The 288,358-nt window shown below is 34.1% G+C and overlaps 2 protein-coding genes across 5 annotated transcripts; one reads left to right on the forward strand and one right to left on the reverse strand.

The window, feature by feature from the left end:
- Window positions 1-33,729: 33,729 nt before the first annotated feature.
- PHF14 (PHD finger protein 14) lies at window positions 33,730-231,886 on the reverse strand. Of its 4 annotated transcripts, none has more exons than XM_079152051.1 (18): window positions 231,704-231,886; window positions 231,078-231,188; window positions 222,402-223,183; window positions 215,920-216,064; window positions 187,929-188,088; window positions 182,331-182,442; window positions 177,009-177,146; window positions 172,814-172,960; window positions 171,930-172,200; window positions 171,522-171,628; window positions 170,357-170,452; window positions 168,106-168,209; window positions 166,071-166,202; window positions 159,495-159,663; window positions 135,554-135,604; window positions 135,318-135,439; window positions 85,751-85,868; window positions 33,730-34,394 (listed from the first exon to the last, which is right to left on the reverse strand). In XM_079152051.1, coding segments are annotated over exons 1-18 (2,841 nt in total). In that variant the 5' UTR covers window positions 231,705-231,886; the 3' UTR covers window positions 33,730-34,319. The 4 variants fall into 4 exon arrangements, with proteins under 4 accessions (XP_079008177.1, XP_079008180.1, XP_079008178.1 ...); XM_079152052.1 differs by lacking the exon at window positions 33,730-34,394 and adding an exon at window positions 74,216-74,774; XM_079152054.1 differs by lacking the exon at window positions 222,402-223,183.
- A 20,517-nt stretch (window positions 231,887-252,403) lies between these two features.
- NDUFA4 (NDUFA4 mitochondrial complex associated) lies at window positions 252,404-258,478 on the forward strand. The gene is made up of 4 exons (XM_079150921.1): window positions 252,404-252,578; window positions 253,677-253,765; window positions 254,300-254,360; window positions 258,264-258,478. The coding sequence occupies exons 1-4, from the start codon at window positions 252,537-252,539 to the stop codon at window positions 258,318-258,320; spliced, it is 249 nt and encodes an 82-aa protein (XP_079007047.1). The 5' UTR covers window positions 252,404-252,536; the 3' UTR covers window positions 258,321-258,478.
- Window positions 258,479-288,358: the final 29,880 nt, after the last annotated feature.

Below are 288,358 nucleotides of genomic sequence, written 5' to 3' on the forward strand. Positions count from 1 at the left end.
CCTCCTAAGTAAGATGAATCTGTTAAGTCTCTGCTTCTCTGAGTAGCTTTTAAGAGTGAATAAGGCACTTACAGATAAACCCACATATCTGGTATTCAGAAATTAAGAAGGGAAGCCTTCTAGAAGAGCACAGAGGGAGCTTGTTGCAATTGGTGTGCCACACACAAAACCAAACTCTGCTCCTCTGTGCCCCTTCTCTCTGCATGAAACTCCTTCAGAAAACTCCATTGCTGGGTCTCCATCACGGAGGTGGTTTTAGGCCTGCATCCTTGCCAGCCTCCTGCATTCCAGTGGAAAGTGCCCCAAATGTGAGAGGGCATGACCCCCAGAGAGGGAGCAGGAGAACTGAATGAGAATGGGCAGCTGTTGCCACTATTTCCATTTAGTCCCTTGCCCCTTACCGAATAAACTCCTATTCCTTTTTTGATTTTTTAAGTTTCTGGGATTGAGTGTTCAATTCCATTATGTCTGAGTGAGTTAGGCAGAAACCATAAGACATTCTGACTTGCTCAAATGAGGTATTCCTACCAATCTTAATCTTAATGAAGGTGGAATAGGCGTGTATTGTTGGTAGAAATGCATTTTTTGGATGTTTCTCCTGTTGGTTGTTATTTGTTTCATCTCTCTCTCCTTGTGTCCAAGCTAATTATCTACTTTCTGATAGCTCCCATTAAACCCCTGCTCTGTACTCATTTCATCATAGATCTCTCCCAGAGAAGCCTGCCAGGTACTTGAATAATCTTATGCTCTGTGGCTCTCGACCTGAAACGCTAGCAACAGCTTCTCTCTTCCTGCTGTTTGTTTCTCAAGGCTGGGCACTATGGTTTTCCCTTTCTTTGTTGACTCTGAAGTACTTTCTTGTTCAGTCAGATCCTGCACCTGAAGAAAAACAATTATTAAAGAGTTGCTTCTGACAATTCTTTTTGCACCAAAATCATCTCCAAATCCTACTGATTCTACTTTTAAAAAATTTCTCCTTTCCCCTCCCTCTTTGCTTCCACCCCAGGCTCTTCCATATTTCCCTGATGTTTTCTAACTCTCCTCACTAATTTTAACATAATTGTTCCAATCCATATACCACCCACTGCTGGTACTTTCTTGATTATATTATTTCTCCATTTAAAAGCCTTTGATTTTCCCATTTCTTCAAAATTAAATTGAGAGTAGAGTGCTTTGCATAATAGGCAAAGCTATTCATGACTCCACTCCATCTTTCCAACCTCATCCCTTTCCATTCCCTCATGAGCCCTTATCTCCAGTCACCTACAGTTACCCCCAGTTTCCTAAAATATAACTTGCTTTTTGCTCATGATGTTCCTGCTTCCTCCTATGCCCTGCAATCACTCAAAACATTCTCGACCTTCCCCCCAAACATGTAGGGGTTACTATCCATTCTGCAAGACCTTCTATAATGAGATCAATGCTTCCCCAGGAGGCATTCACAGGTGGGCCTGGCGCTGTTTCATTCTGTGTTGATGCCTTGCTATTGACTTTAAGTATAACCTGTTCTAAATGTGAACATATGTTAGTGCAACATAAAGTGATTTGTTTAATCAAATTTTAGGTTCCCTTTACAAACAGAGTGGGAATGATAATGGGCCAAGGGATTTCCAAAGAAGCCTTTATGGACACACATTATTTGGGTCAGTCTGCCATTTTACTGAGGACTTAGGACATGATGAGCATTTTTAGAGTAGATGGATAATAGATAAAAAAGCCTCTATACTCATAAAGTTAATATTCTTAAGAGGGAGTTGGTGGGATGAAGACAATTAACAAGTTAAGCATACAATATAACATCCATAAGAGCTATGAGGAAGATTGGGAGAAAACTAATAGGTGAATGATAGAGCATTCAGGGAAGGTCTCTCAAGTGGTCACATGTGATCAGAGAACTAAATCTGGTGAGATCTCCCACCAGGCATCTGAAGACCCCAGAGAAACAAGTTCCCTGCACTCAAGGACCAGTTAGCAGGCCTGTGCAACTGGGTAAACTGACTATCCTGGGATGGTTCCCCATCTGTCTTCATGCAGCAGAGCCTGGGCGGCAAAAAGACCATGAACACCAGGAGTCCAAATCAGGAAGAGGGGACTAGAGCCATAAAGAACTTAATGCTGCTTTCAGACCTGTCCTTCTAGGCCTTTTCATAGACAAGCTGTAGAACATCCATAATGACTCCCATGAAGAGAACCTCCTTTTGTTTTGATGGATTTCTGCCTTAGAGGTCCACAAACTGTTAGAGCACCAGCTGTTACAAGTCTATCTATGGAATGAGGAGTAGGGTAAGGAAGTAAAAAGAGCCTGTACTGAGTTTCTCACTTGACCACACTTTTTTAATGCATTAGCTTCTACTTTTGGAGCCTAGGACTATGTCCACAAATGTTATCATGTAGAGATCACCTGGAAAACTTATTTGAAGTTGATATCCATGTTTTTCCCAACATTCAGAAAAATGTAACTTTGTAAATTACAGAATCCACAAATATTATCTGGTGAAAGAAGAAACAAATTTCCATCCCCATTTTTTGTTAGTACAAATGAAGAGCTCTCTAAAGTGCCATGACTTTACATAAAAGTTGCCAATAGTAGCAATTAGTGATGATGGCATTTATTTCCTACATCCATTGCTATGTGTGCTATTACTCTTCTAAATAAGTTAAGGGTTTTGTAATAATAAATGTCTTTAAGATGTGGCGTCATTCAAGAATGTTCACATATAGTTATTCAAACATATTTTCTAATTCTTCTACTAGTCCCATGAAACTGTCTTTCCTGGATCAAAGTGGCTCAGAGACAGAGAGATGTTTAGAGGGCTTCTCTAAAGAGACCCAGAGCTGAGGTTAAATGAAAATGGGCAATGACAGAAGTTTTCCTAAGAAGCAAGGCTCTGTTTTGTTACAGCTGCCTTCCTCTTGTCATCTACATCTGTTAGAGTGGCCAACCCCAGTGACAGACAAGAAGCAAATGTGAGATTTAACATCTCGTTCCTGAACAACCAATCTTGCATAACAAGACTGCAGCAAGCTGTCAGTTCTCCTGTCCCTAGCCTCTGGACCTTTGCACCCTCCCTCATGCTGCATTCCTGCTGACCTATTATTCTTTACATAAGAGAATAAAATGCCAGCTTGCTGTCTGCTGTATTTTTTTTTTTTCATGAAACCTCACAATTTGTAAGACAAGGATTCAGCGTCTCAAATTTATTTATTTTTCTAATTTTCCTACATTGTTAACCAGGAGTGGTTAGCCAAATGGGAATTCCTGTAGTTTTCCAGCCTTAAAGAGCAGTTAGAAATACTGATAACACTGTACCTCAAATACCACAACGCCCACAGAATGACAAAAGGAACAAGAAAGAAATGATGGAAAGTCTTTAACATAGAACGAGTGGCTATAAACCAGGCCTAGTGGCATGGTCCTATAGTCCCAGCTACTTGGGAGGCTGAGGCAGGCGGGTCACTTGAGCTCAGGAGTTTGGGGTCAGCCTGGGCAACATAGGAAGACTCCATCTGTTGAAAAAGAAAGAAACAAACAAAAAGAAATAGTGGCTACATTTGTTTGCCATGCAAATGATCCAGCAGTTTCAAAATCTAGAATGCATTAAAGTAGTTAATCCATGACCAATAAGACATCACATGTTCATGCAGTGATAAACTGTCCTTTTGATATTTTTCTATAGTTTTGCTTATTTATTTTTGCTTATATATAGTAATGAAGCCCCTTTAAAATTCATTCCATCTGACAGAATTTCATGGGTTGGTGAGGCAATTTCCGATTTCAAAGTCAGTTGAGTTATCCTTGAAAATTAAAGAAATTATCAACTACAATTTTGATGTTGGTCTTCCCATAAACTTAACATTTTAAATGTTAGTTTTGTCTATTTTTTTCTTAACCAAAACATCTCTCTCTTTCTTGTATCAGATGAAGCTCCTTTATCAGAATATATCTCATGTGGACACCTTTATTTATATTTGACAGAATAGAATAAGATAAAATAGAACATCTGTAGTTCAGCTTATCTGACTGTATTTTTGTCCACTGACTACAATGTAACCATCCAGACATATGAGGAGGAACCTCTTGTCTATGTATTCCCCACTATCCCCTACATCTCCTTTCTTTGTAGAGGCCATATTTTATACACATCAGATTTGAAAAATAAATGGAATTTAGTCTATCTTTCTGGCAGTAAATACAAAGAAAGGATAAAACGTGTTCACAGGAAAATGCTACAGGCTGGGGTAAAGGGTACTCTACCATGGCCAGTGGCAAAACATTCAATGAGTTTATTCTTCTACCCTTATTCCAGGGCACATGCAAGACCTAATACCATCCAGCAGGTGGCGCGAGACGACTCCACAGCCCACGGGAAGGTACAGATCACATTCCGAAGATTGGTGGAGATCAAACAAAAATGAGGCACAGCATTTTCATTCTTTATTTTTTCTTTCATTTTTAGGGCTGAACACAGCTCTAGAATTACCTACCACATTCCTTTTGCTCCTCTCCTATATTGCTGAGGTAAATCTGGATGGTACATGGTAAAGCAGACTACCAAATAAAAATAACTGAAGAACATACATATTTATTCTGTTGAGTGTAATCTGCTCTATTCAGTTCAGCGTCAATCTGCTTTCAGCACATAATTAACATGCCCAGGTCTATTGTGTTACCTTGTGATTTATTCATAGTAGTATAATTTAAAGTAAATGGAACCAACAACTGTGGAAGACTTTATCATGGACAAGAAGGATTGTTGTCTTCAGCAATGTCAGAAGCTCTCTCATTTATTCACTGGTCACTGCTATCTTTGGCCTCAACATTTCCTGGGAAGTTTCTCTAAATGATCCAAATCTATTGTTTCTGGTACAGTATTCAGAAGGAAGTTTTTGTTTGTTTGTTTGTTTTCTCTATCAACTAACTTGGAAAGAGGACACTGATTTTTTCTTTTTAGATGGTAACTTTAACTGGAGAAGCAGAAAACCTCTCCAGAATGAAAATGGGATGCATTTCCTAAATGGACAGTAACGAAATTTTTCAGTTCTTTACTTTCCCCTAAGAACAATGTCCAACCTATTAGATGCTTAATTCACAGCACTGTTATAGATCATCCTGGGAAATGCTTAGGATGATGTATATGTGGTAGATTTCTTCAGCTTAATTAATAGGCTAGAGTGAGAATGAGTTTTCCAGTTATAAATATCAGTGTGTGTGTTTCCTGCTGACTCTGTCTTGTACTTATTCGCTTCATTGCAATTAATATTCTGTATTATAATTTGTGGGTCACATATTTACTTCTCCAGCTAGATTTTAAACTCCATGAGAATATGTACTTTCATCTTTATATGCCAGAATCTGCAGGAAGAATACAGAGGAAATTCTTCAAAATGCCAGTCAAGTGGAAATGTGATCAATTAAACAAGCGGCCATTTCATCTTTTTTTCAATCAAAAAAGTTCAGTGTAACGAGTTATGTATAGCCTTCATGACAGAATTTTTTTCACAAGTAATATTAAACAGCAGGTGATGCCCTAAGACCTGGTGGTCTTTCAGTTCAAATTCCTTCCAATAACTGGAGATGCCCTTCTTTCGCAACGATCTGGCTCCCCCTCCCCTGCAAGAACAACAAGCAACAACATTAAGCCAGAAGGAAGACGCCAATTCCTACTTCTTGGGAATTGAATGTGGTTGAAATAACCATGAAGTAATTCAAAATGACATCATCGGTGGCCTCATACAGAAACAGCCAATCAGAAAGGGCCATGGCAAGTCGAGTGTGAGGTCCTGTTGGTTGATGGCCCTCAACATGGATTGTTTCTTGCAATTTCTAGGTGAGTTCTCGTAATTCCACACAACTACTATTATTTATTTTCCCCCATGCTTTGATACATTTTGCAGTTGCTAAAATTAATATTGAACATAAAAGAGAGGGGCAAATTCTACTCCATAGCGATAAAAGTGTATGCCAGGGACATAGCTCAATTAGTCATTTAAGCCACTAACCCATCTAGTTTCCTTTTCAACCCATTTATCTTGAAGCAGGCCATGTTCAAGAAAATCCTACAAGTTAACTACATTCCCACTTCCACTGCTACGAACAACCCTTAGTTGCTTTTTCTAGAATGATTGTTCCAAGTTTTTATTCCCTTCCAGAAGTGTTCTGGGTATATTACAAACATTTACACGTGTGTGCATACATCTATATATTTTCAAAATGGAGTCATACACCACAACCTGTTCTACAGCTTGCTTTTTTTCAATGCATACTATTTATTTTAGTGCTGAGTAATAGTTCCTAATGAGGTTGCACTACAATTTATTTAATCAATCTCTTATTGACCAACATTTAGGCTACTTCCAATTTTTCACTTTCAACCTATCTTTGCATATTTATATAAGCATATTGGCAGTAAAAATTTCCTAGTAGTAAAATTGCAAGAATAAAGGGAATTTGTATTGTTAACTCTATTACATATTTCCGAACTGCCTCCCTTCAAAATGCACCAAACGTCTTTGCCACCAACAAGGTATGTGAGTATTCCCCTCTTCCACCTTGACAAGCTCCCTATTCAGGTTTATTTTATTATTAAGAAAAAGAAACCTCAGGTGTCTTTTATTATTATCTGACAATTACTAAAAACATTAAAATGTTGACAGGAAGTTTGTAGAAATATAGCAACACTAGTAAAGACAGAAGATAAAGGTATTATTGTTCTTTGCATATTATACATTATTGTGATTTGTGTTATTTTTATTTTTTTTTTAACAATGGCTATACACATATTATAACAAAGCTTTGGAGCAAAGCTTTGTAAAAGCTCCAATCTGCTTTCTGTGAGTCCTCTGCTCGCTGAGGTAAGGAGGCAGGTCACTGACTTCAGCCAGGAGAAAACGATTACCCACCATTCCTCGCACCTCTCTGCTTGGCGATGCTCCAGTGACAATACAGTAAATCTGCCGTTCACAGGAGCCTGATGTAGCCCAGGTTAGGAAGGGAGCACTGGGAAGCCTGTATCATCATCCATCACCCAGAGGAGATGCTGGCCATGCTCTGGAGAGTAGTAATGCTCTGAAGTTTCTCCTTTCTGTCATAGACTCCTCCAGACATCACTGTCTCATTGAATGCCACTGATTCCTGGTCATATTTCCCCTCTTCCTGCCACCTTCCATTACTTGTACTCAGATAAATCTCCTTACTTTGGCGGAAGGGTTGAATATATAGCCTCTTCCCCAAGCACTGATCGATATCTGCACCAAGATAACCCAGTCTACAAAGGGTGATAGGAGTGATGGGACTAGCTCTTTCCATGATAACTTGTCATGTTTAAGGGGCTTCTGTGCTCCAAGGTGTAATCCATGAGAATATTCGCATTTTAGAAGGGCATGGCCATAAGGTGGACCCCACCATGATGGTGTCATAAACAAATGCAAGAGACGTTTTCAAATAGGGGCAAAAGGTCCTGAACTACAGGGTTCAACCAGATATACTCCTGGTTCCCTCATTATTTATTTATGACCCAAATATTCCAGGCCTTATCCTTATATAAAAACAAATGAGATTCACCTTCATTGAACTAGTATGCTCCACCATCTCTTGAGAAAGCGGAAGAGCATTCTCCTCCCCAACACTGTGGTACCCATTGGCTCCTGGGTACAAAGGTAATTTTGCCTATGCATGTCCTTTGCCTCTCATTCTTTCAAGGAAACAGCTCCATCAGCCTCAGCCTCTAGTCCCTCTCACAGAACTTGACATCAGTCTCTAAGATTGAGGCACCATAAGCCACATGCTTGGCTTGGACCCCTCCACTTCTATTTCCTGCTTTCTGGAACTCTACTTCCACTCATGCCTGTCAGCTCTTGAAAACAGAAGCTTATGAGGCCCTAATCATACTAGTTCATCAGTCTTCTCCTATGTTGCTTCTATTTCACGCATTTAACATCTAATGCAATTCCATGACCAAAAAGAAGTAACTGAAACAGCAGCATTTTGTAAGTCGTGTGAAAAGTAGGTTTATGCAATCAGAATCTTCACTAACTAAATCGCAACCACCCTCTGGAGTTGCCTCTTAGACAAAGTCATAATTGCTTTTAATCACAGTTTTGTGTATTCCAGAAATTCACAAAGTGAACACAATCAAGCATGCTGTGTTCCTGATAGAAATATTCCATGTAAAATCAATTATAAAGATAGTACCTAGTCTGAAATACAGGATCTCCATGATCTGTGCCCCCCTCTTTACCAACTCTGGCTTCATTCCTTCATACCCACTCTCCGGGCATACTGAATGACTTTCAGTTCACCAGGAAGATTTTTTTTTCCACGCCTATAACTCTTGCTCCCAATATCACTAAGTCTAAAATGCATTCCTCCCCATGCATTTGCCTTACAGAATCCCAGGTCAAGTACCCCTCCATTAATGAAGATTTTCACTCTCCCTCCATCTCCTCCCTCACTACCTTGAGAGAATTGATCATTTCCTCCCTGATCCAACACTACACTCCATAGATACTCTTACCATAGCTCCACAACATTTTATTTTATAAAACATGTTAATCTGAAGGACAGGATTATTTCTTCTACCTATTTTAATATCTGGTACTTAGTAAAAGTTTATTTGATGAGTTAATCTCTTAAAAATAAAATAAAAGGTGTTAACACATTTTTGCAGGTATATGAAAATAATGAGAATAAAGCTATTTTTCCCAAAAATGCTTAGTTCAACTTTATTGGCCTTCTATAATTTTTAAACAGGTGGTGGGGAGGGAATGCAGACAAATTCATAACATGGGATATAGCTCCTTGGTGTCCCCTTCCAAATCCCCTTGTCTACCTCTGACTGCAGGGTAGTGGAGAGATGCTAGGTGAGTCCTCCTGCATTCTTGCCTAACACCTGCATGGTGCAGCTTGAAGCAGAAGGGAGTTAATTCTTTCAGATTCCACTCCGATGGACAAACCCAGGGCATTCTAAATGCTTCTCAGAGGTCTGGCAGAACTGCGTCATGAAACTTGTCCTGCATAACTAACTGGTCCTCTTTCCAACATATCAGCACATGAAAAAATATACCAGGCCAGGTTGAAAAAGATATAGGATATACAACAATTATATGAAATAAAGGACATTTTTTGAGACAATTATAAAAATGTGAATGTGGTCTGATAGTTGATGAAATGTACTGGAATAAAAGATGTTTATTGTTAACTAAAGCAGATTACGTATATCTATATATGTACATGTATGTGTGTGTGTGTATGTATTCCTAAAGACATAAAAATTATCTGAAACAAAGTATACTAAAACATCAACTGTTCAGTCTCTAGGTATTTGAAATATAATATTTATTCTCTTACTTGTCTGTGTTGTCTAATATTCTACCATACATATACTGCTTCTGTATCTAAAAATGTATTTTTTAAAAAACTAACACTATATCCAACTTTCAGTCTGTTATTTTCTATTCCAGAGCACTTTTTATACAGTCCAATGATGAATGAGTCTGAGAAAACAGGAAAATTGTAAATGAACTAAGGAAAGCCCCATAATGCATTGTAGTGGGACAAGAATACACAAGTCATGACCTGGCTCCTGTGTAGACAGGATCCCATAAATATCAGAGTCTGATTCTATTTGAGTTATATTCTCCCGTCCCTGTAAACTCACATGCATTCATTAAAATACTCAGAGAACAAAGACACATTCCTTAGCCCAGATGGAGGAAGATACTGGTTTTAACCAGGATTTCATAATTTATGATTGCAGGGATTAGGAGCTACCCTTCCTGCTTACTAACTGCACCTGATGTGACTCGGCAGGAAACTTCCACCACAACATACACATTCTCCGTAAGCTGGTTATCCTCCTATACACTTCATCTTTTCCCAACCAATCCCCCCAAAAGAAAATAAATATTTGTAGATTAAAGGAGAACTGCCTTCTCATCCTTTACAGCTGCTGGTGTGCAAGCTGTTAAGCACAGAGTGTTTAATTAATGGATAGATACCATTAGAGAGACAGCTGGACCCGCATCCAAATGAGTTTGGATTCAAGGTGCCAGGAGATAAAGATCTGAAAGTGGAAAAGCTGAACTGCAATTGGGTTCATTTATAAAAGAGGCTGTTAAGGTCAACTGTGTTTTCTTGTGCAAGAGATAAAGAGATGCTATTAAAAACAATTGGAAAGTAATTCATAAGGGACCAGTAAGTCACTCATGTTAAATTAATTTGTCTTTCTGATAGCATGGCAGTCATGATGAGAAAGTAAATTTACCTATAATCAAGATCTTTCAAAAACAGCCATTGATCATGTCTTTCCTGAGAAGCCACTAGAGCATACTTCTGTGTGCCAGGGCCACTGGGGCTGTCTGATCACAGCATACCCATAGTTCTTTGCAGCACCTTTCCAGGCTCAGAATTAACCAATTATTCCTAAAGACAGTAAGTGCAGTTGTGTTTCTATGGACATGCTAAGATGTCTGAGTTGCCAATGTCCTCCCATCACCTCTGATGAACTAATTGCTAAGTACCCAAAAAACCCATCCTGCACATGATTCCACTTTCCTGATATTCAGCAACATAATAGGACACGCTAGCCCACTGTGCTCCATTTAAAACCTCCCTATCTCTCTGTCCCCACTCCAACACAGCACTCTTTCAAATGTGTACACACCAGGATGAAAAGTCTTTATCCAGAGAAGGTATCTACAATTATGCCTGGCAGTTTATTTAACTCCACATAGCAATATGATACATTTTTTGTTGTTGTTCATCTTCTCCCCTGGGTAAATCCTTCCATTCAAGCAATAGGAACTCCTTTCCTCCTCCCCAGTTTCCTGACACCAGCATGTGGTGTGACAAAGGGCAATTGCTTTTAGTGCTCAGAAACGGCAGCCCATTACGGCACATCTTCATCTTCCTCTGGGCAAGATAAAGGTTGTGTCTATTCGCTGCCAGACCTGGGATGAGAATGGGAAAATACACCCCATCAGATTGTAATCTTTGTAGACTTAAACCTGGTATGATCAAGTTCTCCCCCTCTGCTTGTTGCCAGAGGAAAACTGCTTGCTGCTCTCCTTTCTTTCTTGTGGTTGAAAACTAATTGGGATCTTTCTTTTTCTCCTAATGTCACAGGAATAATGAGCAATTCCCTGCAAAGGTCTATCTGTGAAAACCTGCCTTCCCAGGCACACACTAATGACAGCTCAGTGCAGGGAGCTGCTCACCATTTCCCAGCATCAGTCAGGAGTGTCAGACAAGCACAGACAATGAGGGTTAGAGGCAGTTAATGTCTCCCGTTTACCATTGCTCATCATTTGCAGATTTTAATAACAACTTTGCAATTCAGAATCTGCACTAAAATGGAGTTTCTAGTCAGATAACACAGTTTCTTCTGAGCCTGATCCCTTTGACAAACTATGGACTTGTACATGTTCAACATGAACTGCCCTAGAATTGATGCACCTTGCTCATAATCAGGCTTCATAAACAAGTTGTAACAGGATGAGCTGTAGTTAGTGGAGAGAACTCCAGAAATTCAAGTGGCAAGGTCAGGAAAGCTCCCCTCCTGCAAACGAAGCTAATGAGAAACAGCACATCATGGAAGAAATAACATACAGCGACATGCACTACCACCTACTTGGTACCTGCTCTATATCATGTACTATCCCACTCATTTACATACGTTATGAATATTGTTGGTTTCATTCAATAGTCAAAGTATTTAAGTAAAGCCTTCCAAGATTAAAGGCCTAGTAAATACAAGAGACAGGATGTACTCGTGTTCCATTTTCTGTACTAGGAGTCTGAAATCACTTGTTATCATTCAGAGTCTGCCAATAAAACTATGGTTTGAGAAATAACTGAAATGCACAGAGTACATTCTTCTTTTTTTTTTTTTTTTTTTTTTTTTGTCTGCTCATAGCTTCTCCCATCTTAATGTAGAATCAGCATCCTGTCTCCTGGGGTGTGCTTCTTCCACCATATCTAACCATCTTGTTAAATGGCGGCTGCTATCTTCTTATAGACCTTCAGCCCCTCCTTTCCACTTTTGAGCCCAAGGATTGTCACCTGGTAAACAAGGCCAGTTCCTAGAACCCTTTCCATCTGCCTATCTACAATCGTTTGGGGTGAGCATGTAAAAAAGTAACAAAAACAATGATGATAATTTAGATATATTTTAAGTTACAACATATATTTCAAATTAAACATATTATGTTTTATTTAAATATGTAGTTTTTAAATATGTAGTTTTATGCATCAGGTATTTGACATTTTAACCCTCTTATTTTTATAATCCTCTGGTATAGGTACTGTTCATATCCCCACTTTACAGAGGTGGAGAGTGAAATACAAATGAGTAAGAATGTTGCCCAGGATCACATAGCTAGCAAGTTCCAAAGTTTGTATCCATTAGCTATTGCTAGAAAAATTCTGGGTTAACCACTCATGGCTTAACACAACAGTCACTTCTTCTCCCTGAGCTGGGGGTCAGATGGATGGATGGCTTCTGGGCTCAGCTGTGTGGTTCTGATGGTCTCGGCTGAGTTCATTTATGCAACTGAGTCACAGGGGCCAGCAGATGCAGACGGGACTGGAGTGGACAGCTCTACTCTGCATGTCTCTTGTCCCCTCCTGGGACTTGAGGGCTGGCCTGGGCACGACTTTCTCATGGAAGTGCCAAAGAGCAGGAGCGCAGTCGGAAGCAGAAGAGGACTCCTGAGGCTGGACTCAGAATCAGCACACTGTTGTTTCCACCTCATTCAAGCGTGAAAGCATGAAGCAGAAAATACAGTCTTGCTTTTGTGAGGAGAACTTCAAAATCTAAATCAAAGAATAAAGATTCTGGGAGAAGTGAAGAATTGGGGCCAATCCTACCATCTACCACATATCCTACGTAATTCTTTTTTTCTTTTTTTTTTTTTTTTTTTTTTTTGCGGTGCTGGGGATTGAACCCAGAGGCCTTGTGCTTGTGAGGCAAGCACTCTACCAACGGAGCTATCTCCCCAGCCCTGAGCTATCTCCCCAGCCCTGAGCTATCTCCCCAGCCCCGTAATTCTTTAGGAATCTTTTGTTTCAAGTTGGGGCATTTTCAGTTCCTTGTCAGTAGCTGACATTGGGAGATAGGAAGCTCCTTAGCACTCACCTTCTCTGGTGTGAAGAAGAAACAGACAGTGGTATACAGAAAGGATGCAGAAGCAAAAAATGGAGAGAAAGTTTTAGGGGTGTCCATGACCTTTGGACCAGCTATCCTCAACTATCTGTTGGGTCTCTGTCACTTATTTGTTCAAGCCTGCTTCTGAGGTCACCCCAAACTCTTTAAGTTACCTTAAATTTCTTTCAAATGTTACCCAAAAAGTTCTGCCCAACACTTTATGATTAATAAAAAAATAAACTGCAGGGATTCATGCTAACATTTGACATATATTGGACAAACCTATTTGCAGTGGATTATGTTAGAAACTGAAGATCAAAAAGAATGAATCAGATTGAACACCTGTCCTTCAAGAACTCATAACCTAGGAGACACAATACCCATGAGGCTTCTGCCACTTCAAAGGGAGTGTGGTTTGCTAACAGGGATCATAGAGGAGGCAGGGATTAAACTCTAATTTGGGAAGAATAGGAATATTTCACAGAGGAGTTGGTGTGTGCTGTCAAGTCCTAGATGATGTGGGGGATTTCTACAATCAGAAAGGGAAAGACAGATGGGTGGCAGTGAAGGGCTTGGGGCAGGAGAGTGGGTTGGGTCAGGCGAGGGCAATAGGCAACGTTATAGAGGCATAATAACATTGTGACGTCTAATGAAGGCACTAGCATCGTTTGGAGACTGATGAATATTCAAGTGAAAAGTTGGAAAGAAGAATTTGTCAATGTGGCTTGAAGAATTTTGAAAGGGAATGGGACCTTGTTTAGCTGGCAGAATTGTTCTGCCCTACTTAGCAGGCATTTATGTCCTGAAAGTGCCATGGATTATTGAAAGTGCCCCTCGAGATTGTTCTACTCCTTTTATCCTGACACTGCACTTGTGAAGCAACCTTTTCATCATAATTTGGTTTCCTACCTGGGATGTCCTCTAGGGAAGAGAATGAACTAACCAGACTACAGGAATAGCCCTATCCACTTGGCAGTTATTTCTTTGCAATAATTAAAAAATTGACAACCCAGTTTATAAAACAACCTCTTGGGAGTCTAGTATACAATCAGGGCTCTTTATTTTACAAGACTCAAACATAGACTAAACATAAGGGACCCCCTGCAAAATGATCGGTTTGACCTATGAAGGAAGAATATGAGCGGTCTTCAGGATATGGGATGTGGCTCCATTTTCTGCTTCCATAATTGTTTAGGACCTTTCTACGTGTACAAAGATGTTTACAGCTCTGAGGTCAAACTTTACAGCTCTCATTCAAGAAGAAAGAAATAACTTTGCTAATTGCAGCAGAGAAAATCCTAAAGGATACCTTCCACTGTTCAGGTTTGCACTGTGTGTTCATTTGTGAGGGAAGCCAAAGAGGTGAAATGACAGTGATTGGTCCAATGTGGGGTTCTATGGTTAGATGTGGTTGAAAATCCTGTTCCAAACTTTGAGGGGTTGAGGGAGGGGGTTTCTTTGACAGACAAAATCATGCCACTATCTTTGTTTATCATGAACCAATTATGCTTAATGCCCAGTGGTCCCAAGGATAATAGATGAAACTGAGTCTGAGCCCACAGTATGGAAGACTAGATAGGAACCTGTCTTCACATATATAAACCTTTCAAACATGGAGCAACCCAACAACTTTTACTTATTTTTGTTAAGAAGACTTGCACAAGCTTTGTGGCGGGTTATAGATACAGTCTAGATAGGTCAAGCCTGTGTGTGGGTAGGATATTAAATTTATGCCAGGATGAAAAAATATGATTGAGCACTAAATGAAAACAAAAATGGGGGTGGGGATGCATTTGTGTGTCCTGCAAAAATCCAGAATTTAGAATCTGCAATGTCCCAGCTGCTGGGGGAACTGGCTGAAAGGAACGGCATACTCGGGGAGTATTCAGCCATTCTCCAAATCTCAGCCCAGGCAGCCAGTCTTCCTTACCTCCACTCAAGAAGCTCAGCAATGCCTTCAAAACAGCACCAGAACCTGCAGTACGAGTCACAGGTCAGCAGTGTTTCGATGATGAATGGTTGTTTTCAGTTTAAGTTAGACCAAGGACTGCTTATACCACTTGAACACAGTCCATTAATATACTTGCTAAATTAAGAGTAGTTAAAAGCATGGCTAATAACGAAAAGTTTGAAAGCAACGCATGAAATATAATGAAAAAGGCAGCAGACATCAGAAAACTAAATCTCTCTGGCTCTTTGTGTGTATGCCCTGGAGCAAGGCAGGGCCTATATGACCCTGTCTTCACTGGTAAAAGGAACTTCATGGACAAGTTCATCTCTAAGAATATTTGTGTTGTTAGGTTCACTAGAGTGTCTAATTCTCCAGAATTGATACCTTTTAATGTGCTTTGTAATTAGTGAGGGTGGTGGAAACTGTGGCAGGAACAGTTTGAATGAACTAAACCATCCTCAATAACTAATTTATATAGAAGAGTATTCAAGCTTCACATTCAGAGTCACATAAATCTGAGTTCAAATCATGCCTCCTCCATGTAGCCCAGTAGATGGAACTTTGTGAACGAAGAATCAGTAAAACTTGCTTTAGGGTAAAAAACACTCAACAGTGGCCTCTTTTCCTTGACTATTAATCTGGGAGAAATAGGAAGTGAGGAGGTAGAGTCCAGTCTTAGAAATACAACAGAAAATGTGCAGGAGGCAGAGGGAGAAGTGAGAATGGAGAGCAAGAACTATCGATTATTAAGTTGAAAATAAAATTAGTATCTTTTTTTTTTCTTTCTGTAATGGAGACTAGATGCTAAAACGTTTTTAACATATAAATTAATCATGGTCCCAAAAATGAAGTTTCACAAGAGATGGGAGAGGTCTTCTGTTGGAGTCCAAATGCAGTTCTAATACTTTGACACAGATAAGATATGGGGACAGATAAATGAGGTGGCATGTCTTTCTCCTGCTACCTGCTGTGCTGAGGGCAATTCCACCCAATCTCATCCTCACTGTATTTTGGTTAGCTGATTCTCCCTATGTTATGGTTTGAATATGAGAGGATCACCACAGCTCCTGTGTCAATGCAGAAATGTCCTCAGGTGAAGTGTTTAGATTGGGAGAGTTGTAACCTAATTAGCCCATCCTAGTTTGAATGGACTAATTGGATGGCCACTGCAGGCAGAAGGGGCATGACTGGAGGAGACAGATCACAGCTAGTGTGCCCTAGGAGAGTCCATCCACCCTGAAGCCCCTTTCCCTTGCTCTTTGCTACCTGACCCCACCATGAGCTGAGAAGCTATCCTCTCCCCACCCTTCAGCCATGTGCTCTGTCTTATTCGGGTCTAAAGCAATCAAACCTACTGAGCACAGACTGAATCTTTGAAATCATGAGTCAAAATGAGCTTTCCCTCCCCTAAGTTGTTTATGTTGGGTATTTTGGTCACAGTGATGAAAACCTAATTAATATACCATCCATGTGTCATATTGTTCGTTGTCTTTGGTAAATTAAACAAAAGGCTCTTACAGGTAGCTGTGTCTTCCTGAAGAAGGTGGGTCAGTGCCTTCAGTCTGCAGTCAACTAAGACTGGGTTAAATTCCTAAACTCATGTTGGTTTATTCCAGTTTAATCATCTACCTCCAAGAAGTTGCATTTGCAATGTCCACCAATAAGTGACTAGTTATGTAATCTATAGTAGTCTAACCAATGCTACACTAGGCAACAATACAAGTGTGAGGAGGGTCTTACATATCACTGTGGAAAGGTCATCAGAATATTTTGTGATGTAAAAGAAGCAAAATAAAAATATTTTCAGTAGTATATTACCTCTTTTCTAGGAGGGAGAAAATATATTCACACATATTTTTGTATGTACGTTTTGTGTTATCTGTATGAAGAGACATTGGAAGATAGCCAAGAAACTATTAACATAGTTCACTGTAGGGCTGGGGATAGGGAGCTCAGAGCACAGTAGACAGAAATGAGGTGAGAGCGAAAATATCAATGTGCACCCTTTCTATTGGTTTGATTTTTGAAAAAGGTGAATATATTGCACACTTTTTAAAAATCAAGTTCCATAGAAATTTGGAATGTGTATTTGTTCTTTCTACAGTGAGGGATAGAGGTGAAAAAGTGTTTGATACGTAAATTAGTGATGATCTCAAAGATGATGTTTCACAAGGGATAGGAGAGGTATTCTGTTGTAGTCCAAAGACAGTTTTAATGCTTTATTAATACAGATAAAATATGGTGATGATTTGCAAAAGGTAATGCTGTTGCTATTGCAAATATATCACCAAACTCAGAGGCTTAATACAACACATGTTTATTTCTCACTCAGGCCAAAATCCCATGGTCATTCAGGGATCCAGTCTTCTTTCAAAGTAGTTCTTCAACTCCTGTGTATCTTAGAGTCCTCTGCACCCAGCTGAAAGAAAGAGAGAAAGAGGCATGGGCCTGGAAGCGCTTCAAGCACTACCCACCACATGACTTTGGCTAGAATTCAGCCACACACCACCCCTGACTGCAAAGGAAGCTGGGAATAAGTTTGGCAAGTAGCTAGGCTAGCTCTGACACCAATGGCAAGTTCTAGCCAAAGAAAACTTCTGATGAATTTATTTCTTGAGTACTTAAAATTGAGTTATTGCTAGAGCTATGTTTTAAAGTTATGGCACTAAGTAAGTGTTCTCGTCATGCAAACTGGTGCTCATATGACAGGAATTCAAAGGAGACAGACCTATTGATGCTTATGGAATCTGCACACTCAGTGATCTCATCCCTTCTCCCAATGACTTTTCTTGAGTTAAAGCTAGACATCAAAGGATCTGTTATGAGGGGCAAATCTTAAGATCCCACAAACTGTAAGACGCTATTTTGTTTAGCTCAAGATTGAAGGCCACTACTCCATTGATGATCCTCAGGAGTATGAGAAAGAACATCATTTGCTTCACCATGCCCCAAAGTTGGGCATTGCTAATCCAGCAAAGTGTACAGGGTGTTCGTCATAGTTTCTTACCAGAGTAAGAAAATTCAGAGTACACAAATAAGATTAATGTGCATCTCCAATGGAAAACTGAATTGTTTAGACACCTTTCAAGTTTATCATTACCTTTGAGTTACTTTATAGTCAAAGGCAAAGCAAATCACTTATGACTAAGAACATGTAAGTGAATTGTTTGGTGGAAGGACAGACACCCCTCCCCTTCTGTGGAAAAGCCACTTTCAGGTCCATTTGAAAATTCAGTTCAATAGTCTTCATGTATAAATGTATCTGTTCTCTGGATTCCCTTTTGAACCAGTTATGACATCTGCCTGGTTCCTTTGTTAATATAAATAAAATTGTTAGCACATTTTTTATTTGTATGAAAGTCATAATTCTATCTTTTATTGAAATGTATCCAGTAATACCAGTAATTGTTAAGGATTCATATGGTTGACTATTCTCAAGATATCTTGTTTTCTTTCTTTCTTTGTTTTTTTTTTTCCTCTTAGTTATGCCTATTATCATTGCCAGAAAATTTGTCCTGTACAATAGCATAAAAATAAGGCAATGAAATAATTTTACTATCTTCCACTTCCATCCCAACCCCAACTGTTCAGATGCTATGCCTGCATAATATCATCAGAAGGCCTGTTTTGCTGACATTTCAAGCTCCCACTGAAAACGCTGCAAGTCTGAGAAGGCCTTATTTGCAAGATTTGTTCAACAAAGAGGTTGGATAAGCATCTTGGATTAAACCTTCAAAGCAGCAGGCTTTTGGTTACTTTTTCCCGATTAACCTGGAAACACTTTGAAACCTCTGCCTTACCCTAATATGTTTCTTGAAACCATCGGTTTTCATGAGAAACACTTCTGTAAACACAATTCTTTTTTCCTTTTCTTCTAATTAGCAACCCCTTTATTTTGCACAAAAATTTCCATATTCAAACTTTATCTGCAAAGGATATTTAGTGTGAGGTATTAATGAATTAGGTGGCTAATGGAAAATACATTTTTCCTACTGATAACATATCAAAATCTGTTAGTTTATCCATTAATTTCTAGCTGCTCAGCCTCCAGGAAGCTCAGAGCCAAATTTGTAACTTGACTTTAGCAACTCAGTGGGACCTACCTGTCTGCATTCTACCACTCTCCAGTCTTGGCCTTGGATCATAATTCCATATTTTACCCATTGCTATCTTTACTTATTTACGCTTATTTCTTCCTATTTTATTGTATACATTTTGTAAGCCATCTCAACTTATTTAGGGAGTAAGTAGGTATAAAAAATAAATTTATATAGGCAGATTATAAATACCTCTATAATGTTATAAGAGGAATTTCTGGCGGAGGGATGAAAATCACAATTTCTCTTATCATTGTTCTTTCCTGGTGTATTTCATTCAGAGACAATGAAGTTCTGGCACTTAGGTAACTATTTAAACTTATTCATGTGCCAGGTAACCACTGAATATATTTAAGAAATGAATAAATAAATCACGGCAAAGTAAATCTGTGTCTTCCAGTTCCTACAAGGACTTACATTATTTAAATATTATATTCTCAGTTTCTATAAATATTTCCCAGTCTATCATCACATATTAGAAAAGTACTTTCTAATCACTAGAATTCCATCAGTCTTTTTATAGACCTCTCATGGGCTAAAAATAAATTAAAAAAAAAAAATGACCTGCCATAATGCTTTCATGTTTGAGAATGCAATTGAACAGGTTTACATCTCAAGGTGATTTCATCTAAATCACCCTGGGAGCCTCATGCTTTGCTCTCACCCATTAGAGAGGTGAAATGTTCATGAAAGAACCTAGAGTGTTGCCTTATAAGGGGAAAGAAAATGATGGGTTTTCCGCTGCCTGCTGTAGTGGGGAAGACTCACTGACACTCTGGGATTGAAAACACACTTGACTTGGAGCCCTAAATCTGGGTTCAAGTTCTAGTTTGCAGGTCATTACAGTGTAATTTTCTATGTCTATGAAGCATGGGCAATAATTCACCTAACCTTTAGATTGGTTGTGAGGATTCAGTGTGAATGCATTTGGCATGGAACTGGGTTTCCTGATCACCGAATCCCTTACTGCTTTGCAGTGAGAATTAACTCAGTGTTTGTATGAACCATGAGAGGCTTATTGGGCCTCTTTTCTCAAGACTGAATGCCACTCTCCAGCAGCCTTCAGCAACAGAAGCTCAGAGGATTAGACTTCACACCGTCCTGGGGACAAGACTTATGTTTGGACATAATTCCTTTCATAGTCTTGTCCATGAGGAGGCTTTCATTTATGCATGTATTTGCCCATTTATGGCAGACTGTGTTTTCCAAAGATGGCCATTTCAACTCCTCCCATCCCAGAGCCTTCTCATTGTGTCCTCATGGTGGAAGGGGTGGGGCCAGGCAGCTCTCAGGGGCCTCTTTCTTAAGGGCGCTAATCCCATTCATATTCATTAGGACTACATTCTCATGACCTAATCACTTCCCAACAGCCTCACTTTTTAATACCATCACCTTGGGAATTAGAATTTCAACTTACAACTTTTAGGACACAAACACTCAGACCATAGCAAGTTCCTTCATAAGATGGATGCTATGTAACACAATTACATAAATGGAGCCATGCTAATCCTTTCAGTTTGATCATAATCGGAAGCAAGCCATAGGCCTCACCCACACTCAAAGAGAAGGGATTCAACAAAGGTGTGTTTCCTGAGGCAGGAAACACAGGAGCAAGAACTGCAAAGCTCGATACAAACAACTCTGCCAACACCAGAATAACAGACCTGAACAAACATTAGCATGGCTTCTTTCTGTTGAAGGCTATGTCTCTAGGATGTGACCCTAAGCCCTTAAAATGTCTGTCCGAGAAAACTCAAACTACCAAAGGAATTTACTCTTTCTTCCAGTTAAAACCTGGCTTCAGAGCTTTGATCTCCCTTAGTGCACGTACTTTGGAAAACTTGTAAATTATTTGTTAGTCAATTTCGTGATACTGTAACCAAAACACCTGACAAGAACCACTTAAAGGAAGGAAAGTTAATTTTGCTTCACGGTTTTAGAGATTTAGCCCATGGACTGCTGACTCCTTTGGTCTGGGACCAGGGTAAGGCAGAACATCATGATGGAAGGGCATGGCTGAGAGAAGCTGCCCAGTCATGGCAGCCAGGAAGTAGAGAGGGAAAGGGGAAGTGGCCACTGGGAAGATGAACCCTTGTAGGGCATGTCCCACGAACCCTCCTCCTCCAGCCATTCCCTACCTGCCTACAGTTAATCTATTAAAACCAGGGTGGACTGGTTAGGTTATAGCTTTCATAATCTAATCATTCCACCTCTCACTATTCCTGCATTAACATAGGAGTTTTGGGAGACACCTTACAACTAAACCATAACATTATTTATCTGTCCCTTTGATACATACATCTACAACTCAGGAATGTCTTTAACAAGACCTGAGAGCCATCCCAGGAAGATGGAACCACCAAAAAAGAAAAGCAAAGAAAAAAGAAAAAAAAAAAAAAAAAATGGGGCCCCAGTCTCTACAGGACAGCAGGAAGTTAACTTTGATAAGCACCAGTTAGCAGACACAGATGGCCTAATCATTCTTACTGACAGCCTCCCCTCACAGCATCCTTCAGTACCTTTCCTTTAGCATAGCCCAGAATTTAAAAGGCCTCCTGCTTTTTGTTTCAATGGAGTTGAACTCTGCTTCTCTTGGAGTCTCTCTTCTCTACTGCACTAGCCTGAATCACATCTCTCTTCCACCTTTAACAAATACCCACTCTCTTTCCCTTTGATGGGGGCAGCCTTACGAGTTTGCCGACTCACTTTTGGAGGTTTGGTATTCCTGTGATCTCCATCCCAACTCAGTCCACAAGCCTCACAAGTTAAACCTCACAAGTGTTTGTGGATGATATGTTTGTGAAGTCACTTGGGTACCTCTCTCCCTTAATAGACATGATCATGAATAGTGGCATATGTTTTAAAATAAACTAACAAATTCGAAGCACTAGGGGACTTTGATATGGAAAAGAACTGCAGGTAGAAATCTACAGTCAAAGAAGCACAACCTAGAGGGGTGGGGGCTGGTGTGGAACTCTGGTTTTGTCCCATAGACTATCATGGATGATTAGTGTAAACATGAATTTTCTTGGTGGTGAGGTGTAATTGCTTGTAGGTACTTTAGGAGAGGAAAAAAGGTCTCAGCCTTGCTGAAAGAGAAACTGAGTGTAAGTAACACCATTCCTGCCTCTACAACCTCTCAATGGGAGTTCATTCTTTTCTCCTTAAGACATCAGGAAGATCCTAAGTAGAAAACATTCACCTCTAAAAGCCTGAGGTAGAGGAACTGATCAAATATAAGGCAGGTCTGAATTGGAAGGAAGCAAGCTTGCCAAACAAAGGCACACATGGTTTTGGGATATTTATTGGATCCCTTTTGTTAAAGAACCCCTCGGAAATAGTGTTGAAGCGGAGAGGCAGCAGCACCTGTGTTCCCTCCAGCCTCTGGCTCCTAGGTCACAGCCCACCAAAGAGCAGGGTCTGCTGTTGGTGCTTTTTGCAAGGAGACTGTAGTTGTCTCTCCTTTGGCCCTGTAAGACCAATCCCTTTGCTTCCCTCCCAAGCCTGTCCCTGCAGCTCAGCTCCTCAGAGGCAAATGTGGTGCACAGATCATGACACACTAATCCAGGAGGGAAAATCAGAACAGGCGCTAAATGAATGCAGAGCAAGAAGATTTTGTTAGGTTTTGTGGAGGTTTTTTTGTTTTATTTTTTTTAGCAAAGCTCTGATCTATTATATTCAATAATATACTCTATGGATACCATGAGCTGACATCTCCCTTTGAGTTTTTGTCTCTTCAGTAAAGTGCAGGAAAATGCAAGACTTTATAAATCAGAGAAATGTCTTCCTGAATGTGTACAGATCTGTCTCCTTTTTTTACATTTAATTTCTCCCCTCTGAGATTTGGGCCGTTTTCAATAGGACTATTTTTTACATGTAGACAGCCTCATTTATATTTTTAACTTACTGGTGGTTTGGTTCTAGATTCTTCACTTTAACATCGTCCTGGCTGCATTAAGAAGCTTCAGGTCTTGCTCTGTTTGTTGTGGAATTGGTGGTGGTTCTGGCTCAGACCTGGTACCTCCACCACCCCACATCCAGGGCCTGCGCAGACAGTCCTGCTCTTCATGACTTGAGTTTCCATCACCATGTGCAGCCCCTCTGAGCCACTTAGCTAATAGGATGAACTTTCATTTAATTTTCTTAGTAGCTTATAAGTTTAAACTCGTTTAGGAGTAAAGTGCTTTAATAAAAAATATTTTATAAATATGTAATTATTTGAGAATATGAAGTAATTTAATATCTACCATGACACTGTCCTGTCCACTATGTATTTAATCAAAAGGTCTTTGTGATGCTGGTTGGATTGGAACCAATCCCAGCTGTCACTATGTGACCTCTCTCTGCCCTAAGTTCATTGAATTGGGCAAAACAAGTGACTGAAGAATTAGAATTAGTAAAAGTTCTGGAGTTAGAAGATCAGGGGCCAGTTACAGTTAATATAGAACAATATGTTGAGGAGTAATCAGAAAAAGAGGGTTTCCAGGGTGGGAGAGAAGGGACATATTTTAAATAAGTTCTGGTTTGTTTTTCCCCCCCAATTGACCTCTAGTGAATAGAGAGTCCATTATGTTTGATTCTTGAAGATTTATTAATAAATAGGTGGTTTCCACTTTTAGACAAAATTTCCTAAAGATCACGTTTTAATTACATTCTATTAAAAAGCAAATAAATCGCTGAGAGTCTACAGAGAGGAATGCTGGGATTTTGTAAGGCATCTCCTTGCTCATAAATCTGATCTTATGATTTAAAGAGACTTGAGTGGATTTTGCTTCTTACAAACAAACTAAGAAATTTCAGAATCCTCTGAAAATTGTATTTAAAACTTAGGAGTGATTTTTATTTGAAAAACACTGAACTTGTGTTTTCCTTTGCTCTCCAAGATTTAGTTAAATTGTAGTAAATAATGAATAAATTTGGCTACTATGGATGAAGTTTCTATCAACATCCATGTGGATCCTCAACCACTCAGCAGAAAAGTCAATGACCTGTGTTCCACACAATTGACAGAGTAGATTTCCTAAAATGCAAATCTGATCATGTTGCTCCCCCAATTAAAATTCTTCACTGGTTCCTTATTGCTACAGCCATGATACTGCACTGTGACTGCATGTCGGAATCACCTGAGCACGTTAAGAGTTGCGGATGCTCAGTCTACCACCAGGGATTCTGATTTAATTGACCAGAGGATGGAGATAGATTTTTAAAAGTTACCCATGTGATTTAATTTTTGTAAGATTTATTTTTTTTTGAAAAAGCATTATTGAAATATAATTCACATATCACACATTTCACCAATTTAACGTGTTGAAGTTAGGAATAGAAATCGGATTGACTAATTCAAAAACCTATGCTCCTAAGAGCTATGCTATGCTTTGAAGTGCTTCTAGGCAGAGGGGGAAATGTGGATGGGTTTCCAATAACTAAGAGAAAAGTGAACTGAGGCATATTCCATGCTCTGCCTTCAGCAGAGGGTTGCCTCTTACTGGGCGCCCAGCCAAGACTTCCCCACCTTTCTCAGTCGCCCTTGTCCTTTCTTAGCCTCCCTTGTCCTTAGGTTGCCCCCATGAAACCCATTTCTTGTCACTAGAAACGTGAATGAAGTGATAGAGTGCCTAGAATCATAAGCAATGGAGTGTGAGCTGATTCTCCACTTTCTTAATTTCTCCTCCTTGTTCCCCATGGCCCTCTGCAAAGAATATACAAATGCTGAAGTTGCAACATGTACATGAGAATCCATGAGGCACTTTGTCTCTAAGAACTGCCAAGAAGAGTCATTGCTCTGTATTTGACAGAGATGTAAGAAGTAAACTTTTGTTGATTTAAGCCACTGAGATTACAATCTGTTTTCACAGCACATCCTAGTCTAGCTTGACTAGTATACTTAAGAACAATTCACTCACCTTATTCATCAGCTGTTTCCCTATGAGAAAATCAAAAGGAGATGTGAAATTCCATGGGAAGTTTCCATGGAAATTCCATGGGGCTTCAAGGGAGGGGGCAGGAGAGCTTGACTTTAGAGGAAGCTAGGAAAGATGCAGATATGAAGGAAGGATCTTGAGCAGAATTTTTTCCCCCAGGGAATGCAGATGTGAGCTGCAACGAGGAAAGAAGGAACTCCCAAATTAGACATGTACAGGGCTACTTGAAGCGAAGAGCCAACTAAAACATTTTCCATAAAACCATTCCTGACTTGAATTAGATATATTCAAATATAAATCCCAAATCAATGCATGCCAAAAAGATATAGTCTCAAAAAAATAAAGCATTCCCTAGGAGAAAGAATCATAACCCTGAACAGATGTTCCATTTGTTAATTTAATTTTAACTAACAAGATAACATTTTTGAAGGCATTGCTGAATGTACCAGTTTTGTCCCTTGTTAGTATAATCAGAAAGATATCTTGGTTCAACAATGCTCTAGAGCATTGAAATGTGTTCTCCTTTATGATTTGCAGCTCTGATTAGTTCTATTTTTCTGCCTAAGGTGCAAAAATGCAAATATGAACTAAGAGCCTGTGTAATTTCTGGTTCTTACACCATCATCATTAAAAAAAAATCAAAACACATATCTTCTTTTGATTCTCACTAAAAACGTAGTCCGAAATGCATGAGGCAGAATATATTGTCATCCAATCTTTCATTAATATACTAACCTACTGTTGCACATTATTAAAAAAACACAGAATGTGCATGTGTCATAGAAAATATGCATACATTAAGCATATCCAATCGCAAATGAACTGTTGAGAGCAGAAAAACATGCCAAAAAAAAGTATAGCTTTAAGATCTGCTCTAAGATAAACTGGCAGAGAGAAAAAAGAGTTAGATAAAATAACCATGACAAATATATTAGTCATTGTTGCATCTCACTTTTGACTACATGGGAATTCATTATACTCATCTCTCTAGTCTTGGGCATTGCTGAAAATGTTAAAAATAAATGGCAGAGGGATCATAAATATACAGATAAAATACCTTCAAACATTTGCACAAATTTAAGGACACAGATTATAGAACTAGATTCCTTAATCACAGAATTTAGTTGCCTAGTATCAAAACATAATGATATTTGGTCAATTGCAGGTTTCCTTCTTCAGAGCTCTTTACCATATGTTATTTCATCATGGAACACAGAATGACAGGTTCCTGTGGTAATGCTTAGCTCTGTTGGTCATTAGGTGCTACTTGATAAATTACCCCATTGCCCTGAAATCTGAATGTCCTGAAATAGTTTATCTTTAAAAGCAACAATAATCTGGGTGCAGTGGTTCACGCCTATAATCACAGAGGCTCAGGAGGCTGAGACAGGAACAAAAGTTCAAACTGAGCCCCAGCAACTTAGTGAGACCCTAGCCAAGTCAGTGAGATCCTGTCCCTAAATAAAATACAGACTAAGCCTGGGAATGTGGCTCAGTGATTAAGCACCCCTGGGTTCAATACCTACTCCAAGAAAAAAAGAAACAGTAATTAGCTTGCATCAATTTTAGAATTAAACTGTTTTATAAATGATAATGGTTGGAATTAACATACATCAGGAAGATCCCCATTCTCTGCTTTCTTGTATCAACCAGTAAGGTTATCATATTCAGATTTATACATACATCTGATTCAATTATCTATTGTTTGTGTAAGCCACATCTTTCGACTGTTGTGGCTTGAATGACATGGATATGAGAATACTGACTTTTTTCAACATCACTAACTGTAGACAGCTAGAGTGTGTCTTATTATCTAGAGTGAGATATTTAGCATGTTGTAGGTGTAAATGAAAGACGTAAACTAAGAGACAAAACATTAATGTGATATTGGCTGTGTTATTATGAGCCCAGTGAAATCTAGTGCGCACAAGAACACATAGGTGTCATGCTGGGAAACCAATGATCTAGCTCTCATCTTGACTGCGGGCAAAAGAATATCTCATCAAAGCTATAAATTTCATGAGTCTGTTCCCCAATTTAAAACCCTTAAGGAAAATGGCTTCCATGGCTCAACAGTTTTAAAGGGTTGTTTTTACTTGGCTTCGTAACCAGGAAATTAATAGTTTTTCTAAAACAAATCAGAATTATACCATAGTTGTCTGTGTTTTCATGCTGTTGCTGTTAGCACTTAACTTCTCCTCTGGATAACAAAGCTGTGGACTCCACATTGAATTCACCACGGGAGACGTTTATTACCTGCTATGATTGTTCAGGATAGTCTGGGATGGGGATAAAATTTGTTTATTCATGGCAATGCAAAAATTGTTTTCTTGAGGTAATGTGAAATGGAATAGTTTCCTAATCAACTTTCACTATTCACTGTGGATCTTATTTAGCCTAATTCCAGGTGTCAGTTGCTTCCGTCCAAAGCAGTGTTAGCACAAAACCAGTAGAAATGTGTGATGCCTCAGGAACCCAAGGCACTGGGGAAATGTCAAACTATTAATGGAACTTATTTCTTCTCTCTCAATAAGCTTTGAAATAAACCTGATGTAGCCATGTGAGTGATGCATTTATAGGAAAAAGTCTCTTTTGTATGTATTCAATTTAAAGAGTCACAGTTTGTTGCATCGGAGAAAAACAAGAAAAATTATAATGGATGTGGAGAGTACAAATATATCAATTGTTTCCAACTCTTTAAGCTTAGAGGAAAATGACTAGTGATTATTTTACAGAAAGAATAGATATGTTAACTGAGTAATAAGAGTATTACTACTAGTTTTCAAAAAGTTTTAGAGACACAAACTACCTAGACTCACCTCATTGCATCTGGATGATCAGAAATTTGCCAATGAAAAATCACTATACCCTGGAAATATTGTGTTGTATTTGGTATGATGTTTGTGGAAATAAAACTCAAAGCAATTCAGACATTTAAAGTTGGTCTGTGTGCAAATCTCTGCTTTTCCCCTCAAACTTTTCAATCCAAGGGAAATTGGATAGAATTAAACTGGAAGATAGAGTCATGATTTAAAGTCTTAAAGTTAGTACACCCAAAATACAAATAACCCAATCAATAAATGGGCTAAGGAACTGGGCAGACACTTCACAGAAGAAGATATACAGGTGATCAACAAATATATGAAAAAGTGTTCAACATCCCTAGTAATTAGAGAAATGCAAATTAAAACCACCAAAGATTTCATCTAATTCCATTAGAATGGCTATTATCAAGAATACAAGCAATAATAAGCATTGGCATGGATGTGGGGGAAAAGGTACACTTATACATTGCTGGTGGAGTTGTAAATTGGTACAGCCACTCTGGAAAGCAGTTTGGAGATTCCTCAGAAAGTTTGGAATGGACCCACCATTTGACCCAGCTATCCCACTCCTCGGTTTATAGCCAAAGGACTTAAAATCAGCATACTATAGTGATGCAGCCACATCAATGTTCATAGCAGCTCAATTCACAATAGCCATATTGTGGAACCAACCTAGATGCCCTTCAATTGACAAATGGATAAAGAAACTGTGGTATATATACACAATGGGATATTACTCAACCATAAAGAAGAGTAAAATTATGGCATTTGCTGGTAAATGAATGAAGTTGGAAAATACCATGCTAAGTGAAACAGGCCAAGCCCAAAAAACCAAAGGCCGAATGTTTTCTCTGATAAGTGCATGACAATATATAACAAAGCGGGGTGATGGGGGGAAGAGAAGAATGAAGGAACTTTTGATGGTGTAGAGGAAAAAGGGGTGGGAGGGGGTGGGAATAGAAAAATAGTAGAATGAAACCATATATATATCTATATATATGATTACATGAATACAACCATAGAAATGAAAAGTTGTACCCCATTTGTGTACAATGAATCAAAATGTGTCTATAAAAATAAAAAAATTAATTAAAAAAAGTTGGGTTTAGATGTATTTTTAACCAAAAAGATCACTCAAAAATCATTAAAATTGAACATAAAGTCACTGAAAAGCTTTAACTACATTGAATATTTTCAAATAATGAACAGCACCACCATTTTTGAATGTCAAGATTTGTAAAAGTTTTTTATGTTGTTTTAAGATTTCTTTTAAATCTTTTGTGAACATCTTTGGTTTTTATTAATGCATTATAGTTTATACATATTTTGTGAACCATGCTACACAGCTTAGTGAGACAAATGGTTCCTGAAAAGAAGAACAACTGGTATGAAGTGTGACTTTCATTTAAAAAGAAAAATTAGTAGTTTGGGGCTATTATGAAGTCATTAAAAAATAATTCATCTCTGTATATAAATACAAATTTCTATATAGGTATATTTCATTTCTTTTGTAAAAATTCCTAGTAGCAGCATTACTGGATCATATCCTAAGAGAATTTTTAACCTCACAGGAAATTCCCAAATTCTTTTACAACATGATGTTACCATTTTATTCTTCTTTCAACAATATATGAGAGTTCCAGTTCCTTTATAACCTAACATTCCATTTTTAAACTTAAAATTATAACCCAGGTGGACTGACAAGTAGAAATACAATAGGATCCAAAAATGTAAACTCAAATTTTTACTTAGGAAGTAAAAATAGTTGAAATTTTAATAATTATTTAATCTGTTCAAACTATTATTTTAACATGCCATTGGAACAGAAATTGAGATATTTAATGTTCTTTAATTTGAACCACATCAGCAGTCTGGTATGTATTTTATGCTCACAGCACATCAATTTGGTTTAGCCTTATTTCAAGGGTTCAGTAGCTACATGTGGCTAATGGCAACTGGATTAGATAACAGTTACAGACATTTTAGTGGACATAGAATAGTAACTCATTGTTTTGTCTTTTCCCAATGACTAATGATATTTTCATGTGCTTGTTGGTTATTTCATATATCTTCTTTTGTATGACTGCTCAAATGTCCACCAACAGGTGAAGGAATATACAAATTGTGGTGTATTCATTATGATGAAAAAGTACTCAGCAAGAAAAAGAAATAAATTACAGATTTATCTGGATGAATCTCAAAACATTATGATGAGTGAAGAAAGTCAGGTACAAAAGATATGTATGACACGAGTCCATTTGTATACAATTTTAGAACAGGCAAAAAAGAAGGTAGATCAGTGTTATGGTTTGGGAGGCGTCTCCCAAGAGCTCATGTGTGAGACAATGTAATTAGGTTCAGAGGAGAAATGATTGGGTTTTGAGAGTCTTGACCTAATCAGTGAATTGATCCCTGATGGGATTAAGTGGGTAGTAACGAGGCAGGCAGGATGTGACTGTAGGAGGTGGGGATTGGGGCGTGGCTTTGGGATATATACGTGTGTGTGTGTGTGTGTGTGTGTGTGTGTGTGTGTGTGTGTGTGTGTATTTGTATTTGTATCTGGCGAGTGGAATCTCTCTCTGCTTCCTGATGATGTGAGCTGCTTCCCTCTACCACACTCTTCCACCATGATGATCTATCTGCCTTACATCAAGCGTGAGGAATGGAGCTGGCCTTCTGTGGACTAAGACCTCTGAAACTGTGAGCCCTCAAATAAACCTTTCCTCCTTTACAATTGTGCTGGTTGGGTCATTTAGTCACAGCAGTGAAAAAGCTGAACCAAAACATAATAGGGTGTATGATAGCAAAATGACAAGAAAGAACTTTTTGGAGTGATGGAAATGCTCTTGTATCTGTATTAGACTGGAAGTTATATGGATATATACATTTGTTCAAATTTATTGAATTGCATATTTTAAATGGGTGTATTTTATGTAAATTATACTCAAATAGAATACTCAAATAGAATTGATTATTGAGTATAATTTGATTATACTCAAATTAAATTGATTAAAATACCACAGTAGTAACTGCTATCTTGTCCACAAGCCCAGTGCAAAGTATAATTATGGGACCCTTTATTCAAAAATTATTAAGAATCTCAAGACAGTAACTGCAGAGGGGGTATGTTTGTCATCAGATCCTGTGATGTGTGGTGGCACATGGGTGGTCTCACCAGCTTTGATGAACGGATTTATAAACTTGCTTAGTGTCCAGCAGTTTCCATCTGACAGCAGTGTAGTGCAATACCTTTCTTGTTTCTGTTGTTCACTCCCTAGACCCGAGGAAATAAAATCTTGAATACAGTAAAAAATGCTGTTCCTAAGTGTGATTGAGACAAATACAGATTCCGAGTTGTTTTATTTTTAAATTCTTGGAAGATATGAAGAAATACAATTCAACAGTTAACATGAAGAGAATACAATTTGGTTCCGTGGGTGGGTTATGCAAAAGCATCATGAAGCATAAAGAAATTCTTAATCTCCAGACATTCCACATTGGTGGGTCCCATCTGATTTACAGTGGCAGTGTTGCTTACACCTACTATGGGTCAAGAAGTGAGCCAAATAATAAGGATGAAAAGATAACCAAGCAGGTACATTTAATTGTATAGGAGTTTATTTTCTTCAAACATCAACTTATAGATTATACCCCAATTATTAATCTTTGTAAGGACGTTCCCTGAGCATATATAATCTACCTTGCCACAGACATTTCTGTGGGACTCTGTTCCAGTGCTCCTAAACGTAGCTCAGAATTGTTGCAAACAGAGGTACTTGGGTTTTATTTAAACGCATTACAGGCTAGATGTGTCCCTCCCCACCTTCTCAGATTCATGTTGAAGCCCTAATTCCCAGTGAGATTCTAATTCAATAGGATTTGTGTCCCTATAAGAAGATACCAGGTAGCTGGTAGCTCACACACCGGTGCCCTATCTCTCTGAATGTACATACACAAAGAAAGGTCATCTGCAAGCAGGAAGAGCACACCACCAGAAACTGAGCTCTGCTGAACTTTGATCTGAAACTTCTAGATTCCTAAACTGTGAGAAAGTAAATTTTGTTTTCAGTCATGCAGCCTTGGGTATCTCATCATGACAGCCTGAGCTAAAATGTAACATTCTATGTAATATAGAAAATCAATAATGTGAACAAATTGATTCAAATAAAGTGACTGGTTTAATGACAGTCACATAATAAACTTGCAGCATCGTAAGTCTCCTATGTATGCACATAGTAACAAATTATAGAAATGATCCCTGAAATGTATACTTTCATACATATATACATATATACACACATATATATGTACAAAGAATGTGAAGGTATGAACCTTAAAAATTTGAGTAACTCATACACAAATTTTTCCTAAAAGAAGTCTAAGGCAATTCTACTTTATCCTAAAACAAGAGGTGTATGTACATTTGAAAAGCTTTTCATAAAAGACCACTTGAAGTGTTTTAAATGGTTAAATATATCATTTATATATCAAAAGAAACACTAATAACTGAGTAAATGGATGATTAAACAATAGGACCAAAGATTTCTCGAAAAATCATAAGCAATAGGTGCTTTCAGACTTGCTCCATTACAAGCAGGATTTCCATTTTTGGGGAGCAGAAGAAGGGTAGTTATAATGGTTTCACTTATTTCATTTAAATCAAAGTATTTAAAGTATAGCAAAGAAAAAGGAGAGAAGCAATAGGTGATGAATTGAAAATAAGAAAGATTGCATATTTAGGGAAGATAGTAGATCAAAAGAAGTATGATATTAGTATTACAAAATTATTAACTAATATTCTGGACTAAGACTGGATTTGAACTCTTGCTCTGCCAATTAAATTACCTAAGATTATACAACAAATTATATAACCTTGGATAATTTATTCGCTGTCTAAGCCTCAGACTGATTATTGCTAAAATGGGAAAAGCAATACGATCAATCTGTTCATAGGGACAATTATTTGGCATAATAATGCTATGATATGAATCCTGTATTGTTGCTTCTTTTAAAAAATGGCACTAATGATATATAATGCCCATCTTTGTGAATGGGTATTTCAAAATAGGTGATATGGGGAAAAATGTCAAATTAATTTCTGCATTTGCAATAGTGCAAAGCCCCCCTGTAGAATATGAACGGCCCATTCCGCCTTTTCTTTGGCTCAAAGTCTTTGTTCCAAAATTCATTCAGGGAGTTTGTTCTGTGGCTATAGTTGCTTTTCTGATCTCTGAATCTAGGTTTAGAGGATATCCTTCAATGAATTTTGCCTATTTGCAGTTCTGTTTTCTTTTTTCCATTTCAGCCCACTGTATCAGAGTTGTGAACATGTCCTCCTGCTACACATTTATTGAGTTTGTCAGAGGCAATGTGATGAAAATATGGCTCCAGGGCAAATATATTGACTTCGTTTTCACAGGGAGGAAGCTGGATGCTGGCATACTCTTATAAGTCTCCCAAAGTCCTGCCTCTCATTTTAAGAAACTCCACCTTAGATAATCAGAGACAACTGCCAAAAACATCTGACTCTCCAAATAACAAAAGTAGATTCACTGCTCCTGCTGTAGCTGGCAAGTGACAGCTTAGTAACCAGAGAGAATAAAATGACTGGTTACTAAGAACTTTAATAAAGATAAGGATTGAGAAATTTTGGAAAATTCCTAAGCCAAGGGAACACATGGAAATTCTTGAATATGGAATTCTTGAAATGTCTGGGGAGTAGGTTCATGCACATAGTAGGTCCTTAGTAAATATTTTATAAATTAAAAATCATGACACTATTTCTGCCATAGATGATGTTAATTTATCATTTTTTATCCTTTCTTGCAATTCTAGAATATCATGATACATGAGTTGATAAAATCAGAAAGATATTTCATCCATCCACACACTGAGTTTTAAGTGGTTTCATGTGTAAGCATTTTCTGTTCATTTTTTTAAAATTATGCTGTTTTTTCTTTATATTGATAATTGGAATTCTGGTTAAAAAAAAAAAAAAAGACTCTCAGTTTTCTTTTCTTCTAGGTCATCCAGATATGTTAACACTTTGGTTACAGAGAAAAGAAAATCCTATCTCTAGTCTCAAATTTCAGTTGAGAATTTTTCTCCTTTTAAAAACATTCCAATGCTGGGCACAGAGCTCAGTGCTAGAGCACCTGTCTAGCAATTCCCAGTGCCTCTATAAAATAAAATACAAATATTCCAAAGGTCCAAATTTGAATTGCTTTAAAACAAGTATAAAATTTCAAATATAAACTCCTATTTCAACAACTTTATTGAGAACGTTTTGCAAATTAGATTTTACAGTTCAACATTTTACAAATTAGAAATTTTATCTGCTACTACATAAGTTGCAAACTTTTCAAAACACTACAGAAAATCCTTTATTTCTTTGGATTTTTCTGTTCCATGCCGAGGTCCTGAGATATATTTTTTCTTTCAGCTTCATTTTCATCTTCCTGTGAAATAAATTTTAGAAAACATTAAAATATAAACTTTAGGGCATTTTTTTCAGCTATACTTAACACATTTTAATTGCATTATATCTGCAGAAGTATGATCTACTGTGATTCCAGGAATCCTAAGGAAAAGATTATAAACACACAGATTAAAATTATATTAATTTAAATAATTACAGTATGAGCTATTTTATATTATATATTGACTAAAATTTTCTATGATATCATTTTAAAAGCAACCAATTTTATCAAATACCCCAAGAATTACTTTTGAAAACACCTGCTACTAAAAAGTGTTCTTTGTAGGGGATGAACCAGATATTTTTACTTCACTCTTTGATAAAAAACAATAAATTTAACTTCTAAGACACTTTATGTGCTCCAGCATGGCATTTTGGTCCCATCTAGCATACTTTTTTGACAGGTCTGTCAATTTTCCAATTACTTGTACCACCATACGTTATCTGAAGATCAGTCAGGTCTAAAATAGGAAACATGGACATGTCAGGGTGTAGAGCGCTTACAATCTTCTACAGTTTCCATTCTAAGTGGTAGCCTCATAATTCACATCAGGTTCCTGTGAAACATGGTGAATAAATGAAGTGACATCATAATGTCTGCTACCACAGCAATGAAATGCATCTTGTGTTTAATATTAAGTGGTGACCTTCAAAGTATAAATGATGACAGTCTGGAAAAATATTTCATCTTACAATTTGTAACCCATCTCATTATACATGTTCCTTCAACAATACCCAAGTCCTGCTTTTCTGTTACTTCTGATTTATCATGTAAGATTTTTCATTTTTATTAACTGAAATAAAAGGCATTGTCTAACTCTTTACTGAATTAATTAAAGCATGAGCAGCAATTTCTTAGGTTTCTCTAGATATTAACAATGTCGATATCACCAAACATTATCCTGTGTTTATCATCTTTCTATATCTCAATTATATATGTATGTATGTATGTATGTGTGTATATATATATATATTTATATACCTCAATTTTATTTATATAAAAAGCTACAACCCTTGCCTATGAAGTTGGAGAAAACTTCATTTATATATGTCGTCTCTCTGAACCAAAAGTATCTGTGATTTTTCACTTTGTTGACATCAGGAAAGGAGAAAAATTATAAATATTACCAACCAATCTAAATCATTACAGATATAAGACATGAGGGCCAAGGTTCTGAATATCATTTTAGCAATGTAACTTTATATATTTTTCAGAGCATAAGAGCTACTGTATAGAGACATTTTCCCCAAATATCTCTAGTGAGTAGAGATCCTACATTTGCTTAATAGACTCTTGAAGATTTGCTCATGAATAGGTGGGTGCCACTTTTAGATAAAAGTTCCTAGAGACCAGATTTTAGTTTCATTCTTTTAAAATCACATCTTACGCTATACTTTCCACTGTCTTCTTCAGGTAAGACACTGTCAGTGTTAAGTCAGCAAGACATTTTTGTTAGGTAGCACTGAATCTGTCGAGATCTTCCTTGAGGCAAGGTTTCATCTTTGTTTGGAGCTACTACCATCCAACAGGGAACTGTTGAGTATACAACTGCAATCCAATTAATGTTTTCTGAACTATGTGAAACAATGGAGTAAAATCAAATATGAGAGGTCTGTCTGAACTAACATGTAATTTGGAAAAGCTCAGTATCGTTTCTTATCCTGGAGTCACACTTCATCACTTTTGACTTGTGACAGCACGGAAAGCAGAAACAAGCAAAAACAAAAACACAACCCTGAGTGCTACCCCAAATCAAAACAGAAATGTAAAGGTTTGCCTATAAACCAGAGAACCAGCAAGTATCTATATATACACTCTGTTTCCTATTTAACTATGAATACAAACTGTAGAACCATACAGTTACATGAAATAGAATTTTGCAACTTCCACTGATGTGGATATGGTTTAATATACGAATAAGATATATGAAGATGATTAACATTATAAATATAATGTTAATCTTTTTGTTGCATTTTTCTAAGGGTTATGGTTTGGATATGAGGTGTCCCCCAAAAGCTCAGGTGAGACAGTGCAAGGTTCAGAGAAGAAATGATTGGGTTGTGAGATCTTAACCTAATCAGTGAATTAATCCCTGATGGGATTAACTGAGTGGTAACTGGAGGCAGGTGGAGTGTGGCTGGAGGAAGTGGTTAATTAGGGGTATGACTATGGGGTATATGTTTTGTATCTGGAGAGTGGAACCTCTCTCTGATTCCTGATGATGTGAACTGCTTTCCTTGCCACACTCTTCCGCCATAATGTTCAATGTTCAGCCTCACCTTGAGCCCCAAGGAATGGAGCCAGCATTCTATGGAATAGGACCTCTGAAACCGTGAGCCGTCAAATAAACTTCTACTTCTCTATAATTGTGCAGGTCAGATCCTTTTAGTTACAGCAGGAAAAAAAGTTGACTAAAACAGTAATAAAGTATATTTTATAAATAATTTTTCTCTTTTTTTAGCATGTCTTTTTTTTAGGCCAGGTACATAACTGTTTTGTACCTTTCTTTATGTGAGTATTTGTCTATAAATATTTTACCCTTTAATATTTTTAAATCCCTTGCATAACCCATAAGAGTCGATCTCTTTCTTCTTTTATACAAAGATAGCTGTGATCTAGATGAAGAAAAGGATTATGGAGAGGAGGAAAAGGCAAAAAACTCTAATTGTTAGAGTACAGCATTAAAATTGCTATGGCATAATATCATCAAAATAATAGTAACAGGATTTACTAGAAATAAAAGCATTAGAATTTGATCCAATAAAGCTCCAGAAGGAATTTATTTTTGGAATTGTGCTGATTTGTGTATTTAATATTGTAGGTCAATTTTCATTAAGAACTTTAATGCAGTTTAAGATTAACAAATCATTAAAGTAGGTAATGACCGCATAATAAATAAATAAATAATAAATAAAACTGCAAAGAAAGGAAGCTTTTTACCAAAGCACTTTTTTATTACTGGATACTAAAGGGAAGTAAAAATTTCTTCTGATAGATGGCAAGATTTTTTTCACTCTGCTGAGATAAGACATCTGTTTGTTTCCCAACAAAAGAAGACCCTTGCTGCACGGATCATTTTCTTAGTGACAGCCCTGACAAGTTTGACATTTGTTTCACAATGTGTTCTGAAACAACCAGCAAGGAAACATACCCTTTGAGGGTACTGGAAGGCAGACAGGCTTACCTCTTAATGTTTCAGCTTGTTAATTCATACTCCAGAAAACTGCTGACTGTAACAAACTTGCTACAGATCTGCCAGTTATATGGGGAATTTCAAGAAGGCACACTCACAATAACACCAAATAACTAACGTTGGTCTTAGCCTTCCCTCCCTTTTTACATGGACAGAACTGTGGTGAGGAGAATGGTAATTTCTAGGTGAGCATGGAACATGTAATAATGGTCTAATGCTCCAGGTGGCAGTATGAGCCTAAAACAATTATTCTAACAGAGAAACTGATAAAATCACTGCCAAGTTTATCTAAGCTAAATCCCTCTTAACACTGAATAAAACTTACAAGATTTTGTTTAAATATTATTCAGCTTATACCATTAATTTGGAATTAAAGTACACAAATATTATTCCATCGTCATAAAAATTCAAAGAATTGATGCTAATTAATAGAACCCATCTATCCTCTTCCTTTCGCTTTAAGCAAGTCCAAGCAATGGTCAATTATTTTAGCATCTGGAATTTCTACTGCACAGGTAATATCTGAACTCAAATTTTAGTCTGCAATTACACATGACTATTTATCTTGTGGACTGCCACATTTTAAATGATTTCTTTTAAAGTTAGGATTATACAAAGGAACAACATTCCTTGTTGTTTCTTTACATCTGTTAAAATGGCTATGTAAGTGCCTTTATAGTCAATAAACCCAGAAACACCACTGTTAGAATTTAGATTCTCTCTCTTTTCTTGTGGCCATGTCCTAAGCTGCCTTCCTCCACCCTACTCTTCCACTAATGTTCTGCTATACCTTGGGCCCACAATAAAAAGCTGTCTATGGGTTGAGACCGTTGAAACTATGGGCCCCCAAATAAACTTTTCCTACTTTAAAATTGTTCTTTTTGGGTCTTTCGATTGCAACAGTAAAAAAGCTGAGAAAAACAAGCCCCTTAACCAAGTGTTCAAGGTTAACATCATCGAGAATACATATTAGCATTAAACCCTTGGCTAAAAAAGAGCAAATCACCTGTAGTGGTTATCACCTGTCTGCAGTATCTTTCCCATAATATGTAAATCAAACAAATCATGAGAAAACATCTGATACACACCCTCCAAAATAATTAAACAATAATCTCCATAAGTGTCAAGGTCACGAATGACACGACTTGGAACAATCACAAACTAGAGACTAAGGGGACGGGATGACTAAATGCAGTGTGGAATGCTAGACCATAAAAAGTAAATTAGTGTGAAATCTAAAAATTTGAACATGGTCCATAAAGTAGTTAACAGAATAATTTTAATATTAATTTTCTGGTCTCAGTAATAGTATAATGCTTATATAAGATGATGATATTCCAGGATGATATTTGATAGAGCAAATGGGAATTCCCTGCACTATTTTTTGCAACTTTTCTGTAAGTTTAAAATTATTTCAAAATAAAAAGACTAAAAAACACAAAATAAACATGGCTACTTAATGGATGTTTTCTAAATTCAAATGAAGTAAGATGTATAGGTACAGATTTTACAAAGGAAAAAATTTAAGGCACCAGTACCACCTCTGAAATATGCAGCCAAAATCGACTTTTTTCCATATTTCTACATAAAATTCCTTTCCTAAGTACCTAAAATGTTCACAATGGTAACACTATTGATTTTTATTTCTTTGTGCTTTTCTGTATTTTCCTATTTTCCATTGTAATCCTGGCTTGATTTCATGAATGGAAAACATGTTTTCTTTTATGAAGTCCCTTTATAACCAGATCACATGAACTACTACTGAGTAAGAATAATGGGACCTACATTTACAAAGAGAATGATGGTATTGCTTTTACTTTACCAAGTTTCCTTGTTGGGGTTACCACAGTAAAATGAACAAAGGTACTTCATTTTAAGTACTAGTTTAAAATGTTTCTTTTTTCTTAAAATATTTTCTTGGATTTTAAATATTTAACTAATCAGAGAAGCAACATTTATTGATATTGGACTCAAATTAACAGTCAAAATTACCCACATGCTTTAATAATGGTCCTTTAAAAAATATAAGTATGTACCAGCTCAGGGGTCCATGCCTATAATACCAGAGACTCAGGAGGCGAGGCAGGAGGATTTCAAACTTAAGGACAGCCTTTAGCAACTTAGTGAGACCCTATCTCAAACTAAAAAGGGCTAGAGAATGTGCTCAGTGGTTAAGAGCCCCTGTTCAATCCCCAGTACCAAAAAAAAAAAAAAAAAATTAAAAAATAACATCATTTCCCTATGTATATGTATGATTACACAAATGGTATGACTCTACTTCGTGTACAACCATAGAAATGTTTTACCTCATTTGTGTATAATCAATCACAATAAATAAATTATTTAAAAAAATTATATACCTTTTAGGGGAAAATATGTAGACATAATCTGTTATAAGTGTTGGTAGTACTGACCAGGTGAAGAGAAGCAATATATAACACACTGTCGTCATAGACTATCTTCTCTCCTTCATTTAAAACATAATCAGATATAACTCAACCAGTATTTAAGACTGTGCTTTAGTACAGAAAATATGCTAGTGCTGCACAACAAGAAAAAAAAAATTTATCTTAATAACTGGAAAAATACTGATGATAATGAAAATGTTTTAGGCAAAATGAGAACACTTCATGCTTCAGACTAAAATTAATTAGAGTTTTTTTTAACATTTTACAATTCCACTATAATTCTTTAAATGGTGCATTTACTTCATCGTAATAAACACTTGGATCATTAAGTAAAGTGCAAAATGTGTGTGATGTGCTACATTTAACAACCTTTGGCTCTTTCCCCTGTACTTCTGCATTCAGTTTTCCAATGCACTGAATAAGCAATTGAAGACCACAATTAAATTTCCTGACTTTGCATATATTCGAGATTCTTTAATACAAAAGACAATTAATCTACCATTTTACAACTGAATTCCAACTTTAGTGGGCCATGATAGATACTGAAATGAACTTACAAGAAATGCTTAATTAAATCTACTATAAAAAGTGTATGAAATTTTTTTCTTATGACATAAGTTGCATATTTAATTAAATACTCTAGGTCTATATTATAAAATTAACTTGGGAGTGCTCAGTAAAACCCAGCTCCAATAGAAATATCTTTAAGTAGAATGGAGCTATTTTATAAATTTTTATCTTCTTTCTTTCTACTTATTGATTCAAGCAACAGATAGTTAATCAAAGGAGTCACCTTTCATTTAATATCACAAAATTGTATCCTTTATTTTAAAGCAAATAAGACAGAAAAAGAACAGTAACACATTTCTAATTTCTTGTATGAAAATACATGAAAACAATTTTTTTTGTTGAGCCAATCTAGTGCAGTAAATTTGTTTTTCTGTCTTTAGTACCTCCTGTTCTCCTGTTACTGTTTACTCCTACTTCTTTGTGGTAGTTTTTGAGAGCAATGAAATAAGACAGTTAAATATAAGACTCTGGATTTCTCACATATGATTTGTGATCAAGAAGAGATCTATCTGACAAGGGAAGAAAGGCCCTAAAGATTGGCATAGTCATCTCAGGAGGGCAAATTTAGACCAAAGGAAATGAAAATCACTTAGTGGAAGGATGAATCTAACATAAAAGGTAGGATAAAAGAAAGGAAAGGAAAGGAAATGAATGATGGATCACAACTGCAAGTTAAGGAAGCCTCTTAATAAGCACAGACCCAATTCTGTAAGATTAGATCTTCCCACAAATATAAAAACTCAACTTTTACAATGTGGTTTTTAGGTATTTACAATATGGTGCTAACCTACAGGGGATAAGAATAATAGTCTTTTCTTCTTCTGACAGAAGAGTCTTGTTTGATGTCTAACAACTTTCTATCTTAAAGATAGAAAATTCTCTGTCTTTTGCAGACTTCTAACACCTGGAAAACAAGAATGGCAGTGTATGCAGAGATCTACACGAGAGGGTGCTAAATTGGTTACTTTCCTTCATTTATAACATTTTTGTCTTGTTTTAAAATATATTACCTGTTTTTGAAGTTTTAAGGTTGATAAGTTGGTGTGCAGTTAGCACCGATTATAGAAAAAAAAAAAAAAACAATGCAAAAAAACCAAACCAAACCAAATTAAAGAATGTAACAGTTTTGTTCTGAAATGTCACCCAAAGCCTCACATGTTGAAGGCTTGATCCCTAATGAAGAAATGTTCAGAAGGGGGACTTGGGTAAGACATTAGCTCATGAGGGCTCTGATCTCACCAGTGGATTAATCCAGTCATGGATTAATAATAATGACATTAGTGGGCAGTGGTGGAAACTTGGAAATTTCAGGAGGTGGTGCCTAGTTGGAATAATATCACTGGGGCAAGCCCTAGACGGGTATATCTTGTCCCCAGTCCCTTCCCCTTTCTCTGTTTATTGGCTGCCATGAGCTGAACATCTTTCTATGCTATGCCCTTTTGCCATGATGTTCTGCTTCACCTCGAGTCCAAAGCAATGTAGCCAGCTGATCACATTCTGAAACCATGAGCCAAAATAAATCTTTCATTCCATAAGTTGCTTATGCCAGGTATTTTGATCACAATTATGAAAAGCTAACAAAGAAAACTATACTTGGAGAAGGACCATTGCTGGGACTGTACCTCACCATGTTGTTTAGAGCACTTTGGAACTGGTTTGTGGAAGGAATTTAGAAAATTTTTAAACTATAGGCTATAAAGTCATAGAATGTTGTAATCAGAGCTCAATGAGCAATTCCGCTGTGAGAATGGAAGACTAAAATACTGATAGGAATGTGCACAAATAGACTTTGCTCAGGAGGTTTCAGATGGAAATGAGGACTCTTCCTGGGAAATGTACTAGAGGCCACTTGTGTTGCATTCTGCCAAAAAACTTGTCTGCATTCTGTCCATATCCTGAGACTTTTTGTAGGGCTCAATTTAAACAAGAGGGACTAAATTTGGTGGAGGAAATTTCAAGGTAGCACAACCTTTAGGCACTGGCATGGGTATTGCTGGGTGGATTTTAGCCAGGTTTATGTGATGATCAGGGACAAAAGGCAGAGCAAAATATCTGAAAAACTTAAAAAGTTTGGACAGAAAATGAGTACTCTGAAGTTGGGGCCGATGCAGGTGTGGTTGCTGAAGAGATTAAGGACAAAAAGAAATCAAGTAATTTGTACCTGGACAACAGGAAAGATGCCTTGAGGGTATCTCAAGGAATTGGCCAGAACATACCCATCACAGGTTTAAGGGTATAAAAGTGAAAGCTCACTTGAAAGACTCTGAGAACACAAGGTGCCCTAATCCCAGCAGCTAGAAAGTTATTTTCCCAGGATTCATTTCACCATGTATAGTCTCCCAAGGAACTCAGAAGCTAATGTAGCTGTGGCCCAAGTGGGCCCAACTACTGCTTGAGCTGGTTCTCTGGCATTTATCCACATGATGCTGGTGTACTGGGTAAGGAGAATGCTGGGTCAGGCAGGCTTCCATTCAAACTTCAAAGGAAGGCCAGAGATACCAGGTAATGTGTGTCAGGGTAGGAAAGGTTAATACATAAAGTTGTGAAAGTGAAGTGGAGGCAGCAATGGAGACCCCAGGCAGTAAGAGATGCCAGGAAATGTGGAATGTCTGCCTGGGAAAGCTGCAGGCAGCAAGCACAGTCAGCCCAATGGAGGGGTCACATGGTTTACAACTAGTAAATGCAGGGGGCAGGGCTGTCTAGCCCTTTGGAGTCCACATTTCACCACCATGTATGTGCCTTGGATGCCAGACCTGGAACTACAGATTCAATGTTTCCCTTCTAGGTTTTGGTCTTGCTTTGGTCCCCCTCCCTTTCTACGCATTTCTCCTGAAATGTTTAGTTTGTGCCTGTCCCACCATTCTGTTTTATATGGTAAATATGTAACTTTAAAAATTTTTTTCTTAGAGGTTAAGTTGCCTTGAGTCTCAAAGATGACATTGGACTTGAAAGTTCGAACAATGCTGGAACTGTTGAGACTTTGGGGACTCTTGGAGATAGGATAAATGTATTTTTTAGACATAAGGCTTTGGGGGCCAGGGGAGGAATGTTATGGTTTGGTTCTGGAATGCCCCACAAAGACTCATGTACTGAAGGTGTGGTCTCCAATGTAGCAATCATCAAAGGTGGAACTATTGGGAAGTGACTGGATCATGAGAACTCTGACCTTATCAGTGCATTAATTCAGTAATGGATTAATAATTTGATGACCTTAGTGGGAGATGGTAGAAACTGCTGTAGGTTGGCTGGGCTTATGTGGAAAAGCAGCTCACTGGGGGAAAAGCTCAGGAAAAGGGTCATTTTGTCCCTGGCGTGCTCTTTTTTCCCTCTCTCTTTATATTTAAAATTCTTCTAATAGTATTATTTCTGAGACTAAATAAACTATAAATACTTCATTTCAATTTTGAGACTAAGAGGTTAGTATTTAATAACTACTTAGCATGTACCTAATAAATTTTTGATTAGAAAATTCAAACTTTTTCTCAATTTAGGATAGCTTCCATATACAATATCCTTTTTAAGGAGGTAGCTGGGCTATGACATCCAAATCATATACCCTTCATTTCAAAAACTACCACAAATTCAAAGATGGATTTTAGGCTAAGCTGGAGGCAACTATATATATAGGACATCTACCTTGTTCTCTCTCTCTTTTTTTTTTTTTTTGGTGCTGGGGATCGAACCCAGGGCCGCAAGCACTCTACCAACTGAGCTATCTCCCCAGCCCATGCCTTGTTCTCTTATATGTCTCCTTAAAGAAGTCATCAATTCATAGGCTACTTAAAGTTGAAAGAGTTCTAAGAGACCCAAGAGCTGGGTTCAGGGCCACAAAAACACCACCTTAATTAGCTGATCAAGATCAACATCACTAATAATACATACTGACATCACATTTTCCTGATGTGGTACCCTGAGAAGTAACAACACCTCTGGTCTGTGGTCACTTTCCCATTAACACACAATCTCAGTCTAATCATGAGAAAATATCTGGTAAAGCTGACTTGAGGGACGTTCTACAAAATAACTGAAGAGTATACTTTGAAAGTGTCAGGGTCATGAAGGGCAAGGAAAAAGAGTAAGGAATCTCCACAGACTGGAATAGATTCAGGACAGAAGATTGACACTATTAAACAGATTCTAGATTGAATCATGAACTAGAAAAAAAGGGCACAAATGGCAAAACTGGTATAAATTCAATAAATTTTAGTTTATTTAATAAGTTGCATTAAGATTTATTTCTTAGGTCTTATCATTTTTCCTTTCCTTTCTTTTCTTTTTGATACTGGGGACTGAACCCAGGGGTGCTCTACCACTGAGCTACATACATGCCAGCCCCGCCCACATGCCCCCCACCCTTTTTTTCCTTGGGACCATAGCTGGCTAAGTTGCCTGGGCTTGCCTCTATCTCCTGCCAAATTCTCCTGCCTCAGCCTCCCAATTACTATAGGCATTCTCACCACGGCAGGCTAGGTTTGATAATTTTTTCTATGTTTACATAAATTGTTCTAAGATGATGGAAAAGGGTTTATCACAAGTTTTTACCTTATTTTTACAACTCCTTTAAAATGTAAACTTATTTTAACGTAAAAAGTAAAAGCAAGCAAATAACAAAGAGTTTGTTAGATGATTTAGAAATAAGTATACTTTGGTTTCAAGTACTATAAGGTTACGTGCCAAAATTAATATGCAGAAAGTAATCAGTTATGGATAATGGGGTTTCTGCATTTCTATAATGTGGATAACTCATTACAAACTCTACACTATAAATCAACACTTACTGCTAGAAAAATTAAACTGTTATTCAGCAACACTGGGTGATGTTTCACCAATGAAATTCATTATCATGTTTAAAAAAATTCTTGCAGTTTAAGAACCATTAGAATATGAATCTACTGTAATACTGCAAAAAGTAATATAATTGGTTTTTATTTTTTCAACTATAGTTTCTTCAGGTAGGAAGTGGTCTTATGAATATTGACATTTTATGTCAGTACTTTTAATTAGGGGTTTCAAAATGACATTCAATAAGATCAAGAGGAAAAGAGGTACTTTTGCTTAACCAAATAAATTCCTCCCACAAAAGCACCATCTGATTTTAGACTGGCTTAAATGTGTATAAAATACTAAAGCAAAGTGAAAATGTTAGCCAATCAATACCTAAAGAACCATTCTGCCTTCTTTGTGTGTGTCACGGACAGACTAGATTGTACTGATTAAATAATTTTCTCATTTTTGAGCAGTCTAGAGTAGATATTGTCCCTCTGCTCATATTAAACATTTTATCTTTATCTTTTTAAGATGATATTAACTCTTGAAATAACTTCCCTTCCCCAACTCCTCTCTTCCTCCCACAAAAACTGACTGAAAAATGATTGCATGTTAGATACTGAGCAAGGTGTGGGAGATACAAAGAGAATAAAATGTTTTACTGCCTAGAGGATTTCATGCTCCAGTGTGGTAAACAGGCATGTAAATAATGATAATGCAATGGAGAAAGTGTAAAGTACATAAGGTATATAAATGTGATACAGAAAATAGGCCAAAACAATTTATAAGAAGAGTTTGTATTTTAAAGACTGATACTAAACAAAGTTGGGCTATGACATCCAAATCATATACCCTTACTCAAGTCCAAAGATTAGTATCTTCAAAACATTTCTCAATGTAACCAAGACATCTGTTATGATAAACACAACATCAAGGACTATGCCTTTCAGAAATAAATCTATTGGGAAGTGAATTTTTAAAACTTTACTCAAGTGCAGAGATTAAATGTTTCAAGTATTCTATTTCAAGTTGGATGCTATTTTCCCCACAGTGAACCCATTAATCTTCATTGTTTTATTAGAAATTAATAGCTCATTAGATGTTCAAGTAATACATTTCCTATGGCACATTAATTTTTCAGTTTTAAAAAAGTGAATTTTGCTTCAAGAAAAATGAAAAATAGTATTTTAGAAAACCACACACATGCAAAATTCCCCAAAAGTGCCACTTTATAATCACTATCAAAAATAACAATTAAATTTCCATATGCTGAATTTACAGACTATTTCTTAGGTACTACTTTGCTTTTCTTAAAAAATGACTAAATATTTTAAACTACTTATATTAAGTTATACCATGATTGGCATGTATTTAAGTGACTCACAAAAGCAAGTCACTTGGCAAGTCTCAAATCAAAGAGCTTGTCTAAAATTGTGTTCATTTAATCAATGGTTTCTATAATCAGCTAATGTTTCTGCAAATATTAAGTATTTCCCAATATTTCTTAATGTAGGCTATAAGACTATTAGGAAAATATTATATAATGACATTTTAAAGTATTCTAGTTGAAAAAAGACACCCAGCAACCTACCTACCCATTTCTTCCTGATTGAGCATCAACTATGTGTCAGGCACTGTACTAGGTGCTAAAAAAATTTCAGGTATATAAGATAGACACAGTTCCTGACTTAAGGATCTTACAGTCTTTGACTAAAACAATTAATTACTAAGGAACTAAATTGCTAAATTATGATACATTCAATGAAAGAAATATATAGGAATATTAGTCTTTTAGTAGAAACACCTATAGGTTTCAGGGAGTCCCCAATGCTCCAAAAATGACTAACAAATACATTGAGACTTGAAGGATAAGAAGTTGGTCATACAAAGAATGGAGGTAAGTCGGCTGAAGACTAGTAAGAAAGAGGAAGGTAGTGAGAGATGACGTGAAAAAGGAGTAAGAGATGCTATATAACACTCATGGGTGGATTTTTTAATTTCTCCTATTTCTTCAGACAGACAATGTTTCTCCTATTTCTTCTACACAATTATATAGACAGGGAATCTTAGGATTTATGGTCAGTGACTGGCAAACCTAGATTCAAAACCTAATTCTGATACACATGCTATCCAAAACTACTTCAAAGAAATCACTTAAAACCTTTTTGACTCTTATTTTTCTCATCAATAAAACAGTTATAACTGTTTCTGATGGGTGAAGGTACTAAATGAAACAAAACTGAGGGCCCTCATACAAATTCTGACCTAAAGAAAGCACAGTTAACTCTATTCCATCCTCTTTCCAGGGTAAATGTAAGAGGTTTTAATCATCAATGGACTACTGATATGCATGTAGGTCGCAGGAATACTCTCCTGAAACAGTGCTTGCTTAAAATTGATAAATGGGATGGCATCAAGTTAAAAAGTTTCTTCATAGCAAAGGAAATAATTAGTGTGAAGAGAGAGTCTACAGAATGGGAGAAAATCTTTGCTACCTGCTCCTCAGATAGAGCATTAATATTCAGAATATAAAGAGAACAGAAAAAATTTAACACACACAAAAAAAACCCAAACAATAAATGGGCAAAAGAACTAAACAGACACTTCTTAAAAGAAGAAATACAAATGGTCAACAGATACTTTTAAGACTACTTAACATCTATAGAAATTAGGGAAATGCAAATTAAACTACATTGAGACTTCATCACACTCCAGTCAGAATGGCAATTATCAAGAATACAAGAAATGATAAATGTTAGTGAGAATGTAAAAAAGTATGCTCATACATTGCTGGTGGGACTGCAAATTGGTGCAACCACTCTGGAAAGCAGTAGGGAGATTCCTCAAAAAACTACAGCTATCCCATTCTTCAATATAGCTCCAAAAGATTTTAAATCACACACTACAGTGACACAGCCACATCAGTGTTTACAGCAGCACAATTCATAATAGCTAGCTATGGAGCCAACCTAGGTGCCCTTCAACAGACAACTGGATAAAGAAAATGTGTTACATATATACATGATGGAATATTCTCAGCCATAAAGAATGACTTTCCACGATGTTTGCCATGAAATGGATGGAACTGGAGATTATCATGCTAAGTGAAACAAGCCAATCCTAAAAAGTCGAAGTTCAAATGTTTTCTGATATGCAGAAGTCAATCAGGAATTTAAAAAAAACAGAAGAAATATTAGTGGAGAAGAAGGGGAATGAAGGGAAGGGAGGAATGATGGGTTAGAGGACAGTGGAATGAATCTGACCTAACTTTCCTATGTACATGTATGAATATACCACAGTGAATCTCATCATCATGTATATCCACAAGAAACAATAATTTAAAAAAACTATAAGTAAATAGCAGAAATATCAGTAGAGGGAGGAGAACAGGTGGTGAGAGGAAGAGAGAGAAAGGGGAAGCACTGGGATCTGAATTAGAACAAATTATATTTGATGCTTTTATAATTATGTTGAAATGAATCCTAATGTGATGTATAACTAAAAGGAACCCACAAAAAAGAAAAAAGAATCATAGTTATGATATTAAATAATCCCTCAATACACCACGAGCCACCAATTAGCAGTTTTGATTGTAGTTCATCTCCAAGTTGCCCTATTAGTCTGCATGAGGTTGTCAGTGGGAATGAATGTAAAATCATGCTTTTTCTCCCTGAATAAAATTACATTCTTAGTATAGTGGTCCAAATGAAATGCAAACAATCTTGTGAACCTAGGTAGAATCAATATATAAAAACAGTAAATCATGATTGGGTGTAGAAGCTGAACAAATATTGTTTTATTGAACCGACTTAAAATCCCTTTTAACCCTAACCCTAACCCTAACTCTATGATAAAAAGCATTCTTAGATATTTAGAAATGCTGAATATCAGAATTGAAAGAGAAATTGAAAATAATTTAATTCACCTTCTTGAAGTCAAGTTTAAACTTTGTTCCCTCCAATATACATAAATGAACAGATGCATACACATACTCAAATGGACAATACTTTACATTGAGGATGTCTATATAACTATATGGAAATATTGTTATTTTTATATAAATAGTAATTATTATATACTGTAAATTCTATAAATCATAGAAATGAAGCTTCATTGCAATATAAATTCCATGCAAATAACCTGGTCAAATATATTTGCTTCTTTCAAATATGTTTGACTATCATTATCATAGACCCTATTGGATACATGAACTTGTTCTGGATATGTACTGAAGCCTACCAGAGAGCTTCTGGGAAAGTCTTTCTCATTTTTAAAAAGAATAAAACAAGAAGGAAAAACTTCCACTGGCTTTTGTCTGTGTATTATGATGTGAGGACACAATTCTCAGAGTTCCTGCAGCTCTCTGGTGAGGATGGAGGAAAGGCCTAACTTTAAAAGTTAACAGATTGACACTGTTAGAAGACAAAAGTGTCTTCTTTACTAATTAACCCTAAAACCACCTCATCTTCTCATTTCTGAATATACACAGTATGAAATGAAATATAAGCAGTGGAGTTTTGTGTTTAAGAACCCTTATCAACACAACACTGGCATCTTTTTAAAATTTCTTCCAGTTGAGTTTTTCTCTTTTCTTTTTAAATTGTACAAATTCATGGGGGTACATAATAATGTTTCAATTCATGTATATAATATGTAATGATCAGATCAGGGTAACTGGCACATCCATCATCTCAAACATCATTTTTTGTGTGTGTATGTGTGTGTGTGCATAGGGAGTATTCAAAGTCCTTTCTGTAAGCTATTTTGATGACTCCCTGCTTAAATTCTTTAGCCCTCACATCTTTAGCAAGCTTTAAACTACACTCAACTACTACTAAAGTCTTCATTGAGTTATTATCAGGGACCTCACACATACCCTGTCCAAAGGTAAACTCAATTCCCCTTCTTCAACTCCACCCCACTCCCCAAAAGGCTGTGTATCTTCCTTGGTCTATAATATACCATTGCTCAAATACAAACTCTAGGATCTTTCCTTAATTATTATGTTTCCCTCAGATCCTATAACTAACTCCTGTTGTGTTTATCACCAAAGGGTTTCTAAGATATGGCTACTGTTTACCATTCCATTGTAATCATCCTAGTTGAAGCTGTTTCCTACCTAGATTATTACAATAGCTTCCAAATCAGCCCCTGCTTCCATTTTATACTTGCACTCCCATTCTCCATGTAGGAGGCAGTACTGTATGTAAGACACTTGCTTAACACTCTAGCGGCACTGTATTTAGAGTAAAATCTAGACTTCTACCATGACCCAGAAAGCAAGACTGCATCACCTGGCCCCTCCCACTTGTGTAGTCTCATCTTGTACAGTTCAACTTGCTCAATGGCTCCAAACACACTGGTCTTCCCTCTGATTCCTGAATAAACTGCACTACCTCTCTCCTCTGACCATGATTTTGTATGGTTAGTTTTTCTTACCATGCAGGTCTCATGTGAAGAGTTCCCTAACTTTAAGCATTGCTATTAGGCCTGCTAATCAATTTTTTTGGAAGTTTACATATGTCTTCCTTTACTCAAATGTAAGCTTCGTTGCAGTAGATTTCCTTGGTCGTGCCTACCACAGTATCCTCAGGAACTAGTATTATTCTTACAGGCTCTCAATAGGTATTTCTTGACTATTTGAATAAACTTTCTATATAGAGGTATGGGACTCAAATAAATAATTTTGACTTTCTGTGTGTTTTCTAAATAGGAATTTACATGCATTATCTGTAATCCTCACAAAAGCCAGAGAAGGTAAGTAATATCATTTCCATTACCCTATGAGGAAAGTGGGATTGGTATCACTGAGGAACAGCCCTTTGTCATGCATCTAAAATTACAAGAGCCAGGTTCAAACTCAGCTCTGTCTATTTGCAATATATCACGTGTTATGGTTTGGATGTGAGGTGTCCCCCAAAAGCTCATGTGTGACACAAATCAAGAAGGTTTGAAGGAGAATGACTGGGTTATGAGAGCCTTAAACCCAATCAGTGAATTCATTACCTAATGGAATTGAATAGTAACTGAAGGTAGGTGAGGCATGGCGGAGGAGGTGGAGCACTGAGGGGGAGGAGTGTAGCTTTGGGGTACATATTTGTATTTGGTGAGTGAAATCTCTCTGTGCTTCTTGATCATCATGGGAGCCGCTTCCCTCTACCATACTCTTCCACCACGTTGTTCTGCCTCACCTCGAGCCCCAAGGATGGAGCCGGTTGTCTATGGAATGAGACCTCTGAAAACATGAGTCTTCAAATAAACCTCTCCTCCCTTATGATTGTTCTGGTCAGATCTTTTAGTCAAGGCAGCAAAAAAAACTGACTAAAACATACAATCAGAATGGCGCAAAACTGATTAAAAAGTAATCTTCAAAACAGTTTGACAATTCTGCTCCCCCAAGATTATTTATGAAAACTATGATAAACTTACCAACTATATTTGTAGCTTTTCCAAGGACAGTAAATCCCTTTATTTATAAGAGACACATCCCAATACCTGCAGTGGATGCCTGCAGTTTATATATACCATGTTTTTTCCTATACATATATAACTATTATAAAGCTTAATATATAAAGTAGGCAAAATAAGATTAACAATAATAATTTATAACAAAACAGAACACTAAAAGAATACACTGTAATAAAAGTTATGTGACTGCTGTCTCTCTCTTTCTCAAAATATCTTATGTGCTGTAGTCTCCTTCTTATGATAATGATGAGAGACAATACTATGTCTTCATGATGAATGGAGTGAGGTAAATGATGTAGATATTGTCACTGTGATGTAGAATTAGGTCACTATAAGGGTTACTTGAATGCAGGCACTGTAAAACTATGACAGTAGACTGGACAACTAAGGTAGCTACTAAAAACTAACAAGTGTTAGTATATACAGTGTGGGTATACTGGACAAAGAGATAATCCTAGTCCCATGCAGGATGGAATAGTATGGTGCAAGATTTCATCTGATACTCAAAATGGTGCTAAATTTAAAACTATGAATTGTTATTCTAGAACTTTCCATTTAATATTTTTAGACCTTAGGGAAGTGACACTGCAGAAAGTGAAACTAGGAATTAGGAATTAAGGGAGACTACTATATTCTGACAATATTCAGGATTTCTTCTGGTATATTTACTAAATCTCATGAAGATACAAAAATAGGAGAGGAAAAATGGTGTACTGAAAAAATGTTGCAAGGATCAGTCGCTGAGTAACCTAATATTCAACATTCTTGGAATGACGCTTATAGGTCCTAAAAAAAACTCATGTAAAGGAGGATTTACTCTCAGGGTCCACAAGGGCTTTCTTAATTCTTTCATAGCTACTAACACAAAAGTTCATACTCCAGAAAAAAAATAACTCTGTTAGGAAGAATCCTAAGTCTCTACAATGCCAGGTCCACTGTAGAGATCCCCCAGGTCTTGGGGCACTTGGGAATGTTCAGTTCAAACTCAAGATTCTTAAAGCAAAATCCAAGTACGCTATTAAGTCTAATATAAAACTCTGATGCATTTAAGGAAAACATTAAGTTGTGTATTTAAATATATAAAAAGGAGAAAATATTCAAGTCTATGATTTCATAGTGCTGGTATGTGGCAACTGTACTGTTCAGTCAAAAATATGTTAAATGTTTAAAAAGTAAAATTTTTCATACTGATGTTCAAGGATTACTTAGAAAAGTAGTTTTGTTTTTGTTTTTTGTTTTTGTTTTTTTTTTTTGTCCCCTCTGAGGGGCCGGGGATCCGAACTGGTGTCCTTGTGCATGCTAGGCGAGCGCTCTCCAACATGAGCTATTTCTTCAGTTCCCCTTAGAAAATTTAAATTTATAGACCTCTACTGTTTATGGGAAGAATTTTTCTAAGATATTATTTTACTTATTTTTTTAATTACTGGAATAATTTTTCATAGAAAATACATTGAGTGTAGTTCTTTTACTCTGGTTTTCTTTAAAAACAGAAAATAAACTGTAATTGAATTATTTATACATTTTAAATTTTCATCAGTATTTGAAATGTTTTGTTGACATACTGAACTTCAAAAGACTGTCTAAAGCTGGAATACAATTGAGCAATAGCAAGCACTTGGGACTATGATATTATTTAATCCCCTGAATGTAGGTGGCCTGAATCATTGTTAGGACTCAGTATCTTATAGTTTGTATTACATATTTCACACAGATGCAAGCAGTACAATAAGTATTTAATAATATGCTGACTCTGGAAAGCTGTATAGAAAACTTGGTAACATACCTGCTCAGAAACTGGCATTACAACACTGGAGACAAAATCAAGGTTACAATAAGAATAGCACTATAATTTAACCTGTTTTGGAGATGATCAGTGCAACCAGAAAAGAGACAAGAAGTATAAAAGTTGTAAAAGTGTTAAATCCATTTCCTTTCCTTAAATTTTCAAGAGAATCAACTGAAAGAGTGCAATAAATATTCAGTTCACTATGTAGTTCACAGTGAGAACTTCTATTGGTAAGATGAGGAAAATCAATGGCAAATAAACAATAAAACAATGGATAATTTAAGACAACTTTTAAATTATATATCAGTATTTTTTAATTATCTCCCTTAATTTCAAGAAAGATTAAAGAAGGATACTATCCACTCCACGTATTTCCAGGAAGAGTAAATTGATATTAAATGAACATTCACATTCAAATGATAAATCCAATGCCAAGGCAAATTACAACAGATTTTCAGCAGGTATCTTTTCTAGATTACACTTCTCTAATGAAAATCATGAGATTTTGGAGTGAGAAAATCTCATATTTAAAGCTCATTTGACTCACTCTTTATACCGTGCAGATGGATAAGTCCTTCTGAGATGACTGACTTCCCCAAGGTCTTACAACTAATTAATGGTTGAGATGAAATCCGAATTCATGTTTCCTAAACTGAAGTCTAGAACTGTCTGCCACAGTGAGTCAATACTATGGTTAATCAGTATTACTTTAAATCAAGTAATGATAAAAAGAGCATGAACCAAAAATGTGTGTGTATGTAGGTATGAGTGTATCCTATAAGTAAATTGATATTTTTTTTGGTAAATTGATATTATATAGGAAAACAATTGTTTTCTTAAGTGAATTGATATTATATAAGAAAACAACTGTTTTTCTTATCTGAAACATTTACATGATAGCAGCAGAAAAATGCTCATGATTTGATGTCAGATAAACCTATTTAAAATCTGCTTTACATGTACTATTGGTAAAACCTTAGGAAAGGTACGTGATCGTCAGTCTGTTTCCTTAGTTATAAAATTTTTTTAAAAAAAGGAAGAACCCAACCTCAAAATTTGTTTGAACTTTGAGTTTAAACAAAGAAAAACATATAAGTATGTGTGCAAATTATGCTAGTAAAATGTTTGTAACAATTTATATTCAAAACAGTGTTCAGTGTTACTATAAAATTTAAAACATATTTCCAAAAATTGTAGTCCAAAGTTGAATTCAGATTCACAAGGTTAGAGAAAGTAATTTTTCCTCTAACTAAAATAAGCATGACCATTTTTGCTTCCTATTCTAAACTATAATTTTATTATTGCCATACAAATGAAAATTATTATACTTTCAAGAATTGCTTAAACTTGTAATATATAAATGTTTCCTATTTGTTAAATACAAATCTCTGTCTACTATGTGCTAGGTTGTTATAGCATCTAGATGAGCAAAGAGTGATGAGCAAAACATATCTTTGTCTTTAGGAATCTTAAATTCTATTAGGGAGAAATAGGCAATAAATATTAATTGATAAATACTTTCTTTTTTTATAAGTAGAAGAAAAAGGAAGAAGAGATTGTGGCAACATACTTTTTCTTAGGTGTAGTAGTCAGAGAAGCCCCTCTGTGAAGGAGGAAACATTTCAGCTGAGACTTGAATGATTTGAAGGATCCAGTCATGTACTAATTCATGAGAAAAGAATGCATAGGCACAGGAAAAAAAAGGGTTAAGGCACTGAAGTAGAAACGAGCTTGGTGTACGAGTATCAGAAAGGACAGGGCACCTGACAAGAGATGGTTAGATGTGATCACACCTCCCAACACTGGTTATTTAATTTGCACTGAGAAGGCTTCTTGGAAGGTTTATGAATTAAGTGATATGATTTGATTTTGAGTTTTAAGTTTATTCTGCCTATAGGACAGAGAATCAAGGGTAGACGTTAGGTAAAAGTACAAATACAGAAACAAGGAAGCAGACTATGACAATACTCAGATCAGGAATAATGGTAATAAGGAGGATTGTGGATAGTAATGACAATGGAAGAAGTATTATATGCTTTGGAGTAAGGGCAGACAGATGTGAGGAATAAAAAGGAAAGTAACTGGAATGATTCCTCTCCTTTTGAATCTCTGAAATGGTGGAACTGAGTTGGGAGAGACTAGGGGAGAAGTAAATTTGATGAGGGTGGGGAACATTAAGTTTGAGCTGATCTTTAGGTAGTCAATGGGAATGTCACATAAACATCTGAATATATAAATTGAGACTTTTAGGGGAAGAGTTCAGGGATGGTATCACAGAGTTGGAAATTCCCAACTGCACATAGTCATCCAGATACATATAAAAATAGAGAGGGGCCCCAAGGACCAAGTCCTAGGAACAGAATTTGAGCACAGGTGGAAAATTCAGCTAAGACTGAGAAGGAATAAAATCAAGATACCATAGAGATCACAGAAATCAAGAAAAGAAAAGAAAAAAAGAGGGAATGATCAATGTTGTCAAGTGATGTTGACAAATCAAGGGTGATTCAGACAAAGGTATAAATACTGGGTTTGATGAGAAAGACTGTAAGTGATATTAACAAGAACCATTTCAGTGGAGTAACAAGAACCAAAGCCTGGCTGAAAGAGTTACAACCGGAGATGTAACCACAATGTTTGAACCACGTGGAAAAGACCAAAAGTGAAATCACCTGCTTTACAACACTGCCTCTGAGCTATTGTTTTCCTATATCTAGTTGTTTTCCTATATCTCCTATATTTAATCAAACTTTTCTTGCAGCAAAAAACATATACTTCCCACCCCAAACAGAGTATAAGTCCTCTATCCTGGTCTAGCAGCTTTCAGTTTGAATAAAATCAAATAGGAAAAGAGCTGTGGCACTGATCTGCATAGTAAGTCAACTGTACTTATTGTAAACAGAACCTCTTTCGGCGTCTCGTTTTAGTTTTGTAAGTCCTAATTATGCTGGAAAAGACCCATGTATGTGAATGTATGCATGAAAAGAGTCTTATTACAGAAAGAAGACTTCTATGAACATTTCTGAAAAAATGTGCATGTATGTTGACATATCTGCAGAGACAGATAGATAGATGAATCAATATTCTTTTCCCACCTTGAATTTAGTGATCTGAGGATTATTTCTTCATGGTTATAATCAGGAAGTATATAATACATTGTACTCTTTCACTTATTTCTTATAAACATTTCCATTTGGGGAGGAAAAAAGAAGAAATGGAGATGAACAAATGAAAGTCTTGAATATAGACAACTGTGGAGAAATATTGCTGTGGTACAAAAATATGAAGTAATAACAGAAGGGATGAGGACCAGGTTAGTCTACGAAAGAATGTGAGAAATGAAAACATGTTTGTAAAGGTAATATTAAACAGGTGAAGAGATTTCTTTTGAAGGAACAAAATTATTTCCATCTTATACTCTTGTGGTGATAGTCTCAAAAAGTCTTAGATCATAGTAATATAGGATTTCAAAATATTATTTTATAACATGTAAATAAATATTCTATTGAAGAAATTCACATTTTGACTACAAAGTGCTAGAAACTATGTCATAAAACAGACTGCCAAAAATCTAGATTTTCCAATACCCATTTTTATATGATTTAAGAGTTTATCTGTCATTGCTTTTTTAAAAAGTCAATCTGAATATGAAATATGCTTTCATAGTTTCCTCAGTTTACTTTCTAACATTAATCCAATAAGTTCAAAATATGGTAATGTCTAATGCATACAACAGAAGTAAAGGAGAGAAAATTAAAAGGCTGAGCATTCTATAATGTTAATTTACTAATGTTAATTAACATTCTATAATGTTATAGTTAATTAACTATAATGTTAATTAAATAGGATTATAATAATATTCTATATATTTATAATGCACATTAGTTTTCATGTTCTTTTATATATTTCATTATGGTACAAACAAAACATGAGTTACTTGATTAGAAAAGTAGCTGTTTAAATAGTTTGATGAAATTAAGTATATTAATATAAATTATTGTTATAAAATTTGTACAAAACTGTGCTGTAGGCAACACTAATGTTAAAACAGGAAAAATACTTCCAATGCTTCATAAATCATCATATCTGAATCAGCAGCTTTATATTATCATAAAAATAATTTGGAAATGCTAATTTTTCTGCCACTAGTTGTAAAGTACCTGCCTAATCAACATTTTGGATATTTGTTCATTTTCAGTCCATTTAAGTTTATAGCAGCAATAATGATACCACAGTAGCTTTTAAAAAATGTGAGCTTTTTAGATATGACAGTTATATATAGACAAGACTGGTTTCCTCTTATAGTTTCATTGAATGGCCAACAGAATTTTAAAAATGAGAGAGAAAAGAGAGAGAGAGAGAGAGAGAGAGAGAGAGAGAGAGAGAGAGAGAGAGAGAGAGAGAGAGAGAGAGAGAGAGAGAGAGAGAAAGAGAGAGAAAGCAGAGAGAGAAAGCGAGTATGGCTACACATCAGCAATAGTACTAAAATCATGGGAAAACTCCCAACTGCATTCTATAAAGAATATCTGCTAGGACCTATCAAACCAGGTTAGTTGCTTTAATAGCACTTTGGGTTCTTCTTTCAGAGATTTCATGTACATATATATCTGACAGCTATCAAGAGGTCAGGTGTATGTCTTGAAAGGGATACTATGGTATCCCCAACCATTATCATGGAGCCTTTCAACTTATAGGATGCTCAGAAAATCTTGGTTAAATCAAGAGAAGAAAAGCTAGAAAAAAATAAACCGATATATGAACAGTAGTTGTCTTAGTCTGTTCTCCGTTGCTGTAATAATACCACAGACTGAATAATTTATAAGGAAATTAACTTATTTCTTAAAGCTCTGGAGGCTGGGAAGTACAAAATCAAGGGGCCCACATTTGGTGGAGCCTTTATGCTGTGACATCCTACAGTGGAAAGCGTGCATGAGAGCAAGAAAGCAAATGGGAATCAAGCGTGCTCGTATTAACAAGCCCTCTCTCATGATAACCCACTCCTATAATTAACAACACCAATTCATAGTGGCAGAGACCTCATGACCATTATCATCTCTTCTTTGGTCCTACCTCCCAATTCTGTTGCATTGGAGATGAAGTTTCCAACACATGAACTTTGAGGGACACATTCAAACCATAGCAGTGGCATTCTCTAGGAGGAAGGTTATGACTTTCATTTTCTTTACCTATTTTTTCTGCATTTTCCAAAATATTTATAATGAACATCCATTGTTTGCGTACTGAGAACAAAATAATACATTTTTAAATGTAGCTTAATGCCTCATTAAATAAACCACAGATAAGGAACAATATGAAAAAATATTTAGAATAAATTAATATTGTCTGGTTACCGATGGAAAACATTAATGCTAAATAAAGTTTGTATACTGTATTTACAAATTACTGTAGTATACTATCTTAGAAGAATGATTTAGGAACACATTTTAGTGCACAAAAACAGTTCAATAATATTTTGGTTTTTGTTACTGGAAAAGCCAATACTAAGCCAATGTCAAGAAACGTAAACCTAGATTCCCAAAGTAAGATAAATACTTCTGACATAATAAAAATCTTTTATATTCCTAATTCTTATCCTACACAAATATTAAATATATAACAAAAATCCAAGTAGCACTAAATTCTAGGGCTACAATTTATGTGAACAGAAAAAAAATTCTAGATTTTTCAAATGATAATTTGTATGATATTAGCCAAATAGCCATTAGGTTGCTAAAGTGGTATTTTCACTATATATTTAGATAGGACAATAACCTGTTTTTGAGAACTTAAAGTAGAAAATTATGAACTATTAACATACATATTAGTTTTGTGGCTATTAACATGTGAACATGTGAATAAAATAAAATCTTACCATTATATTTTTTATATCAAACATACCAGAATCTTCTTTAAGCTAGGTTTGTGATAATGATAGGTTAAATATATCATAACATTTTAAATAAAATACTGTTTTTACTTTAATATATTTAGTTTAATATATGAAGGACACATTTTCAAGAAGGAAGATACATTTTCAAGAAGGAAAATGCTGATATTATCTTGGTTATAAGCTTGCTGCTGAAATGATTTAGTTTTCTTTTCCACACGGTATTAGTATAGGCTTTCTTTTCAAACAATGAATTATAGCTGATAGGTCAAGCCTATTTTATCTGTATCTCCTATACCAGAAAAAATGAGAAAACATAAATATTTATTCTATATAAATAGAACAGACATAAGATTCAGATAAAAATGATCCATTATGGACCAGTGATTAATTGCTATGTTCTTATAGTGTAGCACTATAAGAACAGAAAAGGGCATGAAATATTTCAACTGGCTTTAAATGTGAGGAGAATTAAGGTTAAAAAGAATAAAAATTCTGTTATCTTATGTGGTTAGGCCAGTATGTATTTGTGGTTCATGATTTTTCACTGATGAATAAATTTAACACTGTTGTCTATAAACAATCTGGAGAAAGCTCAATAAAAGTATTTGCCTTAATGGAGGAGCACCGGAAGCCTCAGAGAAAAAAAAAATAAGGATTCTAATGTAAAAATAATAACCAGTGAAGCTATTTGCTTAATTATTCATTTTATTTGCCATTTTTGATAGTTAGTTAAAAAATGGCCACTTAAAACTATATAGGCAAATAATTCTCACGGTCTGATAATTTCAGGAAAACATGCCAGTAGTTTGCTTTTTCCCTTTCAGGAAGCCAAATCTTTCAATTTTGGCAAACAACACAGTAAGGAAAAAGAAGTATCAAGTATCAAAAAATCTATATCAATCATAAAATCATGTAAGTATTAAAAACTCATAGGTGCTAGAAACAAGTTCAAACTCATTTCAAAGTGAAATAAAAACTAATAAATAATTTTGAAGAAATTTACATACTATACTGATGCAACAAAAAACTAATTTCTAAGAATAAAAGCTGTATATCAGATTAACTTCCCTATGGGAGTCAAATATCAAATTTTACTTCTGATGAAACTCAGACTATCATATAAAACAATGCAAAGATAATTTCAAAATATTTATTTTGTATCAAAACAATAAGAAAAAAAAGTACTTATATCTACATATGCCAAATAATAAGCCCAACTAGCCCAATCATGGAAATGATGAACTATTTGGGAATTGTGTGATACTGTAAGAAATTTAACAATAAATGCAGATCATGAGTACTGGACAGTAGTACTGGCACAGGGAAAAGATCAAAGGAGTTGTGCTGAAGTCCATTATCTTGGACCTACCAACATTTATCATGGGTCTTCAGATAATTCATTCACAATCCTAAACTCTGGATTTCTTAACTGTAGAAATAACCCTGAGGAAATCAAGAGCTAAAGGATTTGACCAGTTGATCTATTAAGTCACTTCTAGATTTAAATTCTAAGATTCTAACTATGCTAAATAAATGACAAATATGATTGGCACTTTCCTCAAAAAAAAAAAAAAAAAAGGAAGGGAAAAAATAACAGAATGAATCAAACATTACCCTATGTAAAGTTATGATTACACAAATGATACGCCTTTACTCCATGTACAGAGAAAACAACATGTATCCCATTTGTTTACAATAAAAAAAAAAAAGCCATGAGGAATCAATTCTTTCTCTGATAAGGAAACTTTAACTCACAAAGGTTAAGGAATTTGCTTAGGATGGGATGGCTGGCTATGTAGTCTAGATGTGCAACTCCAGGTCTGATGGACTACAAACCTCATGCTTCTCAAATATATTTCACATCACAATATTATAGAAATAAGCATTTTAACAGAGGTTACCTCACAGATAATAAAGTGTTATATTCTTGATATTTACATGACAAGACTAATCTTATTTCAAAGATGCAATTCAGGAATTAAACCTCTCTCAATTTCATTAAGTAACTGGGAACAATTTTATGTAATGCCAGCATTTGTAACCTATCCTTCAAATAGCATGAAGAAGTTCTTCATTTTATCATAACAGTAGAGAAATTTCAATTCTATTAGTTGAACTTCATTTGAATCCTATGATTTCAAACTCCTGCTTGAACTGCTAGTTTCTACATGTTTCTGCATAGAAGTGTCTTGTAGTTTGTATATAGTATGGTAAAAAAATTTACATGTAGATATAAATGTAGTTCATTGTTACTGAACAATGAAAGACCACATAAAATTCCTACACAAAATTTTCAATGTAAGCAAAAATATTATTTTTGCCTAGATTATGTATACCTGCTTCTGTATCTTCACTTATATACCTCAATTCCTAGGGGGGAAAAAAATTACAGACTTACAAGACATATTATGATAGTCAGAACACTTGAGTCTTGATGAAATAAGGATTAGTGAGTTGTGAAGATTTGTTTTAAATGTAAAATCAATAGAAAAGAATGAAATGGGTACACTGTACAGGGTAAGGATAAGAAGGTGAGCTGTATTTCAGTATGCATACAGCAGGGTTGACTGATGGGCTATGTAGGTGTGCAGGTGTGTGTAGGACTGTGTGTAGAGCTATAATTAGAGGTGTGTGCCCAAGGGTACAAAAAACCTGATGTAGAGCTATGTGTAGTTGTATACAGGGATATGTGTAGGGGTATATGTAGGTCTATGTATAGTGTGTTGGAATGTGTAGGAGTTTGCAGGGTCCACGCATTTCTTATTGCAAGTCCCAAACATCCTGAGTTACTGCTCTGAAGGCTTACCTAGCATGTGTGAGGCCATGAGTTCAATCCCCAACACCCCAAAAAGAAAAGAAGAAAAAAAGAAAAGCCTAAATGGCCAGGTCATTCCTACCACTCGGACAAGAATCCAGAAATCAATGTCAGTATTATAAGGATGAATTGATCACAAAGATGCATTGAAACAATACTAGAAATAGTACATATATTGTCATACTCTATGGAAAAGTTTATGTAATTCCTCATCAATCCTATAAACATTTACCATAAGTTTGTATCTTGGAGGATATCAAAAGTTACTAATATTACATTTTCCATTTTTTGTAATTTATTTTTCATTTATTTCAGAAACACAGCTAACTGCTTGCAGACTCTAGATAATTTAACATTTTAAATTACTAGTATTTGAGGGTTAGTGTGAAATTCAATCTTCATTTAAGTACAATACAACTATGTAAAATCCTTTAAATCTGACTTAAAAACAAAAGGCTAATGATTTCTATTTGTGTTTAATTTCCTTTCATTATGAAATTCATCAGTGAGTGACAATTTGTTAAATTAATTTGGCTAACCTGATTATATATATTTTTAGATCAATATGTAAAGTCATGCAAATTGAGAGCAAGGTTTATAAATTAATCTTTTATATAAATGCAAATGACACTAAAACATGTATTAAATATACTCCAACTATCAAAAGAAACGAGTGAGTACACACAGAAATAAATATACTGATTTTGAAAGGTTAAGTGGATGAATGCCTAAAATTTAATGAGGGTAATAATAAAAACTAGAACACCTTTCTCTCAATATATCTTGTTAATCAATAAATTTTTAAATGATATAATTCTATGTTATAGGCAAATTTTGCTTTAAATTATTCATATTTAACTGCTTTCTACTGTAAAATCAGTGAAACCAGGAAAACGTTTAAGAATTTCTGCTATACAATGAAATTTTTCATATGTATAAAAATATTGTGCACATGAATACATAATACCTTTTGTAGACCTCCCTGATCCCAGAGAATTTTGTAATAAGAACATTTTTAGAGTTCTCACTTTTATTAGATTCTCTTAAAAAGTCATAAAGGAGAAAAAAAAATTTTTTTTGTTTTAGAAACATTCTAACCTAAGATAAAAGCATAAAAAATATAACAATCATTTATTTGTTTGTGTTTGGATAGGTTATTTGGGTTTCAAGCTCACTAAAGTCAAGTGGATTTCAAATTCACTTAAATAGAAGTAAAAATTTAAAAAGAACTTTAAAAATGTAATATGATTCAAGGCAAGGAGTTTGTTTTAGTGACAGTGACATTTTCATGAAAATGAAGCTTAGCATAAAAAACCTTAAAGTCTTCAAACTATAAAAACAAGAGGGAAAATACAATTAAAAATACACCAGTCCCACTCCTTTTCCTAAGATTTAAGAGTACTTATCTTTCACAGTCTTCCTCCCCCACTTACATACTGTGCTCAAACTAGCAAAAATTATACACAAGTGAGATATTTTAGAAATTAAAATATTACTTGGTGTAACAGTGTAATAGCATTTGATTTACATATATTATCATTTGTTGTCATATTTCACTCTTAAACATATGCTTGCCTAACTAAAAGAATGGCTTATTTCTACAGTTTCACTATTTCATAACTTGGATTTTTTAAGTAGCAATAAAACCTGTTTTTCAATTGATACTCCTATCCCCTAATGACAAAAAGTTGCTTAAAAGGAAGAATTCTGTCTTATTAGTTTTTTGATTCTTCATAGCCTAATGGTGGCCATGATAAAGGTGCTGAATTAATGTTTGTGAATGGGTAGAAACATAATTTTAGAATTATACAACAGAAAGGAATACATACAAAAATTGAAAGGACATTGGGAAATGCAAAGGTCATATCATTCAAAAGATCTTACAGGGTAATACAAAAAATGTTACAAAGAAAATACTGCTGAGACTTAGATTTAATTATATGGATACTTTCAATCTCTAAATTGATATTCACAGTTTTCTTTCTTAAACAATCATAAAATGAACTGATACTTTATTTGGTATCTATGGATTAAAGATGGTCATTTTTATATCACAAGGAGTAAATTGATAATACTGTAAGTTGAAAATGCACCTAATACCCCTAACCTGCTGAACATCAAAGCTCAGGAGCACAGCAACCAGCATAGGGTCCACTGTCTACTCTAGTAAGTGCTATCTGGGGGCTCCCCGCTGCGGCTCACTGCTTCTGCCCAGCACCAAGAGAGGATTTCATAGCCTATTACTCTGTGAAGACACGAAGATTCAAATTTCAAAGAAAGGCTTCTATTGGATATACTGCTTTCACACCATCATGTTTTCTGGCACTAATCTTATAAATATTTGTGTACTTTCCATTAACTCAATGTCACTAATATTTGTGGAATAGCCAAGAAAATCTAAGAAAAACTAAATACTAAGGGTAAGATTTTGTCAGGACAAGTTGAGCTGTCAAGAGTCAACATTTTTTTTTCCCCCTTGGGCCCCTGCAAGAATCAGTGTGCCCCTATTAAGAATGACTTGTTACAGGTTAGATAAATGTTACAGATTATATATGAGTTATCCCCCCAAAAAGTTCATGTGTTAGATAATGCAGGTGAAATGACTGGTTTATGAGAACTACACCCTCCCTCAGTAAAGTAATCCATTTGATGGATTAATAATTAGAAAGGACAACTGCATGGGAACTATGAGCAGGTGGGGTATGATTGGAAAAAGGTGGTCACTGGGGGCATGCCCTTGAGGGATTATAACTTGTCCCTGGCTCCTAGCTCGCTCTCTCTGCTTCCCAGCTGCCAAGAGTTAAGTAGCTTTCTTCTGCCATAGCCTTCCACCATGATGTTCAGCCTCACCTCAGGCTCAAAGTGACGAAGTCAGCTAACCATGGCCTGAACCTTTGAAATTGTGAGCCCAAAATAAACTTTTCCCATTCTTAAGTTGTTCACGTCAGGTATTGTGATCACAGCAACAAAAAGCTGACAAAAACACATGGCATATGTCATATGATATTAAGGTCTTAAAAGATACACATAGAACACATAACAAAATGTTAGCAGTAGTTATCTTTGAATAATGTTTGTCATCTTTATATTTGTTCTCTAAGTTTTCTACAATAAGCATGGACTACTTTATAGTGTTTGAAATTATTAAAAATATCATGGACATGTTTATCCTAGACATCATATCACAGTCTTTTGAATTTATGCCTGACTAAAGAGCTGGAGAGGCTTCACTGGAGAAATAACAGTTATTTTTCAGTTCCCAATTTCTAATCTGATATTTACATGCACTAGTTTATTCACTTTTTTTCTTTAATGCAGATATCCTGAACATTTCCAGCATATTGCATACAGTACATGTAGTCAAGAATAAATGCATTGCTGAAAATTTTGACACAAAAGGATATTATATTGATATAATATGGCAAAAGACATGCCCCTCTGAAACTCTCTCTTCTTTAAGGTAAAAAGTAATAACCATGGAAATGGCTTATATATAAAAAAGGAAGATGTGATCTATGTTTTGCTTGTGAATGCTGGCAGAATTTCTGAAAATCTGGATTCATTCACAACACAGATTACATTACTAGAGTAGTAATATTATTTGTGGGTTAAAAAATGATTAAATATGCTAGAATCAAGGGATAAAAAGGGGCTGCAAAGGCAAAAAGCCTAACACCAATTTTTCAGCTCTAAATATAAAGAGCTCTAAATTCTTTCATGTTGAAAAGATTATTTGTAATTAAAATGCTGACAGTCCAGAACTATTTAGCAGCAGTACTGCCACCATGGCATATAACAACAGATTTGGCACTGTGAAACCAACAGCTGCTAACTGTATCCAGCCTTTCAATTAATGTGATGAAAACTGAAGGATTTTAAATATAAGAAATGCAAATACAACTGATTTTACACAGAAAAGCAAGAAGTTAGTTTTGAAACAAGATGATGAGAAATTTAAACTATTGTTAAAAATATTAAGTTAAAACAACTTACTATTTCTTCCTACCATTCTGTTTTTTAATCCAGTTGATTTTAATAAGACATGTCTGAATGCATCATAAGTTAATTCTTTATCAGTTTTCATACATCATCCTTTACCTTGGTCGGCCAGCTGAAAATTATGTAAGCTATAAATTAGCTTTAAACAAGCTCTGAATCAGGCTCGAACTGGTTTTCAAATTAAAGAGCCTTCAGTATATTACCAGGTGCTGTCATTTTATTACCCCAATCAATTCTGTGTGGCCTCAGGTGGAAGGAAAATGAATGCTGTCTTCATTTGCAATGGGTTTATCTCCTACAGCAGGCATTGAGAACATAACTGCAGCAATGAATTGAAAGCTAAGGTTACATTTAACATTGCCAATGCAGGAAATTGTTACTCTTTAACACAGCTGGAGTTTTCAGTGAAGAAAAAAAGACATTTCTTTTCTGTGAAAACTATACAAAATATTTATATTTGGATAAACCTAAATTAAAACTGAAGAGCATTTCTAACAATTATAGTTAAGCCAGCTTATTAATGTAATTTTAAATGGTCTTCAAATAAAGAAAAAAAATTGAAAGCACAATTTGTTCATTCTGCCACTGAATTACATATTCAAATTATCATTGCAACAAAAATAACAAGATGAATCAACTTTTAGAAATCATTAGATACTAATATTCAAACTTTCCTTTCACAAACAAATGCATAAAGAATCAACTCTAAGAAAGAATGAGATCTAGCCATCTACCACAATATGGATAGGCTAAATTAAATAATCCAGATATAGAAAGGAAACTATTGCATGATCTCACTGTGGACTTAAAAAAATTTTTTTTTAAATGCAGACATATAAAAGCAAAACAATAGCTACCAGGAGAGGAAGAGAAGGTTGGAATGGAAGTGAACTAGGAGGTGCAGAAGATTCAAAGTATCAGATGTGAAAGATGAACAAGTCTAGAGATCTAATGGACAATAGGAAGACTACAGGTAATAAATTTGTACTATATTTGAGTTCATGCTAATTTTTAGTTTAGGTGCTCTTATCACACATACACCCCCACCCCAAAATAAACACAACAAAATAGTAATGAACTATGTGAGACAATGGATATATTAATCTGTTTTACTAAAGTAACCTTTTTATTACCAACATGTATCCCATAAACCACACTGTATACCTTAAATACACACAACAAAATTTATTTTTTAAAGAGAACAAAACAATTCCAATAACAACAAAAATTTTAATTGCTCACTTAGTATCATAAGCAAATGAATTTTAAATTTTAACAAATGGTACCCCACTATTATATTATGCACCAATATGTATAATAATTATAATGCCCCAATAAAAACACAAAAACTGAAACAAAAAAAATGTTGCTAGATCACCGAAACACTCATGTGTCAAAAAAAAAATTCTAGCAAAATTAAAAAACACCTAGAACATAATATAGGAAAAATCAAGGTGGCTGGGGATTGCTGATAACTGCTTGATACCCAAAGTATGAATCATGAAGAAAAAATGTCAGGTTGGACTTCACTGGAATTTAAACATTATGCTTTACAAAAGACAGTGTTCAGAAGACAAAACAAGAAGTTAATGAATTGGGGAAAATATCTACAAACTACATATCCAATACAGGACTGGCATTCAAAATATACAAAGAATGCAAATCCAACAATAAGAAAATAACCAATCAATTAAAAACAAGCAAAAGATCTGAAGTGCTACCTCACCAAAGATGACAAACACCTGTCAATGAAGCATGTGAAGACACTCAACATCACGTCATTAGAGAACTGTAAATAATAATGAGATACTACGACATGCCTCTTAGAATAGGGAACTATAAAAAGATTTGTGATTTACAGGGGTTTGAGGGCCAGGAAGGAGGACAGAATAGGTGGATCACAAGAGACTATTAGGGCACTATACAATTTTGTATGATATATATCATAATGTTGTATACATGTCATTACACATTTGTCAAAACCCAAAGAATGATTAACAAAAAGAGTACATCCTAATACAAATGACAGACTTCAATGAATACTATATTAATATTGGCTCCTCAGTTTTAATAAATTTACCACTCTAATGCAAGATGATAAGAGAAATTTAAGGAGACAGAAGGAAGAATAAGGGGCATACGGGAACTCTATTTTTAATTCAATTTTTCTGTGAAAACTAAAATGCCTCATTTAGAAAAAAACCAAAAGGCCATTAAAAAAGAAATTAAGAAAACATTTTTTTACTATATTTGCTACTTTTTAATCTATTATGCAGTTTTCTCTATTCAAATTGCATACATATTCTCTCTCTTCACGGATTTCCTTGTGCTTCAAACACCAGAAAGACCTTGGAAGTATGGTAGTACATGGCAAGTAGCAATTATAATTGCCTGGTTTCTTTCCATAGTACTTATCTGTATTTCCATAGTACTTATCTGTATCTTCTAATGGCATTTAAAACATTTTAAATCTTACATCTTAATTATATGCACATATGAATTTTACCAATATTACCAAGTTTTTTAAGGGCAAGAGTTATGTCTTATTATTTTAGTATATGTCAAGCACCTAGAAGACTATGTGGCACATCTTATGAACATTATCCAGATTTTCTCAATAAATTATATACCTATTGCAGATACATGGTAGATAACAAAGGAAGTACTTGTATATAAGGGCTACTTCTAAAATTTTACATAGAAAAACTAAAAACAGATCTTTTCTTTCAGATTAACTTTACACTCCTAAACAACTCAAATGTTCTTCAATCTGGAGAAGCAAACTTTTTTAAAAAAAGATTTAGAACTACAGCTCTATTCCAAAAATATCTGCTATAATCAAGAGTTATTATTAAATGTTAACAGAAATGCTGAGTGAACTAGGTAGAAATAGAAACTATTCTAAAAGAAGGATATGATTTTAAACTTGCTGAACAGATATTTTCTTATCTCTTATTCTCTGTCTTTTTTGCATATTTGGGTCATAGCTTGCAGAAATTTGTGCTTTTGACATCTATATTTCAATAAATAGCCTTGGGCCTATAAGGCAAAACTAGAAACTGCACTACTTCACTCCCTTGCAGCAAAATGTAGGTTTAAAAAATAATTTCAAAAACTAAACAGGAGATAGCTAAATATTTTAAATCTTAGAAAAAATTATGTGCAACATCCAGGTTCCCTATCTTCAAAGGAATATAAGAGATATATTCTGTCAGGACAGAATCTGTAATCCAGCTGGTAAAAAGAACCTAGACACAAAAAGAGAATAGTACTAAGGAATATCTGTTAAGAGCCAAGTGAACAATCTAACAAAAACAGTTGCAAACTAAATTTAGTCTAGTCCTGATGTTATGGTCTGGATGTGAGGTGTCTCCCAAAAAGCTCATGTGTCAAACAATGCAAGAAGGTTCAGAGGAGAAATGATTGGGTTGTGGGAGTCTTAACCCAATCCGTGAATTAATTCCTGATGGGGATTAACTGAGTGGTAATTGAAGTGGTAGGGTGTGGCTGGAGGAGGTGGGAATTGGGGTATGGCTTTGGGTATATATTTGGATTGGTAAGTAGACTCTCTTTCTGCTTTCTATCATCATGTGAGCTGTTTACCTCTGCTGTGCTCTTCTGCTATGATGTCCTGCTTCACCTCGAGCCCTGAAGAATGGAGCCAGCTGTCCATGGACTAAGACCTCTGAAACCATGAGCCTTCAAATAAACTTTTCGTCATCTACATTTGTTCTGGTCAGATCCTTTAGTCACAGCACAGACAAAAGCTGACTAAAACACCTGAGATGTGTGGGGAAACTGGGACTTAAAGTGTATGCTATGATTTGAATGTGGTTTGTTCTCCAAGAGTTCATGTGTTTGGAGATCTGGACCTCAATGTGGTAGTGTTGGGTGGAACCCATAAGAGGCAGGGTCTAGTGGAAGGTCTTAGGACACTGAGGCACTGTTCTGGGAGGAAATTGACGTAGTTCTCCTGGGACCCTGGCTTCTTCTTATGAGAGGGTTGTTTCAAAGAGAAAGATTAACTTTTGAATCTCTGGCTTCCTGTTTTACTATGTGGTATCTCTCTTTAGCACATATTCCAGCCACTATGATGCCGAAGATCCCTACCACAGCAGAGCAAATGTCAGTGCCAGGCCCCTAAACATCAAAAACTGGTGATCTAAACAATCCTCTTTTCTTTATGAAAACCCTGCCTCAGATACTTTATTATAGTACCATAAATGAATTAATACATTGAACATTTAATTTAAAAACAAGAACAAATCCAGATGAGGCTTTTTTGTAAAAGCAGGGATAGAAGGTGAGGGAGAAGGAAATAAATGGCTCTCATTTTTCTTCCTTGAATTTTCTGATCTGGAAATGTGAACAGTGATCTTTCGAAAGAATGACTGGGGAAAAGTTTAAAGGATGACTCAATGGGAATAGAAATCTAAGTACTGAAGAGAAAAAAGCGACCTTTTTTTTTCTTTGGGATAGGAAATAAGGCTGAGTTAGGGAAAGACTTATTTTTTGAGTTGAGAGGAGAAAAATAAAGATATGGCCCCATTTTCCAAGTGAAATAAGAGACAAGATAATCTTGAAAAAGTGAGGTTGCTGAGAATAAAACCAAAGAGTTGAGATATGTATGTGACAAAGATTTGAAATATCTGCTATAAAAAAAATCTTATAGAAAGCTCACAAAAGAGGGCAATGAAGGCTGGTTTAAATCAGGAGGAATAAATTTGTAGTAATCCTAAATTCATAATTTTCTCCATTTATTTCTGGCTAAAAAAAACACTTGAGATAAACCAATACAGAGGATCCATAGAGTCCCTTGTTATAATTGCAGAAATGAGTTATGGTAGGGGATTCTAATGTTTCTAATGGTAAGGTTAAAATGCTAAGTCACAAGTTTTAAAAGAGAAGAAGAAAGTCAGTAGGATAGTTGCCTAGACATCTTGAGAAAGATGAAGAACTGATACAAAATGTTTTTAAAATTAAAAAAAAGATAATTTAAGAAAGAGGGCTAAAAATGATCATGATTTGAATCATGGTGATAGGCATTTGACATTTTTATTATATCGTTTCATCCTCTTTAAAATAATTTGAAGACTTTTTGTTTAAAGCTGTCAAATTCAGACTGCAAATTTTTCTGTAATTTCACACTGTAAGTAAATTTAAAAAATACAACTAACTGTATTTGAGTCTATTAAGCAGGTTCCTATCTTAGGAAAACTTTTTACTGGTAAAGGAACACAAACATACCTGACAGATATATAGAATATCACACCGCCAAATGTTGCTTGGAAATGTGAAGGAGGAAAGAAAGACTGAAAGGAAGAGAAAATCTGGAGATTTTGGAAAAATTAAGTCAAGAAGAAAGCAAGTTCATCTCATTGTAAAAATCAGATACTTGTGTAGAAGATTTGGAAGAACTCAGAAAAGAAAGATAAAGATGACAATATTGTTCTCACATAGCACTTTGTCTTCTTGTAAAAGATTAGACAGTGTTTCCTGAAAATATTTACCTCATTCACACTCTTGTAAACTGACTAAAGAGTGGGAAAATTTAATTAATAATAATTAAACAGACAACTGGATACTAGGAGAAATTTCAAACTGAGTTATTAAGTAATGATTTCCTGTTGTGACTTGTTGAAACTGCTGCATTGAAACAATAAAATATGGTATGCTGGAATACCTCATATTCATGTTGCTTTAAGCTCCTTATACATCTCAAATTGATTTACAAATATATCCAATAATCTAAATTTATAAATCTGACTTTAGATATAGAATATAAAGAATAGTACTTCTCTTTAAAATTTGAGAGAATAGTTCACCCCCCCCAAGAACACAGAAGTGAACAATTGCTGACAAAAACGCTTTGATTCAAGCTGAACTTTTCAAAGTGATTCTAAAAAATTTTAACTTCTGTAGGCATACTTTAAGAGTTTCGAACCAGTGAAGCAGATAATCATTTGTAGCCATTATTGAAGGTACATTTAACAAAAAACCAACTTAACTTCAAGGAAGGTATAATACTACAACATAAACCTTTTAAGAACCTTCAGAGAAAACATTAAAATAAGTTGCATGTTAGGTGATATGAGATTGGATTTAGTATATGAATATAGTCAAAGGGGGGAAAAGAAGAGCAATATATTGAACCTACAAAAACTTACAGAAGTCAGGAATCACAAAAGAAGATAGTTGAGCGAGGTCACATGTGAAAATACAATAAAAAACAGTTTCATGCAAGGACCTTTGTCAGTGAGGTGGGAATCAATTTTTTAACATTTTGTAAGTGAGATAATAATTTCATACTCTGATTACACCAAAGAATTAACACCAAAATTGTCAGCAAAAGAATTAAACCAAATGGTTCTAAATTGTACCATATTTCATACACACTATGGTATAAACAAGCCATTGTTCTCAAATAAGAGGAATTTTTACTGTAAAGGAATGCTGACACTGGGGGAAAAAAAGAAACAAAAATCTTCCCATGTGTACACAAAGTGGCTGACACTGACAAATCAGAATATTCTTAAAACTATCTTTGCAAAGAAACAGAACACAGCTGGCTTTAGTTCCTTTTATATACATGTTTACAAACATCATAACTCAGGGCAACCATTAAAGAGAGAGATCTGATTCTGCTAAAATACAATGTTTAGTGCCTAGCTCACTCCCTACCCCCAATCATTTTTAGATCCCTTCCTCTCATCTCCCTCAAAAGTTCAACAGATGAGTTTCTGCTGGGTCTACATAAATCATCCGTAAGTGTCACGTGGCACCTCCCTTAACACAGATAATTATTTCACTGAATTTTATGAGGAAAGGACCTTGAGTTGTATTATCTTCCATATTCATCTTCCTACACTTTGACTAGGATCAACTTTACTAAATTTATTTGTTTTAGAAATAGCTCTAGGTTTTATTCCCTTATCTGTTAGAAAAATCCCACAATCCCACATAATATTTTTCCTTTTCCTTTTCCTATTACTAGTGGTGTTTGTTTATAACAGAACAATTATTCAAGCTTCTACATTATGAAAATCTAGAATGGTTTTAGGACAAAATCTGAGAATCCCTTGCAATAATGAATAGAAAAATATCTATTTCAGTATATGTGAAAGGTAGCTTCTACACAGACTCTGGAAGCAGGCAACCCTGGGTTTCAATCATGATACACCACTTCTTAGCTATGTAATCCTTAACTTCTCTGAACCTCCTTTTTTTTTTTTTTCCATCTGCACAAAGGAGATAAAAACAGTAACCTGAAGGTTTTGTTGAAGATTAAATGGGATTATATATTTTATGTGCTTTGATAATGCCACGTAGATGGTGGTACTCAATAAATGTTAACTGCCATTAATAGTAGTACGATATTTTATTTGTTTGACCAAGCAATTGCACTGACATAAAGGAATATTATCCATAAAGGAATATTGTACAGCACTTAAAAATTGGATAAGAAAAGAGTACTTAAGAACGTGGAAAACTGTCATATATGCAATTTTATGAACAAAGGCTACTATATAACAGAAAGCATAATGTGAAAACAATTATTAAAAAGTAGTTTACAGTAGGATAAATTATCAAATCATGAACAGAAATGTCATCTCTAGGTGCTTTAATTGCAGATAATTTAAAATAATTATTTTATTTAAAAAATTTCAAATTTTCCACAATGATTTATCTTTATAAGTAATCTTATAGATCAAAATCAAAACATATGTGATTTTTTTTTCCTGATTCCAACTTCTTTAGAAAAGTGGGTCAGAGAAAAGGAAAGAAAAAAAAAAGGAGAAAAAGAGTGAGAAGTAGATATTTTTTAAAGCAGGCTTTTACGTAAATAATATTAATTTGTTATATTAAATAAAATTCCTATTTTGAATTATTATTTTAGCTTTAAAATTAAAACTGAAAGTCTGATGCCACAAATATAGCATATTTAACCATATCTTCATAATAATATTTTACTTGGAGAGCAAGTTGATAGGTATTCTCTTATTCAAATAAATATCATTTAAACTCTGTATTCAGGTAGAGGAAATAGCCAACCAAAATTTTTTGGTAAATTTATTGCTACATTATATCATAATTATTACACAAAATGTAATATTTTAAGAGGCAGAAAGTCTCTTTTCTGAGAAACTTGCACTCAAAGAAATAGATGGACCATTAAATCCTAAATTCCAAATTTTCCTGTAGGAAAGTGGGTGTCTTATTGGACCTTAATAATAGATGCAGGCAGCACTATGAAAAACAGACTGTGAACCCTAGCAAAAAGACCAAAGAAATGGTCTACTAAGAAGATAGGAAAATACTGAAGGCAAGGAAGGAGTTTTTTAAAAGGTGGGTAAATTGCAAAGTGGATGAAAGATGAAGCAGGGTAATGGAGGAAGATTCTTGATGGAAACAAACAATTTAGAGCTTAGAGGCGATCCTTGGTGATCTTGCTGGGCAATTTCAGGACTGAAAAGAAGAAAGGAAATATGTTGGTAACCCAGGAAATCAGTACATTCAATCTGGATCATCAATCTATCTTTAATTTGCCAGCAGACTGAAAGACAATCTGGTTATGGAACAGTGAAGGATGAGAATGTTATCTTTAGGTATGATAAGTTAATACTTCAAGTACAGACAAAATCATGTACAAGACATTTAAAGGAGATCAGAGTCAAAAGCAGTAGTTCTTAAACTTTCATAATCACCTGTGTTGCTTATAAAAATGCTTATTCCCAAGCACCATTCCAGAGATATTGATTTAGCAGGTCACTGTGGGGCTTTCCATATTGCACATTTAGTGCAAATTTAGAAGACCCAAGTACAAGTGGTTTGCAGATTAATCACTTTAAAGGAAAAAATCACGGGCACTTGGTATGTTGACTGACAAGTAAAGAATATATCAAAGTATACTAAAAATTAGATGATTCTTTTTATTTCTGATAAAGCACAAGAAAGAACTGTTATTCTTGAGAGTAGAGTTCACCTAACCTGTTAAAGATGGTTTTAAGGGCCTTGTCAATGAGAAGTGAAGAGAATAACTTAACACGAAGCAGGACTGGACTAAGCTGGAACTAAAAGGAGTGTGGATCATAGTCTTAAAATATGTTTTACTTAGCATTTTTCCAAGGGAAAATGTGTCAAGAATTGCATATCCAGTATTCAGAGAGAGAGAGGATTCAGTTTTTAAAGTAACATGGAGATAAACAATACCATTAAGGAAGTATGTTATAATGATCCTTTCCACTGGGAAATAGGGCAGTGGCAGAGAAGGATACATCTATAGGGTGTACAGGCAGATTCTGAAGAATTTACATGTATAAATCAGTGTTCTTTAAATCACATGTATAAAACACTTATAGGGATTCTACCTTCCTAAAAGAAAAGAACAGCATCTGAGAATAAGTGCAACTTTCCTTATTTAAAAGTGATGCTTTCTCTTGGCATAAATGCCATAAGTATATTGAAAGCACATAATCGTGTTCTGACATTCTACATGTGTTTACACAATATACTCTGTAACCTTAATTTCCAGGGTCCACACATAATGTATATGTGCTAGGCTTGAAGAATCCCACGTTTCCATCTTTACACGTATTTAAATCTGTATACAATAAAGGATATGTTGCTGATATATGCCTATTTTCTAAATGCCATTGTTGGGTTTGAAGACTCTTATCAGAAACTGCATATACCCTGACAAAGTAGACTCTTTAATTATCTTACAAATATCTTGGATGGTTTATTATCTTTAATGTACTTTATATTTTCATGTCAGTTTCAACTTTATATTTTCAATAACTGACAAGGAAATAATACCCTTTCATATTCTATAGGAAATGTCTTGGATAGTTCTTCACCTGTTATTAAAACATGACTTCAGTTTAAAACAAGTTTTCCTTTTACGTCCTATCAGTTGGATCTTTTCCTATTATTCTTTTTATTGGAAACCTGACAGAGCTAGGAGATAAATATGAAGGCATATTTTAGTTTCTAAATATCATACATTCTACTTATAAAATAAATATATGTGATTCACAGAAGACTATGATTCCATAAGTGAATATGAATTACTATCCATATAAAAAGTTTCAACTCTGTAATAATGATACACAATCAATTTAGAAAATAATACCTGATGGAATAGTATATAATTTTGAAAGTCTAGAGAACCATGAATGCCCTGGTTTAAAAATTATTAATTGTAAAGATAGCTTTCATTGCCTCTTAACTCTAGCAAGAAATTAAAACAAATGGACATTTTTCTGCATGAAAAAGTTAAATATGACTAACTCTATTTAATGTGAAACTCTGAAAGAGATAGGAAAGATTTTTATTTCATGTGGGTGAAGGCAAAAAATAGAACAGAATTTCTCAGTATATTACTTTTTAAAAACATTTCTTACATTTGGAAATCAGAACTCATCACTAATGTGAACTCCTCTCTCTGTGGCTAAACTGCTTGTCATGTACTGAGCACATCTATTACTCTGTGTATTGCCATTCAGCCTTTTACAAAGAATAACTGTAAGTTCAGTTACTGAAGCAACTTGCTGAAAGTCACAAGCACTGTAAATGGTTCAGATCTAAACCCAGTCTGTTTTTCTCCCCAAGATCATAAAACTTTCCTCTATATCAGGTTGCAAACTTTGATTTTCTAGATAAATTACTCTAGTTTTCCTACTATACAATGCCTCAGATTATCCATCAATTTAATGGCAAAGTTTTATGGAAAAATAATTATTTTCACTTAAAGATACAAACTGCTTAGAGATATACATCCTAATTTCAGAAATGTCAAAAAATGAACAGAAAATGTAACATAATAGCACAATGCAGTTTCACTATGTCTCTAACCCCAATCTATAATTCCATATATTCAAAAAATGCTTTTAGAAAATGAAGATTACAATGTTTAAGTATATTTGACTTGAGAATGCAGTTCCATTAACTATTGGATTTCATTCTTTAAATTTTCTTAGCTTAGATTTGAAGATTTAAAGAAGCCTATCTTAGTTATAGACAAAAAGGTACATGCTTCCTAAACCACAGTGAGTTAGAACAACAAAAAAATTTAACAGCTAAGAAATTCTACAATATGATGAAATAATTAAGTGTTTACTAAATTAGAAGGAACAAATTAAGTATATCTATGTCTAGAATATGTGAAATCTCTCTGGTTTTTGAAGCTAAATCTTAGCCTTTTTTACTATTCAAGTGTCACTTTCACAACTCTGAGAATGGGCTAGCTTATTTCAATTAGGACCAACCAGTTCTTCACAGTGAATGTGTTTCTTATGCTACATATAAATACTGGAATAACAATTTTACATAATTATTATATTCCACATTCTCGCTGAATTTTATGACTATGACCAAGATTTACTGGTTTACTAAACAAACCAATTTTAATACTTCAAGTGCTAGGTTAAAAAGGTTACAATATTCTTTGTATTAACTTCTTTAAGGGCTGTAATAAAATAATTTTTTAGCTTCACACTCAGATTTTTCTATAGGTAACTTTATTTCTCTATAATAAAACTTAAAAACACAAAATGCTATTTTAAACTACAGGACAATATGAAGTTGGTTACTTTTAATAGGCATTTGCATGCATGGCACCCTACTGCATACTTTAACTAATTATCTCAGTTATGATTAAACTTCTCATCACATATGGTATTCCACAGCATGTTATATAAATGCATCAAGCCCGCATGACACCTAACTTAGAAAATGACTTGGTTTTTCAAGTTGATAGTAAGTGTAACTTAGAAAGTAATTTAATTTCTCAATTCTGTAAATTATTTATTGAATAATTTAGAAAAGATTTGTCTTTTTAGAGGTTTGAAGATTTTTCCTTTTTCTCTGAATATAAGAGTACATATGTCATAAGCATTGATAATCTTTATCTGGAAGAAAGAAATCAAATTTTCAAAAAGATCCTTAAGGAATACCTGCCCATGACTTATTCTGAAATGCACTTAATAGATATTGTATGGTTCTTGTGAAAAATCTTAGGTTATAGAACTGATGTATAAACAGATCAGTTGTATTTCTGATTCTATTACAAAAAAATGGCCTGTGAACAATCAGTTTTGCATAAAATTGTTACTTGACAAAATTATGTAGGAAGAGGTTTCAGAAAACATGTCCAGGATAATGAATCTAACACAAAACATCAGAAAAATGCAAGGTGAGTAGGAAATAATGACAAATAAGTTCAGTCCACTACATAAATGTTCAGTTTAACAACACACTCTACTATTTTTTTTTAACTGCACAGTACCGAGTATAATTAGTTGGATTATTAATGGCAGATCACTATTACTAGCCTCAAAATACAGCCACTCAATTAGAAACTAAGGAATTAAAAGACATTTTTACAATTTTACCTCTCAGGGAAAATGCGAGAGCAACTGACAACAGGCTGAATTAGTCTAGGACAAGAGCCTAGACTAGAAGATCAACTGGAATTTTGTGGGCTTTATCCTACTCAATAGCAAGGAAGAAATCTAAAGCTTACGTACAAAACTGTAGCCATGACTAAGGATAACCACTTCAGTTTTAATTCTTAGACTTTTAGTTAAAAGATTTGTTCTATGGGATTCTAATGTAGGAAATGGTACAAAAAATGTTTTTTCCAGATTTTTACAATAAAAAGGTAAATCAAAACTTAATAAAGCACGTTTTTGTAAGCTCTAAAGCTTATTATACAAATTCTAGGTAAGTAGTAAATTTAGACAGTTAAACGGTATGAGTTTTACCTGCAAATAATTTCTCTGTCAACCATGATCAATTCAGAAACTTCAAATTCAACCTACTGTCACATAAAATCCCAGAGGTCAAATGAATAGTTAAAATATTAAAAAGTTCTTTTTTATGGGTCAGTTATATGCTTCAAATTTGAATGAACTTTTAAAGGATAATTCATTTCAATTTTATATTTTTCATAAATCTTCACAATACATAAAACTGAGACATTCAATTTCCAATATTACCAGGTTCAATTAAATGTGCTTGTTTAATGTATTGTGGCAAGATATTCCTTGGAGAGATTGTCTGCTTAGTTCTTAAAGAGACATAATTCTCAATGGCTGTTTTACTTGAAAATAAATATACACATATTATTTTGATATATCAGTTATAGAATTCTAATTGCTCAAGGCAGAAATGTGGAAAGTAAAACAAATTTTAGAAATTATACTGCTGTTACTCAGAGATTTCTAACACAGATTATTATCAAGAAATACCACTTGCTTCAGCTGGTATGTCATGCATTTGTAGTTCCAGAAAGTCTTCCATAAGAGATTTAGATGGGATTTCTAGGCATTTAAATTCATAATTTATTACTGCTCAAAAAGGGTAGCACACTAGAAAGATCAAATAAGAGAACCAAATCGAAGTCTCCAAACTAAGACAACTTGTTTTGTAGGAGAGAAGTAATGACCTGTCATGTTTATTTGATGGCTCTTCACAAGCCAGGATGAAAGCTAGAATAGTATCTGACACAGTCACTGTAAAGTACATGACATGTACTTAAATCCTCAGTGGCACCAGTGAATATACTTCATTTGGAGGAAACCCTTTAAAAAAAATATTTACACATGTTCACTTAACCACTTCAAGACAAGTTATCTTCATTTTGGGAGTTTCAGCAGATACAAGCTGCGGGGCTCTATATCAAGTATATCCTCAAAAAAACTGAATGGTGAACTCTGCCCTATTTTAAAAAAATACAATATAAAATCTGCTTTACATCTTATGTAAAAATACACAATATAATTTTAAAACACCAATTGTTAAAAATTAGCTTAGATTAATATGCATTGTGTATATTTTTTAAAGTTCTAAAAAGTTATATTTTAGTTTCAAAACTGTTAACTAAAAATTTTATAAAGCAGGTATAATAATGGTTCATACTCCTGACTACTTATAAAAATCACCTATAGAGCTAGTAAAAGTATATATCCTCTCTGAACTTTTCAAAAGTCAAAAAGTCATCAGAACATAAAGAAAATAGGTGTCCATGTGGGCTAGGGATAGGGTGTAACAAGACACTGTTTCCCTTGAGGGGAGTTACATAGTAAGGACAATGGGAGTCAATTTCTTTTTCTTCTTTTCTTTTTTTTTTTTTCTGGTCAGAAAAGGAATTAAAAAGAAGAAAAAGAAGAAAAATGAAATGGTTTTCAATATCTGTAAAACAAGTATATATCTAAATACGTGTATGTATGAATGTATGTATATACATCTTAGTCTTTAGGTCTGTCTATCAAGAAAAATTAGGAAAAGCATCATCCCAGTAACAATGGGCACATCAGATTTTGTTTCTAAATACCATTCTCCATTAAAAGCAAACAGGGTTCCTTGGAGAAATAGCTGATTCCAAGATTCCAAGAATAGGGATAGGGAGAAAGTACAAGTCAAGCCAGAAATACCTTCAATAACAAAGTTCTCAAAGATTGGTGGAATCATATACAAAAGACCCAGAAGCTATTTTAAAGTGGCATTCTTTCATCAGTCAAATCTAGGACAATTTGAACATCAAAATGAACAATGAGGGCAGGGGTGTGGCTCAGTGGTAGAGTGCTTGCCTAGCATGTGTGAGGCACTGGGTTTGATTCTCAGCACCACATAAAAATCAATAAAATAAAGGTCCATTGACAACTAAAAAAATTTTAAAAAAATGAACAATGATAATAACTGATATAACCCACTCAGAAAACACAAATTAAAATTTAATGAAGAATAGGATATTTACAGTTTCAAGATTCTTTCCCACAAACTACTTATTAATTAGAAAAGGTAAGTGAATACAGAACACTGGCAAACAACTTAGTCAAGTAATTAAAGTTAATATCATCATCATTTATAATCAATATCACATGTACAATGCAAACAGCATTTTATCTGTTCTAATCTAATCAAAGATACATAAAATTAATCCAACCACAGGAAAACATCAGAAAAATGCACAGTGAAAGGCATTCTACAAAGTAACTGCTCTATAATTTTCTAAAGTAATTGAAATTAAGGAAAAATTAAGGAACAGTCCAGATTAGGTACTAGAGAAGCATGAAAACTAAATCCAATGTATGATTCTACACTGACTCCTTTTAGATAACTGTTCTTAAGTACTAAAACATAAAACTTACCCAAACATGGAAATTAAAAGTGGGATTTTATACAGAATTAAGTTAATGTCACTTTGTTAAACACTTCATTTGAGGCCTCTAGTGAAAAGACTGGATCAAAGGTGAATGAGTTTGATAGACCTATTTAGATTACTTCTAAAACTGTAATAGAAGGAGAAACAGTGAGACAATCAAGGCAGTAAGGTATGGGGGACAAGTAGTTAAGACTAGACTGGAGAAAGAAAGAAATCTTTTACAGGATTCAGTGACTTGGTATGTGAGATAATGATAGGTGAGGCATAAGAATGATTCTAGGTATATGGCTTGGGTGAGTGGATGAAGGTAGAGATGAAAAAAAAACAGGCAACAGATGATGTGGAGGAAGAAAAAGAAAATATACTGATTTTCCAGACATATAGCACTCATTAACAACAGGATTTTTATAAAGTTGTAAAGAGCAGGGGAGAAAATGCCCTAATGCATGGTGAATAGATAGCCACTGCTACCTTGCTACCTATCAGTTCCACTGAATACTAGTTCCATTGATTATAAGTACAGTGCACTGCCTAGATGGCTGCTGCCTTACATGATTTAAAGCAGACCTATGGGAGAAGACAGGTTTGTGTATGAGTGCAAATTTGTTTCTACATATCTGCTGTACACATTAATGGATCTCCATGTGTGCACATGTCTGTGTCCCTTATCTAGCCAATTCTCATTAAACTTAAAATTACCTAGGTTTAAGAAGAGTTGAAGAAGCAAAGAGAGTCATAACATGTCACACTGTAAGGGTTTGCTAGAATAAAAAATCATTCTACTTTAAGGTAAACTGTTATTAAAACAGTATTATACTTGACAGAGAAAAAATTCTGTTCTCATAAAGCCCACAGAAAAGAAGCCTATTACTTGAAAGATAAAGTCATATATAAATAAGAGGAATACTGCTGAGTGTACCTGGAAACATTTTAGGGTTTCCCTGGGTACACAGAAATTAGATAAAATGTTATCAGTTAAATAATGTTTAAAGAGTGATGTATTTTCAGGCAAACAATTCAACAATATACTCTTGTTTTGTATTTACAAAATAATTTCTATATAGGAATCAAAATTTTATAATAAAAGACTTGTTGGATTTAACCTCCCACAGAGAAAGGAAGTTGGAGATGTGTAGAATATAAAATGATTTTACACTCATTTTCCCTATCTAAGTTTGTTGGCAACCGATTCACTTCCATTCTAATAGCAATTAGTATTTTTCTCTTAGCTTTTCATATTAACATATATTATCATGGCAAATATACCCATATTACCTAACGAGTATTTCATCAAAGCAACTGAACAAAATAAAAAAATAAGAAAAGTATATTAACTTTCATTCTATGTTTCTTTCAGGTCCTGAGATGATAATAATTTTCTTCACTTGGATATTAATAATATAAATTTTCTAAATTTAAAAGTTTCTGAAGCAATCCATTGAATTGTAAACCATAATATTATCTATGAACACTATCGTCTTAGGACCTAACTCCAGCAAAAATCTTTCAAGAGAAAATACAAATAAAAAAGTACTACCTGCTGGTCTTTAAAAGCAGGCAAACAAAATTAATGTAAGAAATATTCAAGGGAATAAACTGTCTCCTTAACTTTCAGGTTAAGTATTACATTAAACTGATAATTTTATTGAAGAAAAGTAGAAATATATTATAATCATTTTGGTGTGATAAAAATACAAATCCATTTGATTGTTAAAATCCTTATAGTAAACTTCTTTGATACTCTACAAATTAGATAAAATATTTAAATAAAATTTTGAAAATATTAAGTTATTTACAGAGAGTGGACTGCAGGTCAAACAGGGTACAGCAAATAAAATGCACATTTTCTAACAAAGTCCTTTCCAAATACATTGCCAAAGACTAATTCTCTAGTAGGAAAATAAACACAAATCCTTATTTAATGGGTATCTGTCCCCTGGCATGTAGAGAATATAGGTACTCTCCAAAAATAAGAAGTATGCCCCCTTACCTTTCTAATACTCATAACTTAATAAAGCTACCCTGTGAACTTTAAAAAATGCTATATACTTAAGAGTCAGATAGAGCTTTCTGAAAACATGCAAATGTGCATATTTATAAAAGAGATAATTCTTTTTCAAAAATTGTTTTGTTTGTTAGGGGAAAGAGGGAACCTCAAACAAAATATGCACTGAGAAAAACTATATTATACTATAGAGTCCTAAAAGACAACTACTTAATATCTATTTGTATTTCACTATTTTTCTCATTTAAATACAACTTCTGGAATGCATCTCTAATTATGCCATAAAAAACTTTCTGATATTAAATATGCTCCTTCTTGGGGGGTTTGATGGTCCACACCTATAATGTCAGTTTGAGACAAGAAGATCACAAGTTCAAGGCCAATCTGGGAAACTTAGTGAGATCCTGTCTCAAAATAAGATTTTTAAAAAGAGCTGAGAATGTAGCTCAGAGGTAGAGTACCCCTGAGTTCAATCCCCAGCAACAACAAAAAAATTATTTCTTTAATCTGGTATTAATAACTCCTGCTATTGCATACTTTACAATCTTGAGTAACATGATTTATTATTAAATAAAATATATAGAACATTATCTTTTAGTAATCATTATACAAACATGTAGAATTTCAGGTTATTAAAAAAAAACAAAACTTTTGCTTTCCTATACCCAAATGATTTTTTGTGGTTTTTTAAAAAAGACAAGTTGAAGCAAATTAATTTAACAACTGAGAAAATGAATAGTTAGAGTCCACAATCTGACAGGAATTCTATACTTATTTTAATTTATTCTGGGCTAGAAACATTCATTATTCATTAAGTGGCACTGAAGAAAATTTTGATGTTCATACTAACAACAGACATTCAATTTCCATTGTTTTTTCCTAAAAACAATTTGATTAGTTCACAACTGATCAGAGTGTCTTCATTCAAATGAGTCAAAGCATTAAGAGTATAGCTATTGGTTGACAAACTTTAAATAAACACAATAATCTTAAATTATAGGTTACGATAATTGAAAATGTTGATATCCTAAAGAAATAATTTCAAGAGTTTATTTCAGGGGATTAACTATTAAACATTACTGGAATTTTATCCTTTCTACTCAGCTACAATAAATATCAGAAGTAAGATTTAGGATATAAAAACACATTTTTTTTTTAATGAACAGACCTTATATATTTTAAAATGAATCATCAGTAAAATAAATTCAATTTTACTGGCTGGTCTGATGGCTAACAATTTTTTATGACTCAGGATGGAATTTTCCTGCCATTCCTTCCATTAGGCAAATTAGCAGAGTTACTTTTGGGGGGTACTGGAACACTATTTAATATGTTGAAGTGATACAGAGAATACAAATACAGCTAACTATGTCACAGAGAGAATTTACATCATTAGTAGAGTTGTTAATTTCCTTAATTTAAGGGCAATAAAATCAATGCAATAATATATTCTTACTGTAAATTATATTAAAATGTTAGTCCCTCATATTTCAGTTCTTTTTAACGTTAGGAAGCTTATGGTATGATTTAGAAAAGCTGTCAAAATGAAGGGAAACAATTCTTTCTCTTATAGGTTTTGTTCCCCCTTGAAGGATTATAAAAAATACTATTCCTGCAAGATAGCACCCAGGAGAAACAGAAAGACATTTGTGGCTCAGGAAAAGGGAGGGAAATTAGCCAAACATTAAACCTCTCCCAGTAGATCCTTTCCCAGTAATATGGGCCCCAAGGGAAAAAGCAAACTTTCATCCCTTCATGGGTTCGTCCCCAGCATCTCTACCAAAAGCAACCCTTACCCCTTCCTAACCACAATGGGTCTTGAAGGGAAGAGGTGAATACTGAAATGCTCAGCCCTGGACTTTTACCCTTTCCTGTCGCCAATGAGCCCTAGAAGGAGAGAAGTAGTGAAGCTCTAGGTGACAATGGGTCCCAGAGGAAAAAGATAAGCAGTGAACACCGAGTTCTGAGCTCTTCCCAGTGACTATGAGTTTTGGACATTTTATAGCCTCTTTTCTGACTTTCCCAAACAACACGTCCTGCCTCAGTGTCCAATAATTAATTCACCCTCATTGTAACCTAGAAACCCAGACTCTTGTAACCTGTGGACCATCTCTATACCCAGAAATGAGCCATCCCATGCCTGAATGATTGACTCTGCTGCAGAATAAAGAAAAGTTTGCTGGATCATTTGAGGTCTGCTTCCATTTTTGTTATTAGTATTTTCATTATGGTGCCTAAACCATGTTGATTATTTTTGCTTAAACCCCTTACCTTAGAAGATGAAGAATCGCATTCCTGACATATCCATCCATAGCCTGTTTGTTTAGGAGACTTTTTCAAAGGAGGATCCAAACAGCCAAAGTGGTAACAGAGTCTGCATTCATCACACCTGCAGGATAAACAGATTTATGGGATATCTAAATAATCTGAAAAACGACTGTTTCAAAGATAGAAAAATAAACTATTATACATTTCAATGTTAGCAGTGTGAATGCTATCCTTTGCTCCTAAAATTATTAAATTAATGTTTATCACAAAGGCAAACTAAACCTGAAATAAATGTTTTAGGGAAAAAAATGCAACATTAATAAAACTGACAAAACAAATATCATTCAGAACATTACAATAGCAGAAATGTTAAGAGCATATGAATAAATATATATAAATTATAGGTGCTCCAAACTAAAAATCACAACAATTTCAGTTTTGAACTTAATTCATCATTTGTCCACTGGATAGTTTTAAAAACATTTACTAATAAAAGATACCTATAATTCAAGGTTATGAATTCAATAATACATTTTCATTATTTTAAAACTTTTGGAACTCTCAGAATTACACTAGGCTACAATCAATGCTGCACAATTTATACCTCATTTCTGTTTCTCTAAGTTAAAGTGGGGTGTAAATGAACTTTATAAAATTTATAGCAACACAATCTACAACAAATAAAAACAATCTTTACATGTCAAATAATAGAATTCTTAATTATATAAAGAGGTAAGAAATCACTTTAAGAATTTAATATTATTCTCTCAAAATTACCTGTCACTTTTTCAGTGCATGTGGTTTTTCAAAGTATTATCTAATACATTTTAAAACTTATTAAGAAATGTTTTGATAGTGTCTTGTCACCTATGATGTACAAAATCTAAAAAAACTATCATACCTATTCTTCGTTTCAGACAATCTCATCCTGCTGACAATGAAGAAAAATCTGCATTATTTCAGTGCTTTGTAAGAATTTTGCATCAATTGGAATAACAAGACAAAATTTAACAACAAATCACAAAGATGTATAAATCTTATAGAATGAGTTATAGTCATCATTTTCTTTGTGCTTTTTTTTAAATTAAAAATACTTTTGTCAATCAATCTGTCAAATTCTCTTTATTTCTTATCTCTTACTGATTTAAGAATTGAAAAGCCAGGGGATCTACAACTAGGAGCCAGGGGAAAATTTTATAAAACATTTATTACTAAATGTATTACAAAATTACAACTCAGAATTCTTTATTAGGAAAACAGGGAAAAGAGCTATTCTTAAGCAAAAACCACATGAAGAAAAACAACTGACTTTAAGGAATCATCACAATAAAGAAAAAGTATGAATCCCTGGTTTTAGTAAATATCTCATATCATGCAAAACAAACACACACACACACACACACACACACAAATTCCCAAAGACCCATTTTGGGAATCAAGAGTTTCAGAATAGGCAAGCAAGCTAGCCAAAGTTTTTTTGGGTATAAAGAAGTTTAAAACACACATGTCATATGTTTGTACACTTTTTTCTCTACATTTTCCTTATGAACAAAGTAAACATACATGCTTTTCTGAAACCTTTTAGACTCAAAAAATGAACTTGAAAAACAACGTTTACTGTAATTCTAGCTATAAGAATAGATAAAATCAAATAGCACTAAGTACTTTATTTACTATGCCAATAAAACCATCCAACAATTGATTTAAAAGTAGTCAAAATTTTCAAATATCTGTTGTTCTGGTATTAAGAAAAAATAATATACAGTTAACTTCAAACGTAAGAGATTAAATGGCAAACCCACACAATTTCATGTTATTTCTTAATGTAATTTATTCATTTTCCAATTGCTAAAATTTTAACAACATTAAACCTAAGGGTCATAGAAACCTTCAGAGTATAAGTGCTTCTGAGTTTATGAGAAGGTTGAGATTTCTACTCAGCTGAGGGCACAGTGATTCAAACATGAAACTAATAATTCACTAATCTTTGATGGGAAATTTAAAAAGAATCACAATTATTTGCATCATCAAGAGACTATATTAAACATGGTTTATCTCTGTCATCTTAGGGGCACCAGTGTGAATAACAAATGCTCATTTCTGTCAGCTTCTAATACTTGGAGTGAATGCCATTAGTCTGCTATCTTGTTTTAATTCTTATGTTCAACAGGGTCCTTACTTGCTTGAAAATGACCAGGTCCTGTATCAGTGTATTTGTCTAAGCATAATTTTTCCGATACAAACGTGTAGATATGGGAACCAGAATACTAAAACTATTAAGACTATGGAAATGACAGTAACAAGATATGAAAATGAAAACCTCTACTGAATTAAGCACACACATTCAATTTTAGTTATTAACTGTAGTCCTTTTTCCTTAAATTCATGTTGGTGGGCAATGTTCCATATAGTTCAGACTGACTGATAAGAATCCTAGTTCTTGTAAAATGGAGAGTTACAGAAGTAATACTGTCCTACTTCACATCAAATTAAAATCTAATTACTGTATATTTGCTTTAAAACTATCAATTTACAAGTCATTTCTAGTGCATAACTCAAGGCAAAAACACAGTGAATGTAACAGAGAATTATGATTCATTGTCTCCTTCATGTACAAAGGTGATTTCTGTTGGCATTGCTAGGAATTTCCACTTAAAAAATTAAGAACATTTATATGGCTCCAATCTGCCGCTGGCTTCAATTACTTGTAAAATCAACTCAAGAACGAATAAAAAGGGAAAAAAAGTTCTATATGCTAGTTCTGTCAGAGGGTAAACTGAAGTATATGCTATCTAGAAATGACCTAATCCTTACCGACTGATTCTTTATTAGAATACCTTTCAGAATGACTTAGTTGATAAGTGGAACCCTAATGTATTTTCATACATCTGGAGAATTAGGGGTGATAGGGAAATGCTCTAAAATTCTAGCTTACTCACCAGCAAATAAAAACTGAAACTCCAAGACTGAACAGTAAAAAAGAGTAGTTAATATTCTTAGTAACACCCAAAATCCAAAAAAAGGGGGGAAGGGGGAGGAAATAACCCAATCTTAAGTCAATTGCTTTGTTGATAAATAGCTATAAAATATAAGCTCTTTGTAGAGATTTCTAAAATTATTTCAAGGCAGGAAAAATTTAACTGTTTCTATACCCTAGAATATTAAATTGAAAAAAAAAATCCATAGCTTTAAGGGCTGGTAACAATATTCTGAATTACAGAAGTGAACTCTAGCAGAATTTGTTAGTTAATATACCAAGATGAATATAAGAGATATCATTAAGAGTCCTAGAAACTAAAGAACAATGCAGATGATCAAAATAGTGCAGGGTTTACTTCACACACACATACACCACTCTAAAAAATCTTGTTAGCCAACAAATTCTGGCTATGTTGCAAATTAGGTCAGTTTAAAAACATTAACAGAATTCTTATATATGAATCTGTAATCATCTGCTACCTAAAAGCTGTAACAGAGATAAAGTAGTTAATGATCAATTTTACTTATGGTCTCTATCTCTATTTCTAAAATATATTTGAAAACATAAATTGTAACATATACTATAGCATGTATTTATCAAAATAAAGTGAACAAAATGTTTTTAAAAAGTTTGCAAAAGGATTAATTGACCCACAAAAACATAGTGATAGAGCACAAAAGACTTTATTAAATAACACAAATGTCTAGATGATAAAAAAGATGATAAAAATATAATAAGAGCACATTATGAAATAGGAAGGCAATGTCTTGAAATACTAAAAGAGAATATAAAACTAACCTACAAAAAAAACCCCTGAGTTTTCTAAATAAGATGGAAATGGACACTTGAACCATTTTTAAAGTTTCTAGTGCATCTTGTGTACATTAACGCTATGGGGCATTCTAAATTAAAAATGTAAGTGTAATAAAATGAATTCCATTTATAAGACAAAATAAAACTGAATTTTTAATTTGATTTTTACTAAAGACAATTTCCTAATATTAGATTCATACAGCAGCTTCATATGATCTTTTACACAATGATTCAACAAAATGCAGTGACCAAATAAACATAGTTCTATGTATTTAAAATACTTACTTAGCATATGATTACGATAGCACCCTAGACAAAGAAGAGGAAGAAAGCAATTTATCTTCATATGTGCTATATATGATCCACACAAGTAATTAATTGGGTTCATTGACTACGGACAATATGCAAATAAAAAGAAAGAACTGATTTACTTCTTTCCTTGCCTAGGAGACAGGCTAACAGTCTTCAAAAGGTTTTAACTCCCTTTATTTCCATTTGGTATGTTCATTAGGGGAATAAACTAAGTAATTACTTTTCAAAAACTAAAACAAGTACACCTTCTATGCAAATAATTTATAGCCACATAATAAGCTAAATTTCAAGAAGAAGCAAAATTCATAGTATGGACTTAAAGAGATGCACATTTCTTATAAGCAAGCTTCTCTTGATAATCAGCTATTTTTTCACATCAATGGAACATTTTGTTTAGTCTATATAAGGCTAAAGAAAACAACTGATGCTGAAAATAGACACTATTACACCTGTTCCCTTAAAAAAAAAAAATATCAAGAGAATTGATGGGCTGGATTTTTCTGATTTTTTTCATCATTTCTATGTAAAAATTCATAAAGAAAAAATTTTAAACATTAGTCTTGGATATTAGCATTACTTAAAACCTCTTTAGCACCTCAAACACACAAATCTATTAACCAGTAGTGATGGATTTCTTCATTGAACAGTGGCCAATTATTTCTACAACACATCTTAATAGATGGAGAAAAAAATGGATTGTGGCCCATTAAATCACTTTTAAAACAATATAGACTTGCACAAAATTTTCCTTTCTAGAATAACAATATCAGAATAACATGTAATATCAATAAATACAGTATTTTATTCCTTATGTTACTATTTTAGTGCAAATCACCTAATTTTATAATTATATAAAATAATTAGAAACGTCTTTTCAATATTTCACAAATATCAAACTAATGTGGAAAAATTGACCTACAGACTTCTATCACAGACAATAATGAATGAATGGGTAGTAAGAAATGTAAAGGAAATATTCTCTACGCATAAAAGTAAATTAATTGAAATAATTTTTGGAAAATTATCCAAATCAAAATCTTTATTTAATAGCTAAATAATGGTATCAATTCAGTCAGTTACATGTGCAGGTTACAAGATTAAAAATGAAATGAAAAAATAAAACATGAAATAATAATTGATATAAAAATACAAAATAAGGTCAAGTATTTCTTCACAGCATGAGGGAATGAGTATACATTTCCATACCTGAAACACGTCTGTTTTGTTCTTTAATAATCTGATCTCCATCTGCTCATGCCCTTGGAAAATTTTCAGCAGTACAACCTGCTGTGTTAAAGCTCCACATAACTTTGTATTTTCCTGTTTATAATTAACTAATTATGCTCTAATCAATAGTGTAGATCCTGATTTTACAATGTAAATCAGATAAATTAGATAATGGCTAGGGGTCAATCTCACTTTATTTACAAAGCCCAGCATGAGCACCCAATTTCATTAAATCTTATGTACCTGAACAGCAGTGAATCTTATTGGCAGGCCTAAGAGAAAACCTTAGAGTGAGCACTAAGAGAAAGAGACCTACATTTTTACAAGGAATTATTTGCACAAAATACCCATCTCAGATCACAATCCTTAATGTTATATAAATTTACAAAGTGCTGATCCAGAAAAAAATTCTGCCTCCATATAACATGTAATTCTAAGTTGTCTCTTAAGTTTCAATTGGCAAAAACAGTATCAGAAAATTTAAAAGTCTTTTGAAGAATATAAATATTCCACTCTACTACAAAGACCTTCAGAATTTCTTGAGTAGATTTTGGTGAAATACTCATGAAATAGTCTCATGTTGTGAATCAAGTAAAAAAACGCTGGTGAATTTTATCACAGAAGGAACTTTAAATATTTAAAGAATGGTTTTATTAAGTAATAGGATATAAAAACAGGGATCTGGAATAATGAAGGTAATGTTTATTGGTCAATAATCTTCTTAACATCATAAGTATAAAATCAGATAAGTATTCAATAAACACACAAATGACAATGATATATAAATGAAGAATAAATATAATTTCTTTGAACTTATAGTGGAAGGCTAAGGCTAAATTTTGTTTTTGTGCTTAAACATAACCCTAATTTCAAGCTGTCTTTTTTTTTTTTAACAAAATAATTAGTAATTGTGAAAAAATGTTCCTTGATTCCATGTGTATAAAACAGTGGTGTCTCCAGTGTAAAATAAACATTTATCTGAACTTATAAAGGAAATTGCATTTTATGTGTTGTAATTGAAACTACTACAAACCCTTTAATCTAGAAATAAATAGTTTTACAAAACTAAGGGAACTTTGAAGGACATTAAAGCCACAATTAATCAGTGTTGAGCACAACATGATTTTTAAAAAGTATGACTGGGTGTCAAAGTGATGTTCCTAACAAGCTAAAATCACCATCACCTGGGAAATTGTCACAAATGCAAATTTTCAGGCCTAATTCCAGACCTACTGAATCAGAAACTCCAGGGAGACAGAGAAAAGAGCAGGTGGAGACAGGAGGGCAAGAGGAGAAAAGAGGAGCCAAATGAGTTCTAACAAATCCTTCCTGATACTGACACATGATAATAAAATCTGAAAAGCACTACTATTTACTACTAAGTCATTTTTGTGTTTCAGAACATTTAGTTTCCTTCCCAATATTTTAGTGTTTCCTTCTTTCCCTATTCTGTGGCAAGTAAATGTCATTTAACTGATTTCTCATTTTCTCTTACACATATTTGTGAAAGATTAACCATTAACCCTCAGTACACACTAAATTTTTCTTTGAACTACAACTGAACCAATTACAGACAGGGGTGAATTTTGTACTACAGATATATGAGTATTTAGGAGATTATTATGAGAAAATGCTTCATTCCATTACCTTCAAAAGTTCTTCTAATCTTTCATACAACCTATCATCTTATAAATTATGCAGTTTATATTTGTAACATGACAAAGATTCTTAGGGTTAGCACCAAACACAGAAGAGAATATCTACTATTGAAAATTGCAAGATGAAGAATGACAATTTCAGAGTATTTTAATTAAAACTAAAGTGAAAAGAATTTTGATTAACAGCAACACCAAAACCACAACACCTAATGATTTCTCAAAAAACAAGCAAATAAATAAACAAAATAATCATTAGTATTTTCTCACCATATATTAAAAGACAGCGAGGGCAAAATATATTAGCACAGTTCATTCAGAACATGGTAATCTTTCATGTTTCTTAAAATGAGCTGGAAGTCAGCAATAGTAATAATTACCAACTTTTTCTTAAACTTAAGTAGTGATAGTCTTTTCTTATTCTTAAAAAAAAAAAAAGCCTATGGGTTTTCCAAAAGATTAATATTTTCCTTCATTGTTATGAGATTTTTTCAATAACAATCTGTATATATGTAATTTCATACATGTTTTGCTTCTATTAAACATTTTATCTAATCATATGATTCCTATTACTATAGATTACTAGCATATAGCAACTTTATACTTATACTTGCATTTGAATATCTATAACACTGCCTATTCTATTCCTAAAGTTTAAACTATTTTCATTTGCCACTATACCTGAAAAGAAGTCCATAATCACATTTATAAATCAAGAAATTCCAAGAGACATGTTCACAATTTACATGTATATGTGCATTTCAATTTCAGCAAAAAGTCTCTTCTAAATCAGTTCAAGATTGAGTGGTGGAATGTTCAACATATTTCTGTCGTTGGCTTAAAACGATCATTAAAAGTTGAAGATCAAATTTTAATTCTGTAAACCTTTGGAAAGATAGTTGTTGAAGATCTTTCAGCTGGCAGGTTGTACAGTCAACAAGCTTTGTATTTCCCTCCTTATTTCATAATGTCATATTAAGGATTGAAAAATATTAAGTTATACTGAACACAGAAAGTTCATATTAAATTAAACAATAAGGACTGAATAAATTTGGGTATTTCTAAAAATAACCTACAGACTAACAGACATTTTTTATTCATGAGCTTAAAATCTAAAATTGTAAAAATTCATGCTAATAATATTAGTACTTTCACACTAGGACTAATGAGTCAAAAATAGAACATCATATGCTTCACAAGTCTTTCACTTTTGCTGAATATTATAAATAGAAATAATGTTAAATATAAGAGTCTTCAGTTGTTCCCCAATGCAGCAGTATTTCACATTATGAATATATGAATTAAGTTGGACGAAGCAGATTAGCAGACTAATAGAAAGCATTGTCTTTCTTGCTTGTTAATATTGTTCAACAACAGGGAGAACATAATGCATTTAAGTCCCATGGGCTTCTGTAACTCTTCAGTGAGTCCAAACACTGTGTATCATCATTTGCCAAAGAAGCAAGAGGGAAAGACATTTACTTAATAGGACAATTCTGACAAGACATTTATCCAATAGTTTTCAACAATGCACATATCAAATATTTCTGATTAGTGCAAAAAAAAAAAAATGAAAAAGAAAGGTAGAGAGAGAGAGAGAGAAGATAGGAAGAAAAAATCCACACAGCAAATTAACTGCCTTGTCAGTCCAAGTAACAAACCAATCAATTACATACTATTCAAACCTGACAAGCAAAGGCAACTTTTTGCAGTGATAAGCTTATGGAAAGGACAAGATAGCTGTTCTCCTTTACTTTATGTACTCTATTGAGAGTTTTATCCACATTTTTAAAATCACACTTATAAAAGAGGTTTCCGGGATTGCCTCCGAGGATGAGCTGTGGCAGAGTTGGGTCTCATGAAGGGTATCTACACAGTAAAGTGATAAGAAAAGAACATTAACATTTAAAGATCATAGCAGCGCTGTACTACGTCTTAAGAAACATACTAATAATACCACAGTAGATTCAAATAACATATGATCTGATCCAAAGATATAGATAACCTAAACCTAAATGCCATGATCTTGCATAAATTCTCATTGGTTATGACTGAACTTTTTTATCTTTTGAAACACTGAGTTGCCTCCTCTTGTATTATTATTACTTTTGATTATCAAAATAAACCTGTTTTACTAAAATTAAAAAGTGTAAAAAGATGAAGTGCTTGTATTTATAAAGGGAAACATTTTGATCAATAAGTTTTTTTGACAAATAGCAGTTTGCTATTTTTTTCACCAAATATGGCAATTTTAACAATGCTTGAGAAAGCATGCAACTGTGCTGAAAACTAGCAACATCTAAATCAGTATGTTACTGGGCTGGTTATACTCAAGTATTCTTAGGGAAGAAATTTTCAAAATGATTTTTATCCCCTGTGCCTACACTGCCTTCCTTTCTAAGACTTTATTAGAAATACTGGGTTACCATCATTAACTACCTTTGTGTCTTTATATTCAAATGAGAAATTTTAAGAGCTTAGTGATAAGAATTAACATTTTTTTTGACTGTAGTAAATATAAGAATTTGTCATTTCCTTCGTATATTTAAATCTGTGTAGATGAGGGGAAATTGCCAAGTATTCAAATCATAGAAAAAGTTCCTTTTTTTTTTTTTAAATATTTAACTATTAGAGAGATGTGTTGAATGCTTCTAAGTTCTGCTGAGAAAAAGAAAGTGAAAAGTGGCACACAGAAAAATAAAGCACTATTGAGGAGAGCTACCACACTAAACAGAATAACCTCCAAAGAAAGTGAAAACAAAACTGTACAAGAAAAAAGAATATAATGTGGAAACACACTTTTCAGAGAAATGCTGTATTTATCAATTTATGAAAAATAACAGAACTGATTCTCTTGAATAGTAAGGTGATACATGCTAACTGTTCTCTTTGCTTCAATCTCTAAGCAATCTCTAAATGCTTTGAGCACTTTCTTAAGCTGGTATTTTGGCAAGTGCTTTTCTACAGGTTAAGCACCACTGGAAAAGCATAATGCAAGAGGAAGCAACCACATCGTTAATAAAAGAAGTGCAATTAACTCTTAATTACATGCACAAATAATGGAGAGGAGCAGAAAATTGCAAAAAAAAATTGTATTTTTAAAGTTGAATATAGAGGCATTAGAGATCGTGAAAATCTGCTTTAAACCTCTATTAAATCCAAGTTGAAGTTTGAGAAAACTAAAGAGTTATTTTAATGCTCTTCCATCTTAAATTTCAATTAATATTCCAAATCTCTCTTAATGTCAGGGTAAGCAGTGTGACTTGTCTTGGCTCATATCTTCTCAGGACAAAAGATGATGTAGTATTTTAAATAAAAAATGAAGCTGGCTTTGTATTTATTCCTAGTAAGCATTCTTAAAAAATAATGTAGAAAAAAGAAAATTAAGTACTTTCAAAGGGCTTCAGTCATGCATGTACCAATAACTATCAATGAATTCTTCACCTGTGTATCTGAAATTACAGGCCAAAAGGACATTATCTACTACTTTTGCCCTAAGAAAGTCAAATGGGCCAAAGTAGCGTTGTAATGAGTTAGCAGGCCTAATTATCGAATGAGCTCTATAGTCAAGACAACCTAGATTTCATTTGCAGTTCTATCTCTAGCTGTGAAAATTCTTGTTATTTTCCTTACCCATAAAACAGAAATAAAGTCAGTACTATCTTACAGAATATTTTTTAATATGCAACATTACAGGGTTGTTGGAAAGATTAAATGATACAAAATATGAAACACTCCAGTATAGTGACTGAAAATAAGAAGCTCTCAATAAATCTTGACAACTAATGTGAAGGCCAGTAGCTTTGTCAAACAATATGGTAGTACTTTTGTGGAAGGAAAGAAATTGCATTTTAATATATAACAACTTTTGTAAAGTGATTTTAACATGTAATTGGAACAATTTCTACTCCATATTGCTTAGTACTTCAGTTACCTTATATCTAAAATGGAGATATGCATAACTCATTGGACTGTTAAGAAGAATGAAATGAAATAATATATTTAGACAACAGAGTCCAGGACCTAGTGATAATCTAATATTAGAATTATAATGCCCAGGCCAAAAATAACATTTCTCTGTGGTTCAATTACAATTGTTAAAAAAAAAAAATAGATTTTTATACATTATTCCCTAGATACTAAAATCCATCATCAACTCCAAATTTGTATCCCATTTTATTTACAAACTTATTCATCTCTTATTCCATTAATATTATATTACATATTTCATAAGTCCAATATAAATCAAAACCTTATTAGAAGAATAACAGATAAAACAAGATGTTTAATTTTAAAAAAAAAAAAAAAAGGAAAACCGTATAGTTGGCTTCTAATACTAAAAGTTGGGTTATCCTTGCTTTGTGTGACTCCAAGGGTTGAAATTTTTAAGGAAAGAAGTCAGCTTACTTGGAAAAAGAAATCACCAATTTTTGAACAAAACTGCCTCCAGAAGGAAGGGACTTACACCTCTGCCTCCAGCAGAAGTTTGTCCCTTTGTGGCTTAGTAGGGATGCCAGGAAGACAATTCAAGCATCTAATGAATGGTGAGATAACACACTTGAGTATCCTTTTCAGAACTGTGTATTGTTTGTTTTGGAATCTCTGCATTATAAAATTTGAGAAAAAATGAGGTTAAATTCCTTAATTTTATGGAAGATGACGTCTTTAGAAGTCACTTAATTCAAGGTCATTCATCTAGTGAGTAACAGAACTGTGGTAAGAGTCTTGGTCTTATCAAGTGATTAATGTAATCACTAATGTATGCAAGAAATAATCTTTGCTTTGTATAAGCTAACAATATTAACACACTGCAATGGAAAATAGGAAAAACATTTTTCAAAAATAAATCTTAATGAAAATAAATGAGTGAAACAAGAAAGATTTCATTCCACATGTCTTGAAACTTACGTTTAACTACTCTAGAACTGAATAACCCAGAAATACCACACTTCACTATGTAATGTATATTAGCTTCAGGCTTCTGTTCTTCAAATATAAATTATGTGTCTAAACAGCATTTATTTAAAAAAATAAAGAAAATTTTTAAATTTAGATATTAATAGCATATGACAAAAATATCTGTGAATCACACAAAGTTACTTAAAGGTTTAGTGTTTTAAAGTAGAATTTAAAATAAAAAATCTTATATAGTAAAGAGTACATATATGAGGCAGGTTAGCCATTCCACATGTCACAAAATCATCAAATCAACTTAATGATAGAAGGAAAATATACAAAATAAGCATTTTATTTATTTTTATTGGTTCCTTTCAGTTATACACTTATATACTGAAGATATTTAGCTTAATAGGATTTGACATAATTATAAAAGCAGCAAATATAATTTGTTCTACTACTGTCCCCAAGTCTTCCCCTTTCCCTCCCTCCTCTTCTCCCTCATCCTGCTCCCTTCCCTCCACTCTACTGATCTTTCTGCTATTTACTTATAGTTTCTTTTTTTAATTAGTGTCTTGTGGATGTATATAATGGTGAGATCCACTGTGGTATATTCATATATGTTCATAGGAAAGTTAAGTCAGATTCATTCTACTGTCTTTCCCTATCTCATTCCTCCTCCCTTCCCTTCATTCCCCTTGGTCTATTCCAATGATCTTCTATTTCTATTTTTTACCCCCACCTTTTGGATTAGCTTTCACATATCAGAAAGAACATTCAACCTTTGACTTTTGGGGATTGACTTATTTCACTTTGCATGATAGCTCATCCATTTACTAGAAAATGCAATATACAGTCATTCTTCTTTATGGCTAATACTCCACTGTGTATATCAAAGTTTTATCAAAACACCATTTTGATAAGAAGAAGTCAGTGGCAGCTGGTCTACTTTGATTATCTAAATATGAGTATTGTGAAAATTAAATATCTCTTCCCCAATCTTTATTAATAGAATAATTCCTTAAAAAGCACTTTAAAGAAAAGTTTCAATCACAAAATTCAGGTGTTTTCTAACTCCTTTAGAATCATGGTTTTATAATATACAATGAAGCATCATTGCAATTTTGCAGATATTTAGCTTAAATCACTTATCATTGTTTTTTATAAAACAAGTCTATGGCAAAAAGGAAACACTCTTGGTGGAAGGGATGTCCAAGTAACTTTTAAGAACAATGATACAAAGCATATAACTTTAAATTGAATATTGTTCTGTGCTGTAAAGCCTCTGTTGCACAAAAATGTGCTGTTAACATTAAAGACAGTTCAAGAATAATGGATTTGACATAATGAACACAATAGCAGGACACAGGGGGAGTCAGGTAGGGGAGGACAGGATCTGAATACTAGTGAAGATGCTGGTGGACTTTCCTCAGATTGGAGTTCAAGTTCTGGCTATTAAATTGGGCAAGAGACAGATTGAGAGGTTGGAGGAATCCATACAGCAGAACCACAGACTTAATGACACACTAGCAATAAACATGAGGAGAAGGAGCAGTGAAAAACAGAAAGATGGCAAGATCAACAGTGAAGCAGCTAAGGCAGACCAGAGTAACCTAGCGGAGAATGGAGTCTGGCCATTGAGAAAAGTCTCAAGGAAACCCCCCCAAAAAAAGGAAAAGGGAAAGAATAGATATTAGGAAATGTTATGGTGGAAACTTGCTGCCCAAATATCCTAATATTGTCAGCTTCAATTAATGTCCAATGGCTAAAGTTTTTTAAAATCACTTCAAAACAATCATTACAAATTGTGAATGAAGGTAAATATACTAAGGTGCTATATGATTATAGGTGATCTAAGCTTACTTTTTACATTTTTGTATTTTTTGAACATATATTTTTATAATGAACAAAACTTTTAAAAAATGAAAATTTGTACTCACTGCCCTTTAGATATCTCTAAACTAACAGACTTTAACGATAATTTTAGGTTTATGTAAACAATTGGAATTAAGACACAGATTTTCATATACTCTCTCTTACACATGTACACAAAATTCCTTTAAAATTTAAATCTTAAAGGGTTCATTTTCACCCCATGAGTCCTCTGATAGCTCAGGGATCCCTAATGAAGAAGACACACGGAAACAGAGGAAGAGACAAACATGCTATGATTTAGAAATGTTCTTATTCAACGCAATGATACTGAACAAGTCAGTGAGTTGGATACAATGGGTATAGATGATGAACTTTGAGAATGTGAAGAGATGAATATTCTGAGAAGTGTATTGTACTTAGTATACATATTTTGCTCTCCCTAGTCTAGCATCCCTGGTAAGGCAAAGTATTAAAACAATAGCTGAAGAACAATATGAGATATTAGGATATTGCTGAAGAGTTTCGAAAGTTAGGTTAAGTTTTGTTTTTGGTTTTTTGTTTTTTTTTTACAACTTTTTTCCTAGCCCTGAATTTCTAAGTTGCTAAGAAATTTAACTGGGAAAAATAATAAATCTACTATGCCTAATGGTAATTCTAAGTAGTAATTTAGAAATCCAAGAAATTCAGCTATAAATACCTTTAAAAGATTAGATACCAGGCTGCTTTTAAGAGTCACTTTGAATCTACTAACATTAACTTTTATTGCTAAAATATTATCATCTCTTCTAGGTGTCATAATAATTCTCCATAGCCATGATGTGGTAATATCAATAAAACAGAAGGAAAAGTTTGAGGTTTATTATTGTTGGGGTAAATACCATCAGTGAAATAAATAGGTACCAATATGAAAACTAATGAATTGGCTGAAATAATGTGAAGATGAAGATTTTTTCAGTAGTATGATGACAAGTCAGTATTTCAGAAAACCCCTGGACAAAAATGTCAGCTGAAATTGATAAACTCAAGAGACTTCACCTCCTAAATAGTTCCCTATTAACCACCGTGGCTATCCTACAGGAAGTTCATATTATATTCATTTTAAATGGTTGAAAAACTTCACATAACTGAACAATACTTAAGATATAGGTTCACTTCTCAAATTTGTCATATAATTTGCTCCTTTGAGGCACTGCAGCAAACAAACAGAGCTTTCGGGACACATTAAAGGGCTGCTGAGTTTTGCCCAAGGTTAGAAGCTACATACTATAAGAAATATCTACATATAAAATAGAAAATGGGATCCAATTCTATTTCTCTCATAAAATGGAACTGTCATGTCCCTATAAGCATTCAAAAACTTTGAGATATGAGTGAATAAAAACATATTTGAGAAAAGTTAATGATGAGGAGTAATAATGCAAAATCCTGATCCTCGTTATAGGAAAGATGGGTGGCACCAGAGGGCTCTAATCCCAGTTGAAGGTTACATGCACCTGTTAATGATGCATGTATTCAAGTACTGAGCAAAAATAAGAGCAACAATATGGACTTTGCATTACTAGGAAAATCCTTTTATTAAGGAAGACCTTCTTATTAGCAACATATCTTAGAGAGTTAGCATTCTGACAAAGATATAAAACTCTTTGGAAATGCTCAGTAGTAAAGGCTAAACACTAGGCAGCATCCTAAAACAGAATTCCAAGTGAATTCAGACTATAGCCCCAACACTAATATTTTATACATAGGCACAAACAGTTCCCTTGACCACAGAACTACTAGAAATACATCAATTTCCAGTTTCAAAGGCAATAAGGATAAAAAACAAAAACAAAACAAGCAAAAAAAACACTCTAGCCCTTCTAACATCCTGATCAAGTGAAACTGATTTTGGACTTTTGTCCTCCAGAATTGCAAGAGAAAAAAATTTGTGCTACTTGAAGCCACAAATTTTATGGTGACCTGTCACAGCAGTTTTAGAAAACCAGTACAGACCTCAATCAGCTACTTAAGAAAAGCATTTAGGCAAAGGAGGAGATTAGAGAAAGTGCAGGCCTACTGGTATAGGCCTGAAGAAAGGGAGCAGCCACCATATTGGGAAAGACACAAAGCCTCAGCTAGACCCTTCTCCCTTAATAAATACTATAAAGGCTTTAACCCCACTGCCACACGATGCACAGAAAAATCTCACTGCGGAGAGAAGAAAGAAAAAAACATCTTCTACTCCTAAAGAAGAGATAAGAAGCAGTCCTGATCCCAAGACATACTACCCATAGATATGGTCTGAATCTTCAGGTACACATGAAAATCTCACATTTTGAGCATTATCCCCCAATGTAGGAAGGTTTAGAAGTGGGGCTTTTAGTCACTGATGAGAACTGTAACCTCATCAGTAAATTAATTTATTTGATGGATTAATAATCTGAATTGGCTACAGGGTGGTAACCATAGGCTGAAGGAAATAGTTCACTGGGGGTATGCCCTGGGATTATAAACTGTCCCTGGCTCCCAGTTCATTCGCATGTCTGCTCTTCCTCTTCCCTTGCTCCCATGAGCTGAGCAGCTTTCTCCCACTGTACCCTTCAGCCATGATTTTCTGCCTCCCTTCCAGCCCATAGCAATGGAACCAGTCAACTATGGGCTATACCTCTGAAACTGTAAGCCCAAATTAAAGAAAGTTTTTCTCCTCTAAATTGTTCTTATCAGGTATTTTGGTCACAGCAAAAGAAAGATGACTTAACACAAATATCTTTAAAGAACTCCTACCACCACAGGTGGGGAAGAAAATTCCCATACAAGATCTTCAGAATACAAGGGAGGATATGGCTGCTGTAAGAAAAGGAGGCTAAATCAGTGAAAAAGTTCCACATTCACAAAGCAAGCTGACATGGTTTAAATATAAGGTGTCCCTCAAAAGTTCTTGTGTTAGACAATGCAAGAATTTTCAGAGTTGAAATGATTGGATTATGATAAAACTTAACCTAATCAGTGGGTTAATTCACTGATATAGATTAACTGCGTGATAATTGTTGGCAAGATAGGGTGTGCCTATAGGAGGTATGTCACTGGGGGTGTGCCTTTGGAGTTTATATTTTGTCCCTGGTGAGCGGAGCTCTATTTCCTGATTCCCATGTCTTGAGCTGCTTTCTTCTTCCACACTTTTCCACCATGATATTCTGATTCACCTCAGGTCTAGAATAATGGAGTCAGCCACCTATGGACTAAAAATTTTGAAACACTGCATGACAAATAAAATTTTTCCTCCTCTAAAATTGTTCTTGGCAGGTCTTTTTGGTCATGGAGGCAAAAAAAAAAAGCTGACTAAAACACAGCTTTGGGTCTCTGGAGTCTTAAGGCTGAGTTTGAATAAGGAAAACTGAGAACTACCTAGCAAGTACTTACAACAAGTGCCTGCAATCTACTTCTAGGAGAGAGGAATGAGTACAGTATGGTTTCCTCAATATGACCAGCATGCAGAAAAAGATGAAATCTAAGACAGAGCAAAAACACTGACAAAAAAACCTTTTGGCACTGTAACCTCAAGCATAAGCATAATAGAGAAATCTGAAATGTTTGGTACACATGAGGTAAGCAAAGCAGTAAGAAAATACAAGCCCTGCACTAACAGCATAAAAAAAGAACAGATATACCTGTTTCCAGGCATAAATACTCTGCTGTTCAACTCATGATGTCCAGAATTCCAATCCAAAGTTATGATACAAAATGAAAAAAGGAAGGAAGAGGAAAGGGATAGATGGAGGAATGGGGGGAGAGAAAGAGGAACAGAAGGAAGGAAAAGAAGGAGAAGAGGAAGATGGGAGGGAACAAGGAAGAGACCACTGTCAAGGAAAAAGCAATCCACAGAACACAGTTTGGGATGACAGGGATATTGGAATATGTTCTCTGACCATAATAAAATTAAAGAAGAAATCATTATGGAAAAAATACATGGAAAATATCTCAAATTTTGGGGGGAAAAAAAAGCCTACATTCTAAATAACTCATGAGCTAAAGAGAAATGTTAGATGTTTAGAATTTAAACCTGGAAGCTAGTTTTGCTAAGCAGGATTGTATCACACATTCTGACTACAGCAAAAACAGAGGTCTTAAATTACAGTTGATGGCCCCTGAATTTGTCAGATATTGTATCATTTTGAGCTATCTAGAGGCACTGCTATCTAGTCCAAGGATCACTATAAGGGGAGAACAAACTTTTTCACTGATCTTTTATCTTGTTTGCAAAGGTTAAATGATTCTGTTTATCAGCATCCCTGTGACAACTTTTTATAATACTATTTTGTGGAATATACAATAATCACTTGCAAAATGAATGAATACGTTTCTAAAATTTTCACAAAACAATTGAAACTTAACAACAGGAAAGGGAGAATCCAAAAGCAGAGATGGAATTGATATGATAGGTGGTGCCTACTACCTATGAAGCTTTATAAAGCCATAGTAGTCCAAACCCCAAAGAAACAGAACTGACTTATTTGGAACCTCCCCAGGCCTATTTGTTTTGTTTTGATTTGATTTAACTGGTTCTTGGTTCTTCTTCTAAGTTTTGTTTTTTGTTTGTTTGTTTTGTTTTGGTAATTCCTTCTACAGGTGATTTGTTTGCATCTAACCAAGCTGAGAAATACTAAAGTATTACAAAGAGAAAAATGGAAAGACAGATGAAAGAGAATAGAGTAGGGCTTCCTTAGCCCTGTAGGCATATAAAGAAAGATGAAATCTAAGTGGGAATACAAACATTGGCCTAAATGGCTTTCCACAAAAAGCAGTGGTTCTCAAAGTCTACAAGCCAGCAGATCTTCTTCCACTAGGAACTTGTTAGAAATACAAATTTTAGGTCATTACTGCAGAACTTCCAAAACAGAAACTTTCAACAAGCCTTTCCAGTGATGTGAATATATTCTAAAGTTTAAGAACTAAACTTTAAAGAGCATTTAAGTAAAGCAAGTTCAGTTGGTATGAAGATAACACCAAGAAAAAGGTATGGAAACAAAAGTCAAAAATTAGGAAAACAAAAATTTAAGGGAGGGATGAGTAAAAAATAAACTATTTCACTACTTTATATAGGTAGTTCAGTTGACATTTAACTAAGCAGAAGTATTATTTGTAATCACAGACATTTTGTTTGGCAAAATAACAAAATAAAGCTTAAAAACAAATAACAAAGTATCGAATAACCTCATCTTTAGGATCTACAACTTGGTATTTAAACACAGAGTCAGCCTGTGGCTCAACTAAACCAAAAAGCCTTTTCAGTTCCTCTTTTCTGACAGAACCCACAATGTTATACCAACCTTTACTATCCACTTGGAGGTAGTTCTTTATATATAGTGTAAAGGTAGGAAAATTAGAATTGAATACTTGAAGAGTAAAGGGCAAATACCAAATCTGTTAAGTTACCAAATCTATTTCCAGAGTTTTATTCCTCTAATATTTATAATTCCATAACATTAAGTGCTTCTAGAAATCTCTAATTTGACAGGCTTAAAAACAAACCTCACAATGCTCTATGACAACATTTGCCTGTATTTCTCACAAAAAACCACAGCTGCTCCCCTTTATGTTATTGTTCTACCATTCTCTCCAATTATTCAGCTCAAAATCAGTCAGTTTAACACTCCCCATTCTTCCTTGCCTCCTCATTTTTGTTTAATTATCTGCTGTAACTCAGAGTAGAGTTGTTTCCTAGAACCCTTCAATCCTTTCAATTTCTAATTCCACCAGTCTAGGGTCTGGTCTTCATACTGAACTACCTCTAGGTGTCCATTCTTTCATCACATAAGCCACTACACTATCAGTTCTCCAAAGTGCTGCATTTTGTATGAACCCTTACCTTCGATGAATCTCCAAGAGGCCTCTTAAAATTTTAGCCAGAACCCAAGCCCCCACCTTGTTCTCTTAAACGCAGTGAACACATCACTCCTATAGTCCCACCCTGTGTCTCTATTCATGTTCACTCACCCTCTTGAAGGACGTCCACCTCCCTTCTCGACCTCCTAAAACTCAATCTTCAGACTCCAACTCAAATGTCACCTTAGAAAGACTTCACCATTCTTTTAGGTAATTCCTTGATCGTCTAAATTCTTATGACTTTTATATACCCTCTACATAATAATTTAATACATGAACAAACAAACAGATTTTTTAAAATGTGACTGATTAGAATATAATTCTAGTGAGAACAAATACAGGTGTGTCATTTTTTACAGAAAGAAATGTAATTTCTTTACAAATAAAAGCCTCAGAGGAATAGTCAAAGAATTCTTCAGTCAGTATGCTCTACATGAAACTCAACTTCTTTTTAAAAAAGACAACACTCACAGACCATGTCACAAGAAGGTCCTTGATATAATCAGTCAATTTCCTGATTCTATAAAACCTGACACAAATGAGTAACCTGAGAGGAGAAATATGGGAGTGAAAGATTTCAGTCACTTAAAAGGAAAGTTATTGATTGATGTAATTTCACTAGGATGTAACCGAATGCCATTGATTTAGACCTTCCTGAGCCTATCTTCCATGTGCAGCTGTGTTGATCTGATTCACTGGGCAATTACAGAGAGTGCCCTAACAGTTTCATTTAAAGCAGAACTACTCTGCCTGCTATTAGTTGTAGAGAACATTCTTAAAGAATTACTTTCATGTAGTTTAATCAATCAATTCTCACAGATTTCAGCTGGTTGTGATTTATGAACTAAATCACACAGTCCTTGACTTCATGCATTCACTCAGTAATAGAAAGTAACATGTACACACATAAAGAATGCATGAAAAGAATTCTACACTAAAACATATAAGGCTACAAATTAAGAATGTAGTTATGAAAAGATAATTAATGTCTTTAATTTCCCCTTCTTCTATTCACCCCACACTATTTTTCTCAAACTTACCTAAGTATTTTAGGAATTCAGACATATGTTAAGTACTTAATAAAAAATGTTTCCAGAGTTCTGAATTACATCTCTTAAATAAATTATGGAGTAGTCAATAAGGTTCACAGGAAAATCATAAAAATTAAAGGACTGACATAGTATCTACAGAAAGCTCAGGGAATGTAGCTATTCATTTTTAATGTTTTTATAAATTTTGTTTCTTTCAACAAAATCTAAAGTTAGGGTACAATGAAACAAACTGGTTAAATAACAGGGTACCCCCATCTAGGATAAAAATGAATACTATAAGAACCAATTTGGGTAAACAAAAAGAAAGTATTGTTTTGGTGAGAGATAATAAATTCTGAAATTCAGACTTTTAATTGTAGGTAACAATACACCCAAGGGAACAAAGTTAATGAGAACCCTTTTTGGGAAAATATGAAAGACTTTTAAAGATAAAATCCATTTTTCATAGTAAATAAATATTTTGAAATTTCTGAAAGTCATTTCACTTATTTCTGTTTGTTTCTAACTCTGGTTCTACTAATAAAGTAAATGTAATCCAAAGTTGTAACTGATAAAAATAATCATAGAAGAGACAATCTCACCCCAAATCTACTTCTTATCCTATGGACCAATAGAATAAGCAATGAAATATAAAAGAATAAAAGGAGTAATATTAGGTATATGTAAATATATATACACACATATATATGAATTTGTTTTCAAACTGTGATGTGCTATCAAAAATATCTAATGGCTAACCCCTTACAAGCATTAAAACAGCTGTCCTGCCAACTGTCCCACTTAGGCAGTTTGTCACATTAAGCAAATTAAGGGATAGACTATTGATCAATAAATGAAATATTTGCCTGGCACAGTGGTACATGCTTGTAATCCCACCATCTTGGAAGCCTGAGGCAGGAGGATCACAAATTCGAGGCCAGCCTCAGCAACTTAGCAAGGCCCTAGACAACTTAGTGAGACCCTGTCTTAAAATTCTGAAAAAAAGGGGAGGGGCCCAGGGATGTTTCTCAGTGACACAATGCCTCTGCATTCAATCCCCAGTACCCCCATTGGTCTATCTATCTATTTATGAATGAAAACAAAAATAAAACTGTGATGAAGGCACAAGCACTTCATTAATTTATCTATGTATTTCTTTTTAAATACATATAATCATAAATTAGGCCTCAATATTATCAGGTAATCCTTCCACGTTCTCCCAGGCAACTTGATCTTCGATTCCTAACAGCACCTCTTTTCATTCTCATGATTCTGACTCTGTCGTCTTTTTTTTTCCTCCTTTCTTTAGCAGATAACTTCACTTTGCATAGAAGACAGAAGCCATTAGACAGAAACACATAAACTTTCTAACACAACCTATAAACTTGCCAACATCTCCAAGCAACTCTTTGACCACAGGTTTCTCCTCACTTGGTGCTCATTTCCCTTCTAAAGCGCCTTTTTTTTACCAGTCTTGTGGATCTGTCCTCCTTGACTCTGATTCTTTTCTTACTCTTCTGTAACTTCAGCTGCTCTTTCTTCACTGATTCCTTTCCTTGACTCTCAGACATGCCATTTTCCCAGATATTCTACCTAACAAGACAGTTCTTTATTAGTCTTCTCTACCTCTGACTTCACTGCACATAGTAGTGTTGGACTCTGTGATAATCCTTGTAGCACTATATTGAATCTCTATTTTAGAGTCCTAGAAGTTTTTTCAGTCTCCTCACCTGAACTTAGTGGAGTTTAATAAGCTTTGTATCTCAATAGTCAGGATAATTGTTGGCATACTATATAGGTTTTCTGTAATTTTTTGAATGGATAGTATGTAAAAGGTCATAGAGTAAGTGAGAGGCTTGGAATGCAGACCTCTTGAATTCATGTTCATATCATACTATACTGTTTCTAGAGATTATGTTATTAAGTTTTTACAAAATTTTAGTCTTTAAAAGGGACTTTTAGAATGCACAGTTTTATCTTCACTTGTTCTATGAACAATCCTTTCGAGTATATGTACTTTCTAAACACTTTTTCTAGTGTATTCACTCATTATTTTAGTTGTTGTTTAGAAAGAATGACTTTGTGTACTGTAATTGTGAAGTCTCTTAATTGTTTAAGTATCTGAATACTAGTCTTCAGCAGAGTCACTTTGCTACAGGTGAAGGTTTCCACATTTCCTTTCTGTGACAGCTAATTACATTCTTTGACATTTTATTCATTTAGTCTAGTCAGTTTGGTATTACTGGTGATCAGTTCCTGATATGTTTCTTGACTTTCCATCTTCATAGTCATATTTAAAATTCTACTCCAACATATCAGTACTACTACATTCTGTATATAAAAATGTTAGCCTTGCCGGACACAGTGGGGCACACATGTAATCCCAGCTTCTTGGAAGAGGATGAGACAGGAGGATCTCGAGTTCAAATCCAGTCTCAGCAACTTGGTGAGGCCCTAAGCAACTAAGTGAGACCCTGACAATACATAAAATAGAAAAAAGGGCTGGGGATGTGATTCAGTGGTGAAGTGCCCCTGAGTGGAATACTCAGCCAAAAAAAAAAAAAAAAAAAAAAAACCCCAAAGTGTTACCCTTATAAATTCTTAGATCTTCTTGTTTTGATTCCCCAAGACAATTTGTAGTGGCACTGTATGATTTATTGGTATCAGGTAGTATTTCATGGCTTAACTGGTTTAAATTATGTAACTGGCTTAAAATTATTTTTGATGGCTTTAATGTCATTTTTGAGGAGGAGATTTGAGGTTTATTTCATTTACATACAAGTTTCCCTAGTAAATGGTAGTTCTGAGCAAAGGTTTATCTTAGATTTTTATTTGTTATGGTGAACTGATAATAACTGTGTTTTTAATATTTGTGTGTATAGTCAAAATAAAACTCTAAATTCATGAAATAACTTAATTAAAATTTTTGTGAAATATTTCGTGTTTTACTCATCTACCACACTAAAATAATACCATGCTCATTCCTAGTTCCCTTTGGGTCTCTATCTAAACACAATATACATATGTAACAATTCTGTAGCATACACTTATGAACTAAAATGTTTTCATTCCTTTGTAATTATCATGGAATCTATAAGAGATACATAATTATTTATACTGATTTGCTACAGTTTATTATCTCACTACTCTAAAATGTTTTTAGCTCTTTTTTTTTTTATTTTGGGATTTGTGCTTATCTGGTGGTGCTAATTTTCCTCTACAATATATTAATGCTACACATGTCCTTCTCCCGTAGCACAGCACTTCTTTCTTTGAATATTTTCTTGTGATGAATTAATGGGAGGAGGGTTATAATCTTTAATAAAGAATATTTATATAACTAACAAAACCAAAATAAGAAAATTGAAATTTCTTTTTAAAATGGAAAAGTAGATTTATATATGGAATAAATTAATTTATAGATACTTTTAAAGTTCCTGAAGACCCAAAATATTGTATTATTTTTCATTATTTTACAAATCATTTAAAAATTTCTATAATACTTATGAAAGAAAATAAGTCAACATGGGTACAGATATGTGAGGAAAAACACATTTCTTTCTGAAGTGAACAATCATGCGAAATTAAATTTTTATACTGAAAGAAATGAGGTTAAAAAAATGTTAGAACTATAAAATTATGTCCTAACAATGGTGATTACCATGGATAACTTAATCTTTGTTAGTTTTAAGTTTATTTCATCTTTTGACTACATTCAACTTTTGAAAATTATAATTTTCCTAAATTATTCATTTCTTCCTACACCTGTAAAATTCCTAATGCAAGAAATGAATGGTAGAATTAGTCTCACATATGTGTCTGTGTGTGTCAAGCACATACGCACAGAGAGAGAATATGTGATGAAGCCAACTGCATAAATGGAAATCACTTTGAGATTAATTATCAAGTAAGAAGCGTACTGCGAGTCCAATGGATAGCTTGTGGATATAATCCAAATCAGCACTTTCTTGATTGCTCACTGTCAGGCACCTATCATCCGCCATTTGCCTGCCTCTCGCCTGTCCATCGCCTGCCTTATACCTATCCATCACCCAACAAAGGAGGTTCACCTCCCGATTGTCCGACAACAGCCAGCAAACTGATCGCTGACGCCTGTGGAACACCAGCTGCCTGTTGTTGCCTGGAAGTTCACTGTTACAGTACCTGCAGATTTGATTACATGTGGCTGCCGCCATTTTGAGACAACAGTCAGGCCCCGTAGGAACCCTGGCCAGACTGACTGAGCCCCATCTCCCAGATCCCACAGCCCGACCGATCACTCCCTGCCTTTGGGGCTCTCACATAGATTGACTGCTCCCTGCCGCCAGGACCCCTAGACCAACTGACTGTGCCCTATCACCGGCAACCCAGACCGACTGATTGCAACCGGCCTCCAGGATCCCGCAACTACACCAAACACACCGGACCTTCAGGACCCCTGCCTGACCAACCGCATCCCACCTCCAGGACCTCCTGCTGACCACGGCCACACCCTGAACTGCAGCTCTCCATTTGCCAACACATTTTGAAGCCAGAGCGGCCATCTTGGATAATCCTGGAAGCCTTAGCTCCAATCTTTAGGTGGGGCAAAAACATCTGCTGGAGGCTTGATGCTCATTGTCAGGTGCCTCTCGTGCATCAGGCTACTGAACTCAGAGGTTTCATTAATATATGACTGTTATACTGTAGATTTTCTTTTTTCTCCTTATTGAAAAAATTTAAGTTTTTATTTCTTTACTTTTCTTGCTCTCTTTTCCTTTCGTTTACCTGTTCCCTCAGAGTCTCTTTCTCCCTTTTTTGCATACTAACTAACATCCAATTTCTTTTGATTACACTCTCACCCTTTCTATTATCTAGAACTTCTGTATATTCTTTTCTTATCCCATTAACAGGCACATTCTACATCCCTCTGCATCTGCTTTGTCCTCCATTTGAAACTGCAGACCTTATTGCAAATCTGTTTGTTTTACTTAAGATAATATTTGAACTCACTCTGTTTATTATGACAATTTTGTTATTGTCTTCATAGGGGCTATTTGGTCTAGGATTGCATAGTGTCTGATTTGGGCACTGCTAATATTTATCTCCCCTTAAAGAAAGGGTTTTGGAAACCTATAGGGCCACTATAAGCCTATAGGGGGAAATCTGCAATACCCCAGATCTGCACTGCTAGAGGGGAAGATACATGAACAACATGAAAAAACAAGGGAAGAAAATGATCCAAGCAAATCTAGATTCCATATTAATAGAATCCAATGACAGTACACTAGAAGAAATGTCAGAAAAGGACTTCAGATTATACATGATTAAGATGATTCATGAAGCAAAGGATGAGATAAGAGAGCAAATGCAGGCAATGAAAGATAATACCAATAAGCTGAAAGAGCACCTGCAGAAAGCAAAAGATCATTTCAACAAAGAGATAGAGAGTCTCAAAAAAAAAAAAAAAAAAATGGAAATCCTTGAAATGAAGGAAACAATAAACCAAATAAAAAACTCAATGGAAAGCATCACCAAAAGACTAGACCACTTGGAAGACAGAACCTCAGACAATGAAGACAAAATATTTAATCTTGAAAATAAAGTTGCTCAAACAGAGAAGATGGCAAGAAATCATGAACAGATTCTCCAAGAACTATGGGACATCATGAAAAAAACAAATTTAAGAATTTTTGGGATTGAGGAAGGCACAGAGATACAAACCAAAGGAATGAACAACCTATTCAATGAAATAATATCAGAAAATTTCCCAAACCTGAAGAATGCAATGGAAAATCAAATACAAGAGGCTTACAGAACATCAAATGCACAAAATCACAAAAGGACCACACCAAGGCACATTATAATGAAAATGCCTAACATTCAAAATAAAGATAGTATTTTGAAGACTGCGAGAGAAAAGCATCAGATTACATATAGGGGGAGACCAATACAGATAGCAGCTGACTTCTCAACCCAGACAGTAACAGCTAGAAGGGCCTGGAACAACATATTTCAAGCTCTGAAAGAACATGGTTGCCAATCAAGAATCCTATACCCAGCAAAACTAACCTTCAGATTTGAAGATGAAATAAAATCCTTCCATGATAAACAAAAATTAAAAGAATTTACAAATAAAAAGCCTGCGCTACAGAATGTTCTCAACAAAATATTCCATGAGGAGGAAATGAAAAACAACAATGGAAGTCAGCAAAAGGAGGAACTACCTTAGAGAAAAACCACTCAAAGGAGAAACCAAACCAACTTAAAAACCAAAAATAAGCCAAATGACTGGGAATACAAATCATATCTCAATAATAACCCTGAACGTTAATGGCCTAGACTCATCAATCAAAAGACATAGACTGGCAGAATGGATTAAAAAGAAAGACCCAGCAACATGCTGCCCGCAAGAGACTCATCTCATAGAAAAAGACATCCACAGACTAAAGGTGAAAGGATGGGAAAAAACCTACCACACACGTGGACTCAGTAAAAAAGCAGGGTTTCCATCCTTATATCAGATAAAGTGGACTTCAAGCCAAAGTTAAGTCAGAAGGGATAAAGAAGGACATTTCATACTGCTTAAGGGAACCATAAATCAGGAAGACATAACGATAGTAAATATTTATGCCCCAAACAATGGTGCATCCCTGTACATCAAACAAATCCTTCTCAATTTCAGGAATCACATAGACCACAACACAATAATTCTGGGTAACTTTAATGCACCGCTGTCACCACTAGATAGATCTTCCAAACAAAAACCAACCAAAGAAACCACAGAACACAACAACACAATCAATAACCTAGACTTAATAGACATATACAGAATATTCATCCATCAACGAGCAGATTTACTTTCTCCTCAGCAGCACATGGAACCTTCTCGAAAATAGACCATATGTTATGCCACAAAGCAGCCCTTAGGAAATGCAAAAAAATAGAGATACTGCCTTGTGTTCTATCAGATCATAATGGACTAAGAATAGAAATCAATGACAAAATAAAAAACAGAAATTTAGTCTCCAACACCTGGAGACTAAATAATATGCTATTCAATGAAACATGGATAACAAAAAAACGTCAGGGAGGAGATAAAAAAATTCTTAGAGGTCAATGAGAATGACGATACAACATATCAAAATTTCTGAGACACTATGAAAGTGGTACTAAGAGGAAAATTCATTGCATGGAGCGCATTCCAGAAAAGAATGAAAAGTCAACAACTAAATGACCTAACATTACAGCTCAAAGCCCTAGAAAAAGAACAGAATAACAGCAAAGGTAGTAGAAGACAGGAAATAATTAAAATCAGAGCTGAAATCAATGAAATTGAAACAAAAGAAACAATTCAAAAAATTGACAAAACAAAAAGTTGGTTCTTTGAGAAAGTAAACAAAATAGACAAACCCTTAGCCACGCTAACAAAGAGGAGAGAGAAAACGCAAATTACTAAAATTCGTGATGAAAAAGGAAATATCACGACAGACACCACTGAGATACAGAACATAATGAGAAGCTACGTTGAAAATCTGTATTCCAACAAAATAGAAACTACTGAAGACATTGACAAATTTCTGGAGACATATGCTCCTCCCAAACTGAACCAGGAGGACATACACAATTTAAACAGATCAATATCAAGCAATGAAATAGAAAAAGACATTAAAAATCTACCATCCAAGACGGATTCTCAGCCAAGTTCTACAAGACCATCAAAGAAGAACTCATTCCAATATTTCTCAAAGTATTCCAGGAAATAGAAAAGGAGAGTACCCTACCAAACTCATTCTGTGAAGCTACTATCACCCTCATACCCAAACCAGGCAAGACACATCAAGGAAAGAAAATTTTAGACCAATATCCTCAATGAATACAAATGCAAAGATCCTCAAGAAAATAATGGCAAACCATATCCAAAAACATATTAAGAAAATCATGCACCACCACGATCAAGTGGGGTTCATCCCTGGAAAGCAAGAATGGTTTACCATCCGTAAATCAATAATCGTAATCCATTATGTCAATGGACTTAAGGAGAAAAATCATATGGTTATTTCAATTGATGCAGAAAAAGCGCTCAACAAACTACAACACCCTTTCATGCTCAAAACTCTAGAAAAAATAGGGATAGTAGGAACATATCTGAACATTGTGAAGGCTATTTATTGCTAAGCCCATGGCCAACATCATTCTTAATGGAGAAAAACTGAAACCATTCCCTTTAAAAATGGGAACAAGACAGGGATGTCCTCTTTCACCACTTCCATTCAACACTGTCCTCGAAACTCTAGCCGGAGTAATTAGACAGACTAAAGAAATTAAAGGGATACGAACAGGAAAAGAGGAACTTAAGCTGTCATTATTTGCTGATGACATGATTCTATATTTAGAGGATCCAAAAAACTCCTCCAGAAAACTTCTAGATCTCATCAATGAATTCAGCAAAATAGCAGGCTATAAAATCAACACGCGTAAATCTAAAGCATTTTTATACACAAGTGACGAAACAGCTGAAAGGGAAATGAGGAAAACAATTCCATTTGCAATAGCCTCAAAAAAAATAAATAAATAAAATACTTGGGAATCAATCTAACCAAAGAGGTAAAATATCTCTACGATGAAAACAATAAAACACTGAAGAAAGAAATTGCGGAAGACCTTAGAAGATGGAAAGATCTCCCATGTTCTTGGATACGCAGAATTAATATTGTCAAAATGCCCACACTACCAAAAGTGCTATACAGATTCAATGCAATTCAAATTAAAATCCCAATGATGAACCTTACAGAAATAGAGCAAGCAATCATGAAATTCATCTGGAAGAATAAGAAACCCAGAATAGCTAAGGCAATCCTTAACAGGAAGAATGAAACCGGGGGTATCTCAATACCAGAACTTCAACTATACTACAAAGCAATAGTAACAAAAATGGCACAGTATTGGCACCAAAACAGACAGGTAGATCAATGGTACAGAATAGAGGACATGGACACAAACCCAAATAAATACAATTTTCTCATACTAGACAAAGGGGCCAAAAATATGCAATGGAGAAAAGATAGCCTCTTCAATAAATGGTGCTGGGAAAACTGGAAATCCATATGCAACAGAATGAAACTAAACCCCTATCTCTCACCCTGCACAAAAATCAACTCACAATGGATCAAGGACCTTGAAATCAGACCAGAGACCCTGTGTCTTACAGAAGAAAAAGTAGGTCCAAATCTTCAACATGTCAGCTTAGGATCAGACTTCCTTAACAAGACTCCCATAGCACAAGAAATAAAAGCAAGAATCAACAACTGGGATAGATTCAAACTAAAAAGCTTTCTCTCAGCAAAGGAAACTAACAGCAATGCTAAGAGGGAGCCTACAGAGTGGGAGAAAATCTTTGCCATTCATATTTCAGATAGAGCACTAATTTCCAGAATATATAAAGAACTCAAAAAACTCTACACCAAGAATACAAATAACCCAATCAACAAATGGGCTAAGGATATGAACAAACGCTTCACAGAAGAAGATCTACACGCAATCAACAAACATATGAAAAAAATGTTCACCATCTTTAGTAATAAGAGAAATGCAAATCAAAACTACACTAAGATTCCATCTCACCCCAATTAGAATGGCGATTATCAAGAATACAAGCAACAATAGGTGTTGTAGAGGATGTGGGGAAAAAGGTACACTCATACATTGCTGGTGGGGATGCAAATTAGTGCAGCCACTCTGGAAAGCAGTGTGGAGATTCCTTAGAAAACTTGGAACGGAACCACCATTTGACCCAGCTATCCCACTCCTTGGCCTATACCCAAAGGACTTAAAATCAGCATACTTCAGAGATAAAGCTACATCAATGTTCATAGCTGCTCAATTCACAATAGCCAGGCTGTGGAACCAACCTAGATGTCCTTCAATTGATGAATGAATAAAGAAACTGTGATATATATATATACACACACACACACACACACACACACACACACACAATGGAATATTACTCAGCTATAAAGAATAATAAAATTATGGCATTTGCAGGCAAATGGATGAAATTGGAGAATATCATGCTAAGTGAGATAAGCCAATCTCAAAAACCCAAAGGATGAATGATCTCACTTATAAGCGGATGATGACACATAATGGGGGGTGGGAAGGGGACAAGAATGGAGGAAGGAGGGACTGTATGGAGGGAAAAGAGGGGTGGGAGGGGTGGGGGGGAAGGAAACAATAACAGAATGAATCAAACATCATTACCCTATGTAAATGTATGATTACACAAATGGTATGCTGTTACTCCATGTACAAACAGAAAAAACATGTATCCCATTTGTTTACAATAAAAATAAATTTAAAAAAGTAAAATAAAATAATCCAAATCAGCAAGAGACACTGAAAGGAATAACTGTATGCATAAACACTTTTTAGAAGTCAATCACCAGAGTGAAGTTGAAAAATATGGCTCTATAGCTAAGTACCTACATATAAAATAACAATAACTAGGAAAAGAAAGAAAAGCTCTGCTTTCACTTGTCATAGAATCACCCCAGCAAGCCAAATCAGGAGCTTTCAACGTGTTAACTAATATCTTTCAGATTAGCATGTAAAGTAGACAAAGACAGTTGCACATTACAAAACAAAATATAGCCTTATTTCTTTAATGCTGACCAAAATTAGATTAAGATATAATTAGATACAATTTAACTGACTCTATATTTCCAATATAATAAAAAAAGTAATGGTAATAAAAAGTAATGATAATTATTTCAATAAAAGAGGTATTATCCTTTCAAACACAAGAATATTATGGATAATAAACCTCATTTAAGTATTTAAAATGTACCATAACTCATACAGCAACATGGCTATAAAACTAAACTGAATACAACCTATATTAAAATAAAAAGAACAAAAACCCAATCTAATCAAGAATTCTAATATTTTGTATAAAAAATAATAGGTAAGCCAAATTACCATGAGTATATGATCACTTAACTCTGAAAATATTAGGTAAGGGGCTGGGTTGTGACTCAGTGGTAGAGTACTTGCCTAGAATGTATGAGGCAGTGGGTTCGATTCTCAGCACCACATATAAATAAATGAATAAAATAAAGGTCTATCAACATCTAAAATTTAAAAAGAAAAATTAAGTAAGAAGCACCTTAATTAGAACCCACAGATTCCTTTTTCTTTCCAGATCTGTACTAAGTATTAATTTGGGATATCAATATTAAAATTAATTTAACTATTAAGACATAGTACTTATACCCTCAAGATTTATGGGCTAAGACATAGAACTTAGTATAAATAATTGAAAAGCACCCATCTCAGAGAACAGGGAGAGGTTATTTCACAAAGAAGACATAACATATGACATAAAATCAAGATGGCATACAAGGACAGTTTTGGGAAAAAACCCAACATGGTCTAAATATAGATCACCTAAATTTATGAATGGCTGGAAATGAAGACAAAAAGATAAACTGAGGCCAGGTTTGGAGGGCCTTTTAACTCATGCTATAAAGTCTGGGTTTATCTTCCAAGAAATGAGACGACCCTAGGCAAATTTAAGTACACTTAGATTAAATTCCTTTTTTTAGTAGGACAACTGTATAAAAACTAGAAACATTCAAACTAGAGGTGTTGGTAATTGCAATAGTGCAGGAAAAAGTTGATGAAGGTACATACGCACTATGTATTTCTATTCACTTAATTCTCAAAAGTTCTGGAGATAGAAATATTACCCTCAGTTTACAGATAAGAAAACTAAAGCAAAAAGATATGTCAGCTCAAAGCTCAGAGTCACACCCAGTAAGCCCTGGACAAGGATCTGAGACTAAAAAAAACCTGGCTTCAGAATTTAAGTATTTAACCACTCTGGTTTTTTGTTGTTACTGTAGTTATTTATTCTGTTTGTTTTTTAATGTGCCATGTTTTACTGTTGATAAGAATTAGCATAAAAAATTGCACTATGAAATCAAGAAAGGTTTTAAATTGTGTGCAAGAATATGTAACAACAAATCCCATCAATATATACAACAATAACATACCAATTTAAAAATGTAGGGGAAAAAAGGGAAAGAAAAGTTTAATGATAAAATGAAGCAAATAGGATGAGTAGTTAAAAATAAAAAGGCCATTAAATCTAGCAATTTTGGAGTTCACAAGTAGAAACAGATTTTGTCTTTGGAATCAATCACCAAACATATAAGTAACAACCCCACAGAACAAAATACTACACAAAAGATTACAACATCCACATGTAGCTTTGCCATATTCTAAAATTATCAGTACTAATATTTAAATATTAAAAAATAAGTCTCTGAAAACATAAATTATTTTTAAATTGACAGAAGAATATGACATATACTATTAAAGAAAATGGCATTTTTATATTAAGGTAATGCCATGATGTATCATATTATTCATATTATTCTTAAATGATATAATATTTCAGCAGATCTTTAAGAATATTGCAAATAAAGCTGTACACAATCATTAAATGGGCAAAGATGAATAATATACACTTACTGCCTAAGCAATGAGTAAGATATTAGTTGGCTATTTCATAATAATACATCAAATTAGATTTTTTAGATGTACATAAAACAAAAATTTAAATTTCAGTTTGGCAAAAAGTAGCATTAGCAAACAAAGCAAAAACAAAGCAAGAAAAACTCAACAGTCTAGAAGAAAATATGTGCAACTTATTCAAAGACATTATAATTCATTTTTTCAAAAATCTCTAGAGAGAGGCACTGAATATGGAAAGACAATTCAGTTAAGAAAACCCAAATAGCTAATAAATATATAAATAAATGTTCACTCTCATAGTTACAAAATGCCATCAAAATGTTAATTTCTACCTATCAGATTAATAAAAATCTTGGCTATGACATCATTACACATTCAGGCTGAGTGGGAGATGATATATTATTATCTATTAAAATGTAAAATTTCTATACAGGTTGACCTAGCAACTCAACTTTGGGTAAGAAATTAAGGATAAAAACAATTTTCTTAATAAGGAAATATTCCAGTAAATTATGGTACATCCACACTATTACATCTATTTTAAAAACTGGTTTCTTTCTATATTTACTGAGAAAAAGTCGATGTTTTGTAATCAAGTTTGGGGGAATAAAAAGTCTCAGTGTAATAGCTATAATGGAAAGGAAGAGAGGGCCAGCCAACCAGCCCTGAATATTTTGCTTGTACTTAAGAGGAAAGAAGAATGTATGTCTGTACAGTAGTCCCTCATGTCCTTAGGGGATATGTTCCGGATACCCATTGGATGCCTGAAACTGTGGGTAGTGCTGAACCCTACGCGTACTATGTTTTCTCCTGTATGTCCTGTAGTGTTGCCACATAGTACCTTTCATTTTATGCCATTGCCTCTTTTGCATCACTACTCTTGCCACTTGGGGTTATTAAATACGGGTTACTTGAACACATGTACTGTGACACTGCAAGAGTTAATATGATAACTGAGACTGCTACTAAGTGACCAATGGTCTGGCAGGGCATGGAGGGTGGATATGCTGGAGAAAGTGATGATCCACATCCTGGTCAGGATAGCACAAGATTTTACCACACTATTTGGAATGGCACTCAATTTAAAACTTAGGAACTGGATTTCTGGAATTTCCCATTCTATATTTTCAGATCACAGCTGACTGCAGGTAATTGAAAGTAAAGATAAAGGGGACTACCATAGATTAATTTATTAAAAGAGGCAGGTTGAGAATAAGTGAGAAAAAATGACAGGTGATACTTTATATCAAATAAATAAGTTAATATATGTGTTCATATATATATATGAACATATATATATATATATATATAAATATAATGTGTCCAGCAGGTCATTAAACATCTTTAAAATAAAAGAAAATCTTGATAATTTAAAATATTTTACTAGTATTTTAAAATGTTTTTCAGAACACACATCTATATATATCTCCCCTTAACATTTTGAAGTTTGAGTTCTATAATTATGTCTATGAGAGTTTTAGCAAATAACAACCGTTTATACAAATAGTATCTTTGGGCTTAAACCCAGGGCACTTTACCACTGAGCTATATCTCCAAGCCCTTTTAATTGTTATTTTGAGACAAAGAGTTTCACTAAGTTGTTCAAGGCCTTCCTAAATTGCTGAGGCTGGCCTCAAACTTGTGATCCTCTTGCCTCAGCCTCAGCCCAGCCAAAAATAGTATCTTAGAGTACCTTTTTATATCTTATTTATGTAATGTTACAGTCAGTAAAACCAATCATAAATTATGTTGTTTCACATAAAATAACTCTCCAAAACCTCTGCTTGAATCTACCTATTGCCCCATAAAGATTTTCTGTCTTTCCACCTATGCTCATAGAGCCCCTCTTCTCGTCTGTGATGCATTATTCCATTCCTTCCTCTTAAATTTAACAACACCTATTCTTTTTAGAGCCCCACTTGTTTTATTAGCTATCACTCATCCTTACAATTATTTGACTAGGTAATTCTAAACCCACCAAGATTCTTGGAGAAACAGAGATTATTTCTATGTATCTGCTTCCTGTAGCTCTCCAGTCTTGAAGATGGGTAGGGGAATTTAGGAGAGAGAGGAAGTGGGAGGAAAAAAAGGAGGGAGAGGGGCACATATGCGCCTAGAAGGTAAAGCAGAACATAAAATAACAAGTCTGAACTATAATTCTTGGAAGAGAAAAACAAAACTCTTGAAAATTCTACAGAGCAAGCAGACTAAGCCTAAAGAGGAAATCCTGACATAGATGGGTAGAGCTACCATGTGTGATTCAGAAGGAAACTGAGAAATACCAGGATCGGCTGAGTGTGTTTAGTTATCCCAAACTTTAAAATCTCCAGTTACTCCTGATACTTGTGATATAAGGAAGACTGAGAAGAAGCCAAGAATTAATAATGATTAAATCAGAAAAGCAAAGAATACTGGGAAAAATAACTGAATAAAAAAGAAAAATGCATCTTAGTATGTATATTATCTGCAAACAACACCAAATTTGCATTGAAATTGTAAGAAAAGAAAATTCATGAACTCATTATGCTAATTTAGGATAAACAAAGTAAAATAGCATTCACTTTATTTCTTGCCTTTCCATTACAATTTCATTAAACTTATGTTTTTTTCCTAAGAGATTCCATGGTTCACCTGTACTCTCAATTTTCCCAATCTGATTTGTCCTCTTACCTAACCCCCAAAGTGTCCTTCCAAATTATATGTACACTATGAGCTTATTAAAAACTATTTTCTTCTAGTTATAAAAGTAAAAAATATTCATTATAAAAATCTATAAACATATATAAGCTTTTAAATAAAAGATCTTTAATTAGATTTATGTATCCTAAAGAAAAATAAAATTTTTAAACTTCAACTTACATGAAGCTTTCTCCACATCTTAAATATTTTTTTAAATAAAGTAACTGATCAAGTAAGAGAAAATAAATGCATAGTTTATCATAATTCATTTAATTTTTCTAATTCTAGGCATTTATGTTGTTCCAAATATTTTTTACTATAGTAATGGACATTCTTTTATTCAATATAAAAATTGTGCTAACTTTTGAATGTTACTTGGAAAGATTCCTACAAGTATTGATCTTCAGAAACAGTATTCTCATGTTTAATGCCTTTGATTTATATTGTTAAACTATTTTCTAGAAAAGTTATACCACTTTAATTCTCTACTACTAGGGTGTGAATGTACAATTAATTTTCCATACACTTATCTCATTTTCTAAGCTAAGTGATAAATATCTTGCAACTACTTCTTTTGTATTTTCTACTAGCGCCATAACTAAAGCAACAAAGCGTAACAACTGTCTCTTAGACATTACCTTGATCAATGTTGCAGCACCATTAGCACATGAAATAGATAACAATAACAAGCTATTTAATGAGATAAATGAAAGTATATTGCCCAACTCTTTAGAAATTTCTTCTGTATTCAAGACTTCCTACATGATGGTTTAGCAGGGCACATTTACTTGTTTAGCAGGGCATGTTTTAACCATAACTAGCAAGCCCTTATGTCATTTGTAGTTCAAAGAGGACATAATCCTCACTGTATGCTGTCCTAATTAGTTTTAATGATCCACAGAACAGTTGTTTATAAGGAATTAAATAAAATTTTAAAAAGATAAAGGATTGCTAAACAAAGTATAAACCCTTCTATTTGGGACATCTGAGAAAAAAAAACATAAGTCAATGCCAAAAAATTAACTCTAATTATTCCTATACAGTTCATAAGGAGTAACAATCTCCTATTGAAAAATTTACTCCACTGAGTGATACTGAACAACTGATGGCACACTGACTGAGAAATTTTCAATTCCTTTAAATAAAACTGCAACTTTTAAGAATAGTCATAAAATTCTAAGGGGGAAAACACCATAATAATATTTAGTCAAACACTATCAGATGCACTTTGTGAAAAAGTGAGATATCAAATATGCACATGCAAAATAAATTCTCAAGTATTTGCTTTTTTAAATAAACTGTGTGGGTCATACCCAGGAATTCCCCATCAACAATTAAACTGAAAATCTAATGCTGCAAGTTTCCCAAATGTATTTGGGCAAGATACTTTCTCTATCCAGAACTAGCTATACTAATAATACAAATAAGCTCTGCACTAGCTGCTGTTGGACAAGTTTTTGACAATTATTTCTTCCTCTCAAAGTTAAGAGGCATTCATCTTTTATACACTGGGCCTACTCATACTTTGTTTCCTAGTATAGTCAGCTCCTGTAATATATATCCAAAGTGAAAAATCAAAAGTACACACTTTCTGTGTACTTTTTTATGTAGTACATAAATGCTTTCTTCATTACATATATAGTCTATAAAATAACTAAAACAAAACTTTTCCGATCTACAGGCATGTCATTTATAATAAAGGCATACCAGAAAGAAAAAAGAGATGAGAACATTAGAGAAAAAATTAACTTTAAAGAACATTTTTGACAACAGAACTGCATGATTTGTATATTAGTTAACATATAATGCAGAAGGGGAAAGGTATGCTTCTAAAATATATTTATTAATCTACTTTGAAAACAGATTCTTATTATCAAATTCAGTGCTTGGTCACTCTTCCCCTACATTCCTATCCTAACTTTGGTTTCTTTTTAATGAAAAAAGGGAAAGTCAGCAAAACAAAATGCCACCATTAAATCATTCTGCAACATTTTGTGTCAAAAATGTAATGGGAAATGCACACATCAAGGGAAAGGTTACTGTTCTTCCAGAATATCTTTTCACTTGGTTCATGGTTCATCTTTCTATATAACTGTGCAGGCACTACTGATGGCTTTCTCTCTCAGCTTAATGTGGCATTTGAAGGATTATGGCATTTTCAGGAAACCACAGTGCAGTGATTTTAGTGGTTATCTGGCTGAAAGTGATGCTAAGATTTAGAATAACTGCTCTGTTTATGTGCAGTGGTAAAAGCCAGCTACTGAGCTATCTCACAATGTCAACCTAATTCCTGGTTATGTATTTTCTTAATAAAACATAAGGTCACTCTAAAGAGAACAGAATTACAGGAAACTCCTTTTGAAAGGGAGTCTGCTATATATTTAGATACACTATATTTAGCTTTAAATTCTATTAAGTACATGGCAATATAAAGAGCTAACTCAGCAACTGATAACTCTGATTCATTTCAGTTCAAGATGAATTTAATTGCTCCTTGAAACTGTTTCACACTTAAAAACTAAAATGAAAAGCAACCTTATGTCACATACTTAAAATAATAGTTATACAAATATGAGAAATGTTATAAATGTTCATCCAGACAATGTAAGTCAACTTTATCTACAAATGTATTCTACTTAAAAGCTCAATTTATTTGTTTTGTTAAAAAAGACAAACTTCTCAAATGAAAATAAAACATCTTTTACTATAAACCATTTCTCATAAACATAAGACTCATTAGTAATAAATAAAAGTGACTGCCTTATTATTAAAACATTTTTCTATAAAAGTATAACTAAAATCAAAATTAGAAATATATTTCAAGTTAATATTATTAAAAATATCACTACTGGTAAAAGGTTTATGTGATAAATTATTCAGAATTACTTATATCTGGATAATGTTTTATCTTTTCATATTTCTTTCTCTTCCTTATCCCTATAATATTACAAAACCATGCAATGAGAATTAAGAGATTATTAAATAAATCTAATGCATTGAGTTTTTTTTTTTTTTTTTTTTTTTTTTTTTTGTACTAGGGGTTGAACCAGAGGTGCTTAATCACTGAGTCACATCCCTAGCCCTTTTATTTTCTATTTTGAGACAGGTCTCACTAACTTAGGGCAATACTAAGTTGCTGAGGCTGGCTCTGAACTTATGATTCTCCTACCTCAGCCACCTGAGTCACTGGGATTACAGGCATGTGCCATCACACCTGGCTTGCATTGTACACTTTATAAATGAGATAACAGGTTCCCAGAAAGTTTATGTGCATTCCTCACAGTTACACAGAATTGCTACAGAGCCTTACCAAATATTTCAAACTAATATTTATTTACTGACTAACTGATTGTGGTGCTCAAGATGGAACCCAAGGCCTTACACAAGACTGCTAAGTACTTATCCTTAAGCCACCCCTCCACCCCTAACCTCTCAATTTTAACCCTATGCCTTCTCCTCACATCTTATCCTAATTGGTGGTGTTTGTTGTCATTCTTGTTGTTCTTTTGCAATACTGGGGATTGAACCCAGGAGTGTTCAATCACTGAGCTACATCTCTAGCCATATTTTCATTTTTGAGACAGTCTCACTAAGTTGGTGAGGCTGCCTTCAAATTGGCAATCCTACCACAGATTCCTGAGCAGTTGGGATTATAGGACTGCACCACAGTGCCCAGCTCCTACTTGGTTGTTAATTAAGTTTTCAAGTGAGGTTCACTTTTTGTTCTTTACTATTAAGATAAATATTACATACTACCATTGGCCTAAAGACAAGAGTGGGGAAGAGAGACTTAAAAAGCTAGAAAATGATCATCCTAGTTTCATAAATTAACAACCTCTCCATATGTATTAATGATATGAAGGAGAAAATTAGTGTTATACTAAATGACATACTCTGCATCTAGAGAATGAGTGAATAAGATGCAATGTGGGAAAAAAATTAAGATTTGGTAAATTCTCTTTTCTATTCTAATGAGAAAACAGAAATGTAAAAGTGTCTGTTCAAATATCATAGTGTTAACTAAAATATACCACACACAGGAAGCATTTTAATACCTGAACAAGATCACCCTAAGGGTTACATAACTATAAGGTTATACCTTCCAGAGATTTACATTCTCAGTTTCTGCATGCAGAAAACAGAATCAATTTAATGGTGTAAAACGTCTCAACTGAGGAACAAACTGACATTTACTTTATGAGGATTCTCAAACAGACAATGTTCCTATTTGCTAAGCTTACTAAATTTCAAAATTCCTATTGCCTTGCATTTTTCCATTCATTTCAATGACCTCTTGTCTCCAAAAATACTACTAATAATAGTGACCCCTCAGATCACAGGTAATCAAAAGGCTGAATATATGTGAGGTACACTGGTTCTAAAAATTTTACTGACAAAATGCAAATACAGTGTGTTTGTAATCTGGCTTTTTTTGTACAACTAAAAGTTAATTCAAATATTCACTTCTCTAAATTTTCCCATCATTAATCTTGTATGTTCAGAATTTTTTTCAATCTACAATTAAAGCAATGATGTGTCATTCTTCAAGACAAGACAAAAGGACTACAAACATATTTAGTAAATAGATGACTACATTTAAAATTACCAATGAGCAAAAAAGTGAGTACATGAAATCACAGATTTCCCCAATAGCATATTTAATAAATATATCTGACATTAAATATATTGCACATCAATAAAATATGTACACATGTGTCATTTTAACTATAGCATATGATGTAAACACAATGTAACTATATTCATATACCACTGAAATATTAATGTATCTTAAATTATCTGAAAAAGGTATAATTTTGCCAAAAAACATCCCACAGGTAAGTATCTACAGAGAAGTTCTGTTATTAGGGCTGTGATCCTTATTCAATATAAAACATAATAAAGAATAATTAAATGATATCTAAAGTTAAAACAGGTAAATAGTTAAAACATTTTAATATATCTTTAGTACCAAAACAAATCAAATAGCATGCTTAAAAGAATAAAGATTATAGCACTGAAGAACATCTAACACAGTATGGAAAGCCATTATTAAGAAAATAACAATATCAGATATGATCATGAAAAGGATGTCATTGATTAGTCCAAAACAAGTACATTTATAGAGGCAAGTCTTATCCAACCAAGCAAATGAAATGTATATTATGCTGAGATCAGAATGTGGAGCTACACTGCCCAAGTTTAAATTCCAGTTCAGTCATTTTCTGGCTATGCAACTGTGGGGAAGATACTTAATATCTCTATACATTAATTTCCTCATCAATTCAATGGTAATAACAATGCTGTCTACCTCACTGGGTACCTAGATGATTTAAGATATACAGATAACATGCCTGATACATTGTAAGCATCATATGAATTACACAGTTATCACATCAATTTTATTATTCTTCCTTATGTATGTAGAACATTTACCATTTCCTAACCACTATGCCATACCCTTTACTTATATTGTCTTATTTAATCCTCCACACAACCTATGCAATAAGAATTAATATTTATTGGTATTTTACAGGTAAGGAAATTAAGCTACAGGGAAGATAAACGCAGAGTTCACAAATAACAAATACAGGTTTTAAACCCAGAAGATTGATTATAAATCCTTATACTTAATCATTTATACACAATATTGCTTCTCAATACTGAAAGATAATTTAAAATTGAATAAAATCTAGACTCTTTGTACAGACTTAACAGGCAATCTGTTTAATGTCTTTTTAGAAATATCAAGTTCAAGAAGGAATAAGATGGGATAATTTTTTGACATTACAAGAAAAGACCCACTTTAACATTTATTTAATTAGAAGCTCCCTTATTAAATTTGAGGGAATTCTTTGAACAAATGTAATTTATAGATAATTTGAAACATTTACAGTATAAAATACAAGGCAATCACACTTTATTATTACTAGAAAGACAAAAAGGGGATCAGGAAAAAAAAAAAAAAAAAACAGGTGGTGAGGGACCTGTGAAAAAGGACACATGCAATGGCTGCTGGAGTTGGAGATGACATGAGGACTAATAGCAAGTAGGTGATGGAAATAGTCTAAAACTGAATTATACTCACAGCTGAACAACTATAAATTTACTAAAAATCATTAAGCTCCACAGTTGAAACTGGTGAAATTTTATGATATGCAAATTAGATCCCAATGGAGTTAATATGAAAAACAAAACAAAACAACTTTCTATTTATCAAAGAAAGTATGTGTTCTAAACTGACTTGCTTTCCACTGTCCTAGCTAAATGAGACACAGCAACTAGAAAAGTGGCTTATTCTAACAGATTTAATCAAGAAAAAGAATCACATTCTACATCATTATATGGGGTCACAAAAGCAACCTGGAAAGATACACAACTGAAAGTATGATTTCATACAAGAGCTTATGACCAAATATAAACAAACAGGTAATGTGACCTTGGGAACCTGGAATAGCATATGATCTTTCAATATAAGAGCTGGTATAATAGACTTTAGAGATGATTTAGTCTAAAGTTCTCTCCTAATAAGAAAACAGATGCACAGGGATTAAGAGACTTGCTTAAAATAACAGAAATGGCATACGACAACCTTGAACTACTTGAGATCTCCTTAATTCCCAGTGAAGTAAACAATACTACAAAAACAAGGAATTATTTATTAATCAAAAAGAAGACCAACATGAGGTCATATAAGTAAGAAAAGAATAATTAAAGAAGTAAATACTGACATAGTCTTAGAAGGAAACATAGTCCAAAACATAGAAAGCAGAAAAGTCTTCAACAAATAATTGTAGGATACACCCAAGAAAGGGTCATGCTTAAAGAAAAGACAATGATACTGATACACAGGAAAGAAGCAACTGACAAATTGGATAAAAATAAATTAATTCCTTGAAAATTACAATTTACTGAAACTGACACAAGACGAGGGGGGAAAAAAAAACTCTGTATCTATTTTTTAAAAAAGATTCACTGAAACCCTTTCCATAAAACTCCAAGTCCAAAAGTTTTCATTGGAGAATTCTATCCAAATTTAAAGAAAAATTTAAAGAAATAATATTTTTAACAAATGTTTTAAAATCAAATTATTAGGTGGAATAATTTCCAAAGTCTTTTAGAAGGCCAGTATTACTTCATAGACAAACTTTGGCAGAGACTTTAAAAGAGAAGAAATCAGCAGAACAATACTTGCAGGAAAAGAGATGCAAAAACCTTATCAAAATATTAGTAAAGAAAATCTAAACACATCACCAGAAGGGGTTTATCCCAGTGTTGCAAGGTTGATTCAACTTTTGAAACCTCCCTGGGAGAGGGTAGGGAAGAGGATGAAGGCTATGAAAGTGCATGTTTTTGTAAATTGACTAGTTTGTTCCCTTAATTTTATGTTATTCATTCTATGTGACTTTTTTTTTCTTTTCTTTTCTTTTCTTTTTTTTTTTTTTTTGCGGTGCTGGGGATTGAACCCAGGGCCTTGTACTTGCAAGGGAAGCACTCTACCAACTGAGCTATCTCCCCAGCCCTATATGTAACTTTTAACACATACACACAGAACTCCTGAACTTAGTAGACTTAACTCTTTGCAGTGGTTTGGGTTGGCAATTTTGAAATTACTTTTGGTGTATTGTAAATTTGGGAAATAGGTAAATATATTGCCTTGAGACCTAAAAATTAGAGAACACTAGATAACTCACAAATAAATAAGTGGAAACAATATTCCCTTAAAACTGTTTATGTACGTTTTGTCATTTTATCACAATTTTAGAGACACTGAACTGTTTTTTGTTTTGTTTTCCTAATTAATTTATGTTGTCTAGGTTTAAAAATTTAAACCAGGTACAAATGATGAAATTCTAAAGGTTCACCCTTGGTATTTTTTAACTGACTTAATCTTTTATTATCTAGATATAAACTAGTCAGTCCCTAGTTCATGAAAATACCATTTTTAAAAATGTATCTCCAAGGATGACATATTATATCAAAGTAGCTATAATATTTGTTCATTTTCCCTACTCATCTTTGACTAAAATAGGGGGAAAAAAACCTTTGCTACTCCCTGCACAGACTGATTTGTTTACACATTCTATCACTGTTGACATGTTAAATATTGGCATTCTTAGAGTTTTAATTGTTATTAAGCTGATTCAATTAAAAAGTACAACTTTTAAAAGTTAATACAATCAAATGGGCAGATTTTTCAAAAACAATAATAAAATAAGCCCTCCAAACTAAAGATATCCCACAAGGTAATTTCTTCCTTTTTTCCTACCAGAGATTGAACCCGGGGCATTATTTATTTGTTTGTTTGTTTATACCAGGGATTGGACCCAGAGGCTTGCTTTATTTATTTATGAATGCACACCAGGGATTGAACCCAGGGGTACTTAACCACTGAGCCAAAACACTAAAAGAAAAAAACCTATCCTAGAAATTGTTAATAGAGGTAATGAAGAGAAATAAGTTTATCCCAAACAGTCTATGTGCAGGAAAGGTACATTTTTAATGCATAAGAAATTTATTAGCAGATATAAATCATAAAGATCTACATTTGTTTCTTAGTTTGAAATTATTATTATCCAAATAATATATATTTGTAGCATTAATTTATAATCATAGGAATATACTGTCTTATTATATATCATATTAAGAGTGATTACTGGGACTGGAGATACAGCTCAGTGGTAGAGCACTTGCCTAGCATGCATGAAATTCTGGATTCAATCTCCACCATTGCAAAATGAATTATTTTTTAAAAAGTGATTACCATATGGTAAACTATATGAATAATAGTAATCTAGCTAGTCTATAGTCAAAATAAAATAACTTTAAAAATTCTACCAAATGTAATCCTAAGTATTCTTAAAATAGATAAAGCTAGGTTCCATTTTTTCTTTGTTTTTGTGGTACTGGGGATTTAACCCAGAGTAATCTATCACTGAGTTATGCCCCCAGTTCTTTTGTGAGACAGGCTCTTGCTAAGTTGCCAAAGCTGGCCTGGAACTTGCAACATCCCAGCCTTAGCCTCCACAGAGACTGATGTTAAAGGCATGCACACTGGATTCATTTACAAAGTCATTTAAATATTCTTCTTTAGTGATCTGCAGTTCCATGAAAATAGTAAGGAAATTTATAACCAATTTTAGCTTTACTATCAATCTAATCAAATCTCAGGAAGTAAGCCCCTCTAATTATGACCCAGCTCATTTAAAATTATCTTTACCAATTAGAATAGAAAAATTAATTAATAAAAAAATCAGAATAGAGACTAATTTTTGAAATAAAAATCTGGTATATACTATTTCTTGTTGGTGCTTCTAATAGTTTATGACACAAAATTTAGTTTGGGGGGAAAGCATTAAGAAGTCAGATATTTAAAATATGAAATAAATTCAAGTTCTAACCACATTGCTTAGAGAACAAATTGACATGCTAACCTTGTAACCAAAATGGTTCAGTATCTATATAATTTGTCATATACTCAAATAAGGAGACTCTAGCAAGTATTTAATAGTGTGGAATTAGTTGTAAAAGTGAATAGCTTCACAGATCATTTCCTAGCCTCAATATTTCTGAATAATGGCTACAACACAAACAAAATTAAAGATACTATTTGAGAAGGCTCACTGATTCTAGAGTTCTTAATTTTAGGAACCCTTCTTTCTCTATCCTACCTCTCTTTAAGTAATAAAATGTGTCACATTGAATTTACATAATTAATATAAAATTTGAGGTTTAAAAGTTTAGTCTTATTCCTAATATGATATCTTAATAAAAATTTATGAAGAAAGGCCTATCTACCTATTTCTAAAATCTATCTTTTGAAAATTAAAACTATTCAAAGAGAACAATCACTTCATTTCTACTTTTGCAGAGATGCATGAATTAATTTCAAATCTGTGTCTATTTTATCTTGTCAAAGGAAAAAACACCATTAGACTTTGGTGACAGTATAAAGTCTTTCAAATATTTTCATGAAAAACTTGTATTTAGTTATTCAATTGTAAAATTTTTTGGGATTCATGAAGAAAATAACTGGTCATTATTCATATGGAGTTTATTTATTAAGCATTTATCATTCATTTATCAAGGACTTATTGAGCATTAAATGTGGAAACAAAAATAAGGTATCACTAAGTGGGGTGGGCCACAACTACTTCCCAAATGAACACCTCTCTTGAAACAAATAAATGCCTGAAAAATATCTCACAATTCTAAGACATAGCATCAATTTGGCCTTTAGCATTTAAATTGCACATTTATGAGGACATAAAGGAATATGTTTTTAATGGAAAACTTCACAGAAAATTTTTAATTATATTTAAAAAGCAGATGGAAAAAATGAAACAATATTTTTTAAAAATCCTACAAGACATTATAAAAAACCATCTTTTTCCTAATGACCTTGATAATTTTCATAATTCCCACATCCAGTGGAAACCATATTTTAGAGAACATGTAAGGATGTATTCAAAAGTCTCTTTGGTTCTCTAAATGCTAGAAATAAGTTTATACAAAAACAGGATACATACAATTTCTGCAAGGTTAAAAGTAGTTATTATTACTAATGGAAGTCTATTAACCAGTTATGACTCACATTTCAACACAGGCATATATGTATCCTTTGTGTTACAATACCATGGGTTCAAATATTTTACAAAGAAACAATTTTACCATCACTTAGCATTATTCACAAAAATCTACGGAGCAAAGTATGATTTGATCACATACAACACAGGGAAAAACTGAGGCACAGAAATGCTAAATTCTTTGTCAAAGACCTGAGAAAAACTTACAGACAAAGCAAAAAATAACAGCTGGATCCTACAAATTACAGTTTACTGAAAAACTGCATACAATTTCTCAAATAAGGAGACTCTAGCAAGCATTTAGTAGTGTGGAATTAGTTGTAAAAGTGAATACCTTCACAGATCATTTCCTAACCTCAAAATGTTTCTTATATAAAAAATTCACATATAAACATATACAAATAACTGAAACAACAATAATATTAATCAATAGGAATTTTCCATATAGCCTGAATTACATAGAGAAGTGTGGTTTCAAACTCAAAGATGCTAAAAAGAAGGTTCTCCTGAGTTGCAGACATCAGTTTAAAGGAACTCGAGGAAACACAGAAAACATATTTAATAGAAGATTATTATGTTTCAAAAAGTTTTTTATAGGAGAACCCTAATAGATGAACAAAATGAGTATGTGGTATCTCTGACCAACCACTGAAATATATCTTTATAGAAAGTAAAACCTTAGGTGTGGGATTGTGGTTCAGTGGTAGAACACTTGCCTAGCATGTGTGAGACACTGTGTTCGATTCTCGGCACTGCATATAAATAAATAAAATAAAGGTCCAGTAACAACTAAAAAAAAAATAAGAAAAAAATAAGAGAAGAAAGCCTTATTTAAAATATCTTAAAATTAAAAAAGAACATGTATACATAATACTTAAGATACAATGTAATCATAAAAATGTGAAATTTAGAGGGACTATTTTCAAATAATGATGGTGCCAATTTCAAATGATATGAGACATCAGGGAAATCAGCAGATACTAGCTATACTATTGTTTTTATTAAACACATGAAACTCTATGCAAAATAAAATTCTTCTTTAATCCAAGAGCAACAGTGCTTAAACTAAATATATATAGTTTTAAAGAAAAATCATATTATAACCATAAAACATTTTATGGCATTGTTTTATATCTATCTTCTCTTTTCCTCAAAAATATTAAAATAAAAACACTTAACTTCCTCTTCATTACCTTTAAAAATCTTCGCTAAAAATTTATGATGCTATCCTTTTTATGAGGTAACCAAGGAAAGGGACTTTGTATATCCATCATTTCTAGGGTAATAAAAATATCTTTACCTTCCAAGAAGACTTTCACAAAACTCCAGATACTGATATGTTGTGATCATGCAATTAGGAATGAAAATTTTACAACAGAAACTAATGAAATAAATAAGAAAGGCAAATATTACTCAAACCTTATAAAGATTAGAAGGAAAATAGTACCTACTTTTTTCAAGACACCTAAAATATAGTGGGTTGGAAATGCCCTATTATAAAGTGATTTTTGAAATATAAGCTATATTCATTTCTTAGGTCACATCAAATATAAGCAAAAAATAAAATAAAATCTGGTAAAAATGTTTAGATTCCATAGTAAAAGGGCCTGAATCAATTTAGTATCTCGAAAAAATGAATGAGACTAGATACTGGTATAGCTTCAAATAACTAAAAAGAAGATCACAGGTTCTTTAAGTTTTTAACTATGATTTCAAATTAATCATGTTCCTCAACCCCATCCCCAACCTCAATGGCATTTCCCTTGATTGAATTTTTATTATGTAAGATTGTTATTTTTAGAATTTATTTATTTTTGTAATTTTATATATACCATTAAATTATGCTTAGCTTAGGATTTCTTTCTTCATAGTATGGTCAGACATTCTTCATAGTATGATCAGAATGATTCATATATATCTCCTGAATTCAGAACAAATTCAACTAAAAATAAATGAATTTCATCTTCACAATTCCCATAAGATTCTACAAGAATTACTTCAAAAAAATTAGTCAAATATTACAGGCTTTCTTACTTTGTTGAAGCACTTTGTATTTCTTCACTGGAATTTTTACTTTCTCCTCATCTTCCTTAATGATAATATAAAAACAATAAATTTTAAAACTTCCTGCCTTTATTTGATCAAGACAAAAGAAATTATATTCTTAATGACTAAAACAAATGACATCATTTTAAAGTAAATATTTAAAATCACGTAATTATACTAACATATTTATTTCATCAACATAAGTTTATTCTTCTTTCAAGTGTTTAATTTTTCTGTCCTCAGTTAACTTAACAGAGCTTTAAAAAGACAATTTTTGAAAGAAATCAGAGTTCCCTCACCATGCTACAGGAACTCTGCCATTGTCCTTTTGAAAGACTGATGCCTCTTTGAAATGAACCCTTCTTTTAACCACCCACACTGAGCACTTCATTTCAGCAAAAGAGGCAAATGACTAAAATTAGAAATCTCTGAGCCCTCTGGTATAGCCATTCTACAGCATGAGCTGAGCTTCCTGATTAGTATTATGCTTGATTTAAAAATAAAAAATTACCCAAACAAAACAAAGAAACAGAAGAAAACAAAACAAAACAGAATCTATCTAGGCCATCTTTTCACCTTTCTTTATTTCATAAGAGAGAAGCATTTAACACATTCATTTTAGTAGGCAATGAGGAAGTGCTAATGAAGTTCTTGCCAATAAAATAAAGTCTGTCTTATCATCACTGCCCATAAACTTCAACATTTATAATAAGCTAAGAGCTTAGTAACTTTATGGTCTTATGAGATAAAACAATAACCTTAGTACAAAGTGTTTGGATTAATTATTTTGGTGGCCTTTTTATACAAAACATTGTCAACTTCTCTTGTAAAGAGAAAATTCTCTTGTGCTCAAGATCCAAATTATCACTCTTATTTACATCTAAATCCAGAGTATAACCATATGTGGAAGATTAATCAGTAGGAAAAAATCTGTTTCTGAAGCATTGTTCTCACTAAATAAGATTTTTATAAACATTCTTTTCAATTTTTCTTTTTCTTTTTGTTTTTTTTTTTTTTCATTTTATCTGTGATGAGAAAATGATGAGCATGGGACTTTAATCCCCAAAAGAAAGGTCTTAGCATCCAATTTACCTGACAAGATTTTCATTGTCTCCAGTTCCTTTGCAAGTTGCACATTCAGTTCTTAAATCTTCAGCTTTGGGTTTCTTTTGCAATACAGACTGCCTCTGTCTTCTTTCTCTGGGAACTCTTTCCTGACATACAAGGGAGAATAAATCAAAACAAAATCAGGATATAATGAAAACAATTTTAAGAAGAAAATTTCTTAAAAGTTTGAACTGTATAAAAAGTGCTTAACTTATTCCAACCTCATGTTTTTCTTCCTCAGGAACGAAGCTGCGTTTCCGTCCTCTGGTTCTCTAAAAGAAAATCCACAAAAATATCTAATGTTTAAATAATGATAAAAATAAATTTCCTCTGTTAAATGTTATTGCCTTGATCTTCAAAAGATCAGCCATGACCCTTAAGTACTTGCATAATCTGGGGCACCTTTAGAAATGCAGAATCTTAGGTTCATTCCAACAAACTGAATGAAAATTTGGCTTTTAACAAAAATTCCTATTAAAGTATATACACCTTAAGTTGAAGAACAACAGTATAGACTTAATAGAGACAGTATTTATTAATAAGTCCCAAATGAATACTCAGGGCTAGTTCTTTCTATATTCATCTCTTTCCTTTCTGTGGTACTCTTGTTATTTAATGCTTTAATATCTGTCCCTGAAACAATTCATCTCCACATTGGTAAAGACTATGTCATATTATATTTCTATACCCAGTCAAACTTGGTATAATGCTTATTATGTAAAGGTTTTAAAATTTTGTTTTACTAAAATAAATTATAAGTGGTCACATAAACCAATTATACTATCTAATATAAATGACAAAAATAAAAATTATTTTTTTCTTTCTATGTCAATCTATTATCCAATTTCCATAATTTATATGTATAGAACAATTTCAGAAGAGTAAACTGTCAACGAGAAAGTATTCAAATTATTCATTTTGGTTCTATGAACTTCAGAACAGAATACTCAAAAGGCCTTCAAACATTTCCACATACTTTTCATTCAACCCATCTTTTAGGTAATGAAGTAGCAAATGTATTATTTAGTTTTGAATTAATATTCAAGTACATATGTTAACCGCCAATTTCATGTTTTCAATTCTTTGGAAGAAATTTAATCACAAGCTGAGTATCCCTTATCCAAAATGCTTAAGACCAGAAATAATACAGATTTCATAATACCTGCATGTATGTTACCAGTTGGTTTTTCCTATCTGAAAATCTAAAATTGGAAATGGCAAAAATTAGAAACTTTCTGGGTGCTGATGTTCAGGAAGTTTCAAATTTGAGAGCATTCCAATATTCTATTTTTGGATTAGAGACAATCAACCTGTATTTACTATTTGTGAAAAACCATCAAATCTTTAACATGATATCATTCCATTGACTGAAACTTTTATCATACCTACACTGCAATTTGTATCATATGGTAAAACACCAATTGACAGTTCTACTGCTGAATGATGTACTTACATTACTCTCTATATTCATAAATTCCCTTTTCTACATCTATTTTATTAAAGTGTTATTTTAAAAATGAACAAGTATATTTATAGTTATCTGAAACAGTCCTTTTAAATTAAATTCATTAATTACCAAATGATAATCACTGATGTATTCATGTAGTAATTAAACAAAATTAACAAAATTCTGGCTAGGAAAATAAGGTAGTTTAAAAAATATGGTATCACACCATCTCAGAGCTCTGAAAAAAGCAGCCCAAAGAAATGACTTTCTGATGTCACAACATCAGTAAGTGACAGAGATAAACCTCAAACCCCAACCTCTTAAGTGACTTTTCCTTTATGTCAAATCCAAGATTAACAATTTAATCATAAGTAGAGATGAGTAAAATTTTCTACAAAGCAAATTTCTTAGTCTGCTTCATTACTTAAATAAACAATAGCAATATAATGCACCATGAAGATTTTTCACATTTCAAAAGGAGTAAATTAGAGAATGATACCCAACAGAGAGGACATACAAATTCTCACTCTATTCTTACCTAAACTGTTAGCCCCATATAGTACAACGACTAACATCACTTATCACCAAGGTAATTACAGGAATTTCTTAGCATTTGTCAAATTACTAATTTTTTTTTTTTTTTTTTTTTTTTAAAGAGAAGATTTAATGCAAACACAACTACTCAAAATACCAAGTCCTCCAATCAGGAAAATGCTTGAGAAGCTAGGCTTAGTGGTAGACTGCTTGCCTAACATGTGTGAGGCCCTGGGTTGGATCTGCAGCACAGTCAAAAATACAAAATAAAGAAAGAAATGTATTGACTTCTAAAAAGGTAAAAAAAAGAAACAATGAGAAAATGATGAAACCTGGAATTTCTTTTTCTGCTTTTAATAAACTGACAGCAACTACAAGCATAAAAACTCATTAGCTGCCTATGATCACAATAAGCAAGGTATTTAAATATGGTGTCCCTAAATGAATCATAAAAGGAGTTTATAAGACAGAGAAATGGTACAAAAAAGCAAATGGAAATAAAATAAAAAACATTTGACTCATCAATCAAATTATAATTATCAAACTCAGAAGTATAGAAGTATTCATAATAGGATAGTTATGTTATATGTTGTGGCTGATACGTACTGCATTAGAAACAAAATAAATAAATCAGTTGGATGAGAACCATGTGTAGAAGAAAGAAGTTTACTTAATGATGCCCTTTAGGATGTAGAACAGACACATTATCTACAAGTTCCAAATGATTAACCATTTAAGGGATTCTAAATCACAATCTTGAAAGTAACTATTAAGGTATTAAAAGTAAAGTTAATACCTTAATAATACCTTAACTTATTAATACTATTAATAAGTTTTAAACTCATTCCAAATCTTGGCATATTCCATTTTTTTGTTATTTTTTTAAGAACTTGATTTACTTAGGAAATAATGATGATCTGAACTACTTATATTGCCTGACTCAATCTGTCTATGGTACATTTTCCTGAAAAGAGGTAATAAAAACATCCACAGAAGAGACTAGAAAGGTATTAGAGGCAATGTAAAAGAACAAAATTATTTTAGTTACCAGCATCATTTTAATAGTTTATTAATCTGAAACAAATAATTAAATATTTCAGTTTTAATTTTTGAAGTTGGGATTATTTTAACTTACAATTAAGTAAAATGCATGATGATTTTCCTAAGCTTAGAATGATCTGACAAATGAACTAACTTTAAAAATAAAAGATAGTAAGTGCTTCAACACCTTTGATATCACTAAACTGGGTTTTACATACTCACTCGTGAACTGAATTTAACACATCTTTTTGATGAAAAAAAATCAACATTTATACAAATAGCAATATGTAAGCAATATATGGTTAGATGAATAAGAAATGCCTACCTATATATTTTCATATAAAGACAACATGCTTATGCATGAGCAAAATCCCATCTTCAATGTTAATTTAGGACAACTAAGTCAAACCTCAAAAACCTCTGTTAAACTACATATTGCCAGAGTTATGGTGTGGAATAAATGCCAGTAGCTTTCTGGCAGCTGGTTCAAACTGCGTCAAACTAAAGTTTATTCACGTGTATGTGTGTATATATAATTCCCTCCAAATTTGTTTTTCAATTATGAAACTAACTTAAAAACAAATCGTAAATTAAAGTTCATTAGATATTCAAAGAAAAATGCTATGTATATGTGAAAACAAGGTGTGAATAAAGTACCATCTGTTTTCGTTGGCTATCAACAAACAACAGATGGAACAGTGATCACCAAAAGTGAGTAATTCCCTTCTGGTCAATTGGCTGTAGAGTGGATTTTAATAACAGAATTATGGAAAAAAAAGTGGAATTATAAAAACAAAATCATCACCAATTTGGCTTAAGTACTATAAATTAAAATAATGTTAGAACTAAATATACAAAATAAAATGTATATGTTTTATGATAAATGTTCCTATAAAACCCTTCTCATAGATAATGGTATATACAAGTAAAACCTTGAAGTGCCATCTGTTCTTCATTTTATTTCATATTCCTAGAAATAAATAAAACTGACATATTTTCAACAAGCAAAAGGCAAAACAGAAGCCTTCAGGTTCTGAATAAGATTACTTTAGCTAAAGAGATGCCCGGATCTCATCCAGGTGAACAAAATAGATTAAAGTACACTCTAGTTCACAACAGGATTGTTTGTGAGGTTTATTCTAAGAATCTATGACAGAAGTTTTATCATTTGCTTAGTAGTCAAAGGACTCCTTGAATCTGATAACAGTCAACTCTGCTAGCTAAACCTTCACAAATTGCATTTCTTTCACAGAACTGTAATCATTTAAGTGATTAGTATAAAGATAAGTAAAATAAGACAAATGAGACAAAATGCACAGTAAACTTTAGACATTTTAACAGAATAAAATCCAAATGTTTGAACATTTTTTCTAAATAAGAATCTAAATATATATATACACATATATCTATTATATATACTTATATATAATATGTGAAACATATTCCATATTTTCAGATTCTTAAGATTTCATCTCCAGCAGTATTAAATAGCCATTTGCATATGTGTAATAACTAGTTATACCATAAGTGTAATGAAGGTAGACTCTATGAAATCTGATTATCTCTCAAAGTCTGTCATTTGGAAAACACTTAGTAGCTCAGTGTTAAGACAGGAAACAGATTAAATGTGTTTAAGTTCTTTTCCAAAATAATGATCTAAAAGAAATAGTCCATCCTGGAAAACAACACAATTTTCAGTCAAAGCTGCTAACAAGTACTTTGACTACTTATTGCATTTATTTTGCAAAAAAAAATGATATATATAAGACAATAAAAATTTGTAAGTCAGGAAGAAAGATCAAAGAAAGTAGATGTGGTGTTTGTGTGTGTGTATATGTGTGTGTGTGAGAGAGAGAGACTAGAAAGAAAGGTCCCAGTAAGTCCTTTGGCACTTGTATAAAAGATGAAAAGATATCAGATGATGTATAATGGGGAAAAAAATGAAAAGAAAACCTGAAAGCTTTCAAGTTACATTAAAGTTGTTAGAAAATATGCCCAAAAGTATAAACATCAACTTTAAAGTAACTTCAAAAGGGACATAAACAAACTAATTTATATTTTCTTCAAAAGTAATTTCCTTTCCTAAAAGGAAAATTTTCCACATAAAAAATAATGCAGAGAAAATGTCTTAAATGATCTGCCTTTACAAAAATTCTATATTTTCATCAATGAAATATGATACATTTACAAGAATAGGACCAACTACCTTTGGTAAACAGGACTACTCCTGTCCACATGGAGTTTAGACCCATGTGGACAATAGGTATCAAGCTAATATTTATTTACAGAAATACTTATTATAAATATTAGTATAACTAAGGAGAAATATAAAAATAAAGTGATATGCTGCTTGGATCTTTCAAAATCCCAACTAAAGTGCATTTATCAAAACTTTTAAACACAGAAATACCATGAGTCAGCATTTCTAAGTATATATTCAGGGGAAGTAAAAGCCTTTGTTCACCTAAAAACTTGTACATCAATATTAATAGCAGCATGATTTATATGAGCCAAAAAGTAAAAACAACCCAAATGGCCATTAACTAATGAAGAGGTAAATAAAATCTGGCATATGCAGATTAGAGTTTTAAAAATGGAGTTTTATATAATAGTAAAAGAAAAAAAGTACTGATACATGCTACCAAATGCATAAACCTTGAAGATATATTGCTAAGAAACAAATTTATGATGTAATTCCATTTATTTGAAGTGATCTGATTAGGCTAATCTACAGTGACAGAAAGTACTCTCTAGTGGCTGCAAAAGTTTGAGGGTGGGAAGTGAGGAATAGGGATGCTAACAGGTATGGGATTTGGGAGCTATTGAAGAAAACATTGTGATAATGGCTATACAACTTTATAAGCACACTAAAACCACTGAATTACATACTTCAAATGGGTGGATTGTATGATATGTGAATTATATCTCAATAAAGCTATTCTTCAAAAAAAGCATCATCAGTCATAATAAAGAGTTAATTTTAATTGCAGCAACTTTTCAAATACAACAAATTTTCCCATTATTGCTTATATGTTAAATTTAATATTTAAGTTATATGTAAAGTTAAAATGCCACTTTAAAGCAAGTTCAATATGTATTAATGATGAAATAAACTAAGTAGACTATAAAATCCACCTACTGACTCAATATCTTTTAATAATATAAAGCATTTGGATGCACTAAGGGAGGAAATTTATCTTAACTTTTGCAGCTCCTAGAAGTTACCCACATTCCTTAGCTCTTTCCTTAGGACCTCATTCTCACACCTTAAAAGGCAACATTTCTGCCAATCTCTATTCCACTATCTGTAGTCACATTTCCCTCTACTGACTACAGAAAGGAAAGGTCCTCTAATTTTAAAAGTCCTGATTAGATGAAGACCGCATGGGTATTTCTGGTTAATCATCCCACCTCAACATCCATAACTTTAATTGTAAGTGTAAAGTCCTTTTGGTAAAGGTAACGTGTTCACAGGTGCTGAGGATTAGGATGCAGACATGTTTGTGACACCAGTTTTCTGACTACCACACTGTGGGAAATCAAATGCATATGTTAAATGAATTTATTAAAGCTATCATCTCACAGACTGAGATGGGCAGTGTGACTGACTTTTTGAAAACAAAAGTAACAATGAAATACAAAGTCCCTAAGTTTATGAAAATCATGCAAACTCATATAGATAAGAAATTCCACAGCCATCACAATAAAAGTGCGACTTTGTGTTAAAATTCAGTAACATAAAGATATGAGGAATTTCATTCCGTCCCATACTGTCAAGAGACTACCACTCTCCCACCAGACACAAAAAACATATTCTCTCAAGAAAAATAACCAAATGGATCCTGAAAGTGGGTACCAGACCCAGAAAAGAGAGAAGTGAGGTAGCCAATAGTAACCAGCAAGTTAACATTCAATTTTGGCTTTCCAAATTATAAGACCCATAATGCCCTACTTACATGTTCAGAAGTCTGACACCCAAGAATACATCTAAATGTTAGGAGGTGAGAGAATACTTCTACTGAAATACTTGGAAAAAATAATCTAAAATATCAATATCAAGGGAGTTTCCTCAAAGAAAAAGCCTAAAATTACCCTTCAGAGAGCACAATGAATATACAAATTCCACACAAACTTAGTTATTTTTAAAATATAAGAGTGGACATTCAAGCATCCCTGGCATTTGAATGCTTCAACCTAAGATAGAGATAAACATGAACAGGAATAAGGAACTCAGATGGGCGTGGTGGTGCATGCCTATTTAATCCCAGCAACTAGGGAGGCTGAGGCACTTGGCAACTCAGTGAGACCCAATCTCTAAATAAAATATTAAAAAGGGCTGGGAATGTGGCTCAGTGGTTAAACACCCCTAGGTTCAGTTCCTGGTAACCAAAAAAAAAAAGCTAAGAAGGAACTCAGAGGAAATAGTACAAGACAGAGGAAAAAAGGTGAAAAGAAATATTCTAGAGAGATAAAAATCTTAACAGAATGGAAATAAGAATATTCACTATTAAAGGAAATAAGGAATAATAAAAATACATACATATACCAAATTATTTTTTCCCAAAGAAAATTAGCCATGTGCCAGTGGCACACGCCCATAGTCCCAGCACTTGGAAAGTTGAAGCATGAGAATCACTTAAGTCCAGGAATCTGAAACTATCCTGGAAAACATAGTAAAACCCTGTCTTTAAAAAACAAAAATGAACAAATAAACAAAAAATCCACAGATTCAAGCATGTTTCAAGATTCAAGCAATCTTTTTCAAGTGCTTCCTACCAGAAATCCTAGACAGAGCAATTAGGCAAGAGAAGAAAATAAAAAGGATAGAAATAGACAAAGGAATAAGTCAAGTTATCATGGTTTACAAATGATATGATCCCATATTTAAAAGATCCAAAGAGTTCCACCAGAAGACTGCGAAAGCTAATAAAAAAATTCAGCAAAACAGCTTACAAAATCAACACAAAATAATCAATAGCTTTCCTGCACAGCAATACTAAGTGGGCTACAAAAGAAATCAGGAAAACAAACCCATTTTCAATAGTCTCGAAAAAAAGAAAAAGAAAGAAAAAAAAAAAAAGAAATACCTAAAAATAAACCTAACCAAGGAGCTGAAGACCTCTGCAATGAAAACTACAGAACACTGAAGGAAGAAACTGAAAAAGACACTAGAAAATGGAAAGTCCTCCCAAATTCATGGACATGCAGGATTAACATCATTAATATGTCCAAAAAACAATATACAGATTCAATGCAATGTACAGATTTGATCAAAATGCCAATGACATTCTTCATAGGAACTACAAAAAACAATCCCAAAATTCATTTGGAAGAATAAAACACCAAGATTAGTCAAAGCAATTATAAGACAATGAAGCATGCTGGAGGTATCTTGACTTCAAATTATACTACAGAGCTACTGTAAAAAAAAAAAAAAAAGGCATGGTACTGGCATAATAACAGACACATGGACCAATGGAACAGAACAGAAGACACAGATGAACCCACGATACAGTCATCTGATCTTTGACCGAGGAATCAGAAACATATTAGAGAAATGACAGTCTTTTTAACAAATGGAGCTTGGAAAACTGGTTATTAATATGTAGAACCCTCTCACCCTACATAAAATTCAACTCAAAATGGATCAAAGACCTAAGAATCAGACCATAGCCTTTGCAACTCCAAGAAAATGTAGGGTCAACACTCAAACACAGAGGTGCAGGCTATGATTTCCTCAATAGCATTCCCTAAAGCTAAAGAAATGGTAAGAATTAATAAATGTTGATAGCATAAAATTAAAAGGCTTCTGCTCAGCAAAGAAAATAAAAGTGTGAAGAGAGAACCTACAAAACAGAAATTTTTGTCAGCTGCTCCTCTGACAGGGTATTAATGCCCAGAATATAAAAAGAACTCAAAAAACTTACCAAAAATTCAATTAGTCCAATCAATCAACAGGCAAATGAACTAAATAGACACTTCTCAAAAGAATACAAATGTTCTACAAATACATGAAAAAATGTTCAACATTTTTAGCAATTAGGAAAATGCAAATCAAAACTACACTGAGATTCTGTCTCAAAATAGAATAGCAGTCATCAAGAATACAAACAATAAAGGCTGAAGAGGTGGGGAAATGAGGAACATTGTTGGTGAGATTATAAATTAACACAACCACTGAAGGAATGGACATTTTTTTAAGCTGTTTGTTTTATCTCAACTCCCTAAGGTTTCCCTCCCAGTGATGGGAACAAAGCCCTTAAAGCTGTTCCAGGAAACAGCCCCAAACAGAGAGTAAAAGAGTAACTGGAGCAAGATAGTATTCAGGCAGTTAAGACACCAGAATCTACGCCCTGTTTTAAAACATTGTGAAACATGTTGTATGTTATCAGCAAACCCAGACCCCCTTTGAAATTTCCCGGCAGCTTTGTTCCCCTTTTTCCTTTCATGTGCGACCCCTCCCAATGTGTGGTCTCTGCCTTTATAAACCTACAAGATTTTCTGCTAGGGACTCGACTCCTCGACTCCTGTGTGAGTCACGAGTTGGGTCCCAGCGCGCTGGAAGAAAAGCCTCTTGCGGTTTGCATCAAGTGACGCCTCCTGCGGTTGATTGGGGTTGTCGTCGATCCATGGGACAGAGTTGGGGTTTCCTTTTTGGGGGCCTTACACCACTATGCAAATCAGTATTGTGGTTCCTCAAAAGACAAGAAATGGAACCATCATATGAACCTGCCATACCACTACTCAGTATTTATTCTAAAGAATTAAAGTCAGCATACTATAGCTATATACGTACACCTATGTTTAAAGCAGCACAATTCACAATATCCTCATTATGAAAACAAAGCCTAGGCGTCTATCAATTAATGCATAAATACAGAAAATGTGGATATATACACAATGGAATTTTATTCACCCATAAAGAAGAATGAAACTGTGCCATTTTCAGGAAAATGGATAGAACTTGAGAACATCATGTTAAGAGAAAAATGTCAAACTCAGAAGTAAAGAGGGTTGTGTATTTCATATGTGAGAGCTAGAGAGGGAAAAGGAAAAGAAAGGGCAATGGGGATTTCATGAAAATGGAAGGGCAACCAGTAGAATAAAGGAACCAGGGAGAAAAAGGAGGGAAGGGAAAGGAGAAATACTGGGGAAGGATACTGATCATGTTATGTTGTTATATGTTCATGTGTATGTAACAACAAATCCTGTCACTATATATAATCATAGTGAATAAATATTAAAAAAAAAGAAAATGTGCTCCCTAAATTAGATGTTTAATAAAATAGCTGGAAATTTTATGAATAAAAAGTCTCAAAATTTAGTTTATCTGTATTCTCTCCTTTAATATCCTTGTACCTGAACTTACTACAATTGTTCTTCAAACAATGATAGGGTGAAAGTATGCTGCTAATGTTCATGAGGTAAGAAAACATATTTCTATTATTCTAATATTTCTACTATTCATAAACCGTGTTTATCTTTGGACAGCTACTATCATTAAGAAGTCAATATCAAATTCACTACATAAAACAATTAAATGCACTTTATAAAAGGCACAAAGGGAATTTTTCAAAAGAAAATAACAATTTGGAAACAAGTCAAACTGCAATACACAACTAGTAATCCATTTGTTGAAAAGTATATCATGCAGGTAATTTTTTAGAAATAAGAACAATGATTTTAATAGGGGTAAATGACAGAAAGGGAAAAAGTAAAGATTACCAACAAATGTGGTCTTTAAAAATAAAATAAAAATAAAACCCTGAAAGCCTAATTATATAGTTTAATTATCTCCCTGTCTCTGATTTTTTTTTTTTTTTTTTTTTTTTTTGCGGTGCTGGAGATTGAACCCTGCCTCACAAGCCTTGTGCTTGTGAGGCAGGCACTCTACCAACTGAGCCACATGCCCAGCCCCCTGTCTCTGAATTTTAATGTACATATGTTAACCTTCTAACTTAGGGGCAAAATAAATAAAACAGTGAAATTTAGAACAATAGTTCTAGAAAGGACTAGAGATCATCTAATTAATTTTATACATGAGGATACTATATGCAAACAAAGTGTTGTTGTTTGGATATTAAAAGTCCCCCAAGGTCATGTGTCCAAGGTGTGGTCATCAGCCTGTAGTGCTACTGACTGTTGGTAACATTCAGGAGGTAGAACCTAGAGGAAAGAGGTTAGGTTGTTGGGGATGTGCCCTTGAAGGTGATATTAGTATCATGGACCCTTTCTCTCTCTTTTTGCTTCCCAGCCACTATAAGGTGAATAGTTCAGCTCTACCACACACTCCCTGCCATTATAATTTGCCTTCTCATAGGCCTGAAAAGAACACAGCCAGCCAATCATGAACTGAAACCTTTAAAACTGAGCAAAAATTACTCTTTCCTTCTTTAAGTTGATTATCTTAATCAATGTGTCAGAGTGACAGAAAGCTAACATACAAGGTAAATTAAGCATACTTATCAAAGGCCACATAAAAGGTTACTGGCAGATTGTGGACTAAAATTCAAATCCACTCCAGGTATTTCCAGTATACTATGCTGCTTACCAGTTTGTGATGCCACCCAAAATGCTCAAGAACTTGATTTTGTACAATTTGTCCTTGAAAGGGAATAATGTTACAAAAAATTATTTTATGAAAATAATATTACATTGTAAATGTTCATTTTAAGGTATAATTAAAAGTCATACACATACAATTTTTTTTTTCCAGTGCTGGGAATTGAAACCCAGGTCCTCAAGCATACTTGGCAATCTCTTCACCACTGAGCTACATCCACAGTCACCAAATATTTCTAAGTGTATAACCACAAGAAAATAATTTAAGTTTTAAAAACACCCTTTAATCAGCCTATATGCAAAAGTCAATTACACTAATGAATAAAGTTTCTTTAGCACAGAAATAATTAAAAGATCCTAAAAAAATTCACTTACTTATCTTAAAAAATTAAATATTAAATAAAATTTTGCTGAAGGTATGCTAAACTCATGAATAACTTTAATTAATAAATGAGCCTGTGTTAAAACTACATTAATATTATTCTTTATGGCTGAATATTTCATTGTGTATATATACCACAGTTTCTTTATCCATTCATCTGTCGAAGGGCATCTAGGTTGGTTCCACAATCTAGCTATTGTGAATTGAGCTGCTAGAAACATTGATGTAGCTATGTCACCGCAGTATGTTGATTTTAAGTCCTTTGGGTATAAACCGAGGAATGGGATAACTGGATCAAAAGATGGATCCATTCCAAGTTTTCGGAGGACTCTCCACACTGCTTTCCAGAGTGGCTGCACCAATTTGCAACTCCACCAGCAATGTAAAAGTGTGCCTCTTTTCCCACATCCACGCCAACATCTATTATTGTTTGTGTTCTTGATAATAGCCATTCTAATTGAAGTAAGATGAAATCTTAAGAGTTGTTTTAATTTGCATTTCTCTAATTACTACAGATGTTGAATATACTATGGCATTTGCAGATAAATGGATGGAACTAGAGAATATCATGCTAAGTGAAGTAAGCCACTACCAAAAACCCAAAGGCCTAATGTTTTCCTGATAAGTGGATAAGGATATATAATGGGGTGGGAGGTTGTGGGGTGAGAGAAAAACTGAGGAACTTTAGATTACGTAGAGGAAGGTGGGGTATGAAAAATGGTGGAATAAAACAGACATCATTACCCTATGTACATGTATGATTACATGAATAGTATGAATCTACATCGTGCACAACCACAGACATGAAATGATGTACCCCATTTGTGTACAATGAATCAAAATGCAGCCTGTAAAAAGTAAAAATAAAAATATAAAATAAAAAAATTTCAGAAAAAATAAAATTCAAAAGATTTATTACAAAAAAACTAATTATTATTATAATTTCACCCAATTAACTTCTTTAAATGGTTGTCAAGTTAATAATGTAAAAAGGCTGTTGTCAGCCACATCAATGTTCATAGCTGCCCAATTCACAATAGCCAGATTGTGGAACCAACCTAGATGCCCTTCAATTGATGAATGGATAAAGAAACTGTGGTGGGTGTGTATATATATCTATATATATATATATGGTGGGTGTGTATATATATACACACCCACAATGGAATATTACTCAGCCATAAAGAATAATAAAATTATGGCATTTGCAGGCAAATGGATGAAATTGGAGAATATCATGCTAAGTGAGATAAGCAAATTTCAAAAAACCAAAGGATGAATGATCTCGTTGATAAGCGGATGATGACACAATGGGGGGTGGGAGGGGGGCAAGAACGGAGGATGGAGGGATTGTACAGAAAGAAAAGAGGGGTGGGAGGGGTGGGGGGAAGGAAAAAAAGTAACAGAATGAATCAAAAACTATTACCGTACGTAAATGTATGATTACACAAATGGTATGCCTCCACTCCACATACAGAGAAACAAGATATATCCCATTTGTTTACAATTAACATGTAAGATGCATAGCATAAAAACACACAGGTATAAGTAAAACAGCTAAAAATATCATGATACCTAAATGAGGTTCAAAAACTTTACAAGCAATTTTATATGAAGCACCAATGCTTTTACTAGTATCCAGTTTGCCGTTATTTTAAAAATTTCAATTGATCAATACCCAGGTTTTGAGATGCAAATTAATACTTTCTCATCCAGCAGAAAATTTCCTGAGGAAAAGTCAAGTTGTAAGTCTTAGTGACTCACTTCAATCTTTTGTCATTCTATTCCACTTCATAACAATCATGTTACCTGCTGGGGCAATTTAACAATATATTTAACAATACCTCCCAAATGGACAACTGTATTTCTAATTTACATGACATTTATTTGAGTCAACTTTACCTTGAGGGCATACAGCCCATTTTCATTTTAATGTCCTATACATCATCTAGCCCAGTGCCTTACATTATTAGTTGTTCAGTAGATATGCATAAAAAAATATAAACCTGATGAAGATTCACAAGTAGGACAAGGGGTCAAAGCAAAGATCAGAGAATACTAAAAGACCTGGATTCCCAGACAATCAATTTTTATTCTTGGACATGGAGAACCATTCACCTCAGGAATAAATATGGTCAAAACCACTCATGCAAAAGAAAAATTTTCCCCAGTTTTGAAAATTGTGAAGAAAATGGAAACTCGTATTCATATATAATAAACAAAAGTTCATTTTAAAGTATTCTCTACCCACTACTGGACCCCACAGGTTTACCCAAGAGGACAGAATAGGTTAAAGATCAAATCACTAAGGCTGAGAATGGTGTTACATGCATCAAAAGTCATAATATACCCTTTAAGTGTTGTGAGATAAAGCCGAACATTAAAAAAATCAAAGTAGGTGAAATAACTGCATAATTACTGATAACTTCAAAGTTAAGAAAAATAAAACAATGAGATGCTAGAAGTAGAGTATCATGGAATGATAAAATGGACTCTAATGTTATCTATAGATAGTGAATGCAGTACAGATCAATGAAACAGTAATCCCAAGGTCAATGGATTACAATGTTGTTTTGGTTCAATGCCAAAGTAATGATCCTGAAAATGTCAAAAGAAGTATTACTTGAAACTAGTAGAAAGAAGTATTATAATAAAAATTCACAGTTGAAAGATTAGAACTGAAAGAATGGACATTTTTTTAAGCTGTCTGTTTTATCTCAACTCCCTAAGGTCTCCCTCCCAGTGATGGGAACAAAGCCCTTAAAGCTGTTCCAGGAAAGAGCCCCAAACAGAAAGTAAAAAGAGTAAATTGAGCCAGACAGCCAGATAGTGCTCAGACAGTAAGATTACCAGAAACTACTGACCAGAATCTACACCCTGTTGTAAAACATTGTGAAACATGTTGTATGTTATCAGCAAACCCAGACCCCCTTTGGAATTTCCCGGAGACTTTGTTTCCCTTTTCCCTTCCGTGTGCGACCCCTCCCGATGTGTGGTTTCTGTCTTTATAAACTTGTAAGATTTTCTGCTAGGGACTCGACTCCTCGACTCCTGTGTGAGTCACGAGTTGGGTCCCAGCGCACTGGAATAAAAGCCTCTTGGGGTTTGCATCAAGTGACGCCTCCTGCTGTTGATTGGGGTTGCCGTGGATCCGTGGGACAGAGTTAGGGTCTCCTTTTTGGGGGGTCTTACAGAACCATATAATATTACTAAATTCAAGAAAAAGATCTATTAACCCAATAAATAGAGGAAAGCACTATATATAAAATATGGTCATTTTACATTTAACAGTAAGCAAGATATATACAAGACCTCACTGTCCTATAAACAGGCTTTTATGTAGAAGAAAAGCAATTCCCCCAATAGAAAAGAAGCTATATATATTATGATAAATCAGATTACAGTCCCAAAGTTAAACATTTTCATTCCTATAATAAATGAACAAATATATGAAAAAATTATCCCCAATTATTATTAACTGGCTATCAGTATGTAAAATTACTAGTAAATTTTCAATTTTTTTCCAGAATATACAATTGTATATCTGAAAGTTGTTATTTTGTAGGATGATATTATCATATAAACTGGATGTAGAAATCCGAAGCATAGGCTCAACAATTAACAAGTAAATAAATTACATTAAAGTTGACCTTTGAAGCAAATGAGAACAATACAATGTATCAAAATCTCTGGGATGCTATGAAAGCAGTATTATGAGGAAAATTCATTGCATGGAGCACATTTAAGAAAAGAATAAAAAGTCAACAATTAAATGACCTAACACTGCATTTCAAAGTCCTAGAAAAAGAAGAACAGAACACCACCAAAAGTAACAAAAGACAGGAAACAATTAAAATGAGAGCTGAAATCAATGAAATTGAAACAAAAGAAACAATTCAAAAAATTGGCAAAATAAAAGTTGGTTCTTTGAAAAAGTAAAATAAAATAGATAAACCCTTAGCCACACTAACAAAGAGAAAGAAAGAAAACATCATTTACTGTGGTTTGATTCATTTACTTAATCTCACACCAACCCTTAATGTATATATTACTATGTTGGTTTTTAAAAAAATATTTTTAATTTGTAGATGGACACAATACCTTTATTTATTTATTTTTGTGTGGTGCTGAGGACTGAACCCAGTGCCTCATATATGCTAGGCAAGTTCTCTACTACTGAGCCACAAATGCAGTCGCTATTATGTCAATTTTAATAATAAAAATATTCACAAAAAATTTTTTTAAATTGACCTTTGAAACAGACATTGACAATAGAAAGTTTAAATCAGCATTCTAAAGGGAAAAAATGCTTAATGCAATCAAAATAAAGGGAGTTTTCCTTGCCAAAGTGTCTAATAAGAAAATCCCTATGTTCTACAAAGAAATTCCCTAGCTTCTATAAATAAGAGGAAAAGAGGAAGAAAATGACTGGGTCGAAATGGGCTAACAACATACCATCTGGCAGGAGACCCTTAATATTAATATGTTTTCCTTCACTCATATTACTTTCTTTCCACTAATTTTTAAAACAGACAAACATAAAAGAAAGGAGGGAACCTGACTCATTCTCTTTAAATGGCAAACATTGTGAGGACTCAGTGAGATATCCAGCAAGCCAAGAAGGAATTAAACCTCTCAGTTTTAAATACTGCTGAGCCAGTAAAAACTCCAGGTCTACCTTCTTTGATCTATCCTCTTGGCATTTTATAACTCTTCCAGTCGCTGCCTGGATTTTTGCTACCAGTGATTCATTTAACCATGTAATTATTATTATTATTATTATTATTATTATTATTATTATTATTGCATGTTTTGACCAATACTCAAGGATGGAAAACCGGAATAAAAAAGGCAATATCCTAATCCTCAAAGAGAAAACTATTACCCTAGCTAAAAGTATGATTACACAAATGGTATGCCTCTACTTCATGTACAGAGAAACAAGATGTATTCCATTTCTTTACAATAAAAATGAATTTAAAAAAGAGAGAGAGAGAGAGAGAAAGGGGAAGGACAGAGGAGTCTGAAAGTCTTACTTTACAAGGACCTACCATGGGCCAAACAAGCACTTGATTATGTATTTGGTTACTCTGCTAGATTATCTGTAGTCGTTTGGCAATACACCTCTACCATCACTACTATAACCACCTCTCTTATCTAAGGCTGGAAACCACATTTCCTATAATTCCCTTCTCTCATGTTAATGACCTTATATTTGAAATGGGTAAGTAAAGTGAAGGCCATTTGTCTCAGGAGGACATATTGCTTTCTAGATACTGTGGCTTTAGAGATCTTTCCATCAATTCCCACTTATAGTCCCAGTCCCTCTACAGACTTCCCCATGAGTTCCTATTTTTTCAGCTACTCAACACTGTTCTTCAGGCTGAAATCGTCACCATCAAATTCTCTGTCCTAATGCTATCTCTCAACACTTACTTGGTGTTTCAGGGTGAGATATTTCACTGACAAGTTCTCTGATGTTCAGCAAAACTTCTCTGACCTACACATAGTTTTCCTGACACCAACATTCCCCACATGCCCACCACTGTATAAGCCCTTCATTCCCCACAGAATTACCAATTTTCCTGATCAAATCATCAGCAGTATATTAAGCCACTGCAAGTATGTAGTATCTGTGATTGTGGCCAATGGAGAAGAACCTGGAACAATTAGTAGTAATCTTGCCTAGAATATTAACACAATGAAGTGAAAGAATGGTCTGAGGCTAACCAAGTGTGAACCCCAGTTCTGCCACTTAGATGCTGTATGTCTAAGACAAATTACTCAAACGTTTTGACTCAGTTTCTCATCTGTAAAATGGCAAGAATATTAGTGTCAACTTTACAGGGTAGTTGTGACAATTAATAGAATGTAAACAGTAAATACCAGATAAAGCTTATTAAAAATAAACTTTGCAATCCTAGTCCTCTTATTTGTATCCAGTAATAAAAGAGAATAGCAGTTACGGAGACAATGATATAACTAGAGATGTGGTATTTTCAGAACCAATCTAAGCTGCTAGAAAATCAAGTCTCTGGAGCAAGAAACAGTTTAAAAAGAATTTTCTAAAACCAGATTCCTTCTCTTTTACTTATCAACATTATCATTATTTCTTTATTACTATTCCATATGTCTCACTAATAATGTTTTCTTGCCTTTACTTTTGACAGATAGGTCAAAAGAAATGTAACTTCTTCAAAGTTCAAGATATGTATACTCATAAAAGAAGCACATGAATTGAGGAAGGAAAATTAAGAGACTTTTGTCTTTATATTCTTAAATTTCTTACAACAAAAAAGTATTCATGTATTACTTTAATTTTAAAAAATCAAAAATAATTCAATTGCTCAGAATGACAAATGACAATAAAAAACTGAGGGTACCCTAACAATTAAAAATGAGGTAATGTAAAAATAAGAAGCAGAGACAGCATATATGTTTGCACTGAAAGGGTACTCTCTGAAAATACGTTTTCATTCTTTCACTTGCAATAATTCTTTTAAATCATTATTTTTAATACTAAATCTTCAGTACTATAATTTTTTTCAACTAACTTTTCTGGCTAATCTTTTTATCACCTTTGGATAGAAAAAATGTAGAATAAAAAGTAATACCGGGCCTGCTCACCTTGAAAACCATCTATATCTTATTGAAACTACTGTCTCAAAATATGCTCCACTCTTCCAGATTCCTATTAATCTTTATTAAGGAAACCAGAGTAGAATGAAATGAAAAATGAGTTTTCTCAGTATCCAAACAATACAAGAATAGGGTGCCTTGCTGAAGTATTCTATTCCCTGTTGAACTCTCTGGACATGATAAATGGAAAACTGCCTGTCAGCAGGAAAAAGTAGATGCTGTTCTTCTAACACCAACTTTGTTTGACACAAAGCAGGCATTACAGTATGAAAACAGAGTCTATGGGCCTCTCCCTTAACACTGATCAAATCAACTGAACAGATCTAAGGATCCTTGCGGCTTAATCAAAAAAGCTGAAATGCAATCAGGCAAAAGCTTGGGTGGATTTGGAGTGACTAGATAAGAAAAAGAAAAAATGGGTAAGAAAACTACTACCCACTACTCCATTTTCACTCTCAATTCAAAATTATATAATTTCCCCACAGCAGGTTTCATAGTATTCACAATTTGAAGGTAAAGAAGCAAACTATAAGAATATCAAAACAAATATATACTAGTAGTTCTTATATACACATTCCAACAACGAGCTTGTTGATATATTGCTCCTTATTTTTTTCTTTTCTTTTTTACTACCAACTTCCTCAAGGTAGAATAACCTTCAAAGATTTTATTAACTTTAACACTACTTCAAGAGCATTGACAGTGATGTCAATGCTCTTGCATGAACTTGACAAGGAATATTAATAACAATTCAAAGTAAAAAGAAAAGTTATGCTGAATCTAATATTAAATGAGAATGAACTCAGTTATGCCAGGCTTGCCACCAATGACACCATGTTAAGGAAAGAAACAGGAATATTCTGGTATCAGATTAGAGTATCATTAAGAGAAAGACCATAGTTATTAAGTATGCTACTCAGTAATCAAACATTTGACAAAACTCCATTCATGCCTCCACAAATGTTCACCTACAGATTTCAAAAAAGATAAGAGTTAATTCAGGCTATCTGGGTTTGATTCCTTTTGTGCTATTTACTCTCTGGAAGATCACAAGTAAGTTACTCAAGTTTTCTGAGCCTCAGTTTCTTTACATGTAAAATAGAAGCTATAATAATTAAATCCACCTAAAGAAGGGAAGCAACCTGCAAAATTTTGGTACACTGGCATATAATGAGCCCTCAATTAATTTTAGGTGCTAATTACTATCATTAAACCATTTTACGTAAAAGTAAACTAATTCCCTTCCCATCCTGCCCCATTCTTTTCTGAATTAACTACCTCTGGAAATGAAGTCAAAACCCAAGCAATAGCAAGAGATACAAAATAAAATTGCTGGATTTAGTAGTAGTAGGAACATACCAGAACCTAATGCAAATATTTTAGCATGTGAATTTTTTCCTTTGCCCTTTCACTTCTTTGCAACTAACTCCATGTTATTTTTAAGTATAAAGACAAAAAATACAAAAAGTGAGAAGGTAGTAACAGGGGATAAAGAAAACTACTCAATAAAAATGAGACTTCAGGGCTGAGGCTGTAGCTCAGTGGCAGAGTGCTTGCCTATCATGTGTGAGGCACTAGGTCGGATCCTCAGTACCACATAAAAATAAATAAAACGAAGGCATTCTGTCCATATTATAACTACAAAAAAAATTGTTTAATGGGACTTCGATATAAAGCACCCTAATCATTTTATATTTTTGATGATTTCTGGGCAACTCCACAAATGTAAGCTTTTCAATAATGAGATTAAAGTGCTATAAAGATGCAAAGACTGTGTTATGTTTTGGATGTGAGGTGTCCCCCAAAAGCTCATGTGAGAGACAATGCAAGAAGGTTCAGAGGAGAAATGATCAAGTTGTGAGAGTCTTAACCCAATCAGTGAATTAATCCCCTGGTAGGGATTAACTAAGTGGTGATTAAAGTGGTAGGGTGTAGCTGGAGGATGTGGGAAACTGGGGGCATGGCTATGGGGTATAGACTTGTATTTGGCAAATGGAGACCTCTCTGCTTCCTAATATAATGGGAGCTGCTTTCCTCTGCTACACTCTTCTGCCATGATGTTCTGCCTCACCTTGAGCCCCAAGGCATAGAGCCTGCTGTCTAGGGATTAAGACCTCTGAAACTGCGAGCCCCAATATATAAACCTTTCCTCCTCTACATTTGTGCTTGTAGGCTTATTTAGTCACAGTGGGAGAAAAGCTGATTAAAACAGACTGAATTTTTAAAAATACTATTTTAAGAAAATATTAAATTCATACATCCCACAAAAAAATGGGTTTCTAAACTATGAGAAAGATCATTTTAAGTAGGTGAAATGCCCTATAAGCTATTTCTCTAAGTTGTGGAATTATTTTAAAGAAGCATAACAAATTTGATGGAAATTAACACAAAGTTACAGAACAAATACTCCTTTAAAATCTAATGAGAGATGTATTATTTTGAAATAGAAGACTGAAGCTTAGGATATGTTATAATTATCCTAAGTATGTCATGAAGGTAAATTTTTCTGTAAAATTTTGAGAGAAAAAATGAATGTGAAAATAAACCATACTTTGTTCAATAATAGAGAAAAATGAAAAAATTATAAAAACAGAACTATATTTAAAAATAGAATATCCCAAACTGCACTAAAATCAATAATAATAAGTTGAAGGATATGTACTAAAATAAAAAGTATAAGTAGAAGAATACTAAAAACAACCAATAAAAATATAGCAAAGGAAAAGATAAATTAGTTATTTATAGCATATATACTTCACTATACAATTTAGTAAGTGATTATAGGCCCAGGTTCACATAATTAATACTGTGCTAAAAAAAAAGAAACTGGAGCACCTCAGTTTTAATTAATAGCACCTATAAATGTAACAAGGTTAATATGACTGAAACAAAAATGATAAAAATAATTAAGGTAACAATAGGAACTCAGCTGAAATGGTAAGATCAAGAACCAGATGACTGATAATTATCTTCTCTCTCTCATTCTCATGTTCCTTGATCAACTTGGTATGCTACCTAACCAGATAAATACACCAATCAAAGACGTTCTCAATGAACTGCTGGGGGAAAGGAAGAATAGACTTGAGAGAAAGAAAAAAATGTAATAATCATAAATGTTATCTAATTATTTACTTTATTCTACATAATTATAACACCTAAGAAATTTGCTTTAGCCTAACCCCATGAATTCTAATTCATTAGTTCTACAATGGGTAAAAGTCTAGATTTCCACAAACACTCCAAAAAATCCTACTGCAAGTAATCGAAGGCCTCTAGAGTACCACTTCCAAATGTGGTGCACCACACAGTACTCAATGCTGCAATAAAAAATGACTTGAAATAAAATCCCCTTTGATTAAACAAGGAAAAGAAGTAAACAAAAGTGATTATGTTTCTAAACAGTGAAGATTTTTTTGGAGACTCAATATACATTTGAATTCCCACAAATAAGAAAAAAATCATATTGCATATACTAAAAGTAACTGGCACTGGCATCCTTTCTTTGGTGTAACATTTACCAGTATCTACAAGGTCTAAAAATGTTTAAACAAGGAAACTAGAGACAATGAATAATATGAAAGCATTATGATTAAATTAGACAACTTAAGAATTTCCAAATAATTCAGAGACAAACCAAACAGGTAAAGGGGCAAACCAAACAGGTAAAGGGGGAAAAAAATCCAGAAGGATCCTTTAAATTACTAAAAGGTCCTCTTTAATCTTAAGTAATACAGAGCTATTGGAACATAAATAACACTATTACATGCATAATTTCTATCTATATAGATATAAAACTCTTTATATAACTATATGTAACTATATATATAAAAATATATATATAACTCTAAAGTTAAAGATGGTAATACCGATCAGAAGCATTTCTTTAATAATAAAAAGCTGGAAAAATGTTTTGTAGAAGGATAAATTTAGCAGACAAAGACAGGAAGTATTAAGAGCCTTTCTAATAGCTGTAAATACTAGCATCAGTTACCAAAAATATTTTACAAATAGAAACTAGCAGGTCTTTTTGAAAAGGAAAATCCTCTCTAGTTCCTTCATAAATAAGATATATTTTCAAAGCATAAAAAATGTTTTAAACTAGTGGGGATTACAAACAAGACTATTTGAAGTTGCTCTATTTATTATGTTTATTTATTGAATAATCAAGATAGGTGATCTCTGCCACACCAAAATAAAAAAAAAAAAAAAAAAAAGGTAACTCTTAACAAATTTGCATGTTGTCCTTGCACAGGGTCAGGCTAGTGTTCTTTGTATCCTTGCAATTTTAGTATATGTGCTGCCAAAGCCAGTACAAGTTGCTCTTTTTAGAACATTGAAAATAAACTATTTCAATTATCTAAGAGAGAGTAATTATCTAAGAGCGATTTGCATCATCAATTTCACTTGAATTCATAAAAAAAGGTAAATAAAATAAGTGACTTCTTTTAGGTAAGATCTTTTAAGTGATAACAATCTAGAGATTATTAGGCATTTTTTAAAGAACTTTTATGAAAACTCTTAATTTTAATATTAATTTAGAGGAGAAAAATTAAAGGTACTCTAAAATGAAATAGGTAATAAAACAATGACAACAAACCCTAAAAATATTTTTATATTTCCCTCAAGGAAAGATAGATTTTTGAAAGCGAAAAAATGTCTCTCATGCAAAACTGATTCAACAAACAAATCAATAAACATAATTTATCACTTCAATAGACTTAAAGACAAGAATCACATGATTATCTCAAGAGATACAGAAAAAGCCGTTGACAAAATACAGCATCCATTCATGTTCAAACACTAGAAAAACTAGAAGGAACATACCTCAACATTGTAAAAGCTACATATGTTAAACCCAAGATAGTCTATAACTTAGCAAATATACACTTCAGTACACACCCTATCTTCTTGTTACCATGCTGCAAGAAACATTAACAAAAATATTTATAGCAAATCATTATTAATGGAAAAACATGAAAACAGGACAAAGTAAAAAACTCAGTAATAGTCTATTCTTTCAATGCAAAACTACACATTAGTGAAATAAACTACAACTGTATGAGTGGATATGTATAAATTAAATCAACATGTTGGAAAAAATATCAAGTTATAGAAGAAAGAAGTTTGACTCGTCATCTAAAATTAAAAACCTGCAAGACTAAACTGTATATTATTATGAGTAAATAGGTTTGAAATGTAATTATAAAGAAAAAGATTACAGAATGAGAATATGAAGAGAGGTGATCTCTGGACTAGATAGACGGGGATGAGATTGCCAAAGGATTTTACAGGGGACTTTCAAGGTGTTGATAATGTTCTCTTTTAAGCTGAGTGGTAGATATAATTCCTTATTATTATAATTTCAACTGAACACATTAACTACAAACTCTCAGGCAAATATGGTATATTTCATGATACAGAAGAACAAATTCTTAAAAATAACCAATAGTGATATTCTTTCTTTGACCCCCGAGTATATATTTACACTTTGGTTTTTTTCTCCCTCTTAACTTTCAACCTCAGAATGTTATGTTATGATAAATAAGTAATAAATTACCGTATTTCTTATTGGAATTTTCTTGGGTTCTGGTGGCACATCCTGTGGAACAAATTTCACTGGTTCCTTAATCTGCCTCCTTGATCGTTTGGTCCCATCTGGTAAAGTTTCCATGGCCATGTCTGCTTCCATGTCACTGCTCCCTGCCTGGTCACATTCTGAGCACTGCCTACATAAAATTAAATAAATAAATAAATAGAATAATATGTTTATCATCTTCTAGTTTTAGCTATATATTCTGTAAACACAAAATCCAGATATATGTGAAGAATATATATCCATAAGGTAGTGTGATAAGGCTAAACATATAGAGATACATGTATTCTCAGAATGACTAGCATTACTCAAATATATAACTAATTACATGTATACTTGTAAGTCTCATAAGAAAACACACAACAATGCTATATATGTCTAAATGAACCAACATAAGAGATTCAACACTAGTTAAAAATGGTAATTTCCCTTGGGAAATCATAACTTTTCCTTAAGTGATATATACTATGACATTTGAAAATCACAATTCTTCCTGGACCCTGATTCTACTTCTTGCCTCAGTTATAGCTTTCAATTATAGTAAATGACAAGCTGTGTTAAAGAAAACAACAGAAACAGACTCTAAGAAAAGTTGAAGAAAAATAAATGGTAATTTTCACTGGTGGTCTATGCTACTTATAAAAGAAGAAACATAAATTCACCTATAAAAGGAATTTGGTAAAGCACCATTTATGAAGCATTTGCAATGTATGTAGCATTAGGAGCTAACTGAGATAGTGGACTGAGACAGACATTCACACAGTGTGTGAATACCACAGAAATGAAAAGTTGTACCCCATTTGTGTCTAATGAATCAAAATGTAGTCTGTAAAAATAAAAAAAAGAAAATAAAAAAGAAGATAATTGAGATTGAAACTAATGAATTAAAATGTAGTCTGTAAAAATAAAGAAAATAAAAAAGAAGATAATTGAGATTGAAACTTAGATCTATCCTAGACTTTCCAGTAGAACTTTCCATGATGGTAGAATTATCCATCTGCACACTCCAGAATAGTAGCCACTAGGAAACTGAATTTTAAATTTACAATTTAATTCTAAAAGCCACATGTGTCTAGTGATCAACATTTGAACACAGAAACCTAGTCAATGACTGCTGAAAATCTTTATGTTGTCAATTATAAAATCCCACTTCAAAAACTTAAAACAAAAACAAAAATTTGAAACCAATTACTAAAAGTAAATTTTTATTCATGTATTTTCTTTAAACTTAAAAGAATGATCAAAACTAATTTATGAAATTGTGAATTGTAACAGTACTCTCTTCATAAATAGGATTATAATACATAAAATCATATATTTACATGTGTTTATAGCAGTATCCTTAATGTAACTTATAATTCATCCAATATTTTTAAAGATTTCTCAATTTATGCTCCATCAAAATTTATATCTCCCCCTCATTAATACTGTAAAGTCAGTATTAATCTAATAGGTGGGGGAATTTTTCTTGTTTTTTTTTGAACCAGTGATTGAACCCAGGTGGGCTTAACCACTGAACTATATATCCTCATACCTATTTTACTGTTTATTTTTTTTCTTTTTAGACAAAGTCTCAAAATAAATAAATTGCTTAGGGGGCCTCGCTTGGGTTTCTGAGGCTGGCCTTGATCTTGTGATCCTCCTGCCTCAGTCATCAGAGTTGCTGGATCCCAGGTGTGCAACACCATGCTCAACTTAAACTAATACTTAGTTTTAAAAGTGATAGCTTTAAATTCTGAACTCTGGCAACATAGAAAAATTCAAAGTTCATTTGTTTTTTTAACACAAAAACATTAATTGCTAAAATACAAATCAATACTAAGGTATTAATTATTTTTATTAATAAAAATATTTATTTTTTAAGCGTAGTAGGCTAGCAAAAATTTTAACACAAAAAAACTAATGAGAAAATGAAGATATATCTTACTACGTTACTGAGGAAATTCTTAATATCTATTGCTAGAGCAACCAAGCTCTTTACTACTGAGACTCGCAAATTACCACCAAAATAAAAAGATAACTAAAATACACTAATTGTTCCTGTATTTGTCCAAATGAAAACTTCACAGAATTGTAGATCATACTAATAAATAATAATAAATACCACAGCCATTTAAACTGATAAGATTAAAAGAGATACCAAATTATATTACAAATAAGGACCCAATGCTTGCTTTTATAGTCTTAAAATATATAATCTTAATGCTGAGAGTTCATTTCAATTAGTTGAATGAAATTTAGTCAAAGTTGCTCAAACAGTTCCAATTCATTTTTAAAATACATGAATCCCTGAGGTATAAAAACAAACATCTTTTTGTCTAAATGATCTTTTTTTAAGTAAAATATTTTCTCTCTCTCTCTTTCTCTTTTTTCTTTTTCATTTTCTTTTTGTGGCTATTATCAGGACATTATTTAATTATGTTCATATCAAACATTCCTACTAAAAATTATAATTCACTTTAGATGTCAAGGAAATTTGCCCTGGAGCACCCAGATAATAAAAATGTGCTCTGAACCCACAAAATACTGATCAATTCGGAAAATCAAGAGTTTTGTAACTGCTGATGCTTAATGTATCTATTCCTATTTCAAGACAAGTGCCAATGATATCATATGTATATGATACATATATATGTATATATATGTATGCTTTAAGATACAAAAGTATCTCTGCTATGACATCAGATACCAAGAAATAACAATCTACAAAAAAGTTACAGCTATTACTGTGGGATACAATCAGATGATATTTTGAGGAAAAGTCTTCACTTGGGTTTCTTTCAATAATCCACTATACTGCTATTATCCTTGAATTCAGCTAAATTCACTTTAGGCCTCTATATTTTTTCTTAATACATTCTATTAAAGTCAAAATTTTAAATATTCAGGCAAAATATTAAAGATAACCTAGGTTAAAAAAAAAAGTCAATCAACTAAAATGGATTTTTAAAGTATAAACAATAAAAAAATCATGTGAGGGATTTATCCAAAAGAATAACCTTCACCTTTATGCTAAAATACCAAAAGATTTCAATATGCTACACTTTCATCTCCAGTACCACAGAGCAACTTGTGTTCAGAATGTTAATTACTTAATTAAATGTAATTTTACTATACAATAGTTTAAGGTAAGAAAGTATACTAATTTAACTTAGAGAATTTTATTTTTCTAAGTCAAATGACATTAAAAAAGATTTTATGAATCTTTCAATGGAAAATTTTCAGCAATGCTCCATTTTCCAAATACTAGAGATAATTCAAACTTTACCTCCTTCTTTTCCTCAAATTACCTCTTTCAGTCCTCAATAAGAACTGAGGATTCCATACCATATTTTTTTCTTACATCTGCTCCCCTCTTTTTAGAGGAGACAGCTGCCTACATAAAACTCTTAAGACTTTGACCAAATATCTCCTTGGTCAAATCACACCCTAGTCCCTCCTACTGAGGAATGATAGGAGTGTTTCTCTGAAGAGCAAGAAGAAAAATTTAACTCAACGTGTAAATTTTGTCTTTTGTGTAGTTATTAAATCTGAAAAAAAAAAAAAAACTTTAAATTAATTGAAGGTGTGTGTGTGTCTATGTGTGTTATTTTATATGCAATAAGTACCCCATCACAACGCTGCAATTCCTATCAAGAGTTAATGATAGTAGAGAGTGAAGAAAAAATATTATAAATGGACAATTTCAAGAAAAACAAGGTTAAAACAAATTGCAAACTCTTCATAGAAGGGTCTGCATTTTTTTAATCTTAAAAGAATAAACAAAGACATGTCCAGAGAATAAAAGGATATCACTTTTTAAACAATATCCTTCAAATAATTAGAAAATGTAAGGTAAATTCTGATCAGATGGGTGATAGAAATACCACCTTAGTACTCTCAATTTAAAAGAATCACTAACTATTTGAGCTACTCAAATAAATCCCTTACTATTTATTTATATTTTACCAGGCTTGTCTTAGAATTTATGGCAGACCCAGGTATCTCACTCCTAGGCCCATACCCAAAGGACTTAAAATCAACATACTACAGTGACACAGCTACAACAGTGTTTACAGCTGCTCAATTCACAATAGCTACATTATGGAACCAACTTAGATGTCCTTCAATTGCTGAATGGATAAACAAACTGTGATATATATATACACACACAATGAAATATTACTCAGCCATAAAAAAGAATAACATTATGGCATTTGCAGGTAACTGGATGGGGTTGGAGAATATCATGCTAAGTGAAACAAGCCAATCCCAATAAACCAAAGACTGAATGATGTCTCTGATAAGTGGATGATGATACATAATGGGAGGAAGCAAGAATGGAGGAAGGATGGACTGTGTAGAAGAAAATAAGGGGTGGGGAGGGGGCAGTAGGGAAGGTAAGATAATAGAATGAGATAAACATCATTATCCTATGAACATGTACAATTACATAGTGTGACTCTAATTTGTGTACAACCAGAGAAATGAAAGTTGTACCCATTCATGTACAAAATGAATCTAAATAAAAACAAAATTAAATTAAAAAACAAAAATAAAAATAAAAAAGAATTTATGGCAGTGTGCAGATTACATATATACATATTTTTAAATAACAAAAGGCAAAATAACATAAACTAAAAGTAATATAAATACATTTTTAATACAAGGGAGAAATGCAAATAAAATAGAACTTATATCATTGTCACCAGGTCCCTAATATTATTATTCATCTGTTTTGCCCATCCCCAGCCCAACTTGAGAAATCCCTGGGTTTTTCCCTCTTCTTCCCCTGAACAGCTGAGTATTACTTGAGAAAAATAAAACAATCACAACATTTACTTATTCACTGATCATCCGTGCTATATAGCTGCAGCAAATCAGTTTTTGATATTTTTCCTCATTAGCTGTCACAAGTCATTTGCTGTCTTCCTAGGACCCATCATCCTCCTAGGTCATTTCCCCCTGAACAGTTACAACAGACCTCTTTCACTGAAATGTCTGAGCCTATCTAACATTAAAACACTCCTCTTCCCTATCCTTCACTAGTAATTCTTCTCTATCTACCTCTTCTTTCCTATCACATGTCTCAAATCAGTCTAGCAAAGTCCATTGACTACCATGGGAGGAATAAACAGAAAGCACTCAAATCTACAGCTAGAATCTCCAAGAAATTAGAACTGGTACTGACAGAAAAAGACCAGAGACAAGTCCTTAAAAGAAACAGTCAATCAAGCAGAATATGGGATCTGAGAGATAAGATAGCACACGTTGTAGTAATTCTAGCTTAAGTTAGCATAATGGGGATTTAGCCGTAAGGGTGTTACCACAGGCATGAAGAACATAAGGCAAGCAAACATAGAAACTGGTAACATTCACAAACGTATACCAATGGGATTTTCAGAAGTTTAAGCCAAACACTAGGGCACAGTTACCAAATAAGAGAACAGTAACAGGAATCTTTCTCTAATAAAAGAATTAACAAGAACTAAATAGGGACTAAAGCAACAGTCAGTCAGTAATATGCCAGTAAATGTCCAACAAAGGACTCTCTGGGGGAAAAGCTTTAATATAAAGTATCTGCTAATTTCCATGATATGAATATGAATACTCCCAACCATGGCAATTTCAAACTACCAACATTGGCATCAAAGAATATGGAGAGGGGAAATATGAGTGGTTGCAATCATTGTACAGTTTTCCTACAATAACACAGATACTAACCTCCAGAGGACAGCTACAGCTTCCTAATAAAATGAACACAAGCGGCCTGAAGATATGAAACACACTTAAATGTGTTAGAGGAAAACACAAAACCTTTTGAACAGATAACAATTTAAGGATCTGGGGCTGGGTCTTTACTAAAACTAGAAACACATTTTGTATAAAAAGAACATTCATGTTCATTACAAAGTTTGTCTTTCCTTATATTCTCCTTTATATAAATCAATCTTTTAAAATTTGAACATTAGTCTCTCTCTTGGACTTAAGGAAAGGATGAAACTCTTTATATATCATAAGTTTTTATCAAACATCAGTAGTGATTCAGTAGTTGAAAGATAAATGAAAAAAAATTCAAAAACATCCGTGAAATGTATCTATATCTCCAAAGAATGGCTGGGTGAACTTAATTTAACTAGCACAAATGATAACATTAGTATTGGTGGTACTAATTCAGAAATAAGATAATTCCAAGCAAAAGCATGTATACGGAGGCAAATTTTTGATAAATTCATTCAATTTCAAAATAAAAATAAATCATTTGAGAAACTTCTAACAATAAACCAAAAGTAAATTATAAACTCACCAGACAGAATTCATCCCTTAAATAGGAATCCACTACTGATAACAAAATAGCCAAAATCATCTGAAAATTCATTTCTCAAACACTGTTACAACAATTTTACTCATGTAATACCATAATAACTATTTATGAAAGTACTGATTTAAAAATATGTGAAATTCTTTATATTATTCATCAGATAAAGTATTTCCTCTCTTGTAGAGCTGAAACAAAAAGTTAACTAGCTTTAACATCTAGCTCTCCTCCACTTAACTCACCAGTAACTGTTTTTAGTCTTCCTTGGCATCCTTGTAAGAGGAGGATCTAGACATCCAAGATGGTAATGGAGTTTGCAAGTATCACATAATAAAAGAAGATGTTGATCATGGTTCTTCTTACAAATTCCACAACTTTAAATAAAGTCAGTAAATAAGAATTAGTCTAATTGTCATATTGAAACTATTTATAACATTTTTTAAACTTTAAATTTTCATCTTAATTAACAATATTTTTTCTGTTATGAGAAGCTTTTTTTTTAATATCACAGATCTTTTTACAATGACAGTTAACCGTTAGTTCTAAATACTTTCAAGAATGTTAAAAAATAGCTTGGATCTAGTATAAACTTAAATGAGTCAAGTCTTTCAAAATGGTACATAAGCTCATTATTCAACATCATCTTAATTTTAACTATTACTTAAAGACTACTTAATATTAGTTTAATTTTTCTATAAAAACAAATTTTGAAACAAAAGAATTTGATAATTTTTAAAAACTTCTCTAAAACAAGAGAAATTACTTCACAAACAAAACTCTTATTTATTTTCAGCCATTAACTGTAAACCTTTCAAAGAGCCTTCATTATACAAATAAGCTACATATGTAAGTAAGTCTCTTTTCAAATCAGATTTTGAATTTTAAAAAATACCAACTAATATGCTCTGCAAATATGAAGAGTTTCACAAGTGTTGTTACTGATATTTTAGACTTCATTGTTTTGTTTGTTTGTTTTTCAGGAATCTAATTTTTCTTGTAGAAAAGGAATTTACTTCTGAGAACACAAGCAGAATGACCTGAAAATTCAGTGTATATTTTAGAATTTATACTGGGAATGTATAGAGTAAAGGAAAAAGTTAAGAACCTAGAAGAATCATCCATTCATAGAGAAAGCAAAAAAAAAAAAAAAAAAAATTAATAAGAATCATGATATTTGGATTCTTTTTTAATACACCAAGGGAAAAAAGTCAAAAGAAAAACCAAAACAACCAGTATCTCATCTCAGAATAAAAAATAATAATAATAGAAAATATACTCTAAAACAAAGTCATAAGTATGGTGACATGCCTGATGGTTTCAAATGAATCAGCTATGTTTGGGCTAAGTTTTATGTTGTACATTAAGACATTAGTGGGCTCTTTCCATATTTCAGGGAAACTATTTGCTACTACCTGTGGAGAAAGTCTCCAAAAATTAATGGAAAATATATATGGAGACTGATACTGTTGCTACTATTGCTATTTCCAAGAAAGAAGTTCTGAGAAGCCCATTTATGTATTTATATAGACGTGTGTACACAACATACACATAAACAGGTAATCTATGTGTATGTATATGAGCACCTGTATGTACACACACACATATAAACAACAGCATTTTCTAAACTGCTCTCACTTAATGTAATCAATATGTTACACCAAAAAAAGTTAGCTCATACCCAATTTAGAAACAGAAGTCTTCACTATGTAAAATTACTATAATGGTGAACACTTTAAAAATACTGAGCACAGAAAGTAAAGAACAAAAACACTTCTGGAAACAAAATTATTGCAACCGAGCATAGAGTGAAAAAAGTACAGCCAGCCTCAAAATTAAAATTTACCTTCATTATCCACTCCCTACAAAGACAGTAGATTCAGACTACATGATATCTATCACTATTTAAAAACACAAAACTTCACAATTCATTCAAGTAAAATAAAATATAAATGTCCATTTATTTAGTGCATTGCTTTAATCATTTAAGACAATAATCACATTTTCTAAGCATCTTTCCAATTCCCAAAATAGAACTCATTTACATAGAGCTTATGTAGATATATCCCCAATTACTTAAAAGATACAAAAAGTCATTTCTTACTAAGAAAAACAAAAATCACTGAACCAAGAAATCATCTTTGATCAAATGAACTTCATATGCATTTAAATTTAAATTCTTGTAGGGAGATAATTCACTCAAATATTTGAAGTAATTTTTTTTACAAATATTAGTTAAAAAAATACAAAACATTATCCTATCATAATTTCATTACTTGCCTATAAAGTACTGTAGGAAGAGTAGATGTCTTTTGTGTGCCTCCTTCTTTTTTACTTGGTTTTCTCTCCTTGGGTGCTCTCAAAATTGCCGGTATATTCAACTTCTATTGATTTGAACAAATGCAGTATAAATTGTTTTAAAGATGAAATATAAAGCAACATTTTCCTCTATAAGCCACTAGAGCCAACTAAACGTCCCAGGATTGTGAGGGGAAACCTGCTTTACCAGCTATTACATTGGCAAAAAGAAATAAAATGGGTTTTTATCTAACAATTACTGCCATTAGAAACCTATAATTACATACTTTGATACATTTTCAGTGGTATATGAAAACATTATGAAAATTAAGCCACTTTATTTTGAAAAAGTGAAATATGAGGATAAGTGTACTAAAGGTTTAAAAAAATAACAATACACTTGACAAAAAAGAATATTGAGGCTGATTATTTTCCTCAACATCCCAGCAACACTGGTGCACCACAGATTAATTTTAAAAAGTATCTTATTGGACCAAACTCTTCAACAAAGGCGGATGAGATTCTCTTTGGGTTTCTACTAATCTGTAGAATGCTGGCTTCTCAGACAGCAACCATCTATCAAAGTCATTTCTTAGTGGCCCGGTGGGTCCACATCTGTTCAGCCAACTGGAAAAAAAAGTGTCATGCAAACAGTACAAATGAATTCTGTTTTCTGTTGTGTACTGTATATTTGCATGAGGAAATTTGCAAACTCTGTGAAAACTCATTTACTAAATGAAAATGTCTTTTATAACATAATATTTTATGTTTAATAAGAGGTTCTTTTGAGACAAACTTGCAAATCTAGTCAAAAGACAATGCTAACTTGGCAAATAAACTAAAGCCTTGAACTCAACATTACCTTCTCTAATATCAAATATAAAAACACACTATAATCTTCAAAAATCGATCAACGACCTATCAGCAGGAACAAAGATTAGTTCTTCCAGAGCCAATTCCTCATTCTTATCTTTAAAAATAAATTATTCTTGATAATACAAGTCACGTATACTCTGTTCACAAAAAGAGTACTTTCAAAGCTAGCATGAAACAATAAAAACCCAAATAAATTAGTTCATTAAATAATACATCTACGCAAATTGTGTGATCAATTTGACTCTTTGTAAACCTCTAAAAATAGTGAAAATATATACTTTTTTGAAAAGTCTCCACAAATAAAACTTTATTTATTTATTTATTTTGATAGTACTGGGGTTTGAATAGTACTCCCACATGCTAAGCAAGCACTCACTCTACCACTGAGCTTCATCCCCAGTCCTAAAACTACATCTGTATTGAAAGTAGTGGGTCTCCATCATCCTCAAAAAATGTATATATTGCTGGGCATGGTGGTACATGCCTATAATTCCAGTGGTTTGGAAGGCTGAGGCAGAAGGACTACAAGTTCAAAGTCAGCCTCAGCAATTTAGTGAGGCCCTAAGCAACACAGTGAGACCCAGTCTCAAAACACAAAAATAAAAAAAGAAAAAGAAAAAGGGCTGGGGATGTGGCTCAGTGGTTAAGCACCCCTGGGTTCAGTCCCTGGCACCAAAAAAAAAAAAAAAAAAGGGAAAAAATTCTTAATTTATTAATTATATACATGGTAGTAAAAATGGCATTTCAAAAATTTCACTTAGTATTATTTTTCTTTTCAAAACCAAGACCTTTAACAAGCTAAAAGTATTTGAGGATAAAGAACTTTTTTCCCACAACTACAATAACAGCTACTGTTGGAAGGGAAAAACTACACTTAAACATTAAAGTTTCAAAAACTATCCTTTATACAACTCAAAAGCAAATTAACATGAAAATGAAACTGCAGTTTCCTTTTTACATTTACATTTTACACCCAAATAAAGAACTGAATATAGCACAAAAACAGAAAAGAAAAAATATGGCAAAGAATCCAAAACTGATACAACTAAAGGAAAAAAGAATGTGGTAGAACTCATGCTACAAATCTTAGTTCATCATAAATGACAGGTCAATCAGTTTGAGCAAATGCAAAAATTTTGCAAACAAGATAGCATTGAAACAATAAAATTAAGCTACAGGTTTCAGTAGGCAGCTTCCAATGCTCTAGATGTATTTCAGGCAGAAATCATTATCCAAGAGGATGAGGCTCTGATCAAAGAAAATTCTTCAGTTAGTTCAGTGACAGTCATGTCAGAAACCTGGTCTTTGAAAATCATAGTGCACAAGAATTGAAGAAAGCAATTGGAAAGAAACTAACCTGCCCTGTGATTCTGCCTAGTAAGGCCCAAATTCCTTGCCCTTCACTTCGAAGTTTTCCATTCAAGTTTTGTAGTTCTTCTAAAGATTCACATAGCTACAAAGTGAGTAAGTCAAATTAGTAAAACTCTTCATGTGGAAACTTAAATAATTTATCAATAAATATGCAATATCTACATTGATGTTCCATATACTTTTAATATATTAAAGTCACAAAACCTCTGAGAGACAAGGCTATCCAATTAATTACAAGCATCAACAGAATGTAAGCATTTTGTCTTATGACACACATTTATATATTTCATTGTAGTATGCTATATAATTTCATAATACTCTGCTAATTAATTCTTGTAAGAATTATTTCCATAATTTTCACCATGAGAGAGCTAAGAATCACAAGGTTTTGTGAATTGGCCAACATCATAGAACTACCAAGAATCCCCAGGTCTTCTGAGTCTAATCAAATCTTTTCACTAAAGTGTGGCTGACTACTGAAACTTACTTCCTATCATTTTTTTTTAAATTACTTATCATTTTTTTTAATCTCTAACAATAAGTTAATACTAGTTTTATTTACTTATGTTACTAAGTACTTGACACTAGTCACACCTTGCTTTTTTTGATATTTTTTTACTTCCCGCCTCATTAGAATGGAAAAGTACACTGAAAATTTAAATTGGGAAGTATTTTCATATCAAAATACTATAATAAACTCAAGTTAAAAACGATAATTTAAAAATAAGTTTCAAAATTTTCTACAAACTTAGTAAAGCTCTCAGTGGTACTGTGTGAATGTTAGGAATGAGGAATGAAATCAGATGCATGAGTTTCAAACTTCAACTCTAGCATTTGACTACTATGTGAGCCTGGGAAAATTACCTAAACTTTTCAGGACTCAGTTTCCTCCCTGAAATTGTGAGCAATAATCATTATCTACACTATAAAATTAAGGTGAGGAGCAAATGAGTTTGGAGGTATAGAAAGATCAGAATTACGCCTGGCACACAGAAAGTACTAAGAGAGAGGGATGATAATAGAAGTACTAAGGAGAGAAGAGCCTCAAAGTTCTAGAATCGCAAACTGAGACATAAACAGAATTCCTACAGAATCAGAAAAGAAATCATAAGATCTCCTATACTCTGCTGTGCGTTTTGGAGTCACCTTACCTTATTATATTCCACATGAAGCTTTTCTTGCTCATTCTCTAATTTATCCTTAATATTCTTCTGTTCAGCCATATTTTCCTGAATTTGAATCATGCGCATATTTCTCTCTATTTAAATTAAATATCCAATTTTACTTCAGTACAAAGTAAAAACTGTTATAAACAATACACAAAGAAAGAAACTAGCTATAGAGATGGTCACATAAACCTGCATTAATTAAAAACTTTTAAGTACACAGAAAACAACATGAACCTAGATTTTTACAAAAACATATCACATAAAAATAAACATGCCTTTATTTTGATATAGTAACATAGCTAATGAATTTTTTTAATGAACAGTATAAAAAAACTTGCATTAGTATACTTTTCTCAGTGAAAATGTACGTGTGTCATTGTCTATACTGACCAAAATAATAATTCACAAAGTCAGCTGTGAGAGCTGGTTGCTTATGTTTTCTCCTTCCATCCACACTAGAACTAGTATCTGAATTGTCCACTGGAAATATATCTGTACTGATCCCCATTAGTTCTGCTTTCCGCATCAGTTTACGAATGGCTGAAGCACTACTAGTGAGTGGTCTGGGCAATTTTTCCCTTGGAACCCATGCTTGGGGTCTGGTGGATCGAGCCAGTTCTGCCTTGGCACGATATTGCTGAAGCCGGGCATTGATCCTTGCCTACAAAAGAAAGGCACACACATTTGCAAAGATAAAACATTAGAACATACTCCTTATGATTTTAACTTCTATGTTTAGAGATAGTAAAGATAACTAAAACTCCTATTCAGGGTAAATTATATGTATCAATGGTCCTTAAAGTATAGTCTGATTCTTAGGTTAAATACAGTCATCTAGTAAATACAGTTCTAATTTATGATCAGAATTGTAAGAAACAAATTTGATTTAGCTGAAGCTTCTCTCCTCAATAACAGCAATAGTCTCCACAGATTTACTTAAAGTACAAAAAAATACATTTTAAATAATGGGCAAATTGATCAAATCCTATGCATAAATGTACATTAGAACAGACTGAAAAAGCAAATTGCACTGATAGAGTAATTTTTGCCACATTTTTCTTTAGGAAATATACTTTAGAATGGCAGCTGTGTTGACAAGATGAGGAGCAAAATCTTCAGCAACTAACTCTACTCACCATTTACCTTAAATCACAGATCACTAAAGTAACTAACTGAATTCAAAATTATACGTTACATATCATTGGTAAACATACACAAGATCTGAAATTTATAATGGTAAAAGGAACAAAATGCCTTTGGCATGATTCCCATACCTGTGCTTCTGGTGATAGTTGTTTCTCTCTCTCTTGCAAAGACATTTTACAATAAGATTGCAGAGCCAAATAGTTTTTTCTCTTCCACTTTCTGTCTAGCCTATCTGCATGTTGCTTACAATAAGCAAAAAATGGATCTGCTATATCCTATTAAAAAAGGGGGAGGGATGAACAGTTTTACTCCAATGGGTCACTTAAAAAAACACAAAAGAACAATACTTCCTTTATGAAGAATCTACTAGTGTTGGTTACTTCTATAATAAATTGTGGAAGTAATTTTCATACACTATGATAAAGATTATTACTTTAGATACTTAAGCCAATATATCACTTCAAATTATTGACTTCAAATTAACATTTTTTTTTAATTTAAAGGGTCTTGTGGAGGACTGGGGGTATTACTCAGTATTAGAGCACTTGCCTTGCATGCACGAGGACCTGGGTTTGATCCCAACACCACAAAAAATAAAATAAAGAACCTTAAGGATTTAAAAAATGTTGAAATCAAATATTACATATTATTGGGTATATTTGTATATTCTTTACCAAAAAATCACTGTTTAAAACAAACAAGATTTTAATAAATTTAGGTGGAAACCATCAGTAAACATTAAAGTTATATAGATAAATACTATAAAACAATAAATGCCAACAATATAGGACTAATCAACACAGATTAAGTGGGCAGATCTTACCCAGTGCAAAAACAGATTAAAAAGGCCAGACCCTATCAATAAAATATTTGGGGATACCCTTATATCTTTTACAAAATCTTGAATAGGAACATAGCTTTCTTTCATGGTAAAGGACTAAGGAAAATATTAAAAGATCTTTCCTGTCCATGTATCTGTCATGACCTTTGTACACCCTTGATGGAACATCTAAAGAATGCTGACTTCTAGGTGGATTTGGCTCACTCGGGAGAATTCAAGAGACATTCTTATCTCAAGGATATCACTCCCTCCCTTCATTTGGGGGATGAAGTGTCCTTGAGGAGTTCACTAGGTCACGCAGATTGTCAGAAAGCAGCTTTCTGTGTTTTAACTTGTATTTAAAGAACCCCACTGAGAATAAAACTTTGGAGTCTCACCTATGGAGATTCTGCCAGGGACTTCCCAGTCAGGACCTTGAAAAGCTGCCCTGTGACTAAACATCTAGCAGTTTCTTTGACTTTCATGAAAATACTATATTTATATTTATCTTTTATCTTAACAAATAATAATAGTCTAGTGAATAACTTTATCCAGGACAACAAAATTAATCTTTGGCATCAGATTTTACAAAAAAAGTATTAGAAATCAGACTTATTAAAAGCTGGCAAATCTTTCATACAAAATATGTATAAATCAATAATTGTAAAATACTTTTAAAATATCCAATTCTACCTTTCACTTTTTAACCCCACCAAGAGTTCATTCCTACCAATCCTAGTTCTCCTAGCAGTATTGAGGCATCAGTTCAACAGTTAAAGTTGAGCCCTAAAAATTTAGTTCATGAATGATTTCAATGTTTGTGGGAAAAATCAATAAAACTTTCATAGAAAATTTTCTGTATAACAGTACAACTGTTCAATAGTAGCAAAACTGTACTTTAATCACAGAAGAAAGTACTATGTAGGTTTAGATAGAATGCAGGTAACTTTAAGACTAACTACATGGTACCATAAGTTAAGACTAACTACAGAGTATTATAAATTCCAGGCATCACAACTAAACCTGTGCTACAATACAGTTTTTAAAATAACATGTGTCATAACATGGTTTCAACAGCTTTCAGTAATACAGGTTGTGTCATAACATGATTTGACTATTATTCTTCTAAAATAATCTGGAATATTTACAAAGTGGGTCAAAAAGAATAAAGATTTAAAATGGTTCCTCACTGTTGTGATAAAACACTATGGCAGGAGGCTATGAAAAGTCATAAAAACTGTGGTAAGGTGTACAATATCATCAGATGAATCTGAGGTATTCATACTATTTTTTCAACCTTTCTTTAAATTGCTTGTATAAAACTGCCATGGAAAAAGTAAGAAATCCAATTTGGTAAGTCTCTAAAAATAAAACTACTTCCTAGAAAGGATAAAGGGAATATAAAACTGACAGAGAAGGCAAGATATGCTCACAAGCAATATATCCATTTTAATATGAAAGTTTCTTTTTCTTCTTTCCTTTTTTACTTTTGTGGTGATGTTAGAGATGGAACCCTGGGCTTTGTGCATGCTTGGCAAGCACTCTATCACTGAGCTACACCCCAGTCCTAAAATGTTTCTTAATTAAAAAATACTTTTACATCCCATGAATCCCAATGTACAGATCTACAACTAAGTACAAACAACCATGACTTTCCTTTTAACAGAAATATTACTGTCAAAAGCAAACTTCATTGATATTAATTCAAAGTCTTGACTTTCTTAAAACAATTTTGAGAAACCTTTATTATTTTCCAATTATCTGTATAACACAAACCAAAAATAAATGTAAATATGTTCTAAATCATTTCCCTCAAAAGATCTTTGTCTTCCCAAAAAGAATTGTATATAACTCAATGCAAAGGGACCCAAACCACCACAGTATAAAAAGTTACGTTCTCAGTAAGTCTGAAAAGAAATGACTACAAAATAATTGTTGTAACTACAAAGCTCAACTTTCCAGTAGACAACTAAACTTAACCTGCAAATTCTGATACTGGTATTCAATGGGAATTTATCTGGTATCTGAGTCTTATACTGCACTAAACCCTTCTGTACTTTTGTCCATCATCGAAAGCAATAGCTGTGACTAATCCACACAAACTTATTGTAGAATCACAACTCTGTTCTGCCCAGTAGCTGTGAAAATACTATGTTCATCCAGTATCCTTCATCAATTAATCAAGTTACAACTTCTCGGAATCAGAGCTTGGAATTAAGACAGATACATGTATTAAAAATAAAATATTCCCATAAGATCCACTTAAATAAAAATAAAATATAAATAGCTTCCTCTAATTTTTTCAATAAACTTTTTTCATCAGATTATCTTTGCTTGTTTCCTGAATATGAAAGAAATGTACTAATAAAAAGACAAGCATAATAAATATTTTTATTTGACATTGAAAATTCACCTAATGAAAAGAGGAACGTAATAAAAATAAGTTTACATGGGCTGGGGTTGTGGCTCAGTGGTAGAGTGCCTGCCTCACATGCGTGAGGCACTGGGTTTAATCCTCAGCACCACATAAATAAATAAAATAAAGGTATTGTGTCCATTTCCAACCAAAAAAAAAAAAAAAAAGGAGAATAGATTTACATATTACATGTTACATATTATCATGAATACACAGTAAAAATTACTAAGTAAACAATCAGGCACGTATAAATTGCTTAAAAATTCAACTGGACCTGCTCTCAGGACTCTGAAACACTTAAAAACTACTGCAGATCCCCTAAAATTTATGTGAGTTATACTTTTAGATAGTTATTATGTGAGAAATTAAAACTGAGAAATGTTTTAATGTTCATTAATTTTAAAATAAGTCTCTTACCATAAATACATATTTTATTAAAATAACTATAACATAAAAAATTGAGAAGAGGCACTTTTTTATTTTTGCAATGCTTGTTAATGTCTAGATGGATAACATAAAAGATAACTGGATTCTCAAAACTGTTTCTATATTCATGATGCTATTTTGTTATATGTGAGTAATCTCTGGAAATCTCTACTACTCATGCAGGATTTAAAAAAGCAAATAATGTTTTCATATTGTTATAAATATAGTGTTAATCTCACACTCCTTGAAAGAATCTTAAGAGGTTTCCAAAATATACTTCAAAAACAAATAACTGCCTAATCCAATGCCAGTAAACCTTTAAGGAATACAACAGAACTAAAAGTAATGGTAAAAAGGTAACAATACCCAAAGGAGATAATTACCCAAATACATCTACAGATTCTCATAAAAAATAAGCTGACATTTTAATGCTTTAAAACACCTGGGATTATGCATCATGTTATCTGTTAGATCTCATAAAAAATTTAATGTTTTCCAAAACTCAGACATTTACTCTTAAAGTTTTATAACACTGATGTAAGAAAGATTTTAAAAATAAATTTTCAAATTTCTTTTATGCTTTATACCTTGTTATAGAACAGAACAGAGTCATGAGAAGTCTTATAAATATATTCACCATCTACAGTTTAAATAAACAAACCTCTTCCGCTGCTGCCTCTGAAAGCAGACCTTCCTTCTGGGCACATGTCACATGAAAATAAGCTCTGCACATCCCTGCATCACAGCTAATGCAAACTCCAGTTCTAGCAAAACGAGGGTCTTCACAAAAGCTACATTCCTATAAGAGAACAATAGGAAAACTCACAGCAAAAATATTTCCAAAACAAAGATATTTCTCATTTGAAATATACACTAAATATTTAAAATGCTAAAGAAATACTAATTGTGAATCAACAGAGTACCACAACTCTAGGCAAGCCAAGACTTTATGAAAAAGGTAATTTGCCATACAGTTTTAATAAACCAAAATTCAACTTATATAACAACAATACAGTGACAACAAGTAACAAAATGAGGACTTAATATGTGCCAGGCACTATTCTAAACACTTTACATATATTAATATATATAATCACTTAACACAACTATTACACCGAAGAAGTGAATTATAATTACTCCTCTATTACCCATAGGAAATAGATATCCGCTATCACCCATAGGAAAATTAAGATGGACATGGGTTCAGTCAACTGCCCATATAACAAAGAAAATAGGAGTCAAGCTTCAAACCAAGACGATATTACTTCAAAGCCTACCATTAACCTATACTAACTTTTAACAGAATCTTGCTTGAAAAATGAAAATAATTAAGAGACTATTCATCAAAAACACTAACCAAGTGCAATCAAACAAATAACGGACTTTTTAAAACACCTTTAAAAGAACTAAATGTAATCTTAGATAATATGGTGAAATAGTGATACACAACACAGAAAATTATTTACTTTATTTCTATTCAGAGGGAAAACCATAAAAAGTATTAAATACTAAATTATTAAAAATCCTCTGATCAAATTTATTTTTTATACTTTTAACTATCTTAACAAAAGAAAGGAAACTAGTCTCAAAATATAAACTGCTCTAGTAACAAAAATCTTCATTTTAAAAAACCTGCTAAACTGGGCACCTCAGCACACACCTGTAATCCCAGCAGCTCAGGAAACTGAGGCAGTAGGATCGTGAGTTTAAAGCAAGCCTCAGCAACCCAGCAAGATCCTAAGCAAGTCAGCAAGACCCTGTCTCTAAATAAAATACAAAACAGAGCTGAGGATGTGGCTTGGTTCAATCCCCAGTACAAAAAAAAAAAACAAAAAAAAAAAAAACCTGCTAAACCATGAAAAACTGCCAATAGACAAATAAGTAACGTTCAGTGTATATATTCTAAGTAAACTAAATATGAAGGAAACATGCAAAGATGAAAATAAAGTTTCATCATACAGTAAATGTACTGTTCGAAAAAAAAATAGTGACTACTCACTGGGTAGACAGCAACAGGCTAAACATTAGCAATAAATAAAAATAAGAACAACGCTCTGGATATAGATGTGAACAACAAAGTGTTTGATTTTATTGATAAGCTAGAGAATACATAATTTTCAATTTCATTTTCCAATGATACTTTCTTAAAGCAAAATAAGCAAGAGAGATCATTAAGCTTGAGTTGTTTCTGTATCCCAAATCCTTACCCAAGTAAAGAAAAATTCCTTGAAAACAGATTTTTAAAAAAACAGAGTTTCAGTCAATCACCAAAAAGAAAACTAACCTTTAGTTATATAACTTGAGGTTTTTCTACTAGATCCCATTCACATCCATATAGTAAGCACAGCTACAATCCATTAAGTAACTCTTTTGCTTCCTCATTAAGCCTTCAGCTCACAATGCTAAAACAGAGCTCTCCGAACTGCTTCCGGTTTTCAATGCTGCCTAATTCATAAATCTTTTAATGCTCAAATATACCAGGTGAAACTTATTTTATCCAGATATTTTTAACAATTTTTATTGTCTGAAGTGGGATCTAAAGAAAACCTCTAGCAATCCCCAGAAAGAATGAGCAACCAGGTAAAGACAGACAAGCATATCCACTGTTCTCTTGTTTGTAACTGGGGATTATAGGTGAATTCCTTTCAGATTTATGCTTTGCAAAGGAGTTTTCAACCTCTTTAACTTTATGGATTTCATTAATCAGACTAGATTCAGAATCAGATTGAATCCAAAGAAAATGGGTCTATTAAGGTCCCAGTTAGGTACCTTCTGAAAATGGCTTCTGAATCTAAGGAGTCTGGGAGTCAAATTGAGATACCAGCTAATTTTATTTACAAAAGTAACAAGCCTAGAGCCTAAGTATATTTGGAAAAATAGGTGTGTTTTCCTTATTAAGGGCAATTTAGAATGATAGGTATTTGACAAAATTATTCACTAGCAAGATGCATTAGAAAAGTAATGATTCAAAAAGACTCAAAAACACTGGGATGCTATTGTTGATCAGTATGAGAAACATCTAAAAGATTAAATGAATCAAAAACTACGTTTCTAAAAGACTCCTTACAAAAGGCAAGAGTCTTTTAACAGCTATCAGTAAGTTAAAGCACAGCAGGAAAACAAAAATTGCATGTATTTAACATTTTAAATGTTTGCTTTCCTGAAAGTGGCCTGTAAAGATAGCTAATTGGAAAATAACTTGAACATGGCTGTCACTGATGTCATAAATCGACTTAAAAATGGCTTCACAAATCTCTTTGGTAACTTAGACCCTTGGAGTTAAAAGATGAATATTCACAAAATATCTAGATATTTCTGGATAAGATAAAATACTAAAATATTAATTGTCAAACATGAATGCATCTACTTTTGGTTTTTAGTATAATGAAACTAAAAATATGTGGGTCTGTTAGTAAACATATGCCATGCCACACTGAAAAACTACATTATGAGGAAGCACATGTTTCTAGAAATTATGAGTGTTAAGCTGAAGAATGTTAGTATGTGACAGGCAATTCACAATTGCTTACTTTCTGGTTTACACTAGAAATTAAAGTTAATTAAGAATTCTGATCAATCTGTGATAATTACAACTAGAAATAATAAGAAACTGCTTTAGTTAATGAACCTATGAGGTGTGAAAGATGTGTTTTTGTAAGGAATTTGTTTTATTAAGGAAATTAAGTTTTGTACTACTGTTGAATGACTATTCTACAGTGAAAAGGAGGCAAAGAACAGGACAAAAATTGAATGGATATAAGAAAATTGTAGGTTTGTAGAAGACATATTCTGGGAAAGGAATTTTATATGTGATCAAGCTTATTCAGATTTGAAGGAAATTCAAGTTTTTCAAATTGAGCATCAATATAAAAATACAATATCATGATGCAAAACTAGAATTAGTTTTTCTTTGTTAAATCAAAAAGGTTTTCTTGGAGTAGCAGTTTGTACTTAATAAGAAATTATGAAAAAAATAAATTATGAAAGATTTTTCTTCACGGTTCCAGTAATCTACCTAGGAAACCAAAAATATTTAGTCTTATCAAAATAATTCCCTTTCACATTGTCTTTTAACAGGTCTTTGATTTAAAAAATTGAGCAATCTATTAAAAGAACCAAGACTTTTTTTCTAGTTATGTAACTTTCTGTATGTGCACATAAAATCTTTTATCCCTTCGGATAACTAGGTATTACTTCAAAGTAATCTGTGATCCCATTTACTCAAGTGTTTTACTTCTGGCATTTTGACAACTTACCAAAATGAAATTCTAAATTAAGTTCTTTTGGCCTTGAACTAACTTTGGGATATCCCAAAGGGCCCCTGAAATACTCCATTACAATTTGTTCTCTCTCCTTATAAAAAGAGAGAGATCAGCCAGGTATGGTAGCACACACCTATAATGCAAGTTACTCAAGAGGCTGAGGCAGGAGGTTCCCAAAGTCAAGGCCTGCCCAGGCAACTTAGCAAGACCCTGCCTCAAAAGAAAATTTCAAAAAAGGACTGGGGATGGAGCTCAGAGGCAGAGCATTCCTGGATTCAATTCTGTCCAGGGGAAGGGAGGGAGGAGTGGGAGTGGGAGTGGGAGTGGGAGTGGGGGGAGAGTGGGGGAGAGAGAGAGAGAGAATGAGAGAGAGAGAGAGAGAGAGAGAAAGAGAGAGAGAGAGAGAGAGAGAATCAAACTGATTAGGTTTATTTGAAATGTTAAATCTGCATAGGAAGTATTGTCAAATAAAGAATGATCTTCAAATTTAAGGGTTTTTTTAATCACTTCTAGATTTATATATGGGACTATTAAAAATTACTTAAACCAGTCTTTTCTAGGGTGCTATCAAAAAGAAAGTAGTACTTCAACTTGCAAGCTGAGTGAACTAGACAATGTGTAGAAATGTTCATTAACTAGATAATCTGAACAAAATGTTGTTTTGTTGTTGTTGTTTTGTTTTTTGAACTATACTTAAATGCATCAGAGAAGTAACATGACAGTAATTTTATACTGTCACCCATAGAAGTGACAGTAATTTTATACTGACACCCATAGAAGTGAATTCAGGGTTTGGTGGTTTAATTCTGAGATAGTTTTTGAACTATCCCAATTACCTAAACTGAAGCACAAAAATACTGGGATAGGAATGGAGGCAGAATAAAGGGAATAGAGACTGCAAGAAGGGTTACAGCCCAAGGAGGATATTCCAGATATAATATCAGAAACTGTCAAATTTCTGAATTTTCACTATTTCCAAAATGTAACAATTCATAAAGTCCTGCTATGATCTGAAGGTTGGTGTCCCCTCAAAATTCCTATGTAGAAACCCAATATCCAATGTGGTATAAAAGGTGGAGACTTCTGAGAAGCCCACATGAATGAATTCAGTGGCCTTGTAAGAGGCTGCCCCTTTCTGCCATAGAAGGAGGCAGCAACAAGATACCATCCCTGAAGCAGAGAACAAGCCCTCACTAGACTCCATCTGTAGGCACTTTGATCTTAATCCTAGAGTCTGATTAACAAAAGTCATTTTATAAACTATCAAGGCTGAGAGTTATACTAAGCAGAAGGTTATGTAGTAATAAAAATAAAATAAATTCTTGAAAATTAAATTAAAAAGGGTGCTTATTTCTTTTACATAATTTTGATAAATTTCACTTCAAAAGTAGTCAGAAATTAAGATTACATTTGATCCAACTGATTATAAACACTGTGGTCTGTGAACTAGGAAGTATGTCATGTGTCAGTGAAACAGTAGTAGTATCAGTTATCATTTTATCACACAGGTTATTCTAAGTTAACAATACATGGAAGAATTAATACATTATTAGTGCTGGTGGGAAAGTACTATCAATAATAAATGATTTTCAGTTAAGGGCTCATCATATAGCATGACTGCTAATAGGCACTTTTGAAGTCAGCAATAACATAAATAAAAAACCATGGAAACTAACAAGTAAAAATCTTCTCATTTAGATAATCAAAATACTTTTTCTCACCTTAGCACCATATTTAGAATAGTTCATTTCTGTTAGTGTTACTGGCCGTAATTTGTCAATATCTCCAAAGGCTACCCCAGGAACATACAGAGCACAAACAATGTGAACCCATCTATAAGGAGAGAAAATACGATTTTGCTATCAAATCCTTTCATGAAATTCTCACATGGAAAAAAACATATAAAATATGTGCCATCTTAAAATACTACTGAAAAAAAATCTGTGATCAGATGTTAAAAATCTTAATTTCAGACACATAACTGAATAAAGAACATCTACAGAATAATAGCAGTTTGGAACAAAAAAAAAGTACTGCAATAAGCACTACTTTTCCAGCAGCTCAACCAAAAGTTAGATTTAACAACTATAATTACCTTTCACTTAAAATTCACTGTACTTTGCACTTATCTTAAATATTTGCATGAAACTACCATTCAAATGAAACAAAACAAGGCTTTCATATGCATGGAAAGATATTCAAATTCATTACTATAAGCACTTGGAGAATTAAGGATCCTAATTTAAGAATTAAAGATACTAAGTGAAGAACTGTGAAGTTCTTCTGAAGTAATTGGATGAAATTGTTCTCTAATATTACACTTTTCCAAATGATCTTGGGTAATCCTTAAGGGACACTTTTTAAAACAGTTTTGGTTTACAATGTGACTTTCTTGCCAGGTTAAAGTTCACTGCTAGAACAAGGTACAGAACAAAATTATAACAACATAAGGAAGTCACATTTTCACTCAGCTCATCAGTTCACTATACCACCTATATACTAAAATGTATATGCCCTGTTACATATTTTTGTACTAAAATGTATATGCCCCATTGTGTATTTTTAATGATGCTATAGCATTAAAAAAAAGTTCAAAAAAAATGTTCAGTTTCAATACAATGAAAAAAAAATCAGAGTTGGTTCTGATTTCATTTTTTAAACTACTCTGAAGCATTTTTAATATATTAAGTATCCTTCATTTGCTTCGTTTTGCCAAACAAAATGTTGAATCAACATCTTTGAAATTTAGGTAGCATATCTGTATCACTTCTGTAAGAAAAAGGGTACAAATGAGATGGCAAATCTCTACTAACCTTGTGATTATATTAACAACAAATTCTGCTTTACCACACTTTGAGAGTCTGTGAATACTACATGGTCTGGTTGTGTGGTACACTATGAGTTTTAAGGACTAAGAATCATTCTATAGATACACTGAGAAAAATAATTATAAATCTTTAAAAATATTATTTTATTAGGAAAAAAATCAAGGCTTTGAGATTTTCTTGATTTTAATCCAACCTCCCAAATGCACCCTATGGAGTTCAATATGAAGATACACATCTTCAACAAGCAGCTGCTTTCTCAATTTAATTTGTACAGTTTTTTCATGCTCCACTGATGCATTAAATGTCGCTGTACTCCGTAGGAGTTTATCTTTGATAAACTCAACAGCTGGCTGCTTGCTTCATACTGACCTTCTTAAAATGTTTTAGAACAAGTCACACAAGTACTACAGATTTTAAACTGCCATTTCAGTGTGACTGGCACAAAAGTGTACCATTTCACTCAACCACTCATGTGAGGATACCAACTTGAGACCTTATTAAAGTACATATCAAAGTCAGTGAAAAATCACTAAGACAATTTCAGTTCTTCTTAATACCAGTAAGTACTGTTTGTTCATGTGTTTAGCAACATATACTTTGCAATTAAAACAAATAAAATCAAAACATAAAAATCTTTCTTGTTACTTTACCATTCCTTTGCTTGGAGCTATGATGACAGATGTTGATTAGTGAAAAGAGCAGAAAACAAGCACCACATGAAATCATCAAAAAAATAATAAAAATTGTCATTCTAAACAGAAACCATTACTAGATCCTTTAAACACATATATTTTAATAAGTCAGACTAAGTAGAAATGTTTCTCAAAAGATTCATTTCTGACCATAAACTATATTAATCCAATGATTTTTAAATACTTTTTGTATGTAGTATCTTTTTAGTATATAAAATAAATTCATTTCCAGTGTGTTATTTCATTCCTTCATTCAATAATCAATTAGTAAGTAAATCAGGCACAGAGCAGTCCATAAGCAGTTTGAAAGTTATAAACATGCATGTGATTCTTGCAGCACAGTGTCTGGTTTGTTGTCTTCTCTCAGAGAACACTAGTTATACACACACACACACACACAACACATGCATGTGTGCGCGCAAAAAAAAGTTTCCTATGACTAGCTGACTGATCTCATTTTGCATATCAAAAACTGGGTTCAAGGGGCTGGGGTCATAGCTCAATAGTAGAGCACTTGCCTAGCACGCGTGAGGCAACGAGTTCAATTTCCAGCACCACATAAAACTAAGTCAGCAAAAATAAAGGTTTAATTAAAAAAAAAAAAAAACTGGATTCAAAAGAATTAAATGATTTCAAAATATAACAAGGTTAGTCAGTAATAGAATTAAGACCTAAAGAATTCAATACTGTCTTCTGCACCACAACAATTATTTTAAAAATCAAGGAATGGGGCTCAGAGTGATATTTTCATTTCATAATAGAAGAAAACTAACAAAAGACTTAAAGAAGGGAAGTATGTCTAATATTTCTGAAAATCAATAATATAAGATCATTTAAGAAGGGGTAAAATGGTCTCCCTAGAAAATGAAATAAAAATTTAATAACTAGAATGTTCTGATGATTTTCTCACATTATATCACATCATTTTGTATGTAGAACTTATGGCTCCCAACAAGAATAGAGAAGGAAAAGGTCTTATTAAGGCCATGTAATAGAAGTCAATTCCAAAGCCTTTTTCATTCTTTCTACACATTACTCTTCTTTGCTCCTGCTTTCCATTTAAAGGTAGAAGATCAAAAGGTATGTCCAATTTCCTGGCTTTTTATGTCCTGCATCAAATTGATATTACATCATACAAAATACATAAAGGAGTACAATTTCCACTGTAGCTTATATGTGAATGTGGACATCAATACAAAGTGTTCAAATAGGGTATACAAGAATTTTTGCCAGGCTGCAAATCAAGATAGGTGTTTAAACATGTAATATTCACAACAGCTAATACAAATATTTCTCATAAATCTCAATGGTTGAAGAGGTTTCCCTTTTCCACATCAGAAGGGACTTTATAAATTTTGTAGATTATGAAAGCATGAAAAGGCAGCTCTTCAATAAAACTTTTAAACTGTTAACAAAAAAAAAAGTAAATGATAATACAAATTCTCTTCCCCAAGAAGCAGGTCTGTAATTTTCCAAAGCTGCCTTACTTTTTCACAATTTGTTGCCAAACTTTGAATTCTCAGGAGTAGAAGAGTAACCAGAAACAATTTGTGCAGTAGCTAATTACCTTAAAAAAGTGGAGCAATACTGCTAACAAGGAAGCACTAAGAGCAGCAGCAGCAAGAGTAGGAGGAGTAAGAAGACATTTATTGACCACTTATGTTCCAGAAACTGTTGTTTTACATGAATCATCTCATTTAATCCTTACAACAGGGTTTAGGAAACTGAGGCTAAAAAGGTTAAAGCACTTGCCTAATACCACAGTTAGTTTAAAAAAAAAAAAATCAGAATCCAAATATACGTACTCAATTTAAAAGCATATACTTTCAATGCTTACTTAAGTCCCCAAATCTAGGCCAAAGTCAGACCAAACATAAAATCATGCCCATTTCTCTGATACAGACCACAAATTCATGTCAATGTCAATCATTTATCTTTTAATTTTGGATGTGATAAAGAAGGACAGTAAGATTTTTTATCATTTTTTCCAGACATTAATACATAAGAGTTTCCCAAGATCCCATGGTAGATCCTAGGCTATCCCAGGAATCTTACATGACAACATTTCTCAGGGATCTGCCCACCAATTAGTGTTAAAATGAGAAAAAAAATTTTTTATTAAGGTACAATTTATTGAAGTCTATCCTTTATTTTAGGACAAAATGTGTAATACCCTTTTCAATGTTTTAGTGACAATTCTTATAGACTGTTTTATTGTTAAAATATTAACCATATTTAATAAAAATATTGAAATATAACTTATTTGACAAAAATATAAAAACCTAAGCACCCCCTCTCATATTGTGGGGGAAGGGAAGGAAGAAAAATGTGATCTACAAAACACAAAAGGTTGAGAATTAGTCTCATATTTAAGTCACATGCCACAAATGACAAACTCCTGGGGGAAAAAAGCACAAATGATGTCAACACTATTTTGAGGACAACTGCACAAATGTGATAATAACCTTGAGTGTGGCTGAAGAGAAAAAAGCATAAGAGACTAAATGTGCCAGATATCAAGTTACTTCCTTTCAGTTTCAAATTCATACTCCGATACCTGCTCTGGAAGTAGACCTCATTTCTCTTTTGTAGAGTTCAATGGTAGTGACCATAACTCAAAGGTAGAGAGTATGGGAGAAGCAGCTTCTCAGCAGGAATACATAGAACACATCTGCTTTGCCCCAACCACTCCTCAGTCCCACAGCCATGACCCAACATGGAGATCACTATTCTGTGGTTCTCCTAACAGATATCATATGACCCAGGCTTTCAAACAGTGCAGCTCCCCCTGCAACTTGCACCTAGCCACATACTTGCCGAGAACTGAAAACCAACAGGCAAAGGAGGAAATTTTTCTAGCATCCAGGAGACTATCACTACAGTTTCTCCAAAAAAAGTCTGATCTTATTTTTCCAATTTTTATCATTTTTCAAATTTAATCCTTAGATAATCTCTTCCATCCACAGGGTATTATATATATATATATATTTTTTTTTAAGTCATTGATGGACATAATACCTTTATTTTATTTATCTATTTTTATGTGGTACTGAGGATCAAACTCAGTGACTCATTCGTGTGAGGCAAGCACTTTACCACTGAGTCACAACCCCAGCCCCACAGGGTATTCTTTAGAGTTCTTTTAATCTAACACTTACTCTTTTATCATAGTTTAACAATTCTTTACATTAAATTTTCCCCTTTTAAGTCACTGCATAGTATATTCTGCAGTGAGACATATCTGAGCTCAAGTCTGACTATTCACCAGCTTGTGACCTTGAGCTAATAAGGCCTCAAGTACTACCCCTACAATTTGGGAAACTCTACTACTTGCCTCTTCATAACGTCATTAATGAAATTAAATGGGAAGTCGGGTGCCATGGAGCACACCTATAATCCCAACAACTATGGAGACTGAGGCAGGAAGATCACCAAATTCAAGGCTAGTCTGGGCAGTTTAGCAAGAGATCCTCAGCAACTCAGGAACACCCTGTCTCAAAAAATAAAAAGGTAGAGATATAGCTCAGTGGTAAAATGCCCCTGGGTTCAATCTCCAGCACCAAATAAATAAATAAATAAATGGGATGATACAAAGACCAATACATCAAATACTCCAAAATGGTCTTTCTTCCTCCCTTCCATCTGTAGCTTGATGGCCATTTATTCTACTCAAAGAAGATGCAAAGAAGCAATCAAATGAAGTGTGAAATTCAGGAAATCATGAATAAAAGAAGAGAAAAATACAAATCAGACATGTTATAAGGCAGACATATGAACCCAACATAATTAAGAGATCAACCTTCCAGCGTCTGTCTCCTTGAAAATTCCATCCTGATTAGGACACAGTTCACAGCTGGGAGAAACACCACATTTACAGGCATCACAAAACCAAGGTTCAGTGGAGTTTTCAGAAGCTGAACTCATTATAGAGTCACTCTCTCCATCAACTCCATAACAACCTAAAACAGGAAAAAGAAAAAGAAAACCAGTTATGACTGAATAGGGTTAATTTTTTAAACTTATGTTTATAAAATTACAAAAGAGAGAGGGGAAATAAAGAAAAATTCTTAAAAAAAAAAAAAAGTGGTTTATAAGAATGATATTGAAGCCCAGTAAAACCATTTTATAAAAATATTTTCCCAGGGCTGGGATTGTGGCTCAGTGTTAGAGTGCTTGCCTAGCACATGTGAGGCACTGGGTTTGATCCTCAGCACCACATAAAAATAAATAAATAAAATAAAAGGTGTCGTGTTCATCTACAACTAAAAAAGAAAAATTTTTTTAAATACTTTCCCACCTAACATGGTATATACAAACCAAATACATAGTCAGCCAAGTTTCTCAATGGGCTACCCAATACGCCCACCCTCCCCACTCCCCCCGCGGGAAATCTGTTTCTTTAAAACAAATTCTTTAAAACTAGATAAAATCTTTACCCACATAAGATAAACAATTACCAAAATAATAAAGGCTCCAAGGGGCTATCAAATTTATTAACTTCATTCAGCAAAATCCAGGGCAAATCACAGCAGTTCATTGTTTAAAAGAAAGCAAAATTTCAGTTTCATTTTTAAAGAATATACAAAGCAAATGGCAAATATTTACACAGAGTTTTAGATCACTTACAAACAACCTTATGAATGATTTCTGGACTCTACTTCAGGGTATTCCTGAACCCCAAATACCAGTATTGTCCAGTTCAAAAAACAACCAGTAGTGAATGAGAATTTCTTCTTTAGTTTCACCACCCCTGAAAAATGACCCACACTACATTGTTACCTTTATAAAGTTCTTCACTTGCCCCTTTCATCTTCCACTTCTTCTGTATTTCTTGGCCCCACGGAGAAATGGTTCAGCTTACTAAGCTCTAGACCAAGTTCTAGTACTTTTTATACATTCTAAGCCATTTTAATCAACAACCACGTACATCTTAAAACCTTTCTTCCATAAATAAAAGTATGGGGAAAAAAAGATTTTTTTTCACATGGGTAAACATGTAAAACAAGAAACATATTCAAATAAAGTCCTTTTCGTGTACACATTGTTTTCAAATGAGTAAATACAGAAAATGTTCCTATCACTGTGTAATTAAAATAAACCTCTGAATAACACTTGTAATCTACACAAATCATATTGAAAGGAAAAATGTAAAATGTGTTTACAATGGTTTTGAATGTTACAAAGATATGGATCTCAATAAGTGGAAATTTTCCCTATTCAGCGTTTCAGAAGAGACCAAAAAATCTATACCTTTTTGCTATATAAGTTTAGAGAAACAATCTCTGAGGCTTAGTTAACTTATCTGTAATATGTGTTTAACAATATATATCCTAATACCTCTTGATATATAAAGGAAAAAATAGGAACATAAAAAAGAACATTAAAAAACCTGTAACACTTTTCCCATACCTAACATCCTATCATTAGATCTTTAATTATAAAACATACCACACAAAATAGATTTTAAAATAATTAAATTTTTAAAGTACCTATAACATATATCATACCTGTAAGAAATACTTTCTAAAACATAAAAGAACCACAATGTCAAATAACTTATAAAATCTAAATGGTTATAACTTGAATATGCTTTACTACATTATGAGGATATACTTTGGCATAAAATAAAAAATGAAAATGACCCAGGGCTAGACTAATAAAAATAAAATACTAAACAAACTGGGGGAACCAGTGGTGGTGGGGGGTTAATATGCCATAATGTTCTGTCATGTACAATGATACACACCCAACATTTTCTTAAGACATGCTGCAATCAGTACATCAGGATAAGTGACATCACATTCGGGGTAACAAGTCAGTTGAAAGATCGTGCCACAAAGACGGTTTATACCAAGTGACAAAATGTAGCCCTCAGTGTTCAGAGAAAAGAGATTTACCTATATTTAGATGAATTAAGCACTCTAAAAAGTAATTACACAATTTAATAAGCATTTTGGAGCAATATCTTTAGCAAGTAAAATCTCAAAAATCTTCTCTTATTTTTTTTAATAAAAGGAACAAAGATAAAGAAAATCTATCAGAACATTGCTGTTACCTAGATATTAGGAGTACAGACCAGCTCTGACTTATGAGGGTTTCATTTACAATTTTCCACTTCAGAATGGTAAAAAAGCCATAGGCATTTAGTAGGAATCACCCTTCAATTCCGAATTTTGATCATTCCCCAGGGTAGTAATGCACTGTACAATACTCTTTGTCAATGCTAGGCAGCATAATGAATCATAGCTCCCAGACAGCTATGCAATCATGAGGATAAACAACCCATAGTCCACAATATAATGTTGCTAAACTGCAATGTTTGGAAGCTATGGTATATTCACTGCATTTTCAATGTGCCACATTTCTAACTTAAAATGATTTATAGAGGTATCCCGATATAACTCAAGGAACATCTGCATTACAAATGCTTTTTTTCTGCCGGGCAAAGTGGCTCATGCCTGTAATCCTAACTACTAAGGCAGGAGGATCCCAATTCCTAGCCAGCCTCATAGTAACATAGGGAGACCCAGTCTTAAAATAAAAAAATTTAAACAAAAAATTAAAAGGGCCAGGGATGTAGCTTAATGGTAGCATACCCCAGGTTCAATCCCTAGTACCAATAAATAAATAAATAAGTAAATAAAAATTTTAAAGATCATTTTTCTTCTCTCTGCTACATAGTTCCCATATTTCATTTAGTATTCCTGCATTATATTACAATGGACAAAGAATGTTCTCTAAAGCATTCAAGAAGTTCATATTCAACCACGAGTAGTTAAAGGAAAAGTTATATGCCTAAATTACATGATGGAAGTCTATGACTTTAAGCACCAAGGGGCTGGAGAGATAGCTCAGTCAGTAGAGTGCTTGCCTTGTAAGCACAAGGCCCTGGGTTCGATCCCCAGCACCCAAAAAAAACAAAAAGCACCTAAATTTCAAACAAAACAAAAACCCTAGCAAACACTATGACCTGTTTTGCTTCAGAAAATTTCCCTTTCTCTGGATTAACATTAGATGAAAGTCCACCTTGAAACTTAAAAAGCGATAAGGAAAGATCCATGAGTATTGACTATATAAGAAGTTCTAAACAATAAAAATACCACAAAGTTAAAAGGTACAGGATAGGACGGCAAAAAATATTTGCAAAAACACAAAATACTGGTATTATAGATAAGACAAGAGACTAACATTAAAAAAAAAAAGAAGAAGAAGAATTTCAGTGAATCAAAGGGAAGACAAATAGAACCTGTTAAGAAATTACATAGGTCTGGGCATGGAGACACACACGTAAAATTCCAGCAATTCAGGAAGCTGAGGCAACAGGATCACAAGTTCAAGGCTAGCCTCAGTAACTTAATAAGACCCTATCTCAAAATAAAAATAAAAAGGGATCTATCTCAATGATACCATGCCCTGGGTTCACTACCCAGTACAGAAAGAAAAGAGAGAGAGAGAAAAAAAAAAAAAAAAAAAAAACTACATAGGAAACACATAGACAACTGACAGAATATAAAATGTAATGGTCACAAAATTCTGAATCTCATCCATAATAAGGTCACTGAACATTTTAATAGAGACAGTATCCAAAAGAATACTAACATGCAAGATATCAAGTAGTATGTAGGGGACTGAAGCTAGAGCTCAGTGGTAGAGTACTGGCCTACTGTGTGTGAGGCCCTGAGTTCAATTCCCAGAACCATAAAAAATATAAATACTTAAAGTTGCATTATTTACCAAAAGAAAGACAAATTCTTCATACACTTTCTGCACTTTTGTAAAAACATGAATATCATTCTCATATATAAAAGGTTGCATATAAAAAGCACCCCAAATTTTTTAAGTCTCTAATCTTAAAAGCTATATGGATAAAAGTGGAAAATTAAAAAACAATTACATTTATTTTCTAAGTCCAATCTCCTCTGAAAGTATATATTGAATATAAGAAAAAGCAAGGAGCTTAATTACCATATTTCACCACAACATCAGCACAGATTTTATGCCTAAAATGCTTTTGCAAAAAAGTGGGGTGCAATCATGTGTGAAGTTCTTTAAAAAAAATTGTGACAGTATTACTTAAAAATTATTTACTACTAAACTGTCTTTGATACAAGAGCAGGATGCATGTAATGTTTATGAATATACATTAAGTGGTGGTGATGATTATGCAATAAAATGTGATAACAAAAACTCATTAAAAAAACTCATGAATGCACATGATATATTATTGTCTAATCATGTTTTCTGAACTCCATTTTGCAGAATTTATAACAATTAATTACTATATATCACAACAAGAATCTTCTTCCTTCAATATTTCATTACATCTCCAGTTCAAGAAGTACCATAATACCAAGCACCAAAAAACTTCAATACTTTCAAGGCAATGTCTCACAATAACAACAATGGAAATAACAATAAATTTAATAATTTTTAAAGCAACTTCCCTTTAGCTTGTTCTTTTAGGAAAAACAAACATTTTATAAAGAACAATAACCAAACAAAAATGATGATATGGAGTAATCATTTGAGTAAAGAAAAAAAGGAGAGAAAAGCTAAAAACAGTAGATGATGATTGACACTGATCTCTAAACTAGATCATTTGCCCGAAAAAATAGCTATGAACTCTTGTTGACAGAAACAAAATGGAATGTTACAAATAAAACAAAAATACATTGAGATAATTTCTTTAACAAGATAAATCAATGGCTCATGCTCAAGAGAATCAATCAGTATAGAAGACAGAATTAAAAAACTAAAGAAATTACAAAGAACAAAAAAAAGTAAAAGAAAATATGACAAAAACTTAAAAGCCAATCATCAAGAAGTTCCTAAAGGAAAAAAAAATTTTAAAAAAAGATAATAAAAATCTTAATTGAGGAAGATTTTCCAGAACTTGAAAAAATATATGTGAACTCTAAGTCTCTATAGTACTGCATGAAATTAATTTAGAAATCAAACAGAAAGCAGAAAAAAAAATTAATGAGATTAAATAGCATGCTTCTATACATGGGTCAAAGAAGTCAAGAGAAATTTTAAAGTAATGAAAATAAATAATTTATCAAAATGTGTCAGATACAGCAATGCGTAGGGAGAAACTGACAGCACTTATTAGCTATAATAAATTACTGTATATATTAGATCTAAAAATCAATCATCTAAGCTTTCACACTGAGAAACTAGAAAAAGAACAAAGTAATCAGAAAATAAAAACTACAGCAGAAAAACAAAATTGAAAATAGGACAATGGAGGAAATCAATAAGCCCAAACTGATTTTTATGCAAAGAATCAAAAAAAATTGACTAACCTCTAGCTAGAATAATTTAGAATAAAAGAGAGATGACCAAACTTACTAAAACCAAGAATAAAGAGGGAGCATCAGTATAGACCTCACAGACATACAAGGATAATCAAAGAGTTCTATGAACTACCCTACACCAACAACTTTGATAACTGAGCTGAAAGCAACCAATTCCTTAAAAGACACAATCTAACAGAAGTCATACAAGAAGAAACAGACATTCTGAATAGGCTTAAAACTAATAAAGAAATTAAATCAGCAATTTATAACCTTCCAAAACCAAAAGTCCCAGATCCTGATGGGTTCACTGGAATTAGGGAATGCAGCCTAATTCATTCTATGAGGCCAGCATTAACCCAATACCAAAACCACATAAAAACATCACAAGAAAAGTAAACCACAGACCAATTGTCTCATGGACACTGATGTAAAAAATCCTTAGTATGAGAAAACTGAATCTAAAATGTATATAAAGAAACATACACCATAACCAAGTATGATTTATTTCAAATAGGCAAGGTGCTCAACAGCAAAATATCAACTAATATAATACATCACAAAAACAGGCTAAAGAACAAAAGTCAAGTGATCATACCAATAGATGCAGCAAAGCTTTTTTTTTTTTGGGGGGGGGGGGCGATGCTGGGGATCGAACCCAGGGCCTTGTGCTTACAAGACAAGCACTCTACCAACTGAGCTATCTCCCCAGCCCCTTGCAGCAAAGCTTTTGACAAATCCAACACCTATTCATGGTTTTAAAACTCAGCAAATTAGGAACAAAAGGGTAACTTCCTCAGCAGCGTAAAGAACATCTTTAAAAAAAAAAAAAAAAAAAAACCTCCAGAAGCTTTCCTGCTAAGATCAGAACAAGAAAAGAATGTACTCTCTATCTATTGCTTTTCAACATCAGGTAATGTAAGACAAGCAAGGAAAATGAGACAAAAACAAATTGAAAAGGAAGAAATAAAAGTCTTAGTTTTCAGATTTGCTTAGTTTTTACCTATGTAGAAAATCTGGAAGAATAGTCAATAAAAATAAATAATCTATAAAAAACATCTCCTGGATCTAATAAGTGATTACTGCAGAACTGCAGAAGGTTAATATACAAAGGCCAACAGCTTTCCTATACACCAGCAATGAACAAGTAGAATTTGAAATTAAAACAAAAAAAAAAAAAAATACGTCATATACTCAGATATAAATCAAACAAAATACTGCCAAGATCTATAAGAAGAAAACTACAAAACTATGATGAAAGACCAACAAAAAATAGAGATATGATCATAGATAGGAAAACTCAATATTGTCAAAATGTCAGTTCCTCTGAACTTGATTTGACTCAACTGCAGTCCTCCACTGAACATACTGATGGGAAAAAATGAATCCAGAGACAGACCTTATACTTTATTAATTTTTTAACAAAAATTAATTCAAAATGGATCATACAGCCAAACATAAAATGGCTTTCTTGGAGTTATAAAACTCCAAGAAAAGAGCATAGGAGAAAACCTAGATGACCTCAAGTGTGATGATGACTTTTTACATATGACACCAAAGGCAAAATCTATGGAAGAAATAATTCATAAATTGGATTTCATTAAAATGCAGAACTTCTGCTTTTCAGAAGACATTCTCAAGAGAATGAAAGGACAAGCCACAGACTGCAAGAAAATATTTGTAAAAGACATATCTGATAAGAAACTGTTATCCAAAATATACAAAGATCTTTACTCAACAATAAGAAAACAAATAATCCAATTAAAATGAGCAAAAGACCTAAACAGACCACTTCTCCAAAGGTATACAGAAGGCAAATAAATATACGATAAGATGTTCCAGGTCATATGTCACCAGGGAAATAAAAATTAAAATAATAACAAGGTACCACTACACACCTGTTAGACTGGCCAAACTCTAGAACACTGATAACACCAAATGCTACAGAGGAGGATGCTGAACATCAATCAAGTGGATCACTGATACCATCATGTGAAAGAATAACTGGCAAAGGAGGAGTTGTGGAGCCATTTAAAATGTTACAATTCTAAGACATTACTTCTAATTTTGTGTAACAACTTTGTACAAGTCTACTAAAAGAACTACTCTCAAATACATCAAGGTTTTAGTTCACCTTCTCTTTATAAATCAGATTATAAATAGTTATACATAAGTAAAATAAAAAATTCTCTGATTTCTAAAAATAAAGTTAATAATTGTGTGCTGAAAAGATTTTTCACAAGAATCATATTTGTATCTACAAATCCAAAATAATCTCTGTATAGACAAGCTTGTTTTTATGAAGACAAGAATATAAAAGGTACCTTAAACAAGTGTGATTCCTAATTTAAACAATAATTTTCATTAACAGACTAAAACTGAATTTACTAGAGTAAAAGATGGTTAAAACCATAATTCCTTAAAATTTCACAGAACTAGGATGAATCAAATATTATGCTGTTCAAGAAACCAGAAAAAGGAGATGAAAAAGAGTTGAACAAAAGAGAAAAAGCCAAGAAACTGGACAAAGAGAATCTGAACGCTAAAAGATCCAGTGGGCAAAGTTGTACGCTGCCCAAGTGTTCTGAAGGCGAATTTAAAGACAAAAAGACAAAATGACCTGAAGATGAGAGATGCAGAGCCTAGGGAGAAGAAACGTGATTAGGAATGTGATCAGGAGCACAGTCTGTGAGAGAGACTGAGGTGAAAAGAAGAGGGCCTAAAGCAGAAAGAGCTCTGTGAGAAAGAGAAGGCTTTTTTAAAAGAAAAGAGGGAATTTAAAAAGAGAAAGAAGCATTTCATGATAAAGAAAAGAAGAATGAAAGCTCAAAAAAATCTGAAAAGAAAGAGGAAGTGGCTAAGAGAGACCACAAAAGAAACAAGGATTGTCCAGCAATGCAACTTTATCAACCAGGTGCTCAAAGCCGAAATCGACTTTGTCTCTGCTGATGACAACACCGACTCCGCAGATTCAGCAACAGAAGAAAGGAGGAAAGAGGCAACAGCCACAGAAAAGTAGGAGGAGAGGAGTCATAACTTCAAATGGACGTAGGTGTCCTGACTGTCTAGACAAGTCAACGCGCATGTATTAAGCAATTAAATGGCGTCAGGGAAAGGAACAGAGAGAAAGAAAGGGGACATCTGTGCTGGTGGGATACACCGCAGAGGAGTATGTTTTGCGTCAAAGCAGGAATCTGATTACAGGAATTGGAAGTACAATTTCACTGTTTCTGCAATTACTACAAATTAATTTTAAAGTGTCAGAAAAAGATGGTGGTGGATATGCCTTATAATTTACGGTTGGGAAATGTTAACAATTTTATATGACATGAGAAAAAGAGAGTGAGCAAGCAAGCGCACTGGCTCTAAAATCAAAAGGTGTTATTAATCCTGGATTGAATTTTCTTCATTTGAGTGGAGCAGTCACTTTGAAGATTTTTTTTTTTTTTTATTTAAACAAATGGGATACATGTTGTTTCTCTGTCTGTACATGGAGTCAAGGCATACCATTTCTGCAATCATAAATTTACATAGGGCAATGTTGTTTGATTCATTCTGTCATATTTTTTCCCTTCCCCCCCCACATCTCCCACACCTCTTTTCCCTCTATACAGTCCTTCCTTCCTCCATTCTTACCATCCTCCTTATCCCTAACCCTAAACCTAACCCTAACCCTAATGCTAACCAGTCCTACCGCCCATTATATGTCCTCATCCACTTATCAGCAAGATCATTCGTCCTTTAGTTTTTTGAGATTGGCTTATCTCACTTAGCATGATATTCTCCAATTTCATCCAATGCCTGCAAATGCCTTAATTTTATCATTCTTCATGGCAGAGTAATATTCCATTGTATATATGTGCCACAGTTTCTTTATACATTCATCAACGGAAGGGCATCCCGGTTGGTTCCACAATTTGGCTATGGTGAACTGAGCAGCTATGAACATTGATGTGGCTGTATCTCTGTAGTATGCTGATTTTAAGTAATTTGGGTATAGGCCAAGGAGTGGGATAGCTGGGTCAAATGGTGGTTCCATTCCAAGTTTCCTGAGGAACTCCATACTGCTTTCCAGAGTGGCTGCACTAATTTGCAACCCCACCAGCAATGTATGAGTGTACCTTTTTCCCCACATCCTCGCCAACACCTATTGTTGCTTCTGTTCTTCATAATCGCCATTCTAATTGGGGTGAGATGAAATCTTAGGGTAGTTTTGACATGCATGTCTCTTATTACTAGAGATGTTGAACATTTTTTCATATATGTGTTGATTGCTTGTACACCTTGTTCTGTTAAGTGTCTGTTCATTTCCTTAGCCCATTTGTTGATTGGATTATTTGTATTCTTGATGTAGAGCTTTCTGAGTTCTTTATAGATTCTGGAAATTAGCGTTCTATCTGAAGTATGATTGGCAAAGATATTCTCCCACTCTGTAGGCTCTCTCTTCACATTACTGATAGTTTCCTTTGCTGAGAGAAAGCTTTTTAGTTTGAATCTATCCCAGTTATTGATTCTTGCTTTTATTTCTTGTGCTATGGGAGTCTTGTTAATGAAGTCTGATCCTAAGCTGACGTGTTAAAGATTTGGACTACTTTTTCTTCCATAAGATGCAGGGTCTCTGGTCTGATTCCAAGGTCCTTGATCCATTTTGAGTTCAGTTTTGTGCAGGGTGAGAGATAGGGGTTTAATTTCATTCTGTTCCATATAGTTGTCCAAGCACCATTTGTGAAGAGGCTATCTTTTCTCCACTGCATATTTTTGGCCCCTTTGTCTAGTATGAGAAAATTATATTTATTTGGGTTTGTGTCCATGTCCTCTATTCTGTACCATTGATCTACCTGTCTATTTTGGTACCAATACCATGCTGTTTTTGTTACTATTGCTTTGTAGTAGATTTGAAGATCTGGTATTGCAATACCCCCTGTTTCACTCTTCCTGCTAAGGATTGCTTTAGCTATTTTGGGTTTCTTATTCTTCCAGATAAATTTCATGATTGCTTGCTCTATTTCTGTAAGGTACATCATTGGGATTTTAATTGGAATTGCATTGAATTTGTATAGCACTTTTGGTAGTATGGCCATTTTGACAATATTAATTCTGCCTATCCAAGAACATGGGAGATCTTTCCATCTTCTAAGGTTTTCTTTAATTTCTTTCTTTAGTGTTCTGTAGTTCTCATTGTAGAGGTCTTTCACCTCTTTTGTGAGATTGATTCCCAAGTATTTTATTTTTTTCAAGGCTATTGTGAATGGGGTAGTTTTCCTAATTTTCCTTATTTCTCTTTCTGAAGATTCATCACTTATGTAAAAAAATGCATTGGATTTATGAGCACTGATCTTGTAACCTGCTACTTTACTGAATTCACTTATGAGTTCTAAGAGTTTTCTGGTGGAATTTCCAGGTTCCTCTAAATATATAATCATGTCTTCCGTGAACAGGGATAGTTTGAGTTCTTCTTTTCCAATTCGGATCCCTTTAATTTCTTTGGATTGTCTAATCGCTCTGGATGGAGTCTCAAGGACAATGTTGAATAGAAGTCATGAAAGAGGGCACCGCAGCCTTGTTCCAGTTTTAGGGGGAATGTTTTCAGTTTTTCACCATTTAGAATGATATTCGCCATGGGCTTAGCATAGATGGCCTTTACAATGTTAAGGAATGTTCCCACTACCCTGATTTTTTCTAGTGTTTTGAGCATGAAGGGGTGCTGTATTTTATCGAATGCTTTTTCTGCATCTATTGAAATAATCATGTGATTCTTCACTTTAAGTCTGTTGATATGGTGAATGACATTTATTGATTTCTGGATGTTGAAACAACCTTGCATCCCTGGGATAAAACTCACATGATCGTGGTGCACTATCTTTTTAATATATTTTTGTATGCGATTTGCTAAAATTTTGTTGAGAATTTTTGCGTCAATGTTCATTAAGGATATTGGTCTGAAATTTTCTTTCCTCAATGTGTCTCTGTCTGGTTTAGGTATCAGGGTGATATTGGCTTCATAGAATGAGTTTGGGAGGGTTCCCTCCTCTTCTATTTCATGGAATACTTTGAGGAGTATTGGAATGAGCTCTTCCTTAAAGGTTTTGTAGAACTCGGCTGAGAACCCATCTGGTCCAGGACTTTTCTTTGTTGGTAGGTTTTTGATGACCTCTTCTATTTCATTGCTTGAAATTGATTTATTTAAGTTGTGTATGTCCTCCTTGTTCAGTTTAGATAATTCATATGTCTCTAGAAACTTGTTGATGTCTTCGAGGTTTTCTGTTTTGTTGAAGTATAGATTTTCAAAATACCTTCTGTTTTGTATTTCACTCGTGTCTGTTGTGATATTTCCTTGTTCATTCCGAATTTTAGTAATTTGAGTTTTCTCCCTCTTTCTCTTTGTCAGTGTGGCTAAGGGTTTATCAATTTTGTTTATTTTTTCAAAGAACCAACTCTTTGTTAATTTTTCCGATTGTTTCTTTTGTTTCAATTTCGTTGATTTCGGCTCTGATTTTAACTATTTCCTGTCTTCTACTTTAACTTTTGGTGTTGGTCTGCTCTTCTTTTTCTAGGGCTTTGAGATGTAGTGTTAAGTCGTTTATTTGTTGATTTCTACTTCTTTTGTTGAATGCGCCCCATGAAATAAATCTTCCTCTAAGTACTGCTTTCATAGTGTCCCAGAGATTTTGATATGATGTGTCTTTTGTTCTCGTTTACTTCTAAGAATTTTTAAATTTCCCTCCTGATGTCTTCTGTTGTCCATTCATCATATAATAGTGTATTATTTAATCTCCAGGTATTGGAGAAGTTTCTGTTTTTTATTCTGTCATTTATTTCTAATTTCAATCCATTATGATCTGATAGAATACAAGGTAGTATCTCTATCTTCTTGTATTTGCTAACAGTAGCTTTGTGGCATAAAATATGGTCTGTTTTAGAGAAGGATCCATGTGCTGCTGAGAAGAAAGTGTATTCGTTCTTTGTTGGATGGTATATTCTATATATGTTGGTTAAGTCTAAATGGTTGATTGTGTTATTGAGATCTATGGTTTCTTTATTCAATTTTCATTTGGAAGATCTATCCAGTGGTGAGAGAGGTGTGTTAAAATTGCCTAGCATTATTGTGTTGTTGTCTATTTGATTTCTGGAATTGAGAAGGATTTGTTTGATGTACATGGATGAGCCAATGTTCGGGGAATAGATATTTATGATTGTTATGCCTTGCTGATTTATGCTTCCCTTAAGCAGTATGTAATGTCCTTCTTTATCCCTTCTGACTGGTTTTGGCTTGAAGTCCACATTATCTGAAATGAGGATGGATACTCCAGCTTTTTTGCTGTGTCCGTGTGCATGGTATGTTTTTTCCCATCCTTTCACCTTTAGTCTATGGGTATCTCTTTCTATGAGATGAGTCTCTTGCAGGCAGTATATTGTTGGATTTTTCTTTTTAATCCAATCTGCCAGTCTATGTCTTTTGATTGATGAGTTCAGGCCATTAACCTTCAGGGTTATTATTGTGATATGATTTGTATTCCTAGTCATTGGACTCATTTTTGTTTTTTGACATGATTTGGTTTCTCCTTTATTTGGCTATTCCTTTAGGCTAGTTCCTTCCGTTGCTGATTTGCATCATTGTTTTTCCTCTCTTCCTCATGGAATATTTTGCTGAGAATGTTCTGTAATGCCAGCTTTCTTTTTGTAAATTCCTTTAGCTTTTGTTTATCATGGAAGGATCTTATTTCATTGTCAAATCTGAAAGTAAGTTTTGCTGAGTATAAGATTCTTGGTTGGCATCCATTCTCTTTCAGGGCTTGGTAAATGTTGTTCTAGGACCTTCTAGTTTTTAGGGTCTGGATTGAAAAATCTGCTGATATTCTTATTGGTTTCCCCCTGAATGTAATTTGATTCTTTTCTCTCGTGGCCTTTAAAATTCTGTCTGTATTTTGTATGTTAGGTATTTTCATAATAATGTGCCTTGGTATGGGTCTGTTGTAATTTTGTATATTTGTAGTCCTATAAGCCTCTTGTACTTGGTTTTCCATTTCATTCTTCAGATTTGGGAAATTTTCTGATATTATTTCATTGAATAGATTGTTCATTCCTTTGGTTTGTTAAACCTTCCTCAATTCCAATAATTCTTAAATTTGGCCTTTTCATGATATCCCATAATTCTTGTAGATTCTGTTCATGATTTCTTACCATCTTCTCTGTTTGGTCAACTATGTTTTCAAGATTAAATATTTTGTCTTCAATGTCTGAGGTTCTATCTTCCAGGTGTTCTATTCTATTGGTTATGCTTTCTATGGAGTTTTTAACTTGGTTTATTGTTTCCTTCATTTCAAGGATTTGTTTGTTTGTTTTTTTCGGTATCTCTAACTCTTTATTGAAATGATCTCTTGCTTCCCGTATTTGCTCTTTTACTGTTGATTGCGATCATCTAATGCCTGCATTTGCTCTTTCATCTCCTCATTTGCTTCCCTGATTGTTTTAATTATGTACATTCTGAACGCCCTTTCTGACATTTCTTCTGCTGTGCTGTCATTGAGTTTTATTGATATAGTATCTAGGTTTGTTTGGGACATTTTCTTCCCGTTTTCTCATATTGGTCAGCTGTCAGTGGGACTCTGTGATATTGCAGATTTCCTCTATTGGCTTATAGTGTCCCTGTAGATTTCCAGTGTATCACCTCCCAGCCTTCAGTAGCCTGAAGTCTTGGAGTAACTTGATAATGCAGTGCTTCTGAAGAAAGCTGCCCCTAGCCCACTACTGGTTCCAGGAGTTGTAGCTGGCTCTGTGTGGAAAGGCTCTCACTGGGGGGCCTGCTCTGAGAAGCTGGCCGTGTGGGAGGAGCCCACTGCCAGAGTGAGCAGGGCTGCCTGGGGAATACTCTAGCTGCCCTGCCCTACTCTGATAAGCCGCCCCTATCCAGGCCTGCCACCCAGGCCGAGCTTCAGCCGGTTGGAGAGACTTACCCCGTGGCTCTATTTTAGTCCGAGTCTCTCAATGCCTCCCCTTCTTGAATCCTGGGTTCTGGAGCGACTGGAGATGCAGTCACCCTCTAGTCCACCATCTTGGATTGCCCCGTGGAAAGAGCCAAAGGCCAGAGGGGGCAGGGCCGCCTGGAGAAGTCTCTGGCTGCCCTGCCCTGGTCTCAGAGGCTGCTTGCAGGTCGGAGCTCTCCACTGACTCAGGGACTTGTGGCTGGCTCTATGTAGAAAGGCTCTCACTGGGCAGTCTGCTCCGAGAAGCTAGCCTTGAAAGGCGCCTCCCGCCGGAGGGAGCTGAGCTGCTTGGGGAAGTCCCTGGCTGCCCTGTCCTGGTCCCTGAAGCTACCTGCAGGCCAGAGTTCACCACACTGGCTCAGGGACTTGGAGCTGGTTCTGTGTGGAAAGACTCTCACTGGGGGGCCTGCTCCGAGAAGCTGGAGAAGCTGGCCATGTGGGAGGAGCCCACCGCCGGAGCGCGCAGGGCTGCCTGGGGAAGACTCTAGCTGCCCTGCCCTACTCTGATAAGCCGCCCCTATCTGGGCCTGCCGCCCAGGCTGAGCTTCACCCGGTGGGGGAGACTCACCCCGTGGCTCTATTTTAGTCCAAGTCTCTCAATGTCTCCCCTTCTTGAATCCTGGGTTCTGGAGCAACTGGAGATGCAGTCACCCTTTAGTCCACCAACTTGGATCCCACTTTGAAGTTTTGTTCAGATCTACTTATATTGTACTGTTGGTGATAACTACTGACTTTGTGTAGTGTAAAAGTAACAAGCACGTAATTATAGTACCAGCACAGTGAAGAACAAATTTTTGCTAATGTAAAAAAATTTTATCTTGCAAAAATTTTAAATTTTCATGTTATATCTATACTCTATGTCCTAAAATTTTAGGATTAGTTTTAGGTTTTTGTTTGCTTACAAAACAGTTTGTAAACATCTCATTTTGCCTTTAGAATTTTTTCTATTAATAGGTATGATATAGACCATGTTTCATTTACACCAATATCTGTTCCTGTTAAATAGCAACTTTTATTTCCACAATCCCAGAGTGCTGGGGACTCAAACCCGGGCCTCCAGCATGAGAGGCAGGCACTCTATGAGATGGGCTACGTGGCCTGCACTAAATAGCAGCTTTTAGTCCTGGCTTATTTTGTAGTGCTCTCAATAAATACCGATAGCTCTAAAAAAAAAAATTCAAAGAACTGAAAAGCAATAATATATGCAATATATTCAAAATAAATATTTTAGAGCAAAGATAAATAGCCTATTCTATCCTTCTGTAGATCAAAAGAGAACATGCAATTAACTCACAAATCACTTATTTTTACCAATGAAGTAAGTTTCACTCTTATCTTTTAGGAAAACAAATATAAACATTATAGCATTTTTCATCTCTGCCACCAAATTAGCCTTCATAACCTTCTGACAGTTTTGTCCCAACTGTATGTTCTCTAGAAAAATATACCCATAGCAAAGAATCTGTAATTTACTTATAAAACTGTATTCTTTGCTCTTATTTATACACACATAATTTGGAATTCCCTAAATACAGTAACTCTAGAGGGGTATGTCTTTTAGTACATAAGCATATGGAACTGCTAAAAAGTATGTTGACTCCTGTGCAGGACAAAGATTCTATGTCAGGGTGACTCCTTACAGCCACCTTAAACAGATGTCTAAGATAAGATATCCTACACAGATGTCTACTGAAATAGGGAAGAATGAGATTTAAACTGAAATAGTAAATGAAGTCTAGAACATTTTTAAAAACCTTATATACTTTGGATGCAATAACAGTTCAGTCACATGGTGTAAAGCACCTTAAATATTAAAATAATTAGACACCAAAATAAGTGAAGAATTGACACCAAGAAATCTTCTGGAGGAAACAGATTATGAAGATCATCCTATAAAAGCAGCATAGTCAATCCACAGATGCATAAGTCTCAACATAGGACCATAGGAAACACACATACACACACAAAATAAAACAAGGTAATTTGATATACCTCCTAAAGATCCTAACTCTCTAGAAACAGATTCCAAATATATTAATATGGACAAAATATCTGATAAAGAATTTAAAAGAATGATTTTTAAAAGTTAAATGATAAACCAAGAGAGCACATACAAATAGATTAGTAAGACAATGCAGACTATGAACAAGAAAATCAACAGAGACAGATTCTAAAAAACAACCAATCAGAAATCTTGAAAATGAAGAGCTCAATAAGTCAGATAAAAAATTCAGTTAAAAGTTTCAATAATAGTCTGGATTAAGTGGAACAAAGAATATCAGGGCTTGAAGGTAGGTGACAAAATAAAAAAAAAAAAGAAGACAATAAGGATGAAATGAAAAGAACATTGAAGTTCTTTGGGAAACCATTAAGAATCAAACATCCACATCATCAACATACCCAAAAGGAAAGAAACACAGGTTAAGAACATTAAAAAAAAATCTATTAAATTAAATAATAGCAGAAAACTTCCTAATCTTGGGAAAGACATGGATATCCAGCAAGTCTATAGAACCCCAAATACATGTGACTGGAAAAGATCCTCACCAAGACACATTATGTAGTCAAACTGTCAAAGGTACAGAATGAAAAATAATTTTAAAATTTGCAAGAGAAAAACACCATGGCACATTTAAGAGAAGCAACATTAGACTGACAGCAGATTTCTCATCAGAAACCCTACAGGCCAAAAGGACACAGAATGACATATTTGAATTCCTCAAAGAAAATAATTACCAACTAAGATTAATATACCCAGCAAAGTTATCCTTCAGAATCAAAAATCAAATAAAGACCTTCTAAGATAAACAAAAATTAAGGAAATTCATGACCATCAGACTAGTCTTACAAAAGACATTTAATGGAGTCCCACATCTAAACTACCATGTTAAAAAGTATAGATGCTAACATACAACAAGCAGGGGAAAGGAAGAATAGAGGCTCAGTAGATTAGACAAAGGGAAATGAAGGGAAGGGAAGGGGGACCAGAATAGGAAAGACAGTGGAACGATTCTGACGTAACTTTCCTATAAACATTTGTAAATCTTCACATCATGTACAAAGACAGACTGGGACCCTAATTAGAGTAAGATGTATTTCATGTTTGTCAACTGTCAAAATGTCAAAATATACTCTACAGTCATGTATAACTAAAAAAATAAAAAATTTAAATTTAAAAATTAAAAAATATAAATTCCATTAAAAGACTAGTTACACAAATAAAAAACAAAAAAGAATAAACCATTTGCTATACCATAAACCATCAAAACACAAAGAAAAATAATAAAGGAAAAAATAAAGAATATTCAAAACTAGAAGAAAATCAACAAAATGACAGGCAGAAATCCATACCTTCATTAATAAATGAATGTAAATGGTCTTAATTCTTAATTATCCAATTTAAAAACATAGTTTAAGACCCAACAATATATTGCCCACAAGAAAATCATCTCACCAGTGAGGGCACACAGACTCAAAGCTGAAAGGGTAAAATGATGCTCCAAGCAAATGGAATCTGAACACAAGCAGGAGTAGCCATACTTATAGCTGAGAAAACAGATATTAAAAATCGTAAGAAGAGACAAAGGTGGCCATTATATAATGAACCAGGGATCAATTTATCCAGAAGACATGACTATAAATCTATAAATACATAAGATCAGAGCACCTAATTTTATTAATAATACTAAAGGGAGAGACAAACTCCAATACAGACAACAGTGTGGGATTTCACCACTGGATAGATAGATCATACAGACAAAAAACAAAAACCAGCAACAACAATAAAATATCAAAGTTGGATTACATGATATATTAAATGGACTTAACAGACATTCACAGAATACTCCACCCAACAGCCACAGAATACACACTATTTTCATCAGCATTTGGGATGTTCTCTAGAAAAGATCATACTTTAAAGCTGTTTACGTCTGCACAAATTCAAAGAAAATGAAATCATGCCCTGTGTCTTTTCTGTTTACAATGGAATGAAACCATAAATCAAAAGCAAGAGAAATGTTAGGGATCACACAATATATGGAGACTAAACAACTCTATAAATGAAAAGGGTAGGTCACTGAGGAAGTTAGAAGGAAAATCTGAAAATTCCTTAAAACAACAAAAAAAATGAGAACAAAACATACAAAAACCTGTGAGATGCAACAAAAGCAGGAGTAAGAGAGAAACAGCAATGAATGCCTACATTTAAAAAAAAAAGGATTTCACAAATAAATAACCTAACAGTATATTCTCAAGGTCTTAGAAAAGAACAACCCAAATCCAAAATTAGTAGAAAGAAAGAAATTATAAGAATAGAAATAAATGAAATACGGTCTAAAAACAATACAAAGGATCAATAAAAACAGTTGGATCTTTGTAAAGATAAAACAGACAAACCTTTAGCTAGCAAAAACAAAACAGAAGATGCAAATAAACAAAATTAGAGACGAGACGAAAAAGGAGACATGAGAACTGATGCCACAGAAATCCAAAGGATGTGATTCTGTTCTAAAATAATATGCTAATATACTGGAAAATCTAGAAGAACTGGCCAAATTTCTGGAGACACTTGTGACCTACCAAAGACTGAACCAAAAGGGGACCTGAATAGTCTAACACGTAATGAGACTGAAGCAGTAACAAAAAGTCTCTCTCAAAGAAAAGCCCAGGACTAGATGACTTCACTGATAAATTCTGCCAAACTTCTAAAGAACTAACTCCAATGCTTCTCAAACTATTTCACAGAAATTGAAAGGAAAAAGAATCTTCTAAACTCACTGTACAAAGCTAATATGACAAGGACACAACAAAAACAGAAAACTACAGATCAATATCCCTGATTAACACAGATGCAAAAATCCTCAACAAAATACTAATACTAGAAAATTAAATTCAAAATTCAAAAGGACATCAAAAAAATAAAACAAAATCATACATAATGATCAAGTTGGTTTCATTCCAGGGATGCAAGGATGATTCAACCTATGCTAATCAATAAATGTAAAACATCACATAAATAAAATGAAAGATAAAAATGATATCATCTTAACAGATGCAAAAAAATCACTGGACAAAATCCAACAGCCCTTCATGTTAAAAGCCCTAAACAGGTTAGAAAAACTCAGGTCATACTTCAATATAATAAAGTCTATTTTAAGACAGATCTGTAGCCAAACATCGCACCAAATGGGGAAAAACTGAAAGCATTTCCTTTAAGATCAGGAACAAGACAAGGGTGTCCCTTCTCAATGCTTTTATTCAAGATGGTACTAGAAATTTTAGCAAGAATAATTAGGCAAGAGAAATACACATGAGGTAATCACAGAAGAAAGGGAGAACTCAAATTACCCATGTGTGCAGATGATTCTATACACAGAAAAACCTAAAGATTCTACCAAAAGATTATTAGAAATGATAAAAGAGATTCAGTAAAATAGCATGATAAAAAAAAACAACATAAAAATTTCAGTAGCTTTTCTATATATCAATAATTAATAAGAAAGAAACAATGAAAATAATCCCATTCACAATAGCTGGCCCCCCCCCCCCCAAAAAAAAACCCTAGTAGTAAAATTAACCAAAGAAGTAAAATAACAAAACATTAGAGCAAGAAATTGAAGAAAACACTAAAGGACAGAAAAATTTTCCATGTTCATGTATTGGAAGAATGAATAGTTAAAATGTCCATACTACCATACTACTCAAAGCAATCCACAAAGATTCAACACAATCCCCATCAAAATACCAATGACATTCTTCACAGAACTAGAAAGAACAAACCTAAAATTCATACAGAAGCATAAAAGACCCTGAATAGACAAAGCAAATTTGAGCAAAAAGAGCAAAGTTGGACATACTACAATACCTGATTTCAAAACATACTACAAAGTTATAGTAGCAAAAATCAGCATGTTATTGTTGTAAAAATAGATGTGGGACCAATGGAACAATTAAATATCCAGAAAAAAGTTCATGTGTCCAGTCAATTGATTCTCAACAAACATGTCAAAAACATACATTAGAGAAAGGACAGCCTCTTTAACAAATGGTGCTCGAAAAACTGGACATCTACATGCAGAAGACTAAAACTTAAACCTCTTGCCCTGTGCAAAAATTAACTCACAATGGATCAAAGACTTTAACATAAGACCTAAAACTCTGAAGAAAACTAGAGGAAAACATAGGGGAAACACTTCAAGATACTGACACAATGATTTTCCAAATAGGACTCCAAAAGCATGAGAAGCAAAAGCCAAAATTGACAAAATGGGATTACAACAAACGAAAAAAACAATCAACAAGGTGAAGAAACAACCTACAGAACAGGAGAAAATATTTGCAAATTATACTTCTGACATGGGGTTGATATCCAGGATACTGATGGAATTCTAAAACCTCAATAGCAAAAATTTGAAATTAAAATTAAAAAAATTTAAAATGAGCAACAGACTTAAATGTACATTTCTCACAAGAAGATATATAAATACCCATCAAGTATATGGAAAAATATTCAACATCATTAATCATTAGAAAAGTACACATTAATACTTCAATGAGTTATCTCACTCCAGTAAAAACAGCTATTATCAAAAAGAACTGAAATCAACAAGTGCTGGTGAGGAAGTAGAAAAAAAGAAACCCTTATACAATATAATTGGGAATATAAATTAATAAAATCACTACAGAAAACAGTATAGAGCCTGGAGATATAGCTCGGTGGTAGAGTATTTGGTGTAGCATGTGTGAGACCTGGGTTCAATCCCCATGCTACAGAGAAAAAAAATACATAGTAAAGAAAAAAAGAAAGGAAAACAGAACACTATAGAGGTTCCTCAAAAACTTAAAAAGAAAACTCCCATTTTTCTAATTAGTCCACTCGTGATACATATCTAAAGGAAATGAAGTCAGCACACAAAATAGATACCTGAATGCCTGCGTTTATTGCAGCACAGTTCACAACACACAAGATATGGAATCGGCTTGTCAACAGATGTATAGATAAAGAAAACATGGTGTATAAATACAACACAGGGGAGTATTATTCAACCATAAATGAGAATGAAATCCTATCATATGCAGCAAAATGGATGGAATAGGATGTTAAGTAAACAAATCAGACACAGAAAGACAAGTATCATATGTTATTTCTCATATGTGTATGCAGCAGGGGCAACGGGGGTGACTTGAAATTAGAAGAGGGATTACTACTAGGGACAAGAGAGGGTGCAGGGAGGAGGGGGAGGTTGCAAAGGAAATGAGGGTAGAAGAAGGGTCAGCGAACATGATCAATTTAACAATTGATGCCTGTGTAAAAATATTAGAGTGAATCCCATTAATGTATACAATTTAAATGTGCTAATAATAATAAAATAAATAAAATGAAAAATATTTCAGAGCATTTGAAATATTTGGAATTTGCGGATAAGTGATGTCAACTATACTACCAACAAATTAATTATACAACATAATCACCTAAAAAGATGAAAACCTATTCTATTTCCTTATTTAAGAGTCACATATCAGACAGCTCTCCAGAAGCTTAAAAGCATTACACTTAGAAGCATCAGTTTTGTCTTCCCTTCTTCCTTCTTTCATAAAAATAAGACTCCAATTTAAATGAATAAGTTTGTGGAATAAAATGAATAACCATTAGCAAATACTCAAAAATATTTAAAACTTGAACTCCTATCAGAGACAGTTTAATGAATTATATAAGAAAGTTGTTACAACTTTATAGATACAATTTCTTTTTTATTTAAATAGCGTTACTACTTAGCTTGATTATCTTATTTGTCTGCCTTGATTCAGATTTTTTAGTTGTTTCTAAAAAACAAAAGATACCTTAAAAAGAAGGTGTCTGCCATTAATGAGTCTATTCATCTGCAGCAAAGGTCCCATTGTGAACCTTTAATTTCTTGAAGCACTCAGTGGGACTAATGCAATACCCTTCCAGGAATCTATGTTCATCTGAACAATGACTCAACTGGGAACAAATTCTCCAATTTAACAGTCCCAGGGGAACTGATTAAAAAACAATAGTACATAGGGGAGGATTCATTTTGAACTTTAAATGGTACTAGTCCCCAGCAGACTCAGGCTGGAACCCTGAAAGAAGAAGTTATAGTAAAAAAGTTGCTTTACTATTATAGATGTAGGGCACTGAAACCACAATGCATCAATACCCTCAAAGCAGATGAGGAAAATGTATTCTAATACCTCCAGAGACCAGGCAACTAACAGAAATGAGTAAATGCTTTGGGAGATGACTGTGGGGAACTGAAAATTACAGTCCTCACCAGTAGGTGGCAGCCCTATTCAGTTCCAGTATTTTGTTGTCCAAAGAGAATGAAACTCTAGTACAGCCAGAACTTCGTATTTTTCAAAAGAATTTTCAAATTCAAACCATACAATAAAATCTCCCAGAGTCTAAATGTTAATAACTAATTCAATTTCTTAAAACCATTGGGCTAGTCTTAAAAACTATATCAATGATCAATAATCATGATCTAAGAAGGAGACCTAAAGCCAAGCATAGTGACACATACCAGTAATCCCAGAGACTTGGGAGGCTGAAGCAGGAGGATCATAAATTCAAGGCCAGCCTCAGGAACTTAGTGAGATCCTGTCTAAAATTTTGAAAAATAAAATACAAAAGAACTGGGAATGTAGTTCAGTGGTAAGAGCCCCTGGGTTCAATTACCATTAACACAAAAAAGATGGAGGAGAAGGAAAGAAGTAGACCTAAAATGGCCTAAAATACAGAGACTGTAGTCTCAGCATAAGTCACCATAACAACAATGGTCATTCCTCATAATCCATCAACAATGACATTCATGAATATAAAATAGCTATAATAAATTTGTGATCATCAGTGGTAATAGATAAAACACAGGCAATGTTCATGCTAGGTTTGATATTCTCTTAACTCTGTACCCACTCCTGGAAATTTAAACTATACCTGGAAAAGAAAAAACAAGTCTTAATCCAATTGGTGTTGCTATAACAGAATACCTGACAATACGTAATGTATGATGTTTGGTCATAGAGCCAAAACAGCATGACACTAGTGTACTGGCAAGGGCCTCCTGGTTATATCACAACATGCAGAGAAGTGGAAGGAGAAATAGCCACATGCAGAAGGGGGCACATGTGTAAGAGACTGAACTAAGAACCAAACTTGCTTTGTACCAATCCATTCTCAGGAGAATTAATCCAGTCCCACAAGATCTGACCCCTCTAGCACGATAACATGAACCCATTCGTAAGAATGGAGTGCTCATGATCTAATTACTTCTACTAGGGCTCACTTCTTAATAGTTCCACCACTGCAACTCTGCTACACTGTGGACCAACTTCCAGCACAGGAACCTTGTGGGACAAACTATACCCAGAACATAATACATATATATACACAGTAATGTTGACCATTCTCAGTTTAGATTCACTACCACTAATATCAAATGAACCCTTATGTGCTATGTACAGGTACACATATTTATACAAACCTACTTGTACATGTATGTACCTATATATGTATGTGTGTACATATATAAATATACATATAAAAATATTTGCATATATATTTTCTTAGTCCATCTACTCTCCCAAATAAATATTTTACACTACCCTACCTCTACAAATCCCCAACTCCTCCCCATGTCATTATCTGCTAATGGCTTGGCTATTTCACTGAGAAAATAAGACACATTCAAATAAAAACTTCACATGCTCTAACCATCACATCTAACAACCTATATCAGTACCTATATACCCTCTTTTCCCTGGAATTACTGTGACTACTCAATCTGTCTACTCAATCATTCCACTTGGGGCTGGATCTCATCCCCTCTACCCTTGTACTCAAAACCCTTGCTACATAGTTGGGTGTGGTGAAACATGCCTGTATCCCAGCAACTCGGGAGGCTGAGGTGGGAAGATCACTATTTGAAGGCCGGCCTCTTCAATTTAGCAAAATTCTGCCCTCCCCCTGGAGGGAAAAAAAAAAAAGGCAGGGGATGTAGAGTTCCTAAGTTCAATCCCCAGCATCAAAAAAGCCCTTGCTTCAGCAATTAATCCTTTTTCTTTCCTAAAGCCCTTGCTTCAGCAATTAATCCTTTTTCTTTCCTACATCAATTATCAACTTTCCCTTTCCACTGGGTCATCGCCATCAGTACACAATAAGCTATACAGTCTCTGCATGTGGCAGGCAGTGTCTAGGATAGCCCTCAGTGATTAGCACCTCCTGGCATTTGCACTCTTGGAATGTCTTCTCCCACATTTGATTAGGGTTTATTTGTGTGAACAATAAAACACATCAAGAAATGATAGTATATACTTCCAAAATGACATCACAAAAGATACTAGCTCTCTCACACAATTACTTCCACCTCTTTCTCTCTTTGATCACTCAATTCGGAAGCCAACAGCCCTGTCGTGAAGACATTCAAGCAGAACCTGAAGAAGCAAACATGGTGCAGAACTGAGGTCTCTGGCCAACAGTCACCAAAGAATTGAGGTCTACAAACTATATAACTGAGACTAAATGCAAATTCATCAGCTCCATTAAGTCCTAAAATGACTGCAGCCTGAACTGATGGCTTTTACATGAAACTCTGTGAGAGATCCTATGCCAGAACCACTCAACTAACTACTCACACAAGTATTAAATGCTTGTTAAGTGACTGTATTAGGGGATAATTTGTTACACAGCAACTGATAACAAATGCAACATAAGAAGGAAAAACCCTCCCTTGATTTCATATCCCCTTTAGCTAAGATCCCCTTTCCTTGCTTCTGTTTTACAGAAAAATTTATCATAGAAACTACTAAATACACAAAAGGCCCCAAAGAGTTAGGATTAAATATGTGTGGAACATATGAAGAACCTCATATTTTAAGATATTAAGCTAGCTATCCATCAGTGATAGCTGTTCTTGGAATCATGTGTTCGCTGCCTAAGAAACAAATAAAACTCAAGGCTGTTCAGCATGTTAATGAGAGAGTCAAAGCTGTGGTCAGACATACTTGTCCCTGTATATCCCTGACAGTATGTATCTACCCAGGATACACTGGGTTCTGACCCTTACACATCATCAGCAAGGAAGGCTGATGAGGCAGAAAAAAAGTGGGGCATCCAAACACTGTATACCCCAGGATTTAGGTAGCATGATTTTTCTACAACTACTGGTATCATACCCTAAGTGTGTTAATTTACTCCCATCTTTCCCTTGATTCTTTATGTGTATTTTACATTTATTTTTTAAGCCATGTGAAATAGGCATTTTGTGACTGAATCTGCTTTCCCATAACCTCTGAGACAGTTTGCCTGTTGGTGTACTTAAAGTCTACCATTGTATTAGGGCAATTTCTCAAATGATGGAGTCCCTCATCTGACTCTAAAAACATTATTAGACACAGTTACTCTCTTTCTCCTTTTGAAACATTTTTCTCTGTTCATCATTCATGGTTCTCCTTATGGCCATGTGTTTCCCATATCCTCTGAAGAGGATTACTTTGTTATATACACTCACTCCCTAAATATCACATTCAGTCTTACAACTTTATGTATATCTAGCAGGCTGATGAGTCCCAAACTTTTATCTCTAGTCCTAACTTTTACCTAAATTCCACATTGTTTAAAATTAAAATTTACTATCTACTATCCCTCTCTTGGGTCACTGAAAGGGTCTCCTAAATAGCCCCCCAGATTCCAATCTTAAATCCACTTTAGTCTACTTTCAACCCAGCAGTCAAGAGTGATCCTCGCAAAATAAATCAAACCATGTTAATCTCTGTTCAAAACTATCTATCATAGTAAAATCTAAAATCAGTACCACAACCTGCAAGGTCCCATCTGGTTTATGCTTATCCCTATTCCCATCACTAACCAGCTCGCCCTCTCAGTTCCAGCCTTACTAAGCTCTGTACCATTAAACAAAAACTTCAAGAATGTTCCCACTTCTCAAGACCTTTACACTCTACTCTCTGCTTGGATTGCTCTTTCCCCAAATACTCATATATTTGCTCCTTCACTTCCTTCAGGTCACTATTCATCTATCACCTTTTCAGACTTTCCTTATTGCCTTTTATAAATACAAACTCCTTTCAATCCACACAACCACTCCCATCCATAGCATTCTCCATACCCCTTGTCCTGCTTTATTTTTCTCCAGTCCACACCACTACCTGATATTTATTTATTGGTTTATTTGTTTGCTGTCCATAAGGTCAGCAATTTGTATATGTTATTTGTACATGCTATTTATTTAATGTGCATACAATTTACAGGATTCCAAGCACACTGAAGATATTGAACAAACATTACTGAAAAAAATAAATGAGTAAGTAATAGTAACAGGACACATTCTCACAGTCAGCTTCAGTTCCATGGCTCCATATGAAGGCAAAAGGAACTTTTTGAAAAGAGGGCTATAATACCAGAAAGGCAGATAAGGGCAAAGCCACAGAATTACTGGTTCAAGGTAGTAATGGCCCTGATAAGACAAAATTAACTGATAAGAAAAAAAGCTCTGCCACAGGGAAAAAAAAAAAAAAAAAAAAAAAAAACTCTCTCAACTGATCAAAATAATATCACTAGTAATTCCATAAATAAAAATATTATATACTTCCTAACATAATACACTAAGAAAACAATTTCTGTGGCATTATTTTGTCAGAAATGACAGTACTGAGCCAACTGAATATAATCTGTAAATTAGACAGCACTATTGAATCAATGCTAATTTTCTGATTTTGATAATGTAAGAGAATGTCCTTATTGAGAAATTTCAAACACTGAAATACTGAGGGGGAGAAGAGGATATTACGTCTGCAGTTTACTCTCTTAGAAATGAGAAAAAAAATGTTGCATGAGAGAAAAGATAAAATAAATAGAGTAAAATGTTACCATTTAGGAAATCAGAAAAATTCATGGGAGTTTTTTATATTATTCCAGGCAATAATTATGTAAGTCATAAATCATGTCAAAATAAAATTTTTAAGGAAAAAATAAATTTAAAAGTTTCAAAAATTATAATGGGGAAAAGAACAACTTTGATAAATTACAGTAGTCCCTATTTCAGAGTTTAAAAATGATCTAGAGCTTTTAAGTTCAAAATTAAAAAGTATGACTATGAAAGAAGAAAATACTGACAGATTTAGAATGCAAATTTTTAATACTTTCTCTTGAACTAATGTATTTTTTTTCTACTTCTAAATTTTACTTAGGAAATATCACTAAGGAAAATATCATAACACTAGACTTTAAAAAATATAGATATTTCCATATTTCTATTTTAATTATTTTTAATTATTTTTAAAACATTTTAAATTAAGATTATCACAAAAATAACATCTAACATGCTTCAAGGATTCAGTATTATTTCAACTGAATCATCACAAAATATTATAGAAAAACCTTTGAACAGTACAAATGTAAAAGAGCTGATTTTAGCTATTTAAATAGCATCAGTCATTTCTTAAAAGAAAAAAGAAAAGGAAGAAAAATTACCTTCATGGACTGTAATGCCACAATTGTCACACTGAATTATTTCATCAGCATCTTCACTATTATCTCCAAGACAAACACAGCAAATCAGAATATGGTCCATTTTTTGAGAACTCCAGTTTTGACTCTTCTCAAGAATCAGCGAGTCCTAATATTAAATCAGAAAAAAAATCACAGTAAGTAATTTTAATAAAATTATCATTTTATTTTAAAACATTATTTTTTCAGTTTCAAATTTATGTTACATTCTCCATTCTTCTAGTAACTTCAAAGTATGCTATAGTTGAAAAGTATACCTCTTTGTCAAAGGACCCTGTAAGTACCCTCTCACTTAGTTTCCTAAGTTCTTTAGTTTTTAAGTTCCATTATTCTCTCTCCTCTAAGAAATGAAAAAGCAGGCATGCAAACAATTCATCTGCTTTGTCATTCTGCTTTTCCCCTTAAACTAGAAGAAAGGAAAATTAATTCACAAGTGATTATTAATCCTATACAGTGATTTTAAAAGTATAAGAAATAGTTCCTATACTTTGGGAGTTTTTAACTCTGCCTAGGAAAGACAAGACAAACATATGAAACAGGAAGAAATAAGTTAAAGGTAACATATAAGCAAGTATGCATGTGATGACTAAGTTATAGTCCATACTCCATTACTACTAGGGAATTCAGAAGTTCCAGGATTATTGTACTGTGTCAATCAGAGCCTAGACAGGTATAACTGAATAGATATTGATACAAAAAAATACCTGAAAAAGGATCCAGGGTGACTAGCTACTATAAAACTCAGAGTAGTCTACTAAGTTTTTGTCAAGAAATATCTAGTGCAAACTGGTAATAAAGACACCTGGTTAATTATAATACAAAGGAGAAAGGAAGATTTAATAGTAGATGAATACAAAAAGATAAAATTCCAAGAAGCAGCAGAGTTTGTGACTTTTAAATCTTTTTGCATTATGGATTTAAACTTTAATAAGAAAATGTTTCTATACATATTTAATAGACTGAGCTTAACATTACATATAATAAAAGATGGAACTTTGCTTTATATGTTTTATTTATGAACCTAACTATATTCAAAAACATCATTAAAAAATTAGTTCCGTACCATGCATTCACTAAATATATTTGGTTTATATTAATATTTTTATATTCTTTTAAACTCTGCCAAACAACATTCAGAGGTAACATTTGGGATTTTAACAACAATTTAAGAGATAATTTGAAAACACCTGAAAGGTAACAATAATTATTCCAATATATTTTGTGCATAACATCTAAAATTGCAGCTGATCTGTAAAACAAATCAGAAAAGAATGCAAAAGTCAACAAGGAGACAATGTCATTTTCCTTAAGAATTTCAGTAATTCAAAATTTTGTATTTCATTTTATAAAACCCAACAAATAAGTTGGAGCTAACAAATGGCTAAGAAAGGTGAAAAAAGTTCATGAAGAAAATTCGTGTGTTTTATAGTACTTTGGCAAAATAAACAAGCAAAACTAAATTTTCATATCATTAGCATGTTTCAAAGGTAACATCATTCAACTTAAAAAGTAAAACATTCTTGGGTTTCATCCTCAGCTCTCTTAAGAGCTATTGAACCATAAAAGTTGCAATTTTACCATTTTAAAATGAGGATGATAAAAATAAGACCTCCTGAGGCGGTTATGAGAATGAACAAAGCAATATGTAACAAAAACATTTTAGGCACATATTAGACACTCAATAAATGTTTATTCCTTTCCTCCTGTCCTCTGCACTTCTATTCTTCAATAGGTTCAAAAACAGAAATATGAACTGACAATATATTACACTGGGATGTCTCTCAGAACCCACCCCCCAAAAATGTACAAGCCTCACAGAGCACTGCTAATTCAAAATATCATCTCCATGCAAAGTACAAAAAAATATGTTTTTCTTAGACTATCACATAGAGATTTTTAAAAATCACAGACTAAGAAACAACCTAATGAATAATCTTTTGATAACCAAGAGGCTATTCATGTTAATAAAGTCCGACAACATTTTTCTGGTGGACTTACAACAAATGATCAGCCCTGAAAAAAATGGATTGCTCATATGGCAAAGAAGTAAATTTCTAAATTCAGAAAAAACACCATTAATCGGCAGCTCTAATTCCTCTATTTTCCTGTTTTGCTCAAAAAACAGTAAACATCCAAATTATAAATCTACACCAACTTTCTACTCACATTGTCACTTAGAGAAAACAAAAGTAACTGGTATTTCTGGTCCTCTGAAGCCTATCAGATGGATTCTCACCAGAACTGTAATGCAAAGAGAAAACCAGAATCCTACAATATTAACTAAACAAATAACTGGCAGACAATGCTTCCATAAGAAAAGCTAAATATATCCTCCTGAAAAAATAAGACCTTTTATTTAAAGCATCAAATATAAATTTAAGCACACTTTTATAAGCAAATGAATACAAAATCCAACTTATTTTCAATTTCTGTTAGGCTTCTTTTTTTTTTTTTGAGACAGGGTCTTCACTAAGTCACTGAGGCTGGTTTCAAACTTGTAATCCTCCTGCAACAGCTTCCTGAGTTGCTGGGATTACAGGCATGCTCCACCAAACTGACTTCTGTCAGCATCTTTCTGAATATAGCTATCCTCTTTCAAGATTCTAGAGAAAATAGGTAAGCTAAAATTTTTAATGCAAAATTTTTATAAAATGACTTTACATAAAAATAGAAATCAGGAAAGTGGATATTGGCAGCAAAAGAGTATAATCTAAAAAATAATTCTAATAGAATAATTTAATGGAATGTAATTACTATATGAAAAGAGTAAATGGGACACTATAGTAATAAATCAGTGACTACTAATTCCATTTTTCTCCACTGGCATTTAAAATTTATTCCAAAAATTATAATATTGCCCAGTGTTCCACACAGACTCTAAATGTTTTTTCTGTTCATTTATACATGTATTCTAAAGAGATGATTGAAATGATTAAGTGATACAATGGGCTAATTTGGGGGGGAACTAATGTTTAATGGAAGGAAATTCCAACATACTTCATGTAAAACCACAATTAAAAGTTGAGAAAAAAATTAATATATCAAAAGCCTGACCAATAATTCTTCCTCAAAGTCTCAAAGAAAGTTAAATTCTTAAGAAACCAAAAAAATATTCGTACACTGTTACAAAACTGATTTTTATTATGTAACTTAGAGCAATTTGTTTTACTCTGAAATTTGTAAAAAAGGCAATTGATCAAGAAGTAAGATATTCCAAATAAAAGCAGCTACTGATAAATTTTGGCAAATTTTATATGTATTAATTAGCAAAAATCTGGTGACAATGGCCATTAAAAATAAGTCTTTTATGACAAAAAAAAAAAAATCTACTAAGCAAAGAATACAAGGTTACATTTACAGGACCGTAAGTAATCTACAATCCAAGCCATCTCTAAAGCTAAATATTCTTTGGGAGAAGAGATTTTCTTCCTTTTGCCAAACAAAACAAAAACCTTCCATTTCTATTGGCATGATTTTTCTCTTACATTAATTCTCATCCAAAATTCTAGTTTCAAAGTCTTAAAAATAAGAATCATTTAATTGTAATGAATCTCATATGATTCAAGGTAAAACACTGAAAAGGACACACTATTTAATGAACATATATATTCCAAGCAAATTCTTTAGTGCAAGCAATACTCAATTCTGGAGCAGCAGTCCTCAAGGTGTCATCCTGGAAACTCATTTTCAGGGGGTCTAGAAGGTGAAGAATGCTTTTTCCTAACAACACTAACGTGTTAGCTGCCATTTTCACTCATCTCACAGCTGTATGAAGTTTTCCATAAGCTATGTGAAGAGGAACGTTGTCACTAATATGACAACTTATATACGTCTACACATTGTTTTTTGAAATTTCTAAGTTCTAATTTGAAAGAGTAAACATCAAAAGAAAAATCTAAACAAATAATAATAGGGTTCCTCAATAATTTTTAAGAGTATAAAGGGGTTCTGAGATCAAAACTTTTGAGAACCAGTGCTCTACAGTATTTTAGGGCCTGAGGCACAGGCATGTTAAGGCATTAAGAAGGCCCTGCTCAAAAAAATGTTAAGTTCCCCTAGGAAACTTCAAAATTGTGAAAAATTCAGGACATAATTTATGCACAAATGATGGCCACAAACATTTCTCTAAAAATGCACTTGATACAGCAGCCAAGAGAAAGTCTGCCTGCATATAAACTAAATATAGTATTCTATTTTCTATTTCCAAAGACACATTTTCAGCTATGCCTACTACAAAATGGTATCTGAAAACTTAAAAATAAAAGCAGAGAAAAATAAAACTTCAAATACCAGCTATGTATTTATTAACTATCTAATGAATATTTAGCAATTATCACTACCTAAGATAACCAGAAAGATGAAAACATAAACAGTGGCTACAAGGCAACAAGGATTAACTTCGGTCATCTTTTTAAAAAAAATCAATATCATATGAAGAGAAAATTCAGTAGTAAAAGTAATGGTCTAAATTGACCACTTTTTTAATTAAAATTTAATGTCTACTTTGAGTGACATAATTTAAAGAGAACTAGAATCATTAAAAATTATCGCATATGGGGAAAAAACACTGTTATCAAGTTTTAGGTAGAATGTTACTTGTGAGGGAAATTAACTTTCTATGAATTGTTTTACATGAGGTACTTTTCCAAGATGTGCTTTAGAATTTCATTCCTGAAATATCTTCAAGTACTATTAATCTAAACTTATAAGGTCCCTTTATTTACTAAGTCTCTTCTACTAGGAAAAATAAAAAAAAAAAAAAACTAAACAGCACATGTCCTTTAAATGCAATGTGGTCTAAAACCACTAAAGCATTATGTTATGAATTACAGGTTATTAATAATCAGATTATATACACATTTTATGAAACAGATTTCTAAATATATGTAGGTATTCCACATACCTCACTACAAATCTAATCCACACTGCCTCTATCATTAATCAGACTACTTTTGTGAATATCAACCTAATATAAAAATGAAGCAAAGATATTGAAAAAAGGAAACTTATTGAGTAGACAAAAATGAGTATTAAATGTTAGAAAATAAACTGAATGCATGCCTAAACCAAATATAATAAATTAGATTTCCATACTTCCACTTCCCTAAAAGCATTATTAATGGAACAGCTTATGCTGTACCATTAAAAAATACTATTACTACAATCTCCCAAATGACAATTCTCCTTTACCTAAAGATAAGAATTAGAATGGCATTGGAGGCAGGCAACATTCTTCATAGCAAAGTGGGCAACCTAGGAGTTAAGCAATGTTTATAATACAACATATCAGCTGCAGTTTCATCTTTGCTAACATATAACCCCTGACAGCTTGCTAAACATTATTTTGGTAAGAAAAATCACCAAATTTTACACGAAACTTAATTAAATAATCACTGCTATGTAAACCTTATAAGCAGAAAAATGTGAAGAAACATATAAAGCATAAAGAAAATCTACAGTTGAAGCAACTTCAGTGATATGAAAAAACAAAAATAAGTGTTTGGTAAAGAAGTAAACTCTGATGACATTAACAGAAATGACAGAATTAATTATAGTAGTTCTACATGTGATGTAACAGCTACATCTACATGTAAGACAACAACTCAATCTTTCTTTTGAAGAAAAGAACATATACATATACATAAACACACAGACAAAGGGACACAAATGTGTTTGAAGAATCTTGAATGTTGCATCTCTGGACCCAATGCATAAACCTAGCTTTCAGTAGTAGAACTTGAAAGTGGAAGAACTGAGCCATTACTGTAGTTTTATGATAAGAAAGTTTGTTCTATGATGAAAATGTTTGCTTTTTTTCCTCATTTTTTTGCAGAGATTATTTATTCACTAAATATATGTAAGCATACTTCATATTTACTCCCATACATATTGACCAAAGATCTGGTAACTATACTGATGATGGGTGCTACAACTGTTTAAAAAAAAAAAAAAAAAAAAAAAAAAAAAAAAAAACCTTTAAAATGAATCTCTAGAGTCTGAGAAAATAATTATGCTGCTTTTCTGTTCTGCTCTAAACTATTCTAAAACCCACACATTTTTATGTGGATATGAACAAAACTAAGTAGGAAAAAAGGTGACCTTTTTTTTCATAATCCACTCAGCACCATCCAGCAGTCCTAGGAATAACAGGGAGAGGGGATAAAAAATGGGAATGGAAACCACCGTTCCCAAGTTTACAATTAAAACATTTTTCTCTAAATGTTCCTCCTTGAGGATGGAGATTGTGAGCTCCTTGAGAACGGTGACAAATAGTAGATAGTCAATAGAGGTTTGCTGACCAAATGAATACATGCTACATTTAGGAGGCTCATTCACTCCCACAGTTAAACAGAATTTCAAGGAAGCCACTTAATATAATAAGTGATTTAGAGAAGAATTCCCTTTTCCCCAGACAGACAGATATCATAAAAATTGGGTGGATCTACCTCATTACTCTTGCTTTGAGATAGTGTCAGGCTATCATTGGTCAGTTCCTCATCATCAGCACTGTTTCTGCTAAGAACTTTACTCTTCTTCTTCTTGCAACCCCCTTCACTAGCAGGGCTGCTATGGTCTTCATCATTGCCCTCATCATTCTCATCTTCATCACTTCCACTTCCCTCATCTTCATCATCCTCATTGTCTCCATCACTCCCCTCTTTCTGAGATGCTGATCTTCCTTTCCTCTTCACTACAGTAGGCCGCCAATCATTATCATCTTCACTGTCATAGTCATCCATGTCATTCAGCTCTTCCATGGAGACAAAATCCAAAAGGGGTCGGTTTCGACGAAGATTCCACTTTTTTGGCTCACTGACTTGTTCCTCTGCAGTGCTGGTCGTTGTGGGGGCAGAAGGGGATGCGTTAACAGCAGGAGGGCTTGTGGCTGGTGTGGTGGCCACAGCAGAAGCAGCCACAGTATCAGATACTGTTGCTTTTTCCTTTTCCTTCTCTTTCTCTTTTTCTTTCTCTTTCTCTTTTTCCTTCTCTTTGTCTTTTTTCTTTCTAGGTCTTTCTCCATTTTCTTCTTCATCCTTCTTTTCCATTTTAATTAACTGTTTGTCAGAAGACAGTATTTCTTCCTCAGCAGAATTTTTAAGTTGTTCTTCTTTTACTTTAACATCATCATTCAGCTCTTCCTCTAAAATATTTTCCTCAGAATCACTACAGGAACCTTCTCCACTGTCCTTTGAAGGATCTTCACTTCCATTACCACTCCCTTCAGAATCTGTTGAAAATATGAGAAAAAAAAAACCACACATATGTATATACATACACACACACACACACAACGCTGACACAAATGAAACCACCAAAATTTGTGAATAACTTGCAAAATAATATAAACAAATTTAAGTCAAAGAATGGTAGACATTCCCAACCTGATTAAATAATAAATCAATGAAGCTGATATAATGGTTTTAATTCAATATAGCACTAATGAAGATGAATATATGTAACTATAAATTAAAATATACTTTAAAAAGAGGAGTACTATTTTGTGTCATATGATTATATAGTTCATGCCATACTTGGTATCCCAGAGGCAATAGTTTTCTAAAAGTAAAAGTACTTTTTTAAAAAATTGGGCACTTGATTTTAACTGAATTATAATATTATGTAGACAAAATTCTTCTTCCCTTACATATTCCTTTTATAAACTATATGGACTTACAAGTAGCAAAAGCATCACATCCAAAACAAGATAAATCTGACCCCACAAAGTTTTGTTTCATTTATTTTACCCTTCCTTAGCAAATGAGCATAGATATTTATACATAAACTTGTACCACATCCCTAACAGACCAAATCAATTTTAGATCAAGTACACAGATGATGACACAATAGCAATGGCACAGAAAATGGAAACTGCAAGAGATTATAGATTTTCCTAGTTTTAAGATGCTATTTGTAATAATAGTCACCTAAACTTTCAAAAATTCTAGGCTCTAGAAAGAAGAAAGTGATGAAGAAATGAATCCATCCTAGAAATGAGACATCATGATAGTTACTGAAAAGATAAGCAATAAACAACAAAGAGCTCATGCAGACCTACAAACTTTCTAGCAAGTTTCTTCCATTCTTGCCTAGGGCAGCTAAGTCCCCCATTTAGCACTACTCCATAATCATCTAATCCTCTTTTCACCCAATCAAATAAATAAAAATCTAAAATATTTGAAGGGAAGGATAAATGGAAGTGGGAAAAAAAAAAAGGAGAAAGAGTTTACACCAAAGGAAAATGAATTGTTTGTGCCTAAAAACAAGAAAATAATAATGATGAATTAGTGTAAAAAGTTGGTATTTCCACACCATTTGAATTCCTATGAACTCAACTTGCCTTAGTCTCTATAATGAACTGGACATTAAAGGTGAAAAAAGTTGTCCGAAATTAGTATCTAGTATCTAAAGCCCCTCAAAAGTACTATACAAATGCCTGATAAAAAAAATATCCAGCAGGGTTAGGGTTGTAGCTCAGTAGCAGAACACTTGCCTTGCCTGTGTGAGGCACTGAGGTCGATTCTTGGCACCATATAAAAATAAGTAAATAAAGGTATTGCGTCCATCTACAACTAAAAATATTTTTTAAAATCCTGCAAATGCTCCATTTATGTATGATATGTCAGAGTGCATTCTACTATCATGTATAACTGATTAGAATAAAAAAATAGATACCAAAAAATTTAAAACCCTCACCAAACAGAAAACAATTCACACTGCAAAATGCATTTCTGGTCACAACAAATTAAAACACATATGTCTTCAAAAATATAAAAAATAAAAAAATTAAAAGTAACAAACGTTAACTGACCTTATGAAATCAACATCAATCTCAAGAATATCATGTAAGTATACACAGCTTACTCAGGAGTGTTCTGAAAAACACTCATCCTAAACAATCCTTGCATAGCAATATCATAAACAAGCAATATCATGCAGTTAACAATTTCCTATATTAAATCTTTAGAGCCAGATGTCTTTCAAATTTCAGGATTTTGCAGATTTTCGAAGGGTAACATGGCATATGTACCATATACTCCCAATAAGGTCTGTTATTGTCCTATAATCAATTACAATATTTCTGCAGCACAGAGGATGAACATTTGCAGGGTATGAGAAATAAACACTACAAATGATCTGTGATTTTGCCATTAAATAAGGTTGTACCAAATTTAGTAAATACTTTTGGATTTTTTAGTTTCTTGGATTTTAAAGAGTATGGGCCTGATATCACTAACAAATAAGCGACTTCTTTTCAGTTCAATTTTACAAATCAGTAAAAAAATTCAACACAATCTAACCAGGAAGAATCACCTCTGATATAAAAAAGTCAGAATTTCTATGTTTTTAAATGAGGACCCAATAAATAATAAGCAGAGTTGATTAAATAAAGGCAGAGAAGGATCTCTTGTGCATATTAACTAAAGAAAACTGAAACATGAAAAAGTACTTTTCTTCTAGATCAATTTTCTAGAAGTCTTTTCAGCAATAAAAACCCAACGTTGGACACAAAAGTGAAGATTAACTGGCACAGAAGTATGGGTACCCGACCAATCCAACTTTTCTATTACTTGGTCAATGTTACAAAATATCAGGGATTTTTGTGAATTTGTTTTCTTTTCCACTGCCACTGCCAATATTAATTACTTCTAAATGTAGAGGTACACTGATAATCTTTCATTTTGTTTTATTTTATAATCAAAAATTTTTATTTAAAAAATAAAATTTTTATAATATTTTATTTGTTAACACATTATTAGAAGAATATGGAATTTTTCCATAGATTGAAATCCTAGTAGCATGTCCAGTTCTTTATTCACCAAATATAACATTAGTCATACTCCAACTGCAGAAATCAGAAATGAATCAAATTTTATCTTTCTTTGATATCTGAAAAATAACTTCCTCATCTAATTAGTCACCACTTCTTTTTGGTACATATGTAGTTCAGGGATGGAGATAAACAGTATTTATAAGCAAAGACGGGTAATAAGGAGAAAACAAGATCCTCGGCTGCCTATATTTTTAGAGGTTGAAAAGATAAAACTTCCTATTACTACAAAATCAAAGAACAACTCTACAACACACTCCAAATCTACCATCCCTATACTTCAAACACCAAAAAAAGAAATAACAGTGAAGAAATGAGAAATGAGTTAGATATTTCAAATAAAGCTATCTTAGGCATAAGGACAGAATTACTTATAAAGTCTATAAAAAACTTTTTGCATTACATTAAAAAAATTTTAAATTCAAATTCTACTTCCCATTTGGTTAACTAAAAAGTAACCTTTCTCAAACACACAATATCAGAATATCGCCAACAAATATCTATTAACTAACAGATAATTAAGGAATTTTAACAATAAATGAAACTTCAAGAATACCTTCATAATATTCAATAAAATTAAAACTATTTTAGCTAATGACAGTTGTCAATACCATTATAACCAATGCTTAAGTTTTGCTCATAATAAATATAACCAATAAAAGCATTACAATTCAATTCGGAGATTAATTTTGCAATATAAATAATCTTTTTTATTCAGTTTCATCAACCTTATTCTATTCATCAATACAGTAAAACAGGGATTAGTATCATAAGTATATAAAATAAATAACAGATCACTATGTATTGCTTATTCAGAATTACCATATTAGAGCTATTTTTAACTAATTAAGCTCATCCTTTACTTTTGACTCTAGTTCCAGTAGTATCATCTTACCTTTTCTGGGTAAATCAAATCCAATGATTCTGAAGGGGGGACAGTTTTTCCCCAGAAGATATCTGCCAATGTCTGGTGCCACTGGAAACAGTGGTTACAAGGTAATGGTGGCAGGTAGAGAAGATGCTACATGCAAGTAAAGGACAGCAATGCTGCCAAATATCCTAAATGTATAGGATAGGCCTCCATAACAAAGAATCAACCAACACAAAATGTCAACAGGGCTGAGTTTCAGAAACTCTCATAGTATATAAGGTCTGAATCTGACCTCATGCAACTTTTCTGGGTTTATCTCTTCAACTATTCTTTTATTCAGTCCTTGTCCATAAACATAAAATTACATTTCCAAGCCACCACACATTTAACATTTAATTTTTCCTTCACAAAGAATGTTGTTTATCTAAATCTTCTCTTTTAGTTCTTAGGTCAACTTTTATTTCAGTGAAATTGTTCTAGATCTAAAGTAATCTCATATCCTTTTAAAAACTTGAACTACACAACTGAATTATCATCCTTTGTGTCATCTATTTTATTTTAACAGGATTATAATTTTGTTGTGAATTCACCAAAACATCTAGTTCAGCGCCAAACCAAACTCTAGTTGGTCAATGAATATATCTTCATTCATTTAACCAAAGTCAGACTAAGCACAAAATATAACCAAAGCAAAATACAAGTATCAGTCTGACTCTCACAGTTAAACTATTTTCTGGCAATATATTCTAACTAAACTAAACATGCATCAAGAAATAAAGTTAAGCTAGGCATGATGGCTCATGCCTGAAAATCCAGCAATTATGGAAGCTAAGACAGGAATCACAAATTTGAGGCCAGCCACAGTAACTTACCAAGGCCCTAGGTAACTTAGTGAAATACTGTCTCAAAGTAAAAAATAAAAAAGGCTGGAGATGTGGACAGTAGTAAAGCTCCCCTGGATTCAATCCCTGTGGAGGGGTGGGGCGGCAGACGGGGAGAGTTAAGCATTCTCTGTGTGTAAAGTACTTTGGGTGGTGGAACAGTAGAGGAGGAAGCCAGGACATAGCATTGCTAGTTTGTCTTCTTTGATAAAAATAACACATATCATTTAAAACATTCATATAGTAAATAATAAATGTAATCAAGTCTCATAACTATCATCAGTCCTAGGCCCCAGTCTCAAATACAACCACTATGACTAGACTGAACCATGAAATCATCAATAGTGACAGTATTAGACCTATAAAACTGGTAATTTCATATGGTTCCACCTAACACTTCTACATATGGTTCTTCTGGTGGTTATCAGCATAATTCAAATATACACATACCCTGTTTTAAGATGAATTCATTTTTAACTTTATTTACTGACTGCCCTCAATCAAAAATGATTCTGCTTTCACATTAGAGATAAAAGATAAATTCAGTTTTGTACGTAGAGGTTTATAATTATTAACTTTGTCAAGAACCACTTGCCAATTTTACTGGCAGGTCATGCTACAGCAATTTGTTTTCCTTTTTTATCATCTGAGAAGCACATGAGTAAAAGTTTGTTTAGCTATGACAATGTTAATAACCTTTTAGAATTTTTGATATTTATTCTTTTTTCCCCAGTTTTTATTGGTGTATTTTATTTATGCACATTGATGAAATTTGTTGTTACATATTTGTACATGCACATAATATTTGTACTTCTTCTTAAAGCCTAGCAGAAATACAAAAAGTTTTATAATCAGAATTTCAGATTTTAAGATGAAAATAAAAAGAAACTGATGTGCGGAGTACAATTAGTAAAAATTGAGGCCCAATCAATCTAATCATTTTAATATTAAGTTCTAAGGAAATCAGTAGTTCATTCAATAAGTCATTCTAGAGGTCATGGAAAAAGACATGACCAGACAAATGTTTATCTACTGTTTCTTCACTTCTAGTTAATTTCCTATTTATACACTGAACTGGGATTCCACTAGTTGGACATATGCAAAAGATCTAGGGTCTTTTTTCTTAAGAGTCTAATAAATAGACTACCTCAGAAAGAGAACAGAAAGAATTTGCAGAGGAAGCAATGGTAATATAGAATAAGACAACACCTCAGCTATGGGGAGTGTCAATGTACCTAAATCAAAAGGGGGAAATACAATTCGATTTCTGTTATTAACTATTTTAAACAAAATTATTTTCTACTAATTTCCCTTCTACAATAATAAACCAAGAACTAAACAGAGAAATTTGTGTCCTTAGATCACAAATTTAAACTGCCCAGGGGCCAGGGAGATAAATTATGAGTGCAACAGCCTAGTATAATATTTTTCTTCAACTCTGATTAGGATTTAACAAAGTCATGAAAATCTACTTAAGTTTGATACCACAAATTATTTTGCTAAGGAAGTTTATGTTTGATAAAGGAGATTTTTTTTATCCCTTGTAAAGAAAAATAATACCTGAGAATGACTCCATTTCAATAAACGAAAAGAAAAAAGTATCTATAAAATCAGGATTTATGGGCTGGGGATAAAACTCAATTGGTAGAATGCTTGCCTCACATGCACAAGGCCCTGCGTTCAATCGCCAGCACAACAACAACAAAAAAAAAAAAAAAAAAAAAAAAAAAAAAAATCAGGATTTACTGTCACAGAAATAAATGAGGAATACTTAAGCTTTGGACTTTATCACATAATATTCAAAGAATTGATTCGGAACTAACTTTCTGAGACTTAACTATTTTTGCCTCAGTTTTCAATCTGGTTAACAACCAAAACCATACTCTAGCAAGACTATTTTTATCTTCCAAGAGCTTTACAAAGAGGGGCTGGAGTTGTGGCTCAGCGGTACAGCCCTTGCCTAGCATGTGTGAAGCACTAGTTTGATTCTGAGCACCACATATAAATAAATGAATAAAATAAAGTTCTATCAACATCTAAAAAAATATTTTAAAAAATAAATTTTAAAAAAAGCTTCAGAAAGAGAAGACAGTTGAACTTTATCTACTTTCCCTTTTTCTGTTTTGTTTTGAAAGTACCAAAAACATCAAAGACTTAACTAAATGGGAGACAAAGGTTAAAAAAAGTGAATAAAGATAAACTTAACAATTTGTAATTGTTGGGAGTGAACTCAATTAGTAAATACAATATCCAAATGCTTTTAGTTTAAGATTACATCTATCCACTCTTGGAATCCAAACAATGAAAAGATTGTAAATTCTGAAGTCATTCCCTCTCTGCCTCAGTGACCTCAGATGTTCTTTAAACTCAGTACAACAGTTACTTGTAAAATACTATATCCTTCACAGAGTTATCATAAAAGTTAAATGAAATATGCAAACAAAAACTTCTCAATAATAATGCAAATTGTTTGCTGATAATATTAAAAGTAACAGCAACACAACACAACACAACCTAATTTCATCCCTTTTTTCATACCTACCAGAAAAAATTAAAATTAAAAAAAAACAAAGAAAAACCAGAGGAAAGGAGCAAGATATGGCTAAGCAAAGCAAACTTTCTGGAAGGACAACTAAAAACTGTTAAAGGGGCTGAACGTTTGTAGCTAGGTGAGAAAGTGCTTGCCTTGCATGTAGGAGGCCCTGAGTTTGGTTGCCAGCACCACAAAGGAAAGTGGGGGGGAGCAGTAAAGGGATGAAATTGATTTATTTTTCACTTTACCTAAACTTATATCAAAAGGGCAGAATTTCAAATAACATATAATATTATTCATTTAGAATAATTTATTTCTGAAATTCCTTCAATCAAAACTTTATAAATACACATGAAACACACTGAACAAAAGATAAAAAGGAAATTCATACTTTTGTTTTTCAATCTTGTATAATATGAATGCATGATCTTCTTAAATTTTGTTTGTAAAATCACTAAATATAATGAGTGAATGCATGATTTAATGCCTCAAAGATTTCTGAAAAGTAGAATCCACAAGGTCCAGCTACAATTTCAAGTACAGTTTTTCCTCTGGTCAATTTTATTCTTGCAAGAGAGCTAACAGAAAAAAGCAAAACTTCCCTCACAGAAGGCAAAGAGAGTTGAAAAGAACCCTGTGCAGTTATTCACAGTCCACATTACTCTAAAAGTATTATTCTACTCTAATGTATCTCTAGACATTTTCCTCTGTCCATAAAATAAGCATAAATATATTTTAGGTGTAGAACAAAGGAAATGCTTTTGCATCTTTGGAAAAAGTCTTTCCCTGCCTGTTCATTATCTCCGTGTAAGTATCAAGGAAAAGAGAAGCAATGATAGGCTCTACTGATAGGATCTTGGGGAAATGTAGTAAATTAAATGGACAGAATAATTGAAGGTATGTGCTTTCACTTTAAATTGGCATTTTAATCAAAACTTTTTTTTTAATGTCTAAATATAAGTCCAACTCTAGAAAGCTGGGAAAGGGAAAGAGAAAGGAAGTATTTACCTGAAGCATCTCCAACTTTAAAATCACTGTCATCTGAACTATCATAATCGAGGGCTTCTAGGAGAGAAGCTGCCAAAGGCTTCACCTGCCTCCTCTTGGAGCTGCGATCCACTGTTAAGAGAAAAACATTACATCGTCATTCATCATCACAGCAAACACAGGCGAGAGCTGTGATGCTGAGGGAAGGTAAAGATAACCTCGTGAAGGGAATCTTTTGTCTACTGTCTGGGCAATAGGCGTCGGGAAAGGTAGGAGTGGGGAAGCGGGCCGGGGAGGCTTCAGCCCCCTAAGAGGAGTTGCCAAGATGAGCACCTCCAGCCCCGCCGTGCGGCCAACGCCAATTCAGGCCGGCCAAAATCCAAGCTGGCCCTCTCCTTGCACACCTTACAGAGAGGTTTTTGAGACTCCCTAGTAATCCTTCATTAAAACACCATAACAGTCAACAGAAAACGCCAAGCCCAGGGAATAAAAGTCGGGTACCATCCTAAGGACCGAGGAGGGTAGCGTCCAAGAACCTTCCAGGTTCCAGCAGTTCCCGCCCACCCCCTCCCGGCTCTCCCAAAGCCCTGACTTTTGGAAGGGCTCAAACGGATCTCTTTCCCCACAGAGGCCTCGGATACACTTACTAAGGAATCCGTGAGGTGGTCGTTTGGAGGATACCTAGGGAGAGGCTGCGGGAGCACAGGCAGCCCGGTCACCGCCGAAGTCGGGACTGGGGCGACGGAGACAAGTCCGAAAGATGCTACTTAAAACCTGCGGCGCCGCCGCCCGTACAGGGACGCTCCCAAGAGCAGCCCCACCGTCACTCCCGCCCCCCGCCCCCCCAGTTCTCGCCCGGCCCCCGCCGCTCGCGCCCCTTCCCACGGCGCTCCCTGGCCAGAGGCGCCCTCCGGCCCAGGCAGCCCGGCCAACCCGCTGGCCCTGGGGAGTTAACTTCCCCCGGTTAAAACCAATAGAAAAAAATAAAATAAAGAAAATCTTTATTAGCCTGCACCACAAGCAACAAAAGACCCAAAATTTGCAGTCTGAGGCCGAACGCCTGAAACAATAGGGAAAGCAACGACCCGGATACAGCTCTGAGAGGAAGGAAGTGAAAACGCAAGGCTAAGTGCGGCGCAGAGGCCAACAGGAGATGAGAGCGCGTGCGCGGTACTCACTGCCGCGCCCCCTCCCAGAGTGTAGGAGCCGAACCAAGCCGAGTGTAGCCGAGTAGTGCCGAGCAAAAGATAGCCCACTCAGATCCCGTGAAGCTCCGCCCATAACAACAAGGCCCCGCCCGTCCCGAACCCGAGCCCGCCTCTCAGTCCAAATCTATGGAAGAGCAATTTCTGTTTATGGTTTTTGTTATTTAAGGATTTCCTTGGAGTAAACTTAGCACAAAAGAATGTTTGCTACCTTAACCCTCTACCAAAAACCATAAGTGATACTACACTACCTGCTGCTTCAATAGAGTATCTTGGAATGTACAAAAGGTTATTTATTGCAAAAGCATAATGTAAGAATTGCTGCTGTGAAAATTATTACTAAGAGAAAAAAGAGTGTTCACTTAATTATATTATATTCGATACATATATTGAACTGTGGACCATCATTTCCACATAAAGTATACACAGTTTACTAAACTTGGCTACAAGTTTATTTAACTTGGCTAAGAGAAAAAGAAAGAATACATGCAGGAGAAAATTCCTTCTCACAAGAATAGTATATATTTTCTCAGAATGTGTGTCCACATGAATGTCTTGAATCCAGTTATGGAATTTATTTTTCAAGGTGACTCTTTAAAACCATGAAAACATAAGGACAATATGTACAACCAGATATGGCAATCTTTCAACCATTTCATGTTACATTTGTTCACAAACAAGTTAATCATGTTTTTTAAATGTTATTAAAATGTTAGAATGAAGCAGTTCTAATAGTTTTTAAAATATCTTTATAAAGGATAGAAAAAGGTTTGGATGAAGCTAATTCAGTTCATTCAAATATATAATACAGTGTTATGAAAGACTAAATTCTCAGGAATCAAATCATAAAATGCCGTGGTGGTGTTTATTCTTTAAAGAAATGTGTTGAATTATTTGCAAAAGTAACCTGGAATTTAATTGTGTAATATTAAACTCAAACAATATTTAGTAAATACTTACGTAGAGCAATTTATAGGATATACCTTCTGCGAATAGTTATTGTGTTTTCTTTGCCAGAGCTTAAGGTACAATTGAAGATTCAATTAGGTAAATTACTATATATTGTGTATAGGTCTACCAGAAAAAAAGTACACATGCTAATAGTGGAGGAAACACTCAGGAAAAGCATCCTGCGGAAAGTTCTATTTACAGATGTAAAGTATCTGAATTAGGGAAGCAGGGAAAGGAGACAGAAGTGCTCCAGACCGAGGAAAGGATATGTGCAAATGCACAAGGCTAAGAGAGCCTGTTAATACTGAGTATCTGATTGGTACATAAAGATGTTAGAGAGAGAGAGAGAGAGAAGGAAGGGAGGGAGGGGAGAGCAAAGGAGAGGAGAGGAGAGGAGGGGAGGGGAGAGGAGCGGAGGGGAGGGGAGGGGAGGGGAGGGAGGAAGAGGGAGGGAGGGAGGGAAAGAAAGAGAGAAAAAGAGAAAAAGAAAGAAAGAATGAAAATTTCAGCACTGGAAATTTGAAATGTATTTTTGTCATAGTTTGGATCTGAATTCAGAGAGGACCACACTACCAGTAGAACATGAGATATTGGCCAGGCACCAGTGGCACATCCCTGAAATTCCAGTCACTTGGGATGCTGAGACAGTAGGATCACAATTTCAAGGCCAGCCTCAAAAACTTAGTGAGACCTTGTCTCAAAATAAAAAATAAAAGGGGCCAGGGATAATATAGTTCAGTGGTAGAATGCCACTGGGTTCATTATCTAGTACTGCAAAAGGAAACAGAAAAAAAAAAAAAAAAAGATCAAAATGAGAAATAATTCAGCCATGAAGAAGAATGAAATTACATGATTTGCAGGAAAATAGATGAAACTTGAGAACGTTATGTTAAGAGAAATAAAGCCAAATTCAGAAAGTCAAGAGATATATGTTTTCTCTCATATGTGGAAGTTAGAGAGAAGAAAGATGTAAAGAAGAAAGAGGACGAGGAGGAGGAGGTATCTTATGAAGGAAGATCAATATAATGGAGGAAAGGAAGAGGGGTAGAGAAGAATGGAGGGAAAGAGAAGATAGATACTGGAGAAGGAAATGGACCAGATCATACAATATTACATTGTGCATGTGCCAAAATGTAATAATGAATCCCCCCTTTTATGTATAATGAGCCAATAAAAAGTATGGGAACAAAAAGAAAGCAATGAGAAATAAATAGGCTGAACTGGGGTAACAACTCTAACAGTCTTTGAGACATATGAGATTAATGAGAATAATTTCAGAGTTTGAAATTCCTGACTTGTTCCAAAAAACATAGTTTCTCTGATTGCTCAAAAACAGGATTTTTCAAGTTTGACAATAGGGATCTTTTGAGCCAGATAATTTGTTTGTGGAAGTCTGTCCTGTGCTTTATAGGTTGTTCCAGCTTCTCTTGCCTCTACCCACTATATTCCAATAACAGCTCGCCCTCTCCCAAATGGTAACAACTAAAAATGTATCCAGACATTGCCACATGTCCCTTAGAAAGAAAAATCACTGCCACTGCCCACCCACGCACACCTCCACAGAGAAACACTGCTCTAAAAGAATCTCATCCCATGAAATCATAGAACTGATATAGCCAACAGTCAATCAGAACCCACGAAGTTGAGATTTTAGGCAAGTCTGTATGCTGATTCTCCTCATGCTCATCTCTATTGCATTCTCTTCCTGCATCCTATAACTAGAGTCAGTTCCCAATATGCTCCAAGGGACAAGGACAAATTCTGACCCTGGAGACAGTATTTTCATTTATATTAGGAATAGGGACCCTAAGTTGATGGTAGCATGATTTTTTTGCTATTTTTATTATGAGGAAATTTATGTGCAGAAGGCTTTGTGTAGCTGCTGAGTATACCAAAAAGAACAGTGTGCTAGATATTGTCCCCTGGCACTCAGCTTTTAATCATACCACATCTTAGTCTATATTAAAGGTTTGTTAAAATTAAAAACTACATTTCTCAGACTCCCCTAGAAATCAGATTATAGATGCAATTTAGGTTCTGCCAATAAGATGAATTTCTAAGGTTTGAAAGTAGAAAAGAGGTAGTATCCTATTTCCTACAGTTCCGGCAGCAAACTCCAGTAGGCATAAGCTCCAACATGGAGCTACCAGACAACTTATTCTACTGTCTAGGTAGGAGTGTTGTGAGGTGGCTTTATTATCGGCAGCCACAAAAGCAGTAAGAGTATCAGCTTCCTGACAACTGGATCATAAATACAGCCTTGCAGTCAAATTTCTAGAAATGTCCCCATAATTCTTTTCTGGGCATCCTTTGATCTTATAGACATCAAGTTTCAGTTATTAAATTATTTTCTGCTTGAAAACATATAATGCTTTCTGTTTCTAGAGCACTGTACCTTGACTGATATGCAAACTCTAAAAAAAAAAAAAAAAAACTTGTATGTCCTCTAGAACAGTTCTCTTCCCTTCACCTAGTAATGTTAACTTGGCAATCCCAGAGCACAGTAGCTGGTCAAACAGCTGTCATTTATAATCCCTTAAGGAGATCATAAATCCTTTGCAGAAAATCCAAGGCTGATTTTATCTTGCTCTAGTTAGTATTTTCAGAGGTATTCAAGAGAAAACAATGTTGATGAAGTAGAAAAAGCTTGTGCTAAAATTTCTGAACTTCAAGAATGTTCTGAGAACATTTGAGAAAAAAATATCTCTACAAAGAAACAAAATATTTGAGAAAAAAGTATCTCTACAAAAAAACAAAAATTAGTTCCAAGTAAAAATTCTCAACTTAGCTCTGGAAAGCTAAAAACTTCTAAAATCACTTTAATGTTTTCTAATGAAGATTTCATTGATGGTCACCTTTTTCTTTTGTTTTGTGTTTGTACTTGGGATTGAACCCAGGTCCTTCAGTGTGCTAGGCAAGTACTCTACCATTGAAGTACACCCCTTTTTTTAAATTTTATTTTGAGACGTCTAATTAAATAGTCCATGCTGGCCTTGAACTGGTGATCCTCCTGCTTCAGCCTACCAGTAGCTGGTGTGTGCCACAGTGCTCAGTGACCATTTTCGAATTGTGTTAAATATACTTACTACAAAATTATTTATAGTATTTAAATAGTATGTCTACTCTAGTATTACATGAGTAAAAATTATTCACATATGTATAAAATGAATAATATTGAAAAATATTTTTTAAGTTTATCAACTAAATTTCCATAGATAGTGTGCATATATGGTTCAAAAATTGTAAATGCACAAACAATACCACAAGAACTAAATTTTCATCCTATCTTTATGCTCTGGCTAGTCATCTCTCTAGACATAACAAGATTAACTTTTTTAAAAAGTTGCTCAGCTCAGAGCTGAGTTTTTATAACATCTTCACAGAGATACAATTCCATACCATAAAATTCAGTCTTTTCTAGTGTCAAATTCAGTGGGTTTTAGTATATTCAAAGAGTTGCATCACCACTCTAATTTTAGAACATTTATTTGCCCCTAAAAGAAATCCCACATCCATTAGCAATTAATCCTCATTCTCCCAAACCTAAACTCTGTCATTCATAATCTACTTTCTGTCTCTGTGGAATTGCCTGTTCCAGACATTTCATATAAATAGAACAAAAAATATGCCATCTTACATGTCTAAATTATTTCACTAAGTTTTCAAGGCTCATCCATCTATTTAAGATAACTTGTCTTTAACTAACATAATAATGTTAAATGCTATCAGTATTCTGTAGGAAGAAAAGACAAAAGTGAAAAGTGGTTCCATTCCAAGTTTTTTGAGGAACTGCTTACTGCTCTTCAGAGTGGTTGCACAGATTTGCAATCCCACCAGCAATGTATGAGTGTACCCTTTCCCCACATCCTCGCCAACATTTATTGTTACTTCTTTCTTCATAATTGTCATTCTGACTGTAGTGAGATGAAATCTCAGTGTAGTTTTAACTTACATTTCTCTAATTGCTAGAGATGTTGAATATTTTTTCAAATATTTGTTAACCATTAGTATTTATTCTTTTGAGAAGTTTCTATTTGGTTCCTTTGCCCATTTATTGATTGGGTTATTTGAGGGTTTTGTTGTTGTTGTTGTTGTTGTTAGTGATGGTGGTACTAAGCGTTTTGAGTTCTTTGTATATTCTGGAAATTAATGCATTTTCTGAGGTGCAGGCAGTAAAGGTTATCTCTCTTTCTGAAGGTTCTCTCTTCATGCTCTTGTTTCCTTTGCTGTGAAGAAGCTTTTAAGTTTGAGACTATCCCATTTGTTGATTCTTGGTTTTACTTCTTGCACTTTAGGAGTCTTGTTGAGGAAGTCCATTCCTAAACCGACACATTGGAGTGCTGGGTCTAGTTTTTCTTCTAATAGCTGCAGGGTTTGTGGTCTGATACCTAAGAATTTGATCCACTTTGAGTTATTGCAGGCTGAGAGATCATAGTTTAATTTCATTCTGCTACATTTGGATTTCCAGTTTTCCCAACACCATTTGTTGAAGAGGCCATCTTTTCTACAAAGTATATTTTTGGTGCCTTTGTCTAGTATGAGATAACTGTATTTATATGGATTTCTCAATGTGTCTTCTATTCTCTTCCATTGGTCTTCATGTCTGTTTTGGTCTTCATGTCTGTTTTGGTGCCAAATACCATGCCATTTTTGTTACTATAGCTCTTTAGTAAAATTTAAGGTCTGATATTGTGATGCTTCCTGATTCACTTTTGTCACAAGGATTGCTTTGGCTATTTTGGCTGGGCTTCTTCATTTTCCAAATGAATTTCCTGATTGCTTTTTTTTTAATTTCCATGAAGAATGTCATTGGAGTTTTAATAGGATTGCATGAAATCTGTATTGCACTTTGGTAGCATGGTCATTTTGACAATATTAATTCTGCCTATCCAAGAATACGAGAGTTCGTTCCATCTTCTAAGCTCTTCTTCAATTTCTTTCTTTAGTGTTGTATACTATTCTTTGTAGAGGTCATTCAACTTTTTTGTTAGATTGATTCCCAAGTATTTTATTTTATTTTTTGAGTCTATTGTGAATACAATGGTGTTCCTAATTTATCTTTCAGCTTATTTGTCATTGGCATACAGGAATGAAAATGATTTATGGGTGTTAATTTTATATTCTGATTTTTTGCTGGATTCATTTATGAGTTCTAGAAGTTTTATGGCAGAGATTTTTGGGTTTTCTAAATATAGCATCATGTCTTCAGCAAATAGAGATACTTTGGGCTCTTCTTTTTCTATTTGTATTCCTTTAATATCTTTCTTTTGCCTAATTGCTCTGGCTAGAGTTTTAAGGACTATGTTGAAGAGAAGTGATGAAAGAGGGCATCCCTGTCTTATTCCAGTTTTTATAGGGAATGCTTTCAGATTTTCTCCACTTAGCATGATGTTGGCCTTGGGTTTCACATATATAGCTCTTACACAGTTGAGATATGTTCCTACTGTTCCTACTATCTTTAGGTTTTCTAGGGTATTTTTTTTTTTTTTTAACCAGGGAATGAAACCAGGGGTATGTAACCACTGAGCCATATCCCCAGACCTTTTCTGTATTTTTTTAGAGACGAGGTCTTGCTGAGTTGCTTAGGGCCTCACTAAGTTGCTTTGAACTCACAATCCTCCTGCCTCCACCTGCTGAGCAGCTGGGATTACAGGCTTGCTCCACAGCACCCAGCGTTTTTAGTGTTTTGAACGTGAATGGATGCTGTATTTTGCCAAGTGCTTTTCTACATCTATTGAGGTAATTCATGTGATTCTTGTCTTTAAGTCTATTTATGTGGTGAATTACATTTATTGATTTCTGTATGTTGAAACAAACTTGCATCCCTGGAATTAAAACCACTTGATCATGGTGCACTATCTTTTTAATGTATTTCTGTATGTGATTTCTTACTATTTTATTAAGAAAAATTGAATCTATATTCATCAGGGATATTGATTTGAAGTTTTCTTTCCTTCATTATTGATGTTACTATCCTTACCTTATTTGAACTAGTCTTCCTTATAGTTAATAGAGACTATATCACAAATATAGTAAGTAACTTCATGAAGCTGCTATAATCTGCAAAATATGGGGAAGGAAACCATGGAAATTGGACTCAAGTTTCTAAAGAAAGGGTACTGGTCACTAGTGCCAATGCCCAAGGAATTTGGAAGAGGTTCCATGAACAGGAGTCTATAACTGGCTATACTGAAGAATTCAAGAAATTATGGGAAAGCTACATATGGGAGTATTTAAAAAACTGAAAGCAGGAAACAACTGCTGCTGCTGAAAAATTGCTGCTTCTAGGGTGAAGTATTTCTGGGATAATGATCACAGGAACAGAGAACAAAACAAAAAGTATCATATCCTTTATCCCTCCTTTCAGTTTCTAATAATCCTATTAGCAGAGCATAACAGGGAGTTAGCTGGCAAAGTAGAAATGTGGTTGCTGAATCCCAAACCCAGCATCACAAAAACAGAACACAGAAAACATATACCTGAGATAGGGAGAAAGTAAGAATTTCAAAGACAATGGCTTATTAATCAGTGCAACTAATGATAAAAAATATTGGTGAGGATGTAGAGCAAGCAGAACTCTTGCATATTGTTGGAGATACACTGTTGTGAGCAGGAACTCCTTTCTGCATAGAGTAGAGCATGGATCAGGTGATCTTGCTTGAGATTCAGCTGACAGAAAGGAACCTGAAGAAACATTCTTGTTATGCTGTGTGGTTTGAATGTGTGGTGTCCCCTAAAAGCTCACATGTAAATCAATGCAAGAAGGTTCAGATGAAAAACGATTGGGTTGTTAAGAGTCTTAACCCAATCAGTAAATTAATCCCCTGATAGGACTTAACTGAGTGGTAACTGAAGTGGTAGGGTGTGGCTGGAGGAGGTAAGAATCAGGGCATGGCTTTGGGGTATACAATTGTATTTGGCAAGTAAACTCTCTCTCTGCTACCTAATCACCATGATGTGTGTTGCTACCCTCCATCACAATCTTCTGCCATTATGTCCTGCCTCACCTCAAGCCCCGAGGAAAAGAGTCAGCCATCTATGAACTAAGAGCTCTGAAACTGTGAACCTTCAAATAAACTTTTCCTCCTCTAATGTTGTTTTGGTCAGGTCTTTAAGTCACAGTAGCAAAAAAGCTGACTAAAACATATGCTAAGAATATTGGTTCAAGTTACTAGGTATGTGGCAATTCATGAATGTTGTCATTGAGGTAGTGATTTACCTTGTAGTCACTGGGCATCTCCCACTGGATATCCATCTTCAGCTTCTCATAATTATAGACCAGGGAATGCAACTGGGGAAGTACTCCAGACTGAGAATCTCCAAGTCCTAGATATGACTGTGTATGCATATTTTGATGACTTTACCTCAATACTACATGCAAATATTGACTTAAGGATCCTGAACAAAAGAATACTAATAAGCTGAACTGGGCAGCATATTAAAAGTACTATATACCATGACCCAGTAGGATTTATTCCTGGAATGCAAGGATGGTTCAACATATGAAAATTGATGCAATATAACACATTGAAAGAATAATGGAAAAACTATATGATCATCACAATTATTGCAGAAAAATCATTTGATAATATTCAATGCATTTGCATGATAAAAACAATAAACAAAGAAACAAGCAAACTAAAAAGGAAACTACTTTAATATAACAAAAGTCATATAAGAAAAAGTTACAGTGAATATAATACTTAACAGCAAAAGACTGGAAATTTTTCCTCTAAGAGCAGGAAAAAGGTAAGAATGCTTACTTTGCCTTTTTTATACAACATAGTATTGAAAGTTCTAATCAAATCAATTGGTCGAGAAAAATATCATGCTAAGTGATATAAGCCAATCTCAAAAAACTAAAGGACAAATTATCTCACTGATAAGTGGATGATGACACATAATGGGGGGTGGGAGGAGGGCAAGAATGGAGGAAGGAGGGACTGTATAGAGGGATAAAAGGGGTGGGAGGGGTGGGGGAAGAAAAAAACATAACAGAATGAATCAAAAACTATTACCCTAGGTAAATGTATGATCACAAAAATGGTATGCCTCTACTTCATGTACAGACAGAGAAACAAGATGTATCCCATTTGTTTACAATAAAAATGAATTAAAAAAAAGAAAAAAAAATAAAATGCATCCAAATTGAAAGAAAAACAAAATCATTTCCATTTGCATATGATATAAATTCATATTAGAAAAACTAAATGATTATCTTTTTAAAAAAGATATAAAAAGTTACAACTAATAAATAGATTCAGCAATGTATCAGAAAACAAAGTCAACATACGAAAATTAGTTGTGTTTTTACACATAACTATCTGAATAGGAAATAAAGAAAGCAATTCCATTTATAATGGCATCAAAAGGAATAAAATACTTAGTAATTAACTTAATCATGGAGATAAAAGACTTGAATAATGATTATTATGAAACATTACTCAAAGAAATTAAAGAAGATGTAAATAAGTGGAAAGAAGTTTCATGTTCATGGATTAGAAGACAATATTGCTAAGATGTCAATACTACTCAAAATGATCTACAGATTCAGTACAAGCCCTCTTAAAATCTCAATGATGTGTTTTGCAGAAATAGAAAAATCTATCCTGAAATTTATATGGAATCTCAATATCTCCTGATTACCCAAAACAATCTTAAAAAAAAAAGTTGGAGAATTCACATTGTCTGATTTCAAAACTTATTAAAAACCCAATTGTGTGTAATCAAAACAGTGTGTAGCATAAAAATAGACATATAAACCAGTGAACTAGAGTAGAAAGCTTAGAAATAAACTCTCACATATGTGGGCCTAGGGTTGCCTTTTCCTTTCTTTATTTAAACTCTTCACCCAGTTTTTTATGAAGCTTTATTAAGATGTAATGGACAAGTTAAAAATTGTATATATTTATAGTGTACAATGTGATGCTTTTACATGTAAACACTGAAATTATTATTGTAATCAAGCTAATTATCAGTCATTACCTCATATTACCTTTTCTTTTTTGTAGTGAGAACATTTAAAATTTAATCTTTTAGTAAATTTCAAACATAAAATTCAGTATACCTGTAATCCCAGCAGTTTGGAAGGCTGAGGCAGAAGGATGAGTTCAAAACCAGCCTCAGCAACTTAGTGAGGCCCTAAGCAACTCAGCAAGAAGCTGTCTCTAAATAATATATATATATATAAAATATAATATATAATATATATATTTTACCTTTATGTATGGGCTGGGGATGTGGCTCAGTGGTTAAGTGCCTCTGGGTTCAATCTCTGGTCAAAAAAAAAAAAAAAAAAGAAAAGAAATAAAAGAAAATCAGTATTATTAACAAGAGTCACCAAACTATATCTTAGATCTCTAAAACTTCTCTGTCTTGCATAACTAAATTTTGTCCCCTTTGCTCCCATTTTACTCTTCCCATCTCCCCAATTCTTTATTAAAATTATTTTTTAGATGTTGATAGACCTTTTTTTTTATTCATTTATTTATATGTGGTGCTGAGAATTGAACCCACTTGCCTCACTCTTGCAAGTACTGTACCACTGAGTCACAACCTCAGCTCCATTTCCCCATTCTTTGGCCCCTGGAAATTACCAACCTCCTCTCAACCTCTAGAGTTTGAATTCTTTTCGTGGCAGTTTATAAATCTCCATTTCCTTCAGGTCAATAATTGAGGCCTTATTTTATGCCTTCAGTGATATTTTCCCCTGAGCATGTATGATCCTGTGGACTTGTGTTGGTGTCTGTACATTTAAAGAAGTAGGCACCTCTTCTAACTTTTACAGACTGGATTCAGCAGGGAAACTCCTTCCCATTCAACCTGTCCACAGATTCTGAATGGACCATCCGGTGGGGCCCAGGGATAGCCTTGCTACTGGAGTCCTTTGGCAGATCCATCTGGTGCCCAATTCAGTGGAGTGGGTGGGTAAGTTGGAGTCTGGGTCTCCTGGAGTGAGTATGTAGTTTTAGTAATTCTGAAGCCTAGGGCCTCAAGGACCAGCCTGAAGCCTGTGAACACAGAAACAGCTGGCTCTAGGGTTCACTGGAACAGACCAACCCAGAACTGGGGTTCGTGGCAAAGTTCATATCACTCTCCTTCCCCCTTGCCAGAAGAAGGTTTTATTTATAGAATTATTCACAATAGTCAAGAGGGGAAAGAAAACTAAATTCCATTACTGAAAAAAAAATAAAGATAACATGGTATACACATTTAATGGAATATTATTCATTCTTAAAAAGGAAGGAAATTCTGACATACACTATGAGTGAAACTTGAAAACATTATGTGAAGTGAAATAAATTAGCTACAAAAACCAAAACTGTATGATTCTGCTTATTCTAGGTACCTAGAGTAAACAAAATCATAGAGACAGAAAGTGGAATGGTGGTTGTGTAGGGAGGGATAAGGGGAGGCAGAAATGGAAAATTATTGCTTAATGGGTAGATAACTTCAGTGGAGATGAAATGGGCTAGTGCCAACAACATGGATTTAAAAGACACAGGGGTGATAATTTTTATCATGACCCCATTCAATTTATCTATTGGGACTGTGGAAAAGAAAGATGCATCTTGGAGAATAACAATGAATATTGAAAACCTAATGAGGTGGTGATTTTAATTGCAGCTACAGTTCTAGATGTGGCTTTGTTGCTGAAGAAATCAATATATACCCTGGATCCTGGTATTTAACCTTTGCATTGGCTACTGCTTGCCTAGCTATACATGTTATTAAAGCCCATTGTGAAAGTAGTTTGCTTGCTGTTTGCTAATAATATGTTTTATCTTAACTGTCTTATCTTAGGGCTATGTCAATTCTCCAGCACTCCTGAAAGGGTCTTGCTCAGATCTGTATTCCACGGGAATCACATTGGTCAGTTTCATTGATAGTATCATATTACTTGGAGCTGCTAACAGAGAATTAACAACTACTCCAGACATATTGGTAAGAAATGTGGAGGTCAATTTGTATTACAGAAAGTAAATCTGACAAAGATAAGTCAAGTTTCTGTCACCTTAGTGAAATTGGTAGGGTTCTCTAGGTCTGGAACATATCAAGATATCTCTTTCAAAGTGAAGAACACATTACTGCTTCTGTCTTCTCTTGTGAAGCAGAAAACTATGTGGGTCTCTTTATATTGAGGAGGCATTTGTCTAATTTCAGTATACTATTATGACCCATTTACAGATCAGCTATTTACAGAGCTTCTGGTTTTGGGTAGGGCCCCAAAGAACAGAAGATTCTGCAGCAGGTCTAGGCTGACAGGCATATTGCTCTTTAACTAACTCAACATAGTTTTTAGTTCTTAAAGCTTGTTACTATGCTTCCTGAGTTATTCACTATGAACTGGGTATTGTATGACAAAAAAGTCATAAGATTGTATGTGAACAGATGCATTCCATCACCAAATGGAAACAGGAGAAGCCAAATGGGTTTGGACAGTTCTTAAAAGCATAAGTAACTTGTACCAGCAAGTGTTGGAGTTGACCATGGTCCATACTACTGCAATAGTGCCTCCTTCTCACCAATTTTTTTGCATACATGGCTCTCTGGAGAGTTCCCCATTTCCAGTTTTGTGTTTGTGTGTGTGTGTGTGTGTGTGTGTGTGTGCGCGCGCACGCGCGCACAAGCATGTGCACGCACACATACCCTCAGGATTGACTCCAGGGCCTTGTGCATGCTAAGCATATGATCTACCCATTGAGCCACAACCCCCATTTCCAGTTATCTGAGCAGGAACTTTTAGAACCTTGTCTACAGATAGTTCTGTATACCATGCTGTCAATACCTGTCAAGTGTGCCATTCTGGGTTGTCCCTAAAAGACAGTAATGAAAAATCATCTTCCCAGGGGGCAGGACTTTTAGGAATTTACCTTAATATTGATTTAATTTGGCACAAAAGATGGCCAGAAAGTATGGCTATATGTTGATTTAAGCGTGTCAAATGTTTTGGTTGCATAACCAGGGATATGAAAGGAACATAACTGGAACGTTGGTGACAAAAATACCTGGGAAAAAATTTTATGAATAAAGCCTCCAAAATTGGCAGAGAGTGTAAACATATTTGTGTTTCAGATGGATGATCATTAAAGAGCTAAGTAGAGGAGGATATGAATAATCATGGAAGGAGCACTATTTGTGCTTTTTTTGTTTTAATCAATGACATAGACACTATAGGTATGGGTTTGATTTCCTTGCCTGCAGTGCTTCTGTGGACTTACAAAATGCCTTACAATAATGATATTCTGCATAGTATTGCTTATGATCAATAAATTCATTTTATAATAAATGAAATATGGCAATGGGTTTATACTATTAGAATTCACTGATCTTACCAAAAGCTCTATTACAATAGGTGGAATTGACTTTTGATGAATGAGTTGTAGTGCCATTTGGGAGCAACACCGTAGTAGATTGGAATAATTCCTCTAGGATAAGGTATATTCCCTAAATTGGTGAACAATGTATGTTACTCAAGGGGTATGTATAAGAGTGGCTCTTCTATGATTCCTGTGATTCACTAGTACATTTTTTACCTCTCACCCTGGCAACTTTTAATTTTACTGATTTAAAAGTCTTAATTTCAAGGGAGGAATGCTGCTATTAGGAAATCTGGCAACAATTCCATTAAACCAAAAGTAGAAATCACCACCTGGTTGCTTCGACTCATGTGTTAGTCAACTTTTTGTCAGTGGGACAAAAATAACTGAGAAAATCAACCTAGGGGAGGACACATTTATTTTGGCTCATAGTTTCAGAGGTTTCAGTCCTTGGTTGGTTGGTTCCATTGTTTCTGGGCCTGTGATGAGGAATACTTCACAGTAGAAAGACATGGCAGCAAGGAAGGAGAAGGAGGGAGGGAGGAAGGAAGGAAGAGGAGGAGTGGGGGAGAAGGAGAAGCTGGGAAAGAAAGAAGGGAAAGGAAGGGAAGGGAGGATAGGGGAGGGTAGAAAAGGGACTGGGGAAAAGGTAGTCTCCAATGATCCACTTCTTTAATCTAGGCTCTACCTCCTATAGCTTTAACCACCTCCCAATAGAACAGTCAGTTACATTCGGGGGACACTGGGGAAGAGAACTCAATAGGGCTAAAGAGGAGTACACTGGACTGCACAAGGTGCTATAGGTTACCTTTTAGTAACTCCTATTCTTGACAACTTTCTTCCATTTCTATACTTCTGGACTATGTTTATATATTTAATTCTGAGAAAAAAGGTCTCTAGCTTATTCAGCACAACACTCACAAAATTGAAATCAGGAGTTTGGAAGCAATAAGAGACCAAGAGTTTATCCGTGTCTTCGTAGTTTCTACTCATCACACAGGTTCTGATGGGATTTTTGTTTCTCTGCTTCATGTCCCTCTTCTTTCCTTGACTGCCTCCCTTGCTGACTTCAGTAGCAAAGGAAACACAGCTTCTACAAACTGCATAATAATCCTTTTTACACAAATATATATCCTACTACTCCTGCTTTTCTGGTGGAGCCCTAATATATCTGCCAACGTTTCTGACTTGCTTTAACTTTTCTTTACTGATTTCCCTACTCCTGTTCTAGTCCTCATTTTTTCCCACATTCTCTAAAGTTTTAGCATTGACCCTTATACTTTCCTTATTACATATTCTTTGTAGATAAGTTCATCAATTTTCTTTGTATTAAGTCTGATCTATGGGCCCTTTATTTCCAAACTCTTCCCCAGCTCAAAAGTGGGGTTTCTCCTTGCTTTATGTGTCTCAAAATAGGACATATTCCTTAGGTGTACTAGACTCAACATTTCCAAAAATTAGTTCATATTCCTAATCCTGCTAAATGGTATTAATATATACCCAGTAAATGAAACCATATACCAGTGTCTACTGCTGCACTTATCATACATAAAGTCTCATAATTATGTATCTGTCAGCCCCACTAGACTATAAAGTGTTGAAGGACAACACCAGTGTATTAATCTTCTTATCCTAAGAACTTAGCACAACGAACAATACTTAGTATGCACTCAATATAAGTTTAATTAATGAATAAGTGAATGAGCAAATAACTGAATGAACTAAGGGATTCATACAAAAGACAAAAAATTGAAGAGAAATAATAAATAATAAACAGAAGAGGAAAGGAATATAGGTAATCTAAAAAAGGCTATTATTGGCAGATCTAGGTGTTTGATATAATATTCCAAAAAAATACAAATATGTACTTTCCCTAAAATATTCTTCAGCTGAAAGGTTTCACTGAAAAGAGGTATTACTACTTTAAATTACTAGTTTCTCTGCTTTTTAGTATTCACTGAATTTTGTACACAAAGTGCTTCCAGTATTTAAACTGATGACAGTGAAGCTTTGAGATTTATAATAGTGTAAGTAAACTTTTACAAACCAAAAAATGTTTTCATTTTCTAATAGAATTTTTATAATTAATTACAGTCTATGCTAAATAATTTTACTAGTAGAAAAACATTTGTTTTTAGATTAAGGATAGCTTTATTAACAAGAATCTTTATTAACAAGTGAAGGTATAATTTGCACTTGTGCTATCACAAAAACAATTCCAGTTGTCAATTTATCCATTAGAAAAATAACTAAAAGCCTAAATGCAAACAGAATAAAAATATAAGATTCTGTTTTCAATTTATATTAATATAATTGCACTCCATGGCTCACTTATCAAATTATTTCTCTCTAAAGAAGCTATTTCTTTACTGTCACACACTAATAACAACACATAATCACATAGCTTCCAGAATTTTCTAGTCATGAATCTTCACAGAAACTACATAAGAGAAACATTTTATCTTGGGTGCTAATGATACCATGTGTAGGATCCCCCGCAACCCAGGTACTGGGAATTGAACTCTGGGCAGTCTACCACTGAGCTATACCCCCATCCCTTTTTATTTTTAAATTTTGAGTCAGGGTCTCAATATATTGCTGAGGTTGGCCTCAAATTTGTGATCCTCTGGTCTCAGTCTCCCAAGTTGCTAGAATTACAGGTGTATACTAGCATACCTGTCACAGTCTTCACTAAGTTCTTCACAGACTTAATTCTTTCTGTATTATTTGAATTTTGACTTTCATATTCTTCATTGCCCAAATAAAGTCACCTGGTTAAGTCTGATATCATTAAAGAAATAATCTTTCCCTAGGAAAGACATTAACTATCTGTGAAGAAAAAGACAATCTTGCAAAATATGTCCTGATTACATTTATTCAGGTCTCTCTTTTACATTCAAATGTCACTTTTCCTCTCTGAAGATTACACTCACAATGGGAGAAGATCTAAAAGTTCTATCATTAATTCCAACTTAAAGCCCATGATCTAAGGATAAAATTGTAGTCTCTTTTCTCTCTCCCTCCCATACTTCCTTCCTTCCCTCTCTTTTCTCTTTCTCTTTCTCTCCTCTTTGTGCTGGGGATCAAACCCAGGGCCTCATCCCTATCCTACTATGCATTCATTCTAGCACTGAGCTATACCCCTAACCCAATGCTGTAGTCACTATGTTTGTTCTTGGTATGCTGCCTCTTAATCTGGAGATCTATAATAAAAAAGTGAAATCATTTATTCCACAATACCCAAAATATGAGGTGGAATTAAGATTGAATACCTAAAATTAATGATTCTATTCAGAAAGAGAAAGAATGGCAGATATATGCTAGTCCTGAAATTTTACTGAGTAGAAATTGCTGCTGAGTGAAGGTAGGGGATATTTTTTTGGTTCAGGCCCTAATTTTGTCATCTGGAGATTAGTCCATTCTTCTCTGTGGCGCTTGTCTTATATTCTGGGGAGTCTTGCCTTAATTCCATATAAGGAGGACATTAGAAAATTGGACCTCCTTGGAATATAAGCACCTCTTTGTATTTGCTGCTTCTTACCTCCAGAAGATTAGGGGGACTAAATATCATTTCACATATCAAACAGTCTCTTTAATCCAAGGTTGATATTCCTTTTAACAGTATGTGGTCTACTTCTCTTCAATTTGATCCCAGTCAAAACCATGTACCAATGGCCACACATGTAATTTTTTTGAGACATACTATGCCACATTAACAAACCACTAATCCCAAACCTGGTGACTTGCAACAATAAAGGCTTACTCCTCATTCTTAATGTATGTCAACTGCAAATCAACACTGATTCAAGTAGTGTTCATCCTGACAGCAAGCTGGTAGAACAACCTCTGTCTAGAACATTGCTTGATCAGGTGGCAAAGGGAAAAGAGGACACAGTACATGTAGTAGGCTCTTAAAACTTATGCGTTTATAAGATACATCACTTGTCATATCTCATTTGCTAATAAAGCAAGCCATTTTATTAAGCCCTATATTAATGAGGCAAACAAAAGATTATCCTAGGCAGTGGTAGTAGATATTTGCATACAATATAATCTATCACATATACCAAACCTACTTCTGAGGCTCACATTGAAAATTGCGCTATATTTCTTCTACCATGGTTTCTTCTTCTAAACTGTCACCACTACTCTCTACTGCATGAAATGTAGGTCACCTGCTCTTTCCACTAACTTTAATGTGAAAAATTTAAAGTTTTACAATTTGACATGCTGATTAATATTTAGTAAAATTTGTATTTTGTAACTCTGCTTTGTTAACATTTCCAAAGATAATTGTTACCTCTACAAGCCAGGTCAGTGACATAAAAGTAAGTCACTGAATTTTAATTTCTTATGAAAAATGACATTCTTATATACCTACTTATTTTACTACCAAGCAGTTATCATTCAAAATGAAATATCAAGAAGAGATCTCTACCTTTCTAATTTCTTTGCTGATAGCCTATCTGCATTTAATACTGTGAGGTTTCCGTGTTCATTTCTTTCTATGTCTTTTTGTGCTGAATTTTTTTTTTTGGGGGGTGCTGGGGATCAAACGCAGGGCCTTGTGCCTCCAAGGCAAGCACTCTACCGACTGAGCTATCTCCCCAGCTCCTGTGCTGAACTTTTAATATAGTCATGTTCCATACTACAATCTATAAAATGTCAGAGAAATCTTCACTACCTCACTGGTCTCATTTTTCTGTTTTCCTTTGTTATGAATCAGCCACACTGAACTCTTTTTAAGCATTCTTTCTTCTGTTGTTGTTTTTGAAAATCTCAATGCTATTTCTCTTGCCAATTAAAAATGTCCTCCCTAGATCTTCTTACCACCTTTTTTTGTTAAAGGATTTCTTTTATAACTTTATTTTATTTATTTATTTATTCTATGTGGTGCTGAGGATCAAACCCAGTGCCTCACACATGCTAGGCAAGTGTTTTGCCACTGAGTCACAACCTCAGCTCCCACCTTTTCATTTGTTTTAACTCAAATATCCTCAAAGAGATCTTTCCTTGTCCACTGTAATCTTTTTTCTTTCACCCTTCTGATTTTCTCATTCTGTTCTACTGGATTATCCTATGTAAAATTATCTTATTTATTTATTGTTTGTAAGCTTCCTTAGAACAGAACAATTTTTTCCTTCACTGCTATATCCCCAGCAGCTAGAAAAATGCCCGGTGCAGAGTAGGTACTTGACAAAGATTTGCTGAATGGATGAAACTTCATCAACTTTGGGACAAATCATCTTAACAATAATCATCTATTTTTTTCCTACCTGCTGGCTATATAGAGGATATATAGCGGAGGCACTGTGTCCCATGTGTTCATTCCTCAGTTCCATGTCCTCTTTCATCTTACTCAACCTTCTCTTTCTAAGCATTCCCATTTAGTCATATGGTTCATTTCTCATTAACAAATTGAGTTCTAAATTTATTCTGCAAATCAAGTTCTGTTCTGTCCTATGGAAATGCACTTAAATTTTACATAGGTGCCTATCCAGCATTCTGTTTTGGAATATCAATAATTGACATAAACATTCACATAGCTGGTCAAAATTAAACCACTGAAGTTATTCTGACTCCTCTCCTTTCTTGCCCATATTCAACTAACCACTAAGTCCTGTTGGTGAACCACCTAAATATCTCTGGAATCTTCTCACCCCACCCCACATCATTACATTCCACACTTTGAAGTCCAAACTACCATTGTCTCTTCCATGGGCTATTGCAATAGCCTCTTAACAGGTCCCTCCCCTTTCATACTTATTCCTTCCAATCCATTCTTCATAAGAAAAAATTAAGTGCAGCAACTTCTATTTGGTGAGTTTCCCAAAGTTCCGAACATAAAGCCCACGTGGAAGTGGCCACTGGTTCAGGAGGTCCTGGTTCTGCAAGTTCCAGCCATATTACACCTCCAATTTAGCTCAACAGTTCTCTTGAGTCTCAGATCTTCACAGGATTTGTCTCCCCTCTGAACATCTGGACATGCTCTTTTCACTTGGTTAAGTCTACTTCTTCAAGTCTGGTAGGGTTTTCTTGAGGAGCCTTGTCCTACTCTTCTTAGTTCTCATTGTTTTATCGTTTGATTTATGCTTTAAATTACGTAGGAGGTTGGAGGGTTCAGATAGTTGGCGGTAACCACAAATGCCCATAAAACCTCTTCCACGGAAGACTTCGGATAAAATCAAAAAATATTGAATTGGGGTAGTAGAAATGATCATGTATAGGAAACAACCACTGGAAATATTTTAAGAATGTAATTTCGGGACAACGGAGAGGGCATGGTGACATGTCGCCAAGTTCTTTATGGCCCAAGGGTTTAGAGATCACACTGACAAGGCTATTGCCTTCTTTGAAGTCATTTACTAGTTTTTAACTTCCGCCTTAAGCGACAGTCTATAACAGGAAGCAGCTGCAGTCTTTTTAAACCGCAGCCACTGACCTTGGTGACCAGAGACCTGACCTGTCCTCCAGGCGCTATGCTCTGGGCTGCCAGAGGCGCCGCGCCGATCCCTGAGCGGCTGTCCAGGCCAGCCGGCGCGCGCCCAGCCCGCGTGCCCCGAAACGCGCCGGCGCGCGACCCGGGCGCTCAGGCGCCGCGCGAGAGGCCCCATCCACTCAGCGCGCTGCGCGCCCGTCCGCCAAGTGGCCTCGTGGGAGAGTGCCTGTTTGGTCAATCAAATTCTTTTAATTTCGACGCCAAAATTTTCCTGTAAGAAATATTCGTAATATAGAAATGAAGGATATTTCGCTTTTTAATGGAATGGCGATGGTCGGGCCAGGTTAGAGAGGACGCGTGAGGGGCTGGATCAAGGCAGGCACTGTTGAGGACAGCCTCATCCGGGCCCTCCTGCCGCAGGCTGCCTTCCAAGCCAGGGGGCCTTCGGGTAGGAGGTTCTGGGTGACTTTGAGCGTCGGCACAGGTTGGGTGCAGAAGCTGCTTGATCTTGGGCCTCGCAGAGTTATTTTTATCGTTTTTGGGGCCGGAGCCCTCAGTTGCAAACATGCTCCGCCAGATCATCGGTCAGGCCAAGAAGCATCCAAGCGTAAGTTCATGACTCCTTTCCCGGTATTCTCCCATATCCATCTTGTGTGGTGAGGCGGCTACCACTGTCCCCTGGGAGCGTTCTCCTTTCACAGCTCTGTACTGTCCCTTCAGACTGGGCCCTGCCTCTCCTTGCGTTGTCTTGATTGCCCCAGGCCCTTGGCCTGTGACCTTCTGCGACATATATTGTGGAGTTTTGGTTGGCAGGCTGAAGGTGAGGGATTTCTGCGAGGAAGACAGCATAGTTTTGGGACAATTTGGAGGCCGCGCTTTCTTGCACATTAGTGGGTCCAAGAAGGGTGGGTGTACATTGTGTTGATTAGAGACCACAGAAAGGACAGCGTCCCTATTTGTTGTGCTGCCTCTTGAGGACCTTGTGTTCTCCGCATTGCACCACCCAGGATTTGTGGAATATAAGAGGTTCTTGATGTTGGAATCCACGTTTTGCCTGGACGCCCTGACAGTTTGGGAATTTGGTAGTGCAGAATTCAATTACATTTAAGGTTTTTTAATATCTCATTTCCCCCAGCTCCGCAGTGTGCCGTGGACCTAACAATTACACTGTCTTTGTCTTAAACCCAGTTCCTTAAATACTTAACAAGAATTGGTACCAGTAGTTTTCAATTTATGCTTAAAGCCACTGTTTGACTATTTTTAATACTTTTATTTCTGTATGGTTTTTAGACTCATTTTACAGAGTTTGTGTGTTTAGTACATCTATTTGGAGGCACACCTAAGTTTTAATTTGCCAAGAACTACCCCCCAGCCTTGACTTAAAAGGAATTTAACAGGAATAACGTGTAAATGTTATAGAGATGAATAACACTTGATACATTTTCTTGGAAATTTAAGAACTTATGTATAATTTTTATCCACGTTAAGAAGTGAGACTTAAGGCAGAACCATCTTGACATCCTTTTCAAATTGTTTCTTTAGAACACAGTTATAAGCAGTCTTAACCTCTTAAGTTCTGCCTTTAAGTTTTAAAGTTAGCAAAACAGCAGTTTGAGACTTGAAATTAATGTGTATAAACTACTGTAGCCTCTCTGATCAATATAAGGAATTCGAATGGTTATTCTTACTTTATGTTTGATTCTAGTTGATTCCCCTCTTCGTATTTATTGGAGCAGGAGGGACTGGAGCAGCACTGTATGTGATGCGTCTGGCATTGTTCAATCCAGATGTCAGGTAGGTCCTTAAAAATGTTTAATACTGGTGGTTTGTCAAGCTGATTTAGGAGCCACAGTCTTTCTAGGGGCAGTGACATTAAGTAGTAGAACTAATTGTTTTTATATAACACTTAATCATGGTTTCTGGCTATGTAAATCATGGTTTCTGTTTCCCCACCATAGGAAATGTTTCTTTTTGCAGTTGGAAAATGATAAGCAAGAGAAGGTTGATTCAACAGTTAAAAAAAAAAAAAAATTTTAAATGTAACACTTCAATGATAAAATAGAAAACTTTAGTAAAGGCTATGTATAAATTCTCCTGGAATGGGGATAGGGACAAGGACAACTGCCCCAAGAGGCTCTATGTTCTACTTTTTTCCTAATTGATTACATGGGGCTGCTTGTGATCGATCTGTTTTAATTTCGTGATGAGAGAAATACTGTATTCCACCTAGTAGAAAATGAGATTGATATAGTCAAAATATTAGTTTCTTCACACTATTTAAAATAGTGTTTTGTTACTATAGAAATTGTAATATTTTATTCCTTTTAGTTGGGACAGGAAGAATAACCCAGAACCCTGGAACAAATTGGGTCCCAATGATCAATACAAGGTAAGATGCAAAATTGTTTACAAATTGTTGAGAAGTGTATTATAATGAGTTTGATCATGGTGTAGTTTTTCTTTAAATTGGATATACAAGTAGAATTCCATTCTGATGAACTTTGAAGAGCTGTATTGTTCTAAATATATTTTTCCTAGGGATTTTTAGACTGATGTGAAGTTAAGATAATGTCTAAACTATACTTATTTGACAAAGAAAGTTGGACAACCATCATTTATTATTTTCTTAGATAGGCTTGTTTACTGTATTTCATACCGCTCCCCCCTCCTCTGCAGGACCAGCAATGGAATCCAGGGGCACTCTGTCACTGAGCTACATTCTCACATCCTCACATCCTCATCCCCCCACCTCTTTTTTGTTTGTTTGTTTTTGAGACAAAGTCTTACCTGAAGTTGCCCATGCTGGCCTCAGACTTGTGATCCTCCTGGCTCTGCCTTGTCAGTTCTTGAGATCATAGGCATGTGCCCAGTAGTTGTCAAATTTTATTGTACATAGAGTTTGTGAATACAGATTCTTTATTCCACCTGCAGAGGTTCTGATTCAGTTGATTGGTGTGGGGACTGAGAAATTTCATTTCTAGTGCCATTTCAGATGATGCTGATGCTTTGATCCATTATACTCTGAGTAGCAATAAGCTATTGGCTAGTTTGGTTGTTTTTTTTTTTTTTTTTTTTTTTTGTTATTGGTATAATTGAGATATTCTAAGTGAGGAGTAATAGGAAGAAATTAAAGTCACATGAAACTTAAATTTTACCATGAACCTCTTAATCTTTTCAACATCTTTCCTGAAAAGTGGTCTGTATAACTACTTTTTGAAAAAAATGATTTCATATATTGGGGCTATTTATCGATTTCCCAAATATAACCTTCCTTATGTGTAAAAATTTCTTTCAAACCCTTAGAGTGTCAAAACTATTGCTGTATTTAGGTATAATTCACATATCATATGGTTCATCTGTTTAAAGAGTTTAATTCCCCCATGTACTTTCTACTAATGTGAAGTAACAAACTGTTTTCATTAACAGAGAATAACTGGAAATTTGCTTTAATGCTATCAAGAAGAGTTGACCTGACCAGTGTGTGTCCAGGACTCCTTAGGAGATACACATCCATACAATAGCTCTTTGCTGGTTCCAAGCTTTCCTCTTAACCTGATTATAATTTGGCTTTTAAGTTTTTAAACAGATCTCCCTCCAAGAAGCAAATAAAAATGCACAGGCTAAGCTGAATCAGCCATTTGATCTAATAGCAGAAATGAAAAGGAGTAAATCTGGAACCCTGAGATCCAGTAGTGAATTAATCTTAATCTTTCTTACTACTACTTCTAAACTCAAAACAGTGAAGTAGACTACATTTATATCTGTCACTTCTGAGTCATTATGTGGTTCCTTTGTGGTACTTTTCCATGTCTCATGAGACCAAACTTGATAGATAAGGGCTACTCATTGACCCAGGATTGCAGTGAAGAGAACATGGAACAGTCAAATAATAAGCAACATATAATGTGAATGAAAAATAAAACTTTATTGTTGTAAACCCCTGAGATTTGAGGTGGTTATAACAAGATATCATAGGGTAGCTTAAACAATGAAAATCTGTTCTCAAGGCTGGAGAAGTACAAGATGCCAGTCAATTCTAGGGTGTTTGTGTTTTGTGGTGTTGGGGATTGAACCCAGGGGAGCTTTACCACTGAGCTACACCCCCAGCCATTTTATCTGAGACATGGTCTCATTAAACACATTGGAGATCCTCTATGAGTTCCTGAATAACTGGGATTACAGGTGTGCTGCCAAGAATAGCCCTATTTTGTTTTTAAGGAAGGCTCTCTTCCTTATTATGTTTTCACAAGGCAGGGAAACTCTGTTTCTTCCTTGTAAAGGCACTAATCCAATTAGGAAGTTCCCACCTTCATGACCTAATTACCTTCCAGTGTCCCACTTTCCAAATACCATCATCACTTTGGGAATTCAGATTTCAACATGAATTTCAGGAGGACATAAATACTTATTCATAACAGAGGGTTGTTTGTTGCCAAATAACAAAAGCTAATACAAATAGCAAGAGATGGGACTAAAATAGATTTAAACTTTAAAGTTCCAGCAATACTTCTTCAGTAAGTAAAATGCCCCAAAGCCAAAATCAGAGATAGTTACTCCAGAGGCTCTAAAGAAAGCACTATTAAATTGGAAAAACAATAGGGGCATGAAAGTCATAAAGCAAAATTTAAAAATTACTTTTAAGGGAAAATTTTGAATACAAAGCAAATACATCAGAAGCCTGCTTAGTTTTGAGAAGAATGACAAAGATTACACAAACTTTTCATTCTGCATGGGTGTAGGGACTTGAACCTGCTTTTTAAGTGTTTGGCAAATCGTATAACTTAGTCTTCAGTTGCCCTTTTTTATAAAGAATGAGAAGGATTGTGATAATTAAGATTAAAAAGCACTTGGTCAATGCCTGACATCTATAGAAAAGTCCAGTAAATCTTTGTTTTATTTTCCTTAGTATATATCTGCAGACCCTTCTGTAAATATTCTTTCTACCATTTTGTTAACATTAGACGATAGCATAATTAGTTTTCTTTTTTAAAGTCTTATTGTCTAGGTTAATGCTTCTTAAGAGAAAACTCTTAGAACAAAGAATATTGCTGTGTGTCTTATTCATAATTTTCTGTCCATAAAATCTTTATATCAAGGATAACTTAGTAATATGCTTTATAACCTGGAGATTTTTCTTTAAAAAAAAAATCTAGTAAAATGGGGTTTTGAATTAGAGATAAAGAAGAGTATGTATGAAGAAATAAAAGGGTTTGAAGAAATAATACAGACTGGTGAGCACTTTTTTTGTGTGTGGCTCTGAGGATAGAATCTAGGGTTTCAAACATTGTAAGCAAGCACCCTACCACTGAGCTATACCACCAGCCCTGAATTTCTTATTTAATAAACACCTATGAAGAAAATATTGATGATGATTCTGCAATTTTTTTCTTTCAGAGATAGTGTTTTCAAGTAATTACAAGCACAACCTCTTTAGTATTCTTTGACACAAGAATGAGTAAACCCAAGATTATATCCTTATTTGGATTGATGTGCAAATCTTAATACTTTTTCAGTAGAAGTTCTGGACAAGTATCAAATGTAAATCATTTCTTACAAAGTAGAGTTAGAGACAGTTTTATTTTGAAACTATCATAGTGAAATTTATTTCTAACCTTAATTTTAATTGAATATAAGGAATTTTTTGGAAATTTCAAACCTGCGAAAATGCGGTGTTTGGGGCTATCCCCAGAAGTGATCTAAGTGTCAGTTTTGATATAGGTACAGTTTGCGTTAGGAAATTAAAATCTTTGAGAGAGACAGAAAGTAGAAAAGCTACTGAGGCAAACCAGTTTGTGTATGAAAAGTTACATAAACTACAAACAAGTTATTACCTTTAATATTAGTATCTCTCGGTTGCCAGATCTTTGTCATCAAAATTGTAATACTTTTACAAAGTAGGAACGGTAGTTCTCAGTATTCCTCTATTGTTTTGGAGATTCTTCCATGTACTTAGTAAAGATGAAGTGAAAGTTTATAGAATTTTAAGTATATATCAGAAGGAGTTCTTCGTTCAGTTTGAAGTATGATTTTTTAAAAATATATTCTAACTAGAAGTGTACTAGTACTGCTCTTCTGAGATAGATTGCATATTTTTACTTACCAAAACCATCACTAAATGACAGAAATTTTACACACATTATCTTTTTATAAATTATTTTTATATCGATAACTATTCTTGAAAATTTATATCTGTACTTGTTACTGTAGAAAACTGAATAAAAAAATTCTAAAACTTCTGTGCCATCTCTCTGTATTTAGTAGATTAACTAAAATATTATTTTTCTTTTCCAAGTTCTACTCAGTGAATGTGGATTACAGCAAACTGAAGAAAGAAGGTCCAGACTTCTAACTGAAATATTTCACTATAAAGCTGCTTAGAATGAAGGTCTTTAAGAAGCCATCCGCACAATTTTCCACTTAACCAGGAAATACTTCTCCTTTAAATGCATGGAATCATGTTGATTTATTAGAGTTTATTACACTGATGAATAAATCTGTGAAACTTGATATGTGTCACTATTTAATGTAGAAAATTTTAGACCTTTATTGAGTATAAGAAATAAACGATTAAAATTTAATTTCTTGAATATATACTTATATAATTGAAACTGCTTCAATAAAGGTTTCATTTTGCATATAGGTCATTGGTAACTTCACTGGAATGTATTTAACAACGAGAACTGGAAATTATACAGAGGGAGAATGGGAAAACTTTTTCAAGCCTCTGACATTGGCAAAATGGAGACCTGGATTTATGTTACTGGTTGATGTAGAAGTGTGTGTAGTTGTAAATCATTTTTGTGAAGGTTTTCAGGGTTATTATTTGCTGTAGCACTAGAATTAGAGTTGGATTGTGTGTCTGGCATTGCTGGCCCAGAGACTTTGAGAATTTCTGCTGCTGAGTCTTGGCAGGTCTCCAAAGGCCAGGAAGTTCAGTAGTAGCAATTTTATGGTAGGGAAAATTTGGGACAGTTATCTTTTAAAATATGAGCTTTGGATTTGGAATTAGGTTAGAGAAATAGTAAATGTATATTTTGACGTTATTTGTTAAACAGCTCAAACCTTTTGGCTGAGTCAGATTTTTCAACGAGCACAATGTTTCAGTGGTGGCTAATTAAGAATAGGTGAGTGTCAGTCATAGTATCTTAGAAACTTAAGGACCTTATATAATTTTGATTTTAATGTATAAGTATATAATTATTGTTTATAAGGTAATCAATACATTTAACATGCCAAGACCTGATCTAAGCACTTGAACTATATGAATTTTCTCTAATATTTATATATGTTTAACCAGTCAAGGAAACTAAGACTTTGATTACTGAAAATTGTGGTAGCTACCAAACCCATGTACTCTGAATTTAGAGGGTGTACATTTTTGCTTATCCTACTTTCTATACTTTAAGCTCCCATGTCTTTGCGTAATCTCAGTCTCTAGAGTAGGGTTTCTTAGCCTTGCCATTATTGACTTTTTTAGCCAATTCTTCATTGTAGTGGACTGACCTTTGCATTAGTAGTGACCCTGTCCTCCTCTACTGAAGACCAGTAGCACTTCTTCCCTCTTCCTACCCAGTTTATATAAAATAAAAATGGTTGTAGACCCTTACCAAATGTCCCCTGGTCGGCAAAATTCTCACTAATCAAGAACACTTTGGTATAAATCACTAACATCAAAGCTTAAAATTGTGTAAAGAAATAGTAGCCTGTTACAGGTAGTAAAATAACTTAAAAACTTTTAAGCATTTCCAAATAAATGCAATATTAATTAGTTAATAGCATTTTCTAGTATTGAATAATTTTATGGATCCTTAAAGATTTTTAAAATAGCATTTTTATACTAGATGTCATCTTGGATATGTAAGGATAAATGTTAAGTTTGATATGAAGTAGTATATGCCTTAAAAGAGAAACTGCATTCACTGCTGTTTAAGAAGCTACAGTGATAATAGAAGTAAATTGTCACTTAGGAATTCATCAGACCTAAATGCTGCCAAGGAAGATAGCGCTTTTACCCTATAACTGAAATACATTTATTTAGAATTGTGCTTTTACTGTATTGCTTATTTAATCAGAAAATAGACTGTCAGTTCCTTATGTTAGGTCACCAGATAAAGCCATATTTAAATATAGATATCTTGGGTTAGCATTTATGTGTTTGGAAAGTTGAAAGTTGAAGTTTTCAGAATTTACAAAGCTTCCCAGTAGGTACTTCAAAAAAAGCCAAAATTATACTGAATTTCACTTCTTTCAAATTTAGTAACACTCTGATCAGATTTTACCCCTATCATTCCACTAAAAATGACTTCTATTAAGGTCATTAGTAACCAGCATGTTTCTAAATTCAAATCAGTTTTCAGTACTCAAAAGTAATTGTTGACACAGTTCATTAAAACATTTGCTCCCTTGATCTCTGGAACACCTTATTTTCCTTCTACATCCTTAGTTTTTCTACTCAGTATCTTGCTGGCGCTCTTCATCTCCTTGAACTCCTAATGGTAGAATGTTCCACCCAAAGGAGAAATTCTTCGGATCTTTTCACTATCTGCAATCCCTTTATCTAGACTCATATCTTAAAGTGCCATGCTCTTAATGGCCAAAGTAATTTATCAGGTCTTCCATACAAACACACATAGACACAAAGATAAATTTTCACCTCTTTAATCTACTTCACCTCTAATGCATATGTGTCTTAACTCTAACATGTCTAATTCTGAACTTGTGAAAGTCTCATCTACATTTCCCCAAGCTTATGTACTCACAATCTTCAGTCAAAACTCTTAATGAAAACACCAGTCTTGCAGGGACTCAGGCTAAAAACTTCAGAATCCTTATTAACTATTTTTTTTCACAAATATTCAGTATATTTTAGTATGATTTTTCTGCCATAATAGAATATTACAGACTGAATATACTGAACAAAAATTTACTCATTCTGGAAGCCAAGAAGTTAAAGACTGAAGATCTAATGTCTGGCAACAGCCTTTTTTGCTGTGTCATCTCATGGTGGAAGGACAAAGAGTGGACAAGAGAGGGCTGAATGAACTTTTATAACATGTATACTCTAGAGATAATGAACCCACTCCCACAATAATGAATCCATTGATGAATGCAGAACCCTCATGACCTAATGACCACTTAAAGGTCTCATCTCTCAATGGTTGCATTGGGATTAAGTTTCACACACAAACCTTGAAGACTTTCAAACTGTTGCACCCTTCCTTCAAATTACTGACGTTTTTAAACCACTATCATCTAGCCTCCTTGTTAAAATAACCTCTCCACTTGACTCTGCATACAATATCTTCTCAACATAGCCAGAATGATCTTTGCTTAATACCCACCAATATTTTTCCATTTTGCTCAATAAAAGTGAAGTATTAAGGAAGTCCCTACAGAATCTGCTGCCTCCCCACTACTAATTGCCTTTTGTCCCCACGTTCTATTATCCAATTGACTCACACATTTCTACCACATAGACTTAGATCTTCCACCCACAAGCATGTTCCTGCATCAGGGTTTTGCATATTTGACTTTCCCTCTGCTTGGAATTTTCTTTCCCAAATAGAGGCATGTTTCGCTCTCACTTTTTTCTAGTCCATTTCAGTGTCACCTTTCAATGAGGCCTTTCTTGTTCAAAATGTCATGCCCTGCCTCACTTTTTATCACTTTTTATCCACATTCCCCTCTATTTTCACTTCAGTGAAACAAATAGCATGATCAGCTTGCTTATTTTTGAAAAAATATTGTCCCACTTAACTGTAAGTTCCAAAGGTTAAATATGCTTGCAAATGGAGATATACTGGACAGCTGAGATGACACTTAACACATTTGCTGAATAAAGGACCACCAATTCATCAAGTGACCAGAATGTAGTACCTAGTCTCAAATCTACAAATGATTCTTGACTAGGGATAGAGAATAATTGGAGATGTTGGAAAGTCTTTTATGAAAGGTCTTGGCTGTATTCTCTCACCACTCCTGCTTGATAGTTTTTAAATGAACCTTTTATTTTTCAAGTAGAGCATTAAATTTGCACTAAGGACATCTACACTGAATTTTGAAGGCTGGTCATTTTTTAAAATCTCAGAATTTTTATCAGATGTATATGAGTTAATTAAAGCAGACAGATACAAGCAAAAATTAAACCATAAAGGCCTTCCATTTATTTAAGAAAAAAAAAAGTTCAGCATCTACAATACCATGGTCATCATTGTCATGACTATCAATTTTATTTTGTTCCCATTTTTTTCTTTTCTTTCCATGCGTAAAAACTGCATACTCAAAGTAAGATAATTCATAGAAAGCATTTTTTAAAAATTTTTATAATTTTAATTGAAAATCATAAATTTACATAGGGCAATATTGTTTGATTCATTCTGTTATTTTTTCCCTTCCCCCCCACCCCTCCCACCCCTCTTTTCCCTCTATACAGTCCTTCCTTTCTCCATTCTTACCACCCACCTTATCCCTAAACCTAAACCTAACCCTAACCCTAACGCTAACCCCTCATACCCCCCATTATATGACCTCATCCACTTATCAGCAAGATCATTCGTCCTTTAGTTTTTTGAGATTGGCTTATCTCACTTAGCATGATATCCTCCAATTTCATCCATTTGCCTGCAAATGCCATAATTTTATAATTCTTCATGGCGGAGTAATATTCCATTGTATGTATATGCCACATTTTCTTTAACCATTCATCAACTGAAGGGCATCTAGGTTGGGTTCCACAATCTGGCTATAGTGAATTGAGCAGCTATGAACATTGATGTGGCTGTATCTCTGTAGTATGCTGATTTTAAGTCCTTTGGGTATAGGCCAAGGAGTGGGATAGCTGGGTCAAATGGTGGTTCCACTCCAAGCTTTCTGAGGAATCTCCATACTGCTTTCCAGAGTGGCTGCACTAATTTGCAACCCCACCAGCAATGTATGAGTGTACCTTTTTCCCCACATCCTCGCCAACACCTATTGTTGCTTGTGTTCTTGATAATCGCCATTCTAATTGGGGTGAGATGAAATCTTAGGGTAGTTTTGATTTGCATTTCTCTTATTACTAGAGATGTTGAACATTTTTTCATATATCTGTTGATTGCTTGTACATCTTCTGTGAAATGTCTGTTCATTTCCTTAGCCTATTTGTTGATTGGATTGTTTGTATTCTTGGTGTAGAGTTTTTTGAGTTCTTTATAGATTCTGGAAATTAGCGCTCTATCTGAAGTATGAGTGGCAAAGATATTCTCCCACTCTGTAGGCTCTCTCTTCACATTACTGATAGTTTCCTTTGCTGAGAGAAAGCTTTTTAGTTTGAATCTATCCCAGTGGTTGATTCTAGCTTTTATTTCTTGTGCTATGGGAGTCCTGTTAAGGAAGTCTGATCCTAAGCCAACAAGATGAAGGTTTCAACCTACTTTTTCTTCTATAAGATGCAGGGTCTCTGGTCTGATTCCGAGGTCCTTGATCGATTTTGAGTTGAGTTTTGTGCTTGGTGAGAGATAGGGATTTAGTTTCATTCTGTTGCATATGGATTTCCAGTTTTCCCAGCACCATTTGTTGAAGAGGCTATCTTTTCTCCATTGCATATTTTGGCCCCTTTGTCTAGTATGAGAAAATTGTATTTATTTGGGTTTGTGTCCATGTCCTCTATTCTGTACCATTGATCTACCTGTCTATTTTGGTACCAATACCATGCCGTTTTTGTTACTATTGCTTTGTAATAGAGTTGAAGATCTGGTATTGTGATACCCCCTGCTTCACTCTTTCTACTGAGGATTGCTTTAGCTATTCTGGGTTTCTTATTCTTCCAGATGAATTTCATGATTGCTTGCTCTATTCCTTTCACCTTTAGTCTGTAAGGTACATCATTGGGATTTTAATTGGAATTGCATTGAATCTGTATAGCACGTTAGGTAGTATGGCCATTTTGACAATATTAATTCTGCCTATCCAAGAACATGGGAGATCTTTCCATCTCCTAAGGTTTTCTTTAATTTCTTTCTTTAGTGTTCTGTAGTTCTCATTGTAGAGGTCTTTCACCTCTTTTGTGAGATTGATTCCCAAGTATTTTATTTTTTTCGAGGCTATTGTGAATGGGGTAGTTTTCCTAATTTCTCTTTCTGAAGATTCATCACTTATGTATAAAAATGCATTGGATTTATGAGCATTGGTCTTGTAACCTGCTACTTTACTGAATTCACTTATGAGTTCTAAGAGTTTTCTGGTGGAATTTCCAGGTTCCTCTAAATATATAATCATGTCATCAGCGAACAGGGATAGTTTGAGTTCTTCTTTTCCAATTCGTATCCCTTTAATTTCTTTGGTTTGTCTAATTGCTCTGGCTAGAGTTTCCAGGACGATGTTGAATAAAAGTGGTGAAAGAGGGCATCCCTGCCTTGTTCCAGTTTTTAGGGGGAATGCTTTCAGGTTTTCACCATTTAGAATGATATTGGCCATGGGCTTAGCGTAGATGGCCTTTACAATGTTAAGGAATGTTCCCACTACCCCAATTTTCTCTAGTGTTTTGAGCATGAAGGGATGCTGTATTTTATCAAATGCTTTTTCTGCATCTATTGAAATAATCATGTGATTCTTATGTTGATAAGGTAAATGACATTTATTGATTTCCGGATGTTGAACCAACCTTGCATCCCTGGGATAAAACCCACTTGATCGTGGTGCACTATCTTTTTAATATATTTTTGTATGCGATTTGATAAAATTTTGTTGAGAATTTTTGCATCAATGTTCATTAAGGATATTGGTCTGAAATTTTCTTTCCTTGATGTGTCTCTGTGTGGTTTAGGTATCAGTGTGATATTGGCTTCATAGAATGAGTTTGGGAGGGTTCCCTCCTCTTCTATTTTATGGAATACTTTGAGAAGTATTGGAATGAGCTCTTTAAAATTTTTGTAGAACTCGGCTGAGAACCCATCTGGTCCCAGACTTTTCTTTGTTGGTAGGCTTTTGGTGACCTCTTCTATTTCATTGCTTGAAATTGATTTATTTAAGTTGTGTATGTCCTCCTAGTTCTGTTTAGGTAATTCATATGTCTCTAGAAACTTGTTGATATCTTCGAGGTTTTCTGTTTTGTTGGAGTATAGATTTTCAAAATAGCTTCTAATTATGTTTTGTATTTCACTCATGTCTGTTGTGATATTTCCTTGTTCATTCCAAATTTTAGTAATTTGAGTTTTCTCCCTCTTTGTCTTTGTTAGTGTGGCTAAGGGTTTATCAATTTTGTTTATTTTTTCAAAGAACCAACTCTTTATTTTGTTAATTTTTCCGATTGTTTCTTTTGTTTCAATTTCGTGGATTTCGGCTCTATTTCCTGTCTTCTACTACTTTTGGTGTTAGTCTGTTCTTCTTTTTCTAGGGCTTTGAGCTGTAGTGTTAAGTCATTTATTTCTTGATTTCTATTTCTTTTGTTGAATCGCCCCATGAAATAAATCTTCCTCTAAGTACTGCTTTCATAGTGTCCCAGAGATTTTGATATGATGTGTCTTTTGTTCTCGTTTACTTCTAAGAATTTTTAAATTTCCCCCCTGATGTCTTCTGTTGTCCATTCATCATATAATAGTGTATTATTTAATCTCCAGGTATTGGAGAAGTTTCTGTTTTTTATTCTGTCATTTATTTCTAATTTCAATCCATTATGATCTGATAGAATACAAGGTAGTATCTCTATCTTCTTGTGTTTGCTAACAGTAGCTTTGTGGCATAAGACATGGTCTATTTTAGAGAAGGATCCATGTGCTGCTGAGAAGAAAGTGTATTCGTTCTTTGTTGGATGATATATTCTGTATAAGTCGGTTAAGTCTAAATTGTTGATTGTGTTATTGAGATCTATGGTTTCTTTATTCAATTTTTGTTCAGACGATCTATCCAGTGGTGAGAGAGGTGTGTTAAAATTGCCTAGTATTATTGTGTTGTGGTCTATTTGATTTCTGGAATTGAGAAGGATTTGTTTGATGTACATGGATGAGCCAATGTTCGGGGAATAGATATTTATGATTGTTATGTCTTGCTGATTTATGCTTCCCTTAAGCAGTATGTAATGTCCTTCTTTATCCCTTTTGACTAGTTTTGGCTTGAAGTCTACATTATCTGAAATGAGGATGGATACTCCAGCTTTTTTGCTCTGTCCGTCTTCATGGTATGTTTTTTCCCATCCTTTCACCTTTAGTCTATGAGTATCTCTTTCTATGAGATGAGTCTCTTGCAGGCAGCAAATTGTTGGATTTTTCTTTTTAATCCATTCTGCCAGTCTATGTCTTTTGTTTGATGAGTTCAGGCCATTAACATTCAGGGTTATTATTGTGATATGATTTGTATTTCCAGTCATTTGACTCATTTTTGTTTTTTGACATGATTTGTTTTCCCCTTTATTGGCTATTCCTTTAGGCTAGTTCCTTCCGTTGCTGATTTGCATCATTGTTTTTCATCTCTTCCTCATGGAATATTTTGCTGAGAATGTTCTGTAATGCTGGCTTTGTTTTTGTAAATTCCTTTAGCTTTTATTTATCATGGAAGGATCTTATTTCGTTGTCAAATCTGAAAGTAAGTTTTGCTGGGTATAAGATTCTTGGTTGGCATCCATTTTCTTTCAGGGCTTGGTAAATGTTGCTCCAGGTCCTACTAGCTTTTAGGGTCTGGAATGAAAAATCTGCTGATATTCTTTTTGGTTTCCCCCTGAATGTAATTTATTTCTTTTCTCTCATGGCCTTTAAAATTCTGTCTTTATTTTGTATGTTAGGTATTTTCATAATAATGTGCCTTGGTGTGGATCTATTGTAATTTTGTATATTTGGAGTCCTTTAAGCCTCTTGTATTTGATTTTCCATTTCATTCTTCAGGTTTGGGATAGTTTCTGATATTATTTCATTGAATAGATTGTTCATTCCTTTGTTTTGTTTCTCTGTGCCTTCCTCAATCCCAATAGTTCTTAAATTTGGCCTCTTCATGATATCCCATAGTTCTTGTAGATTCTGTTCATGATTTCTTACCATCTTTTCTGTTTGGTCAATTTTGTTTTCATGATTAAATATTTTGTCTTTAATATCTGAGGTTCTGTCTTCCAGGTGTTCTATCCTATTGGTTATACTTTCTATGGAGTTTTAACTTGGTTTATTGTTTCCTTCATTTCAAGGATTTCTGTTTGGTTTTTCTTCAATATCTCTAACTCTTTATTGAAATGATCTCTTGCTTCCCGTATTTGCTCTTTTAACTGTTGATTGGTGCGATCATTTATGCCTGCATTTGCTCTTTCATCTCGTTTTCTTCCCTGATCATTTTAATTATGTACATTCTGAACTCCCTTTCTGACATTTCTTCTGCTGTGCTATCATTGGGTTTTATTGATATAGTATCTAGATTTGTTTGGGACATTTTCTTCCCTTGTTTTCTCATATTGGTCAGGTGTCAGTGGGACTTTGTGATATTGCAGAATTCTTCTATTGGCTTATAGTGACCCTGTAGATTTCCAGTGTCTCACCTTCCTGCCCTAAGTAGCCTGGAGTCTTGGAGTAACTTGATAATGCAGTGCTTCCAAGGAAAGCTGCCCCTAGCCTGCTAGGGGTTCCAGGACTTGGAGTTGGCTCTGTGTGGAAAGGCTCTCACTGGGGGACCTGCTCTGAGAAGCTAGCCTGGAAAGGCGCTTCCCGCCGGAGGGGGCCGGGCTGCGGGCTACTTGGGGAAGTCCCTGGCTGCCCTGTCCTGGTCCCTGAAGCAACCCGCAGGCAGGAACTCGCCGCCCTGGTTCAGGGACTTGAAGCTTAGTTCTGTGCAGAAAGGCTCTCACTGGGGGCCTGTTCTGAGATGCTGGAAAATCTGGCCCTGTGGGAGGAGCCCACCGCTGAAGTGCACAGAGCTGCTTGGGGAAGACTCTAGCTGCCCTGCCCTACTCTAATAAGCCACCTGAATCTGGGCCTGCCACCCGGGCAGTGCTTCACCAGGTGGGGGAGACTCATCCTGTGGCTCTGTTTTAGTCCGAGTCTCTCAATACCTCCCCTTCTTGAATCCTGGGTTCTGGAGCGACTGGAGTTGCAGTCACCCTCTTGTCTGCCATCTTGGATCGTCCGTGGAAAAAGCCTGTGGGGGGGGTCCGGGGGGCAGGTCCACCTGGAGAGGTCTCTGGCTGCCTTGCCCTGGTCCCAGAGGCTGCTTGCAAGTCGGAGGTCACCGCCGGCTTGGGGACTTGTGGCTGGCTCTGTGTACAGAGGGTCTCACTGGGCGGTCTGCTCCGAGAAGCTAGCCTGGAAAGGCGCTTCCCACTGGAGGGGGCCGGGATCCGGGCTGCTTGGGGAAGTCCCTTCCTGCAGTGTCCTGGTCCCTGAAACAACCCGCGGGCAGGAACTCGCTGCCCTGATAGAGGGATTTGAAGCTTGGTTCTGTGCAGAAAGGCTCTCACTGGGGGGCCTGCTCCAAGATGCTGGAAAATCTGGCTCTGTGGGAGGAGCCCACCGCCGGAGTGTGCAGAGCTGCCTGGGGAAGACTCTAGCTGCTCTGCCCTACTCTAATAAGCCACCCGAATCCGGGCCTGCCACCTGGGCAGCGCTTCACCGGGTGGGGGAGACTCACCCTGTGGCTCTGTTTTAGTCCGAGTCTCTCAATACCTCCCCTTCTTGAATCCTGGATTCTGGAGTGACTGGAGATGCAGTCACCCTGTAGTTCGCCATCTTGGATCGCCTAGAAAGCATTTTTAAAAAATGTATGCAAGTCTTGTGGTAGTTTGAAGGATATGTTAGAATGCTATTATAATGTTTTTAAAAATGTTCAAGTGTGGCATTTAGGAACCTTGAGCAAGACAGATTATATGCTAATTTGAAATTTAAGCCAAGTCAAATCTATCAGATACATATTATATGCACATATATAAAATTATTTTAACATATCTTTAATATTTTTCATTTTGGCTGTCCCTTCTAGGATGATTGCTAGAAGTCATCTTCAGAGGAAATCTCTACCTAGTTAAATAATAAGGAGAAATATACAGAAGTTTATAATAGACAAAAGGTATAATTTTATTAAAAAAGTTATAAATATGATTTTTTGAGCCAAGCACCTCACTAAGCTCTTTACATATATCCCTTACTACAAATTACAGTGTTTTAAGGCATATAGTTTTTACTTTTTTTTCAATCACATAGGAAAAACAAAGTATAAAAATATGCTTAATGTCGCATAACTAAGGAATGGTAGAGCCAGGACTTGGATCCAAGAATCTAACTTCAGAGTTCATGCCCTGAACCCTCTAGATCTATTTCATAAAGTTTTCTTTATAATTAGATGAGATCATATATTTAAGAGACCTTGTATATCTCCTGGAAGAATAAGCATTATTTAAAGTTCAGCTATCATAATTATTAAACTTGTATTTCTTTCCTCTCTTCCTTCACAATTGTAATAGAAACCTTCTAAAAGTTATATAAAACTTTGAGGAAAGAAAAGGACAATTTGGTAAAAGCTTATTCAACTATCAACAATCCAATTAAATGATCTTTTCATGTAAATATCATAGATTTTAACAACTGGACAAGCTGACAGATTTTACTCCAGAGCTATAAGTCTAAGAAGTGTTGTGACTGACATTTCTCTCTAGGTTTGTTAAAGTAATCTGCCCACATAGCTTGCCATAATAATGTTCCACCCTCTTTGATTTGCATTATGACTTAGTGAATTAAAATATTTTTATATAGGTCATCTCTCCTAGTTTGAAATTAGTACTAAATTAAACCATGCCTAATATTGAAAGACTTCCTTGATGCTATGTGAATGACAACATCTGGAAAAATTGATCTTACATCTCTTCCCTTGTCGTTTTAATCTTAAAAATCAGTAGCTTGTATACTGTATACCTTTCCACTCCCCTTTTGTCCCTGACCAGAAAAAGAAGTGAGTTAATGCTATGCAAGATTTTTATACCCCCATCCTAAATGAAGATACATTGCTAACTTATTTGTTTTAAACTGGTCAATGAGTCATTTATCCTTCCCTGTTATACACTATATTTAAACAATTTAAATTACAAAGCATTGTTTGAAGAATGCTGTTAAAACTCCTTTTATCTCTTTAATTCTATAATTCTAATAAGAAATTTGTGTGATTTTCTCTTGTGATTACTCGTAGGTGGTGGTGTGCTGGTAAGCATTTAATAGCTAGCTCTTCAGGGGAAAAAGAAAACCCTTGATTTGTAGTATTTGCCATTTTTTGTGGTATTTAATATTCCCACAATAGTTGGCTTTCTTCTCAAAATGTCCATGTTCTAATCTTTGGAACCTGATACCATATTACGTTACATGGCAAAAGTTTGCAGATGAAATTAATGTTGCTAATCATCTGACTTTAATAAGATTAACCTGGATTATCTAGATGAGCCTAATGTATCAGAAGGATCCTTGAAAGTAGAAGAGGGAAGCTGAAGGAAGTCAGAGGTGTGATTATGGAAGAGTGGTCAAAGAAAAATAATACTGCTGACTTTGAAGGTAGAGAAAGATGGTCATGGACTAAAGAATGCGAGAGGCCTCCAGAAGCTGAAAAGACTTGAAATGGTTTTCCCCTAGAGCTTCCAGAAAGAAATTTAGCTCAATGAAACTTGAGATAGCCTTTAATCTATGGAACTATAAGATAACAAATTTGCTGTTTTAAACCATTAAATTTAGGGTAATTTGTAATGGAGTAGAAAACTAATATATTCAAGGGGTGACCACTCTCAAGGTACTATCCTGTTGGTTGGAAAAAGATAAGAATAACTAATTCTTGAGAGCTGGTGTTAGCTGAATCCAGCACACCACTAGGTGGAGTCAAATAAGAAGTTCTTTTCGTTTTTCACTTTTGTTTCAGTAGCATACAAGCTAGGTTTAAAAAAAATGATTATAATTAAACTTTTTTCTGGGATTCACTTAAATTTTTTTTTTAAATCTAAGGCAGCTGGAAGGTAGGAAGTGAGCAAGTAGGGAGGGGGAAAAACCGGTACAGGGCCATCCTTATCAGTTGAAAACTCTTGAGGAGGACTTTTCATGTAGACAATGGTACAAACATCCACAGAGTTGAGTATAATGTATCTCCAATATGGTTTTAGATTTTAACACAAATATGAAAGCTGCTGCCCTTTACTGAGATTTGAAAACATTTTTGACTAGAAAATGATTTTCTTAATTAAAAAATGAACATCAAGGAAGATAAAACATGGTTTGAGTCTTTGCGAAGTTATTAGGTATTTATCTTTTGTAGTACCTTGTCAGAACTCTCTAAAAAATAGACCCTGAGTCAGAGTTTATAGACAAAGTAGTTCATTTGGGATCGGGAGGGGTACTGAAACAGGACAATAACAGCATGAATTGTTGTGTTGTTTATCACTGGGGTGACTGGCACTTAATGTTACAAGACTTCTGAGAGGTCATGTAAGTGCACCACAAAACTCCACCTAGAGAATGAAGGGCATACAAATATTTATCCCTTGGCTCCTGCCCCATCATTGTGCAAAGATGGCATCATAGGCATTAATTCCTCTACTCTTCTGAGTTGGGCATGTGAGCCAAGTGCACTTTCATAGAATTAAAGAAGTGAGGGGTGCTTAACCACTGTCCAAGGTAAGAAGCACAAGATGCTGTCAGTTTGCACATGTACAAGGCTGTTTGCAGCTTGCCTGGAATTGGTTGCTGCAGCAGTGACTGAAAAACAACACAAAGCTGAGAGAATTTGAAGGGACATCCTAGAGGTGTCTGATTATGGGTATTTTACTTGATTTTGAAAGCCTTCTCAATATCTGCATGATTGTACCTGTCTCACAAATTTATAATGGCAATATTAAGTGAATTAATACGTGCGAATCTTAAAAGTGTTGCCTGTATTTTTTTCTGCACTTTCTCACTACACATTTACCTTTAACTCATGAGGCCCATGTGGTGCCCCTCTCACCCCATTGAAACTGCTTTCCCTGAGGTCATTATTAATCCCCTTATTTCTAAATCTAATGTTCCTCATTCATTTTGTGGTTCTTGTGTATTTTCATATTTCTGCCACAGGTGGTACTATAGAACTCTTTTTTTTTTTTTTTTTTTTTTTTTTTTTTTTTTTTTTTTTTTGCGGTACTGGGGATCGAACTCAGGGCCTTGTGCTTGCGAGGCAAGCCCTCTACCAGCTGAGCTATCTCCCCAGCCCCTAGAACTCTTTCTTGAAAGTTTCTTTCCCTGGATCCTTAGTCCTTGTTTTCCTCTTGATCTGGGTATATACTCCTTCACAATCTACCTTGTCTCCCATGGACACTTAGTGATTGTTTCCTGTTAGAATTTTAAAAAATGATCGAAGTGCCTGAAAATGAATAGCCAGTCAATGACAGTTTGCTTTATTTTCCTTTAATTTCATTGCTTTATATTCTGATTCTGTGAGGGTATGTGTGTTGCCTAAGTAAATATAAAATAAGACTGGCCATGCTTAGCCATATCAATGATCTAATTTATCTTGTATTACATTACTATATTAGGGTTCTCTCAAGGAACAGAACAAACGAGAGTAAAATATGTAAGATCATGTATATCTGATTTTAAAAAGGGGATTTATTAGACTGGTTTACACAATCAGAAACTGGATAGTCCACAATGACTGTCTGTAAGAAACAGACAGTTGGAGAGCTGGAGAAACCAGTAGTTGTGCAGTTCAAGACGCTGAAGCCTCAGAACAAGAAGGATCAACAATGCTACCCCAACCTGGGACCAACAGCTTCTAGAAACTCCCTGGAGAATCACTGGCAGAGTCCCCTTTGGAAGAGTGAAGGAGCTGGAGTCTGATGTCCTAAGATGATCCCAGCAGCAATTAAGAAACTGTTTAAAGAGAATAGAGTTTACATCTGCTGCTGCTTCCTTGTTCTTCCAATTTTTATTCCATCCATGCCAATTGGAGGGTGCTGAGGGAGGGCCTCTACTTCAGTTCGCTATCCCACACATTGATGATTCCTAGACATATCTTCATTGACACACCCAGAAGCCTCAATCTTAGGCATCTCTTAATCTAATCAAGTTGACAAGATTGACCATTACCCTCACAAAAGCTGCATTTTTGTTGGGAAATCAAGTGTTTCCTGTGGTTTCACTCTAAGAAATTCTAATTTTTTTAATGTACTATTGTGAATCTATAGTCTTGAAATTTATTTAAACCATTTTGAATATGTCACTATATGTCATTTTGGTACATTTGCTGGATAGTCAACCTGAACTAAAATTGCCATTAAAAGATCACACAATCCATATATATTACATAAAAATTTTCCATCAGAAAAATGTGCATTGAATAAGTATGCTGATATGTTAGGTTTAATTGAACTGAGGTATCTGGTCATTAGGGTTAGAAGCAATTCTCTGGCAGAAGGATACATATCTTGGGACATTTATCCAGCAGAGAGAGAGAAAAATGATAGCCACTTTTAATTCATTTTTAATCCAGAAATTCCATATATGCTGTGAAAAAGTAGTGGGATAAGGAGAGGGAATATATGAACTGAGTAATATTTTTTTTTTTTGTTTTTGAAATTCAGAGTTTGACTTCCAGCTTATCTGGAATTTCCCCTACTTGCACCTCCCAAAGCATATGGCCATGGATTTACTATTTATGATGACTATAAAAATGTGCAAATATTACTTGCCTCTTACACAAGTCTTGAGTGATGTACTTAGGTTTTTTTGTACATCCATAACAAGAGGGACTAGTTCTCTTTTGCTCATCATTATATCTCCAGGGATTCAGAGTGTTTAGTATGTAATAGCTCTGCAAGTATTGATTGAATATATTGAACATAATGTGATTGCAGAGGTTTTTGATATATAGACACTTTCTCAGTGATAGTGTAATTTAATTTGCAGATGATAGCTGAATTTTGAATGAATGTTTAGAAGTGGAGACTCAAGTACTTATAGGTTATTAAAATGAAAATAAAATGGGTAAAATGTTTTTATAAGTACCCGAGGGATTATATATAAAACAGGAATGAGATAGCTGTTGAAGAAATCCTAATTACTGACAGTTGTTTACCATGTGGACACCTTATATGAGGTTTCTAGATGGAAGCTATTAATTTGAATTACTCTAGAAAAATAAGTATATAGGCATTTATAGTTTATCATTATAATGTGGTAATATAACCCTTCTTTTTAAAAATAGAATCCCACAGTGCCTAACAGTCTTGAATAAATTTATAGACTTGTTTTTCATATTGAAGCAAATGTTTATGAGTGTAAAATATTCTCTTTTAGTTTTTTTTTTTTTTACTATAGGCAAATAAAACAAAATATCTGATAGTTAAGGAGAATAAGTTACACCATGGAGATTGAAGAATTTGCTACCCATTAATAATTTTCATATTAAGGAACAAACAAAAAGATATTATTGGCCAATATGGATACAAAAATAATTTTAATTCTAGTTTAGAACTCAAGCTTCAAATAAGCATGATTTTGAGTTCAAATAAATGTCAGGAGGATAAAATTACTACAATATTTACTGGTACATCAACATGTAGACCTGATCACTGATCATAAACAAGTACTAGAGATGCAGGGCAATTTATTTATTAGAATATAGTGAAAATTAATTCCCTGGTAAGAAAACAGAGGGATATTTAGTTAATTTATACTGCTTCTTAAAAGCACAAACATTATGAAATATGTGAGGAAAGAAATGCTTAGGAAGCAAAGAACTGGGGAAATATTGAATAATCAGGCTGCTGAGAAAAAAAATTAAAGCTTAAGGAATTAGGGGTATTAATTTTGCTCTTGCTTCTGTAATGGATAGGAAAGAGAGAGAAAGGACTTGCATTTAAATGTGCAAGGCTGTTATATGAGTTACCTTACTTTTTATTCCCACATTACTTCTATTGAGCTGCTACTGCTTTTCTCTTTTCCCTATAGGAAAAATAAGATTTGGGGAGACTGGTTAAATAAATCATTAAAAGTCATACTTTTAGCTTCTAAGAGCAGGTATTTGAATCCTATTTACATAGTTCCTAAATCCATTCTGATCTGACTACACTATGCCTCTTCTCTGACAGGTTAGATCCTTTCTACTTGTAACTCTGCTTTTGGGGGTAGCCCATGAAGTGGTGTCAGTTATTTTGAGTTCTAATGTCACTGGCAAAATGATATGGCTTTACAAATTTGCACCCCTGATGATAGTGGCTTAACTTCACCTAAATTTGCTTTTTTCATCATCTTTATACCATTTTTATACATATTTTAATAGTTGAGGAAACTAGAGCATTCAGGTTAAGCGAACCACCTTTGGTTGCATAGGGTATAAATTTATGAACTGAGATTTGAAACCAGGCTGGGTAACTCCAGAGTACTCACTGAACCACCATGCTAAAGTGCCAGCTCAACAGAGGAGGAAATGTAATTCTTCCTCTTTACTACAGATTTCATTACCTCCTGGTGATTTATGTTGCTTGCAGAAAGATAGAGAGATAGATGTTTGTGTGAGCTGGAAGGAGTGGGAAGGAAGAGGAACTCAAATTCAGTTATGTGATCATTACTCTGCTGATTTCTTCGTGACCCATATATGCTTTTTATGTATGTTGTGGGAGTCAGTTTTGTTATCCTAAACATAAGGTGTATTTTACTATTAGTAAAAAGAGATATAAGGCATATAAAGTATATAATTTATAGTATAAGGTATATAAGCTTAGTAAGAGATAAGACTGAAAGTATATGTTGAGGACAGTCCAAGAAAGGAAGAAAAGACAGGATTGAATTTTATGTGGTAGTTGAAGAAGAATATTTATAACAAATATAGAGATTCACTTTTGGGGGATTAATCTGCTATAATTGTACATGGTGAATTAGAAGAAATGATGGAAATAGAAAATCCAATTGAAGGGCTATTTGAAAAATAACTTACACAACACATGATTATTAGGGAAATGCTAATTGTTAAAAGACTAATCCCTCTTCTTAGCTTGGACTGCCATAAGAGTTACCATAGACTAGGTGGTTTAAACAACAGAAATTTATTTTCACACAGTTCTCAAAGACTGGAAATCCAAGATCAAGGTCCCTGGATGGTGCAATTTCTGGTTAAGGCTCTCTTTCTGGATTGTAGATGGCTGCCTTCTTTGTGCTATCAAGTGGCAACGAGAGAGAGTAAGTGAGCACACAAGTGTGTGCAAGAGTACATATGCATGCAAATGAGTGCTCTCTGGTGTCCCCTCTTATAAGGACAGTAATCCCTTCATTAAAACTCAATCCTCTTGATTTCATCTTACCAAAATTACTTTCCAAGTGTTTCATCTCAAATGCCATCACATTGGGGTTAGGGTTTCAACATATAACTTTTGGAGGAACATAGACATTAAATCCATAGTAATCCCAAATCTTCATGGTTAAACCTAAAAAAAAAAATGCATTAAAAGTCCAAAACAGGTGTTCCTAATTAGCAGGAAATTTTGGTTTTATTGTTCTACCTTTAATAGAGCCTTAGAGTTCTCTGTGTTCATTCAGTAACTGGGTAAATGAGAGGTTTTATAGACCATACCTAGAAGAGATTCATTCCTATTACTTCTGTTATACTCTTAATGCGATAATTCATTAACGCATCCAAAACTAATTTCAAGAGAGACTGGAATATTTACTTTGGCCATGTTAATCAAGATAAGTTAGGTTATGCTATGGTAAAAAGCAACACCAAAAAGCTCATTGGTTTCACTAACTAAAGTTTATTCTCATTTATAGAACATTTCCAGACCAGGACATCAAGGAAGCTCTACTTATAGTCACTCTGCTCCACAGTCAGATGGATATCTTATTTCCTAAACCACTCTCTGGGTTGGTTCATTATCATGTCAAGAAAAGTGATCACCTCCTAATTTTTGTCTAGTTATGGAATTAACTTCAAAGTTGTATTCAATTCTTGGGTAATGCATTATGATTTCTATGACTCCAGAGAGTGATGTTATAATTTCTAATTAGGGAGCTGGGGATGTAGCTTAGTAGTAGAGCACTTGCCTAGCATGGCAGAAGTCCTGGGTTTGATCCCCAATACTGTAAAATAAATAAATATATAAATAAATAAATAAACAAATAAAATTTTTAAAAATCTAAATTAGGTCTGAGTTCAGCTTCTTTTGATCCAAAGACTTAAAAACTACAGGACAATCTGTCTACATCCCACATATTCAATATACCTAATGGTAGAAAAGGGACAAGATAACTCAAATGCTACCATTCAGAAAGAGAAAGAATGGAAACACATGATCATCTCTGATCATAAAATCTTTCCATGTTATAAAATTTCCCTTCCTTAGGGATAGAGAACATTCTGTGATTGGGTCAATTATAGAAAAATTCAGATGATTAGTTACTACTATGCAAACATGGCAACAGTGGGAAGGAAATTTGGCTCCTAAGGCATCTATCCAATAATGACATCTGCCCCTCCCCTTTCTTTCATTAGTAATGCAAGTCAAATGGCTATGCCTAAAATCAAAATGAGAAGAACAACAAACCAAACATCCTTAAGACAATGAGTCAGAGATGTTCAGTGAATACTACAAATGAAAACTATTGCTGACACACTAGTTTTGTGTCCAGGACGGACAAAATGGTTTGCTAAACCATGCATCAGATCACAGTATTTATAAGATAAATTGTAGTGGTTTAAGATACTAAAACATAAAAAATGAACAAATAAAATCAGTATGAAAATTGATAAAAGTGGATGGTTAGAAGGAGATCCAGAAAATAAATTAGATCCAAAGGATAACAGAATCTACCTTCAAACCATCAACTTAGCAACGAATGCCTTCTTGGTTCTAGTCAGTGTAGCTGATGGGCATGTGGCGGTAGAGGTACATAAGATCAGTGACTTTCTGAGAGTGGAATTCTGAACAACATAAAGGTGATGAATGCAAATTAGCTCCCTGCAGAAATTACTTTCTCTGGACTCAGTGTATTTGAGAATGAACTTTAAGAATATTTAAGTCTATCAGTTACTAGGGTGTGGTCTCCAAATAGCATTCATTCATTGATTCATTGATTCACTGGTATAGTCATTGGTGGTAGGTAATTGTGCTATTGCTGCTGCAAAGTTCAATAAGAAAAAAGTCACTACTGAATCTTGCAACATACAGACTGTGGCAATAGCAATTTCTGTGGAGTGGGTTAAGGAATGAGTAGAAAATAAGAAAATGAAGATAGTGAGTATAGATAGGGGTCTCCAGGCATAAATTAATCATATTAAAAAGTAAACAGTTGTAACATAATTAAATTTCAACCTAATATATCAGAGTAAATGGAAAATTTACCAGTTTATAATTACATTACTTATCTCTCAATGAAATTAATTAACAGAAGGCGATAGCATAGAACCTAGAAAAGGGAGGTTAAAGTCCGGGAATCTAGTGCTGTTAGTCCATTAGGCTCAGACGGAGATTGACAGTGAATCTGGAGGGAAAGGCTCTTTCCATCACTAAAAGCTGAAAAGCGAAGGGGCAAGGAGAATGCTTCAGATTTCACTGTTGTCTGTCCAAAAATTTCTTCAAGACTATTCATCGCTCTTTACTTTGATTTCTTGCCTACTAAACAAGCTTCTTACTAACAATTCAGTGTCCTAAAGTGACTTGATATCAGAGAGAATTCCTTTCTTTAGGAAACAGGGGGAGAGGAAGAAAGAGAAAGGATTTTTGATGGAAAGTGGTAGTAGGAGGGTTGCAGATGGAAGGATTACTTTGGAGAGGAAAAGACTTTCTTTTTGTTTCTTCCCCGCCCACCCTAAGAAGCAAGTAAAGAAGATAGTATGCAACCAGACACAGCAAAATTTGTAGTGACAGTAAGATACCCTAAGAGGTCCAGGAACTAGTGTGTTGTCCTAAAGTTAAAAAGAGGATAATTTCTGGGAATACTGCTTAAGTTTATAAAGAGGCAGTAAAATTAAAAAGAGGATAACAATTTCAAAGAACTAGAAGTTGTTGTGATAAAGAATAAGAGCAAATTTGTTAATTCAGAGCTTAAATTTTGAAAAACATTCCTTTTTTTTTTTCCCTATCAATCACATAAAAATTACAAGGCCATATCTATTTAGTCAGTGGATCATCTATCTATAATTTTTTTTTTTTTTGGATACTAGCACAAAGAAATATTTTCTAAAGACAACACAATTTTCTTAAGGCAATAATTAAAACCAAATTTGCTAATCTATCCTAACAAACTATTACAGATCAGCTGGGCATGGTGGCCCACGCCTATAATACCATCAACTCGTGAGGCTGAGGCAGGAGGATCACAAGTTCAAAGCCAGTCACAGCAATTTAGTGAGACTCTGTCTCAAAATAAAAACCAAAAGGGACTGGGATGTAGCTCAGTGACAAGGTGCAACTGGGTTCAATCCCCAGTACACAAAAACCAAACCAAAACAAACAAACAAAAAACCAAAACCCAATCTATTACAGAGCAGTCATCTGTGCATTCATGTCAATTTTCTTAGATGTACTGCAGTTCTTGTCTTAGTAATAGTCACTGTAGTTTTTAGACAGCTTTACTGAGATTTGATTCCCATTTTTGCAATTCACCACTTGGATAGGATTCAATGGTGTTTTGTATATTCATAAATATGTTCAGTCATCACCATAGTCAACTTTAGAACATTTTTATCACATCAAAGAGAAAATCTGTACCCTGTACCTATCACAAGCTTACTCCCCTTAACTCTTTAGCCCTAAGCAACTACTAATTTACTTTCTGTACGTATAGATTTTCCTGTTCTGATCTTTCACATGGATGAAAACATATTAACACATGAATTTCTGATATCAAATCTTTTTATCTACTATATTTTCAGGATTCATCTAAGCTGTATCATGTAGCAGTACTTAATTTCTATTTATGGTCAACTAATACTTCATGGTTTGGCTATACCATATTTTGCTATCCATTTGTCCATTGATGGACATTTGTATTGTTTCCTTCTTTGGGCTACAGATTTTTGTGTTGGTATACATTTTCACTTCCCTTGGGTACATATGTAGAAGTGGAACTGCTGGGTCATAAAGTAACTTTATGTTTAAACTTTTGATGAATTATTGAACTGTTTACCAAAGTGGCTGTACCATTTTACATTCCTACCAGCAGTGGGAGTACAGTTGGCTCTCTATACCTGTGTGTTTTTTATATTTGCAGATTCAACCAAGTACTGATTAAAGATATTTGGGGAAAAAATTGTGTCTGTGGTGAACACATGCCATCTTTTGTCCTTGTTATCATTCCCTGAATAATATAGTAAATAGTTATATAAAACTTCAAATGTGGTATTCTAAGTAATCTAGAGATGATTTAAATTACACAGGAGGATGTGCATAGGTTATATGCAAATACTTCATCACTTTGTATTTGTAGGGCAGTTGAGCATTCTTGGATGTTGGTTATCCCTGCGTGTTCCAGATACTAAGGGACAATTGCTTTCTGATATCTCCAGCTTTTTGTCCGTTTGTATATCCTCCTTGAAGAAATGCCTCATCAGATCATCTGTCCATTTTTGATTGGGTTGTTTGTTAATTATTAATTTGTGAGGATTTTTTTTTGTGTATTCTCGATGTAAGTTGTTATGGTTTGAATGTGAGGTGTCCCCCAAAATCTCACATGAAAGATGATGCAAGAATGTTCAGAGAAGAAATGATTGGGTTGTAAGAATCTTAACCCCATCAGTGAATTAATCCCTGATGGGAGGGATTAACTGAGTGGTAACTGGAGGCAGGTGGGTTGTGCTGGAGGAAATGATTCATTGGGGGTGTGGCTATCATGTATATATTTTGTATCTGGGGAGCAGAGTCTCTCTCTCTACTTCCTGATCAATATGTGAGTTGCTTCTGTTCTACCGTGATGTTTTACCTTGCCTTGAACCCCAAGGAATGGAGCTGGCCTTCTATGGACTAAGACCTCTAAAACTGTGAACACTCAAGTAAACTTTTTCTCTAAAATTGTTCTCATTGGGTCTTTCAGTCACAGCAGAAAAAAGCTGACTAAAATATGAGTTCATTATCAGATATACAAATATTTTCTTCCATTTGGGAGTTGTCTTTTCACTTTTTTGGTGATTTCCTTTGAAACACAAAAGATTGTAATTTTGATAAAATTCAATTTATCTTTTTTTCTTTTGTTTTTCATGACTTTGGTATCATATCTAGGAATTCTTTGCCAAATACAAGGTCATGGATGTTTATACCCTTTGGTTTTTTAAAATTTTTTATTTTCATAGTTTTATCTCAGATTTAGGTTTTTGATTCATTTTGAGTTAATTTTAGTATTTATCTCCAGATAAGGATATTTTGATTGTCTCCTATTCATCCTGTTGTTGAGTGAGTGATCCCTTACTCCAAATATGAGATGACTAAATATGTGAGACCTGACACCAGGTGGTAAGATAAAATAGAAATATTAGTCGACCTAATGGAGAATACAGCATGCCTCACTGGGCAGGTAGAGGCAGCACTTAGGAACAGAAAAAACAAGCAGAGGCATGGGGGTTAGGCTTTGTAATGACAAGAAGATGAGTGGATTCCTGGTACCTGTGAGTATGATTGGCTTGCTTGAATTTCTTGGGTTGGCAGGGAGGGAAAATCCATTAGGTTGAGGACTGGGTAGGGTGAAGCTGGCCCAGCTGATAGAGATATAACCAGGTGAGAAGCATTTCTTGTTTAGTGAGAAAACATCTTGCTAAAGCAAGGGATTTCATGGTTAGGTGTTTGGTGCTTTAGGTTTAAAGTTGTTAGGGCAGTGCATAAAATGTTAGACCTTATAAGACATTGAGTCCAACTTCATTCTTTTACCTGTGGTCCTCCAGTTGTCCCAGCACCATTTGTTGAGGAGTCTATTCCTTTCCCCCTGAATGGTCTTGGAAGTCTTGTTGAAAATCAGTTCCCCCAATGAAGGTGAGTTTATTTTACACTCAATTTTATTCCACTGATATATATGTTTATCTTTGTTGCAATACCACATCTTGATTTACATGTCATTGCTTTGTAATAATTTGGAGTTCAGTTTGTGTGAGTCCTCCTACTTTGTTCTTAATTTTTCAGAATTGTTTTGATTAAGTAGTAAATACTTTTCTGAGGTCACATTGGGATCTTATGCATATAGTTATGCTTATATAGAAGCTATTGCAGACTAAGGAAAGATTTTCTCCTATCTTATAAATGTTTATAAGAGAAAACATCAGCTTTAAGAAGGAGACATGTTGAATGACAGAGGAGAATCTTTCTGTAAAACAGAATTAGCCATGGGTGATGAGTTGGTAAGGAAGTGGGAAATATTCAAACAATGTATCAATTACATCCCTGCACATTAAACTCATTTGAGAGAGTAGTAAGTTTTATTCCCTGAATATTTCTAGACACAGATAGGAGTGTACTGTTCTGTACTTTGAGGTGACTTGCATCAGATAATGATATGTGAACATGGAAAAATGCAAGTGGGTTTTCCTTGCTAGGGTTTCTGAGTGAGGACAATATGGACAGAGATCACTACCTATCCTCTGCCCAAGCTTACTCATAGTGAATGTGTAGCATGACTGCGAAATTGACATTGTTGCTCTAAGACACTGCATATTAGTTTCCAAAGCACAATCGAGTATTTCCTATAAAAAATATTACCAAAATAGGGCTGTCATAATATAGAAATCTAAACTATGTGGTATTGATGTAGAAATTTGAAGATAACCTGGAAAAATGCATATTGGTGATTGGAAGTATAGCAATCTATATATTGTTATGGTAAAACTTTGGGGAAATCTTGCATGCAGTGATTTAGAATAAAATCATGAACCAAATGAATTTGTAACTCTTAGGGAAGAGGTTTTAAGCAATGTATTAGAAATGCAAGATAGCTTCTACTGATTGCATTTGACAAGGTATTACATGATAGAGGCATGCTCAGTAAAGAATTGGTCTGCTTAGAAGAAGGGATTAAAAGGAACCGATTAAGTCCAGAAATGTAGAAACATGTAGAATTGGACAAGATGACTGATTCACAATCTCAACTAGTAAATACAAAATGATAAGTCCATTAAAATTCAACCATAGGATAAGTATCAAATTAAGTATTTGCTCATTATGTCATTGCTAAAACTTGTGAATTCCTTAAGGAAGGATTCAGTAAATCCTTTAAATTGAACAATGTGGATCAGGAAAAAGAGATTAAAATGGTTATCTACTTGTATTGATGGGCTCATAGATACATAATTATATTGGAGAAGGTGTGGCATTGTGGCATGAAAGCAAAACAAAGAAAACAAATGACAAAGTATGTCTATAAATTAAGAATGGCTATGGCTATTGTCACACAGAAATAACTGCAATCAATGGATTAAAATTTTTGCTGTTTGTAACAAAGTGGTACTGACAAACCATTAGCCTGGAGTAAAAATCATGTATAACTGAGACTTGAAATAATGCCATCTATGGTCAGAAGAAAGGAACTCAGATTTTCAAGAAGGGTATTCATCTCGGGTGTTAACTTTACATGTGGCAGAAGAAACTATGGGAAGGAAGACTATCCTAAAAGGTAGAGCCAGGGGCTGTGAAGAAAAATGGGAAGGGTGTTACTTTCAGGAAGTAAAATCAGGGCCTAATTAACCATAACTTTTTTCACCTAATGAAAGAGGTAATCTGCCATGCAGATTTCATTAACTGCTAGGCACTAGCATCTTCTACAGTATGTCTTCTATTATTTCACTTTTTAAATGTATTTATTTTGGTGATCCTGTCCTGCTTCACTTGTAGATTGGGTTTGTGGGACAGATAATTTGCCTTTGTAGTTGCTAAACCCTTAAATCACTAGAGGTCAATCCAGGGTATGGCCATATCACTCATATCACCCAGAGATCCTGAACTTTGAGATTCATGTCATGACTTTTAGATTGTCCCTGTGGGAAGGTGATGAGTATAAGTTGCTTGTGTAGGAAAAATGAGAAGGATATTTGTGAAATGCAGACTATATTACCGTAGTCATTATTGCTGTTCAAATCTTTCCAGTTCACTCCTTTTTTGGGTACATTGTAGGATTGCATTTTCATACACCTTTAAAATTAGATGGGACTATTTATCTTATATTTGTTTATAAAATATAAGTGGCAATATGTCACTTCTGGATAGAAGTTGAGAGTTAATGTATATCTTGCAATGCTCTCTTCCTCCTGACTTGTGTGGCGGGTGAGACCCAGGGCCCAGGGTTACACCACATGCATCCAAAGATGGCAACTGGCAGAGAGCCAAAGGGCGTGCTGAATGCACCTTGAGAAAAACAGGAAGCGTTTACCATTGGCTGTATGATAATTAGTTCAGCCGCCTAGCGCATGGACAGATATGTCTTACATGTATGCTTGAGCTCGTGATTGCTTGACCTTTAATACGATTGGATGGACGTATCTGATTACAATTGCATAAGACTGCTTATATATTGAGGGTGTTATCCGAATAAAGCGGAAGCTGCTTCATGAACTTCTGAAGAGTATGTGTTGTTTGTCCCGCTGGTCAGTGGCAAGCGGCGTCAAGCGGCAGACTTGGAACATAGAACTCAGATTCTGTGGGCCATCCCCTGCTGACCTTCTATAAATCACAGTGAGTGTATTGCTCTTATTAGCCTAGCATGACTGATAACAATAGTTTTCGGGTTAGTGACTCTTGAAAACTTAAAAAAATTCTGGATATATAAATTAAGTTATAGATGCAGATAAAGCATTTAATAAAATACAGCACCCATTCATGCTTAAAACACTAGAAAAAATAAGGATAGTAGGAACATACCTCAACATTGTAAAGACTATCTAGGCTAGGCCCGAGGCCAACATCATTCTTAATAGAGAAAAACTGAAAGCATTCACTCTAAAAACTGGAACAAGACAGGGATGTCTTCTTTCACATTTCTATTCAACATCATCCTTGAAATTCTAGCCAGAGCAAGCAAACAGATCAAAGAAATTAAAGGTAGACGAATAGGAAAATAAGAACTCAAACTATGACTATTTGTCCATGATGTGATTCTATATTTAGAGGATTCAAAAAATCCCAGAAAACTTCTAGAATTAATAATTTAATTCAGCAAAGTAGCAGGATATAAAATCAACACTTATAAATCTAATGCATTTCTATTCATAAGTGATGAATCCTCTGAAAGAGAAATTAGAAAAACTACCCCATTCACAATAACTTCAAAAAATAAAACAAAATACCTGAGAATCAATCTAACAAAAGAAGTAAATGACCTCTACAATGAAAACTACAGAACATTAAAGAAAGAAATTAAAGAAAGCCTTAGAAGATGGAAAGATCTCCCATGTACTGGATAGGCAGAATTAATATTGTCAAAATGGCCATTCTACCAAAAGTGCTATGCAGATTAAATTCAATTCCAATTAAAATCCCAGTGATAAACCTCACAGAAATAGAGAAAGAAATCATGAAATTCATTTGGAAGAATAAGAGACCCAGAATAGCCAAAGCAATTCTTAGCAGGAAGATTGAAGAGGAAGGATCATAATACCAGACCTTAAACTATACTACAGAGCAATAGTAAAAAAAATGGCATGGTATTGGCACCAAAATAGATAGGTAGATCAAAGGTACAGAATGGAAGACACAGAGACAAACCCACATAAATATGGTTATCTCATACTTAGACGAAGTTGCCAAGCAATGGAGAAAAGGTAGCCTATTCAACAAATGGTGCTGGCAAAACCGGAAATCCATATGCAGCAAAATTAAACTAAACTCCTATCTCTCACCCTGCACAAAATTCAACTCAAAATAGATGAAGGACCTCGGAATCAGACCAGAGACCCTGCACCAATAGGAGAAAAAGTAGGCTCCAATCTCTGTCTTGTCGCCTTAGGACCAGACTTCCTTAACAAGACTTCTGAAGTGCAAGAAATAAAATCAAGAATCAATAAATGGGACAGATTCTCAGCAAAGCAAACAATAATGTGAAGAGAGAGCCTACAGAGTGGAAGAAAATCTTTACCACACGCACTTTAGATAGAGCACTAATCTCCAGAATTTATAAAGAACTCAAAAAAACTTAACACCAAAAATACAAATAACCCAGTCAATAAGTGGGCTAAGGAACTGAGCAGACACATCACAGAAGAATATATACAATTGATCAACAAATATATGAAAAAATGTTATCTCTAGTAATTAGAGAAATGCAAATCAAAACTACCCTAAGATCTCATCTCACTTCAATGAGAATGGTTATTATCAAGAATACAAGCAACAATAGGTGTTGGTGAGGATGTGGGGAAAAAGCTACACTCATACATTGCTGGTGGGTTTGCATATTGGTGCAGCCACTCTGGAATGCAGTATAGAGATTCCTTAGAAAACTTGAAATGGACCCACCATTTGACCCAGCTATCCTACTCGCTGTTTTATGGCCAAAGGACATAAAATCAGCATACTACAGTGATGTAGCCACATCAATGTTTATAGCAGCTCAATTCACAATAGCTACATTAAGGAACCAACCTAGATGCCCTTCAATTGATGAATGGATAAAGAAACTGTAGTATATATACACAATGGAATATTACTCAGCCATAAAGAAGCATAAAATTATGGCATTTGCAGGTAAATGGATGGAGTTGGAGAATATCATCCTAGGTGAAAGAAACCAATCCCATATAACCAAAGGCCAAATGTTTTCTCTGATAAGTAGATGCTGATACATAACCAGGGGAGGGGTAAGGGAAGAATGGAGGATTGTTGGTTTGTGTGAAGGGAAATGAGGGGAGGGATGGGGGTGGGAGGGAGGAAAGATAGTGGAATGAGACAGACATCATTACCCTATGTACATGTATGATTACACAAATGGTGTGACTCTACATAGTGTACAACCAGAGAAATGAAAAGTTGTACAAATGAAAAGTTGTGTATAATGAATCAAAATGCATTCTGCTGTCGTGTGTAACTAAATAGAACAAACAATAAAAAGCTTAAATTGATCTCATTCTTGCTATAAGCTTAGCCACTCCTTTAAAAATGTTTACACTCTAGTGTAAAACTGAGGCACAACTGAAATAATGCATTGAACCTATGAGCCTTAGTTTCTGAGGTATTGACTGTCCCTCCTTACTTCATCAGTCAGTGTAAGCTTTCCTGCTTTAACTGGCTTTGGTGTAAGTCAGGGAAGTGCCTGAGAATTGGAAACATTTTACCAGCTAACTTTAGAGTGAAGCAAATTAGTCACAACTAGAACTAGCTTTACCAAACCAGATTCAGTATGATACTAGGGATAAGTTATCATCATGTTAACTAAAAATAAGAAAAGAGCAGCTAATTTAACAATTACTTTGTTTTTGTTATTTTAACATTTAATGAGATTTAAATCCACATGTATACAGATCATATAAGTAATTCCCATTGTTAAATTCTTTAGCATTTATTGAACTAATATTTATACTTGACACTTTATGTAGAATAAAAATTCTAGTATGCTTATTATGTAAATTAGTCCAAAGCAATTTGCTTGTTACCCTCAGCTATAAACAGAGATGACAAATTCAAGCTGATTTAGGAAATTATTTATTTAATCAGTGAGAGACAAAATGTGTGCAAACAAAAATGAAATGTCATATTGTACAAATCAATTTCAGACTGAAATAACATAATTTCTATACACAATTTGAGCTTCGTATAAACATTAACAACTCAAAGTCAAAGGTGCCTGTTTATATTTATATCAAGCTATGATTTTATTTTTCAATGATATATTAATATGAGTTACAGAAAATGAGATTCCACATGTAAAATTTTACCAAAATGAAACTCAGAAGCAAAAATCCACAAGTTTATATATTTTCTTCCATTTAAACTCTTTGCATATTTATATTTTATGATAAATTTTACATTTGAATTACATATACAAAAAATGAAGGCTAATATATATTTATAAACATGTAGTACTGGTCCCATATAAAGTGTTTCACTTTTTAAAATCTTTACAATTAGCTTATAAGAAAATGACTATCATTATTTTTGTGTTGTAGAATAAGAAAACAGAGACTTAAAAAGGTTAAATAATGTGCCCAAGATTATTATGCTAATAATTGATGAAGTTGGAACGAATCCCTGTATTTCTAACTGTAAAACTTAAATTCTTATGCTGAATTTTCCTTTGCCTCCCATAATATCCTCATTCATTTAACAACATCCTAGAGAATTGTATGAGTAATAAAATTAATTCTACTCTTTGAAATGGAGATTTTATATGCTTCCCCCCCACTGTACATTTAAAAACATCAATAGATGATTTAATAAAATGTGTTGTCTTCAATTTGCTCTAAGAACATTGAAAACTTTAATGATTTTGGTAGAAGAGATAAATATTGTCCATTCAAACCCAGAAGGTTTCTTTCTTTCTTTCT

The sequence above is a fragment of the Sciurus vulgaris genome (assembly GCF_902686455.1).
Source record: "Sciurus vulgaris genome assembly, chromosome: 8".
NCBI lineage: Eukaryota > Metazoa > Chordata > Mammalia > Rodentia > Sciuridae > Sciurus > Sciurus vulgaris.

What these genes read in the sequence shown, in the direction of transcription:
- PHF14 (XM_079152051.1), bottom strand. An exon ending in ATTCTAAATATGGTGCTAAG is followed by an intron (nt 177,147 to 182,330) that starts GTGAGAAAAAGT and finishes GTTCTCTTATAG; the next exon opens with GAATGTAGCTTTTGTGAAGA. An exon ending in GCGATTCTTCATCTTCTAAG is followed by an intron (nt 34,395 to 85,750) that starts GTAAGGGGTTTA and finishes TTTATTTCACAG; the next exon opens with GAAGATGAAAATGAAGCTGA.
- NDUFA4 (XM_079150921.1), top strand. Translation starts at nt 252,537, where the DNA reads ATGCTCCGCCAGATCATCGGTCAGGCCAAGAAGCATCCAAGC. An exon ending in AGGCCAAGAAGCATCCAAGC is followed by an intron (nt 252,579 to 253,676) that starts GTAAGTTCATGA and finishes GTTTGATTCTAG; the next exon opens with TTGATTCCCCTCTTCGTATT. An exon ending in TTGTTCAATCCAGATGTCAG is followed by an intron (nt 253,766 to 254,299) that starts GTAGGTCCTTAA and finishes TATTCCTTTTAG; the next exon opens with TTGGGACAGGAAGAATAACC.